This window comes from Pomacea canaliculata, linkage group LG1 (genome assembly GCF_003073045.1).
Source record: "Pomacea canaliculata isolate SZHN2017 linkage group LG1, ASM307304v1, whole genome shotgun sequence".
NCBI lineage: Eukaryota > Metazoa > Mollusca > Gastropoda > Architaenioglossa > Ampullariidae > Pomacea > Pomacea canaliculata.
The window spans coordinates 10,818,620-11,045,179 of NC_037590.1; the positions used below are offsets into that span (position 1 = coordinate 10,818,620).

Here is a 226,560-nt window from a genome sequence, read left to right on the forward strand (position 1 = left end):
CGGAACGGACTATCAACGGTCGATTTCACTGGATTTTTTCGATTTTTATAACAACATCGGCAAAACCGAAATAGTGCTAATAAGTGGTAGATTATAGTGAGAAACGAATCCTTTATTTCTCCTGTTCGCTTTCGTGCTCTGTATTCTAACTTATCTATTTTCGGAATACGTGTTGACTGTGCACAGCCTATCAACTCCTGTTGCCTTTTATATCCCTCTTAATGACAATGGCGGTTTTCAATTTTCGCATCTGGACCTCGATGGTGGCTGCATTGACATGCAGTTTGGACCAGCACCAGAACTGAGTGCACATCGAATCGCTATAAATGTCACAATACTGAACCACTTCAAACATATTTTGGTAACAATAGGCATGAAAAACAGTGCATTTATTTATCAGCTATGACTTTGGGGAAAATCAGATAACGGTCGTTTTGCAGTTATGGACAGTTTAACACGCAGTAAGCAGAGGCAGAGAGAATAAAAAAGTATCTTGGTTTGATTAGTGATGAGTATTTATAACAGGACACATACTATTGCACGTGTGACTGGGTCATTTTATGTGACATGTATGGTTTTTAGTTGCCACATAGAGTGACATATTGTTTGACAAAGTGGTTAGTAAGCTCGTTTATGCAGTTATTTATTCTGCGACCTGTACCGAAAACGCGTATGTGACAGTAAGTGATGGCAATGAATATTGTACATCGACATTAACGACCTGTGAGATGATCTCGCCGATCAGTCGATGAATGGTGGGCAACACAGTAAAGAAAGAGACTAACTTCCAAGGTTATGTAACACAACTGACGAGGACCTCGCCCCTTGACCCTCCCCTCCACCCGACTACCCTCCCCTGCCACTAGGTGCTCTCTTCCCGTCGCCGGACGTCGCTGTATGCACCGCGCGCTGTTAGCAATCACGACCGGACACCGCGGACATGGGCGGCGAGGTTTGCACATTGCATAAAGTGATATTAGGCGGCACGGAGTTTGAACTGCCTGCCCTCCCAGCCGCGCGCAGATGGATGAGCAAACGGATCGATCAGCACGCGCAAAGCCCAGCGAGGCCAGGGAGGCTGAGGAAGATGGGAGGGGGAGGCTGGGGGATGAGGGGCGGCAACCTGCTGCTGACCACAACAAGGGCGAGAAGCACGCCGCCACGGTGCGTAAGACAGTCTGTCCCCCCGAGTACCATTGATTGCACGGCGGTCTGTGATCCGCTGGAGGTGCGGGCGCCACATGGCCAGTGGTGGTGGTAGTGACTTCACGGAGGTATTGCCGCACGTGAACATTCAACACACCCCTGTCTCTAGTAACGGGTCTGTTGACCATTTTCATGTCCGCTAATTAGCGCCAAGCACGCAACTCATTTTCGTCACAATGGGGAAGGGAAGATTGAATTAGTGGGAGTGTGTACCGTGGGCCTCTTCTCCCTCCCTGCTCTCTCTCTCTTTACACACACCAAACTTAATTTATTTCTTTATTTTCCCGCATCTGTGTGTCCGTCGGCTTCCTGCCACTCATTCATTCATCTCTCCTTCCTATCCTATCAATATCCTATTCTTTATTCAACAGAAAAAGCAAGGCTTAAATGGGCGATTCAGCATAACGAAAGCTGGTTGTTTTCTTTCTCTTCAATCCTCTCAAACAAGATTCAGAGTACAAGCAGAATACGAGCACGACGATGTCTAATGATGGACGCACTGTACAGTTGAACTTTCTTGAAAGACCTCCAACAAGTGTCCCTGTGGACTTTTGAACTCCATTCGTCACTGATCTTTTTGTAATGTAAATGAGGCGAGTGGCGGCTATGAACTAGTCCCTTATCCTCGTGTCTACAGAACAATCATTTCTGATATCACAAAGAAGTCTCTAGATTGCTGAGGAGGCGGCTCCAGTGCCATGTCTCAGCACTCCGCGCCCTCCCCACGCGTATTGAACCGGGGAAACAGTTTCTGTGGGCGGAAGAAGACAGGCTACAAAAATAAAGTTCCTGTGCTGAGGCATCATAAGCTTCATTAGAGCCTTGCAAGGCTCCATATGTATGAGCTCTGTCTCTTTCCGAGCGAGTAAATCTGTTAAAAATGTAGGGCAAAGTGGAAGGTGGAACGAGCAGACAAAGTTCTAGTCTTCACTCGTTAACAAACACCGAGGACAACTTGACAACAACACTGCAATAAAGAGGTTAATTATTTCACAAATTAAAAAGGTTAATAACAATAAATAGTTTTGCATTCCATCAACTCTAAAAAAATTTATTATTATTATTATTATTATTATTATTATTATTATTCGCATGTTGAAGTAAAATGGCAAGTAACTTCATTGGTAGGTAGGGGAAAAAGGTTAAAGTTAGGATTAAGCTGAAAATAAAAAAGAAGAAAGAAAGTAAAAGGAGTGAGTATTGTTGTGCGCAAATTCCATAGTCACGAATCATAAAAATAGCCATTAAAGTGTGAAATAAATAACGGTTTTGTTTTTGTTTTTTTGTGGAAGAAAGCCCGCTACTGAAACAGCGTGCTACACAAATATGCAATAATTGTATGTTGGAGTAGGAATTATTTGTTTAACTGATAGGAGTAAAGTGGTCGCAGTTGAGGGAAGAGCAGGCCGACAGATTGACGGAAAAAAATTGACAGGTGGAGAAATATGCCCGCAGAAAGTTTGGAGAGCTCGTTGTGCTAATGGGTTATTGCCTGAGGTGAGTGGCCCAGCAGAGCAAACCCAGGTTTTAGCGACAGTTTCTGGTAAAACAAACACCAACAGGAGTCCATGCCCAGTGTGCCTGCACCACCAGCTGATCAATACTGTCATGTTTGTCCCTCTTGTTGTTGTGTGTTTGTTGTGTGTTTTATGTTTACTGCTCTGTTTACAGCACTCGCGAACATGCAAATTATTTAACGGATGACTTGCTTCAAAATGACTCAAATTTTAGAGCAGAAAAATTGTTTTTTCCTTAATCTCTTACAAGCCTCTTCCATGTGGTGATCGGAAGTACTGCATGCTATCAAGATAGAAAATAAATAAAATGAAAGAAATGGACTGCACGACAAATGAAGGAATGAAAGATAAAAAGATCGAGAAGGAAAGACCAGAATAGAGATTAACCAAAAGAAAAGATAAAAAGAAAAATTAAGTGACAGAGTGATTCTGAGCCTGTACTATGGCGTTCCCATCACACCCCGGAAGGGTGTACAGGGTGGGCAACATGAGCCCGGTAGTCTCTTCCTAATCGACAGTGGAATGCAATGGACAGCATGTACTCGTTGTAATGGCCACCCGGTATAACACAGGGCTTCTCCTACATAGTATGTGTCATGTCAAAGTAGAAATGACAGATAAAGATTGACACTGCATACAAGTTCCAGAACAACAACAACAACAACAACAACAACAACAACAACAACAACATATTTTCCCCCATGTCAAACAAGCTGCAGTCAGGTGCTATTTCTGAACCCGGCTTCTTTTTTTCCACACTCATTTCTGCTTCTTGTGTTTCATTCCAGAAATTTAATGCAAGAACTTTTCTTGTTTCTTTTGTCGTTTTAACCAGTTGAGACAGTGGGATGTGACAAAAATGGACCTCACCTTTTTGTGGCAGCACTGGAAGGGTACGTAGAGAAACCGAATCATGTCCTTGATCCCGCAGGTGATGGTGGACAAGCCGTTGCTGGTCATGTCTTTGAGGCTGTATCCGCTGTCCCCAGCTTCCATTCCCTGTGAATGTCGTAGTTCACTGATGACCTGCAGCAGACGTGCCTGCCCTTCCGAGGGTTTCTCATCTTGGCGAGCGCCTTGCTGCTGGAGGCTGTGAGCTTTTTTACTGTCTCGTTCTTTCCTCCTGCTCTCCTGGCGGTTGACAAGTCGGGGGACGTCTAGGTCTGTCCTTGAACTTTACACTTGATGACGGCGACGACCGCACGGCTTTCTCCGTCACCGAATCCAAGCACCACGACACGTTTCGCCCAGAGGCCTTGGGCTGCGATGTGATCGGCGACACCATGGTGACGGAGCCGGTGCTGGTGCAGCAGGCAGTGGCCTGCACAGAGAACCCTGTCGTCCCGGAAGTGCCAGGATCTTCGTCTATGCTGGCGTAATCGACAGACGGGCGAGTCATCAATGGGTAGTTCTCCATCGTCTCGCCATCTGATTGCCTGCCTCGGTCCGATGATGACGATGTCGCCGAGGTCAACGGCGGTGCTTCTGTTTCAGGGCCCACACCAACGTCAACCACATCACGGCCCACAGCTACATCAGCCACTTCGCGGCCCACGCCGACGTCAACCCCTCCCGGTCTGACACGAACCGCCCCCACCTCAACTTCTTCGTCTTGCCTGAGTGATGTTGCCTTGGAAACTTTCTTGACGGGGTATTTACCAAACTGTTCAGACGTCTCCTCCTCTTCATCAGTCCGGTCTACATCACAAGGCACGGGTGGTGTGTTGGCACCGTGTTTGGACACCTGCTTACTAAAGGCGTAACGGTTCAGGTCTGCAGAGGACGTGACGGTTGACTTGAAGTCTGGCACTTCTGTGATCAACGATCCCTCGCTGACATCACTCGACACGGACTGCGCTCGCCGCTTGATTGGTGGTGATGGAAAAATGGCGGCGACTCTTCGTATCCGGCAACAAAATCGTCATCATCGGTCTTGAGGCAGATGTCAGAAAGGACGGAGCTGCTGAAGCTGGAAATGACCTCGAGGTCAGGGCAGGGCGACCCGCTGCCGTCGAATGAGAGTCTGTATAGGGACACACGTCGAGGGGGGGAGCCGGCCACGGCCACGGTGCTGCTGTGGGTCGACTCCTGTCTGCTGACCGAGGGCTTAATCTCGCTCAGCTCTGCCGACTCTCGGTTCCTGCGCTCCGGCCTCGTTTCAGCTCCGATGATGGACTGGACCGCGGAAAACCTGTCCAAAGATATCCTTCGAAATGTCCGCACGGAGGTGGGTTTCCATCACCGGAAGACTCGTGACCCCCAGACGTGTCTGAAGGTAGTGTTGGATAGTCTTCCCCTGGTGCATGCGAGGTTGACTCCCTTGGTTTGGCTGTGGGAGGTCCCACTTCGTCGTACACCAGCTCCGGACCAAGATGCCAGGGGAAAGTGACTCCGTGGGCACCATCTCCTTCCCTCATGCTCCCTTCACGACGCTCATCCCCAAAGCAGATTCTGTCGTAAGCCATGTTGTGAGCCCCGTGGTGTGGGTTCTCCGTCCGTCGAGGCCCTGTCCCAAATATTGTCGACTTCCCGCCGCACACGTAACGGTCCCGGCCGACGATTATGGCTGTGACTGAGGAAAATGCCGGCCGCTCGATGCTGTATCAGCATACTATGGCTTTATGTCAATTCTGCTGCATGGTTCTGCAAGTCACAGACCGCGAGACGGCATCAGGGGGGGGCGCAGGCATTTATTATCGCTGTCCAAATGCCGCTAAACAATACATCAGTCAAAACTCCCTCGACTAACAACACTCTCGAGGCTGGTCCGCTCGAAAGTTGCCGTGGGACCAAGTGCTACCCCGTGCGTCTTTCCTGATCCAACGGAGGGAGAGACGGGGTGGTGGTGGATGAGAGAATGTTACGCGTGCGCAGTCGCCCACTTCTAGAAAGCTTTGTAAGCAAGTGATATATCTGAAAAGAAATAGATTCTTACCACTGAAAACCTCGCTCGCCCCTTACCCTGTCCCCCTCTCTCTGTCGTATCAACACGCCAAGAAACGCCGGTCGGTCGTCTGCACATTATTTTCCAGGGGAGGTAATCCAAAGGTTGCAGCAAAGTGCGGCTGTGCAAACACGAGTAATTATCACCCCCTCCTGCAGCGGACACCTGTTATCAAAAACATCGACTGCGGGGGGCACTGAGAATCCAGCTGACCATGTGTCCATACCCCCTTCTCTCTCTCTCTAATACTTCCATCCTCCATGCCAACAGCTTAAACGATCGATGGGCTGGAGCACCAGCCTCTGACTACGGGACGGTGGATAACTTTTCAGCACTTCCCCCTACCTCCCTCCATTGAGAATGTGGCGAACTCACAACGAGGCCAAACTTCTGACAAGGATGGTCGTCTGTGTCTCCCCGCCATCGTCCACACGGATGCCCCGGGACCAGGGCAAGTGCGTCAGAGTTGAGAAAAACAAGCCTGTTCACTTTCTTGCCCGCAGTATTTATCCACGGGCGTTCGGTGTCGAGGTGCTCACCCATGGCTCGGTGAAGGAAAGAGCAGGGGTGGGAGGGGAGGGGAGGAGAGAGAGAGGGAGGACTCAGATCAATAGAGGCAAATCTACCAGTTACAAACGGCAGCAATAGCTGCCCCGTTGTAAGCGTGCCCAAAGTCTGATCTTCCTTCTTGTGTAGCCAGCCGGCCAGCCTGCCAGCCAGCCTGCCCATCTTCTTCTGGCACGTTCCCCTAGAGGACATTCCGTCCCACGTCGATCGAATCCTCCCAACTTGTCCCTCCCACCTCCTTCCACTTTACTACCTCTAGCGTCACGTCTGGCCGAGCTGTATTTCTTGATCTCAGCCCACCACCACCCCAACCTCCTCCACCACCACCATCACTACCAACACTACCATCACATATTTTCTGAAGGACCAAGACGCTGTCCTTGTACGGCAGCAACTTCTGACTATCACTTCAAAGTAATGAAATATATCACAAAGATACAACAAAAAACAGTTCAATCATGCAAGATCATTTCCATGTATATAGTATGCCTCTAAACGTCTTCTTTGTCGGAGGCTGGAAAATACTTTGGCTTCGCGCCATCTCTGCTGCAGGAATCAGCCTCGATGTGCACGGTTACAGGGGCGATAAATTAATGAATGGCGGCGAGGATCTTCAAAGGCGAACTTCGGAGCAGCTTCTTTCGAAGAGTATCATTGCCGAAAGACAATCAATCAAGCCCTATAGATCGATGTATAAATACTGTATATCAATAAGGCAGTCTTATTGACCTGGTCCTTTTTTAATAAATACATATATATAATAATTTGTCCTTGGGCATCAAGCTGTACATAAAAGGGAAAGGGTTTCCCTGACGACTGTGCCCATGGCAAGTACTGTAGTTTGGAAGGTGGACCGACAGATGCAGCATAAGGCGATCAGACATCGACATGTGGGTCGTGGTCCCACTTTAAAATGTGTCCATCCACGCTGATTCCCCGACCTGTGGCCAGGTTCTTTGCCTGCCAGTCACGCCGCGTGGGCCCTCGTGACTGAGTGATTGGGGCAATATCGGCGCTCGACCACAGGTCCTCGGCAGTCCGCTACACTAATCTTGGGCGTGTCTGGCAGGTCTGACAAACCTGAGCGCTCGTGCACGCCATTGATTCAAAGTGATCATTATTTTTTTCAATGTTGTCCTTCCATTCTTAACTTGCATGAATGAATGTGTGCGTGTGTGTTCGTGGTGTCTGTCACTACAGGGAGAGAAATGCAAACTAGGACAGGAGGGGCAGTAGACGGAGGGTTGTAGATATTGATGGAGGGATTGCTGCTTCCGAACGCTAAATAAGCTGCAAGCCTGATTCAGGAGAATTATTTCCGCTTTCATTATGCTTATCTCCAGGCTAGAAGCGCTGAGCTGGCTGTTTGGAGGGTCAGATGAGAGAGCCCGACCCAAGGCGTTATCAAAACGTATGCAAAGCGGGGCTACTCTAGCGCCAAATGTGCAGTTACTTCCCCTCGGCTGCTCCGTGCGCAGCTGCTAAGAAGCGGATGCACGTTTCTGCGCATGCGCTGTTCGTACACAAATCGATTGAGAAGAACGCTTCGAAACATATCTCGTCAGGAATAATAATTACGCAGAAATCAATGTTAATTACTTGGCACCGTATAGTTACATCCTGTTTCCCGCCATGTTTCTGACAGAAAATCTCTTTGAAATGAGGAGCTCTGAAACATGGGAGCCGTGGTGATAGCAGGCGGCGGTGCCGGACCATCAGCCCCGCACGACAAGTCGGAAGATTTCCGAGATGAAGGCTACTCGTAGCTTATCGACGCAAAAGCGAAACGGGCATAGCCGGCCATTAAAGAGGAAAAAAAAAAAGAAAAAGACATGTAATAGGTTCACGAGTGGCTTGGGGAGATGGTTAGCATGCTTGCAAATCTCTTCTCTCGCCAAAGAATATCAAGGAAAAAAATTATGGACGCATATAAACAGGCGCTGAAAAACTCCAGTTCCATGGCAACGGTACAAATAACAATTGTCACCCTCATGTCACCATAATTACCACCATCGTGATACTATAATTACCACCATCGTGATCACCATAATTACACCATCGTATCACCACAATTACCACCATCATTTCACTTTACTTACCACCATCATGTCGCCATAATACCTTTATTCGGTGAACACCATCATGCCAGCACAACAACTCTAATAACCAATTACCACCATGTCCCCACAATACCTCTGTGTATTTAAAACCAATTCTACTCGATGTAGTTTCGTTCAGCCAGCAGTATTTACTTTCGACCAAAGGAAAGTCCAAGGATCTTATTACGACATGGCTCTGCTTGGCGGTAAAAAGACCGAAGGCGATATTACATCCATTTTATATCGTCTGCCATTTGCAATGCTTGATCATGCACGTGCCAGGATAAATGGCTCTGCAATGGAATACGTTTTCACGGAATGAAGGACAGATTATCCAGTCAGCATTGGCCAGCCCCCACCGCACCCCACAGGAGCCCGTATAAACTGCGCCATTCACGAAACACCAGTCTCTCCCAACACAGGGATGGTGCCACACACACATACAGACTGTTTATCAGGCTACAAGACGGCACTAACTGAATATTGTCTATTTTAAAACACACGATTATATTGCTGTCGTGTTTCATTGACGGAGAAATGGCAACGACGGCGACACGCATCACAAGGGTGTGTGAGCCAACATGTCCTTCTTGTCTTGTGAAACCATCTCCCACAGCTCTTCTCCCTCCCCCCACCACATCTCTCGTCTGATTTGTTATTGCATTCAGATGAAATCATGGATGAATAACTTTGAAGAGATGGGTCGTCTGGTGCACTTCTATTTTCGAATCCCTACAATTTCTCGCTCAACCTCTTCTCTGTCCATCTATCTATCAAGCGTTCATATAAATAAAACATTAATAAAAAGAAACTATGAACTTAAGCATGATGAAAATACAATAAACAGCTTTATATAAATACAGAAATACATTCTCTGTCTCGTCAAGTATGTAACATTTTCCCGGACTTAGCTCCCCACTCACTCCAGCAGACCTGCAAGGATTGAATAACGGGCAATGTCCAGGGGAGAGCATCAGAACGAGGACAGATCGTGAATCAAGAGCGAGTGCTGAGAACTGTGTTATTATCTCCCCCGTAGACTGTTGCCTGCCGAGGTCTTGGTGTCTAAGGCTTCATCGCCGAAGATGTATGACACAGCCGTTGGTCAGCCAGGACCGTTACTTGCATTCTTCATGCTTCTCTCTGTGGCAGACACACTCGGCTGTAAACAATTTTCCTCCCAAGCGGATGTCAGTCCCTCCCTCGGTGCTCATCTGGACAACTCTAACACACCCACAAACCGTACTAACAGACACACGGATGTCAAAGGCAGTTCTTCAGTCGACTTCTCATTCTCCAGAACAAAACAGTGTGATGGTCAATGTCTGTGTTTTGTGGACTAGATTGTTTTTAACTTTAACCCACGGAATTTCACAAACATCTCTATACTTGTTCAGTAAATATCTTCATTATCAAGGTTTTTGCTGCATTTTTCTTTACTTGCTGATGTCTAATTGTAATTCGTTTGTTCCAAACTTATTCACAACTTTCTTGCTTGTCTATAGTTTTTGCATTTTGCATCTTCCTACTGAAAAATCCATTGATTCACTCCACAAATTGTTGACAACCCTTGAATGTAAACTTAAGGACTCCTGCTATATGTGTGCACGTGTGCAACAGCATTTTAGGAAATAATTAAGGATTTCTTGCTTATGTGCATATGTATGACAACCTTTGAGCAAGGAATTTAACTCTTGCTAAGTGTGCATATGGATGATAACCTTTCAGGCTGTACTTAAAGGATTTCCTTCTAAATAAGTCTTCACATGAATGATAACCGTTTTTGAATATACTTAAGGAATTTCCTGCTATATGTGTGTGCCTGTGTACGGCACTCTTCCTGTCGATGGAGGAGCTTGTTCGCGGTGGGTCAGGTCACCCTAAACATTTCCCTCGCAACAAAATGCAGGCAAGAATGAGTTCGGGCTCAGACCACTCTCTGTTTCCGTCTGGCTCTCGGGGAGAAGCAAGTTTAGTATTTCTGGTCTTCTGTGCCTGCACATTCTTCCAGACTGTTCATGCGCCATGAAGCTCGGTCATCAGATTGGTTCTGATGTATGTGACTGTACATGTATGTTGGTATACATATACACTCGAATCCTTGCTGAATCGGTCAACGTCTTGTGTTCACAAGTTTCTCTTCATCTAGACCTTGCCTGTAATTGGTAAAAGATATTTAAAATAAAAACCAAAATGGAGGTAGTTCACAGAAGGGTGGGCACAGGAAGCAAGCTCCGTGCACTGGAGATTGTGGCAACATAATTCTTGTGGCAGAGAAAAGGCCCCCGACAGACGGCTCGTTACCAGCGCCAGACATGGCTCATTAAGAAGCTGCGGACTATTTTTTGTGCAGTTACACAGATTTCTATTGTGCATGCCGGCATTGCCAACAACTGGCAGCAGAATGATCAGGCTGTCAGGAAATTCTAACAAGGGATATCTCCTCCACAAATACATGCAACTGTACGGCAGTTTGTGCACGTGTAGTCTCCGTCCTCACGTGCGCCTTTGACTTTTCCTTCACCAGGAGATGGCGGGAAACCGGTCTAATGAACTCGCCATCTGAGACTTTCTCGTCAGCACCATCGATTCTCCTGCCTGAAGGACAGGCATGCGCCGACAGATATCTCATGTGATGAATTGATTGATTGGCTGATTGATTGATTGACTGACTGATTGACTGATTGATTGATCAGCGGAGGATAATCAATCGACTGATTGGGTGGTCGATCGATACAAGCGTTTGACTAGTTTTTGTGTAGCAGAGTGTTAGTGAGAGTGTGCGCCCCATATTAGAGAATGTTACTGCTGTCCAAAACAAATATCAGGTTTGTTGATAAGCCAGCCGCCGATTGGGGCCGCGAGTCCGGGATCGATATCACGCCGCCCTTGCCTCCCATTGTAATGTAAACTCTCGCCAGCCATGCATTGTGCAGCATCCCTCTTCTGGCATAGAGTCCTTCCCCATAGCTTCCTTCACTCCTCTGTCCATCCCTCTTCTGGCATAGAATCCTTCCCCATAGCTTCCTCACTCCTCTGTCCATCCCTCTTCTGGTATAGAATCCTTCCCCCATAGCTTCCTCACTCCTTCTCTGTCCATCCCTCTAGACCACACTCACTCGCTCACTTACACACCTTGTATCACAGATATTATAGATAAAGCAGTGTGTGTGTTGACAACTCATCAAAATTGACAGTTCGTAATATCTACACCAATTACAGATAGGTCCTGGAGTATGTATTGCAGGTTTATGTTTACCTGAAGCACGTGTATTGTCAAGGTTTATTTTGTCCTTTCTAAAAAGTTACCGGTGGGTTTTAAGTGAACAATACTATAGAAGAAATTATCACATGCATATATGGCACAAATAAACAAGGCAACATTATCATTTCAGATGGTACCTATGTAAGAGGGAAAGACAGATGTAAACAAGATGCTCACCGTGCACTCACTGCCACGTGCCAAACACTCCCGCTGTGTGTTCAACGCTTTCTTACTCATTACCCTTTGCATTACTCTGCATTACCCTTTGCCAAACACACTCATCCTCAATGTGTATCCACATTTACCGACATTTGCAACAACGAATGCGTGATAGTGACAGCATAACTGAGGGAGATAAGCGGGGAATTGAGGGGAAGAAGGAGAGGAAACAAAAAGGTGACAAGGGAGATAATGAAGCAGTTACCTCCCACGCACTTAACCCTACGCATTATTGTCATTAGCGCCTCGCTTCTCGTAACTCATTACTAGCATCTCGTTTCTCGGCCACAACAAAAGTAATTTAACCAAAAAAAAATCCACAGGCCATCCAGAGAGTGCTATTGTCAGCTACCACCCCCGCCAGCGTGTGTTCCATGCTCCTCCATCTAATAGTCGCCCTCCGTGTGCAGGGACCATCCAATAAAAGGCGATCCAATAAATTAGCACAGTTTATACTCTAATGACGTGTCATCACGCTTACAGCTGTTTTCAACGGCTACTGTTCTATTCACACACGTCTCTGGTCTCCATGGATGCTTCTTTTTTTTTAAAGCTGAAAACTGCGAAGAACCATCTTCCATGGTCATGTCCAATATTTCCAAGAGCATTCGCATCTTCCCCATCATCAGCACCAACACTGACTGCGAAACAGGCACAGGAGTGTATGAAGCCTTCAGCTTCAGAATGAACATTTTATGTGTCCTCTCTTGGCTCCACTAAAAGGACAAATGTCTCTGACACCAGAGAAGAGCTGGAGAGGACACAAATATTGGCCGCGGGAAGGAGACCGACTATACATCCCTGTGTTGAGCATCACGGACACCATCACGACCGGAAAAGAACGAAGGATTATGTGTATAATCAGGAGATGGTGACAGGCAAGGACAGTGGGGAAGAGAGAGAGATGGAGCGAATGTCCTTCAGATTCACTTTTTTAAAAGTATCCCAGTTAAAAATAAATAATTAAATAAACATCATTATTCATGACAAAGAAATGTGAATGCGATGATTTCTGTTGTATTTCCACAAAGAGCTGACTCTAATTCACCCCACGCATCGTCAGTTGGCTTTCTAATCAGTTTTTTTCTCAGGTCAAGAAGAAAAAAACGACCTTTTATTACACAGGTGACTCGTTTTCCAGGAAAGGGGACCGGAAGTGCCGCAATGGCCAAACCCACTTGACATCCATTTCATCCGCTGACACCAGTCTTGAGAGATGTCCAGCTCTCCACGGTGCTATCGATGTGAGGAACGATTGCTACGGGTGACACAAACACAATCACAAATGTACATTAAAAAAATTGCATTTTCAACAAATGCTCTCAGAGTTTATTTCAAAAGTTTGCCATTGTTTTCTCGTTAACCTGGCATCGTTCAAGGATTGCCCTTTCTTATCAACTCATCGGGAAGTGTCCAACGGTGTTGCCTGATCTCTTCCAAACCAAGACTATTTTTTTTTCGAGGAGGTTCTGCCAGATTCCCGTTGTACGTACGTGCGGCCAGCCATACGCGGTTTGCCAGTTTAACAGACTTTCCACCTTGGGAAAACAAAATCGTGCGAAAGAAATGAATACAAAAGTGTGGCATGGCAGTCATTGTGTGTAAGAAGAACAAATAAAGTCGCGAACGCCGGCTGCGATGCCAGCACTCTTATTATCCTGTAGCCCGCTGCTAAACTGCGGCAAGTGGGTGAAGTGCGCATGTCATGTGGTCGGCTTCCTGTCCCTCCTGCCATCTACGGAGGGTGTCTGCTGCTGCCCGTGTCGCAGTTCCAGGCGACGGTAAAGCACATCGCGAGGAGAAATCGCCGCCAATAAACAAAAAGAAACCGGGGGTCGATCGGGTGACACGGAGGGAGTGTAGGGGGGAGGGTCATAGGGAGTTTTGACAGGCACGTGCTGCGCGCTTTGGCTATTTGCAGAGCGGGATGCAGATGTTTGTTACGGAAATTGGTCAAGTATTAATGGACATTAGCGAAGGACTAGGAAGCAATATTGCGTGCAGGAAACTGAGTACTTCGGGGGAGCGGACAACATCATCAGAAAGGAGCCTCAACTGATGTCATGTTGATAACTAAGTGTATCACACGCTGTGTGCCTCATAGTTTTTTTTGTTTTTTTTTACTGATGTAGTACGATCACGAGCAAGAGATCGATGGAGGGAATGGAGGTCCGTGGATTCAGCTAATGCTTCTCTCCCCTACCTTCCATCTCTCACACATCCGTAGGCCTGGTAACACCCGAGTGAAAACTGTCATCTCACCTGTACTTAACACTCAAGTATCGATAACTACAGCACTGGCAACACCCTACGCGAGAACCGTTATCTCACGTGCACTCCACCTGTACTTAACAGTGAAGTGTCGGCGACTACGTCATCCTGTGCACTCCAGGTTTACCATCCCGTTGGCTGCGAGGTGATAACAGACTCGTCCATCCGTCAGGCATGACACACGCACACACGCGCGCACGTGATGACGGCGCTGTATCTACCGAGGGCCATCGATAGGGCCAAGCCAGCAACAGGCGGCGTATCAATGTCAAAACACTCGTCGAACAACGAGTACTCACTCACTCACCTCCCCCACCTCTAACATAATGCAGACATAGCTAATAATCGCAGTTTTCTCCAGAGAGGCAGGAAATAAAGGACAATGATCAAAACGGAACGGACAGATAGGCTGATAGACAGACGGATAGAAGGAAAACAGAGAATGAAGAACGCAGGTATACAAGCGAATGAAAAGACGAGATGAGAGAACAGCCTATTACTTACAAGACTTGCTATCGTTAATCATTTTTCTGCACATTGTTCGTCATCAGCCTGGTCTCCTTACCGCTCTGAGGTTGAAAATCCAGGCAAAAAAGGCTTGGAGAGTTCTCCAGCACGTCTGTAGGTTATCCTTCATCACACAGTAGCACGACATTCTGATCCCTGAGCAGGTAGTCCACGTGGCACCTGGTAGACTAAACTAAGCTAAAGGTAGCTGGCATGTCACAAGTACACTAACTGCGTTCTGTCCTCGGCAAGTGTTAGCTGTCTTTTCTCACATCGCAGTTAGAGGACATGATAATTTGCGTTTTTGGAAACATTGAATATCCCTTTTATCCTGGAGAAATAGCACGCTGCTTGTAAGCATGTTGTCATGGTCGGGTCTAGTCTTTAATCAAGGTCTACACCTGTTGACCACTTCCAAAAGCATTGAAAAGACACTGGAAACACACTGGCGAGCACGCATGTCCGGAAGTGTACTTTGCCTCTGCATACTGTCACACTCGTACAAACTATTAGAAACATGTCTCAGCCTCATTACTAGAAAACTATATATATATATCGTTTTCATCGCACGTATGGACTTCTTTGTCTCACAGCCTCAATAGTTCAATAACATTCCATTATTTCCAACTAAAAGCATGGACAAGGGGTGACGAAGATATACTCCACGTAGTTTGTCCGTCTCAATCACTTTCCGCCTGGCTAAACCTGATGGATTCACAAAAAAATGTCCTCGGTTCCCTCGGTCCTGTCAGCTGTCCGCGCGCCTGCGCGTACCCAGTGTAGCTGCCAAGCGAACTGTTGGACACCAGAAGCAGACGACTCTCTCCGTCTCTGACGCTGTCTTCCAGTTGTGTCTGCCTGCCGTGGCGCCAGAAAGGCAAGAAAAGGCATCGCGGCAACCACAACGAAGCCGCCGCCCTTACTTCAGCTTATTCGTCACTCCTTCCGTCCATCAGCGTCTTCTTTACTTCTGCTTCTGAACCGTTGATTACTGCGGCTGCCACTATCTGTCACACCCACCTCTTCCCACCCGTCCTTACGAACCCTCCCTCTCCCCCCAAAAAAATGAAGGGTTGCGAGTTTGACAAGCTTTGCCACTTTCGGGTGTCTTCCGACATATGGTGACAGGTGCAGTACCCGCTCTTTGCATCAGTTGGGGTGAGGGACGCGCTTCTGACGTCAGAAGAAGTCGCATGTGGCCGCAACCATCTGCTCGCAACATTAGCGCCGCGCCGCGCCGTGCCGCGCGTCACCGGAACGGTCTGTCTTCTCCCTGATGGCGTCTGGAAGCGCACTCCACGCCCGTCCACCGAGCACCCAGTAGCCGCAGCCCTCGGCCACCCTTCTGCCACCACCCAGGCATCGATCCCAAATCAATCAGTGATAGAGAAATCGGCCTGGCTCCTTCCGCAGCTCCCTGCAATTCTTGAAACTGCATTGTCTCATACATCTGTTAACTTCCAGCAGTACATCCATTAACTAAGCAGCTCACCCGGGGTTGGCCTCTTCTCACCTGACAGCCGGCGTCGCTTGTTCCCGATCGAGTTTCTTGCGTTCTGTGCGTCTGTCGAGGTAATGGCTCCACGATTCCCTCGTTTTAAACTTACTGAGACCAGCATCGTCCTCGGAGTCTCCGGTATTTAGGTGTGGCACCACACACCAGCCTCTTTGTTCTCTGAAAGGGAGTCAATCAATAGAAAATAAACCTTGATCAGCGAGTCAACCATCCAGCTAAAGCCAAAGTTTTCACCGGAGAGATTATCCGACCCTTGTACCCAGAAGGATATTTTGTTCTCTTTTTGTTTCCCTTTCTGTTCATTCCCTTTCCGCGGCTTGATTTATGGGTGGCGACTTGAGTTGCCTGTAGTCGGCTGATTGTGCTGGAGGATGTTGAAAACTCTGCTGTCGTCTTTGATCAGCCTTGTCTCATAAAATGAGTGCAATCATTTATTTTGATGTTTAAAAACCTGATGATATCAATTGGAGCTGGCGTCGGGCTAGACGGGTTGATTTTTAGGTTTATAAAGCAGCTCTTCTTTCCATATTAACCTTCTTTTATATCTATAAAGAAATCGGGGTGGGGTGGGGGAAGAAAAAGCGAGGTCATTGTGCTTAATTATTATTTCTTAATTAAATGCTTTTTGTTATTAATGGTTACAAATTATTACGAATAATATTTTGCAGATATAAGTCGTTGTTCGCCTTTTCCAGCCACCGCTTGCCTGGACACTTTTCGTCTCGTTTCTCGACGTCCACCTCGTTAATACCTGCAGTTTGACTCAGGTAACCTTAAATTAGATATCTAGCAGGTGTTACAACTCAAACTGCAGTTAAACGTGTATCCATATTAGAGAAGATAATAGGTGAGAGGCAGCTTCGCGCGCTCGTGAGTGTGTGTGTGAGAGAGAGACGTTGATTAAAGTTAAGCAATTAACAATTAATGCTAATGTGGGAATTCAAGCTCGACAATGCCCAAAAAGCGCCACTCTTCTCAAAGTCACTTTCTTTATAAGATCCCCGAAGCAACTGAAACTTCCATTCAAAGTAATACCTCGTGCAAATAGGAAACGAACAGTCAGTTAACCCGCCGTTAAAAGCCACCTCGAGAGATCTCGACTGAAAGTTCACCGAGAAAAAAGAAGGCAAAAAGTTAGTCAATGATAGACTATCTGCGGAGCTAAACTTGCGACCGGTAGCCAAAACCTTTCCATCACTAGAATTATTCCCAGCCCGTCTTCGCAATTACCACCATTAAAGAAACAGTGAAGTCCCGGGTTAAGATTGATGCTATTGCTGGCCTGTCTTTCCCTTGGCAAGTCTCCTGCACTTTTACCCTGTCTTCACAGCCAAGCAACTCTCCCTTCGTGAAGTCGATAGAAAACTTCTACTCTCTCTCTAGTAATGAACTGTCGAGGTTTTGAGTTTGCTCGTGTGTTCGTGGTCTTGCGGGATAGAAAGAGCAGGAGGAGAGAGAGAATGCTTCACGGAGGTACAAAGAGTACTCAGGTGTTCATTGGCACCAGTCATTCAGAATGAAGCAAGGTTGCGTGCGTGTCACGTAGCACGCCTACTCAGATCATGTCATTAAATAAAGACAAGAACCTGGGAAAACAATCAGTACCTGCCAGGAAAAAAAATGAAATTAAGCAACAGAAATGCAACGACTGCATCCTGACCCAACAATAAACCTTAACCACAATCTGAAGCTGGTTGCTGCAATAGACTGCAGGGGTTCATGGCGAATTGTTTCATGGAAACATACGGGAGGGGCAGTGCAGTGAACACAAAGAAGGATTCCTAAAATCATTGTAAACAACCATCCGAGATATCATCCGCAGATAAATGCATATTCGTAAAAACTGCGGCAAAGACTTTTGATAGAGTAATGATTATGAAATTACTGCAGTGGCGATCTGGTCTTTAGTTCAAGTACACATGTGTCCCTTTCTGTAAAAATTTCCCTTTCTAAAATGCTGTACATGCTGTAGTATTTCTTTCTAACACAACTGCATCAAAGTGCATTAGTGTCTATCTTCCGTCAGCTTCACTTCGAAATTTGCAGATATCTATAAACTTGATAATATATATATGAGACAGAAATAGAATCTGGCTTTCTTGCTGTCTGATACAGATGCAGCTCCAGCAGCTGCAGCAGCGACGAAAGAAAACAAGAAAAAGCACAAGAACAATAAAGGTGCCATGAGCTGAGAAATATTGTCTAAGACAAGACGGATGGAGGAGGGCGCCATGTCATTATAAGGTGTCCAATACTATTTATGCTTCTTTCTGCAGCTTGAGTCTGTTTTGTACTTCAGGACACACACGCACGCATGCACGCACCCACACATGCCTGTCTCCCTCTCTATGATATGCAAACAAATGCACGCGCATGCAAGTGTGAGCTTCATCTCTAGCAGTCGATGGCATGCACAATACGACTTGACAGCTGTCAAAGTCTGTCATGGGTCTCTATCGTCAGCCACTGGAATGGTTCTTCCTCATCCACAGACACAAACCTGCCTCCTTAAATACTCCATCTATAAAGTTGTATCAGTAAATGTAAGTCTGGATTTTTTAAATATATTAAATTTTAAATAAGGTAATAAAACCAAGAAATCCATGTTGAGATAATTATATTAAAGACGAAAGACTTCTAAAATATTATATCTGGTCGTTTTCGTGTGTGCTGCCGTTTTCGTCCATCACAACTAAACAAACAAATTAGTTCGACTTGCTTTCATTTATTTGTCAGGAAAAGTCGTCTAGATTACAAGCATCCGAGGGTTTTGTAGTGAGAAAGAAAGCAGGTGGACTTATTCTCAAACGAGTGCAAAAGGAAGAGGTCGATGGCGGTCGATATAATTTACATGACGCCTATGTATACTCAGCAATGAATCCTGCATTGATAGTCAGCTCTACACTCGAGCCGACAGTCCAGTCAGTTACTAACATTACATTAGAATCCATTACTAACGGCTGAGTTGAATATTTCACTCCTCTGTTATCTGCAATTATTCTAACCACGTTTGTGTGCTTTCAAACAATTCAAAGAAAGTTTGCTGTATTGTCACTCAGAGTAAGTCTGAGTTAAGATTATTTTGACAGACAAACTCGAACTTGCCTAATGTTATTAGTGTGCAATATGGCAAAGACTAACGAAGATATGATTTTAATTAGAGTATTACAATGATAAATGCGTACAAAAATTATGTCTTTATTAAGAAAGATTTCGTAGGGCAATAACCCTATCAAATACAAGACCCTCTGTTCGTGATTATAAGCTTGACTTCCAAAAAGAATGAAGAACTCTTGTGAAGAGCTCCAAAGAACCGATGTTTGATGTCTGTAAAGCCCATTGAGAAGACTAGCATCTTTAAAGCGACAGAATATTCCTGCATTATGTTAAATTTCTATCCACATCAATAAGAAATACTTGTGGTTAGTCATCAAGCTGAAAATCACCAAGTTTGCTCTGCACCTACTTCTGCCTGTCTCGCAAAGTGAGAATGAAAGAAGCTTGTTTCTCTCTCTCCTCCGCCTTGCAAACGATAATAAATTATAACAATCATTTCCTTTCGACTTCTTGCTGACACTATCGCCTTAAGGCCCGTTCTTATGGTCTGCTCACTCAGCTTGTGAGACCTGAGTTTGATTCACAGAAAGGCACATAACACGGTCTTCTCCACAAAGCGCAGCCCACAGAAAGTGCCTGTCCTTGACAGACACAGACAGGAAGCAGTCTTCCATTTGAAGGCAGCCAACAAACTGTCAACAGCAGACGACGACATTATTTCTGACCACACTTTTCAATAGCTCCAGCATTTCGTCTCCAGTTACAGACACCGGTATCATGTCCCACCCAGGAGATCCCTAAGGTTGCTGCGGGAAGAGGTCTCACCGAGGTCCAGATCCGGTCAGCGAGAAATAAGTGAGCCTCTGTACAGGGTCTGTCAGCCTCCTGTCGTTTCCAGACAGCATCATTGATAACATTGTACTATCAATGAAAAACTTGATACTTAAAGCCTTCCACCATGCAATACTGAAAGCATCTCTGGGAAAATCAATTCTTCTCGTTGCCGGCGCTACAAATCTTCCTTCAAGCAGTTAGTACAGGCTGCACGGCACCGCCCACGTCATGCCAGACTTCGGTAATCTCGCTGCCAACTGATATCAATGGCTCAAAACTCTTCCCCGCTAAAAGCACATCCAACCTTTCAAACACTGCAGCCATCAGCACGATGTCTTTTTTTTTTTTTTTAAAGACTATGTCTAGACACTGATGATTGTACCACAGGCTTGATATTTCCCTATGCTAATTAACTCCACGAGTTTGCAATTAGGGATGTGCACGATACAGCACTTGTGGCACTATAGTGTGCAGGCGAGGAACAGGGTCTCAAGCACATGATGATTGACCCTTTGATGGCTGCTCCTCCCTTCCCTTTTGCAGCTGTATGTGCACTGCATTTATTGCCTCGGTCGTAATTCCAGTTCCTTCCGTCCAGTGCTGAAAGCGTGCTAGATGGGAGCCAGATCGATCAGCAAATTACTAATGAAGCTCTGATGTAAATTCGAAATCAGAGTTAATCATGTCGATCGTCAATAGGATATGAATTTTCTGGTCAGAAAGTTGAATTAAAATATTGTTGGAAACAAATGAAGATTGTGTTTAACTCAGATACATGGTTGCCTTTTTTCAAAGTGTGCTCTATCTACTTCTCTGCCCGCCTGCTCACCAGTAAAATTATTCAGAATAATTTAGTCTAAGCGAAAGTTCAATGAGTCTAGTGATTTTAGTTGTCTCTAAATGGAAAAAAAAAATGCTCATCGTTTTACTTACTTATTTTTTTCTGCTATTAAAGCTGACTTGTCGGGTGCTAAGCTCGTGCATAACAATGAAAACTCGTTTTCATTTTTTACCGCTGTCCTTGAGTTCACCCGTGTCTCTCGGCTGCCACCCTTCCATCCCTTCATCTGTCTTCCCTTCTCTCTCGTGTAGAGCCAGATAAGATACTATAAACCACGATAGAATAGATGCATGTACTGTATATTTTTAATTGAGACGTTAATTGTGCAGGTGTGTGCGTGCGTGCGCATGTGTGGTGTGTGTGTGGGGGGGATGTACACGTTACAAAAGGGTTAATACACTGTAAAGAAACTTATGGCTTGACCAAATATAGCAGAATAGTTTTTGTTGATAGCACGTGAAGGATGTTATAAATATCCAAATGGCCCCTGGCAAACAAAAAGAAAGGTTACCCAACCCTTGTTATATAACTGTTACCTATATAAATAAACTAATTCTTTCTCTCCCTCTGTGTGTGCTTTTTTAAATTGTCTTTCTAAAGTAGTTCTCGTGCTCATGAGAAAATGCTACATTAATTATTGTATATCACTTGCACTACGTTTGCGGTGGATCAATCTTGTATAGCTGGTCGAAATCCAGACGACCTAAATCGCGTAGCTCACCAAGAAACCGTGAAGCATTCCAAAAAGTTATGTTTTGTTTACTTTATCATAAAGCAAACTCGGTCCTAGGTATCTTTTTCCAAGGTTTTCGTTGGCTACTTTTGCCCTAACCTGCCACCTCCCTGAAGTGCTCATGCAGCCTTACCAGGGGAAACAACTCCATAAGCGTTTCAGCACATATTAAAGGATAGCATCCCTTGAAAGTCAAAGAACATGGCGGGGAAGAACAAATTTGTCATCCCATCGTTGGAAGAAATGGAAACTGCAGACCAAAAGGAAGCATCAGTATGTCTCCACCATCTCAGAAAACATTCACCTAATTAACATAGTGTTAATGATAAGCAGTAATAAAGAGATTTCATTTTAACAGCATCGGTAAGATGCAGCTGCTGGGATTAGCTGTAGCACTTCAGCAATGTGATTAAATTCTACAAATTACGCAATCATAGTGAAACAACCTAATTTCCTCCGAAACAGAGGCACGTAGGGCCCGGGGTATGTGCCAAAAAGCAACTGTCTTTAAATCTAGGGAACGGAAGATTTTAGGTGTTTTTAATCAGTCAAATTTAGGTAATTCTTTAGGGCAGTTGTGTTTATCTACTTATGATGTGTGTCTTATCTGATCAATGTGGGAAATAATATCAAGGAATGCAGAGGACTTATCTTTTCCAGTAGTTAAGACAATACCTTTGGTGAGGTTATTGAGATTAATCATCAAAGTCAGAATGAAAAAAATTGAGTGGTTTAAAGTTCTTTCGCATTGATTAATTTTAAACTCATGTGGAATGTTTGTAGTTGTTTTACATTACTTTGATAGGCATCTTGTCCAAAAAAAATCCTGATTTTTAAATTTATCCATATCCAATTTGTGATTGCAGGCAATTCCTAGGCAGCTATTTAAGCCAAAAATCTCTACAGCAGTTTCAGATTCTTCAACAGAATCTGCACAGGCTGATGCTTTGAAGTCTTCTCTAAGCAGCCCTAAAAAACGTGTGTTGTCACAGAAAGCTTTGATGTCAATGCAACCACTTTCAAAACAAGTCTCACAGAAGAAATCATCACCAACAAAGAGGGCACAATCATTAACAGCCCATGAACAAATGAAAACAATGCCTTGCAAACAGTCAGCAGTGGCTACTTTTGGTTCAAGTCATACACTTTCAGCTGTAAATAATATCAATGGAGGTAAAATATCTCACTCAATAAATCACTTAAGATTTTACATATGTGTCAGCATAATAACTCTTTTAATATTTTTCAGTAGCCTGGAAAAGCTTTTTGTGGTTCTATATTTCTGGCACATGTTGCTTGTAATGAATGTTACTGTAAATTTAATTTACAAGATCGATAGTCTTGACTGTGTGCTGTAGTCTAGTATTGAAAGTGATGCATCTTTCATCAACCTTCTTAATTTTCTGACAGTAACTTCAAAAGCCAGTGGCCCAGGTGAGGCTTGTATGGCTACTGATCTATTCAATCAGGCTATAGCATCCACAGCACAAGAAACAACCAGGCAAACAAGCAACAATAAGACTGAGCAGAATTCGGGCTTTGATGAAGTTCGATTTGAGTAAGTGTCATTGTCATTTCAGTAATCCTACTTTCCCTGTACAGGACCTGCTCACTGTCGCCCATTGTAGGCAAGAGTGGCAGGCACTGTCAGCTGCCGCCTCTATCCATGTGCTCCCCACAACAACAGGTGCTGGTCAAGGAACAACTGACTGACTAATGTGCCAACAGTTGTAAAACAGTTGCCACAAATAAACTTCAAATGTGTCACAAAGTCATGCATGTATCAGCTGATTAGTGAACCTAAATCTTGACTTTATCATTTTCAGTATTTTCTCCCTCAGCATTTGTTGCACAAAAAATGTATCATTCTTTTAGTATGGATGCCTTGTATATGTTTTATTGTCTGTATCCGCATTCATGAAGAGTATCCACATTAAATCTTTAATCAATGTTCTTTTATTTGAGACAAAATCCTCGATCATCTACTAAATATGCAAAAGTAATAATTACACATTTTAAAAAAATATCTTGTAAGTTATGTCATAGACTATGCTCTATGAAGTATACTTTGGTTTGACTTTTCAGTGCTTTGCCGACTCTTGCAAAACTTGGCAAAACGAACTCTTTGTTGGTCAACCCACGACAGGTACTTTTGTCTTTATAATGATGTAACAATTTTAAATATATTTATAATATAGAAAATATATTTCTTTAAAAGCTTATTTGAATGGTTACTGGCATTTTTTTAGGATTGCATAAAACATGACTAATCAAAGACAAAAGTATCTGTGTTTAAATGTAGTCATCATTTCTTCCATTTCCAATTACAAATATTACACAGTACAACATATATTTTATTTCAGAAAGGCAACCCAATTCTAAAATATGTACGTAGTGTCCCTTGGGAATTTGGAAATATTGTTCCTGATTACGTGATGGGACAGTCCAACTGTGCTTTATTTTTGAGGTCAGTATTCTGATCATTTTTCTTTTTTATTATCATCAGTCCAATTAATGTAGTCATAATCATCAGTTTTAATTGTTCCATTTTGTTTCTTGCCTTTCTGTTGCTCAGTAAACAGATATTTTTTTCTCTGATTGATTTGCTGTGTGTACCCAGTTTAAGATACCACCAGCTTCATCCAGAATACATACATACAAGGCTAAAACAACTGGGCCACAGCTTTGATTTACGTGTGCTACTAGTTCATGTTGATCTGGTAAGAACTATGGACCTATATTTTAAACATTTACAACAAGTAGATATAAAATAATTTATAAACATTTGCAGCTATAAAGCCGATAAAAACATACTGTAGATAAATTTCAAAGTATGACTGGAATATAAACTTTTGAAAAATTCTTGAAATAATTTTAAATTCTTTATTCCTTTTATATTTTAACAATTGTTAATAATGAAGGTTGGTAGTTTCATACAATGCTTTCCTGTTTGGTTCATATGTAGTCTTCTGTGTGCAGCTCATGGAGTTTCAATAACGGGAAATAAACTCTACAAATACAATTACTGTCATGTTTTGCTCTAGAATTACACACTTTTTTAAGATAAGGCTTATGCAATAAGAGATTTTGGCATTAAAACTGTCAGAAAATTCCATTTATGTCCGTTCTTTTACATTAGTAAACAAGAAATGTGAGCAGTTGCACTTTCAGCAAACAGGCTGAAAGAAGGAAAAAAATAGCTTATTTAACATGTTTATAGTAAGGGGTAATCATGATAACAAGAAAATGGAAAGAAAATAACTGATATTTCTATCGTAAAATGGGAAGAAAATAACTAGTTATAGCACTGTGTTCAGAATGATCACTTTGTACGGCAGTCCTTGCTGTTTCTGTACCTTGTGCATTTAATTAGCTGAGTTTCTTGCAGAAAGAACCCCATCATCTTGTTAAAGATCTGGCTAAAATTTGCATTTTAGCTGACTGCACTCTCATGCTTGCCTTCAGGTATTAACTCTAAAATTAATGCCTATGATCTTTTATAAAAAAAATTAGTTTAAAGCTGATTCATTTGTGCTTGCATTAAATAAATTTGATAAATATATGTTTTTTTTCAATGAAGTACACATGTAAGTTCCATTTTAGTAAATTTAGATTGGTAATTCCTATAACTTGATTAATTCTTACCTTTTAATTCACAAGGTTTTTTTAAAAAAAAATAAATAAATAAAGCAAGAATAAAATTACAAACTACATATCTGTTCTTTTCAGCGTAGAAGAGGCAGGTCGATATCTGGAAACCTACAAAATTTTTGAAAACAAGGCGGCAGAAGCACTTATGGAACGGACAGAGACTGATCTCAGAAACCAGGTATTATGCAAGTCAGATGCTTACAGAGAAGATGGAATTTGAGGAATAGTGAAAATAAGGAGGTCAGGGAGGGGATAGGTTAGGATAGATGGGCAGAAGACAAAAAATTTCTGATGCAGACAGTAAATGTTTTGCCAGGTGGAAAGCCTCTAATGCTTTGCTTTCTTTGTGAAGGTCCCTAATATTTAATATTAAAAAGGAATGTTCAAATTCATTTCATAATTCTCTTCTTACCTTGCCTTTGTCTCTGTTGTAACAGTTTGCATGTTTACATATTTATTTCATGAGGCAGATCTTCTCACGTGGAAAATTGATTTTTCACTTTCAGTTGACATTCACTCTGTAATATTAAGAGAAATATAAATAAAGAGGTGTTGTCAGCATCACAACATTTCTGTATTGTAGCCTTTTGCTTTGTACATTATTCATAATGAAAATTAATGTAATGAGACTGATAATTCTCAAAATTGTTTATTTCATTTCTGCATAGATGTGAAAAGACACTAACAGGCTTTTTTAAAAGTCACTTTATAGGATTGTAAAACAAGACAATGCCTGTTGTGTCAGTGATCCTCAGTTTCTAGAAACATAGTTTGGTCAGTCAGAGCAAGACAATATATCCACCTTGTAAAGATATAATTGTGACATTCCTTTGTCAACAGTCTTCAAATGGTAAGAATCTTAAACGTGTTGCACTTACAATGTACATTGTAGGTTTGTGACTGCCTAACAAGAGTGAAGTCTGTGAACAGAACAGATTGTGCTACCCTCATGTCTACCTTTGGAGTATGTATTACTTATGTACTATGGTGAAGCTTTCTATATAAATTATATACAGCACTGTCCTGACAGTGACAAGAGAATTAACTTGATAGCACATCTTTACTTTTCAACTTAACTTTTTACTTAACTGATTGACAGTCTTTTTTTAAAGACATTTTTCCTCTTGTTGCCCATCAAAATATGTTTATAGATAGGATATTTGATTTTTTTTTTTTTTTAATGATCATTCTTTTCACTTTTCTCATTTTATTCTGCCAAGTAAATATTTTTCTATTTAGTCTGTAAAACAGATTACAGCAGCCAGTGCTGAAGACCTATCATTTTGTCCGGGGTTTGGACCCCAGAAGGTTTGTTCAGTCTTCAATATTTTATAATTTCCTAATGAGAGAAACCAAGATGTTTTATAAAGATTTCAATAGTGTCTAGGAAGGCATCATTCAGACTTAACATTACCAGATGCCAAGAACTCCATAAGCAATCTATGTAAAATAATTATGTATATGCTCAATGTGTAGTAAGCATTAAGTTTTTAGAATTATTAGTTAATAATGTGATGCACAGAATAAGCAGAACTAAATAAGCAGAACTGAAATTTCTTCAACAGGCAAAACGACTGCATGACGTATTTAGAGAACCATTCTTAACAGCCAAGAAGCATCTTCTTGAATCTGGTAGGTAGAATTTTCCTACAATAGATTTTCCTAGACTGTTATTTTTATCGTGTTTCTGAAAATGACCAAGAGACATTCAGGTTTTTAATGTGTAAGAACCAGTAGAACAGATCAACTATCTTACTCCAAGGAATCAGTTAAGTTCATAGAAACACACTGTAAGATCATACATGTTTACTTGATCTTTTTGTAAAGCTGCTTTTTTTTAATTTGTAAAATATTTTATTCTCCTTGCAGATTCTTCCTATGACAATCCTAGCCATAGTAAGTCAGCTAGATGATCAATTGTCAATAAAGTCAATAGCATAGAATGAATGTTAATTATGGGCATGCATGTTTATAGACATAAAAATTCAATTGTAAGTTTTAATTTATTTATTAAAAACTATTGTGGATTAAATTTTTAAATGCTGGCTTATAACATTCATTATTTATTGTAATTTATGCATTATCAAAAAATATTATAAAGCCCTGGACCACTTAAGCTGCAGTTAAGGAGTTTGGACCCCAATCACCACGGCTTAATAGTCTTGCACTGTATATGTATATTTACATTCAAGTCACAGTGTGTTTGCACTGGAATGAATTGTTGGCAAAGCTAATGATAATTTATGTCTGTGATAAATTGTAGCTTAATGCAAAATTTATTCACATACTTTTATAGAAATTCTAGATATCATAAAACAATAAATATCAACATAAGAATTTATTTTGTGAGTAAAGATGAATAAACATTAATTACATTCAAATAAAATGAGTCTCAGTGGAAATTTTCTGTTTTGCTATTTCCTTTGATGGCAAATTTAAAGCATTTGAAATAATAGACAGACAACACTTAGGAAGATTGTAAGCTAATTAATATTACCTAGGTTTAGCTGCACATGGTCAGTGAAAATGATTAAGAAAAATATGGCTTTCAAGGACAACCCTGAGAGATTCGAGAGCGATAATTGTACGGAACAATAAAGTAAAGTATTCCTGACAAGAGGATCAGAGAAGAACAGAACTGGTGGGGCAACCATCTCCAACCCAACAAGCCTCCAGGTGACAGATAGCTGTGAAATAAGTTGGGCTTGCCCAGAAAAATAAGTAGTCACAGACCAACTGGCGGTGCTCACAGATACCAGGTAGTGTTGCTATCTCTATAGAATATCACAAGTCCCCTAGACTGGGGTCACCAGGTGAACGTGAGCACCCAAACTCTTGCAAGTCCCCAGTAGCTGAACAGAGAGGAGGAACTTTTTATAACTGCTGTGAAGAAACCAGCTGTGATAAACTAGCCAGGTAGATGGGGCTTGACAGATTTGCAAAATCAACCTGTCTATGAAATTAACCACTCTGATCTGAAATTATATGTACTGGGCCTACTACAGGTATAAAACACAACAATGCAATAGCATTAAATGACATAACCAAAACAATCCCTCGACATGGTGCTCTACCTTTGGTCCTGCCAGGGTGGAAGAGTGCTGAGCTATTCACCTCAATGGCAGAAAGTTGTGGAATCTAGCAAGAACAATGAATATTGAAAAATCCACAATCATACCAATAATACTGGAAATGAATAATGAAGTCACTGCAGGCAAGCATGCTACTGACAATCACATCAATTTCTGGTTATTAGAGGAAGTGCATAGATAGATGCGGCAGCTGATAAGGCCATTGTTGATACATCCCTTGTTTCTCCTCTCTGTATTCGGCACTTATAATCCTTGTTTCACATCTGTAAAGCAGGATGAGTATGAGGAACTTGTACAGATTGCATTTTGTGGTAGACCTGGTGATTATAGCTGTGCCAGACCCTGTGCAGCCTAGCCATTGCAGCTGTTGCGATCCTGACATGTATATATGTCATGGAGCTGGCGTCTTTGGAGATGGTGGTTCCCAAGTACTGCTGACCTCTTAAAGCTGTGCTCCATTATTGTATATATCTGCTTTTCCATTGCCAATGACTGTGACTTTACTTTTGTCAGTCATCTCCATTCCATGTTAGAACTGTCAATCTGTTGCTAAGGTCTTGCAGTTCATTTGTGCCTGCTATCAGATCGATATTATCTGTAAAGTAGTTCATCGGTGACACTGATGTGATTCTGTACTACCTTCAACATGGCTTTGCTTGGGTGGCTTATTGTTTCATAGTTCTGGCAGTTTTCTGTTTCCTTTTTTTTTTTTTTTTTTTTTTTTTTTGGAAGGGATAAGACTGCATCCATTTTTTGCATTCCCAGACTCTTTGCCACAGAGCAGTGATAGCCTTTGTTGTTTCATCCCCACCCTGCTTGAGCAGCTCAGCTGAGACCTTCCTACCTTCAGACTGCCTGCTATTCTTTTGATCTCTTCCCATAGGACCGGTAGGTTCACTGGTTGTTTTAAAGGGTGTTGTATGGAAAGTTGTACAAGTCTTTGCAATGTTCATTCCATCAGTTGAGTATGAGGAGGCTATTGCTGATGAAGTTCAGGCTCAGTTAATCTAATAATAGTCCACTATGCTAAACCAGCTAATAGCAAATCCTGTTACTTAAATTTCTTTGTGTTAATTCTGATTAAATATTGTGTTTTAGCCACATGAACCACCAAGAACTAAGAAAGCCACATAAAACTGGAAACAAACCAAATTTATTTTATAACTTGTATTTTTATTCCCAAAATGATACATTCAGTAGTGCATAGCAACAACGTTGGAATCAACCCACCAACAGCTTGTCTTTCAGTACATTCTTTCCATCAATGTGTGCATTTATAATAATAATAAAGTGAACATATATAGCACCATATCCAGGCCCTAAGGGCAAGTTCATGGCGCTTTACAGAAACACATACATACCCAGATATATGCAACATGCAAAACTGTTGTATATTGGAATGTCATATGAGATAAAAGATATACTGCCAGAAGCTGCTCCCAGCATGCATAATCCATTTAAAAACTAATCCTGACTGCAACTGCTCCTTTCAACACAAGTCCAGTCACAGAGCTGATCTGATAGGTAGAAGTCTTTTTTTGTACTTGCTGGATTGCCTACAGAATGCCTAATTGAAAAACTAAAATAAGTACACAAGCCGTCAGAAGAGAAGCGGTGCAAACTCACCGAAATAATACCTTCAAGGCATTCAACTGTTTGTCTCCTTCATGAGTTGGAAATCCAAACACTTTCATACATCTTTTTAGTGTAGTGCTCAAATTCTTAGTACAGTCATTGGGCTATTAAAAAAATTCTTCTTCTATAAATTGTTTAAACACTGATAATATTCAACAATGTTTTGTGCTTCTAAACAAATATAAAAATGTCCCATAGCCTTGTGGCTGTAAGAACTTTCAACATCAGTGGTTCACCATGTCTAAGGTGTGGTATGTGGAAAGTGGAGCACAGCCTTATGCTTCTGCAACCTTTATCTTCTCTGATATAATCAGGTACTTGTCTGCTAAGCAGATCCTGAGTTGGCAGAGGATTTCCTCCAACTTTAAACCAGCAACATTCTTCTCCATAATTAAGTGCACTAGCCATCAGGCTACAAACTCCCAAAAAGCATTTTATTTATGAAAGCATGTACTTTTTCACCATCCCACCAGAGAACAATGAAGAAGCTCACTGACAAATTTATTCATTATGAAGCTGAAAATCAGAAGAAAGGAAACAATATCCCCTACCTCCTATGAAAAAATAAAAAAAGATGAACTCGTTGGAGAGTTATGAAATAGTTGAATTGTGAGAAACATCTGTGCCATTGCCACCTGAAAATCAGACAAAATTTATGAACAGGGCTTCTGACATTATCATCTGCAATTATTTAAACTTTTTTGGTTGACATTATTCACCTGTGCTGTCTTGGGTGAATATTTTTAACGGCATCAAATTTCCTGGTTAACACAGTAATACATTGAAAGGCTTTAAATAAATGTACCTTCATAAGTTGCCAGCTTCAGTCTCAGCCTCTCCATTTCTTCCTGCAAACGTCTGTATTCCTGTGGATTAAAACATGCAACATGAAAACAAAGTCTGCCAAGATGATGGTGAGATTTTATATTAAATATGTGTGACATTTTATTTCAAGAGTACTAGAAAGAATTTTATAATTATTGTAGTGAATACTCGTGCACATAAACATCCTGAATAAAATAGCATTCAAAAGTGACTTTCGCCATTTGATTCCTTCGTCAACTAATTTGTTTTTGTAATCTATTAATTTTTGCTGCATGCTGACACATCACATGAGGTGCACATAGTTGATGAAAGCAGAAGCAAATTTTTGATCTATTAAAATGAGGATGGCTACTCACTGCAGTATTTACCTTTTCCGAGTCTTAACTGCTTGCCTATCTCAGATATCGCTATAAAGAAAAAACATAAACCAGGCCTCTCTCCCTAAAGCAACACAGTAGTTTAGGATACTGTATAACAGGCGTGTCAAACTGAGGGTCCCCCAAGGGCCATATGGGTCACGTTTGAATTGTCATGAGGGCCACACAAAGGCAGAACCAAAAATTGCCATAATCCTTGTTTTTAAACTTTTCATGAAGGTATGAAAAAGACCCATATAAAAGAATTTATGAATCGCTACAGTGTCCTTTGTGTGGGCTACAGGTGTGTTTGCAATGGGCCCGCAGGCCGCGTATTTGACATGTCTGCTGTATAACCTGACAGGATACAACAAATTGGTAATTCACAATTCACCAAGTTCAATCAGGCAGCTTACCTGTGTGCACTGTCCTAGAGAATAAAATTCTCTATTACGATCTTGATGTTTTTTCTCCTCTGTAGCTTTAGCCTCTTGCAAAAATTGTTGGCGCTGTTGAAGTGTTAGACGTAATCCAGCTTCTTGAAAAATTTTCTCTAAACGTTTTTTATATCCCTAGGTTAAAAAAAAGTATACTTATAAGATCAAACATCATGTTGTAAAAGTAAAATCTTCACAAAAATTGCACTAAAAACTGTTTCAAGCAAAGCTAGTACAAAAAGGAAAGATATAGCACAAAAAAAATCAGTCACAATATACATTTTCTTTTTTCACCTTGTATGTTATTTCCAGACGTCTGTACTGCCCTTCCAAGATGTCCCATTTTTTCCTGAGATCCGAACTTAGGATAGGATAAACCAGAAGTGAATGTGGATGGCACACTAATGGAGTGCTGAATTCCATTTTATAGTGACAGGTCTGAGGTTCTCTCACACTTATTATGTCACTGGTATTTCCACATAAAAATCTAACCTTGAACAAAACAGTTATATGCAAGTAAAAAACCAGAAGTATGTTTTCAAAAACACACTACAAAATGTATTCAATAAAAACTATAATACAACCATCATGATGTCAGTATTCTAAATTCTGGATTGCTTCTGTCCATTAACATTTTTTCTCAGGCATGTGATTTTGTGAGGAAAAAATGCTTCCACCTATATTTTAGGAGAATATGGAGGTGTTTAAAGCAATTTTAGGAGAATAGGAAGAGGTGTTAAAGGGATAAGAAGGGAATAGGGATACAACAGATATGGAGTGAAAGTCACTGTTCTGTGAAGCCATTTGGTGCCCTTCTTTCCAGTTTATTTTCCTGAAGCCCTGCCAAGTTTGCTGCTGTGGTGTGCTAGGTGCAGAGTGCTTCTATAGCGCTGTTTCTAGACAGCCATTTAGTCTTTGGTGTGTGCAATAATTATTATAATGTTAATAATGTGAGTGCACGTCTTCCCTTTCTTAGTATTTATTTACCCTACCTTAGGGAAAAATCTTATAATTATTTAAGAAAAAACAATATCTGCATTATACTTTTTTTAATTTATACATGTTGTTTTTATACTTTAATTATTAGTTTTATTCTTCCAGTTACCTTTCAAAAACATGCAAGTGAAAAACTCATCATTTTGAAATCAAATCTTTTTACACAAAGTTTCACAATTTAAGGATAGCTCAAGTTGAAAATGTAACTAAGTTGAAATTTGCTAACAAGGTGAATTTAAAAAATGCTTTATAATTATGGTTAATTAGGAAAACGAAACAGTGAGACTATCAAGTAAAAGGTATTCCACTATAGCAGACTGTTACTACAATTATATAAGGTCCAGACAGCAACAATAAATATAAATTCTACCTTGATACTCCTATGTATCTGTCCACAATCATCACCATCCTTCATTTCCATTGCAACAAAGGTGTTATTTTCAATCTCCCATTCCTGCCAAACCCTGTAAACAGATTTTTAAATTAATAATGTTTTATAGGCATTTCCAGAAGACATAAAAGCTATTGTCTTCTAACAAAATATATAGTAAAACAAAATAATATCAAGGACCAATCATCATGTTGATCTTGACATACTGTGCAATGTACAGGTACAAAACCATTAATTTAAGCACAAAGGGTAAAAAACAAACTATGTGCATATGGATCACATTCTCCTCTTTTCTAGCAAAAGACTCCTTAATTGTCATTAACCCCGAGCATGACTTTGGCTCAAAATTTTATGTAAACCCTTAACATTTACAGGTAACCATTTTGATCCCAGATGCAGTCTTAAGTACAAGTACCTCTCTTGATTAACTGTTTTCAAAGCATATGCTAGTAAAATGGATGTGAGACTTTTGAGACTTACTGGACTATATAAATTGTATCAGCAGTCCTTTATATGAAACTGTGTTTTATTCACAGGTACAGAGATGTGTCTGTGTTGTGTACTTTAAAGTTCATATATCAAGTCAAAGGGCTATATGCTTGTTTAAGCATCAGCTATTCCCCCAAACTACATCCTTTTCCAGTTGGGACCATGTCATGCAAACTGCCTTCGCCACGATGTGATGATGTTTTCTTACCCCAGAATGCCTTTGAAAGGATTCCAGTGGTATCCTTGTTCATGTTGAGTAATATTCGAGAAAGGGCAGAACTCGTATTTGTAACTGAAACACAATTCATATGTGATAGGGTGACAGCAATGATCGTGATGACACCAGAGGAGAAAGACACTTTATCATTTCAAGCAAACTTTTAGTAACTATAAAAACACATCAATAGTTCCTCTCACCTTTTACAATGTGTTAAAGAACAAACTCATCACTATCTATAACTAGCAAGAGTGCCATCATGCCTCATCTCCAGATCACAAAGATGGGATAAACATTATGTTGCTGCACATCTTTCTCTCTCTCTCTTCCTCTTGCTTGCTCTCTGTCTCACGGGGTACCCTCTGAGATGAAGCTTACATAATTTCCCTTGCATTGTAGATTTATCTGTTTGGAGCCATAGGTAACATCTTGTAATTGGTAAAATAAACATTAACACTAAGCTGCTCCAGAACAAAACACTACATCCAGACATAGTATATGACTTTTTCATGGAAAAAGAATAGTTCTGCAAAATTGGATTAGGACCTGAAAAACAGTATTGATTTGCAAACAGCTACTCTTCCCTACTCCTTTAAAACACATTCTGCTTTAAGTATAAGATTTATGTGTTACCTTCTAATGCAGAAGGAGAATGATGACTGGATGCACTAAACAACACTATGAAACAGCTCAACAAAGACAGGGTTAAAACTATAAAAAAAAAGTAGAGCCACTTGTTATAAATGTATTGCTTAAAAAATTACTGACTGGCATGAAGCTACAATGAATTAATTATCATTATCTTCTGATTAGAAAGAGTAAGAAAAAAAGGAAACCTACTTCTCCAGAATCTTTCTAAAACATCGTCCTGCAAGTTGCGTTAAATGGACAGGACCTGACACATTTGAAGGCTTCACTCTCATCTTCAATTTTTCTTCCTGTGCAGCCGCTGCACCCCACTGCCGATTGTTATTCATGTTGTTGAATCTAGCAAAAAAAAATTTCAATGTTTATTGTTCCCATCTCATGCATGTTGCCCATATGCTAGCAATAAGCAGTCCATAACACATCTATTTATGATTGTGTCTATGTGTGTGCCTTTGGTTATATCTATAAGCATGCAGGCCTGTGTGTAGATATGTATGTGTATGTGTGAATACACACTTGGGCTTGTGTGGTGTGAAGTAAAAAAGTGAAAGAACCACGCAAGTCAACTAACAGATGCAGTTTGAAGCAAAACATCAGTGTCATCAAGAACTTTTACAGTCCTCAATACACTGAACAAATATTACATAGCATTTTCATAAGTATAATTCGAAACAATTTCATTGTAAATAAACATGCTAATCATGCACTCATGCAATTGCTTACCCATAGCTAGAGGGTTCATCCACAATTTTCATGTCAATCAGGTCCTTATTAGCTGTAACTGAACAAAGACAAAATATGAGCATTGCGAAATATTAATTATCTCTGCATGTGCACTAAACAGACTTTTCTTTTTCTGTTTGTGTTCCTCGACCGTCCCTTTATATACAAGACAAATTAAGACAGATGATCATGACATAAGATGATCTTCTAACTTATTAGTGACCATATAACACGATTAATCTGGAAGCACTAGTAAGCAGCCAAACACGTATATGAACCCATTGTGCGTACACAAGAACACAGCTCTCTCATACAAACATTGATCTAAAACTGCTTGTAGTTTTAATGTACACAATTGTTTTAAGTCATCTAATGTGAAACGAAGAACATTTACCTGAAATGTAACAAATATTAAGTATCTGGCATATAACCAAATGGATAATGATAAAGCTGTCAAATTGATGGCGTCTCATTGTCTCAGTCTCCGTAAAAGATTATTGCTTCTGCAATTTTCGCTCCCTCCCATCGTCTGCCGTTCCAGACCAGATTACAGCATGCTGGCAATTTCACAGCAATCATTTATCTTCAAATGTAATCTCAGAAATAAGTCTAATTTAATAAATTTTAATTTTAAAGAAAAAATTATATGAAAAACCATGTCATATAAAACAGTTAGTTGTTTGTTTTTAATAATTACGACAATGCTGTTTGTGGCTTTTAAATTGAAATGGTTTCATCATAGAGAGACTTAAGCACCTTTAGCGTTAGATTAAACAGTTTAAACAAATGGGGCGGAGCAAAAAGGCAGGACGTGGGAGATCTGCTCGGGGAGGCTTTAAAAATAGTGACAGAAAAACTCATCGGTCAGAAAAGTTCAGTGATGTAGAAACAGAACTCGATGGCCTAACCGTGGCATGCAGTTCGTCATCTTCAATTGGTATGGACTACTAACAAATACAGTGCTAGATATATATATATTGCAACCAATCATTTTCATTTGATCAAGATCACATTTTGAAACTCATTTGTTTCTCTTTAGCTTGTTTTCACTAATTTTATTCAGTCTTGTGTTTGCTTGTTACATATTTGAATAATATTTTACAGTTTAAGAATCTTTTATCAGTATACGAGTATCAGTCTGCTCACGAACTTATATCCCCTTAATACTTAAAAACACGTCCATGGTCTGCATCTCAGTTGCTCCCCATTCATTTACAAAGCAACCTGTTCATCTGTCATATATAAGACTTGTGTCTCAGGGACAGATGAACCATTAATTCCTCAAAGTATTTCACTGGCTATGTGGGACCTGGAACATTGTGATCCACGAAAATGCACTGGGCGTAAGCTGAGTCGGATGGGACTAGTACGAAGTTTGCGACTGAATCAGCGTTTTCCTGGACTTATATTATCTCCCATGGGCACTGTCCCAGTTTCACCACAGGACAGGTAAATAATAAAGAATTCAACGAAAAAAACAGGAATTATTGCATTTTAAATATTTATATGTGTGTGTGTTTAATGTCATTTGTAGCAGGAATGTTTGTTTGGGACCCTCCACCCTGAAACCCCTTCTTCCCCTTGACTTGCAGCATGAGTGATGCAAGTGACTCTAGATCAAATTATGTAGCACATGATTTTTAGTATGAGCAGTAGGCTAAATTCAGTGCAAGGATTCGTTTGCTCCATTTCCCTTATTTGAGTTGCAGAAGTACCATTGCACTATGTAAGTGTTCAAGTGGGGCATGTAGCAAAATCCTTCATGATAATATTATTATTATATAATATTAATGAACATTTTTATAGTACTTTTCCAGTGATTTGCTCAGAGTGCTTTACAAAAGTGATAGATCTATTCACATAAATGGAATCACTAACACTATGCACCAATATTCACGTAACCACAGACATACTCATCTTTACAATAAACACACCTGCTCATACACAAGGTAAATGCCGACACACGTTATGCATTCTTTAGGTCAGAACAGGGTCACAGTGAAGTCTCTGTTATGACAAAAATGCATCTTAAGTTTGAACCTCTTCCATTTAGTTTCCCTATTTTGGGTGCAGTCAAAGTACCATTACACTGCTTAGGTGTTCTGGTCAACTGTCAAATGACTTATTGACCTTAAAATCCCTTTTCTTTCCTGTTAATGTTTGGTAACGCACATAGCATTAGGTACTAGAAGATAAAATGCTAGGTATTTGTAGGTAGGACTTAGATGTTGGTAGAATAGATTAAAATTGGTATGAATGTGAGTAATGCACATAAGTCCATTAAAAATGTTACTACCCCTTTGTGTGTGAAACTGAGCATGTGTTGTATATTGGTCCTAGTTGAATAAACAAAATAAACATATAGTCCTTGGGTGAATGAATTTTATGTCATCTTGTGCTTAGTAAGCTGAAAAGCCATTTAATCCAGATCTGAACAATGCAGCAAGGTAAAAAATGCTTTTGAAAGGTCAGCTAAGTGTGGGGGTGCAGTAGATGAAAAAATTCAATGTGAGTTAGATAAGGTAGCTTTGATCTTAGATTGGGACTTCTTTATGCAGTTTTTTTGCCATTTTGTTTTGAAAATCATTAATACAATTTTTTTCAAATTCTTTGTGGTCTGGCATATATATAAGAACATGTTATACACTGATGTTTTAAAGATTTTTTGCATGATTCTTATAGTCCATTACATTGTTAGCTTATAATATTATGTTCTGTGAAAGACAGAGTAACTGACCTGCCTTAAAATAAATAATATAAGAATGGATGACATGGAAATTAAAATTCCCTTCACAACATTGTTGCACAGAGATATTGTCACTTCTGGAGGTATAGCAGTCATTGACTGTTCTTGGGCTCGGCTTGAAGATACACCTTTTGGACGAATGAAGGGAAGTCATCCTCGCCTGCTACCTTATTTTGTTGCCACCAATCCCATCAATTATGGTCGTCCTTGGAAATTGTCCTGTGTTGAGGCTTTTGCTGCAACCTTGTGGATTACTGGTAAGCTTAGGCTGGTGATTTATCTGAAACCAGGTTTTTTTACCACTTAAGCCTTACTTATCTAGCATAAATATTATTTTAAAAATATTTTATGTGCATTCACAAGCACTTTTTAATATTTTGGGGGTGTTAAGCTACAAAATCTTTTTAACTTGAAAGCATTGTGAGATGAAAAAAAATTACAATAAGAAGTATGGTAGACCGAGTAATTTTACAGTGTCCTGTTTTTCAAGAATGAAATTTTACATTGTATTTTGACGCAGGTTATCGTGAGCAGGCTGAGTCAATTTTAGCCAAGTTCAAGTGGGGAACAACTTTCATACAGGAGAACTGTGACTTGCTTGATAGGTATGCTGCTTGCAGCACACCTGCTGACATTACAGCAGCTCAAGAGGCACATCTGCAGCAACTGCAGCATGACCATGAAGAAAACAGAGAAAAAGGTAAAAAGAGCCCAAGACACAAAGGCCTTTCTAGAAGGTTTTGAGAAATAATGTAGAGGACAATGAGTGGCTTAAACTACTTTAAGCCAAATGAGGATACCAGTCAAACGTTTGTTAGAAAGAAAGAGTCATGTCATAGATTTGTTACTTTATGGATGTGCGCATCTCCTATCTGTCATTGACTAAGTAAGTAGCATTAAAACTTTCTAAATCATTCATTTGATTATTTTCCAGATCTTCTTTACATTGACGCATCATTGGATGTTTGTAATCCTAATCGCCCAGTACACGCACAGCACCTACAAGTCTCAGATTCTGAGACGAGAGGTACGTTTATGACACCAGCTATATACATTTCATTACATACTCATTTCCGAGTTTGATTTAAAGAAACATGTTCTTCCTTAGTCATTCAGCATAGCAGTTATGACTTCCTGAAAATATGAATCTGAGCTTTTATTTTTTAACAGTGAAAATGAGGATACTGGTGAGGAAGAAGTTTCAAGAGACTCTGGTGAGGAAACAAATACCACAGAAGAAGATGAAGAAGAATCAAAGAAAAACACAGAATTTAATAAAGATGTGATAACTACTGATGAAGTAAGAAAAGCTGCTTTAGATGACCAGAGACTGAATAAAAACAGCACAACAAATCAAGACATCAGGGATGAAGAGGGTACTTGAGCAAGGAATGTATATATTTAGTGGACTGTACCATTCAAGTGAAGATGTATGTAAGGTGGATGAGCATGTAAACTTTGGTGCTTACTTGGTCAGATGTCATAGATTGAAAATGCTTTATACAGATATGCAGAAAAACGAAGGTTTAGGTTCATTTTTTTTTTTTTCTCTCACTCTCTAATGCAAATGGGAAAATGCCTCCAAAGTCAGTAGGGTCTTTAAAAAAAATAAAATTACTTCCACAAAGCTATTTTTTGTGTTTTGTATTTACAGAAAACAGTTAGAAAAAAAATATTTTGTATTAACACATCATATGTACAGGCTCGCTTGTTGCACTTAGTTGTATGGCTCCTTCTGTGCTTCTGTGGCTGCAATATGTTACAATAAAACATCTTCCCAGAAGGTGGAGTAGGAAAGTGGTTTCTGCTATCTGGGTAGATGTAAGCTCTCTTACAATTATTTTGCAACTAGTGTCCTCTATCACATGCTGTTTAACACTTTCTTGGAGAACAACATGCATCATCATACCTGCATTTCGGTCAGTGGAATGTCTATTTGCAACTTACACTTTGCAGACGAAATTGATTTGATAGCAGGCACTAACGGAGAACTTCAAGATCTTGCCAACAGACAACACATGTGCAATGGAGACCAGCTTGGGAGCCACCCTCACCAAAGATGGCATATCCGCCTCAGGATCATGATAGCAACAGCAGCAATGGCTAGGACTGGACAGGGTTTGGTACAGCTATCACATCAAGTTTACTACGAAGTATAATCTGTACAAGTATCTCATAGTACCAATCCTGCTTTACAGATGTTAAACCTGGACTCTGCTTGCCAAAATGGAAAGGAGAACAGAAAACCAGTAACTGTCCAGTTGCCACTGCATAGGACATCAGGAACCAGTACTTTTATAGTCAAGTGGTGTAAGCTGGTTTGATCTGGCACAACACCTTGTTGAAGAATGTATTTCAAAGTATCTTGGAGAGTGGTTGATGCCACCATGATGGCCAGAGAAGAACTGGCTTACAAAGGTGAAGGAGTGAAATGGTGCAGGAGCTGTTCACTATCAACCAAAATATGCTTTGAGTAGTAGGCCTTGTCAGCTGCCGCATCTATGTGCTCCCAGCAACGACTTAGGCCAGTCAAGGGACAAATGAATGAATGTAGATGTAAGCTCTGCTTCATGCAAAGGTCCAAATAGAAGGATTGTCTCACAGTAAACAATTCATCACATTTTGCAGATTTTTTTCCCCTTTTAAATTAGTAGGGTTTTTTTTTAATATTTAAAAGAAAGGTGAATAACAGAAGTTGCAAAAATGTCGTATAAAGTATGGTAGCACTCTTGTCTGTGACATTTACAGTAATCCACTTGTATAAGTGTTAAAAACCGATACTACCAATGTGAGAAATCTGCACCACTGACAAGCAATCAATCAGTTTAATTATAGCATGACCAGGCATGTGACTACAATGAAATAATCTGGCTTTGAGAAGCCTGTCTTAAAAAGTGGGGAAAATTCACTTCAGACAGAAATTGTTCATCATTATGTGGAGTAGACTAACTGAATAAACAAGCATGAAACATACCTTGCAAAAATGTATGAGCTATAAAGTATATTAGCACCACTGAGATGTTTTCAGAAACAGTATCAAATGAAATCCAAGCTACAGAAGCCTGGTCAGTTTTTTTTTAACACAAAGTTGGCTGTAGACTCTTAATACAAAAGAATGCATTCTTCACTTCTGATGACTGTTATCTTGGTTAAATATGAGCACTGAGGATAGAAAAGCCTGAGAAGAACATTGTCCATGAAGTCAGATCCACTACAGAAATATGACCATATTTATAAGTATGATTTCCAACCTTTCCAGGGTCATACTCCCTGGACAAAACCATGTACCTGATTTTTCCAACTTTTCATGTCTAATAAATTTAAATTTATGTGAATATAGCTGCCATAGTGACCATCAGAGGCTGGTTGGCATGCTTACTGTTCGCCCAGCTCAAACACTAAATTCTTATTCCCCCACCACCTCTTTAATCATTTGTATTTACACCAGTGTTTCCAAACACCGTCTCTAGCTTGTACACCATCACAATGATTCATACTGTTGTCAAGACACGGCATATATATACAAGGACTGTAGTCTTTATACTTAATGGGAAAGGCTGGTGAAATAATAAGATTGGCTTAAATACATGGATGACGATGATTTCAAACAGCTAGAGGTGACAGAGCTGAAGGGTTTGTGGAAAATTGCTGTGAAGACATAAAACCGATAAAAGAGCTTGGCGCAGTCCCCAGTAAGGGACCAGACACTCGCCGTGAGGGCCTGCTGCTCTCTTTTGTTTTATTGCCTGAGAAAGCTGCACACCTCGTTCTCATCGATAACAAAGGGAATGCAGGGGCTGTACGTGGCTGTAAGTGGTGTGCGGCCCCGATCAAAGCGACATTAGAACTCATTCAGCAGATGAAGTCCCTCTCGGTTGGCGTTATAGTTTTTTTGTAGCCAGGGGCCCTCACCTATAGTTTGTCCTACTTGAGCATCTGGCGGTAGAAGCACGAAAGTTCTACATACATCAACGATCTGATATCTTTAAATTTAAACGAACATCAACAGAATGGGAATGAGATTTATTACGTGAGCAGAGTATCAGAAAATTAGTATAAGCCGTTTAAGTGAATTGAAATCATGATAATGAGCCATTCCCCAACGTTTTTGTGCGGCTTCCTGGTCTGCGTTTCAAAATTTAAGTTCTTAATCTGTTATTTTCACTTGCACCCTTCGTGACTATATACACATGCAAGGGAGGCTACCTACTTCGCGTTCGCCGGATGTAAACTGTGACAATGAGACTAGAGCTTGGTGGGCAAAATTCAATCCAAATATGACGAGAAAGAGCACAATTTTCCATCGTTTTTCAGTTCTTGTGACTTATTAAAAGCAAAGGTATCGCGTTTTCTAAGTTAATAACATTATCAACCTTATCTCAAGAGCGTCATGTTTCGCTGAGAGAATTTGATTCGATTCTCGAATACGCATGACTTCAATAACAAACCAACCGTGAATAAGTGGTTTTCTGTGGCTAAACCGTTTCTTTTGTCCATGTTTATTTTTATTTGTGATTTCCACTTTAATAAAATTGTGTTCATAATGTTTGCTTTCTATTTTGTTTCCAACTTCAGGCTTGAAAAGTCCACAATATCACAAGCTCAAATCGAGAACTCGGGGATAGTTCATCTGGAAACTTGATTCCAGATCAGCATGACAGAACCACAGTTTACCTACCTTAAAGATGTTCGTCCAGGAATGAAAAATCTAAACATTATTTTCATTGTAATTGAAATAGGTATGGTAATAATGTTTTACAAACTCATTCTGTGCACAGTGCTTTATTCCAGATGCATATGCATCCAACTATTCTGTGGTATTGCATTAACTTAAGAAAGAGAATACTGACATGCATACGTTAATTGACAGTACAGTTGAAAGACTGTATTATAAAGCAGCTCTGGTTACCACACTTTTAAAATGCCCACATTAATTGTAAAAACTAAAGTTTCCTGGCTGTAGTCACACAGTGGGTATTGTTGCATACATCTAGGTTGACTCTGCCAGGATGTAAGAGCTCTTAAATTGTTGATGGTGTAAAAGGCATTTATAGTACTGGAAAGTATCCTCTATGGAGAGCAGGATTTAAGACTATCTGTAGTAATTTTTTGTAGTTGATATTGAGTCACAACATCTGTTATAGCATTGCCTTATGATTTCAGGCAAACCAAACCGCACGAAAGATGGCCATGATGTACGTACAGTGAAAGTGGCAGACAAAACAGGCTGCATGAATGTTTCAGTCTGGGATCAAATGGGAGATGCCCTGCAAACTGGTGATATATGCAAATTTTTGAAAGGGCAAGTACTTCAGTGTTTGTGCATGAATGTTTGCATCTGCATGTCATATCAGTTTATGAAGTCATATTAATTAGTTGCACTTTGAACTTTAAAATTAGTTTTTATGGATATAGTGACTGTACAGGAAAGAAATAGAACCTCAAAAATAAATGATGATGATGGTAATAAGAAACTTGTCCCTTTCAGATCTGAAGCAGCAGTTTTACATATATGCCTTAAATGATAATAGCAAGGAGATAAATTCTATTAGTAAAGGCCTGATGCACACAAAAGTATTAAATATTATTTTGAATAGAATAGTTAGCTCTCAAAGTAAGAATAAACAAAAACTTAGAAAGTTTAAATTTGTTGAAATTGATGGTCTGTGCCAGTGGTGTTGCATTTAAAAAAGGTTTTTCTTGTCCAGATATGCATCTTTATGGAAGGGCTGCTTGACACTGTACACAGGAAAAAGTGGAGAAATTTGGAAGATAGGAGAGTAAGTACTTAACTGAAGGTTATGATCAATTTTATAACTAGACTCAAAGTCATTCTGTGGGTAAAAAATAAGCTAGATTCTCTTTTTAATCTCAAAACTGTTTGTCTCTAGTTTCAGTTTGGGCAGCCCAACACTTCCTGAAATGTAATTGATTTCCCTTAAGAAGACTGTTAGATGTAAAGACTATTTTTTCTGTTAGCAGTTGAGAAAGACAGCCTGTATAGATGCCACATAATTCCTTATATAAAGTATCATCTACTTTCTGTGCTGCATTTTTTCCAGATTTTGTTTGCAGTTTTCAGAGCAGCCTAATTTTAGTGAACCAAACCCTGAATATAACGTTCCAAAAACAGTAAGTTTATTTTTGAAGTTTTGTAGGATTCTTATTTTTTAATTTATATAGCTTAGAGCCTTCTACATAAACATATACTTTGTTTCAAATGTTTAACTGCACATCTTCACAAACGTTTAATGTTTAAGAATGGTAGTAAGAAATTATTTGGAAGCAGCATAGATGCCTGCATATACTTCATATCTGAAACAAGCTACATGACTTTTATAAAAATATGACACATCTAAAAATACTATTAAAAATAGACATGTTTGTTTCTATTTACAAAAGATAATTTATTTAATCATTTTCATAAAAACAAAAATTTAAATCCGAGGGCAAATTGCACAACTTAATTCAAACGACCAAGTTTAACTCTTTTATTACAAGATATTTTCCAAAAAAATCCCAAAATGACATCAGTTTCTCCTGTTTTAGTCATGGAAGATTTGTGAAGGTTTATGTAAAGTGAAGGTATTTATTCAATATTTTTGAACAGTAATGAATTAAGCTTTGACATAAAATCATACAAACATTGTCTTTAACAATATAAAACTATCTGCAGGAACAAAGTGGAAACCCAGCTCCACTAACGCATGCACCACCATTAGAGGGTGGGGAGAGTGGTGCAAACAGTAATGTTCAGGGTCCCTCGCCACATCGTCCTTCTTCCAATACAGGTGAGTATAAGACGCCAAGAGCAGAATTTTCTCTCTATAGCTATACAACTGGAAAGGGACGCCCAGAACTGGATCCGATGGCGGGGTGTGGTTGCAGCCCTATGCTCCACTGGGGGCGAATAGGAACAAGAAGCTATACAATGCATTTTATACTTATAGAATTCATTCTATAGCTATGCAATTCATTCTATACGTATATAATACATTTATACAATTCTATAAGTATAGAATGGATTCTATAGCTACACATTTTATTCTATACTTATAGATTGCATTCTATAGTTATATATTTCATTATATACTTATAGAATGCATTCTATAGTTAGAGAGAGAAAAACTTGGTAAAAACCAAAGGATTTCATTTATACTATACTCAGAAATTGCTATTCATTTTATATATACAATTCCATTCTGTGGATACGTAATGCACTCTAGCTATACATTTCAATTGTATACTCATAGAATGAATTATATAACTACAGAGTTGAAACGAAATGCATACGGAACGAAGCTGGCTCATTTGTATGAAGGGGCAAGAAAGTCAAAAGATCTTTCTCATGCTAACCCCACCCTACTCGAAACAAAGAATCTTTTTCTTTTTCTGATCATTGTTGATGGTCTTTTGAAAGGTAGTTTTACTCTGCAGGTCCTGGGAATGGCAATGCATTTGTGCAGCGAATGCCGCAACCACCACTTCTGGGAGGTCAGGGCAGGGGACAAGGCCGTGCCTCCCAAGTGCAGCGTCCACGCAGATGACACCTTGGATGAATTAAATATCTCAAAATTTAAATGTGTCCATCATTTTGATTATGAAAGAAAGTTGTGCTAGTGTAGTGGTTGAGTGCATAAAACAACACAAATGATCAGGCAATGAATAATGCAACAAGCGTTTTACATTACATCTGTTTTTTGCATTTGTTAAAAATAATTTTTTACTGTTTTTCAGGGTAGAATTATTAAAGTAGTCCATTACTGCTTTAGAAGTAGAGGTGACATACTCATAATCAATTAAAATACATAGATGTAAAACATTTTGTAAGATTTGAACAGACTGTTCACATGCTGATATTATGTATAGGGAAATTTAATATTTCAAAATTATCAGACTGTCCATTTTCAAATGCACATCTTTCAAGATATTTTCTTGTTTATAGACCCTTAAACAAAGGCAGCTCCTGTCCCTTGACTTGATTATTCGAGTGAAGATTACTACAAAGCTCTATAATATACACAACATAAACATCTCTACACCTTAACAGTGCCGAAGTAAAAATTGACGGTCTTGCCAACTTCTGTTGTGCTCTGTGATGGCATCCATAACAATGACTATACAACTGTGATCATCATGTGGAAATAGGAACTGTAAACTATTGACCATGAAGTTTTTAAAAAACTGACTTTAATGGGGAAGACACACCTTCCTACTGGTATCCCAAAGGCATGCAAATGGATGTGTAGCAATTAATAGCTTTTTATGTACACAGTAGCTGTTCCTCGTTTAAATCGTATCAGCCTATTAAAAAATGTCCCTATATTTAGTAGTCATAGTCCATGCTGTCATGTCACAAAATCTTGCAAAAGACTTGCTTTACTAGAACTGAAAAGTCATCGTTAACTAAACACAAACATCTCGAGCACAATTAAGGTTTTAAAAAATCTTTATTAAGATGAACATGCACCGTCTACAAAAGAAAACCATCCCAGTCAATGTTAGCCGATGGACATGCCAAGTCAAAATAAATGGCTATTTGCTGACTATTAAAATGGGCGTAAAAATTATTACAAAAAAGATTGGTATATACAGGAAGGATAGCATTAAACAGCCTTCTCTGCTTGTCAACTCACTTTGGCTACCTCAAATCCTCTGCATCCAATTTTTATATCTCGACATAAATACAGATGCATGCAGCAAATCACCCTCTCCCTTCCCATCCACTATCCACAATAACACTGCTAGTAGACAAGAAAAATGACCAGAGTTCTAGATGTGAACTATTCACAGGTTTTGTGCAATGAAATTTATTTTGAAAAAGCTTGTTGATCATCAAATAAAAATCTGGCAAATAAATGCATCAATATCAGAGATTACTTGTAAGGAGCTTCCAAAAATGACGATTTGATCTTTATCCTCAAGGATCAATGCAATAAACTTACAATGAATTCTTTTTATCAAAGTGGGCAGGTTTAATATTGTTTGAACTGAAATTGGTCCAAGTGTCCATCAAAGGCTCAAAAGAAAAAAAAAAAATGAAGGAAAATGCAATTAAAAAATATTATATATCACACGCATGCACACACACACAACAGATATGATCAAATTGGGGATACACAACCTTGACCTACCCACTTGCAGACTGTAAATATGGACAGACGCAACAATACACAATTTTTATGTGCGGTACTAAGACACGCACGCACACACAATCAGTGGGTATAGAACAAATACAGTTAACCCTGTCACCAATCACCAAGGTCCGAGTGGTTTATACAGTGGGAAGGGGTTGCGGGCAATATGTTCTGGACCAGTTTTTGAGGACGTGCATGATTTATTTCTAAAAATGGATGTACTTGTGGCTGTGATATGATTGCTACTAGGTGTTCACAAACAACATTTAACAGCTGTTCCATTTTGGAGTGAAGTTGACGTATCACTCTACAGATCTGTATCAAACCACATTGCTGGTGCTCCATCGCCATGTGCACCAGACATATTGGGGTCAATGCTGTCAAAATTTAGATCTGAGGCTGGGCCTAAATCAGGCAAGTTGTCCATGTGGCCACTGTATCCTCCTGCTGCTCCAGGTCCACCAAGATCTAGCCCTTGCATTGAATTGACAGGCACTTGATCATAACCTGAACCGAAATATATAGTTTTAAAGAACTGAGTTTTTCTCTCTTCACTGTAAAACAAAAACTTTCTCTCTCTTTTTTTTTTTACATATAAATATACACATTGCTGATAAAACATAATACTTCATATTTGCATATTTTTTATATAGATATGGGCATGGCAAAAATTACACAGCATTTTCTTCTAAAACATCACACAGCAATGTTGCTTACCACCAGGGGGACGACCATGCATATCTGTATGAGAGCCACTGTACATACTGCCCTGGCTGCCATGATGGGGTGGTGCCTGATGACCCCCATACATGTCTCGAGAATCTTCTGTGGGCATTAAGCCCACATCATCAAATCCAGGTGGCTACAAATAAATACCAACAAGCAATAAGCACTTTTCTCACAGAAGGCACTACCCTTCAACTTTTTCAACTCCCCTACCAATTCTATTTTTAAAAAAAAGCTTCAATGACATTAGCACAACTTTAGGAGGAATGCCATGAAAAATTTGTGAGAAATGTTTTGCTTAAAAAAAAAAAATTAAAAATAATCACCTCAGCCCAGTTCATGTCACTCCTGTACAATGAACTTGTCAATTCCATAGATAGGCGTTTTTTATAGTCCTGAGGTTTGTCCTCAGACATGCGAAACAGAACCGCAGCAGCATAAGTAGCTAGAGGAGAGAAAAAAATTGAAAGCATTATGGTCTATCATAAAGTCAACAGTAGCAACAGTTGTTATATTGTTACTGAACTACTAAGCATATTCATCCAAGAAGACCTTCTCTACCACGAAAGAGCTAAGCTAAAGTAAAATTGTTTGTTATTTTGGAAAGTTGATACTAACCTACACCCTCATTGCGAGAGTGAAGCAGTTCAGTCAATGGAGCAGTTGCCCCCTCCTGTTCAATCATTTCTGCACCTTCTTTATCAGCTGCTAGCTCACACAGCACTCCAGCAGCAACACGCTGGATGTTCTCGATAGGCGAATACAGCAGCTAGAACAGAAAATTTTCACTAAGTTTAACATTTAAATGTAGCCACTCTGACTCAATGAATAAAGGTTAAAAAAAAAAAAAAAAAGGCGAAAAAGAGTGAATGAGGATCAGCATTTTCCCCAAAAAAACATTCTGACAAAATTTACATCTGTTGATTACCTGCACGAACAGTGGAATGCAGTTCAGACCACGAATGACGGCACGGTTGTGTGCCTCACGAGCCAAGATGTGAAGTGCACCAACAGTACCCTCTACAATTTCCTCCATTCGAACACCATCAACATAGCCCGTCAAAGGAGGGCCATTAGAGCTGATAGAAGCACGCTGCAATATAAGTGACCAGTCAATGTCATGCAAAATTTGTTGGTACAAGAAGCAGCGCAGAGTTAATGAACAGAGAATGAACCAAAAAAAAAAAGCTAGCAGTTGATCAAAAGCAGGAATCTATAGTATCACAAACTCATCTTTTTTATCTAAATACAACTCTCTTTATATTACCACTTACTCTCTGTGTGTCCTGGTGAGCTCGAATCAAAAGCTGAACAATGCGGGGCAACGCTCCATGTTCACGAAGAGGAGCATGATTGGCAGGGCACAAAGCCAAATTACGCACCAGTCCCACAACAGCTTTGATGAGAGGCCAACGACTAGGTGGGTGCAAAAGTTTCACCAGAACTGGCAAGCCATAATGCAGACGAACTGCATTTTGCGCCATCTCTGCTTCAACATGTCTGGATGTCAAATGACGAAGAGCACATACCTGAAAAAACAAAACAAAATACACCATTTGGAAAAAAGAGCACCATGATGACATAAGAAAATAAAGCATAAATGCACATATGGGGTAAGGTGAACGAACTACATTAGCATAAAGGACAAATCTTTTGTAACAAAATTTTGGACTTACTGCAGGTTCAGTGATGTCTTCTCGATCTCCAGCTTGCATTACCGTGCGAACAAGAGCTTCAATGCCCCCAACTTGACAAACTGTCACTTTGTTGCGTTGGTTGTTGCATGTAAGGTTAGACAAAATACCAGCAGCACAGGTGACCACATTGATGTCATTTGAAGCTAGCAGTTGGACAAGCATGTGAAGCAGTCCTTCCATGTTGTCCTGAAGCAGGGAGGAGGAAAGTGATTATTATCCACACAGAAGCAGATTAAATAAAAGACTATGCCTTTAAACTTTTACGGAATAAAAATTAGCTACATAATAAAGGATGCTGAAGTCAGACTAGTTATAACAATTTGTGAAAACTGCATCACACCACGCAAGGTCCAATTCAACAAGATCATCTACATTCTTTGCAGACAACTACTAAAGACTGAAACTGTACCATGTACAGAAAAGAGAAATACCATTTTTGTAGCAGCATCAGACAAATTTCTTAGTGACCACAGGCAGTTTTGTACCAGTCGCTGGCTTTGATGACCAAGGTGCATTGCAAGGGCCTGCATGCCACCTTTAAAAAACAAACGTTTTTAAGTATAGAGAATGAGTATAATGACTTACTGTTTTCAATAAAAAGTCTACAAGCATTTCAAAAACAAAATCTTTAAATATATACCATAGTTATAGGACTTTTTGTAAAAAAAAAAGAGACAATTATGTAAGGAATGACAGATGGGCTTTAAAGTATCTCAATGAGCATCAGAAATATTTGCATGGTACTCTCCTGAAAACTTAAAAATTTAAAGTAAAAGAAATGATATTATAAATATCTAGAACACAAACAAAACCATTCAACATCCCCCCACAAAAAAAAAAAAAAGTCAGTCATCATATAGATTATTCATTTCTGGAAAATCCAAGACTGTAGCACAAACTTGACAAGATATTTATTATTACGACTACCCTCAAACCAAAATGGCATTTTAAGAAAATCAAGGGATTTTTTCAATGCAAAGGCTTTTCACTTAGACCATACTGTCATGCAAAACCTTTTAAGTTATGCAAAAATGGGCATGAATTTGCCACATTAAGCATTGTTTCACTTCCACCGTATACAAAATTTCTAATTTATTTTAAATGTTATCATCAAAATATTAACAAGGATTGACATTTTAACTTTTATTCACAGTATAACTGAATTAAAATAAAATATTATTCAATTCCTGACACAAGACACAATTTTCATTCTCCATTTCCACGCAACTGGGAAAGAATGGTTACAGAAAAACAAATGTCCATCGAACAAACCTTAGGTATTATACAGATATTAAAAATTTTATGTAACATACAATCTCAAATTCAACCAGGTCACCCAAATACCATTATTTTTAAAAGCCTCTCCCCATTTTAAAATAATCCACAAAACTTATTTTTCTCTTGAGCACAAAATAATACAAACCAGCCTCTACAATGGCAGGCTTGTTACTGGGACAGACGGACAGTACTTTCAGAACACGCGAGGTAGTCCATAGGAGTTTTTCATATGTGTATGACTTCATGATGCGCACCAGTTCTGCTGGTCCTCCACTTGCAAGGATTATGAGCTGATGAGCGAAGGTTAATAGTTATTAAAAAAAAAAAACAGGGGGTAAGGGAGGAGAATAAGATCGTTTTAATACTGCATATTACTGAATTTATATTGGATAGTATTAGCTTACAATCCAGCTTACCTATTTTTGTTGTGGCAAGACAGTATGTATTTAAATGCCATTCTCATTCCATATCTTCTCAACCTGCATTACCAATTACAGTATCATGTTTACAATTTTCATATTGATGAACTATAGACAATATTCTACATCCATGGCTTTTGTTGTGACTTGCCCACATTGGCTACACACGTTATGTTTAACCCTGCACATAACTATTTCGCAGGATTCATTTTACACAGAACTTTTGTTCCAATCGATTCACAGTGACTACATACCTTGCTTTCTTGGTTGCCATATGCCAAAATTTGCAGGCAATCAGTGGTAATTGCCAAAAATTTAACATTGTTATTTCTTTGCAGTAATGCCACCATTTTCTGCAGACCACCAGCCAATCGAACAGCCATCTTTGAGCCCTCTTGATGCAAAAGCAAATTGTGCAGTGTTGTAATTGCATAAAACAGAACAGATTCCATTGGTGAGCTGCAAAAGCAAAAATGTGAAATGATTTGGTTTTAATTTCAAGAAGATAAAAAATAATACAAATTATATCCTAGCCCTCTTTTATGAAACTTTGTAAACGGAGGAAGCTAACAAAACCTAACTGCTTTAGGTAAGGTAAGATGTTCTTTTGCAACACCACCTATCAGGTGTGACCACGTATTCAAAAAAAAAAAAAAAGCCATTTACAGCTAAAATCTTTCTGTTTGTGCCTTACATTTAAGGTCAGGAGGATACTATTAAAGTTAAACATCCTTTTATCTTTTAACATATGTTTGGAATATTTTTAAGGATGGCTTTTCGTCACATACCAGTCCATGCCTCCTGTGTTTTTCAGAGGGTTTAACCTTTTGGTGGCTCGTGGACTGAAGGTGTATGTTGAATGTATGAAAACATTAAATGGAAAGTGTTAACAGTGACAGAAAGTGTGTAGTGAACACAGATCACAGGTAGGTTTTGGCCGGTAAGTGTTGTGAAATTTTACACAGGCCCAAGATACCGAGAAAGGAAGAGTGACATTTCTGTGTAGTGAAAGGTACAGTCGATCGACGTTGGATACGGAAGTAGACGAGGCATGACATCATTCTGTGTATTACTTCTGGAATTGTATTAGAACTTACGTAAGTTGGAGGTTGTAAACATATGAGAAAGATCTATGAATTGAAGAATATACTTTAGACATTGTAGTATAGTGTAACCTCGAATTACACGTTTTAAGTGTATGGACTGAAAGAGTTGGAGCTCTACTGGATGAAGAAGAACCGCCTCCCAGGAGCTGTGATCAATGGGAGTTTGGTTCAGTATTCAGCAGCAGTGGGCTAGGAGCTCCGTGCTGTCACTGTGGATTACCTCCCCTGCGACCCCAGGAACCGCCTGACCAACACAGCCAGTGTGTATGTTATTCGTGTTTGGATTATAGTTTGCGGGACATGTGGAGAGATTGCCAACAACCCCAAGAGGGACAAGAAACTGTAAGTAAAGTACTCAATGATTGCTGGTGCGATTATACACTAGATAATAGAATTGGAAATTTTTTTTTGACGTAAAGAACTGTGTGAGGCATTTTCCATTCATAGATAATAAGAGTTGAGATTACAAGTTATATTACGATTACGAGTTATTTGATTAAGTGTGACTGATCGGGGAAGGCCCTGAATTGTAAATATTGTATGTATCGTGAGCGATCCATTTGCCGCCCTTAGATTAACAAGTTTCACTTAGACTCTATGCACCCTTACTTTTTTTGAATGATTTTGCTGCTCATCACCACAATTACTAAAAGGTTGACATTTTTATTGTTCAATACCACAGAACTAATTTTACTTAAACTTCAACTCTATTCACAACATCGATGCTACTGTTAGAATTCAAGTCTCCACTTCTATGTAATGGGGAACAAATTGTTCTAAAAAACAAAAATCCAGTGGAAAAGTTTTATACTTTGTTCGCTGCAAAAGCAGGATAGGGAAAAAGCTCCAGAAATGTCAAATTCAACCAGGTCATCCCCAAACCACTACTTTCTCTATCTCTCATCACCTTAAACCTGTTTTAACATTTAATGCTTATGATGCCTAGAAAAAATGTGGATCTCTGTAGAATGCAGTACATACCTAAGAAGCTTGACAAGTGCAGGGATTCCACCAGACTTGAAGATGGCAAGCAGACCCTGACGATGGTGTGAAAGGTTGTGCAAGGTACCTGCTGCACAGCGTGTGGTTTCAATATCTTCTGTGTTGGCCATTGCACGGATAAGAGCTGCTACCATCTGAGGGGAGTTCATTATAGCATGACGGCTAGCTTCTTTCTTAGACAACTGGTGCACCATCATTGCTGCCTGGTAGACTACAACCTGATCTTCATCATTCAGCAGTTTGATCAACTCGGGGATGGCTCTTGTAGCCAGGTCAGCATCATCCTAAAATCAAGTTTAAACTTCATAAACATGAACCATACCTCTTTCAACAACCATGGCTTGAAAGCATATTACAGTGTAAGTTTGATTATAGAAATTATGAACACTGATAAAATGATAGACCACATAGACATATTGAAGATAAGTCAGACAATTTAAAAATTTGAACTGTTCTGCAATTCAAATAATTATTATTTTTTTAATTCAATAACAAAATCTGCTAACAGCTAAGCTAGAATGCCAACCTGATAGTTGATAAGGTTGACAACAGCATGTTTTAGCATCTGCGAGGGCTCTGCAAGTCGCTGAACTGCAGTTGGTTGGTCTGGATGTACTTGGGTGGATGGGATCTGAACTCCTTCTGGCAACGTCTCAGGAAACATGGCTGCACGGACACGCTGGGATCGGGTCTGGTTTAACTGCTGGTTGATATCTGATACAAAATGTAAAAAAAGGAAAATATTTAGACTATTTTAATCTTTGAAAAATCCTTGCTTTCATAAAGGTTAGGTCCTTAAATAACTCGAACATTACAAATTTTCACACATAAAACATCTACCCCAATTTTTCTCCTTGTTCTTGAATGGTTAAATCTAATTTCCCTACCAAATGAAATGTCTACCAGGCTCTCCATCAAAATTCCAAAACACAGAAAGCCAGATGCAAAAAGTAAGCATTTTAAGTTATGCCTGAAATTTGTGTTTGCAGAAAAAAGGATCACCACTTTACCCCCCCCCCCCAAAAATAAAGAAAAAGCAAAAACAAAAACAAAACCTGGGCACCAGTTCATGTCTAAGCTGTATGTCGCTAATAATGTAAAATTGTTAAAGACAATTAAGCTTTAAATCACATACCTTCCACTTGTTCAGGCTGAGGTGGATACTGATCAGCCAGTCCCCAATCAAACATCATCTTGGCTGGATCCATATCGCCATCCTCAAGTTCTTCACCATGACCCTTGCTGCTAATGGAAGGTGCCTAAACACAAAACCAAACTAGAGCATACAGTACTGTTTTGCTGTGGCATTTTTTTTTTTGGCACAGTATCAATAAAATAAAAAAATATATACTGAAGAGTGAAAAGAGACTGCAAAAGAAACTAATTTATGTTTATTTCCTAAAAATACCCCCATCCCCCCCCCAAAAAAAAACTATAAAAGGGCAGGTCTTTTAGACATTTGACATGGAAAAAGTACCTGGCATAAAATAGGTAAATTTATTAAATTGTTGATGACTGCAAACGACGCACTATGTTTTTCAACTGCGACTGCATGTTGCTTAGTTTATTGCTTACATGAGCTCTCAACAAAGACAAATTTCTGTCTGTTGTAAAAGTTTATATTCACAAAGAAGCAAATGCCTGTTACCCTGATTATTATTAGCCATGCATTTTTTGAAGGCTTAACATGTCTCAAATTTTTTTTTTTAATGTTTCACAGGATATCGCTGATCTATTTTGCCCTTGAGTGAGATTTCAAAAAAATAGTTTTACTGCACTTGTCTCGCTACTGGTTGCCATGGAAATGATAACAAACATGGCGCCAAAACAAAAAAAAAAAACCTCCTTGGGGAGTATAACCTATTCATGGAATCTAGACATACATCGAGTGCACCAGAATTTCAGCAGTTGCTCATATTCTGTTCTTCTGTATACTATGATGATTTTATGGATTATCTTTGCGTGGAACCTTCTATCAACCTTGATCTAGCCTTTGTTTGAAAGGCAATTGAAAGCTCTATCTCACGATATGCAAGTGTGTTGCTATGTCCCAAATATTTTCTATTCTTGCTAATTCTGAGTTCGGCAAAAGCAAATATGAAATCAGTCACTGTTTTCAGTGACAAAATATACATATTTCTAGATGGTTTTATGAAAAACCACCAGGAGAGTGGAAAGAAGACACGTTGAACATTCATAATCTCAAAATGGCTCTAAATTAAATTTCTGTCACTTGAAGGGGACATGTTAGGCCTTAAACCCTCATTTACTCTATGAATGAGCAAACTAATTTTGACCTATAAAGTGTTAGAATTCTTGAATGGTCTATCCCACTTACCTGTGTGGTAGCCCCTGAGTGAATTCCAGAATCCGCCATATACTGATTCTGCTGCCACATCATGGTCTGCTGTTGTTTATTGTCAACGGGCATGTCTGACAGGTCCATATAGTTACTACCACTGGGTCCCACTAAAGATATAATACAGCATGTCATAAATCAAGATAAATGACACTTCTAATCAAACAGCCAATATGCACACCCATGACAATATCCTCTATAAAGGAAAATAGTCAACATAAATAGACCGAAACTTAAGTAAAACTGACTACAGGCAGTCCTCAGGTTATGTCAGCCCCAAGTTACGACACATTTCCCATTTACTGTATAAAGCCTTGTTTCGACAGTGGTTTTGCATCGTAACTTGAACTTTGTGTTTTATTTCATTACTAAACATATTTTGTATGTGTTTTTTGATAATTACTGTGTTAGGATAGGATAAGTGCTGACAGTATGTTAGCTATGTACAGTATGCACGTATGTTATGACTTACAGCGAAATTCGGTTTACAATGTGACGTAGGAGCGGAATGCTGTAAGTTGAGGACTGCCTGTACCTTTCATGATGACTAATATTTTGTGAGAAAATGCAACTTATTTCACACCACGCACAACACCCTTTTTAAAAAAAGTGTTGTCTTAGTATTGTATTTATTGCAATCAGGCTGTACGAACTCCTGTACTTACTAGTCCTTGCTGGGCCACCAGAGGCACTCATCTGATAGCTGCTCATTGTTGATTTACTGTTTGGGTATCCACTTCCTCAATCTGTCGGCATGATACAAAGCAAACTACAGGTACCTATGAAATTTTCTTCTACAAAAAATATTTATAGTATACTTCTGATAATATTTACTCATAATGTTTAGATATGCTTCATTAAGACTGCTGCTATTTTTGTAATGATGAAACGGGCGAGTCACTAACCAGCTCAGGCTGGGCGGGGAAACAAATACACTGAAACACAGGAAGTACAGCCGTCGTAGGCTTGTAACAAATTTATATTTCAGATACATAATGCTACTTTACAGGCTTATTATCCAATGAATTCAGACACAATAATGTTATAATCAATGCTAGCTTTATAAACCAAGATAAGCGTTTTAACGCAGGAATGAAATGCAATAGGTGTTTAGATACCGATCAAGCTGCTCTAACGCTACAGTGCTTACGGGAAATTCACCCTCAACATTCCACATACTAGACACCACTAATAACGAGTATGAAATCCAGTTTTGAGGACTCACCGAAAGCTTGTCCCCAGTGGGACTCGACGAACTGCTTCGAAACACTCTCGATCACGGTCAGCTTGGTTACAACTGATCGAATCGCTCCTGTCTAGCCCTCTGACTCTTTTCAAAAATTCCAAGATGGCGATTCAGCAATCAGCGTATGAATAAAGACGCACCTGTTCAGGCAAAACAAAATAGTTCCTAACACGCTAAAGTATAAATTCTGTACAATGATTTAATTTAAGTTACAGTGCGCAAAAAGACAAGGAAATTATCAACTCGAAGTGCAAAAAAGACACAAAATCAAACAAGTTTATCACTTTTTTTCCCCACTTGTACAGCCGAGGTGACGGAGTGGAATGCGCCGTGACGCTTGAGTACCCGGCGATAAGGCGTGGAACAAAGAAACTCCATACAGCGGAATCAAATGACTCAAGTCATCGAAACTCGAGAAGGTGGCCGTTAAAAAGCAGTCATCGCATAAATATTTCCTAGTTTATCACGCTTAAGAGAACGGAAAATTAAATGTCTCATAGCTGTGTACATATTCTTGTTTAGATCGATTAAGTCGCTGAACTCCCGCCCCTACCCTCGTGCGTATACAGATCGACAGATTGAGCAAAAAACAAAAAGGGAGAAAGCAATCAAACCATGACAATTGAAGTCAAAAGCGATCTCAATCAAATCAACTTTTTGTATAATTATAAATGTTTAAAAAGTTAATATCTATATAGTACCCAGTGGGTATATATAGTGAAGGCATAAATTAAGTGGTTCACCGGTTCTAGTGCATGGCATGGTAACTGACCGGATTTATGCTGGACAGCTGGGTTGGCAGCGAGGGCGAGTTTTACAGCGACAGCCAGAGCAAATGGACCTATCGCTGCTGATTAACCATAGGGTTGCTTAATTTAAAATATCTGCATCACCCGCTGTAAAATTTAAACTACCTTCACTTTATAATTCTTGAGTATCTGCCCCCCACCCACCACCACCCACCACCACCTTTTATTCTTATTCCACTGCGATACATACACATATACATGTTGACTACTGTGAATATGTTCTCTCTCTCTTTTATATATATACACACACAGCAATAGTAAATATACACTAATTGGTGCACTTATAGTCACCTCAGGCTAATACTATGTACAACACACACACGGTCAGTATAGGGAATGGCACGTGGAATGATCAAATAAGTTGCGGTGACGAATCGTTTTGAGATCGCCTATCTGTGGCCGGACTGCAAGAGTGAGAACTCGCGTGCCAACACATGATCAAGAATCGAGGATATAAAGGGATACTTTCCTAAGCCATTGCTGATTTCTTAATTAAGACTTGTACCGATGATCTCGGAACGGATATCAACAATAATGGAGACAAGGGTGTTCCTGTTCCCTAGTGAGAGGTTGTGGTATCTAGAGATGAAAAAAGTGATGAGACTTTCAATGAAGGACTAATATGAAGTACAAGTCTCGGTGTGTGAACGTGTGTGTATTGTGTGTGAGCGTGTGCTCTCTCGCCGTGTGTGTGTGTAGTGTGCAATAAGGTCGCGTAAGCTAATGTGCCAGCATAAGTAAAATCGACATTATTCACCGCTGTTTGCATTGTTTCTTTTATCTTTTAGGTTTAGGGAAGATAAATAAACATCGTGAAATAAAAATATTACTAAAATATTTCACGGGATACTATTTGATACTGCGTATTGTGCCCAAACTGCTTCTATTTTTATTGGTTACCGTCCATTTTGGTAAAAGTTGACTTCCGGTAATGTAAATCTGTCTTTTAGCTATGACGCTTGGACTTTTCTGGTGAGTGGATGCATACTACTAAATACTACACAAATATGTATACATGACACGCGGAATAGATTTTATTGTGGTTTGTAAGTACATGAATAATTTAAATTAGCGGGGCTAGAAACACTTCATTGGTGTATTAGTTCGTGGGAGATGAGGAAACCATTGCCAGTGCGAGGACAGACTAATATTGTTAGAAGCGCCAGAAGTGGATATAGTAACAACAGCAGGATCTGTACATAATTATATATGTGGCACTTAATTGTTTAGTCGTCCTTCGTTACAACATATTTCATCGTGTGGCTATGCTTGCTTTTAGTCAAAACATGTGTGAAGAGAAATTAATAAAATGAAAAACTTCTACACGTCAGGGTTTATTTGTTAAAAATAAACATTGAAAATTGTTTGAGCGCGTAAAAGTGCTGCAAAAGGTTATATGCCATGTTTAATGAATAAGAATATATTATAAACATATGCAAGCAACCGTGATCAAAGAAAGTGGACTACTACATATAACAGATTTAGTTACTATTTATTGCATCCTAGAACTTAAATCCAAATTTTAAAGTGATTTGTCTTTTCTGTTAATAATCAAATTACAGTTGGATCTCGATAAGTCGAACTCAAAGGGACCCGAAAAAAAATTTGACTTAACGCAGTTTTCGAGGTAGGGAAAATGGCGTAATAGGCGCAGGTATTTGGCCGGGAACTAACAATTAATTCGATAAAGGGAGGTTTTCGACTTAGGGAAGGTCGACTTATCGAGGTCTGACTGTATTGTTTTAGTAATAACAACAATGCAATCATAGCACATTTTTCAATCACCATGAGCAAGCTAAGCATGCTTTGGTATCTTAAAACATCAGTTTATAGACACTGTAGCTTAGTATTGTATATCTCCCTTTCTCCTCCCTCTTCCCCAGTAAAGGAAGGAGGCAGGGAGTAGGACCACCAGACATTTCTTCCTGTGAAAATCAGCTGCTTTTTTATGGATGGTGGTGGGGGGACATACCATAGGGAAAATCTTTTAAGTGATGCAGTTTCGCTTATTGCATTGTTTCATGTTACAGAAAGATGCAATGATGGAAGAGGTATCAGATCTTGAATTAACAGAAATGGACACAAGCAATGATATGGAAGATATTGAAGGAGACATGGATGATTTTCCAGAAGAATGGATGGTATTAGATGATGCAGATGACATAGAGGCAACAGAAGTTCATTCTAATCAGATATCTGAGCCTGATAATTCCAGCAAAAATATCAACACATCAGCAGAAAGCCATTCTTTGCTTAAAACAGACACTGTGACTCTGAAGACTGAAAATGTTCCAAAGAGTGATAAACAGTTTTCAGGTCAGCTTAGTGAAAAACAGCCTTCAGTCAAACAAAGTTCTGCAGTCTCCAAACCTTCAGCTACAAAGCCAGGAGTGGGAGCCTCAAATTCAGCAACAGCACCAACCTCAACATCAGGAACAGAAACTGCAGGAACCCCTAAGTTAGGAGAGATAGTACAAGCAGATATAAAACCAACAACTCAAACTCCCAAAAAGCCAGTAACAGTCGGGGGAGTGGCAAAAACTCCAAAGCAAGCACAGGCAACTTTAATAACCTCAAAGTCAGCGGTGGTAGTTCCAAAAAAGCCACAGACCGCAAAGGGAGGAGGAACAGGCTCAGAGCTGTTAGAAACATCATCAACAATCACAAAGTTAACCATGACAATTCCAGCAAAGGATACAACAGCAGCCTCAAAGCCAGTAATGGAAATAGCAGCCACTCTAGAGCAATCAGAAACAACAGCAGCTACCACAAAGTCAGCAGTAGAAATAAATCTAGCAGCAGTAGCCTCAAAGCCAGCAGTGGAAACGGCAGCCACTCCAGAGAAAACAGAAGCAGCTACAGCTACCACAAAGTCAGTAGTAGCAGTAAAGTCAGCAGCAGCAACTCCAAAGCCAGCAGTGATAAAGTCTGTAGAAGCAGTACTAACGACCCCAAAATCAACAAAAACAATAGGAGCAGGTTCTGAGTCAAAAGAAATAGTGGCAACAACAATGCAGTCGACATCAAACCAGCAACAGTCACAAAGTCATCAGCAACAACCTCAAAGACAGCTAAAGCAACAACAGCAGCTGCAAAGCCAGCAGTTGCAAGACCAACAACTCCCAAATCGGAAGGAACAAAATTTACAACACTGAAGTCAACAGAAAAGGTAGCATCAACATCAACGCAAATACCAACATCAACACAAACGGCAGCAAAACCTACATCACAAACGGCAGCAAAACCAACATCAGCACAAACAGCAGCAAAACCAACAACACAAACAGCAGCAAAACCAACATCAACACAAACAGTAGCAAAACCATCAACACAAACAGTGGCAACATCAATGCAAAAAGCAGCAAAACCAACATCAACACCTGTAACAGCAAAACCAGTACCAACACAAACAGCAGAAAAACCAGCATTTACACCAGCAGCAACAAAGCTAACTCCAACACAAGAAGTAACGACAGCAAAGTCCTCACAAACACCAGCAGTGCCAACTTCAGCACAAGTTTCTGCAGAAGCAGCAGCAAAACCTCTGTTAACACAAGCAACAGCACCAAAGTCACCACAAACAGGGGCAAAGCTAGGAGAAACAACCTCGAAACAGTTACCTCCAGGTTCAACTAAAACTCAAGCACTAGCACCTAAGTCAGCAGCAACAATTTCAAAAGAAGGAACATCAGTATCCCCCACACCAAACTCAGTCCAACCCAAGCCTACAGCACAGAGTAAGCCTAAAGTGCAAACAAAGTCTGCTTCTTTAATAAAGCCACATACTACTAAGGTTCTTGCTGGATCCCCAGTTGTGTCCTCCCGCCCACCATTTGCAGCTAACACTATGGTAGCAGAAGATTCTCCACTTCAGACTAATGAAAAGTCAGTTGTTCAAGCCAAACCTGTTGCAAAAGGTGAGGGTGAGTCCCAGACTTGTGTAGAAAAGATGGATGTTGACAGTCAGCTGTGCCCTGACAATAAATTACAAACTCAGGCACCTGTTCTTTCAGATGCTAAAGACACCCAGAAAAGTTGTTCACCTGTGGGTATCATTGGTGCTATTAGCAACCCCTTAGACACTGGAAAACCTGAGCTGAGAGTTCCACCAGGTGTTAAAGTGACAGAAACACAGGTTAAAAATCCTGAAGCTTCTGAAGGCCCAGAATTTGGATCTCAGGGTGGCATCTCATCACAGCATTTGGGTGGGAATAAAAGTCACAGTAAAGAACTGGAGAAAGACATAGAGGGGAAAAAAGGAAGCTTTGGGCATTCATCCAGTATGTTCAAAGGATTAGGTGCCAGGAATTTATCATCTGAAAGAGGAAGGGAGAGAACCAGGTCAAAAGTAAGTGAAAATGACAATTCAGATAGGAGATCAAGAGGGAGTCGATCTCCAGGAAGGGACAGAAACCAGCAAGATGAAGACGAAGTTTCCGAACGTAAAGGCAACAAAAGGGAAGATCGAAGGAGTGTCAGTAGTTTAGAAAATAAAAAAGGTGACAAGCTAAACAAATCAGAGAAAAGCAGCTCATCATTTAACAAAAAAACCAATGCAGCATCTAAAAGTGACACAGAATTAAACAAAGAGAGCGCAGTGTTAAAGAAAAGTGACCTTGGAACAGATGTGGTGAAAGATGAAAGTGCCAAGATAGGGAAAAGCATCAGTGAGAGTGACACTACAAAGACTGGTGATGCCAGCAAAAAACATGGTACCACCACAAGGGAAGAGAAAGCCAAACAACCCACAAAGGAACTTGGAGCTGCAAAACCACAGGTCCTGTCCTGCCTATTTCCGAGGTCAAGAAGCTGGAAGAAGAGTTTGTTTCAAAATTCTTTGAGCTAAAATCAAGTCCTATGGAACAAGGTGAAATTATGTTTTCTTGTAATTAGTTATGTTTTAGGTAATGTGTGAGAACTTAAAAATTTCTTATTTTAAATACTCATTGTTGTGAAACATGTTCCAGAAGAAATTTGATTGAGTATGGAAAAATAAAGGAACGGAAAAGGACTCAAAATCAAATAGCTAAAGGCAGGCTTGATGACAGTTATGCTATTTTAAGGAGGTGTTTTGCCCTAAAGGGCTTCTTTTCTTTTCATGTCTGAGTCAAAAGTAATCATACCTTACAATGCATTTTAAGAAGCGCATAGAAGAGGTTTTAAACCAGTACATGTTTATAAGCTATATTTGAGTATAGGTTAGAAGCATGTAAATAGGTACATAATAAGAAAACTTTAAAATATATGAAACAGTACTAAAATTCTTTTTCACCATTTCCTACCCAAACCAGGATTGTGGCGGTTTGCAGTGCAAATGTCACCACTAGAGTTTGCAGATCTTGCACAGGAATCTGTGCAGACATTCTTAAATGGTGCTCAAGACTGTGCAATCTATATGCGTAATAATGTCCGGGGAAAGAAGAAAAAAGGGTAAGTCTTTCATGGTGTATTTCTTATCACCATTCATTTGCAAAATTTATTTTTAATTTTTACAAGAATAATGCACCATCTTTAGAATGAATATGCAGGCTTTTAGAACTATATTTGTTTATATTTCATTATGATGAAACTTATTTTAGTATGAAAATTATAGTTTCTTAAAAATCTGTTTTAAAGAGATGCCAAGATGTTCTTTCCTCGCCTACAAGCAGCAAAGCTTGCAATGGAAAAAGTCTTTCAGCTGGTTCTTGTCAGCAAGAAGGTGGATTTAGAAATCACTAGGAAGCTGCTGGACTCTAGTAAAAAAGATACAGGTAAATATTCATCATTCTTTTATAATAAACAGTCATTTTACAGCAGGTGTTTGAGTTTTACAGGGAGTTACTGATCTAGTTAAAAATAATTTATTGTTCTAGTTAGATTTATATTATAAACAGATTGTAGTTTTTTCCTCTTAGGTAGTGTTTTAAAAGAACTGATAGCATCATTGCATTATTATTGTAATTGTACAATCATGCATTATTTAACGACAGGTACGTTCTGAATAATGCATTGTTAGGCTACTTCATCAGTTTAAAAAAAAAAAAACAAATATTATATACTGCAGGCATGTCAGACTGAGCTGCATGGGTTGCATCTATGCTGTCATGAGGGCTGTGAATGTGTACAGAGTTCTTTGTGTGGGATGCAGGTGTGGTTGCAAAGGGCTGCATACGGGCCGCATGTTCGACTTGCCTGATGTACTGCATATAATAATGCAAAATTTATATAGTGCATACTCACACTCATAAGGATCATTCTCTCAGTGCTTAAGAACAAGAAGTAGACATTGACAGCATATTGAGGAACAGAAGAACAAGCAAACAACACAAACAATGAAAGGATAAACAGTACTGATGACAAAAAACATATAAAAATCGGAGAAAGGGACCAAGTAACAAGAACTGAGAGTATTGTTATTTTGCAAAAGGAAGGTGAGCAGAGAAGTAGCAATAAGCGGAAAAGGGGGAGGGGGGAATGGTTTTAAAAAAAGACTTACATTGTGTGGACTGTTGTTAGGAGTAATGTTTAAGGGGTGTGTTTTCAGTGCACATTTAAAGGATTCAATAGTGGGTAGGTGGCGGATATGGAAAAGAGAGAGTTCCATTGTTTCACTGCACAGTAAGTAAAAATCCTGTGACCATATTGTCATGTGGTAACTTTATTGGGGAAGTAGCAGTCACCCCAGTTAGGGTCTAGGGTGGCTTGTTGACAAGATCGAGGGCCCTTATGCAAGAAAAGGTGGGCGTATGTGCCAGTGTAGAGGTGTTGTATGCGGTAGGAATGCAGAGGTGTTGTAAGTGGGAGACAGCCTTAAGTGGTTACAGTAAGCCAAGTGTGACCAGCCGTTGGCAAAGGTGTCAATGATGCCTATGAAGAGAGTGACGCCAGGTTGACGGGTAGTAGGGGTTAGTCACCTGTCCACCACGCCACTGCAGGCGGGGCAGAGTGTCAGTAGGGTGGTCATTCTTATGTCGATACTGACTATTTGATTGGTTGGTGAGTGACTAATGGCATTCCTCTGTGTATGTATGGCTGCAAAAGTGCAAAGTAAAATAGGGAATGGAGAACCAGGAGGACACTTCTCGGCACGACGTCATAGTGGGCGGAGCAACTGGTCACCAGTCAAAGCGACTTCAGCATCTCTAACGCGATGCCGACTTCACTTGTACCTCGAGACTGGGTCTTAAACCAAGAGAGCAAGACTCAGGAGGAAGGACGCTTTGGTTAGAGACCCTTGAGCAAGGGGGTGAGTCAGTGTCAAAGAACTGTCTGGACTGCCTACTGTCGCTATGGAAAGCAAAGGGCTACGTGACCAGGGCTTGCACTACCTGTGAGAGGACTTGAACTACCTGTAAGAAGACTTGCACTACCTGTAAGGAGACTTGCACTACCTGTGAGAGGTAGATGTTCGACGCTAAGGCCAGAAGTTGAACTGGAGAACTTCGCATCAAGGTGGTGTTTGTTTGGCGGCTGTACATGGCATATCAGTTGTCGAAGACATCACGTGTGTGTGCCTGGACTGGGACAGGCTCGACTCTTGTGTCGCCAGGAGAGCAGTTGTCACTCTCTGACGTGGTTGGCCGATCAGGCTGGAAGGATGACGGACAGGCGAAGCGACACTTTCAAGAGAAAGTCATCAGAGTTCCATGAATGTCGGCCAGAGTATTGGTCTCCACCGTTGTGGGTCAACAAATACAAGAACAGATCTTTCTATATGTTATGTCACACATTAAGTTTTGTGCTTGGGGAACAGCAGGGGTGGAGGGTCGTGAGTCGTGTGATAGACGTGAGTATTTTACGTATCGTATGATTCCCCTGCAACTTATGTTGACGTGGGTAGTGAGAATTGAGGTTAACTCTCGCCCACGTGCCTGGTTCCCCAGAGCCAGTATTCATGTTTCGACTAAAACCCAGGAATACTGCAACACATAAGCTATTCTGGTGAAAGAAATAATTAATTTTACGTACTGTAATTTTATGTGACTGGCAGTACAGTAGGATTGTTAATGCCAGCATTATTATTGGACCACTATCATACATGCAGTCATTTCTTGACCAAATTGTCATTGTGTATTATGCATAGATAATGACTCTAACCTTATGGAATAACCATCATCAGTATGATCTGTTTTTATCTGAAACATTATGCAGCTGTGATTTTGTCTAAGACTGCATTATGTTTAACCATGTCTTGCTTCTACTATTACTTTGTTTATTTTACAATATTTAGGGACCAGCATCCCTTTTTGTTTGTTCAGTAGACAAACTTCTCATTCTTTATACCAAACAATAATCATAGCATTGTCTAATTAGACATATAAAGCATTTAGAAACCCATTGCTGGTAGGGGGAAATAAATGGCCTTGCGAAAAAAAAAAAACCATTGCTGAAGTATTTAACTTACTTGCATTGGCACTTTGGCATTTGTGTATTAATGAGAGGTTATGTGGAATCATGCAAGGGAAGTCTTTTAATTGTTGTACATAGCTGGAAAACAAAGTGGTTTACATTACAGGACTCAGTTCGAGATCATTGTTTAAGAAAGTGGTATATACATACTTGCAGCTTATCATAGGGGTATCTCATCAAAGGTTACTGTTGTTGTTGCTAAGAATACTTGTTTTTGTTTAATTCGATTTACATTGCTTCGAAATATTTTTCATAATGCTAATGGGAATTGGCTGATGATAATCTTTAAGTAACAATAAAAATGAATTTTATAAAATTGAGGTTTTTATGTTAAAGGTAGGAGTGATTTACTCATTATAGTTGAAAAATTTAAACGTAATAATTAATCTTAATGATTTTGTTGCTGCAGTATTAATAGCATTGGACTTGTTGGATGCTGAAACACTTAGCCAGAAAGCAACAGCTACAGTGAAAGGAACAGCAAAAGGTAATAAATAGTTGAGGAAAAGGCTGACCACTGCTACTACACTTGTGATGTCTTTGAAAGGGAAAAAAGTCATCTGAGGAGGGAAAGAAGATGAATGTTTACAGTGAAATACTACAACTAAATATCAGTATTCATCAAATTTGTTACACAATTTAGCAAACCCATCTTATTAGACATCCAAAACATTTCAGAAGTTCTTAACAAAATGATGGTACAGGGTGGCAGGGGGGTATTTGTTATCTTGTATAAATAAAGTTACCTATGGTATTAACTTGATTGTGACTTGTTAAGTATGGTCTTAAAGCAAGCTCCACAGAAACGGCCTAACCACCTCTCAAAAGCTTTGCAGCCTAGAATAATACATATTTAAGATTCCAGTGATTGTTGTGGCACTGTGAATGACTTTTTAAATTAGCATCTTTCTGCATGCAAATGCATGTATAAATGATAATTTATTTTAGGAGGAGGAAGGCGAGGAGCATGTTGAGCCAACCATAGTGGTTTTGCTGTTTGCTTCCAACAGCTTCTCACAAGTACCCTCACCTCCCTCTCCTGAGCTAAACAAATCTTTCTTACTGTAGAGTAGAAGTTTTACCTTTAAGACAGGACAATAGTAATAAAAAACACAATAGAAATTAAACAAAACAGCTACCCTCTAAAGTCACATATCAAACAAAAACAATTATTGTCAATAAAATAAAATATCAGATCCTCATTCAAGGCAAATATTCTAATGAGAAAAAACATCACCATTCACACCAACCTTCACTAAGGCACATATACAAAGAGTAAAGAAAGACTGCTGCTAGATACATGCTAAGTCAGTAACTGTATCTTTTGGGAGAAGAGCTGAACTGGAAAGTACTGTTTGTAAAGGAAAGTTTTAAGGCAATTTTTTAAAAGGCATGAGCTCATGCACTGGTGGGGAATTCCAGAGTGTTGGCCCAAATACTGCATATGATTACTTACAAAAGGTGGCAAATAGAGATGCATCTTAAGATGCATGCTGGTCTTTATTGGTGGATAGGATTAGAGATAGGACAGGTGTCATAGGGCAGACACTGAAAATAGATAGAAACCACTTTGTATTTTGTGTGCCTTTTTGGAAGCCAGTGAAGTGTCTTGAGAAGATTAGTAGAACTTACATGACTGAACATTTCCAACAACAGTGACTGCATGCGGTGGATTAGGTAAGATTCAAACCGTCTGTGCAACATTTCATCAAAGGTCATGAACAGTCTTTCACATGATCAATCAGATTGAAAACTACAGATAAATCCAGCAGTGACAGAACTGACACCTCATTGCAAAATTTCCAGGTCTTTTTAAAGATGTTTTGGGGCTAAATGAGTTTGAGTAGGCTCCAGATAGTCATGAGACTACACTTAATCCATGAGTTTCTTCAGAACAATATGTTCAAATACTTTTGAGAGGAAGAAAACTTTGGATACTGGTCTGTTATGTTTTAATTCTTCACATTTCAGATTGGTTTTCTTGATTGTAAAAATGACAGGTTTCAACCAAGTACATAATCAGAAGAAAGTTCACATGATATCAGTATGTTGTAGAAGCTTGTTAAAACATAGGAGAAAGCACAAATGTAAATTGTGTCAAACTCACAAAATCTCCTGGATGGCAACTTGGCACGGATGGTGCGGTCCATAACCAGATTGACTTCATCCTACTACTAAGATGTTTTAAATCAAACATTAAGAAGGCCAAAATGAGGTCACATCTAGGTGGGGACATTGAATTCACTGTTACTTGGAAAAGGTGTGTGACCCATTGCGGAAATTTTCAAGTCCCAAGTTGAAGGCAGATTTGCCATCCTCAGTATGGTTGGCTGTGATGTAGACGCCCTTGCTGGAAACATCAAGAAAATGCTACTGTGAACAACCAAAGAGTTCCTAGTGATGCAGAAAAAGAAGACACAGACTTGGTTGATATCAATGTTATCAATCTTTATGAACGAAGGAGGGTCTTGAAGAAAGGAAGAGCAGTCCTGAAGCAGCCACCAAGTACAGAAAGGGGAACAGCAACATCAGGAGGGGTATGAAGGCAAAGAAAACTGGATCAAGGAGCAGTTCCTTGAAATAGATGGCATTGAGTGACAAGAAAAAAGGCGTACCAGCTTCTGGAGTTCCTCTCTACAACAGGTCTACTGAAAACTGTCATTGAAGACAGCAGTGGTCACCTCACAAACAGCAAGACTGTGCTAAACTGATAGACTTAGCATTGCAACAGCTTACACAACTTCTATCTGAAGGCAGACCCCAACATCTTTCAGAACAACGAGACTACAACCAGTGACCTGGCACACCTGTCAGTCTTAGGTTGAGAGAGCCATATGCAGCCTGAATGGAGGGAAGTCACCCTGGGTTGATGAACATCCCAGCTGTGATGCTTAAGCATGGCAGGGAAGACACAGTAAAGACCCTCACTACTCTGGCAAAAATTTGGGAAAGCTAAGGGGGGCCTTATTAATAGATGCAATTGCTTATCATACTCCATCCCAAAATTGAGAGACAAAATAAACAGTACCAAAACTACAAAACCATAAGAGTAATGGCAATCCAAACAAACTCATGCTTAAGGTAATCCAACACCTCTGCCAAGCAGCTGCTAGCTGAAGACCAGACTGGCTTCAGAGCAGGCAGGACCATAGTTCAGATCTTCAACAGTCATATACTGATAGAAAAATATTTTTAACACCAGAAGGGGTTCTATTACAGATTTATTGGCTTAAAAGGTATATTCAGAGTCTGAAATGAGGGGTTGTGGCATGTGATGTGAAAATTTAACATTGAAGAGGGCCTTGTTCAAAAAGTCAAAGCACCATACAAGAGTTCATGGAATTCAGGTGAAAATCTTCTTTCAGGCAACAATGGATGTTGATAAAGGTTGCCCACCTAAAGCCTGTGCTCTTCAACATCTTCCTGGTAAACACAGTGTGAGAAACTCTTCACAGCCACCGCACCTCCATTTTGCAGATATTAACCTGATGATGGGCAGCAATAGCAGATTGCAAGATCTCACGAACCATCTGAGGAAAGTACAAATGCATTCTGGATGGAGACTACCATGGACAAGAGCAAATTCGCAAGGCAGAGATCCATATGAACTGTGTATAGCTTAAAGAGTACCTGGGCACCATGCTTTATGAAAATGCTCGGCAGACATTCACATCAGTATTGCAAACATGACAGCAGCAATGACCAGCTGAACAGGATCTGATGTAGGAACAACATGGATTTTCCAGAAAAAACAGGCTGTACAAGTCTCTTGTATTCACATCATGCTCTATGGTCTGTGGGACTCTGCTGCTGCTGAAAGATGAATCCAAGTATTCAAGACCATATGCCTAAGAAAACTGCTGCGTCTCCTACATAGGATACAAGACCAATGATTTTGTACAGGGTACAGTCACCACCCTTATTGGACACCAGGAAACTTTTCTCGCAACAGTAAAGTGGCACAAGCTGTTCTGATTTGGCCATGTTGCCTGGCATGACACCCTGTCTAAACTGTTCTTCAGGACAAGCATGCTGAGTTGGACAGAGGAAGAACTGGAAAGCAAACTTTAAAGAGTGAACTGGTCATTCTCAGCAGGACCTGCTCAACACTGCCCAAGACCTATCCAGGTATTCATGACAATTGGTCAGGGGATGGAAACAGGTCCTATGATGAATGGCTTCACTGGCAATCAGCTAATGCCAGCCAAGGGATGGATGACCGAATCATAGAGGCTTTCAGAAAAGGTTAGCTGTGAATAGTGATTTGATAGGAATGGTGTAAAATATAGCAATCTGAGAGTTCAAATATTTTGCATTATGTATCAAAATGTAGGTAGTAAGGTGAAAGATGATGCCTTGTCTTTGCCTTTCCATGGCTTTCCTTGCTTGGTGCCATGGTTTTAGACCTTAGGTTGAAATTTATGTATTGGGTCTTTGTCAGTTTTCTTTCCTTTGCAGTCTCAAGGCAGCAACTAAACTAATTCAAGAACCATGTGAATACAATAATTGTATCATGGCTCTGAGCTAGTTTGGGGGATACTTTGATATACTTTATGTACAACAAGATTATACTCTGGGCCCTGGCTTACATGCCCCTGCAGAGAAGCAGACTGCACAATACATTTCTGAAGCTGCAAACCCTGAAGGAAGAAATGTGACAGTTGCTGATCCTCCTGCAAGAGTAGTATGAACATGTGGATTTATGGTTTAAGACCAGCAATCTCAAGAGTTGGGCTTGAATTGTGACTACTAAGTCAGCAGAAAAGGCATCACCATGGCCAGTGCAGTCCAGTAAACAGGTGTCTTTTCAAGAAGAGCATTATATATTCCAGAGATGAGGCCTGCTAACCTACTGTCCTGATGACAGTTGTTTAACTGCTATGCTGCCATTCACCCCTTGACTGCTACCAGTCAATGGGGGAAGCACCTGGATAGACATGGCAGCTGACAAGGTCCACCACTTGGGTCTGTTATGCCACCAGGCTACCTGATACTCAGAAGAAGATTGGGTAAGCAGAAGTATCCATCGATTCCATATTGGAGGTGTTTTTGAAGGGTTGGTTACTTCATTGTGCAGTTCAAGTGTCACAACATTTTCATAGAAAGGAGATGATGGGAGTGCAAAAGATTTTGTTTGTGTCATTTTCTGCTGATGATGATGCCATGTGCGGAAACTGACAAAGGACAAAGGATTTTGTTCATTTTGGTAATGAAGTCATTTTACTTGTGGATGAACCTTTGCTCATTTTATTTTTTAAAATGAGGCATGTCAAAAGTTGATGCAGACCTTCAGAAGTGCATAGTAGAATAATAAATTTACTTTTGCATCTTCTGTCTTATTCACATAGGGGCTGATTATTAGGGAATTTAAGTGACTTTTTTGTTTTTTGCTTTGAACAGTAGAAAGTGGTACTTCATTCAAGTGCTATTGAACATTTCAGATTTTTCACACGACACAAATAAAATCAGTGAAGAGAAACCCAGTTGTCTGAATTAAAATGTTGAAAAATTCTTCTATAAAAGATGGGTTGCTTCAAACACAGCTATCTAGAATATTATGTAATAGAAGAATGCAGCTGGTAAGGTAGAGTTGAGCAGCTGCAAACAGGAGCATGCATCCATGCAATATTTGTGTGTGTGCATGTAAACCATTTTAATACTGACAAGTATACCCTAGCCAGGATTCCTATGCAGTTTGTTATTTTAGTGCAAATCAGCAACCAGGACTGGGTTAATGGGTGCTTTGCCACTATCAACTGTTCGCTAACCAAGAAAAACTTAAACAAGTTTCAGCTTGCTCTCCAGTCTCTTATCTTTCTATTTATTACCAGAAACATCAGTTTCATATTACATATCTGGATTGCATATCATCGGATCAGCTTGTTCCTTTTTATTTTAATCTTATAAACCATCAACCCCACTGCTTAACTACACTTTGTTTAAATATAGAACCTGATGTAGCAGCAGTGATCAACCATGCTATGCAATCTTGAAACTTCACTACTGTGTTCCTTCCAAGTTCATGAAGAAGGTCATGATTTGATTAGATGGATTATTTTTGTTGTGTATGTGAACCTTTAAGATATTAGTCCATTGAGGTATTAGAGCTGGACAGCCACATCAGAAAAGACTGCAGTCAGATTAATTAGAAGGGAGACAAAACATGGCAGTTTTGTAGCTTGGCTGTACTTCCAAGTAAATTTCAGCAGAAATGTGCTTAATACTGCAGAGAGGTGCAGTAGGCTTCATAAGACAACAATCATGTAGACAAGTTAAACTACAAAGAAGTTGATGATGCAACAATAATTGTAAATTTTGGATCAGGATTGGCCTCATCAGTTAGTGATGTGAAGGATCAAGCCTAAATGCATGCAGTATCTATGTCCTTTCAGAAGTAGACATCTTGATCTATTCTGAATAGTAATGTAGTCAGTAATGTTCAGAGGAACAAGTGGAAAGATCTACCCTATGGACAGTTTCTGGATACACTGTTGATGCAGCATTGAAAATCTATCGTGGTCTTTGTTGACTTCTGGATGAATGTAAGTTCAGAGCCATATCAGGAGAAGATCAAGCATGCTGTTATTGGATGTATCATGCAGCTGTGTAGCTGGCCACTGTTAAGACTGAATGAAGCAGCTTGTCAACCAGGTGAGTGCAGGGACTTCCTCTTCACAAAGGTGCAATCAACACTAAGACAGGCTTTGATCATATGACAGTTGATCAGTAGTTACCAGCAGTCATTCCTTCTTTAGAAAAGGATTAGATATGAATTGAACAAACTTTTGTAGATAATTTTTAAATGCTGGGACCTCATTTCTGCATTTCAGTGTACATTGCCTTGAGTTACTTGTAGGGCAACACTTCTGTGTGCATATTGTTTGTGAAAGGCGGACACTACAATGAACCTGTGCAAGCAGAACTAAGAGTCCTACATTTATTAGTGGTAAAACGTTGCAAAAGCTGCAGTTCATGCTCATTTCAGCAGAAGACTACATCTCACTACAGAGAAGAACACTTGGTAGATCTTGCCAGGACTGGGAGACATAAGTTGGAAGAATTAAGCCAAGACAAGGATGGCATTAAATACAGCAGGACAAAATGATATGTAGATATGAGGATGGCATTGACATCGGGACAAGATACAGTAACCAGGAAGTTAGCAAGCCCAAAACAGGAATACTAAATAGGAACATGGAGCTATGCCAAGGCAAGAACAAGCCTACTTAGAGAAGAAAATAGGCTTTGCATGCCTAGACAAGAAAAACGAGTGCTGACATGGGAGTAATTGGTGTAAAGAGAAGAATGCTAACATCTTGTTTGATCTAAAATTTCCAGCTTACTATACAAGGTACATTGCAGCAGGCTGTACACATATGCTGCAGCTGGTCACAGAGTCAGACTTTGCATGTCAAGAAAAGAATCAAGGTTTGCATGCCATTTCCAGTGGACCACAAAATACAGGTGAAAATTATCAATCTGTATAACCAACATACAGCTCTGAACTAAGAAAACAATGCTGCTGAAAAAACAGAGCTGAAGGTGTATCTGCCTTCATGAGAATACAGCTAACCCTACGAAAAATTTGCAGCAGAAAAAAAGTGCAGTTGAACACATGAAGAATTTTAGCAGAGAACAGAAAATTGCAGCCCATGTCAAGAATTTTCAGCAGACAGCAGAAGAATACAGTAGAACACATGAAGAATTTGTGGCCAACTACAGGACAAAAATACTGGCAACCAGGGTGAGTGTGCAGCATGTATCAGACACCTGACCACTTGAGAGTTTGTAGCTGAAACAGAAGAATGCAGATCATAACAAATTTCCAGTGGACCATGAATGGAACTGACTTTACCAGGCATTCACATCTTACTGCACAAGGGTGCAGCTAACCATATTAAAAATTTGCAGCCAACTACACAAAAAGGTCTGCTCACACAGAAGTGACTAGGGAATGACTGTGCACCAGGTGTCATCGGGATTTCTGCATTGAAGTGTTCAGCATTCTCAAGGAAAACTATCAAGCAGATGATCACATATGAAGTCCCTGAAGGCACAGACACTATGCACGTCATTTCAGTCATGTAAAGCCTTCAGGCTTTTGTTTGTTTTGTTTTTAACAAGAAACTTCAATATTTCCACTTTGGATGTTGAAGGACCATTTTTTGTGCTTGTTCATTGACTGTGTTACTGGAATCTAACACTTTGTGGAATTATGTGAAAAAGCAAGGTAACTGTGAATTTAAGCAAGAATCTGTACGTGACAAGTAGGAGTACAGAGCTGAAAAGGACCATGTTAAAATGCAGAAGGATGACGTCTCTGTTTCCCCCTGCTTTCAGTGAACTGGCCCGTGAGAAGTGTGTGCATGCAAGAACAGATTGATAGAATAGTCTGACAGTGGCCAGGTCAGTTCGGTGATCATTCTATATTGCTAACCACTGTCAAACAGCCTAAGAAGCAAAATTTGACCATAGTGAGCAGACTTGAAGATGTGAAGCACAACCAGTCTGGTGTTGCTACCTTTGCCAGGAGTTCAAGTAGCCTGTCATCAACCACTGATAAATGAAAGGGGCATAACACATTCAGAAATTGTGAGTGCTGTTTCTTGCCTTAATATCTCAAGGGAGGAGAATCTTGAGCAGCTTACCAGTCACACTGAGGCAAGGAAGCATCTCTGTGTGCAGTGCTATGTGATGCTGCAGGCTTTGGATGGCAGATGATATACCGCACTGTCATGTGATCTTCCCACAAGGCTTACTACTTCAGAAGTGGATTGGTTTCATCTTCATGGTTGTTGAATACTTTTACCTTTTCTGCAATCACTTATTACTTTAAAAAAATTCTTTGATATGTTTTCTGTATCTCCAGCAATTTTACCTTGGCAATGGTTTGAGCATTTTGGTTGTTTTTTTTTTTGTGATGACTGTAGACCAGCAAATGGCCTTTCAAGTCTGTTTTGAGTGATTCTTGTGGAATGTTTTTGGCAGCACGTGTATTGTTTTGCAGATGGATCAAGCAGTGGTGATGATAAAAATGTCCATATTTCCAGTGTGCCTAAGGGCACAACACAAGAATTACTCTTACTTACCTTCCCCACATCACATGCAATACGCATGCCCAGAGAAGGATCAGATAATGGGTAAGTAATGCTTAGTTTTGTTCTGTCAGCACCTCAGCTAAGTGTGCTCCCTTTGCCCCGTATACAGTTCTTTGCCACCGACAAATTAACAAAAAAATGCACTGCTTGTGGTTTATGATATTGCTAGCAGTATTGAAGGAAGGCTAAGCTGAGCTGGCCACTGTTACAGTTGCATGGTGGTTAGTATTATTGACTGTGATGCAAAGCCTTCTCAGGTGTGTTGCTGGAAAATTTGTCTTGCCCACCCAGCAGAATGTGGTGTATATGAGGAAGGTAATGGGGACAAGAGGAGGTTGGGCTCCACGTTCCACATGCTACTCACTAGACACAGTGAAGCATGTACTCTTACTGCTCCAGTGGTCACTAAGTTAGACAACACTTTTTATGTCACTTGGGTATATAGATTATAACATGAAAGGGAAAGTTTAAAGTGAAGGGGTTGTGGGAAGATCAGTAATGGTTTATTGCTACTTTTAACCATAAAACTTACCTAAGGAAGAAAAATATTTTTTTACAATTGATGGTTAATGGCATTGCATTTCTTGAGGACAAAAACCGCATGATTTGGAAGAACAGCAGAAGACTAAGCTGTTTATGTGGGCAACAAGTGCTTTCATCAGGCATTCAATTAAGATAAAATGATCATTGCTAAAAGAATGCAGGTGTGAGTTTATAGCTTTTACTGGTGGTGTGATGACAAGCTATTGGTGAGTTGAGAAATGATTCTTCAGAAGACTGTTCAGTACAGAAGCATTCAAGATGACAACAAGGCCAGTAATGTTTGTCAAGTAGAACAGGTAGCCAAAGCAGGTTTGGCTTTAAAGACATTGAATGAATAACCAAAGACTTAAAAGTTGGTTAAGGAATAGAAAAGGAACTTGTTATGCTTGTATCATTAAGCTCTATCACTTTCCATTAGGAAAAAAAGAGTGAGATCCTTCTACTTAGCTTATTGAGCTGGACCCAGATGTCTATGGTAAAACTTGTTGGCATAAGTAAAACCTTTTATCATTTATGTTCAAGACAGCAGAATGCAGCAAAGACACATAATAGTTAATATTTTAAAGTCTTTACATGTACTGCTGAAAAAGAATATGTTATGAAGAGTACAAAACATTTTGATACAAGTTTTAGACTAGCAGAGGGAGAAATAATGTGTATAGATGCATGAAAGAGTAGAGCAGAAAGAAATCTCAAGAAGAAAGAAAATTCTATGACCTCATTTGAAACACCAGAAGAGCTGGATCAAAAGGATTAGAAAGTCCCTTTATAAGTGCATCAAAAGAATAAGGTTGACATCACAAAAAAATTAAAAATAACATGTAATGCAGAATTGAATAAACTGTTTCAGCTTGAACCATTATTAGGCGTGATGCCGTGTTTGTGTTTTTGCATGCATGTGTATGGTGTGCTGGGTTGAGGGTGTGCAGACATGGACTGTGCTTATCTTGCGTATGGGTTAATTTATTAGAGGTGAATAAAATTGAACAAACTGTACTTGAGAAGGCAAATAAGTGTACTTGATTAAGGTCATAAATGTTTCTAGTTACATGAAGCTGTAAATTCTTTATAGCTGCATAGTTGTATGCATCCTTGGTCAGGTTGATATTGTTGAAATTCCAAGCAGGATTATCTTTTAAAAAAAATTGGCCTCAAGGAAATGCCTGTTACTGCTTGCATCTCTCCTTGTATCAAAAAAGTGCAAAAGAAATGCTTATATAGTTATTGTTTGATAATTTGTGTACAACTTTTGCTAGATTGTACCGCTGCCGATATATATATCTACACACACCGTTTGAAAGTGGTCATTCTATGTCTTTTGTATTGCATACACCCATAGTTATTAGTCTATTACCATCATCTCAGTATTTTGCCAATTGTGTTGGGAGCTGAGAGTAGCAACTAGGAGATGTTCAAACCAGTATGCTGTCTTCCAGTTTCAATAAAATGATTCGTACCATCTTTTCAGTCACAAAATAACTTTCAGCCTTCAGGATGAATGATGCAATATCCTCCAAGTTCCTTTTGTTCACTTAGTGCTTTCGTTTGGAGTGGCTTATCGTCCATGCTACAACTGTGTCTACCTTCAGTGGAGGGCATTTTTCAAGGCATGCTTCAGCATCTGATCTTCTAAGCTGCATTTGGCTTTCTTCAAAAAAAAAAAAACAAACAAAAAAACAAAAACCCAACCCAAACCTGATAGAGATTGGATTGGATTTCATCCTTTAAAAGGATGTTTTTCTGATGGAAGTTGATGTTGATATCTTGTTTCTGTCTTGATCTGAGCATGGCAAGCTGAGTGGCTGTTCCCTGGGATTTCACAGTGGGCTGGTATCAATTGTAGGAACACTATCTACTTGCTGGTTATCTCTTTGAGTTTCTGCATAGCAAGAGTTTATTTTTTAAGAGGGCCTCCAGAATGGACAGTTCATTGGTGAAAAAAGCAGCTTAAAGGCATTTGCTTTTTGAGTAGTTTATCAATACCACTTTCAAAAATGTGGTCATTACTTTGGTTTGTGGCAGACCATATTGGTTATAGCCTTAATTTCTTTTTAATGGACGAACACGTCTTTGCCATGATGTTCATGTTGGGGGATGTTCCATCAAAAGTTCAGCTGCTCCTGTTTTATGATAAAGGTTAACTGTTGAATAACTAGGCAATAAAGGCAAATCAGAAGGTAAAAAGTGCTGTTGTACAATATATTTTAATGTCCTTTAGTGTGCCTTTTCTCATCAATGTATAAGATTCAAAGACTATTTGAGTCATAACTCAACTGCAAATATCTTTTGTCGTTAACTAGTCGAGATAATACATTTAATAATTTCATTAGCATTTGTCCTCAAGGAGCCTTTATTGGTCTGCTGGGAAGTTTTTATTGATGACATTTCAGCTGTGCAGAGATTTTAGATTTCTGGGACATTCAGACTTTTTGACATCTGTTCATTTAAGTGTATATCTAGCTTTTTATTTCTTTAAGTTATTTACCCAATACTTGTAGCTTACTTGTATTAGTGTTTTCTTTATTTTTCCTGTTGGATAAAAAAATCTGTTGATACTGATTGACTGACACTTCCTTTTTGGTTCTTCTCAGCTTCAGTCCCTTTTCTCAGTTTCTGTCCCCTGTATCAGGTTTGTGTCAGAGGGGTTGGGTATTCTTTAAGACTATTTTTCCCCGTCAGTTTTTCTTTATTGTTTTCTGATCTCTGTACTTTTTCTTCAAAAAAAATTGTTTTTCCTAATTTTTAGCAGATGAAAATTGTTGACATGTTTCAGGTCTGTTGTGATTGAGTACAGCAATGCCAATCAGGCCAAAGACATTGTCAGATCTTATATCAGTGTCAGCATCAACAAAGTTAAATTGCGTCTTACCTGGAATGGCTTGTCTCGTGAAAAATTACCTGTTCCACCTCCCAAGAAAGGTAAGTGCTTGCTAGAATTCTCAAATACATTCAGAATTTTATAGTAGATTCGTTCTCTATGTTTTAATGTAATTATGAATAGTTATCACATTATCATATAGTTATCATTATATCATGAGAATGTGACCTTGTTTTAGAAGCTATTAAGAATAGTAATAAAGCCCAATGGATTTTGCAGTTGTAAGGAATGCATTGTTTACTTTCTTAATCTCTACTAATGATAAAATTTTTGTTCCTGTCAGCTGAGATCTTTAAATTACAAGATGCTGCTTAAAGCATATCAGTATTACTCATTTCAAAATATACATTAAAGCTACAAAAGGAAATAAACACTATATTGATTTAATAGTAAAATTTTGAAGAGTTGATTTGAATTTTCTGACATAACTGCAGTATAAATTTTTCTCTAATTTGTAATCATATTTGAAAATTTCACTTAAGAAATTTTCAAAAAGTTGTTTAGACATAAGATGACAATGTTGGTACTTAAATAATTACTAGAAAATGCACTATGATGAGCACAAATCACACATATATGTTTAACAAAAATATTTGTTTACCACAGTTGATGGGAAAGTCTTCCAAATTCCTGTACGAGATGGCTGGCGTGAAGGAAAGACCAAATCCCAGGATCGTCGGGAGTCACGTGAGTTAAAGGAGTTGTTTGGAAATGCACCTGGCGGGGCAGCTGAGACAAACACTTCCATCAGTGAAAACGAAGAGTCTTCAAATATTCAAGAACCTTCTAGCAGTCAGGGCAACCAGAAAGTGCAAACGCCACCAACATCCCAAGAGTCCAAGGTGGGAGATGTGGCGGGGAGAACATTAAAGTCTTTATCATTCAGCCCTCGGAGCGGAGAAGGTTGCCATGACAGGAAACAGGAGGAAGAGGGAGGACAAGGTGTAAGACAGGAAGGCACGGACATTGTGGAAGGCACTGAAGTGATATCACCAGACTGGGAAAGGGACCATCCAGATAGAGAGTCCATTTCACCAGATTGGGACGATAGCCCCAACAAAGAGGACACCAAGTGTCAAAAAGAAACATCACAACATCAGCGTCTAGCCAGGGATGACATCCAGCAATCTAGAGTGAGGCAGAGGCAAGGCAGACATTCTGATAAGGACAGTGGAAGGACAGGGAGAAATGCACAGTCAGATAAAGGATTGCGCAAGGATGCTAGAGACTTGGAGCTTTCTCGCAGAGACTCTAGGAGACCTTCCTCAGATGCAGCAAGAGAGGCTTTGAAAGACAGCTACCAGAGTGGAAAGAGATCTCGAGAGGAGGGAGATTATAGCATGATGAGAAGCACAGACCAGAGAGCTGGAACTAGCATGGCACATCGCTTCGAAAATTCAGTGTATTCTCAAAGACGCCCAAGTCCGCTCCGGTCAACACAGAGGTACATTAGAAGTCCTAGGCATTCTCCTAAAAGGCTTCGCAGAAGTTCAAGTCCACCAAGGCATCGGATAGGACCCCATTTAAGCAGAAGTCCACTGGCAAAGCACCGCAGCAGTATTAGCCCTTCAAGGATTTTACCAGACCAACTTAGGAGTGTGAGTCCTATAAGACCATCAGTTGGGCATGATAACAGGAGCAGAAGTCCAGCAAAACAAAGAGCCCCCAAAACATTCACTCCAGAAAGGGATGTTAGGGATGCAAAACTCTTGGCTCAGATGTTGCTCAAGAGCCTCAGTCCTTCTCGGTCTTCTCAACCTCCAAAGGAAAAAGGAGATTGGAATGCTGGCCAGCAATCTGGGTTTCAGAGGACAGGATGGAACGTGGGGAATTCTGGAGACCAAAAAAACATCTTATCATCTCAGTCCACTCTAGTTACCCGTGGACCTTTGTTCCCAATAGGGCTGCCCTCAGCATCCCATCCAGTTACTGCTGGCAGTTTCATTGCTGCCAAAGGACCGGCATCCACAAGCGGTAATTCTTCACTGCAGAAGATCCCTGGGCTGGATCTAGCTGTTGCAGAGGACATGAGAACCAGAACCCAAGACAGATTCTTAGAGCAGGTGCAGTCCCTGAGCAGACCCGAAGAAAAGTTGCCTCAGTTTATGGCAGGTGGTGTGAGTGAAGGTGTCTTGTATGGAACTGCCAGCGAGGCATTCAGACAGAAGCCTGATTTGCAAAAAAAAGGAACTAGTAGTTCTTTCGGCACCAGAGAAGAGCCCTTTAGGCCATCTTACCAGCCTGACAGCCAGAAGACAAGCTGGGCAAACAAGCTGGATGCTGTCCAGACCTGGCCATTGTCAGATAAATCCCAGATTACAGCTATTTCTGAACCAACAAGTGAGAGAACTCTTACACCAAAGACAGGTTTGAGCTCAAGTAAGAATGAATCTCTAAATTTTCTCAGAAAATATTATTTATGTGAATTGTTCCCTACTAGCAGCAGGTTTGTGTGCATGGATACATACATTTGTGTGCATGAATGGAAATATGTGTACAGGTTTGTGTTCGTAATAGGTGATATTTTTTTTTTTTGAGTGGGCAAACGAATGTTTATGCACGCAGCCAAGAGACTTCCAAATCCACCAAAATCAGATCTTGATGGAAAGATGTCTTAATTGGGAAATCATGCTTTTGTTTTAGGAACTGCGACTTCAAATGCCTAGAGATTCTAGTTTATTTATTTAATGTTTAAAAGAAAGCTCGTAAAACCATATCTTTCTACATATTGAATATATTTAACTTGCTGTTAACTCCTTTTTCATTATAAACTAGCTAATCAGAGTTTGTGCTGTTGGTACTTTCTCAAATGTACCATTCAATCTTAAATTGAATTTGCACAATGTGCTCCACATATATAGTATTCTTGAAGATTTATAAAGAAACTGAGTAAACAGGTAAGAGCAGCCAAACAACCCATGTGTACTGGGTAGAAAAAGATGCTTTTTGAAAATGCACTATATGAATTTTTTAAAATGTGATTGCTGCAAAACGTCACATCAGAGCACGAACAGTCAATCTCAAAAATATTTTATAAATATTTGACTTTGCACTGGTTAATAAAGATACAGCAGTGAACAAGCAGTCTCTTTTAAAATGCGCTTAATGTATTTTACATGATTTCTGCAAAACGTCATTAGGTAAACTGTTGGTGAGAAGCAAAATTTTTAAATATTTTAAAGTATGCTTATTATTTTTTTGTTTTTTGCCAGTTGTAATAGAGCACAAACTGTCATAGTAGTTGTAGTAGAGATGGCGTTTATATAGCAAAGTATGTGCATAAAAACATTTTGGGTCACAGTGAAAAGGTCTTAAAAGGGAGGTTCCACTGTATTAAGACCTGTCTGATAAAGTGAAGACTGTGTCAACAGTTAAGAGAATGCTCAGCACAGAGCTAAACAGTGCAGTGAAAATCTTATTTTTCCAGCAGAAATTTTAAATCATATACCAAGATAAATGGTTTCGTTCATACCTGGAGCAGATTTTTTAGCAAGAAAATAAGAAAAGCTTTACCTTTCAGATGCTTTGGCTGGACGGGATCTTATGGTGCTCAGGCAAGAGGCTGCAAGGCATCTTGCTTCCCTTGAGAAATCAGCTGGTGGAGCTAAGAAGGTATAAATTGACCTTTAAGTACCAGGAAGCCAAAAAAAAAAAAGACTTTACCAAAATTATTAAATTACTTTATTTTTAGCAAACATCATTAATTGCAGTATTTTATTATGAAGTTTGAAAGACAAGATTCCATTTTATTCCATCATTTTTAAATATTTAGACTAAAATTAATTTGCAAGAATTTAAATTTGTTTTAGAATGACAGGAAAAAGCATGAAATATTAGTTATTTTAATTTATATTATTTGAAAATGCAATTGCATTGGTTTATATATTTAGACCTATTTAATCTAAAAACAACTTACACATAGCCACATTTTGTTACAGGATGAGGGCAGACAAGATTTAAGGACACCATTAAGGTAAAATTAGGTTTTCTTTTTGGATTTAGAGTTTGATGTGCCCTGGTCAACTGGTACTAGTCAAGGAATGAATGATTGAGTGTATAAAATTTAAGGTAATTTGCTTCTGATAATCACAGTTGGTTTGCATAGTTTATTAAAAGCTTAATAGTAAAATGCATTGAAAGAGAAATTATTTCATGCTGAATTACTGCTTTATAATTTTCAGAGCTGAAACATCAGGTAATGCTGTTGTAATGGACTATGGACACCAGTCACGAAAACGCGAAGCTGAGCAGAAGCCCATAGATGTTCCACTAAAGCGAATTCGAGATGAAGGTTTTGGAAAGGACATAATGTCTGTGGGAAATCAGGATTCTATGGCAGGTGGATCAAAGAACCAGCAGAATTTAGGTGGTGCTTGGAGCAGGGATGATAGCAGGACAGGACTTGGAGGTATTCAGATGCCATGGAAATCACTAGTTCATAGTTCTGAGGGATCAGGACTGGGGCCATCGCCATCTGTTCGGGATTTGAAAGTGTTGAGCGTGGAGGACAGCTTGGACAAGCATATAATGTACCTGGACTTGGGCCATCACCTGTGCGAGGATTTGATGGACCTGGTCTTCAGCCACCAGGGAGAATGATTGACGGATCTGGATTTGGAGCATCTGCAAGCCGAGGAGTGGAAGGACCTGCATTTATGTCACTGACAGGAAGAGGGCCAGATGGACCTGGACTTGGTAGAGGAAGAGGATCTGAGGGCTCTGGTTTAGGGCCACAACAGGGTCAAGGGAAAGATGGACCAGGACGAGGGCCACAATCAGGACAGGGCTTAGAAGGGCCTAGCTTTCATCGAACTCCGGGAAGAGGACCAGATGGGACTATGCTTGGTCCACAGTTAGGGAGAGACCCTAATAGACCTGGACAACTTGGACAAGGGCTGCCATCAAGACAAGGGCCTGGGCTAGGACAGCCACCAGGATTAGGCCCAGATAGTTCAGAACAGGGCCCAATGCAAGGGCGAGGGCCAGGTAGACCAGGTTTTGGACATCCATCTTGGCAGAGCCGGGATGGTGCAGAATTTGGGCATGGCCCTGGGTCTGTTAGCCAAGGAATGATGTCCATGTCAGGCCCTGGCCTGCAGAATCGGGATATGGGTATGCAGCATGATGTTGCGAGATTCAACAGCGGAGGATATAGCGGGCCATCACCCATGTCAGGAGGTGGCCCAAATCTAGGTGGTGGGCCTGTGAAGGGACCAGAAAGAAGAGACTGGGGACAAAACAAACCCATGGGAGCTGGATGGTCCCAAGATGGAGGTCAGGGACACCAGATGGAAGGTTCTCGAAACTGGGATAAACAGGATAAAGAGGGAGTTTGGGATAGAGGAGGGGAAGGATACTGGCTTGATAAACAAGTCATGGGGGCCATGCAGCAACATCCCCCTGTACCTCCCGGCCCTCCTCAGAGTCAGTTAAATTCTCCATGGATGGCGCCACCTCCAAGACCACCAGTGCAGCTGACAGGACAGCCAGGTTCAGGTTCTGTTTTGCATCCATTCTATCCAGGCTCAATGTAAACTGTAATTATGCAGCATTGATGCATTGAGAAGTGTCATACAGAAATATTGAGAAATGGAACTTTCCAGAAAGTCTTTTCAAAATTTGCCCTTTTGATTAGGAGCTATTACAGAGAATTCCATACTGCTGTTTTTGAAGAAGTCTTTTATACCTAGATGCAGAAAGATTTGGGCCTGAATGCTGCAAAAAATGACTTTCTGTTTTATAAAGTAGTTAAAATAGGAATTCATTCAATGTTGCCAGTGTTTAAGTGAGCATTTGTAGCTTGTTTTTATTATTTTTCCCCAAAGCAGATAGGTTTCATAATGGGAATTCTATTCGTAAATTTTGCTTAGTGTTTAGATTGCTCTCTAAAGATCTTCACTGCTGCTTCAGTTACGTGGCTTAACTGCACCAAGATTTGTTTCTCGGAACAACTATGATACAGAGAAAATGTTCACAATCTTCCTGGTTTGAAAAAAAATGTTTTCCCTTTGTGTTGATGTTTTAAAACAGCAGGAACAGGTGAAAAGCAATATAATTTATGTTCTCTTTTTATTGAAGAAATTGTTTGAACTGTACTACGAAAAACTGCATTTAGGTGGTTTGTATTTTGAAACAAGTGCTGTTGCCTACTCTGTGAGTTCCTACAGATAATCAAGATTTAAGACTGTCTTCCTCACCCCCAGAGGAATTTGTGTATTCTCTTAAAAGATTTAAACATGAAATTGATGCTGATGCCCACACATTGATAACGAACATTGCAAGGGCATGTAAAATGATGATAAACACCTTATTTTGGTCAAAATTACAGTTTCAAATGAGAGTAATGTAGGAATTCCTGCGTATTGCTTGCACTTTTTTCAGTTTGAATGTGGCAGATGTCTTGAATGAGTTTCCATTTTTAAAGAGCTGTAGTGAGCATGAGTTTCAAGTTGTTTGTTTTCCATTTTTTATTCAGTCATTACATGTATCAGTTTTCATGTAGTCCTTGCCAGTGTTATGAAGCTTTGTCAAAGATGCCGGAGGTAGAGTAACGCAAGCATTAACTGTCTGGACACTGCTTTATGTCTACTCTTCATTTCCCCATTTGGCCTAGAGCAAGGACTAATTCCCAGTCCTTTGTCATATGTGCCCATTACAACAGGAAGTATTGTATTGTAGAATGGCTTTAACCCTTTATTTGAACAATCAATATTTTAGCGCTCGATTTGTTAGCTAACTGCAAATTTAAGGTATTTTTCTTCAAGCTGCTTGCTGGAGATTTTATAACATTTTAACACACACTCATGCAGATTCATATTCTCTTGGGTTTGCAGGGTTGTTTTTGGTGAGGAGGTGATGTTTGGGGGATGGATTTCTTTTTACCCCTTCTCCTTTTCATTCCAGAATACAAGCAAGTTGTTGACAAAATCTTATTGTTGTAACTTGAATTGTTCTTTGTAGTCTGGTTTTTATTTTTTGTTGTTTTGGCTCATCAGGCATTCCCCCATGTGAGTGGTAGGAATCCTAGGCATTGTGCTGAAAGATTAAATTAATGATTTAGTTTGACATATGCTTTCCTCTAAGGATGATGACAAGATTGGTGTTTGTTTTTGTTTTTGGTTTTTGTTTGTTTGTTTGTTTGTTTGTTTTTTGTTGGTGTTATTCCCATCAATGCTGCTTAAGTTAAACATGTTAAGTCTGGCTGTTAAACCATATTCAAACATTTCATAGACTGTAGTATGTCACATGTCTGTTTTATGTCAAAGTACATTTGAATGGCTGCCTTTTGATGCCAAAAATACCCATTATTTTTAGAAATACTAATAGACATGTGACGTAATTTGATGTTTTCCATCCCAGTTTTGTTTAAGTGGTGTATTGTGCACCCAAATCACTTAATTATATTTATCACAGGAGAAGATCCAAAATTTCAAAACTGTAAAGGTTAGAACATTAAGACACAATGTGTATATGATTTATAATGTATTTACTTCTGCTGGGACCATCAGAAGGCATCAAGATTGATTACAATGGAAAATGAGTTATCGAGAAAAGTTAATTAAAGCACATTAATTAGTTATTTCCCTATATAATTGTTGACTTTGTAAAGGGGAGACAAAAAGCTTCCAACATACCTGTTACTGTTAATTTCAACACTATCAGGGATGACAGCCATGAATAAATATTGATATTGAATTGGCTATTTATTTACTTCTGTTTGCATTGTGTGTGTGTGTCCTCAACACTGACATTTAAAATACAGGCAGACAACGTAACAGGGTTTATTAGCAAACGAAGTTTTCGGTCGGATACAATTGTTAAAATGGTTTAAATGTTGGTTTGAAAAATAACTGTTAATAATAGCGTGTACATCATCTTTCTCTCAATGAACTGAGAAGCAAGAGGCCAGGGACAAGTAGAGCAGTTTACTTGTTTTTCTTGTGGAGGTCTCCCATCGAGCATGATCACCAGGTCATGAATAGTGAAATCACTTTAAAATGTTTCTTGAGAATAAAGTTTGCTTTTTGGCACATGGACGCATTGGATGTGATGTCGGAGGTAGGTAGGTGAAATTTTACGGTTGTCTTAGTCTGGCTATCACTCCTATCGTTAAAAAATTGTAGGTGTCTTCACATCTGCTTTAGTGTTGCATGTCATGCGTTGGGTATTTTTCTTGTTTAGTTGTTTTGACACTAAAGTATCATTTTTCAAAACAAGCTAGACGTTTGGGGTGGGGGGGGATTTTGCTGGACTTTCACCGTGTGGCCTTCAGACCATTGCCGAGCGTGCTGAGCGCGGACAGGCGCTGATGAGCTTGAGACATGATCGTCTGCACATCACGCAGCTCACGCCTGACACTGTAATCTCCCCTGGACGCCCACCCTCACCCCGCCAGTCGCGTCTGCCCCGGCCAGGCGCTGTAACTCACTGAGCCCCCCCAAGCCTGAAGGGAAGCTGCCCAACCTCCCTCCGTGTGAGTGTGCTTGCATGCGCGCCTGTATTCCAACTTTTTTCGTTTGTCAATGGACAATGCAATGGCGGTGTAATCAAGCCACAAAGTGTATTGCGAAAAGTGATGCTGTAAGTATCCTGTGTATATATATATATGAAAGCTGTGGAATACCGCACACCTAGACTAAAACCTAGACTGGACACCATACTCGTTAGTGTTCCATTCCGAATATAGAAGTTTGTTTGGGATGGGGGTCAGGAGAAGTTTGTTAACCATGTCCCCTGTGGACCTTTGACCTTTTGACCAGAATTCGGTTCCCAAGGTTTACTTTTGCATCCCGAGGCCCTGCGTCGACAGTAAGAGTGTGTCGAGGTCTGGAAAGCGCAGCCTGTTAGTGTCATGCTCCGAAAATGCGCTCGGTGGGTCTGTTAAGGAAAAACACGAACGAAAATGAAAAAAAGTAAAGAATAAAATAAAATTTGAATTGGGGGGGGAGGTTTGATGGGGCGCAAAATAATGTATTCTACAATCTACACATGCAGGCCTACGGGGACAATTTAATTATTTAAAATTTCTGATCAGCGAAGCGCGAAATAAGATAAAGGAATTGGAAAGAAAAAAGACAAGTCGGCACCACACTTGCCGGCCTCCACAAGATGCTCCGCTAGGGGGCGCTGCGGATAGGTTCATCCGAACTTCAACGTCCACAGCGAAGTGTTTCAACACTGGCAAATAGGTGCGGCAGGGGGACTTGTGTCTTGACCTGAAATGATCAACAAATGAAACACGTGTTGAAAGTTAGTTTTGCTTTTTTATTTTTAAGCAAAAAGTTTCTCTCCTTCGCTGTTCGCTCTACCGGCTTGTTCGGAACCCATACAACGTATATAGTCAGTTGTCACAGTGCAGCTTCAAATAATTAATGTAAAATTTGTCAAACGCATACTCACACTCCTAAGGAGCATGCTCTTATATGCGCTTAAGAACAACAACGAATAATGGACAGCATACGAGGGACAGGAAAACAAATATATAACATATAAACTATAAAAGAATAAACAACCTCACTAAACGAAGAATAAAAATCAAATACAGAAAACATATTCATAGCAATAACTAAAACGATTGCTTGTAGTGTAACGTTCTGAAACAGAAATCTCAATGGCTGAGCTACACCTTTATTTGTTTTCTTGTTTAGTTTTATTTTATTTATTCGCGTTCTTGCAAATTTACTCTGTATGGGAGGTTTGGCATCAGGAAAAGTTCTGCAATGGAGAGGATTTCTTGGGTATCGTATTGTATCCTTAGTTTATTTGGACTTAGTTTATTAGTGTTGACTGCAGGCAATGTTGTCAATGGTGTACCAACGTGACGTAGTACATTCTTATCAACGCTCGCTAATCGCAGGTGCGAATCGTAGCGGATAATTAGCGGATGGTTTTGGAGGCTGAAATTTACAGGTTAGGTTTATATAGACTATATCTACTGATATCTGGGGAAAAAAACACAAGCCGTTCAGGTTGGTCTTTAAAATGCATCCCTCGTCACATCCAGTGCTTCTAGACAGGACAGCAAACAGGACATGGGAAGGTGCTCGTGAAAAGGAATGACCGAACGGGGAACAAAAAAGTGGGTTGCAATTGCTTGTTGTTTGAACAGCCCGTGAATTATTCATATTCAAACGAGGCACGCTTTTAAGTTCACACTCTGGTTTATTTATGGCTTAGTGGCAAAGGCTTATACTGGGTCACATAAACTGCAGATAGCATGAAAGGATGAGCCAGCATCACGTTCGAGGATTTTGCTTTGTTCTGTGTTTTCTTTGCATTGAAAATCCCACTGTGCTGTCTGTACACTAGATAACTCTTTAGCGACCTCGTGGGTTGTAGTCTTGTAACTAGGTAAGGCTCAGTGCAAGGTACTTTTTTTTCAAATCTTGGGGAATACCTCCTTCCCCACCATTTCTTTTCTGAGGTTAATAGCAGACGTCAGGATTAAACGTTAATGTTGTCAAGGCTGGATCTGAGACCAGGTGTTAATTAGGCATACATGCATGTGGCCAAACATGACTTCACGAGTGCTGACCTCTGTGTGCATGATGATGCTTACAGGCGGGTATCTCGAGGACAGAAGAGGGCTAGCTACCCAGATTTGGAGAAATAGAATCTGGCGCTTAGTTTTAACCAGACATTAGAATGATAGAAATATAAAATATTACTCGACTAGACATTTAAGCTTGTTTGGTCACTCTTCGGACGTCTGTGCAAATTGTAGGCCATTCTCGACAAAATCCAGACACTATTTAGTGTCCACCAGCTAGTCTCAACTAACACAACTTGGAGTATTCTCCGCGCCACAAGATTGTTGGAAACAAGCGAACAATTTTGAGGGGAATTCGAAGCTGCTTGACTCTGTGAAAATGGACGAGCTATTGCTTGGAGTGACAGTTTGGATGCTGTGGTTAGACTGTGTGGGTCTGTTTGAACATGCTTGTTAACCGCCCCCTTGTCAAACAATAAGGGATAGACGAACCAGGGAAGGAAAGTAGATCGGAAAACGATTTAAAAGTAAAAAAAAAATTTGGATGAAAGGGGTGGGAAGAACGGAAGAAAAGGTGACAAACGGAAGTGACGTGCACAAAAGGGCAGTCAGGTGAGAAGTTTGTGTGTACGGGTAAACTTGTCAGCTAGCTAATTGGTCTTGTGGGAGGAAATCAAGGTGAACTGGTCATGTAATGCCTGTGGATGGACATACACTTTAATTCTCTGTAGTTCGTGCGCCTGGTGTCGCTGCGGTGACTTTTCCACACTGTGCTACATCTGTGGTGGTGAGCGACACCGCGCCGTGTATGCGCTGGTGATGTTAGCAACGAGAGTAACGAGGCGGAGGATCGCTGTCCGGCCAGACCTGGCACCTCCTAGCACTCTGTCTCTCACACCAACACACACACACACACGCACGCACATGTATTTTAGGTGTCAAGTGTTGGACAACCTTCTGATAGTTTGAGAGGAAAAGCAGATACTGTTTCTAAAAGTATACAAACTAAGCCCAACCCCCTCAATACACACACACACCAGAGTCAGCTTACTCAGCTCAACTTTTCTCGCCAGGAACAGGATCTGTAAGGTAAGATATTTAAATAAACTTTTATTTTTTGTGTGCGTGGGTGTGTGAGTGTGTGTGGTGGTAACAGCTCAGCAGTCGAGAATTACTTCTGTCTATATCCTTTGCCAATCCTCTCAAAGAATACAAGGCTTACAGATGTTTCATTGCGCTCGGAGGTAGCACCTCGTCACATGACCGGAATGTGTGGGCAAGACAATGGACAGCAAATATTCAAAGTTTCCTCGCATGACCTCAATGTGTGGTGTAACCTGTGAACAGTAGGCAGCAAGTATTAAAAGTTTCTTCACGTGATTTCAGTGTGCGATATAGATGTTGGAAATAGCTAGTGTTTAAACTTTTCAGGCCTGACATCGTGACTTACATTTGGAGGTCAGTGAAAGCAGTTTGCTGTCTCAGCTGTTTGTTTGCTTAACGTGACTGTTGATAGTCGCCGTTGTCTTCAGTTGATCGTGTTGGTCTTTTGGGATTCATCATCTGGTAATCATGTCTGACATACCACTAACATCACCACCAACACAACAACGACGGAGACGAGACTACTAACATGAACATTTATGCCACTGAGAGTTGAACCCATCTCCAAGATGTAGTGGTAGCTTACACTACACTTAGTTAAATGTTTGATTTGAAGGTATTCACACCTTCCCATCTACACACGATCCTACACCTTCCTCTTTCTCTCTCACAGTCACCTACTCCTCTAAACCTCATTGAACCTTTATTTTTTTTTTTTAAAAAAACCAACTCTGCTAACGGATAACAGTGTCTTACATTTGTCTTCCTATATTTCCTTTCCGATTGTAAAATATTTTTGTCTCATTATAGCAAAGCGGAATATTTCTTGAAACTACTTTTCAAATTTTTGTTTAAAATCAAGTGTCAATAAGTATGCAACTGCTGCACAAAGCACAGAAGAGTTTCTGCTTGTTGAGGGGCACAGATGAGAGTGAGTTAGCAGTCCCGCTAGGGCGAGTGAGCATCCGAGGCTTACAGCGAAATGGCAGGATAATGTCGAGCTCTCGCTCTGTTTTCTTTTCTGCCCAGACTTTGTGGGAGGCAGACATGCTGGGTCGCGCCGTGAAATGTTTCAGCTTTCTTCTAGCCGCCTGTCTCCTCTTTCCATCAGGTAAGTACACCTCTGCCGCACATTTCTAACATACCGAGTATGAGGCCTATGAAACTTGCAGTTTGAACAGAAAAATAATAAAAGAAATGTTAAATGTAGGTTTGTATTGTCGTATGTTCAAACCTGTTTGATTTTGTGTTCAATCTTTGTCGTTCATCATAAGACTGAAAAACTTATATCTGGTGTATTAAGATATTATATATATATATATATATCCTATAATATAATATATCTATATTTTCTTGTGTAGTTCAGTTAATCACCCGAACGTATATATATATATATCCTATAATATAAAAAAATATATATTTTTTCTTGTGTCGTGCAGTAAATCACTTGAACATAAGAGAGGGTAAAGGAAAGAGGAAGGGGGATGGGGGTGGGGAGAATCTAGATATATAAAAAAAAAGTCGTTGGTAATGAAACTGGCAACAAGTTGCATTAAAAACATAATAACATGTTAGAAATTTACATACACAGATGTACAGAATTTATCCCTTCATCACTTAAAAAAAAACCCAAACAAATAAAGGAAGAAACTATTGAATAGCTCGGCAAGGCAATAAACCATGGATGAGTATAGGCGAAGTTCTACATTGTAGACATACACCCACACATGCTAGTAATCTATACCAGACATCGCAGAACCCAGCATGGTACAGATCTACCCGGCCCTCACACGGCCCTAAAGCCATTCTCGCCGTTGTTTCCTCCATATTCCCCCCCGCCTCACATCACACAAGCTAATGGCGCCGGAACAGTTGCAGTGCTGGGCTTTCGGCGCGTCTGCTACTTCACCAACTGGTCGCGGGACATCAAGGTGGTGGACACGCGCTTTGACCTGGACGACATCGAGCCCTACCTGTGCACTCACCTGCTGTACGCCTTCGCGGCCCTCAACGCCAGCAGCGCCACGCTCATGCCCATCGTCACGCACCTGGCGGAGCGGCAGGAGGACGAGCGCAGCGATACCGTCAGTTCAACGCCATCAAGGCAACCACACAGCTCAAGACGCTGCTCAGCGTGGGCGGCTCAGTCCAGGCCAACGAGGACTTCGTCACGGTAACGTGAACACGACTGGGTGTGCAAGGGTGGGAGTAGTGGTCTGACGAGGCGCTTGCTGATTGGTCCCTTAATTGGCTTTTAAACTGGGGCAGAGACTTCGTTGCGGTAATGGGGCGCCAGACAGTGCAGTGAGCGGCTCAGGGTTCAGATCTCGTCTCTGGACACCTGTTCGAAGGGCTTTGCCTCGGGGTTTTTCCGAGTACTCGGATTTCTTCCCCCTCCCTCTCACTGTGCAACCATAGTGAAAAATCGCTGCAAGATTTTTTCTGCCCAAACAACCAACCAGCCAGTCAGCCACCCAACCATCCACCCTTTTTTCATTCATGATGTAGTTAAAGGGAAAGCATTCCATTTTTTTTTTTTTTTTTGTTAACTTCGAAAAGCATTTGTATCGAAATAAATAATATATTCTATTGCACACCCACACCTCACTTTGGTCACGATCTTCCGTCTTCATCGTTGTCATCTATCACAGTTTCATAATGACAGTTTGCGCATCTCATTTTTGTCCCGCGATTCATTAATACTTTCATCATGGCGTCTTGCCCGAATGAAGGTCGTCAGCACAGACCGAGGACGAAAGAGTTTTGCTGCCAGCGCCGTGAATTACTTACGTGCCTATGGATTTGATGGACTGGACATCGACTGGGAGTACCCGGGCACACCACCCGAAACGAAGCAGAATTTTACCATCTTGTTGCAGGTACGTACAACACGTTCATTATGTGCTCAAGAATTCAAGAATTCTTCTCTCTTTCTCGTTTTATATATATATAGAGAGAAGGGAGAGACTGACAGAGAGGAAGACAGAAAGATAGAAGGAAAATATGATAAAACCGCTGACTGTGGAGGACATTTATAGCCTTTACAACTCAGACGAGATCACATAGCAGCAATCAGCCAAAACACTTGAAAATATTATTGGTGAATAGACCTGGGTAGTTGATAAGTAGTAGCTGTGGTGTCACTCGCAGACGATACGGGCTGAATTTGAAGAGGATGCGAGGCGACGCCAGATGGCACCACTCTTGCTCTCGGTGGCAGCACCAGTCAGTCTGTCGCAGATGGAAGCCGGATACGAGATTCAAGAGGTGACCAGGTGAGTACTTAGTTAATCTTAGTATTGTCATGCTCTTTCTTAAACAACGATGATGTCAACGATAACGACAACGACGATGATGATGCATTATCAAGACTCGGTTACCCAAGTGCATATTTTGCATATAATTTTCATTTCAGTATAGGTTAGTGAAATAAAGGATAATTACAAAAATACAATATTTCCGGCTGTGTTAAAATGCAGGTGAAAGCGGTAATGCGTTAACACTAATGAGCCAGAGGGATGTACAAAGGTCATTACTATTTATCGTGCTCTTCATGGTGACATATTCGTAGAGATTATGGCCGTCAGCGCAAATGTTGCCACGACAAATGTCAGTAGAAAGTCAGCACACCTTGCACTTCACCACAGTGGCTGAGGGTCTAGAACTTTGTACAACAAGGGCATTGATGTCCTGTACATCGTTATGTTCCAACAAACGAGCTGGCACGCTTCGTTTATCTTTAAGATTTACACATAGTTGAGTGTCATTTAATATTTGAACATCTTGGCATTTTATTAATCGCCATCAACACAAATCAGCGACAGTGCATTATCACGGGAAACGAACTAGTCTGTTTGTCCATCCGTTCTATTGGAAACGGAGAATAAGCCAGAAAAAGAGTGGTTTATGCTGAGTTCTAATATCACTATTTATTTCTATTTAATGTAAATTTTATCAATGGTACATTATATTCTGTTATTTGCAACTGCAGCCTTGTCGACTTTGTCAACCTCATGGCGTACGATTTTCACGGTTCGTGGAACAAGATCACGAGCTTCAATAGTCCGCTGTACTCCCGCCTCAACGACACCAGGTTCTCTCCCAGCTGAGCGTGGTATTAACCTTTTGACATTTCCTTCTGTCCTCTATTGATTTACATATCTGCTAAGCTGTGCTTTATGGTATTTTATTTCTTTTTTCTGTTCACTCTCACTTTTATCCACTTAGGTTTTCATGGTTATTTTGAGAACCTTCATACAATAAATAATTTTTCACTTTAGAACCTGTAAATATTGAAAATAGAAATCAGTGATTCTCTCATGCAGTAAATAGGACTTGGCTGCATGCAATATGCACGCACACACATCCTAACACTGTATTGACATGTTTGATATTAATTACAATTGTGTGTGTGTGATAGAGAGAGAGGCAGGAGTGGGTGGGTAGCGCCGCAATGTTTATCTCCCATTTACTGGATGCGGTTGGCGATGTTTCCGTGCTGCAATTGGGTCCGCATTTGCAGTGAGCGCTGTGTCAGAACCAGGTAGCACCATAAACATATATATATATAGGCTATTGTAATAAACAAATACTAGGTACATGCTGCTTTACCTCATGATGTGTGTCTGAAGAGTTTCACGCTAGTTAAATAAAGCAGCCTAATCAAGATTTAATATTTTCCTTTTGGTGGTGCTCGATTCCCCGAGTTTCCCATTCCAAGCTTCCTTCCATTAAAAAGAGTAAGCAGCTCAAGGTATGCAGTACTACACCAAAGCAGCATGGTTGGCTTGAAATGGTCAACAAAAATATGAAAAATAACGGTACAGGACCCTATAGTTTCAGAATTAAGTGATCGCCAGGTATTCCAACTCAGCGGTCCAGTCCAGGATTTTTGGCGCAGCGCCATGTTTACAACACTCCACGGTGCAGCATCCTCTCCCCCCCGACAGCAGGAATACTTACCCCCACCTTCCCCTTCCCCAGGTGAAAAATAGTTCAGGATGACAGCGCGTGACTGAGTTAAAAGGCTCGGCATTTGGTGACGCTGATGGAAAGTCCGAGAACAATGCTGAGGATAAACAAGGGGCTGACGAGCAATGGGAATGGAATTAAAAGGCCTTCATACAACAGCCACAGCTGTGCATCCATGTCGCTCTCTCTACCCATCTGCATTTCTCTGTCTGCTTACGCAGAACAATATTCTCTTGCATATTTTATGGATGTTTTGTGTGTGTTTTTCTGATTTAATCATAGACAAGTCTTTGTTCTAAATGTAATGACGGGGTCTGTATACTTGAAACTGCGAAGTTTTCTATCCTCTTGATACATTATCTCGCAGTAATATATTTTTTATGCTTAAAAAATGCGTAATCCAACACGAACTTTACTGCACACAGAATTATGGTTCTAATACATTCATTTTAAATGCCATTTTAACTGTTTGGGCAACAGGCCAGATTATGTCAAAGTACAAAGAGTTTACTTTATAAATAAACTGCTTCGATAGGAGAAACATTTAAAAATTGATTGATGAACCGTTTGATCAGAAATCCTTACATCAGTTAATCTGCTCCCTGCTAATATTATCAAATTATAAAGTTCGAAATGTTTGTCCAGGACTGGGCAGTACAAGAGTGGCTACGCCGTGGAGCGGTGGCAGAAAAACTAGTTCTGGGTATTGCCGGGTACGGCCAGGTGTTCACCCTCGTCAACGCCTCTGAAAACGGGGTGGGGTCTCCCACTATGGGCCCGGGTGTCCCAGGAAAATGGCGCAAGCTGGACGGCCAGATGGCATTTTTTGAGGTCAGGCGAGTTCGCTGTTACTATCGTCCATCTTCATCTTATGTTTAAGTTTGTTATATTTTACTATAACATGATCTTTTAAGGCTAACTTTTCATCCCCGCACTTCATAGGTTTAAAGTATCTGGTCCAACATACACCTTTCTCATTACAAAGGTGCATATTAAGGTAAACTAAATAGGTTTGATTTCTGATGGGCATCCATTTCTCTGCACAGGTTTGCGAGTCCATAGGCACAGGCGGTGTGTCTGTGTGGGACGATGTACAACGTGTTCCCTATGCGTACTTCGGCGTTCAGTGGGTTGGCTACGACGACCCTAGGAGTATCAAAGAAAAAGTAAGTTTTGTTCTGACATCAGGTCGTGACAATGTAATCGAAGATGGCCCTGAACCGCACTGATGGGACAGACACAAATTTTGCTTTAAGTAAATACCTTCCACAGACTAGCGATCCTGCCCTAATATAACCACACTTCTCCAGCGACATCTAGACTCATCGCTCATCTTCCGACTACACTAAATTATTTCATTATCTCTCAGTTGTTGATTACATCAACACGCAGCTTCTCAACATGCGATGAGCTCACTGTAGATGTCAGATGTTGTTGTCTGTCCCACAGGTAGATTACGCCGTGAAACACAAACTTGGTGGGATCATGCTCTGGTCTCTCGATCTGGACGACTTCCGGGGCGCCTTCTGCGGTCAAGGCCGTTACCCACTTCTCAAGGCCATAGTCAGTGCTGTCGGGTCGCACTATCCTGACGTCAGCGTGAAGGTCGTGGACTCGAATACAGTACCGCACCCGTCGAGCACCACACTGCCCACCAGCATCATCAGCACACTATCCACGCCTTCTACACGAGCACCTTCATCGCTCTCCACAACAGTGAGCAGCAAGACAACCATTACCACCACACCTGCTGCCAACAGAACTGCCACAACTGCTGTCCGCGTGACCAGCACACGCCGGCATGTCATCATCATCGAACATGGAAGCTTCGCTCCTGCTCCTGGTCCTCACAGTTTCCTTTGTTCTGCGCGGTGATTCTGTCATCTCTGCACAGCCTGCTGATGTGACCAGCCAGACAGCTTGGACGCACGCACAGCACATTGACTCTCTAGTCTAATCTTGTAACACACGAACTGGAAGCAACGGACCGTGGCCACCCGAACATGCTTCTTGACCTAGTCGTGACGGAGGCCTCGCAATAAAACACTAAACACGCAGCCACCGAAAATCGTGTGCCTTCTGCGCTGGAACAAACATTTGTTGTCGGTGAAAAGTGTACTTGAAATGTTCTTAGATGATGTGCTGACGTCAGACACTCCGCAGCAGGATGCTTAACAGATGGTGGTCACTGATTTCAAGACATGTCGAGAGCTGGTGATGTGTGTCTGTCCGTTCGCTATGTATGAAAACGTGTGCGAGGCTTATGTGAACCGTCATACATGAACACTTATCATTTATCATTTTGGCGAATATAACGTGCTTTATTTATTTCCGTTTTCATAAAACTCTTTGTTGTTTCTTGTCGCAACAGTATTTGCCTGGAGTGACTCCACACACACACACAATAATTTCCCAAGATAGGACTTAAAACGAAAACGAAAAAGTGTTTAGTGGAAACCTACTGTGCATGATATTGCCAATAAACAAATGACTGACAGTAAAACCTCGGAAGTGTACAGGTGGATTACTGTCTATGTCTGCCGAGACCAACCCTTAGCCTCTTGCGAAGTTCTCCGCTGTTAGTGTCGGCGAGCCTTAACAATGAATGTGACTAAACCGGAAGCTTTGTACAAACCTGCCTCGTTTTCGTAATTAATCTGAAATGTGAATAAACCGGAAGCTTTGTATACACCTACCTTGTAGTAGTTAACTGGAAAAAAATCGTTGCCAGCAGTCCAGTAATACATGTTCGTGGTAATACAACGTGTTTGGAGTAAAGAAAAACAATTGATAACAAGTTTGATGTAGCCAGTATATTGAATTTCGGCCGTAACACCTGGCACAGGCATTGACAATAAAATACAGAATGTTCTCGATTATTATTTTTAGCCATGAACTAAAGTTTATAGGACCGCAACACCTGTCGAGAGTTCAGGTAAGCCTGAACTACAGGTAAGCCCACAAACTAGACGAAACAAATCACAGTGCCCATGTAAATGCCACCACACTCCTGGCTTTAAAAAACATTTATTAACTGCAAAACTATGGACGAACTTCTGACCTTGTTTGGCAAAAACAGGGGGAGGGAGGGTTGGTGGTTCATGAGGGTGGTGGTGGCCGTCGTGATGTTTGCTTGGGCGGGTGTCAGAGTCCAATGAGCCAGCCATTTACTCATCATCCGACAATAGGACTCGGCATTTCAACTGGAAAACTCGAACAACACAGGTGTCGGCGATCTCTTGTCATCGCAGGAAAATTGTGAAGTGGAAATGAAGCAGCTCTGCACAGCTCTGTTCCTGCTCCACGCTCTCCTGACTGTCTCCGGTGTTGAAAGTAAGGCGCAGTTGTCTTATTGACAAACACTTTTCTTACAGTCGCACAATATAGTTTATTAAATTTCATAAATAATTGCGTAGTTGTTAAATAAGTAGATGTAGATAAAAAAAATACATAGAATGATTTATGTTGAGAATGCGTTCCTTTAAACAGTTCTACGTGAGGTTCTTCTATTTCTTCCTTTTTTTCCGCACTCTCTCTTTCTAATCAAGCTGGTTATAAGGTGGAAAAAACTACAATCTGCGTTTAGGTAGTATATTAACAGTATGCACATGGACAAGGTAAAAATAAAAAAAAAAAGGAAAAGGGAGAGGAAACCCTCAATCATATCTGTGCAAGAACTATCATATTTCAGTCAATGCTGCGAATTTTGGTATAATCAAACTAATAAACACGCCAGGCTATATACCAAGTCTACACCATGGAAAAAGTAAAGAAAGTTAAACTATTAAGCCACTTCTGTACGGAAAGTTAGAAGCATCGTTATCTGAATCTTCTTACTTCTTACAAAGGAAAAAAGTATGTATTAGAATATTGTTGTTAATGATTAAAACAAAATTTCATGCGATCCCCTTTCCAAAATTGTTTTTTCAAAAGGTAAATGGTAAAGATCTGGTCTCTGAAGTATATACAGGATTTGTAAATGGTTGCCCTTCGCAAAATACGCAAAAGCATATTTCTGAAATCCGTCGCAAAGTCAAACAAACAGCCTCCTCCTTGGTTCTTTTTGACAAATGCGCGCACATCGTAGTTTACTCAACCTTCTCCTGCTGAAGTTAAATACTCGTTAAGAAGCAAAACAAACAGTAAATGAAGGGGTTTCCGAACTAAGCAAACAGTTTCCTTCTTGTTTTTCTTCTCCTACAAATGCTGAACATTCTCACATACCTGTATGTGTACTCGTTTCTTCTCTCTGTGTTTGAACGTAAACATCTGTTTACTCTATACCTTAATAGATAATCACACAAGACAAACTTTGATATGAAATGTGGAGACCAGTTCTTGAAATATGTAAAGGTGGTTGGTGCTAGCAGTAAAGGACAGGGTTTGTTGATGCCAACAGACATAACGGAGGGCTCACAGGATGTTTCGTGCACGGAGTCGGAGGAACTTTGCCTGTCCTCTAATTCCACGGCCACTAGCATCTATGTCATCAACACCAAGATGTCCTGCTGTGCCGCCGGCTATGAGATGGCATGGACAGACCAAAGCTGCTCCTGCAAAAAGACGAAGGAAGGTAGAGTACTCATACTCCTCCCTGACACCCTCTGTATTTATTAACAGTATGTCTTTCACGAGTGTAAAATGCAGCTTTGTAAAGGCCGGGCAAAGGGGCGAAGCGTCAAGCCTCCAGAAAGTCTAGTTGTGTGGGCAAAAATCTTGATAATACATTAAGAAATAAGTTTCGTATCCCATTTTTACCGAAGTTTTAATATTACAAACATTCGCCCCACCCCCAAAAACCGTTGGTTTTCTGTGACCTTCACATACAACTTTGACAAGCTGGTCAAATGTTCGAGGGTGTGTTCCTCTGTCAAATGTTCCAGGGTGTGTTACTTAATGACTAATTCTTTAATCAGCACAATCGTTTGAAAATAAAGTGCAAACATCCAGCCTTTAATTAACACAAGACGACAAATTTAAAAAAGAGTGAAAACGTTCAGCGACGCAGTGTAGTCGATTTTTGTGTTGCTTCTGAACAAGAAGAATAAAAGAATACTGATGCTTAACCATCGATTATTTCGACATTTTTGCACTGGAATGGAACTTATAATGTTATCAAATGTGAAATGAATGAAACATTTTAATAATGTGAAAATGAAGCTGTAAAACGTGAATGTTTGCTTAATGCACTTGTCGTTTGTGATTTCTTTCTTTTCCTTACGACTCCATCTTTGGTCAGTCAACTTGTGTGACTGTTTTTATATTTATTCTTTCTTCCTGTTTTCTTAATTTCTTTAACGTTTTCGGTTTTCATAAACGTGGGTTTGTTATTTTTTGGTGCAATCAATCGCTTGAATAAACCCAACCCTCTCATCGAATTTCGCATAATTGCAGCCATTGCTTGCAACACTGGAGAAGATGCCTGCGCCTCTGCCGAATATGCTGTCCTGGATGACAGCGGGACGAAGCGTTGTTGCCCGGACAACAGCACCTTGCAGAGTTTCCGCTTCAGACTCAAGGGCAAAAACTATTTACATGTGCATGTCTGCTGGACACGCAGGAGGATGGGGCATGGATGTCGTCCTACGGTCTGTCCTTCCTGGACAGTCAGGATGCCTTCAATGCTACGGCTCTCATTGGTGATATTGCAGTGAATCGAAATGCATGGGCAGACTACGCCTATAGAATGGCAAACAACATGTGGAAGGTTCTCCAAAACGCATTCCGTTGGTTTTAAAAATCACATTTCCCATGTCTCAAATAGTTCTGAGACCTTCAATACCAAAGCTAATTACTGTCGTGATTATGAGCTTTGTGATTATAGTTTCTGTAGTAAAAGTGTCGGAATACTTTATCTTCTGTATCTTTGTCTTCATTAAGAGTAGAACAGATTTTTGGCTGAATGTTTAATGTTACGGTAACTTTGTGTGGGAAAATCTGATTATATTTGCTTGGCTTCAGTAGATATTATATCTAATTTTGCTGAAAAAGCTATAACTCTTAGGAATTCCCTCTGCTCCGAAAATTTCTTGTGAACCAATACGATGTAGATTGTAGAAGGCTGCATTTTGTGGCTAATGGACAAAGGATGGCAATGCTGTATTGATATTCCCAAAGAGAATGTTTATTTCAACACTTGCTTTCGTATTATATGCCAGATAGCATGTATCCATGTGTAAAATATTATGGTCTCACAAATACAAGTTTATCAAAAGCGTGTCCATTACGTCTAAGTGTACTTCTAAAGAGGGAAGTCTAATAAAATTTCTGTTAAACATAAGAATATTCGGATTTTTATGTCTCGTTTGAATGTGAATACATGCCCACTTAAAGACATGCTTTTCGTTCATTTATGCTTGCAACCTTTGCCATACATTAGTCGCCACGACAGTGACGATAAGCTAAGCGCACCTTCACGACGACGACGACGACGACGACGATGATGATACAGCGCTTTTCCAACGATTTTGCTCAAAGCGCTTTAGAGAAATGATATGCAGAAGTAAACTGAACAACCATGTACCCATATTCATATAATCAGACACGCTCAGTTCTGCAGCAGGAATACCTGCGCAACAAGAAATAAATACAAACATACGGTAGGCAGGTCCTTGGTCAAGGTGGCAGTAAAGTCGCTTTTCTGAAAAGGTGGTAAGTGAATCGGTGACGAAGTCTGAAGGTAAATCTGTTCCAAGCTGAGGGACTTGGTAGGAGAAAGACTTCTGTCCATTCGTCGTTGTTTTAGTCAATACTGTAGAAGCATTGTTAAAGTGGAAATTAATTTTAAACAAAGGCACAAATGCATTGCAAATCAACACTGTTAGGTTGATAATCCCAATTTACATCGACTGTCCCAATGTTATTTTCCTGTTTGAACACGGACGTTCGAACGCATGTATGCACTCGTGTGCGCACACCCACACACACTGGACACAAACTTGTTTTACTGGACGTAGGTCACCTGACCTTCATGTCAATGTCAGCTCGTGGAGTCCATGACATCACGTCCTGCCGACAATTAGAACCGCAGGCTGTCCAGCTGATGTAGTGAGACAATGATGATGACAACAGGGAGCGTGACAGTGACTCAGTGTTTTGCGCCCTGAAAGGATTTTGTTAACTCACGACCGTCCGCGGCCGTTAAAAGTCTGCAAGCTCCGCGGCCAGGAGTTGAAGGACGCCTGTGCAGCGCTAGGTCACCACACTTCTGCCCCACGACCTGTACAGACCTGAGCATCTCAGAGATGAAGACCGCTGTACTCCTGCTTCTCTGCTACTGCTGTCATCGCTGCCAACGACGGTAAAGAAAGCTGCAATAATTCGGTTTTTGTTTGTTTATTTCTCAGAATAGGCATATTTCATGTGGTCTACCACTTTCTAGCATCCATTACCTTACGTTGCTGACACAACACATAGTCCCTGTCGTAGACAGTTTATGAGGACACGTTGAGATTCGTTGTAATGCATCACTATGTAAGGATGATGCTATTAAAACTTAATTGAAGCATTTACAACCAACCATTTGACGAACATATTTCTTGAGGATAGTCATGATAAACTATTAAGTGATTACTCTGGTTCCTTCTCATAATCTGTGATTCGTTCTCGATAACTACATCTAGTAACCAAACCAATTTTCAAAAAATGGGTAATGAAATTTGAAAAAACAGTTAATGGAAATAAAAAAAAATCGCATATACTAAAACGTAATATTTTATTTGATTTATTTGCTAAATTCTAGCAGCGAAATTTTCTTTCACATCGACATTTAACTTTAACTAAAAACAGATATTTAACATAAAACATGGCGCCAAACAGACACGTTTTATAACAGGAAAATACGCGAAAGTATTAAGCTTTGTGGCTGTTAAAGGGAACGAACCACGGCAAAATAATCACCTGAGAACAGCCTGGCTACTTCCCTTAGTTATCCATTCCTCGTGTCTTGGACATACTGCGCAGAAGAAAAAAGTTTGTCCACTTTTTGTAATTTGAGATGGTACGATAAGAGAAAGGGAGTGGTAAACGAACTTGTGTTTTCAGACATGTTTGTAATTACCTTCTTTGTCAGTAACTACTGGGAGACAGATGCTGATGACTTCCTCTACCATCTTTGAGACAGATGGCAGTCACGACCCACCATGTCTGACTTCTCAGCACGAGTGTCGAGACCACGTGGGCCTGTCCGCTCTCTTCGTCTTCAACGGCGACTACTACTGCTGCACCGCTGGTCACACCATGCAGTGGAGAAACACCAACAACTGCACCTGCCACGCAACACACCAAGGTCAGACTCCTCAACAGTGAGATGCCTTGTGTATAGAACTGACTTTTTTAGATATATGTCTCCTCAAAGTTTTGGGTGAACCATCGCTACGTTTTCCGAGTTCACGAAGCATTAAAAACTATTGCACATCCCGTGGTAGTCTTTCAGTACAGACAGATAAATAAGACGATAGACAAACAGATCGACGTTAGAAGACGGCTCGGGCAAGCATCAAGACTTTCACATCGCGTTCTGATTTTTTTTTTTATTTTTTTTTTTTTTTGGCAGTTGAAACGTGTCATGCTGGACAGCAAGCGTGCGTCAACGCCGCGACCTTCATCCTGGACGGCGAAGGCAACATCCACTGCTGTCCGCCCGGCAGCAGCAGCATTCAGGCTTTCCACACCAACCTTAACGGCCGGCAGGTCGACAGCTGCACTTGCTCCTTCCAGGTGTCCCCCGACGACGACATCCCGGAGGCTGCCAACAGCGTGGTGTTCACCAACACACAGGTGGCTGGCGAAGACGCCAACGTCACTCACATCGGTCAGGAGGCGCGGCATGCTGGCAGGCGCTTCTCGACGACATGAGGGCTTTGAGAGACAACTTAGCGCGGGCATTCAACAACCTGCCGGGCTTGCGTCATCACCAAGATGATGACGATGACGATGATAATGATGACGATGGCGATGATGATCATGATGATGACCACCACAATGGTGATAATTGTGACTCCTGTTAACTCCCAAGTTTTAACTTTGTTTTGATTTTTTTTTTAATTGTCTTATTATTCTAGATTTACATTATTCTAAAACATTACAGAAAAAAAGCGCTGTCCTTTTGCCTTGTATTTTTTTTAAAGCTTCAAGTTTTTATGCCCCTTCAACTGTTCCAAGTTAAGGGAAAGTTTTTTTTATACAGATTTTGCAGAAACAGTGACAACGTTTACCACAAAAACTAAATTTTCCCCCAACACACGAGGAATGCTTTATACAGACAGTGTCAGACATATTGGATACATACACAGAACACTGCAACTCCGATTCGTAACTTTCAAGCTATCCGGAAGTGACGGACCTCGGATAAGTGAAAGTGTTCCATTTCTGGACTCTTTTCTCGTACCAAACACACTTTTTTACACGCTTGAGTGTGTTTTAGAATGTTGAATTATGACCTGGATGTATAGTAGTCCAGAACTTTTCCTGGACATACAGCAATCCATTTACTGGTCTCTTGAAGAGCTAGTTAAGCTTTAGTAAGAGGACTCTGTAACTAGCACTTCATGTCTTAGAAAAAAAAGAGAAATCGCCTAAAACGGAGATTTTTAAATATAACAAGCTATCAAAACACTGTTAGTTTGTTATGATAGTCCGAGAATAGTTGTATTTAGTGTCTACAAAAGTTCTTTCCTTCCGAAAGAGAGAGGTCGTACTGCTGGTAGTTCCTGCTAGTGTTAGGCAGAAGGTATTGACCATGCTGCATGACGACAGAAGTCAGATCGTCCTTGGTCCTTGGTGGTGACAGAAGATTGGTATGTGTGAAGTGGCCTGGTATGACATAATGTGACACGTTGGTGTAGACAAGTTGACTTACAGATTTAAAACAAACTGTTACTCTCCACCCCACCCCACCCCACCCCACCGACCCTACCCCATCCCCCTGCTAATTATTTCACATTGCAGGAGATGAATATGTGAACCTGTTAGAGCCTGTCTGAAGAAGTCTTCCGTCAGATGTCGATGAAAAAGAATAAACCACTTGTGGAGCATCGCCGTCGAATCCAAACTACGAGCGCCCTGCAGCTGCTATGGACGCCACTACACTGCCTGGTATACCCATACGTGTACGTGTTCTGTACGTGGCACAGTGACCAGTCCTACGTGGCCGCGAATATTTCGTGGATGGGAATACTGGAGGAAAGGCTGGTGTTTTTTTTTTTTTTTTTTTTTTTTTGATACCTTTTCGGTACTTCGACATTTAACGAAACGAGCTATGAAAAGATTTTTGAAAAAATTTGTGCGCATGGGACATAACTAGCTATTGTCAAGACTCCAAGGTTTGCTGGATGGCAGCCCTTGCAATGCATCATAGACAAAGTCGGCTCACCCTCCCTATCCTTGAATCGTTGTTAGTTCGATGAAAAAGCTGCTGGGGCTCATGTTTAAGTTTTAGTCGATGTTGAATTTAGGTGATTTAGAGCAGAATTAAGTAAGGTAGGATAATAACTGGTACGCAAGTATTGTTGTAAGGTTAATGATTGGTCCTTACTCTGTAAATACTGTAAATAAACACATATTTGGCTTTACATTATCTCTTTGTTTGTGCACGAATGCGTGAGGTCATGTGTTTGTCCTAGTTTGAATAAATGAGATACACGTTGCACCTTGAGTAAATGAAATTTGGGATGTTTAGTGCACATTAAAGTCTAAGAAAAAAAAAAAGCAGTTGGTAATTACAAAGACAGACGAAGAAGCCATCCGCAGACAAGAAATTAGACTTTAAAGATAAAGGGGTATACGTTTGGAACTCGAGGTCGACTAAAGTATGCAGCAGACAGAAAGAAAAGAACACAGTGTGCACATCTGACGAGTAAGAATTATGCTTTGATTTGAAAATTCTTCTCGGCAAGCTCTGTTCTCTTTCTAGGACAACAGATAATAATAATAATAATAATAATAATAATATAATAGGGTTTGTTATCAGGGAGCCCGTAGCGGAGAGCGTATTCGGCCTATAGGGGGATATGAAAATAAATGTGACCGAATTTGTATCGAGGAAAGTCACGTGATATTTCTTGTCCAACTGTGGATTTTGATACATCAGCTGTTTTCTTGTCGTCTGCTGTTTTGGAAAGAAATGGAGTCCACAGAATGTGTTGTCATACGGTGAAAGGAATAAACGAACAGTTTGCGTGGTGTATATCCTCCAGAAGGATTTTTGTTTGGATGAGAATGCTACAAGACGATTTATTCTTGCTGTTATGGAGCTTTTTCAAGTATTTTCTGGAGTTTCCACACGAGTGCTCACAGATCTGGAATAGTCAGACGTGCGTTTATGTAAGAACGTTGTGATAATCTTTGGACATTTTTTAAATGTTGTGCGTTGAATTGGGTGGACGGAGGGAGGAGAGGAAGAATCATCTAGATTCGGCCTGTGTTGGTTGCGACAGATGATCGACAGCTGCTTCGGGTAAGTCGAATTTGTTTTATTATCGTTGTGTGGTTGAAAGAAGGTATCGAGTAAAATACCACTCAGCAGAAGTGGAGCTGAACATAGCATAGATATGTGGAGTTGTGTGCCTGTAATGAACTCCCTTTAGTACAGCTTTGATAAAAAGGAACGGCTGATGGCCATTACAGAAATGATCTACCAGATACTCTGACTCCACTCAACATTTGTCGTCTGCTTACCCCAGTCAATGCAGGACACATTTTCCAGAAAAGTACAAAACTTAGCCTTCCTAGATGATTTAACGAGTTTGTCAAACAAAAAGTCATCTTTCTCATGTTTAAAGTCTCCCTGTGTTGAACAACTTGAAGCAAACCGTCTCACTTTTAAGAAGCAGCTTAGTCACATTTCCATCCGACGGGAATGTTTTCGACCCAGTTTCACAGATTCCACAGTCCTCAGTTTCTTTTTACATGACAGACGTGCCGCACGTATTCTACTCACATTGCCGTCTGCTCTCAAAGTTACACATAAAAGTAGTTACCACGAGCTACGCTCCTCCAAATCACATCAGCCATTCAATACCCGGCATTCATTTTAACCACTGTAAATACAAAAAAAAAAAATCCCACACGTCGCAGATCTCAAACTCTATAATAATGACACACAACTCCACGCCTCCTTCCTCCCTTCTTACTGTTCAAGGGGATCGGACCCGACACTTTGCTCTCAATGGGATTGTACCCGTGATGTACTACCGTTACTCTATAATACAGTTCTGCTCTGCCTCTAACAAGCATAACGAGTTATGAAAATATTTAAGCTTTTTCGGTAAAATTAGAGCTAGGGGTTTGTAAAGTGATGTGACTAATTTTGAAGCGCCGTAGTTTTGGTGCGGCACATCTCAGCTCTGAACGTACGGGTGGCTTAAGCAATGGTGCTATCGAATACCTATAACACAGCAGAAAGCAACTGACCTGGAGCCTTAGTTGTGAACCGGCTGGTGTACACGAGTGAACTTAAAGGTTATGTTTGCTGGCTTAACTTTAAACACCATCGCTAGGCATGAATAAAATAATCACATCTTTTACACTTGTGAAATGAAAATAGATTGTTTTGTAGCACTTTATTATAGATCTTCACTTTGGTTATCTGTAAAATATTTTAGCCTTGAACACACCTGTGTAGCATTGATATCGAATACCTATAAGAACAAAAGAAAGCATCTGTAGTCATAGTTAAGAACTGGAGATAAACCCGTACCTCCAAGTTTGCTTTACCACAGTTCAACAGCTACAGAAATCTCTTTGTAGCCGTGGCAAGACTGTAACCTCTAAATTATCACCGGACCTTCTAGGACCACACAACCCTTCCAGTTCGTACCCAATTTGAAGATACATTTATCTTTAGTTTACTTTACCGCCCAAGGGTTGAATATCAAACACACCAGCGTTGATTCTCGCTAAGCATAAATTTGGCTGTCAAAGTCAGACTACGGGAGATTGTTTACAGTGGAGTCTGTATTACTCCGTTTCACAAACTTTCTCCAGGTGCGAATGCCTCACTATCATCGCCAATAGTTATTCTCATATTTTTGGAGTCATCTTCCTCATGAGTAGGTCTGGCAAATGTGTTGACATCATCCGGCTCTTTCGCGACAGACGTGGCACCAGGATTATTGCTGAATTTAGGAGCAGAGCCAGGTTAGATGGTGTTTTTCGATGTGGTGCGGTCATATTTCTGCACACATGTAAAAGCCTCGAAATCAGGCCACAAAAGGAAAAAAGGAGCGGAAAGGAACAAAATTGGACAGAAAGAAGGAAGGAAGAAAGGAAGGACTGTTTATACTGATTCAACTTATCAAAATGCTGTAGATGTTTAAAAATAAAATAAATGGTACAGGGTAAAATGCTCGGTGTTTGTTCGTGTCACAAGTTCGTGGTTACAGTCTCGAGAATTTCGTAAACGGTCACGAAGATAGCGATGGTTTGGCTGCAGAGTGCTTCCAGCTAGTGGTGATTTTGTACCATTAGAAGTGTGGGAAACCGAAGTACCATAAGAAAGCCTCCGACAAACCTGCAAGCAGGTGTCACATACAGTATTATGAGGTGATAGCTGACCCATGCGCTTCTTACTGTAGTGGAGACTACCCCTACGCTACCGGACAGAATACATGATGTATGCATTGGGATGCATGCTCCTAAACAATTTTCCTGTTACAAAATGTTCCAAAAACATATGATGTAGGATGCATTATATTTACCTACATTTTAGACGAAGTACTACTAGCTATAAAAATTGTGAAACGCTTTCGTGTACGGCGTACTCACATTTTATTTAAAACTGCTTTCTTCTCTGAAACTTACGTAACAGAGCAAAAGTACATGTGCACAAGCTGAGACAGGAGTAAATGGAATAAGACTGCTACTTATCTAAACGTACAGTATTACTGTACATAAAATACGATGGTTCTTTTATGACAACGCATTTGCGCGCAGGAGTGAGATTTGACAGGATTCTTTGATTACAGGTGGAAATCGCCAACATTCAAATTAGAGAACAAATAAACGGTTGTAGTTCAGGCTCTAAAATTATTAAATGTGTTTATATTGCTCTGCGGAAAAGAATCTGTGCACAACTCGGATTACGTGATTGAGTGTTTACATAGTTTTTGCGAAGATGCTGTAGTGAAGCGACAAGCGTGTGATATTTTTGTCTTGGTTGTAGCTGCGATTTTTATTGTATAGGCTACCCTCATTACAAAGCGAGCAAAAAAATTTTAAAAAAAAAGAACAAAAAACCACCCACACAGTCAAATTACAAATCATGTGGTAAGTATGAAGAGTGGCATAGACAGAAGACGTTTGACGGTGCCAGTCACTCCTTATGACTGCGAGGTCTGAATACTCACCCCTTCGTGCACGATGCCAAAACGAAGGGGCTTGAGAATCTTCTCGGGAAGATAGGGAAAGAGCTTATCGAAGATGGGGCAGATCAAACGGGGATCAATTGAGGTCGGTTTAGTGAAGCCTGCAATCCCAAGCAACACAAGGGCCTAACTCCACGAATACAAAAATCCAGTGTATACAAAAGTATGTTAACACTTAAATGGTAGTAGGGTAAAACTATTTATTTATAAAGCATACATCATTTGTGCAAGATGATTTACTGGACAGTCTCATCCTGTTCGCCATCGTGTTCAACACACAAATCAGCAACAACTGTACTATTTAAAGCCGGGACACACATTATAGAATAGATAATACCATAAAAACACAGCCCGTACAAGTGTTAACATAACATAACCCGGTGTGTGTGCGTGCGTGCATGTGTGTGCGTGAGAGAGAGAGGGAAGACATATACAGATAGACGAGCAGAAAATGATGATAAATTTAATCATAAATGTTCAACTCGCAAAGTGAACTGCAATGTTTTCTAACGACGGGGTTATATTTAGTGCAAGATAGTATTTTCCAAAATCTGGTGAGTTCATCCCCTCCACCCTCATTCTGTCTTTTACAGTATTGAATTACTGGCTTGTGTACTGTGACAAAACAACAGTGGAAATATTTGATCACGAAGGATTGTCACCGTCTGGTGTAAAGTTCCTCAAAGATAGCCATGACACTGAATTTTCGTCAACATTTAATGGAAGAGAAAGCAAAGCAAGAAAACTGCTAAGGCTCGTTAGAAACGTTCTGGGCGATGTCGCTTTTTGACCTCTATAAGACGTTTGTTAAAATGATCCTGTTGGATCATGGTAGGATACTTGGAGCCGTTTCTGGGCACACATAAAATACCTGCTCATGAAGGTTTGTGTATCAGATAAGTGTATTCTCTCTCGGATTTCTGGAATTAGTATGTTGTAAGCAAACCAAGGTTAATGATTTTTAAAAAAGTGCACTTCGGTGGTTCTGTAACCCAAAACTGTTTTCTCGCTGTTTACCAAAAATAATGTGCAACCATGTGTGGCAGAATGAGAGCTAGATGACTTCACTGACCCGTTAAGAAGCTGATGACGATGCCAGGCCCCCACACCAAGATCATGCCCAGTCCCGTGTACCACATGTATGACATTTGGTACAGCGGCTCCAGCACTCTGGCGGGAGGAGATACAAAAATATCAAACATCTGTTAATTCTTAAATCAATGACTACAGGGTAAATAAAGCTGCTGACGAATAAAGATGTGAATATGAAAGATACGGAATTCAGGAAGATGCACAGCGGCTGAAGTCTTTCTTTCATTTGTACTGCGGTACAGATTCTTTTTAATGTATCATCAAATATGCGAAAACCAACTGGTGAAAGAGTTATTTGTAAAGGGAAATAAGTGGGAAGGAAGTAGCAGATTAGTGAAGTGGGTAGGGAGAGACAGAGTTCAGACAGGGCAATCGAGAGTTAGAGGAGAAGGAGGTGACAGAGAGAGAAGTAGCATTGTATAGAAAGATTTCCACCATTTATTTGATAAATCACTCGATTCTGACAAGCTGCTTAAAAGGGACCCACACAATCTATCTGGAACCGTATTAGATTTATTCAGAAATGGACAAATACATTGAAAAAAGCTAACTACTTTTCGTCATCGTTTAATAAAAATCATAAAGAAATAGGTACTTATAGCGCGCAGCATCACGACCAAGATAACTCGCACTCTCTGCGCCCACCAGTCATGATAAATGAAAGATAACAGACAATGTATGGTGATGTACGTATAGGGAAACTGAACAACATAAAGATGAAGAACAAGAGTAGAACGTAAAGCAATGGCACAAGGTATGAAGGGATGTAGGTATTGTAAACAGTGTTTAGCACGAATTTTTATTGTTTTTCTGTGTGATGCCTTCCAGTGCAATAAATCTTAGCGATACACTTCAGGAAAATTGTTGCAATTCAAGACTACGTCTCGGGCACGCCTCCATCATCATCAACGTAAATATGTCTTTTATGGGCCTAAACGAAATTAAAATCTGGGTCAGAAAACAAGTTACCCCGCGGATGACGAATGGGTCACTGTCGTGGTGGTGTCAGCGGTGGGGTGCAGCGTCAGGGGACATTCGGCTTTGTGATGCCTGCCTTGGCAGTCCAGTTGCAGGCGGTGGTGCTTGTCGCCGACAGCGGTGTTTTGACGTCGTGAAAGAAGGCCCCCAGTCCTATCCACAGCAGCAGTACCAGAGAGGTCATGGTCCCGAAGAAAGCGCCCTGTAGCACCACGCAGACGCAAGTCGTTAGCGCACTGTACGCACGAACTTGAAGTTCGGGTTGTATGCGTGTGTGACTGCTCAAGCCTTCGTGTTTTTCATGCCTGAGTGCGTTCATGCGCGAGGAGAAGTGCATTTCTATCTTAATCAGAGCACACGCTGTATTTCTTAAAAGGGGTGTGGAGGAAGGACGTGGATTCAAGCCACCCTTTTTGTCCAGGTGTAAAATGCTCTTTACCACTTTACAACTCACCCACTTGTTGCCCCAAGGGAAGAACATTCCAAATGTGATAACCCCCAGCACAGGGCCATTGAGTATTCCAAACACTACGTAAACGGCCTGGAATGCAAAGCATTACCTGAACTCACTATCAGGTATGAGGTCAAATACATTTTCTAATACATTGAACAGCGAAAAATAAATGATTTTCAATACTTCAAGTATTTAATGCAAAAATAATTAATGACATCTAATGCAAATGGTCAAGCCTCCGATGCAATAAATCAGCAAACGTTAGAACATGCTTGTGATCGCGACATCGCAAATCATGTAGCAAAATTTCGGTTAAGCACAGTAAGCAGATTCGCAGGAATTCTCAATGCTTCTTTATTAAGAAGTCGTGCTCTGAGCAGAAAACTCTATGCATTGAAACTGAAGAAATTTTGCTTTAATAAATTGGTTCTCTGAGCTTACAGACCTCAAGCACGGAGCCCAGACGCGAGACAACCCACGCAAGAGCGATGGCTAACAATCCGTAGAAACCCACTGCGACAGACAATAGACGGATACAATGCACGAAAGAAATGGACTATAAAGCTTGTTCTTACACTCCGTGATAATTACAGTAATTGAATTAGTATAAAGTATCTGATACGATGAATTAAAAGTTTTCTATAAATAGTCACTCAGTAATATCGTACCGCTATCAAGCACTAACATAATATAGTTGCACAGTGTGTATATCGTTTAGTCAGCCTAGTCAGTGTAGGTGTGCAATTTTGGGAATGGCTTTTGTAGTCATCTGATGAAAACGCACGGGGCTTTCGCAGTTTTCACGAAAGTTTATAGAAGGTTACTCACCGAGTAATTTTGAGATCAATGGTGGAGCGGAATTCCGAGGCGTTTTTACAGCAACGGTTGGTCTGCATGACATCACTAAACGTGACTGCTCCCAGAGCACTCAGTCCCGACGACAACGAACTGCGAGATTAACGAGAAACAAACCGCTAAAATGAGGACAACACTAACTTCTTGTCGCCATATCCACAACTGCTCGTCACGCTAACGGTCGTCTCCCTCGAGAAGCGGCATCCACAAGCTTAATATAAACAACGCAATAAGGACCTCGTTGTAACATACTGCAAACTAATGACGTAAGTAACTAAGCTCCACAGTTAGGACGTAAGTGTGACATACCGCATATTATATTTATGATCTTTGTCTATCTAAGCCACGTGCTTATGAGGTCGGTGAAGCTAAGGAAAGCCTTTATCAAATCAGTAGCAGATGCTCACCTCAGGCTGCCACTGACGACGCAGGACAAAAATACGCCAGGAAGGCCGTCAACATGTCCCAAGATGTCCATCACAAAAAGTGGGAGGAGCTGCGATATTAGTATGAGGAGCCTTTAATCCTAGAGCAAAGCAATAGGGGTCACAGTCTTGACATGTTCTTGCTTTATTTTCAGTGACACAGAAGATAGAGGGGAAAGGGATGCTGAAAGCTGGTGCGGTGTTGTGTCAGACGTGTTCTTAAGTGCAATGGTTCGTGCATATTGTCCTTTCAAAGGGATCTCACTAATGTATCCATTTTGGTGTGACTGCACTGTGGATGGGGTTGTAACGGGCTTTATAACTGCAAGCTTCACTGAAATAGAAACCGATTCCCCTTTCCTTTTTGTCAATTCGTGGGCAATTCTCAAGATTATGATTCTCATAATTTTGAAGCGCCTTTTAGGTAGAAGAGACTTTTGGAGAGGAAGTTCGACCTTGTGAAGCCTAGCTAAATTCCCCATAATTGTTCAACATCTGGCGGAACTCTTAATCTCACGGCATAAAGATGACCCCATCTGTAGACTTCATGGCCACTTATCAGTCAACTCGATGTATATTTGCTTCACTGTGTACCAACAAGAACTCTTAATCGCCTTTTTGCATGTCTATTTGACGGAAAGGAGATTTCGCACTATGGAGGATTTATATCATTTCCCATCTGGACATGTCCACGTAATACTTCACAACCACTCATTCCAACACATTGTTTTTGTTTTTGTAAGACTGTGCGTGCCTCGGATGTACCTACTTGGTCGGTGTTTTCGACGAGGCCAAAAGTAATCGGGTGGCAGTCTGCATAGAACGCGAACATTTCGATTCCGATCATACAGCAGAAACTAACGATGAGAATCAGTCCCGGCAAGTTTAGGACCAGTGCCCTGCACAGCGAGTCACCTCATCATGACATTATTACCATGACCTCGGTCAAGAATAACCTTGCCAGGGCATAGAAACTTGGCGCTTTTATGTTTATAGTAGGGGACATACTCTTGGGGTTTACATTATGAGACTCCATCTTTGCGCAATTATACTCTCTTTTAATAATTTATTAATAATATAAATAGCGAAAATGAGTTAATACTGAGAATACTTCATCTCTACGGGGTATAAGTCAAGATGAGTAAATTGTCTTCTAATGTTGTTAGTAAAGCATGGTTACATCTGGGCTTTCTTGACGCTAGGGCAAGACAGGCAGCGCTGTACTTGTGCCTGGTTAATGCCGTACAGGTAGACCCAGAAGAAGAGACCGCCAACAACCATTGACCATACCGTGTGTCGAGTCTTGGGGTCAAAGTCAAATCTGCAACAAATCAAACTGTTGGTGAAATATTTATAAAAATGATCTACCAGTCTATTTACCCATTTACCAGTCCATCTTGACGACGACGACGACTATGATGGAGTAAATTTCCGTAAGGATCAATAAGATATTGTTGTTATCAATGATGATAACTTGCACAGAAAAATTTCAACTTTTTATCGCGTGCGATACGTCCCAACCGCGAATAGCGCCTACTCGTCAAAGACGATTCTGGAGCGGTTGCTAGCGATGAGCCAGGCGTTGCTGAAGCCGCCCATGACGATAGAACCTTGGATGAGTACCGCCAGCAGACCAGCAAAGATGACCCCGGCCTGAAAGGTGTCTGTCCACAGCACCGCCTTCATTCCCCCCTGCATGTTCCCACAAAAACGATCTTGTTTTCAGTGTACGTTAATATTGTACTAAAATGTTATCTATTTTGTTTGTGTTATAATTAATATTATAATACAACATTAGCATACACCTTCGAGGTAAAGATGAAAGAAGAGAAGGAAGGAAAGGAAAATAATGATTTCACACACTGTAACAATTTATATTGACAGCAAAGTATTTGCTTAGAACTTTTCACACACACATTCATTTACAATACATTAATACATTCACCTGGTCCTCTAAACATCAAGACCCAGTATATTAGGAGGAATTGTGGGCTTTGCAACTGACCTGAATTTAGAAGCCCTTTACTGTACACAAATCCTTATATTTTCTAAATGCACACTTAGCACAAAGAATTTTTAATCCCAGCCAAAAGACTTCTTGCGGACTCTTTCATAAAACACTTGCTTGAAAAGTAATCACGGTCAGTTAAAAACCCAGACAGACTTAGCAATGTATGTTTAATTCACTGTCAGTAACAAATGGCTTTAATAGATGGTTCAAGCTCATCAATTTCCTATTCTTATATGATGACTGACGACCTTGGGTTTTCTTTCAACATAAACTTAATACATAAATTGAGGAAGAGATGTCTTACCATTTTGCTCAAATAGCAATGTCATATGAGCAGATAAATGACTGTTTAATCTTGCCTTCAAACTGCAATCATTAACTTTATTCATGTACAGAATGTGTTCCATGTTGTTTGTGAATGTCTTCTTTAAACATGAAAAAGCTGTATGCTTGGCATTGTTAGACCGCCTTCCAGTGAAGCATACTGTTTCGATGTCAGGAACTGAGCGTATTGTGAAGCAGAAAGTTTGCCTTGACAATCACTGCTAACCTTTACCCGCAGTTTGTAGGCTTATAACCAGCAATATAAAAGAGATCACTCGATTCGGCCAGCTTCACATAAAAGTCTGGTACAGAAGAAATAGGCTGTGATATCAGCCCCACTGAAGTCACTATACAGGAAGTAGACTGAACTATAGAGCGTTTTTACATCCTTCTTCAGCAGATCTTCTCTCCTGATCATCTGGATCCATACTACACCTATGAGTAAAGAAGCATTCAATTATAAGATGAGCTACTACAATACACCAATTGCATGAAGACAAAAATCAAGAAAGGAAAAAATTAAACCTTTACACCACTTAAGAAAAAACAAAAACAAAACCAAGCATGGTGATCAGTGAAATAACTGTTGTACATGTAGCTTGACCACCTATTAAAATCCCGTCCTTCCAATGTTTCTTTTTCCTTTTTTAAAATTCTCATTCTTCGTTACAAAACAGTACAACAGTAATGATCGGCGGGAAACCCAATTTGGAAGAATTTTCCAAGTTTATGCATCAGCTAACAAAATCTTGCCCTCAAACGAACGGTATAGTTATAATATGCATCTACAATGCAATTACGTTAGCAAAGCGATTACAACTGTGCACATTTCTTCGCGATTAAATATCAACAATCGCAATGAACCTAGACAAATTTTCGCCAAGATCTCATTTGGAAGCACCAATTTTCAAAATAAAGCAAGGAATAAAAATGTAGGTCCTTACCTTGCCTTTTCTTTCAAGAAGCGGAACAAAGACTTTCCTGGATATTTGTTGCTGGATATTTGTTGCGAGAATTCGTACAGTTAATTGCGCAACAAGCAGTCCAGCCACGAACTTGTATTCCTGGACTACTGGCAGATGATGGCTTTCCAGTTAACCTCAAACGAGGCATGAGACTACAAAGCTTCCGGTTTAGTCACATTTTAGTTTAGGCTCGCCGAGACTAACAGCGGAGAATTTCGTAAGAGGGTAAGTGTAGGTCTTGGCAGACAGACAGCAATCCACCTATATACGTCCATGGTCCAGCCAATACATTTCTTGTGATGATCCCGATACTCGCTTGAGGGCGCTCGCGCGTGCTGTCTACGCAGGAATTGTTCGGATGATTCATCTTTCTACTATCTTTGAACTGAGTAACAAGCACTACTATACAAGTAGCAAACCGTGCCTTTAAGAGGGTCAGCTGAGGACATGAGAGATGTACTATAAAACAACAGGTGCTCTGGCAGTATTTTATTGTGCTGTAATCAGGAAATATCTTACCAGCGACGTGTAGAAGGTCACAATAAGCCCCATGCCGATAACAGAGCCCCACAGAGGAAGTCCTGTCACTGAAAAAACAATCGGTGTTTTATTAACACAAGCATAAAGAGATCAGCTAATGTTAAGTATTTTTTCTGTAACAAATGTCAATTCAGTATAATTATTGTGATAATCTACTTTGATAATTACTTAAGGCAGGCGAGAGACAGATTTTCGTGCTTAAGAGGTAAGGTCTGTCTGTAGGGAAAGGGAAGCTAATAAAGGGAGGGGAGGATTTAGGGGTTGTGAAGAATGTTGCCCGTGGTGTCTTTGTCATCAAACTTTTGTAATAAGAAAAGAACGTGTTATTTACCTGCATTTAAAGCTAGACACGGTGCATACAGCAAAAATGCCATATACAGCAACTGAAAATGATAAACATAAGAACGAAACAAGTTCAGAAAGGTCATCAATACTAATTCAGTGTCTTCATTTCTGGTTCATCTCTCCACTTTCCATTAAAAAACTTGCAGCTATAAATTAAGTCATCCATATCTTTCTCTTTCCATAACTCTTGTATACGTTTTGGTACGTTCTAATAAGATTCAGAACAACAGGGTGTTTTCTATCTTAAAACTTCTCACACGATTATGGGTTGTTTCTTGTAGGCTATATTTTTAAATATTAGCAGAACTTTGGCACACATGATGAACAGTGTGTTTTTGACTCAAATAAATGCTACAATACCAACTACAACCGCTCTGTAATACGTCAAGACGTAGTGGGAATCACTTCTCACCGTTTGCAGTATTAGAAGACTTGAACCAAAGATTCTCACATGCTTGTCAAAGCGCATTTCCAGGTACTGCAAAGAAGAAGGTGTGTTCATTTGTAAGGGACACGCTACTTTGCTTTATGGGACTAGAGTTGGCGTCACTGACATGTCCTGATTAAACCTAGTTATTTTTCTAAAGTATCATAACACAGGGATAAGAGCAGCTTTATGTATTGCTACACTTGCTGGATAAAGCGAGGAAGTACATCAATACGTTCCTACACTTCGTAGAGTGATCTGAAAAGTGACTATCGCTTTAGTGCACAGAGACGTGCCGACAAACAGTCACACTGTAAGTCCTTTCGTGTGAAAACAAAGTGTTCGGTATCTGTGTATACCTAAACAATTTCCTTTAAGATAGCAACGTTGAGCAAGTTATCTACCTCGAAAGTGCTGGTGACGCTAAGGTTATGAAAGAACGGGATGAAGATGCGACAAGCCCCGCCGATGGCGAAGATAAATAACCCACTATTTTAGAGAAACAGGCAGAAAATTTAAGGAGGTCAAGGTATCTGTGTACCCCAACAATTTCCTTGAAGACAGCAACGATGAGCAAGTTGTCTACCTCAAAAGTGCTGGTGATGCCAAGGTTATAGAAGAACGGGATGAAGATGCGACAGGCCCCGGCAATGGCGAAGATGAAAGCCACGACGAGGTACCACCACATAGTGTTGTAGTTGTACATCTCAGCAGGGTTGCCCAGCAACGTTGCCGCAGAAATGAAGGTCACCATCAAAGACATGGCGACTGGGAAGAGGGCCATCTTCTTGCCGCCTAAGAGGAACTCCTGAGGCGTGTTTCGCCTCCGGTCCCAAATGGCGTAGAAGATGCCGATTCCCGCTGATACCAGCAGGGTGAGGACGAAGAACATGTAATCCACCGGCCCGAAGGTACGTATGACACCTGTGTTGATGCTATAATCGCCCGCCATTGCCCTCCAGCAAACGACACCTGGACCTACAAACAATCGAGAGTGCACTGCAATAAGACTCTGAAAGTCCACCTTCCACATGCCGTTCCCTAGAACTACTTAAAGCCAGCAGGCTGAGCCCTTATTTTACTTTTTTGTATTAATTGCGCAATACTGGTTTAACAGTAGGAAAATAATTTAAATTTGCAAGGAGTCATACACTTTACTAGAAATGATAACTATATCTCTCTTTCTTTCATCTTCCCTCTTTTTACATTTTCCATTTAAAAGCTTTTTTCGCACCATAGATTAAAATAGTAAATTAATGAAGTAGTTTTTCCATAAAAGCATGAGTGCAATTGAGCTTGTTTGATCCCTTCGCTAATAGTAGTTTGGCCTTTTGATCAAGTGTATGGAGATAGTGTATCAAATCGTTAAAATATGTCGAGGAAAATGTGATAAAATGAAGAAGATCACCATCAGTTTTTGATATATTATGAATATTTGATGCAAGCTCTCCTTTGGTGATAAACTTGTTCTTGTAGAACAAAATCAAGTTGCATTTTACTGTCCACCTACTGCAGACCGCTAGTACTGCTATAAATTGTTTACAGCTTGGTGTTGGAAGACATGTAGTTGTTTATGATACTCTTCACTTGAAATATTGACTTAGGGATTGACAAGCTTTCCTCTTATCTGGACTAAAAACATAATGAACTGTTTGCTTTGCTTTAAATATATATCAGAACGTACAGAATAAAAAATCTATTGGAAACAGCTCTGGTATCACAGTACGACCTCGATAACATCTGGTAGCTTTCTTATTTTATGTGCGACAATTAACTTCAGGATATATAGCCCCCCCCCCCCCCCCCACACACACACACAAACACACCTTCAATGGAGAAAGATAATGTCTGATAAATTGCAAAACAGGAGGCATTAACAATCAAAGGGTACTGGCGGTATGCATGGAACTCGACAAGAAAAAAAAAGTGCGCTGACATGAAAACAGCCATTGATGCACTCTACCACTGACCTGTTTGTTAGGCTCGGCTTTTAGTGACTGGTCTTTCTTCCGGGACACGATACACTAGAGTGGAAATTGTGGGATACGCATATACGATCGCTTGGTAGCATTCGAAGTTTCTAGGACAACCACCTACATATGGTGACCATAAAACATGTGACAATGAAGTGACTAAGTTAAGATGCGGCTACATAGGAACCCGCGAAATCAAAGTTTTATCATAGGGCAGATGTGCGTCCCACAGATTCCCACGCACCACGAATATAAATAATTCAAGTGCAAAGTATGGTTTCTGTCTGATTTATTCAACGATACGAAATATTTTTAAGGACTAGCAGGGCGCAAAATGTTTTCTAATGATTAGTTACAGCTCAGCGTATTTTACTATTTCCAATAATCTGGGTGAATACATCCCTTCCGTTCTCGAGATACGTGCCTACAAGCATCACCACGCACAGAGAGATGTCAAAATGGTGCATGAATATGTTTTCACTGTGAAGGCAGTAGCAATTGAGAGAGCCGGCATCATATGTTAGTTAGGCGTGTATGAGCGGGGAGATGTTTGTAGTCCTGTATCTTCTGTGTAAACGTGCGATAAAACCTACAATAAGAACTAATACTGATTACTATATCGCTACCTTTTGGAATTAGACTTGTCTCTTTTTGCGACACTCTCCGAAAGCACGAACCAAAGGAGTAACATCTGCCTCTTAATTAATATATTAAAAATAAACAGAATGTTTAAAACAAACATGGAACACACACACACACACACACACACACACACACACACACACACACACACACACACACACACACACACACACACACACTAACACACACACACACCACACACTAACACACACACTAACACACACACACACACACACTAACACACACACACACACACTAACACACACACACAACACACACACACACACACTAACACACACTAACACACACACACGACACACACACACAACACACAACACACACTAACACACACACACACACACACTAACACACACACACACACACACACACACTAACACACACACACACACACAACACACACACACTAACACACACACACACACACTAACACACACACACACACACTAACACACACACACACACTAACACACACACACACACTAACACACACACACACACAACCACACACACACTAACACACCACACACACTAACACACACACACACACTAACACACACACTACACACACACACTAACACACACACACACTAACACACTAACACACACACACACACACACACTAACACACACACACACACACTAACACACACACCACACACTAACACACAACACACTAACACACACAACACACACACACACACACTAACACACACACTAACACACTAACACACACACACACTAACACACACACTAACACCACACACTAACACACACACACTAACACAACACACTAACACACACACACACACACTAACACACACACTAACACACACACACACTAACACACACACTAACACACACACACACCACTAACACTAACACACACACACACATAACACACAACACACTAACACACCACACTAACACACTAACACACACACTAACACATCTAACACACACTAACACACACACACACACTAACACTAACACACACACTAACACACCACACACACTAACACACAAACACACTAACACACTACACACACACAACACTAACACACACACTCAAACACACACACTAACACACACACTAACACACACACTAACAACTACACACTAACACACACACACTAACACAACACACACTAACACACACACACTAACACACACACACACACACACACACACACACACACACACACACACACACACAGCATCAAACATTGAAATAATAACTTAAAGTCTGTCAGTAATAGTGCAAACGAATAAGAATTCAAGTTAATATATTGAAAAAATTGAACTAAAGGAAGTAAAATCGTTTGAACTGCGAAGATGTTATGTGTCACCAACGAAGCTGCTATGTAGAATTTTTTTTTTTTTGGTCTACTGAAATGTGCTGTTGTCATGACAAAGTGTGAATCAGCAACCTCTAGCCTGTTGAACCTTCAGATGATGTTTTTCATCATAATGTCGTAGAGAAAATAACATTCTCTTGTACTCACGCTGTGATGTCTGCGTCGCAAGCTTTCTTTCTCTCTCCACAACAACAGCGCAGCTGTCGCGACTGCGAAAGAGGTCTCATTTAGGGTAGACGGAGGTAATTTCTTTAGGATGTTCAGGCAAAGTTTGCCAAGAACTGTACCTTATCTTCCTTTCGGGTATTGGATCCTTTTTTAATACCGAGCGCAACTTTATACCCGTTATCAAAACACTTGGATACACAACGTCGCCCCAAACTGCATTCTTCTTCATTCGATGATTATGCTCGTCATTGAAGAGGATGCACTTTGACTAAAGTGAGAGTTCTTAGCAAGCCTCACTGGTTGGTTTCTCTGGTCCTCTGTGTGCAAGTGTCCTGTGTTTGCGCCGAGCCTCTCACGGCTGAAAACATTTGCTGGAGGCACGTCTGAGGTCGTGCCGGTGTCACGTGCTCAGCAATCCGCCTCTTAAATGCGCACGCGTCATATTTAAATACAACGCAGATATGTCGGAATTGTGTTCAAAAATCGAAGATAATCGACGCTGAGATAATGTTTGGTGATATTTACACCATGAAATTTAAACCAAAAACTTTTCAACATCTCTATGCTAAGGTAAAGTGTTCATTATTTGTCGTAAAACTGTCTGTAATAATACGGCGAACATATATAGCGCCATATCCCGGTCCTATGGATAGCCTCATGGGGCTTTACAGGAAAAACAAAACTAAACAACAAAAAAGGCAGACATACGGACACACGCAACATAACATGAAAAATCGTTGACTAGAGAATTCCAGATGAGATTAAAGATAGATAGCAAGAACCTGCCCCAACGCGCGCAAATCATTTGAAAAATTGTGATCCGGTTTTTCCTATCCACACCACTTCAGTCATACAACGGATCTATAGACAATAGAAGTTTCTTTTTTGTTTTGCCATTCATTGGGCAAACGGAAAAACAAAATGAGTTCACAAGATTTATGAACCTTGTATCAGTTTATCTAGGCTGACAGTTTCATATTTGTACGATGGTCTTAAATTAGATTATTATTGAGAATCACGTTTCTGGACATTTTCAGCGTTATCAAAAAGAAAACTGCATACATCATGTATATCTATGTATGCTAGTGTAGATGCATTTTAAAAGTTTTTAAAAATATTTTTCAAGGTTTTTTTTTCAGTATATTGATTTGTGTAGATAATACGCAGAACAACATGAGATGTATTCATAGATGCCTCTTGAAGTCACGTGATGTCATAGTGCTCAAATATACTCCTGACTCGACACGCGCGATGTTTTAATATTTAAATTAAAACAAATACTGCATGCTAACTTGTGGTAGCAAATGTTCATAAATCGATACGTTAGTTTTCTGTGTGCTGGCAGTTATGAAATGTAAGTACACGTTTCAGAAATTGTGTGAAAATGGCACAATGTGAAGTTAATATTTTACAGATTTTACAAAGAGAAAAAGCACATTAAAAAGAATTGTTGCAAATTTAAAGAACTGCAAACGACACAGTTATTAATAAAGTCGTAGAATTTTTAAGATATATAAGATACAGCTTATAAGATAAAAAATACTTAAAAATTCATAATCTAATACTACTTCATTTGACTGAACAAACGTTTACAATAGAAAGAGTGCATGGGAATAATTAATTTGTAAAAGTTTCTGATGGTCTGACAGAAAATTCTGGAATTTTTTTCAAGATATATAAAGCAGTTATCACTACGGTTTATAAATATAGAATAAAATACCACTGTTTTAGCTTATCTTGCAGCATTGTAAGTGGACATAGATCTCTAAGATGTATGTGTTTATTTACATATGTACATTTGAGCTAAGTTACAGAAATCTCTTTGTAGCCGCGGCAAGACTGTAACCTCTAAAGTATCACCGGACTTCTTGGACCAAAACTTTTCCAGCTTATATCTAATATGAAGATAAACATATTTACTTAATGAGTACGGCCTATGGGGTTGAATATCAAGCACACCGGCGTTGATTCTCGGTAATCATAAATTAGAGCTAAGTTAGTCAATTAAAGTTCGCTCATGCTTTACCTCCATTCAATACCTACATGTTCTCTGTAGTTCTCAACAAGCTAGGACTTCTAAATTATCAGACTTTCATAGCAACACACAACACATCCGTCTATACCGAATTAAGAAGCAGACTATACTTCAGGAGTCAGATCCCAGGTTTGAACATAAAACAAGATGGGCAAGATATCCATTATACTAATTGAACGCCCATTGGTGCGCACGTGGCAAAAATATGTGCCAAAGAAAATAAGCGTATGTTTCTTGGTCTGGACATAAAGATTTGGTTGTAAGTGGATTTTCCATTTTCCAAAATTTGTAAAGAATAACACCTGATATTTAAGAATGCCTCCCGGTCTCGCGTGCAAGCATAGTGAGCACAATGAAACACTAGCTATTTTTGTTTTCTAGGCAAAATTGCCGGTATCAGTCTATGGTAAAAAAGCCCAGTTCTAATGTAAGGAATAGAACATCTACCAGGGGAAACTGTTTACAGCTGAGTGTGTAGTACTCCGTTTTCAAAAATTTCTCCAGGTGAAAACGCCTCATTAATATTTCCATCTCCAATCTTTATTTTCTTTTTCGGTACGTCCTCTTCCTGTTGAATAGGTCTGGCGAATGTGTTGACACAATCTGGTTCTTTCCCGACTGATGTGACTCCAGAATTGTTATTGAATGAAGAAGCAGACGCAGGTTGTATAATGCAGATGGTGCCCTTCGATATTGTCCAGTCATATTTCTGCACACATGGTCAGACCACACATAGAAAAAGGAACAGAAAAGGGGAAAAAAAGCTATGGTGGATGGAAGAAAGGAAGGATTCAGGGACTAGTTATCCTTGTTCAACTTATCAGAATGCTTTAGATGTTTAAAATGCATGATGCAGGGTAAAAAGCTCGGTGTTTGTTCGTGTCACATTTGCGCTCATGTGCGAGATTTGACAGGATTCGTTGATTACAGGTGGAAATTGCCAGCTTTGAAATTAGATAATAAATAAACGGTAATAGTCAAGGCTCTAAAATTTGCTGAATATATTTATACATTTTGTTTTGTTTGTTTTTTGATTACATTAAATCGAAAAATGTTAGATATTTAGGCTGGGGATAGTGCTGGAACGCTTTTGTTAACTGTTAATGATCAAGAAACAAATTGTTGTATGAAGATAGAGCTATATTATCGACTACTTGTATTCGGTGTTATCCACCCCTAATTTTTTTCTCCTTCTTTTATACGCTCTTTTCGTAGTGTAACTGAAACGCACGGCTATCTGGCAGGAGGCACACGTTTATGTGTGATATAGATGTACCCAGCTACAATCCTTTCTTAATCTGTCTCTTTTTATTACAGACACAGCAAAAAAACAAAAACAAAAACAAAAAAACAAACAAAAAAAAAGACACCCGAAGTCAAATTACAAATCACGTGGTTAGTATGAACAACGGCATAGACAGAAGACGTTTGACGGTGCCAGTCACTCCTTATGATTGCGAGGTCTGAATACTCACCCCTTTGTGCACGATGCCAAAGCGAAGGGGCTTGAGAATCTTCTCGGGAAGATAGGGAAAGAGCTTATCGAAGATGGGGCAGATCAAACGGGGATCAATTGAGGTCGGTTTAGTGGAGCCTGCAATTCCAAACAATAACAGTTCCGTCACTCCGCCGAACGTAAAAACCTGGTACCTACAATGCGTAAGTGCGTGTGTGTGAGTGTGCATTTTTTTTTTTTTTACTAACGCTGTAAATAGGGTTAATGGATATATATATATAGGGTTAGGCAAAAGTATTCTGACCAGAATTATTTATTTACAACACATAGATAATATGTGCAAGATGATTTACAGGAGTCTCATCCTGTTCTCAATCGTGTTAAACACACGAAGACCAGCGACCAACAGTATTATTTATGGCTGTTTCTGGGCACATGTGAAAATGAAAGCTTCTATATCTATATATTATATATGCTCTTAGATTTCTGGAATTAGTATGTTGTAAGCAAACCAAGGATAATGATTTTGGAAAAAAAATGCACTCCGGTGGTTCTGTAATCCAAAACTTTTTCTAGCTGTTTACCAAAAATGATGTGCAACCATGTGTGGCAGAATGAGACCTAGATGACTTCACTAACCCGTTAAGAAGCTGATGACAATGCCAGGCCCCCACACCAAGATCATGCCCAGTCCCGTGTACCACATGTATGACATTTGGTACAGCGGCTCCAGCACTCTGGCGGACGGACAAACAACAGCAACAACAAATCAAACAACTGTTAATCCTTCAATCGATGACTTTTGTGTAAATGAAGCTGCTTACAGAGATAGATGTGAATATAAAAGGTACGGATTCAAGAAGGCGAACAGTGCTCGAAGTATTTCTTCCGTTTGTACTACGTAACGGATTCTTCTTTTATGTACCATCAAGTATGCGAAAACCCACTGGTGAAAGAGTTATTTGCAAAGGAAACTAAGTGTGAAGGAAATAGCAGGTCAGTAAAGTTAGGGGAAAGGGAGGCGGAATTCAGACAGGCCAATCGAGAGAGAGAGAGAGAGTAAATGTACAGAGTAAACAAAGATTTCCATCACTCATTTCATTAATCGTACGAGAAGCAGGTCAAAAGTGACTTATAACCTATACTCATAATGGAAGCGCATCAGATTCATTCGAAATCGACAGCTACCTTGAAAACTACGTGAACTATTTTTCCTCGTCCTTGAGTATGGGCAACTTTCGTTTTTCAGTGCAATAATTCTTAGCGATATACTTAAGGTATCGTTGTTTCCTTCCGAGTCTAACAAAGAGGTAAGAAAATGGAAAATTTCCTTCTCAGTTAATCATTAGGCAATTTCTGTCGATAGCGATTTTGTAATTTAAAAAAAATTAGGATTAGAGTTTTGGATCGGTAGATGCGACTTACTAGAGACATTTGTTTCTACTCAGAAATTTATTGTTTGTATCTGTATATGCACGTTAATAAATGGTTCAGTGTATGTCTACATTCATACTATTCGGTATTTGATTTAAAAAAAAAATGTGCCTGAAGTTATAAGCATCCCCATCATCACTTTTACCACAAGCAGCAGTATTGTGAAGTAAATATGTGATTTATAGGCATTAATGAAATTAAATTATACTCTGACTCAGAAAACATATTACCCAGTGGAAGACGAATGGCTCACTGTAGTCGTGGGGATGGCGGCGGTGGTTAGGAGGGTCAGATTGACATTCGGCTCTGTGATGCCTGTCTTGGCCGTCCAGTTGCAGGCCGTGGTGCTTGTCGCCGACAGCGGTGTTTTGATGTCATTAAAGAAGGCCCCCAGTCCTATCCACAGCAGTAGTACCAGAGAGGTCATGGTCCCGAAGAAAGCGCCCTGTAGCACCAAGCAGACGCAACTCGTAAGGACGCTGTCCGCGCATGTGACTACCTGAGCACGCCTTTCTCTTTTCCTACATGAATGCGTGCGTGCGTGAGCGAAGATAAGGCAATTTCCATCAGGTTTAAGGTCCACGCTCTTTTCTCTCTCTCTCTCTCTTGCTTTGTGTGTGTGTGCATGCCAGGCACCCTTTTTTGTCCAGATGAAAAATGCTCTTTACCACTTAACAACTCACCCACTTGTTGCCCCAAGGGAAAAACATCCCAAATGTGATAACCCCCAGCACAGGGCCATTGAGTATTCCAAACACTACGTAAATTGCCTGGAATGTAAAGCGTTACTTGAAGTCACCATCAGTTATGATGGCAGATGCACTTTCTACTAAGACATTTAACAGTAAAAGCTATATGACTTGTATACTACCGATGCTTCAAATATTTAATGCAAAAATAATTAATGATATTTGAAGGAATTTGATCAACTTACTGATCCAATAAAGTAAAAAAAACCTATGGTAAAACAAACTTTTAAAAATAATTCTGACCGCAACATCGTAAATTATGTAGCGAATTTGCGGTTAAAGACTGGAAACAGTTAATATGATTTCTTCACGCTTTTGATTATTAATTTTGACGCAAGGAACAGTTTACTCTTAGAGCATATTTACATCGAAATTAAAGAAATTGTGTTGTAATGAACTGGGTCTCTAAACATACAGACCTCAAGCACGGAGCCCAGATGCGAGACAACCCACGCAAGAGCGATGGCTAACAATCCATAGAAACCCACTGCGACAGACAGTCGATGGATACGATTTCACGAAAAAAAGGTCTTTAAATCTTGTTAATACTCTCCGTGATGATTACAAATATGAAGCAATATAAGTTATCTTTTTCGATAAATAAATATGTTTTCTAGAAATAGCTCTTCAGTAAAATCATTTCTCCATTTAGCACTAAATCACATAATATGGTGTACAGTGCGTATTCACTTAGTCTAGGTGCGAAATTTGGGGAATTGTCACCTGAAGAACACGCACGTGGCTTTCGCTTCAATGAAGGTTACTCACCGAGTAATTTTGAGATCATGGCGGAGTGGAATTCAGAAACGTTTTTACAGCAGCGGCTGGTCTGCATGACGTCACTAAATGTAACTGCTCCCAGGGCATTCAGTCCCGACGACAACGAACTGAAAGATTATAAGCAACACAGCGTTAAAATGATGACTTCATCAAATGCTTGTCACCATAGCGACAATTGTTTGTCACACTCAACATCACGGTCATTTCCCTCAAGAACCGGCATTCACAACATAAACCTCCCATGTATGATGTCATGTAATATACTGAACACTAATGATGGGTGTAACTACACCACACTGTTATGACGTCTTTGTAGCACACCTCATATTATATTTATGACCTTTGTCTAACTAGGCCGCGTACTTATATGGTCGGTGAAGCTTGTATTACTTGTAATACGATGTATTACTAATACTTGTATTACTAGACTTCTGGAAGAGGATTTTTTTTCCAGTTAACTACTAAAACGAGGCAGGTGTGTACAAAGCTTCCGGTTTAGTCACATTCATTGCTTAGGCTCACCGAGAGTAACAGTGGAGAACTTTGCAAAAGGTTAAGCGTTGGTCTCAGCAAACAGACAGCAATACCCCTATATACGTCCATGGTGAAGATAAGATCAACATTTACCACATCAGTGCCAGATGCTCACCTCAAGCTGCCACTGACGATGCAGGACAAAAATACGCCAGGAAGGCCGTCAACGTGTCCCAAGATGTCCATCACAAAAAGTGGGATGAGCTGCGACATGAGCATGAGGAGCTTTTAGTCCTAGAGCAAAGGTATCGGGGTCACAGTCTTGACATGTTCTTGTTCTAGTTTTAGTGACACTCCATCATAGACAGGGATTTCGCACTGTAAAGCTTTATATCACTGCTCATTTTGATAACCCAAATAAAGCTTTATCCCACATCCTCCCAACACACGTCCATGTTGTGTTTCTATGATTGTGTGGGACTCACCTGGTCAGTTTTTGTGACGAGGCCAAACGTAATCGGGTGGCAGTCGGCGTAGAAGGCGAACATTTCGATGCCGATCATACAACAGAAACTGACGATGAGAATCAGTCCCGGCATGTTTAGGAGCATAGCCCTGCACAGTGAAGTCACCTCATCATGAAATTATTGCCACGACCTCGGGTAAGAATGACATAGCAATGTTACGCCAGACCGTAGATACTTGGCGTCTTAACGTTTACAGTCGCGGATATACACGTGGGATTAACATAATGAGACTCCATCTCGCGCAAATGTACTCTCGTTCTATCTATCTATTCCTCTTCGTGCATCAGGTTGCACATAAGGCCTCAACCAGAGTCCGCCACCGATGTCGATCGGCTGAAACACGCTCTAGGTGACCCCATGTCCAGCCCTTTCCTTTCATCTCCCTTTCCACTGTTCTTCTCCAAGTTTCCTTTGGGCGGCCTCGTTTTCTTCGGCCGTCTGGAGTCCATCGTAGGGCGACTCTGGAGAGGTCTGCTGTCTGCTGGCGGAGCACATGTCCAATCCATCGCCAACGCCTTCGTTGAACCTGCGTGGTGATGGACTCGGTTTCAGTTCTTCGGTGGAGTTCTTCGTTGGTGATGGTGTTTGGCCAAAAGATGTTAAGTATGCGCCTGAGCATCTGTTTTGGAAGACGTCAAGCTTGTTACTGATGGTTTGGTCATCTTCCAAGATTCTGATCCGTAAAGGAGGGTGCTGATCACATTTGACTTGAAGATTCTCAGCTTGATCTTCTGGCTGATGTTTTTGCCTTCCATGTGCTCCTGAGTGAGGCAAAGGCCTGACTGGCTTTCGCCAGTCGGGCTCGAATCTCCACCTCCGCATCCCCAGTGTTTGACATTTTGGACCCAAGATAGGTGAAACTGTCAACTTCCTCAATCTCTTCTCCATTTAGTTTGATGCTGTCTTGGACTCTGGCGTTCACTGTCATACTGTTAGTCTTTTTTGTGCTGACCTTCAAGCCAAGGTTTCCAGCTGTTTCTGAGAAGGCCTTTGTTTTTTCCTGCATGTCTTGGTGGCGGTGTGACAGCAGGGCAATGTCATCAGCAAAGTCCAAGTCTTCCAGTGCTGTTGTTGCTGTCATAGTCATGTCCATCTGAGCCCTCTCCTCTCGCTGTCGGTGGAAGTCTTCATGATCCAGTCCATGGCCAGGATGAAGAGGAACGGCGACAGAATGCAGCCCTGCTTCACCCCAGTACTGACGTTGAAGGGGTCTGTGAGCTCTGTGTCACAGACAACCTGGGATTTGAAATCGCTGTACAGCATTGCAATGACCTGAACAAGTTTTGCAGGGACTCCGTAATGCCTCAGGATCTTCCATAAGGACTCGCGGTGGATGCTGTCAAAAGCCTTCTCCAGGTCGATGAAATTGATGTACAGCGGTGTGTTCCATTCGTTGCTCTGCTCCAGAATCTGTCGCAGAATGAAGATGTGTTCGGAGCAGGATCGCCCAGGGCGAAATCCTGCTTGCTGTGTCGGAGGTCTTTCTCAAGAGTTGCCGTCAGTCTTGACAAAACAATCTTGCTGAAGACCTTGCTGGTGAGGAAAGAAGTGTTATGCCCCTCCATTATTGCAGTCTCCAAGATCTCCTTTCTTGGTAACTTGAAGATGAGCCCTGTCTTCCATGCAACAGGGAGCTGCCCTGATTCCCAAATTTGCCTGAAGATTTCAGTCAGCTTGGGAGCTGTCACATTCACGTCTGCTTTCAACATCTCTGCTGTTATTCCATCTGCCCCTGGTGCTTTGCCGCTCTTCATTGTCTTGACTGCTGCTGTCACTTCTTCCAGGCTTGGTGGGTCTGTGCAGATGTCAAGGTCTATAGCTGCTGGCTGGATGTCTGCAAGCTGAGGGGGATCTGGTCTGTTCAGAACTGACTCAAAATGCTCCTCCAGCGCTGTAGTTTTCCTGCCTCTCCCTCGACGACATTACCGTTCACGTCTTTCACTGGCACATCACTGTTCTTAAACCGTTGTTTAGCTGTTTGTTTATCTTGTACAGTGTCTTCAGGTCATTTTTTACTTGCTGCATTTTCTGCTTCATCTGCCAGTTTCTCTATGTGATATCTTTTGTCGGTTCTTGTCATCCTCTTTACCTCTTTGTTCAGTTTTGCATATCTTTGTCTGTGTTGTTCCTTCAGGCGTTCAGATCTGGTGCTGTTGATTCTTTGTTTGGCTGACTTTCTCTCTTCTATCTTCTTCCATGTCTCTTCTCTGATCCACTGTTTCTTTCTTTTTCCGTTGGAAGCCCAGTATTTTCTCTCCTGATTCCTGTAAGACTCGATTGAAGTCGTCTAAGGTCATCTCTTGATGGTCTCCTAGTGCCTGGAACCTGTTCTTTACTTCCATAGCAAAGGCCCTTTCGGTGGCTGGATTTTTTAGTTTGCCGGAGTCCACTCTCTGCTGACGTGCCTGTTTTCCTCGTGATCGACGCAGCTTCAGAGAAACTGTGGCTATCACAAGAGTGTGGTCACTGGCAATGTCTGCTCCTCTGTAGGCTCTAACATCTTGAAGTGAGCTCCTCCATTTTCGGTTGATGATGACATGGTCTATCTGGTTCTTTGTGATCCCATCTGGTGATGTCCATGTTGCCTTGTGGATGTCTTTGTGTGGGAAGAGTGTGCCTCCAATCAGTAGGTTGTTTTCTTCACAAAAGTCTGCCAGTCTCTCTCCGTTGTCATTGATGGTTCCGATTCCATGTTTGCCCATGACATGCTCCCTGCAGGTGTTGTCACTTCCCACCTTGGCATTGAGATCGCCGATGATGAGCAACATGTGGGCTGGAACGCTTTCTGAGGCTGCCTGGAGCTGATCGTAAAAAGCATCCTTGTCTTCTGCCTCAGAGTCATTTGTTGGTGCATAGCAGGCTAGCACTGTCAGCTTGGTGTACTTGGAATGGAATCTTGCTCTCAAAAGCCTGGGTCCATAAGGCTTCCATTCCAGCAGTGCCTTTTCCGTTTTCTTGTTGAGGAGTAGAGCTACTCCTTCAGAGTGCTGAGCGTCTGATCTTCCTGAGAACAAGATGGTATGTCCTGACGCTAGTCTCCTCTTTCCCGTGCCGGTCCATCTGACCTCACTGACTCCCAGGATGTCCAAGTTGTAGTTGTCAAACTCCTTGACTAATTGGAGCATCCTGCCAGTCTGGTACAAGGTCTGGACGTTCCAGCACCCCACCCTCAACTTTTGCCTCGGCTTCAGTAAATCCGCTGTCGGGGCGCCAGCTCCCTTTCGGGTTTGGCTGTCGTCCGTCATTAGTCCAGTCTCCTGGTGTGCTTCATTACCTTCGCCATCTGTGACGAGTTCTCTGGTTTTAGTTTCTGTAACATGATTTTTTTTACATGGTGGGGTTGTTAGCCCTACCACAACCTGATTTACCTCTAGGTGAGGTGTCCACCTTAGTCGCCTCTTACGACATGCCTGGCTGGATGGCAGGGACCCTATTCTTGCAATGCTTGCTAGGCAAGCATACCCCGGGGTCCCACAGGGGGTACTCTCGTTCAGTCAATAATAAAAAAAATATGGTTAGCAAAACAAAGTTTATACTCAGAATACTTCATCTATGGCTGAGTGCGGATCAAGCTGAGTAAACGTTTTCTAATCTTGCTTAGTAAAGCATGGTTACATCTGGGCTTTCTTGACGCTAGGGCAAGACAGGCAGCGCTGTACTTGTGCCTGGTTAATGCCGTACAGGTAGACCCAGAAGAAGAGACCGCCAACAACCATTGACCATACCGTGTGTCGAGTCTTGGGGTCAAAGTCAAATCTGCAAGGAATCAAACTGCTGATGAAATACTGATGATGGTTATGATTGATGATTTTGTACAACGGTGACGATTATGATGATGTATAATTTCCATGAGGATCAATAAAATATTATCATTATCATTGGAGAAAACGCGCAAAGAAGGGCGAAAACTTCAACTTTTTATCGCGTGCGATACGTCACACCCGTGAACAGCGCCTACTCGTCAAAGACGATTCTGGAGCGGTTGCTAGCGATGAGCCAGGCGTTGCCGAAGCCGCCCATGACGATAGAACCTTGGATGAGTACCGCCAGCAGACCAGCAAAGATGACCCCGGCCTGAAAGGTGTCTGTCCACAGCACCGCCTTCATCCCGCCCTGCATGTTCCCAGAAAAACTTGTTATCGATGCACTTTTTATTTCTCGCATCATTAAAACGTAGTGAAACATACAAACAGACAAACAAACAGACAAAGAATCTGACACACGAAGAGCGACACTTGAGTAACAAGTATTACGACACAAACAGCTTAATCTGCCTTTAAGAGGATCGGCTGAGGACATGAGAGATACACTAAAAAGCAACAGGGGCTCTTGAAGGAGGAAATTGTTTTATTGTGCTGTAATCAGCAAACATCTTACCAGAGTCGTGTAGAAGGTCACAACAAACCCCATGCCGATAACAGAGCCCCAGAGATGAAGCCCTGTGACTGGAAAAAGACTTTTTCATCTTTTTAACACAAACACGATTAAATCAGTCATTTTTTCTGTTTTAGCAAAATTAAAAAAAATTAGCATATTTGATAATGACTACGTTAACAGTGGGCGAAAAACGGTTCTTTATACTGAATATCTGGTACACGGACTTTTCGCCGACGGACGTTTCGCCGCCGGACGTTTCGGAGCCGGACGTTTTGCCGATCGGACGTTTCGCCACCGGACGTTTCGGAGTCGGACGTTTTGCCGACCGGACGTTTCGCCACCGGACGTTTCGGCGCGGGACACTTCATTTCGGCATTTCACGCGGGACCTTTAGCCGAAGTCAAGTGTGTGACGCCCCTTAGCTCACACATTTCTCTCGCCATTGTATCAATGTATCAGTGAACTCTCTCTCACTATCCCTCCTCATGTGAACCGTTAGCTCACACATTTCTCTCGCCATTGTATCAATGTATCAGTGAACTCTCTCTCACTATCCCTCCTCATGTGAACCGTTAGCTCACACATTTCTCTCGCCATTGTATCAATGTTTTTTCTCAAAGCTGTTGCGCATAATCTGTGACAATCAAAGTGAACTGTCTGTGAAGTCTGTGTGTAAAATTTGTTTGAAATAAAGAATTATTGTGTAATCTAGTAGTTACTTTCATTCTTTGAGAAGTAAGTAAGCTCTCTCTCTCTCTCTGACATAATGCGGCGAAACGTCCGGCGGCGAAACGCCGGTCGGCAAAACGTCCGACTCCGAAACGTCCAGCGGCGAAACGTCCAGTCGACAAAACGTCCGGCTCCGAAACGTCCGGCGGTGAAACGTCCGTCGGCAAAACGTCCGCACACGGAATATCTAGTAGGGGAATGGGATGATGTAAACATGCATTACAGAAAATTCTGCGAGACCTATTTCTCTTTTGACTGGTGGGGGAGAGGAGGGCGAAAAGAGTTGTGACAAATGTTCTGGATGCTGTTTTTAATATCTAGCTTTTGCTTTAAAAAAAATACGTGTAGTTTACCTGCATTTAAGGCAAGCGATGGTGCATACAGCAAAAATGCCATATACAGCAACTGGAAATGAGAAACAAGCGAAAGAAATAAGTGAGGAGGTTCGGGGTTACTGATTCAGTCACTAGCAATGACTTTCCACATTTCTGGTTCATCTCTCGTCTCTTCTTCTCATTAAAAACTTGCGCCCATATACTCATCCATATTTCTCTCTCTCTCTCTTTTATTTATTTATTTTTTTGTTTGTTTTGTTTTTTGCTAGGTTCTGAATATTAACAGAACTTTGGCACATAATGAACAGTGTATTTTGACTCAAATAAATGCCGCAGCACCAACTACATCCACTATATACTACGTCAAGACGTAGTTGGTGGGAATCACCGCTCACCGTTTGCAGTATAAGAAGACTTGAACCCAAGATTCTCACATGCTTGTTGAAGCGCATTTCCAGGTACTGCAAAGAGAGAGGCGTGTTCATTTATAAGGGACTAGCGATGACATAACTGACATGTCCTGATGACATCGTTATATTTCTAAGGTACCATAAAAGGGGCTAAAAGCAGCTGTAGGTATCACTACACCTGGATAGAACGAGGAAGTATATCAGTACGTTCATAAACTTCATCCATAGAAGGATCTGAAAAGTCACATTGTTATTCCTTTCGTGTGAAGAGAAAACGGAGTGGCTTTTTTAAACTTATGAGTGGCTGTGAACAATGACAGAATGAAGCTACTCGGTGCTTTCTTGGAATTTTAACGTTTAACGTGTATTTCACATTCTTCTAAAACTTATTGTTAATCTATTGACATGAGAAGTCGACACCATTGAAACATTATGCCAGCGTATAAATTCACATGCTTGGTCCTGTCTTGAATTTCGCACTTGAACTTAAACTTTAAACGAGATTTCACAGGGACTTAATGATATCTCCTCGCCTAACAGAATGAATGGGATATAATGTGTTTTTCCGATTTGTCTACGATTGTTCAGGTTTTTTTTAATTATCAGCGTGTGGGTCTACATTATCCATTAGTTCCTCTGAGTACTGGATTGCCAGTGGATATTTGGAGAGAGACAGGGAGGACATTTAATGGTGGCAAGATACATTTATACCCCAACAATTTCCTTGAAGACAACAGCGATGAGCAAGTTATCAACCTCAAAAGTGCTGGTGACGCCAAGGTTATAGAAGAACGGGATGAAGATGTGACAGGCTCCACCGATGGCGAAGAGGAAAGCCACGACGAGGTACCACCACATAGTGTTGTAGTTGTAAATCTCAGCAGGGTTGCCCAGCAACGTCAGGGCAGACATGAAGGTCACCACCAAGGACATGGCGACCGGAAAGACGGCCATCTTCTTGCCGCCAAGCAAAAACTCCTGAGTCGTGTTCCGCTTCCGGTCCCAGATAGCGTAGAAGATGCCAATTCCCGCTGATATCAGCAGGGTGAGGACGAAGAGCACGTAATCCACCGGCCCGAAGGTGCGTACGCGACCTGTGTTGATGCTGTAATCGCCCGCCATTGCCTCCAGCAGACGACACCTGGACCTGCAAACAGTTGAAAATGCGCTGCAAAAAAGAGTGAAAGTCCGCCTTACATATGCCATTTCCTATAATTACTTAAGGCCAGCAGGTTAAACCTTTTTTTATCTTAATGTAAGCATATAACTTACAACACGGTATTTTCCTGTCTTTTTATAAAGATGAATGGCACGTGCTTCTTCCGTCAAACTATGGAGCATGATAATATTGAGGGGTTTTATCGTAAATCGAAAAAACACAGGAAAATACTGAATTGACAGTTTATAAAATTACTTTAATTGCCTTATACTGGGCGATCAGTAGTCTGCGATTTAAATCTGCAAGGAGAGGTAACTCTCACTAAAAAACGATGGCACGATAACTCTCATCATTTTGTTCTTTCTGGCTCTCGCTTTCCATTACAGGATTGAAAAATGAAACACTTTCGCACCACAGATTAAAATGGTAAGTGGTAGCTTTTTAGAGTTGATGAATAGAATTGCTTAATTTTCATTAATTATTTTTGCATTAAACTGAAAAAGTGCGATAGGGCTTGTTCGATACCTTCATTAATAGCAGTCTGGCCTTGTGATCAAGTGTATAGAGACAGCGAGGCCGATCCGTTTGCAGTAAAGCCTTGATGATCAAGTACGGAAATGCGTCAAGTGAAGGTGAGAATGCAAGAAAGACCCTTCTGTCTGTTTTGTCTGCCTACCTGTTTATAGTACTTTCCAAATGCGCGATAAGAGTTGTTGATGAAAGCTTAAAGTATGTCAAGGAAAATGTGATAAGATGGACAAGCTATCGAAGATCGATTTGAGGGACACTGTTACCATCGGTCTCATACACGAATATTTAACGCAAACTCTCCAGTTGATAGTTTGTTCTTGTATGATGAAATCAGGTTGAATATTACTGTCCACATATTGTGGAGAGCTAATACTGCTGTTTGGAGCTCGGTGTCACGTCGGGAGAATGTAGTTGTGTAGTTGTTTACGATGAACACTTCACTTGAAATACTGACTTAGGGATTGACAAGCTTACCTCTTATCTGAATAAAAACACAAATCGTTTGATAGAATACAAAATTTATTGGAAACAACATGCTGGGATCACAGTACGACCTCGAAAACACCTGTTAGCTGTTTAGTTTTGTCCAGTCATTAACTTCGGGATATTTGTCCTCACACACACCCTCCATGGAGCAGGATAATGTCTGCAAAACAGCAGACACCAGCAACCAAAGGGAGCTGGCGGTTTGCCAGGAACTCAAAAAGAAAAAAGTGCGCTGACACGAAAACTACGAAAACAGCCATTAACATTCTCTGCCACTGACCTGTTTGTTAGGCTCGGCTTTTAGTGAATGGTCTTTCTTCCAGGACACGATACACAAAAGTGGAAATTGTGGAAAACGGGAACTTGATCGCCTGAGCACTGGAGGATTCTAGGACAACGACATACACACGATCTAGCTTTGGTCTCTCCCTTTATTTTATTTCACGATGTAAGATAACATTATAACTATAAATAATATTATTAATAAAAGGGGCTAGTGGGTGGTAAAATGTATTCGCTATGGTTGGGTACAGCTCAGCACGCTATCTCCCATGATCAAGGAGAATACACCCCTTGTGTTCTCGAGATACAAACATCACCACGCTTAGATAGATGTCAACACAGACGTCAGGATTGTACACGGACATGTTTATGTTGTGTAGGCCTTAACCAATGGGGGAGCTGGGACAATATGTTAATTAGGTGTGGTGTTTGGTGATGAAGCGTATATGTGCATAGGTCTGTTTCTCCTGCGCATTCATCTTGCACGCCTTGTAGGAGGCTAAAGCCGAAAACCTACAAGAAGAGCTAATGCTGATTACTTCCTCGCTGTCTTTGGTAGTGGACTTATCTCTATTCGAGACACTAGCCAAAAACATGAACTGAAACATCTGCCTTTTAATTCATATATCGAAAAAAGAATGTTTAGAACAAATCTGGAAGGAAAAATTTACCATGAAACATTGAATTAATGAAAAAGTGTGTCGATGAATAGCGCAAAAAAATAAGAATGGAAGTTTAAAAAAATTAAAAACGCGAAACTAAAGGAAGTAAAATCGTATGAAGTGTTAAGCTGTTATGTGAACTTCGTGTCACCAGCGAAACTGCTATGTGTAGCTTCTTGCTCAATTGTACTGTGCTGCCGTCTTGCCGAGGTGTGAATCAGCAACCTCTAGATTGCAGATCCGGCGATGTTTTCATCATAAATTACCTGTCCCAGAGAAAACAACATTTTCTCGTACTTACCCTAACTTTGGAGAGTACGTTGCATGCTGTCCTCCTTCGTCCGCAACAACCGAGCAGCTGGCGCGACTGCGAGAGAGTTCGCACTGGGGGTAAACAGGTGATTTCTCAGGGATTTTCCTCGTACTTTGTCAAGTTCGAAATTTGTCAAGAACTGTACGTTATCTTCTTTTTTTATACTAAATGCAACTCTGTGTCAGTTATCAAAATACTCGGGTACACAACGTCGTCTTCAACTTCACTCTTATTTATTCGCTTATTATGCTTGTCATTGGAGGCAGGTTGGCTGAGAGTTTTTCTTAACAAGTTTCACTTGGTTTCGCTGGTACTGTGTGTACAAGTGTCCTTGTGTCGCACCTCTCACAGCTGAAAACATTTATTGGAGGCACTCAGGCACGCCCTCATCGTTCATGCGATCTTGACACAAGTCATCCTGTCGTCTGAGATCAGGTACGTAAAAGGCAAGGATTGCAGTTTCGGTTGGTGGGTAACATTTCAACCCCTACAGAGCTATTATATATATATATTGCCTAGTGTTATTGTCGCGTGTCATTATTTCGTCTAGGCCTGCCTTTCAGCGCTTGGGGACGCTCCTGTTTCAGTCAGGTAGCTCACAGCAGACGACGGTTGACGTTTGGTTTCGGGCTATTTTTGTTCAGTTCCTGGGGAAAAGGTCAAGGCCTTCTCCCGCTGACTGTAGCAGTGCTTGACGTCACGCTTGAGTGCTGTGTGCTACTGGTGGTAGCTTTGGGGGTGCACTGTTCGGGCCCCTCCATTCCCTGTCCACTGTTTAGGCGTGAAAAGCGTTCACGCGCTTTGACGTGGCTTGGGTGTCGTGGGCGCTGGCGATTGGTCACAGCCCCTGGGAGACAGGTAGTGACCCCCAGAGAGCAGCGTCCTTCGTGGCATTTCTTACCTAGGCGCTGAGTATCGTGGAGTGGTTTTGTTTGATAAGACGGCTGGAGGCCGTGCTTTGAGGCAAGGTTCCGGTGGACTCAAGCCGTGTGGGCTTTTTTGTGTACGGCCAGTGACCTCTGGTGTCCACGGGCAGGCCCGTTCTTAGCCCCCGCGGGGCCCGAGGCAAAGGGCATGTGCGGGGCCCTCACATAAATCCAGCAAGAGCTCAATGCACGAACGTTCATGCGCGATAAATCCTCGGTGTCCAGCAGCCTTCTGTCTCCAAGCGTGTCCAGCGAGAATGTGATACAGCTGACTACACTTCCATATGCCTAGTTACCATATCAATCAAAAGCGCGGGGGCCCCTTGAAGCGCGGGGCCCTAGGCAGATGCCTCGTCCGCCTGCCCCTAAGCACGGCCCTGTCCACGGGAATGTGCTTCCGTATCTGTTGTGGAGAGCGGATGACCGTCGGTCATTAGCACAAGCCGTGTGGGTGAGTTCGTATTTCCCCTTTTTATTATTCGGTTTTGGACGAGAGGCTGTGCATGCCTGAGTATTAGGATACGCGAGTATGTGTTTACTCCGTATTAGTTTTCCTTTTTCTGTAATTTAGAGCTTTGTATGCCGAGGAGCGCTTTGAGCGCGCCTCCGTTTTTTGGGTGTTATTTTTAGAAAGAGTAATTAGGGCCTTTTTCATGTCTTGGCTACAGGGGGGTCATGGAGGGGGAGGTTTTGATTGTTTTATCCTGTAGCCTCATAGTGACCCTCGTTCTTTTGTTTATCTATTTCAGGATTTTTGTGTACGTCCTTGGTGCACGTCCTGGGTGTGCATTCGTAGTGTACTCCCTTTGTGTACGTGTTATGCGTGCGTACCTAATGTCCCGTTTCTACGCATTTTTCATCGATGTGATTTTTGTCAACCCTTCTACGCTTCTTCGTTTCGTCGTCTTCGTCTACTGGGCCTGCGTCTGCAGTCAGCTATGGGAACTGAACTGTGTTTTGTGCCACGTGAACCAACACCAGACACTGTCAACTGAGCACCTCATACTCATGATCTGTGTGAAGTATTGAAGACTTAGGGGTATCTACACTTACTTGACTGTGCTGTGCTGCAGTGCGCGCTTTTATTTGCTGCTTTGTATAAATTTTATTTTTATCTTCTTCGCGGGGGGCAGTCCCCGGTTGTTATTGTGTTTTGGCGAGTACTCGTAGGTGTATTTTTTATCCGTTTTGTCTGTGTGTGTGTGTACTCGTGTTTGGGTATATATATATATATATTTTTATTAAACTTCGTATTTGTGTCGTTCTTTCCGTCTTTGTCTTGGTCTTCGCTGTGCACGGGTTCGAGAGGTAAGTCGCGTCCTGCCTCCGGCCGAGTGACTGAGTGTGTTTGGCCGGCTGTGCGAGTGGCCCTGAGCGTGCTTCCGGCGACGCTGGGGTGGTACGCGACAGTTATGACCGCAGTAAGAGTACACATGACAGCTGCTAAAGCAAATGAGTCTATAATCGTCTGGTACTAATACCATGCGCATACACGCAGGTCTTTGAAGTATTTCATAACAGGATTTCTGTGTCGCATGGATGTACCAACCTTGAGCAGCAACAGCAACAATAGCAACAACAGAAAAAATGTAAGTTTAAGATAGGCTCAATCGGCGAGCCTAAACAAAGAATGTGACTAAACAAGATGCTTTATGCAAACCTGCCTCGTAGTAGCTAATCTGACATGTGAATAAACCAGAAGCTTTGTACACAACTGCCTGGTTTTAGTAGTTAACTGCAAAAAAATCGTCTGCCATCAGTCCAGCAACACAAGTTCGTGGTCTGCCTTGATTCCCTGGTGCATGGACGGTCTTGGTGGAGCGATTTACAATAACGAGGGACAAGACGAACCACACGAGATTGACCAAACGCAGGTCTGTGATGTCCTGTGTTGCAGTTAAAAAGTTCTTAGTTGGACTGTAACGTTTTACGACTCAAATGATTAATAGCATCGTATCTGTTCTATTTAAGAAGAAAGCTTTTTACAGAGTGAGGTTTTTGCGCCTTCAGTCTTGGAAGTCTTGCGGAGACCAGATATAAAGTAATAAAAATAAGTACTCATGAACTCAAGTGCTTCTAGATGATGAAACAAGGTTCTTGTGGGACAGACAATGGGGGCTCATGTCCATCAATACCAAGCACGAAGAAGATATCAAACTTGTTATGTGAGACTTGTGCATAGAATGTGAAGCACTGGCTGGAGGAACAGTCAGGAAATCTGTATAAACCAGTCACTCGGCGCGTGACGATGTTCGAACAGGCTAGTCAGCCAGACTGAGAATTCACTGCGCATTGGCACGAAACCTCGGTTTGTCTGGTTTTTGGAACTCGAGGGAACTCTTTCAGGTACAATATGGATGCAAATTTGCAACTTGATTGATTGTGACGTGAAAACTAGGTAACTCTTCCTATCTGGTAACATCAAATAGGTTCTTATGTCCGGTACCGAAGTGCTACTAGAGTGCCCGAAGACAAATAAGCAGCTCTTGGTCATGAAGGAGGTTTTCGATCTTTGTGACCTGCAATCAGCAATAATCTTTGTTGTTTTGTACAATGTTTTATTCTGTTTTTGTAAAGGATCTCATTAAGGCAAAATTCAAACAGTGATATTTGACGCCTGTCTGACATTTTCCCTGCTTTTCTAAGTTTCCAGCGAAATAACATCCATGTATTTTTCGGTGGAAAAACGAAGATCAGTGTCGTTTCTCCAAGGAAATTTTTATTTGGTTTTAGAGGGGTAGGGCAGATAAAGACAGACATTTTATGTTGAAGTACGTATCCGCCCTTTCCCCCCTAATCTCAATTCTTTCTTCGCTCGAAGCCGACAATGACTGCGACTGTGTATCTTGCGAGAGTATCAGAGAGATGTGCACTCACATAGACTTGCAACCTATGATATTTTTTGGCAATGACAACTTTATTAATCCAATGGGCATTTAAAAATGGGAAATCTCCTCAGTTACTATATATATATATAGTTATAGTTATAAAACAAGTTCTATTTACAAGGGCAAATTATGAGCAAGTGACAATCTTAAGAAAAAATACAAAAAATTAATCTTACATCTAGACCATTCGTATGCACACCTACGACATCACACAAACACACGCACGCACGCACGCACAACACTGACAATTAGTCTGTATTGAGCAGCTGGACTGCAGATGGCACGAACGATTCCGGTGCCTATTGCTTCTACAGACAGACATAGCATAACGTTTACCTGAACTTAATAGTCCCCTTGGTGCGTGAAGTTTTCCTCACTATTTGTCACAAAGTATAGAGCATATAAAGACAGAAATGGACAGGTAGAATTAGGGAGACAGAACTGGACACTAGGAATACCAGGCAGAAAGATAAACATGGATGGCTTAAGCAATAGTGTTATATACTACGTATAATACCGAACATGGAGCCATAGGAATAGTATATAAACCCGTACATCCATGTTTGCTTTATCTCAGTTTAGCATCCACACAAATTAAGCACTCCTCGTGAGAAAAAAATTGATGTCTTAAAAAATATTATGATTACAGTTCTAGACATAAAGATTTATTGTATGTGAAGATTTACAACTTTGGAGATAATACACCTAATATTTAGAATGCATCTCTGTTAACACGCAGCATAGTGAGCACAACAATATTCTCTAAAGCTAGCTGATAAAATTAATGTTTTTGTGCCTCAGTGGTGGTAGAGTGAAAATATCAGATCCAGTCTATGTTTAAAGACCTGCTTTAAATCAAAAACTAATATTACCATCTACCCACAATGAAAGTGTTTACAGTCGAGTTTGTACTACTCCGTTTTCGAAACTTTCTCCAGGTGCGAATGCCTCATTAATATTCCCATCACCAATAATTATTTTCACTGTTGGTATGTCATCTTCCTCACGAGTGGGCTTGACGAATGTGTTGTCACCATCTCGCTCTTTCGAGAATTCAGGATTTTTGTTGAATGAAGAAGCAGAGCCAGGTTGTACATTGCAGATGGTGCTCTTTGTTGCGCTCCGGTCATATTTCTGCACACATATAGAGTGCACGAGGTCAGACCACACAAAGGGCCATTTTGAAATTTATAACATAATTTGCGGTAATTTTCTACTTAAAAAATTAGTACACACATTTCTCCTCCTGGTGGAGAAGTTCATAGTATTACAAAGTGTATACACGCAGGCTACACATACGACATGCACGTGATGAAATAACTCCTAACCCAAAAATTTTTACCTGCCAAAGCATTTCCATTTTCTTATCCTTTGGAAATCTATGAAAGAATTACTTTGGACACTTGCAAGTGAACTGTACACTAATCTGCACATCAATGACGATCATTTTTCTTTTTATCTTATAAGCCAACATGGTCATGTATCAACAGTCACTTCAAACCAAAAGTGTTCTCATTGTCTTGGGGTGAAGGTCATATGCATACATAATTCTCCAAATTATATACATAGCAAAGACAGTATATTATATAAAATATTTGCTAATAGGCCGCGGGCAGCCGACGAGAATCATCTGTGTCTGTCCCTCCATGTACTCGTATGTGTCTATCTCGTTTTAGACGTTCCTCAAAATTTACTTCGTAGTTGTTTCATCATCGTCGTCGTCGTCGTCGTCGTCGTCGTCATCATAATCATCCATCATCCATCCGTCATCATCATCATCATCATGATTAAAGTTTATAGATTTATTCAAATCTGCGGTTGTCTTCGTAGGCCGGATCAAATGATTTCCAGACGTTCCCTCTTACTTTAGGGCTTTCCTTATTGATTTCCCTCTATTTACATACTCACGGCAAATACATAGCACGCAGATATCATCACAAACTGTATGCAATCGCTCCTTACTGTGATGAGAGCGCGTTGTAAGTATAAACAGTGGCATAGACAGAAGACGTTTGACGGTGCCAGTCACTCCTTATGACTGCGAGGTCTGAATACTCACCCCTTCGTGCACGATGCCAAAGCGAAGGGGCTTGAGAATCTTCTCGGGAAGATAGGGGAAGAGCTTATCGAAGATGGGGCAGATCAAAGGGGGATCAATTGAGGTCGGTTTAGTGGAGCCTGCAATTCCAAACAAAAACAGTTCCGTCACTCCGCCGAACATAAAAACCTGGTACCTACAATGCGTGTGTGTGCATTTTTTTTACTAACCCTATATATATATATAAATAAGTGATATATATATACACATGTACACTGGGTTAGTCAAAAGTATTCTGACCCTAACCATTTATTTATAAAACATACATCATATGTGCAAGATGATATACAGGATAGTCTCATTCTGTTCGCCATCGTGCTCAACACACAAAAACCAGCGAGCAACAGTACCATTTAAAACCTGGACATAAAGTTTGTGGGGAATAGATGACGCGACACCCTGCACTAGTATTAACATTATTTTGACTAACCCGTATATTTAAAATAGAGAGAATGCGTATGTGTGACGGCGAAAGAGAAAGAAAAGACATTTACAGGCAGACAAATGAACAGAAAAATAGGATTAGAAGGCTTAATTCGGAAAGTCTAGTCGACTGCAATGTTTTCTAACGACGAGGTAGGCCTAGTGCAAGATACTCTTTCCCAAAAAGTCAGTGAGCTCATCTCCTCCACTTTTGCTCTCATGATACACGCACAGAAAAACGTAAACAGCCAGAGGTCAGCATTGTGCATGGATAAGTTTACATTGTCAAAACTTCAGCCAATGGAAGAGCCGTCAGCATAGTATTATTAAACATATCAGTGATAAATGTGACGTCCCCAGTTTTACTTGTTTCTTTGCATGAAGATGTTTTCATACGTGTATCTTGCAATGAGTTTTACCCATCTCCGTGATCCTGAAAAAAGTGAACATTGTTAAATATTCAAAGAAGTGTCAATCTGTCTTCTTTTAGATTATTAAAATTCCTGGATTGTATACTGTGACAAAACACTAGTGAAAATATTTGATCAAGAAGGATTGTCACCGTAAGGATCCTCAACTATAACCAAGACACCTGAAAATTTTCTGCAACATTTAATGGAAGAAAAATCAAAGCAGTGAAGCCGCCAAGACTTTCAAGTTAGAAAAGGTCTGGGTTATGCCGCTTTTTGAACTCTATAAGACGTGTACTAAAATGATCTTCTATCTGTGACATAGTAGGATACTTAGAGGCGTTTTTGATCTCAGGTGAAAATGCCAGCTTACGAAGGCTTGTATATCGGATACGTATTTCTCTCTCAGATTTCTGGAAGAAGTATGTTATAAGTAAACTAAGATTAATTTAAAAAATTGCGCTTCGGTGGTTCTGTAAACCAACACTTTTCTCGCTGTTTACCAAAAATGATGTGCAACCATGTGTGGCAGAATGAGACCTAGATGACTTCACTGACCCGTGAGGAAACTGATGACGATGCCAGGCCCCCAGACAAAGATCATGCCCAGTCCTGAGTACCACATGTATGACATTTGGTACAGCGGCTCCAGCACTCTGGAGGACGGACAGACAAAAAAGAAAAAAACCCAAAACAAACAAACAAACAGCTCTCAATACTTAAGTCGATCACTACTTGCTTACGAAGAAAGATGTGAATATGAAAGATACGGATTCAAGAAGGTGAACAGTGATCGAAGTCTTTCTTTCGTTTGTACTGAGTTACGGATTATTTCTTTATGTACCATCAAAAGAGAGAAAGCTTACATTTAAAGAAAGATTTCTACCATTCACTAGATAAATCACATGATCGATATAAACAGGTCAAAAGTTATAATCTAACTGGAGTCACATATAAATTTGACAGCTACCTTGAAGACTACATTAACTATTTTTCTTCCTCGTTAAGCATGGCCGTTTTTTGTTTTTAAGTTCAATGCAGTACAATAATTCTTAGCAATATACTCTAGGAATTATTGCCTAACGAGTCTAACCAACAGGTAAGAAAATGCAATTTTTTCACAATTTAATTACTAAAACATTTCTGTCAATAATAATTTTCTAAGTTTTTTCAAAGATACATTTATGATCTAGACGATTTATATCTACTCATAAATACAATGTTTGCACCTAGATGCACGTTCATGAATGTTTTAGTGTGTGCCTACATCCATTCGGTTTTCTGTTTGATTAAAAAAACTGAAATGCGCCTGCAACTAAAACTGATGATGATGATGATCATCATAGTAGTTAAGCCTGTCTTTGAAAATCATCCCCATCATCGTCATCATTGTAATAATTATTATTATCATCATCATATCATAATCATCTCCATCGTCGTCGTCATCATAATCTCTTATACCAACAACAAAATCAACAGCAGCACTGTGACATAAATGTGTGGCTTATAAGCATTGGCAAAAAAATCTGGTCAAAAATCAAATTACCCCGCGGAGGACGAATGAGTCACTGTAGTCATTGTGGTGGCGGTGGTGGTTAGGAGGGTTAGATTGACATTCGGCTCTGTGATGTTTGCCTTGGCCGTCCAGTTGCAGGCCGTGGTGCTTGTCACCAACAGCGGTGTTTTGACGTCGTTAAAGAAGGCCCCCAATCCAATCCACATCATTAACACCAAAGAGGTCATGGTCCCGAAGAAGCGCCCTGTAGCACCACGCAGACGCAAGTCGTTAGTACGCTGTATGCGAGCCACTTTTTTGTCCAGGTGTAAAATGCTCTTTACCACTTAACAACTCACCCACTTGTTGCCCCAAGGGAAGAACATCCCAAATGTGATAACCCCAGCACAGGGCCATTGAGTATTCCAGACACTATGTAAATGGCCTGGAATGTAAAGCGTTACTTGAACTCCGTATCAGTCATAAGGTCAGATGCATCTTCTACTAAGACATTTAACAATGTAAAAATAAATGACTACCAATGCATTAAACATTTAATGTAAAAATAATTCATAATATTTGAAGCAATTTCTCAAGTTACTTATGCAATAAATTAGGAAATAATCCTAGCGACACTTTAAAATAAGCTTCTGATCACAGCATCGCAAATCGTGTAGCAACATTTCGATATGACATCATATCGCTTCTGATGATTTGTCTTGACATAATAAGCATTCGCAATAAGCATTTGAAGAAAACGCGGTGTAATCAAATGGTTCTTTAAACATACAGACCTCAAGCACGGAGCCCAGATGCGAGACAACCCACGCAAGAGCGATGGCTAACAATCCGTAGAAACCCACTGCGACAGACAAGAGGAGGATGCATTGCGCAAAGAATGGTCTCTAATACACTCCGTGATAATAATAGTACTTGGAAAAAATATAAAGTATCTGCTACGATGAATTAAAAGTTTTCTAGAAATAGCTATTCAGTAATATCGTACCGCTATCAAGCACTAACATAGCATGGTCGCATAGTATGTGTTCGTTTAGTCAGCCTAGTCAGTGTAGGTGTGCAATTTGGGGAATTTTTTTTTTTGGTTGTTTTTTTGTTTTTTTGTGTAGTCACCTGAGTAAAATGCACGTGGCTTTCACAAAGGCTTATAGAAGGTTACTCACCGAGTAATTTTGAGATTATGGTGGAGCGGAATTCCGAGACGTTTTTACAGCAACGGTTGGTCTGCATGACGTCACTAAACGTGACTGCTCCCAGAGCGTTCAGTCCCGACGACAACGAACTGAGAGATTAATTAAACACAGCGCTAAAAAGGATGACGTCATAAAATGTTTGTCGCCATAGCAACAGTTACTTGTCACTCAACATCACGGTCATCTCCCTCAAAAAGCGGCATCCACAACATAAGCCCCACAGTTATGACGTCAGTGTAACATACCGCATATGATATTTAGAACCTTTGTCGGACTACGCCACGTGCTTATGAGGTCGGTGAAGCTAAGGAAAACATTCATCACATCAGTGCCAGATGCTCACCTCAGGCTGCCACTGACGATGGAGGACAGAAATACTCCAGGAAGGCCGTCAACGTGTCCCAAGATGTCCATCACAAAAAGTGGGATGAGCTGCGACATGAGCATGAGCAGCCTTTAGTCCCAGAGCAAATGTATCGGGGTCAGTCTTGACATGTTCTTGTTCTAGTTTTAGTGACACTCCATCATAGACAGGAGTCTTGACGGACGCAAAAGATAAGGGGCTTTATAACCGTTAAGACTGTCCCATAACTGGCTTCCTTCCTTGATATTTATTTCTGTAACCGTCAGCTTCTCTGAAATGCGAACCGATCGTCCCCGTTTCAGCCTGTGAGCAATTCGCGCCGTTTTGATTCCCCCATTTTTGTCGTTATGTCTTGCTTCGACTGTTGGACAGGAAGTCTTTACCGTTTGAAGCCTAGATTCACTGCAAATAAATACAGGTTAAATTGTTTCTTTTACGGGAAAGTGATTTCGCGCTACTGGGACTTTATCCAACTGCCCATTTTGACAGGCGCACCTACGTAATCCAAACGTATTGTGTCTCTATGATTGCGCTTGCCTCAGGGTTACTCACCTGGTCAGTTTGTGTGACGAGGCCAAAAGTAATCGGGTGGCAGTCGGCGTAGAAGGCGAATATTTCAATGCAGATCATACAACAGAAACTGACGATGAGAATCAGTCCCGGCACGTTTAGAAGCATGGCCCTGCACAGTAGTAGTAGTGGTAGTAGTAGTGGAATTTATAAAGCGCAATATCTCAGCTAAAGGCGGACTCATTGTGCTGAGCAAGACATTATCGCCACGACCTTGGGTCACAGTGACGTCATGGTGATGTTACAACAGAGCGTAAATATTTGGTGTTTTTATGTTTACAGTCGGGGATATACACCTTGGATTTATTTTATCAGACTCCATCTTTGCGTAAATGTATGATCTTTCAATCAGTTAATAATAATCATAATAAATTATAATAATCATAATAAATCGTAATAATAATATGTTAATACTGAGAACACTTAATCTCTATAGGCTGTAGGTTCAAGCTGAGTACACGGTCTTTAATTTTAATGCTGTAATGTTGCTTAGTAAAGCATGGTTACATCTGGGCTTTCTTGAGGCTAGGGCAAGACAGGCAGCGCTGTACTTGTCCCTGGTTAATGCCGTACAGGTAGACCCAGAAGAAGAGACCGCCAACAACCACTGACCATACCGTGTGTCGAGTCTTGGGGTCAAAGTCAAATCTGCAACGAATCAAACTGTTGGTGAAATACTGATGATGATTATGATTGATGATTTTTTACAAGGATGACGATGATGATAGTGTGTAATTTTCATAAGGATCAATAAAATACTGTCGTTTTCATCGATGATAACGCGCATAGAAGGTCAAAAACTTCAAACTTTTTATCGCGTGCGATACGTCCCACCCGTGAACAGCGCCTACTCGTCAAAGACGATTCTGGAGCGGTTGCTAGCGATGAGCCAGGCGTTGCCGAAGCCGCCCATGACGATAGAACCTTGGATGAGTACCGCCAGCAGACCAGCAAAGATGACCCCGGCCTGAAAGGTGTCTGTCCACAGCACCGCCTTCATCCCGCCCTGCATGTTCCCACAAAAACGATCTTGTCATCGGCGTTCTCTTCGCCTCTCAAATCATTAAAACGCAGTGAAACATACAAAAGGCAAAAGAATCTGACGCACGAAGAGTATTACGATACGAGGAGCTTAATTTGCCTTTATGACGGTCGGCTGAGGACATGAGAGATGTTTATAAAACGGCAGGTGCTCTGGCAGTATTTTATTGCTCTATAATAAGGAAACATCTTACCAGAGTCGTGTAGAAGGTCACAACAAACCCCATGCCGATAACAAAACCCCACAGATGAAGCCCTGTGACTGGAAAAAGAAATTTGCACCATTTTAACCAAAGCACGAGTATATCAGCTAGAGTTAAATATTCTTTGGTCAAAAAATTATATTTCAGTATTTTTATAATGACCACATTACAATGAGGCGAAAACAGATTTTTAATGCTTGGAGGTTAGGTCTGGTAGGGGAAGGTGATGTGAGCACGTTACAAAGAATTCTGTGAGACCTATTTCTCTTTTCTCGGGTGGGGGGGGGGGAGAGGATGAAGATGCTATATACTATGATGTCAAACTTGTTAAAAAATGTATTTACCTGCATTTAAGTACAGAAGATGTAATAAAAGCTGTAAATCATCTAAGACTAAATAAGGCTCCAGGGCCTGATGGAATACTGTTTAAGATTGTCAGGACGATATTCTAGGGCACCTAATGACTTTGTTTAACAAAATCTTTGACAACGGAGAATACATTAAAAGCCTGGAGTGTCGAAACGATCGTCCCAGGATTTAAAACAGAGAACCGAGATACTCCGGACAATTATAGAGGGATATCGCTAATTCTTACAGTAAGTAAAATATATTTTGAACTTGAGACTAACAAAATGATCAAAGGAAAATGATAAGATAGTTGAGGAGAGGAGTGGCTTCAGGGAAGAACATTCCACTACAGATAATAAAATAATATTTTATACTGTATGCTGTCACACAGCGATATTTACTCAAACGATTGGGCAAGGTGTATGTATGATTCGTGGATTTTAGAAAGGCATTCGATATGGTTAATAGAAACAAACTTTAGCATGTTCTACATAACCTTGGAGTTGGAGGTAAGATGCTCACCATTTTACAAAGTATGTACCAGAACATCAAAGCCTGTGTGAGGTGTAATAACCACAGAGTACTTTAACTGTCTGACTGAAGTAAGGCAGGGTTGTAATTTGTCACCTATTCTCTTTACGTTTTTTTTTCTAAATTAGCTGTAGATGTGTGTCAGAAAGGTATTAATGACATCCAAATTATTCCAGATATAGTACAGGTACTCCTACTGCTCTTCGCAGATGATGTTGTACTTACACCATATTCTGTTGCTGGTCTCCAAAAACAGTCTCATATTTTAAAAAAATATGCTGATGGTTTTGGAATGAATGTGCACCTCAGAAATGCCAAAGTCATCGTGCTTAGGAAAGGATTTGTAGTGTCAAAGGAGTGTTGGCATTATGGTGACGAAAGAAAGGATAGAGGTTGTTAACATGTATAAGTATGTAGATCTCTTTTTCACAACTGAACTCTCCCTCTCCCATCCTGCTGATGATCTTGCAGCTAAGGCCAAAATCAGAACCTGCCAGCTATTAAAATAATTGGAAAATTGGAGATATGCCAAGAAGCGGATTCTCTCAGATGTTCGACCTATGGGTCAGAAAATTTGGGGTTTTCAAAGATATGAGGCTGTTGAACATATGTTCAGCTGCAAACATTTCTCAAATGTGGGTCACTTAACACAAAACAGAATGATCTATGGTGACCAGGGACGGTATCAAATATTGGTGACTACAAATGTTAGATGTATGAAGCACTGGCTTCGTCTTATTTATATTAATGACGCTAGACTCCCCAGAAAAGCATACATTGTTAAATTAGCTACAAGAAAACGGTAAAGGTACTTGTAAAAGAACTTTTTGTGTTAATGGCTTTGGAATTGTATGGCTCCAGCAAAGTGAAGATAACAAAAACATGTTTTAAGAACCTTTAGACAAAGACTTATAAATTGTTTCCAACAAAATGGCGCAACGATATATGCACAAGTGTAAGCCTTGAGATTTTTTTAGTTTTAAGAGCTATGTACCGGCTGAGAGATATGTATATATATATATTTTAAGAATACATTGTTTCAGGGAAGCATTTATTAAGTCTTGATTTGGAATATCACTCATCATTGTAAAAATTATGTATCTCCCAGCCATTTGAACTGCACCCGATGCAAGCATGAGATTAAAGATGAAGTGGACGTGTTGTTTGATTGTCCTGCCTATGACAGTTATAGAGAGAAAGTTAATGTTTTAAAATCTACAATACCATATGAACAGGGAACTGAAGGGATCACACGAGTAACTCTGAAACAACGATCAAACAAATCTGTAGATATCTCTATCAAATATTTAAAAACAAAATTGAAATAAATACACTATCAGAAACATAAAGAAATGTTAGTAATAATAGATAATACTATTGTAAATACTGCTGATATTTTATTTCTTTTAATTTCCCCCTTAAAACAAACCAAAGTATTTGCTCAATAAAGAATTCGTTCGTTCGTACCTGCATTTAAAGCAAGGGATGGAGCATACAGCAAAAATGCCATATACACCAACTGAAAATTACGAACATGTGAAGGAAACAAATTAGAAAGGTCATCAATACTCATCCAGTGCCTAGCAATAAATTTCTCCTCTTCCCATTAAAACACTTGCGCCTATATAGTCATTCATACATGTCTTTCCATAATTTGTGTAACGTTCTAAAAAGATTCATAACAACTTTGGTTCTTTCCTTTCTCTTCAAGAATTTTTCTCACACGTTTGTAGGCTTTTAGCTTTAAAAATTAACAGAACTTTGGCATGATAAACATAATAAAGAGTGAGTGTTTTACTAAAATGTCGCAGCACCAATTACTGCTCTGTACTACGTCAAGACGTAGTTGGTGGGATTGGCTGCTCACCGTTTGAAATATAAGAAGACTTGAAGCCAATAGTCTCACTTTCTTGTCGAAGCGCATTTCCAGGTACTGCAAAGAGAAAGGCGTGTTCATTTGTAAGGGGCTAGCGATGACATAACTGACATGTCCTGATGACACCTAGTTATTTTTCTAAGGTACCATAAAAGGGTCTAAGAGCAGCTGTGGGTATCACTACACCCTGATATCAGTACGTTTCTACAGTTCGTCCATAGAGTCATCTGAAAAATCCTTATTGCTTTCTCTAACATTTAAAGAAGTACCAAGTCCTTTCTGGTAAAAAGAAAACCCAGTATTTTTTAACCTATGGGTAGCGGGAACGTTTCAAGTAACAATGACATAATAAAGCTATTTTTTCAACTCAGTGTTTCTTCGGAATTAGTCATTCTAATACGTGACATCCATTTCTTTGGAAAAACATATTAGGTGAGAACTTTCCAGTCTCCCTTATTTCTTCGACCACTTCAGCAAAACCAGGTATTTGAATGTATGCATGGGGGGCAACATCGCAGGCTTAAGCACACCCAAAGACATGTAGAGGTTCACAGTATTCAGTTCGTGACCTTCACAAATACTTATTTCACCTGTCGCAAGAGAGTCGCGATTGTGAAATATAATGATGTTTGATGTGTCTGTGTTAACCGTTCTTTGATTTGTCTAGGGTGATCACAAGGTCAATGCTCCTTGATCTATCACAAAGGTGGTTTCGCTAATTCCGTCGCGATATCTGAGAAGAGAATAACACCATCAGCAAAAAAAAAAAAAAAAATCCAATATATCGGCTTTGGCTCTTTTCTCATCAATCAATGACAAATGAGGTTGTATACGGGAAGCATGCTGCTTTCATACATTTACCTGCCTTAAACTAGAAAGTAGTCGTTGATGTCTAGTCAATCAAAATTTACATTTGAATCAGTCAGATTATTGTCTGACTATTGAATTAGAAAATCGTTCTGTCAGAAGAAATAGGAAAAGGACGCTGAGATTTGTTTATTGTATTATACTACAAGTTTTCTGTGACAAAGGGAATGTGTTGAAGAATATTTCATAAGTTAAAACCAACCGACTATGTAAGCATATAGATAGCAGATAAATAACCCACTATTTTAGAGAAACAGGGAGAAAATTTAAGGAGGTCAAGGTATCTGTGTACCCCAACAATTTCCCTGAAGACAGCAACGATGAGCAAGTTGTCTACCTCAAAAGTGCTGGTGATGCCAAGGTTAAAGAAGAACGGGATGAAGATGCGACAGGCCCCGGCAATGGCGAAGATGAAAGCCACGACGAGGTACCACCACATAGTGTTGTAGTTGTAAATCTCTGCAGGGTTGCCCAGCAACGTCAGGGCAGACATGAAGGTCACCATCAAAGACATGGCGACTGGAAAGACGGCCATCTTCTTGCCGCCAAACAAAAACTCTTCAGTCGTGTTCCGCTTCCGGTCCCGGATAGCGTAGAAGATGCCAATTCCCGCTGATATCAGCAGGGTGAGGACGAAGAGCGTGTAATCCACCGGCCCGAAGGTGCGTACGCGACCTGTGTTGATGCTGTAATCGCCCGCCATTGCCTCCAGCAGACGACACCTGGACCTACAAACAATTGGGAATGCGCTGCAATAAGTCCGCCTTCCACATGTCGTTCCCTAGAACTACTTAAGGCCAGAAAACTTCTAATATTTTTATCTTAATGCAAGCATATAACTTGCGAGACGGTATTTTATTGACTTTTTTTTATACGACGAAAACACTAAATATTGTCATACTGCTTTAAAACAAATTTGACTGAAGAAGCAGGGACTATCCCTCCTTATGGAAATTTAAGCTATGTAAATAGATAAAATGATATATTTACCTGAAATATTGACTTAGGGACTTGCAAGCTACCTCTTGATGCAGATAAAACACATGAATTGTTTGCTGTGCTAAAAAAATTATCAGAACTGGCAGAATACAAAATTTGTTGGAGGCATCACCCTAGAATCTCGATAACACTCGGTAGCTGTTTACTTCTGTGCGACCATTCACTTCAAAAGTCATGGCCTTACACTGTACATACTCAACGGAGCAAGAGATTGTTTGATAAACTGCAAAACAGGATACACCAACAATTACAACGTACTTGGTTTGGGTGGGACTCAAAGCAAACAGAAGTGAACTGGCACACAAAAACAGTGTGCGTTGATGCACTCTGTCACTGGAGTGGTTGACAAATGACAGCAAACTGAATAAATTAAAATGCGATTACACGTAAACGTGGGAATTCAAAGTTTTGTTCTTGTGCAGATATGTGTCTCACAGATGGAAACACAAAGAAGAGTAATTCAAGTGCAAAAGTGATTCGTTTTATCAAGCCGTCCTATAGTCTCTCCCTCTATATTATTTCAAGGGAAGAAAAAGGACATTATCACGATAAACAACAATATAAATATAAAGGACTATTGATTGGGCTGTAATATGTATTTGTTGCGGTTGGATAAAACTCAGTGCACAATATTATTTCCCTTAATCTGGGTGAATACACCGTTTCTGTCCTCGAGATACACGCCTACAAACATCAACACGCACAGATAGATGTCAACAACACAGACGTCATGATTGTACATGGACATGTTGTGACCTTAAAGCAATGAGAGAGTCGGGACCATGTTTTTAGGCGTGTATGTGTGTGATGAGCGGCCCGGTGGCGCAACGGTTAACGCTGTTAGCACTGTTAGCACTGTTAGCGCCTGTCACCAATACAGTGAGGGTTGGCTGCCCTGAGTTCATTTCTCGTCTCGGGCATGCTGTTCTTTCTCTGCACGTGACATCTGTTTACAGAGCTGGCTGCCCTCCGCCAAGGACGGTCCCAAGCCCGGCTGAAAAAGGAGGAGGGTTGGGCGTGGGGCCAGCATCCCCACCCCGTAAAACAAATCCTTGCTACCAAACATCGACAACAGTCAAGACTGTAGTCGATGGCCTATGCCCAGGAGGGGCGAAGGGCCTCAAAAAAAAAAAAAAAAAAAATGTGTGTGATGATGTGTCTCCTGTGTGCACATCTTACACGCCGTGTAGGGTTCACCTGTCATTCACCTGAGGCCAAAAACCTACATCAAGAACTGATGCTGATTACTACATCGCTATCTTTGGCAGTAAACGTGTCTCTGTTTGCGACACTCGTCGAAAACACGAAGCAAAGGAGTAACTGTAGCGTGTCGGCGATTGTTCTGCTGTCCGTGTTGTGCTTCCCGTACTGTGCTGGCCCGTCGCTGGGTGTGTGCGTACGGATGGGGAGAATCAAGGGACGGTTTACCAGTCCTTGTGTAACCCTATCCATCTCGCGAGCCCTAAAGCCCTGACTCGCGGCGTCGTCGTCGCGCATCAGCTGCTCGCAGGGTCTTCACATGTATCTTTTTTTTCCGGGATGGGACAGCAAACCCCTCCTCTCTTTGACTCCCCCCCCCCTTTTCTTTGTCTTTTTCTTGCCTTTCGGGCGCGCGGGGTCCTTGGCGCGTTTTCCTGTCTTCTCTGGAGAGTCTTCATCCAGCAACGGACGGCGCCGAACGTGGGGGACGGTGCTGGACCGTGGCCCTAGCGGCCGGCGCTGGTCTCTCATCATCACAAGCCATGGGTGCTGAAGTCGGAGGTGGTGGGCCGCAAGGCGCACTCTGAAATAACCACACCACCACGCAACACAGCCTATGCCACTTGGAGAAAGTAATGACAGAAATGGTGCTCGCCCTGTGAAGATCCGCCAGGCAGGTGCAGTTTTTTTTATTTTGTAAGATTTTTGAGGCTTTGGTCGCGATCATGTGGACCCCTGATATAAAGTAATAAAAATAAGTACTCTTATAAACTCGTGTGCTTATAGACGGCGAGAAAAGGTTGTAGTGGGACAGACGACTAACACCAAATCGAATGGATCGGGGGTTGGTTTAACAATGACCGCGCAACCCCGTCCCTTTTATCATACTACATGGAGGAGAGAGGGAAAAGTATCAGTCCAAGAAAGAACTACTATCGGTACATGGAATGTCCGCACATTACACCAACACGGAAGGTGATGAACACACACGCGAGATCAAACACTACAAATGTGACATAAGGGGCCTGCTAGAAATCAGATGGATGATGGACGGGATTTGGAGAGACAGTAACGGATGAAGGCCATAAACACTGGTATATTAGAGAGGAAACAAAACATGATAATGGTGTATATATCCATGCCCACTGGGCTAGAGTTCTTTCCTGCGCAAAGGTGTTGGAAGGTGCTGTCATAGCACTTCTAGAGCCGTGCTGTTCATTTCATGGACGGCTGTCCATCCCTCTAGGCGTGCTAGGGTGTTGGTACTGGGCATCGTTTCGAACCTCGAAATTTAGCGCATCTTGATCATTCACCTTCAACCGCCAGGTGGTGCCGGAGGGGTCAGGTGTTGCAAAACAGTATAGTCCTTATGCCGGAGCCGATATTTGACATGCGATTAACCTACGAAGCCATGTTGGTAAGTGTGCAATATTCTACTGCATCCTCTGGTCTTGAACTGCTTTGATCGGCGAGTGCGAGTTTGTGTGCAAGCAAGCCAGTTTGTTTTGCGCTGGAATCGTTTCTTTCTGATTGTTAGAGAATTTTATCTCTGTGTTGCTGCTGTTATCTCTGTTCTCACTTATTCCAATTCAATAGCTTCAGGGGAGCTTTGCACGCCAGATCATAAGTAGTGACATTGTAAAAGGTCTTGGTTGGGAATGGGCTTGAAAGGAGGGAAGAGTTTTACTCACGCCGTTAAACACGCTTCTTCCTTTTCTTGTGTTTCTCCTACTTGGACTGGAATTTTTCCTCGATCATCTCCCTTCACCTATGTTCCGGCCACCTGATCTGTGGCACGGACTAACACAGAGTCCGCCTGTGACAAGAACAGTCAGCGCCCGGTCGTCCCATCGGGAGAGAGCAGGGAGGAGACAAGACTGAGTAACAGTTCTCCAGCGTTTTGTCGTCCATCCTGCTAGAACCATCAATAGACAATTTTTGTTTGTTTGTTTGTTTCCCTATAGTTCCACGCTGCAGGTTGTGACTGTGGTGTCGTGGCCTGTGAGTGTGCAGCTGCGACTGTGTATCCGGCGACACGCATTGAGTACTAGAGAGGTGTGAACTCACAAAGACTTGCAAACTATAACCTTTGTTTTAAAGTATAGAGATTATAAAGAAAGCAACGGACAGGGAGAATTAAGGAAACTGAACTGGAGCAGACTAGTATAACCAGGTAGGTAGAAAACAAAATAATCACATTGTTTACACTGGTGAAATTAAGAGAGATTGTGTTGTAAGGCTTTATTACAGATCCTCACCTGGTTACCTTTGAAACATTTCAGCCGTAAGCACCCCTGCCTGGCTTAAGTAATAGTGTTATATACTAAGTATAATACAGAACAAAGAAAAGCATTTGGAGCCACAGTTAGGAAACGGAGATAAACCCCTACCTCCAGGTTTGCTTTTCCTCAGTTAAACACTCATCGGTGCAGACATAGACGTGAGACAAAATCAATGTTTACAAATATGTTTACAAATCAGGACATAAAGATTTGATTGTGAGTTAATTTTAAAAGTTGTAAAAAACTTTGGAAAGTGCTACACCTATTATTTAGAAATACATCTCTGTTTAACATGCAAGCATAGTGAGCACAACAATATTCTCTAAAGCAAGCTGATAAAAGGTGTCTGAGCCTCAGTGGTGGTAGAGTGACAAATATCAGATCCAGTCTATGTTTAAAGGCCCTGCTTTAAATCAAAAGCTAATATTACCATCTACCACATGAAAGTGTTTACAGTCGAGTCTGTACTACTCCGTTTTCGAAACTTTCTCCAGGTGCGAATGCCTCATTAATATTCCCATCACCAATAATTATTTTCACTTTCGGTGTGTCATCTTCCTCACGAGTAGGCTTGACGAATGTGTTGTCACCATCTCGCTCTTTCGAGAATTCAGGATTTTTGTTGAGGGAAGAAGCAGAGCCAGATTGTATATTGTAGATGGTGCTCTTTGATGCGCTCCGGTCATATTTCTGCACACATATAGAGTGCACGAGGTCAGACCACACAAAGATAGAAAAAGGAACTGACAGAAAAATAATATGATGGATGATTACAGTTTGGCTCAAAGTTTTGGGTAGAATTATGAAACTTACATCCACATCCGTTCTGTTAGCTCAAAGTTCCATTTTGGACAAACTGATGACACTAAGGACAAAATAAAATGTGGTCTACGCATGGGTGGCACAAGCCGGTGGGCAAAATAGTCTTGTACAAGACAGCATAAACGTTGACAGATTATTCGTACGATCATTAGTCGAGGGCTTTTCTTATTCATTTCCTTCCTAGTGTATACGCACGTACAAATACATAGACATACCATGCAGATATCCATCACATGCTACATGCCAATCGCTCACTGACTTTGATCAAAGAATACTGGTGCTAATGTTCTAGAAGTAGATGCTTGTATCGCGGACTACTTAATTAGTTACCTCTCTCTCTCCCACTTTCTTGAGCTCTATTCTTGTTGAATGTGTCGACATCACTATAGCTATGACTTATGTATGACGTATGTTTGATTTATGTACCACAAACGACTGAAACGATGTAAAATGGAAGAAAAAATAACTGAGTTTGGCGACGGGAACACATACGATATTGTTGTGAAAAGGTCAAGTTGTTTGTGTTGTGGGTTATTGTCATCCGGTGCTTATCTATGCCTGTCTTTTCTCGTCCTTTCTGTATCATACGCTCTTTTCATAGTCTATTTCCTGTCCAATAACAGAGACGCGCGGCTATCGGGTAGGGCGCACCCGTTCAGGTCTGATATAGAGTGAGTCTGTCTTGTCTTGTCTTGTCAGTCTTATAAAGTCAAGAAAAAATACAGACAAATCACAAACATGAACAGTGGTTTTGACAGTAGATATTTGACAGTCTCAGTCTCCTGAATACTCACCCCTTTATGCACGATGCCAAAGCGAAGGGGCTTGAGAATCTTCTCGGGAAGACAGGGGAAGAGCTTATCGAAGATGGGGCAGATCAAACGGGGATCAATTGAGGTCGGTTTAGTGAAGCCTGCAATTCCAAACACAGAAGGGAAATGACTTCGACGAATGTAAGAATCCTGTGTGTGTGTGAGAGAGAGACAGAGAGAGAGAGAGAGCGTGAGAGAGAGAGAACAAGAAAAGACATAAACAGACAGACAAATGAAATAAAAAATGTGATTTGACTAATAAGGCTTAACTCGGAGAGTGTAGTCGGCTGCAACTTTTATTCTAACGACGGGTTTAAGATTAGGGCATTATACTATTTTCCAAAGTCTGATATATTTTCCTACCCAACACGCACACTTCTGTTTTCACGATACAGGCACAGAAAAATTTCGACAATACAGATGTCAGGATTGTACAATGTACATGGATGCGTTTACATTTTCAAGGCTTCAGCCAGTGGAAGAATTGAGACCGTGTTAGAATTCAGCATATCGGTGACAAATGTGATGTCACGAGTTTGACCTGTCGCTGTCTCATTGTAAGAAGATTTTCTTAGGCGTGTATCTCGCAATAAGTTTTATCAATTATTATAAAAAAAACTACGCCCAACTAGATCTTTAAAGCAGTGTCATTATGTCCTCATTTACAGTACTAAATTACTGGATTGTATATTTTTAATAAACACCAGGAGAAATAATCAGGAAAGAGTGTCCCCATGTGGTGTAAAGTGTCCTCAACAATGACTAAGACACCTGAATATCTTGTAACGAAAGTTAAATATTTGCAGAAAAAGTGCACTCCTGTGGGTTTTAACGCTTTTCCTCACTTCTTCGCCGTTTACAGAAAATGATGTGCAACCATGTGTGGCAGAATGAGACCTAGATGACTTCACTGACCCGTGAAGAAGCTGATGACGATGCCAGGCCCCCACACCAAGATCATGCCCAGTCCCGTGTACCACATGTATGACATTTGGTACAGCGGCTCCAGCACTCTGGCGGACGGACAAAGTGAAAGACAAACAGTCCATTAAAAGCAGCAATTCCTACAGTGATGACTACCAGCAGATAAAGCTTCATATGAAGGACTACATGACTATAAACGGTACAGATTCAATTAGGTGCATAGTGGTCGAAGTTTCTTTTTTAAAAAAAGCTTGTGTCATTTCTTTAGACATATCCTTTCTATGTTATCTTTTTTACTTGTGATTCCTAGTTCGACTGTACTGTTTATAGTCGACTTCATCTAACAAGTTAAAAACTCACGGTAAAAATCAGCGCTTAAATAGTGTTTTAGTATGAAAGTTTTCTACACATTGAAATTTCCCTTTTGCTCGTTGTTTGTGCTTACTAACAGATTTTTCTGAATGTATCGTCAAATGTGCTAGAACCCATTTGTTAAAGAGTTATTTGTGAAGGGAAATAAATGGAAAGCAAGTAGCTGAGTATTGATGTGGAAGGGGAAATTCAAACAGCGAGCGGGAGATATATCTCCAGAGAGGAATAGGGAAAAGAAAAGAGTGTGGAAAAATTCACGCCACCCATTTGATAAATTATACAATACGCATAATCAATTCAAAAAGAAACACCTATAATCTAACTGGAACCGCCTCAGATTACTCCAAAATGGACAGCTACCTAGAAAACTATGTTAACTACTATCTGTTGTCGTTAAGCATGATCTTTTCATTTTCAGTGCAATTCAGCGAACTCACTTTGGATCGGTGGCTGTGACTTACTAGAAGCATTTATTTCTACACAAAAATATGTTGTTTGAATCTGTAGATGAACGTTCGTAAATGTTTTAGTACCTAAGTACCTACATCCATTATTATTTGGTATTTGATTTTTAAGAAAATACCAACATACACTGTAGTTGAAAATCATCTCTATCGTTGTCGTCGTCGTTGTAATCATCATCATCATCATGTAGCATTGTGATTAATTTGTGCTTTATAGAAATTAAACTCTGGGTGAGAAGACAAGTTACCCAGCGGAAGACGAATGGGTCACTATAGTCGTGGTGGTGACGGCGGTGGTGGTCAGGGTGACATTAGGCTCTGTGATGCCTGCCTTGGTCGTCCAGTTGCAGGCCGTTGTACTGGTCACTGACAGCGGTGTTTTGATGTCGTTAAAGAAGGCCCCCAGTCCTATCCACAGCAGTAGTACCAGAGAGGTCATGGTCCCGAAGAAAGCGCCCTGTAGCACCAAGCAGACGCAAGTCGTCAGCGCACTGTACGCGTGCATGAGTCTTCCTGTTTTTGTTTTTGTTTTTTAATATGTGTGTGCGCGTGCAATCATCCTTTTTGACCAGGAATGCTCTCTACCACTTAACAACTCACCCACTTGTTGCCCCAAGGGAAGAACATCCCAAATGTGATAACCCCCAGCACAGGGCCATTGAGTATTCCAAACACTATGTAAATGGCCTGGAATGTAAATCAGGTATGAAGTCAATTACGTATTCTTACTAAGACATTTAATTGTAAAACACATGATTTCCTACTACAAATGTATCAAATATTAAGTTTAAAAATTTAATGAAATTTGAAGCAGTTGCGTGCGTTACTGATCGCAAATCATGTAGCAACATTTCGGTTAAGCACTGTAAGTGTGGCATAACATTTTTAATTGTTCTTTCTTAAAGATTCGTGCTTTTGACAAAAGGAGCAATCTGCTCTTAGATAATATTCACTTTGAAATTGAAGAAATTGCGGTTTATAAAATAGTTCTCTAAACTTACAGACCTCAAGCACGGAGCCCAGATGAGAGACAACCCACGCAAGAGCGATGGCTAACAATCCATAGAAACCCACTGCGACAGACAGACAACAGGAGGATGCAATGCACGAAAAAAAAATTACCTATAAGGTTTGTTAATACTCTCCTTGATAATTACAGTACTTGACAAAATATAAAATATCGGATACGACAAATTAACAGTTTCCGGTAATATCCTTCCGCTATCGAACACTAGCATAATAATTATGACCACAGTTTGTGTTCATTTAGTCAGCCTAGGTGCGCAATTTTGCGAACCTTTTGTAGTCACCTGAGTAAAACGCACGTGACTTTTGCAGTTTTCACAAAGGTTTACAGCAGGTTACTCACCGAGTAATTTTGAGATCATGGCGGAGCGGAATTCCGAGACGTTTTTACAGCAATGGCTGGTCTGCATAATGTCACTAAACGTAACTGCTCCCAGAGCGTTCAGTCCCGACGACAACGAACTGCGAAATTAATTAAACACAGCGCTAAAAATGATGAAGTCATCAAATGTTTGTCGCCATAGCGACAGTTGCTTGTCACAAGCGTAACATAAGCCGCACATACATGACGTCAGTGTAGCACACTTATGACCAGCGTTACTAGACCGCATGCTTATGAGGCTAGTGTAGCTAGAGAGAACATGACATCAGTACCAGATACTCACCTCAGGCTGCCACTGACGACGCAGGACAGAAATACTCCAGGAAGGCCGTCAACGTGTCCCAAGATGTCCATCACAAAAAGTGGGATGAGCTGCGACATGAGCATGAGGAGCCTTTAGTCCCAGAGCAAAGGTATCGGGGTCACAGTCTTGACATGTTCTTGTTCTAGTTTTAGTGACACTCCATCATAGACAGGGACTTAGCACTGTAAAGCTTTATATAACTGCTCATTTTGATAACCCAAATAAAGCTTTATCCCACATCCTCCCAACACACGTCCATGTTGTGTTTCTATGATTGTGTGGGACTCACCTGGTCAGTTTTTGTAACGAGGCCAAACGTAATCGGGTGGCAGTCGGCGTAGAAGGCGAACATGACGATGCCGATCATGCAGCAGAGACTGACGATGAGAATCAGTCCCGGCATGTTCAGGAACATAGCCCTGCACAGTGAGGTCACCTCATCATCAAATCATCGCCATGACCTCGGGTCAGAGTGACGTCAGATACGCCAGACCGTAGATACTTGGCGTCTTAACTTGGGATTAACATAATGAGACTCCATCTTCCCTGATATACTCACACACACGCTCTCTCTTCCTCTTTCAATCAGTTAAAAATAAAAATGTGGACAGAGAAAAAGAGTTAATACTGAGAACACTTTATCTCTACGGGCTATAGGTTCAAGATGAGTAAAGGGTTTTCTAATGTTGCTTAGTAAAGCATGCTTACATCTGGGCTTTCTTGACGCTAGGGCAAGACAGGCAGCGCTGTACTTGTGCCTGGTTAATGCCGTACAGGTAGACCCAGAAGAAGAGACCGCCAACAACCATTGACCATACCGTGTGTCGAGTCTTGGGGTCAAAGTCAAATCTGCAAGGAATCAAACTGCTGATGAAATACTGATGATGGTTATGATTGATGATTTTTTTTTACAAGGATGACGATGATGATAGTGTGTAATTTTCATAAGGATCAATAAAATATTGTCGTTTTCATCGATGATAACTAGCACAGAAGGTCATAAACTTCAACTTTTTATCGCGTGCGATACGTCACACCCGTGAACAGCGCCTACTCGTCAAAGACGATTCTGGAGCGATTGCTAGCGATGAGCCAGGCGTTGCCGAAGCCGCCCATGACGATAGAACCTTGGATGAGTACCGCCAGCAGACCAGCAAAGATGACCCCGGCCTGAAAGGTGTCTGTCCACAGCACCGCCTTCATCCCGCCCTGCATGTTCCCACAAAAACAATTTTGTCATCGGCGTACTCTTTACCTCTCGCATCATTAAAACGTAGTGAGTCAAACAAACAGACAAACAAACAAACCAACAGACAAAGAATCTGACACACGAAGAGCGACACACTGAGTAACAAGTATTACGACACAAAGAGCATTTAAGAGGATCGGGTGAGGACATGAGATACAACAGGGGCTCTTGAAGGAAGAAATTGTTTTATTGTGCTGTAATCAGCAAACATCTTACCAGAGTCGTGTAGAAGGTCACAACAAACCCCATGCCGACAACAGAGCCCCACAGATGAAGCCCTGTGACTGGAAACAAAATCTGCATCTTTTTAACCCAAGTATGAGATAAGCGATATGTATAATTTGTTTTGGGGAGGGGGGGGGGTTGTTAAAAAGTTACACCAGTATAGTGTGATGATTACTACTCTATAAGCAGACACTTTTCGTGCTGTGATGTAACGGGGAAGAGGGGAAGGATGTTCAGAGCATGCGTTACAAACTTACTCGTCTTTTGTCAGGTAGGGAAGGGAAGGATAAAGGGTTTGTGAAGAATGTTTCCCATGCTGTCTTAGATGTCGAATTAAAAAAGTAATGTAATTTTTTAAATTAAAAAAGAAAGTACAGATAATTTACCTGCGATTTAAAGCAAGCGATGGTGCATACAGCAAAAATGCCATATACAGCAACTGGAAAATGAGAAACATGAGAATGAAACAAGTTCAGAATGGCCATCAATACTGATTCAATGCTTAGCAATGCTTTTCCGCATTTAGGGTTCATCTCTCCTCCCCTCTTCCCGGTAAAAAAATGCGCCCATATAGTCATCCATATCTCTCTCTCTACAATTTTGTATGCATTGTGTAACATTCTGAATAAGACTTTAGAACGACGTTGGTTCTTCCCTTTCTCCCTTCGAGTTCCCCTCACACACCTGCACTTAATTCTTAAAAGTTGTAGCTTTGTTGAACTTTTGCATCCATGATAAACAGTGTGTTTCTGACTCAAATGAACACTGTACTATGTCAAGATTCAGTTGCAATTTACTGCTCACCGTTTGCAGTATAAGAAGACTTGAACCCAATATTCTCACATGCTTGTCGAAGCGCATTTCCAGGTACTGCAAAGAGGAAGGTGTGTTCATTTGTAAGGGACTAGAGTTGGCATGTCCTGATTATACCTTTCTAAGGTAAAATAAAAGAGGCTAAGAGCATTTGAAGGTATCACTACACCTGGATAGAGCGAGAGAAGATATCAGTACGTTCTTACACTTCGTGCGTGGAGTGAAATTAAAAGTCACTGTCGCCTTATTACATACTGAAGTACCGACGAACACAGTCCCAATGTAAGTCTTTCGTGTAAAAAGAAAACGAAGTTGTTGATTTTTCTTTGTTATTTTGGGGGACTGAGGATAGTGAACACAGATGAGGTTATGAAAAGGACACTTAACTGAACTTTAGAACTCCGGTCCAGAACAATAGCATTATATATAAAAAAATATAACAGATATAAGCAAGACAATTAAAATATAAAACCCAAATAAACAAAACAAAACAAAGACTGCATAAAAAATAGCAACTGTCAAACCGCTTAAAACATTGAAAGTCATGTCCCTGTAGTATTATACTGAATTACCGAGCCCTCAGTACAGTCATGACCGCACATTCTAACATCACGATTCTGATTATAAATGGTCTGTTGCTCTGGCTGTGCTGCTATTTTAAGATGAAGAAGAAATTCAAAACAAAGAGTGGTGTATTGTATTGTATGCATAAAGGACAACATCACAGACAAAAGCACACCCAAATCGCTGTACAGGTTCACAGTATTCAGTTCGAAATATTTGTTTCCCCTGTCCCAAGAAACAGAAGAATGTTTGATATGTCTGTGTTAACCATTGTTTGTCTAAGTTAATCACAAGTCGTTCAACTGTTTCTTCAATTCAGTCGCCATATCCGAGAAGAGAATAACTTCATTAGCAAACAAAAGCATTAATAAATCGACTTTGGCTGCCTTCTCTTTTATCAAGATCAAACTAGATGGTATAGGGGATGTATACTATTTTCATACATTCACCTGCCTGAAAAACAGTTGTCGATGTCCAGTCAAGGAAGGTTTACATTATCTGACACACCTGGAGGCTAATAATCGTTGACCGCATTAAATTAACAGATTGTTCTTTCAGAAGAAAGAGGGAAAGGATGTAAGAGAGATTTGCTGTACTTAGAAAATTTTTCTTTGGCAGAGTTTTATGTTAAGTTACAGAAGAATTCAGCAATTAAGACTGCCATTATTTTGTAGGAGAGCTGCAGAGGAAGGGAATTTAATAACTGCAGGGGATCTCTGTAAGCCCAAACCATTTCCTTGCGCCGATGTGAGTTTTGAACATTGGAGTTAGCAGTCCGTGTCAGTATGTTACCTGCGGACATTTTGCGCTGCACGTGAAAAGTGAGAAGAGTGAGCGACTGAGCGAGTTGTTTGGAGTTGTTTAACAAGTGTGATGTTAAATTGTAAACGAGTGGCCAGTCTTTCCCTTCCCGAGGAAGCATGATGGCTGCGAAATGAAGACCGGTCCGCTGGCACGGTATGATCGTATTTGATGTACTTTTGGTATCTGAAAATGAATTGGTTTGGGGAATTTTCCGGTCAAACAATACTGTAAATTTGTGCTGATTATTAAAATAGTATTTCATTATACTTTAGGAACAGTTTTGGGAGGCGGAGAGACAGCGCACACCGTTTGCCGATCCTACAGAGGACGACTGGTCCAAGCCCGGTCCCTCGTCTGGATTAATGGGCATCTTATCTGTGCTGCCTTGTGGATAACTCAGGGAGATGCTTCGTTCCTTTGTTTCGAAGTACGTCAGTGTGCAAGTGACAATTGACAGTTTGCGAAGTCGTCGCTGGAGTAGAGCTGACCCCTATGAGAGCGCAGCCTAGTGGGAGGAGACTGTGGCCAGTACATCCCAGAAACTGAGTACTACAGAGTACCTCGTACCTGGTTAACGAAAGGCAACTACGCAACGTAGTCTATGCTTTTGTTTAGCTACCCGGCACTCAGACCGTGAGGGGGAAATGTACTGGTCAGTGTGAAACAGAGGTTAACGAACTGTGTGCCCGGGCGGGAGCTTTCCGTCCCTCGCAGTCAGCTGCTGTGTGTGTGGAAGTACTTCCGGAACGAGTCGCAGTAAATTTGTATTATTAAGATTAGAGAAGTCCTGTAGTAGCGGATCTGTATGTGTTGTTGTTGAACAAAAGGACACATACATGTGCGCATTCGGGCTTGATAGGAGGTACATGCGTGTGACGGGACACTTTACAGACAGGGATGTGAAAGAGTTGCTCACCTCAAAAGTACTGGTGACACCAAGGTTGTAGAAGAACGGGATGAAGATGCGACAGGCCCCGGCAATGGCGAAGATGAAAGCCACGACGAGGTACCACCACATAGTGTTGTAGTTGTACATCTCAGCAGGGTTGCCCAGCAACGTCAGGGCAGACATGAAGGTCACCACCAAAGACATGGCGACCGGGAAGACAGGCATCTTCTTGCCGCCTAAGAGGAACTCCTGAGTCGTGTTCCGCTTCCGGTCCCAGATAGCGTAGAAGAGGCCGATGCCCGCTGATACCAGCAGGGTGAGGACAAAAAGTGCGTAATCCACCGGCCCGAAGGTGCGAACGCGACCTGTGTTGATGCTGTAATCGCCCGCCATTGCCTCCAGCAGACGACACCTGGACCTGCAAACAACTGAGAGTGCACTGCAATAAGACTCTGAAAGTCCGCCTTCCACAAGTCGTTCCCTAGAATGACTTAAGGCCAGCAGGCTAAACTTTTATTTTATTATTTTATCTCAACTGCGTCAGAGTGGTCGATCAGTAGAGAACTGATGGAAGTTTTCACGGAAACTTACCTCTTACTAGAAGACGGTATGCTACGATTTGTTTTCTTCCAATCAGGATCCGGGATCAAGAAATAAAAACCTTTTCACACCCCAGATTAAAATGGTAAGTGTTGCCATTGTTTTGAATTCCTGAATTTAATTCAATATTTGCATTTAACCTTAAGAGTGCAATAGAATTTGTTTAATATACCTTCGGTGACCAAGTGTAGCTCATCCGTTTGAGTAAAAGGTGTGATGCAGACATGACTGAGTATAGAAAGGCTCCCAATGAACAATAGTGTCTCTGTCTCTGTTTTTTATTTGTGAGCTTTTTTCCATGCCTTACTGTTTACATTATTTAAAGTTGATAGGGTCATCCTGTTACAGGCGCAACTTTGTTATCGAGTAACGGGTGACGACCATACCAAAATGGCGGCCCGCTAGGCGGCGCTATCTCAAACAAATTAGGTCACTGCATGGACCTCCGTAAGCTGCTCGCTGCAGTCGCTCTCCATCGTGTGCTCCACGTCCGACACTAAAATAAACCGGTGCAAACAAGAAAAAATAAACAAAATAAAACACAAAAAACCCCTAAAATATTCCTATCACGTGGTCCATTAAAGGCAGTTCATTAATGTCACACAACTCCAAGCCATGCCCATCCCCTCTCAAACATCGATCACATCCTCTCTCCCCTCTAGTGACATCGACCGGCCTATGACGCAGCGCGTGACCCTAGAAGTTGTGCCCGCCAACCTAACCTGAAAACTTAAAGTATGTCGAGGAAAATGTGATGAAAGGACAAGGTCTCGAAGATCGATTTATACAATATTCATATTTAATAAAAGTTCTTGTATAATGAAATCAAGTCGAATCTTGTCTACTGTAGACCGCTAGTACTGCTATAGACTGTCTAGAGCAGGGGTGGGCAATTAATTTTCCCAAGGGGCCGGATGAGAAACTGGGATGGTTCTAGAGGGCCGGACTAATATAGTTAACTCAGTTTTACCCAATACTGTATATATAGTATATTTACTGGCGGGCGGGCCAGCGGGCGGGCCGGTCAGAGACAGGAGGCGGGCCGGATCGGCCCGCGCGCCGGCGTTTGCCCAGGTCTGGTCTAGAGCTTGGTGTCATGTCAGAAGACAAGTGCTTGTTTACCATACATCCTTTACTTGAAACATTGTCTTAGGGACTGACAAGACTTGCCGTTAGCTATGAACACAATGAATTTTTTGCTTTGCTTAGCTGACAGATTACAAAATTTATTGAAAACTCCACATTGTGATCAAAGTTATGAGTTCGATAACACCCGGTAGCTGTTTGGTGTTTTGTTGTTTGTTTGTTTTTTTTTGTACGACAGGTAACTCCTCGATGTGATTTCACTTGCTCCCTCAATAGAGCAAGAGATTTTTTTGATGAACTGCAAAACAGAATGCATCAACAACCATAGGGTACTGGCGGTTTGCGTGAAATTCAAAAAGAAAAAAGTGCACTGACACAAAAATAGTGCTTTGGTGCAATTCTGTCACTGACCTATTTGTTTGACTCGGCTTTTTGTGAATGGTCTGTCCTCTGGAACCCGATACACAAGATAAGAAATGGGATGTGGGAAAAGATGTGGCAAAGGCGAACTTGATATTCGTCTGATGGCACGCATGATTTCTGGCACAACGACCTACATATGATCTAGTTTTGGTGGTTATGAAACAGGTGACAACAACGTGACTAAACTAAGATGCAATTGCATGTGAACGCATGAAATTAAAGTTTTGTTCTAGGGCAGATGTGCGTCCAAAGCATGAAAACATGAATAAGAGTCATTCAAGTGCAAAGGTGCTACGTTTTATCAAGCCGTCCTATTATTTCTCCCTCTATTTTATTCCACGATAAAAAATAGCTTTAAAGGACTTGTAGGGTGCAAAATGTTTTCTACTGATTAGGTAAAGCTCAGCGCACAATACTATTTCCCATAATCTGGATGAATACATTCCTTCCGTTCTCGAGATACACGCCTACATAACCATTCAGAGAGGTCAACAGCACGGACGTCAGGATTGTATACGTGCGGGCTACAACCTTATGAACCGGGCCCATCTGTTAGTTAGGTGTGTGTGCGTGGTGATGTGTCTTCTGTGTGCATATCTTGCACGTGGTGTAGGGTTCTGAAGCCGTAAACCTTCAAGAAGAACTGATGCTTATTACTTCATCGCTGTCTTTGTCAGGGGACTCGTCTCCGCTCGTCGAAAGCACGAACCAAAAGAGCAGCATCTGCCTCTCAATTAACAAATTGAAAATAAAAAGAAAGTTTAAAACAAAAACGGAGAAACACATTCAGCATGAACAAGCGTGTCGTGGAATAGCCCAAAAGAATAAGAGTGAAGTTTGGAGAGAAAAAAAAAGTGAAAATAGTAAGACCTGTGAAGCTGCCATGTGTCATAGTGAACTTGTGTTACCAATGAAGCTGCTAGGAATAGTTGTATGTGCTGTTGTCCTGCCGAGGTGTGGCAAGGCAGCTTGTATGTTGCAGAACCGGCAGGTGATGGTTTGATCATAAATTATCATGTCCTGAGGAAAACATTTTCTCGTACTTACGCTAACTGCGATGTCCGCGTAGCAAACTTTTTCCACAACAACCGCTGAGCTGAGGCGACTGCGAAAGAGTTCTGACTTGGAGTAAACGTGGGTAACTTCTCAAGGATTTTCCAGACGAAATTTTTCCAAGAACCGTACTCTGTCTTCCTTGCAGATAGAGGACTCTTTTTTTTTTTTTACACTAAGCGCAATTTTATGTCGGTTATCAAAACACTTGGATACACAATTAACGTCACCCCAAACTGCATTCTTTTTCATTCGCTGATTATGCTCGTCATTGGAGTGGAGGCAGGTTGACTAAAGTGAGAGTTCTCAGCAAGCCTCACTGGTTGGTTTCTCTGGTCCTGTGTGTGCAAGTGTCCTGTGCTTGCGCCGCGCCTCTCACGGCTCAAATGTTTATTAGAGGCACGCATGAGGTGTGACGAGTCATCGTGTCGTCTGTTTGAACTTGTCACTTTGGGCAGGGTGGGGGAGCGGAAACTGCTTATGCAGATTTTAGAGCATCCATTAAAACCAAGAATGTAGAACGCAAGGTACTGCAGCCTTCGTCTGTGGGTAACATTTCACCCCTTCTCACCCTACATACACACACATACTATGAGCTCCGGAAGATCAGCTCCATTCGTCACACTCTGTCCATCTCAACGACCAAAATTCTCATCAACTCATTTGTTCTGTCTAAACTAGACTACTGCAACTCTCTTCTTCCTGGATGTCCACAGCACCTCATCCACAAGTTTCAGAAAGTCCAGAACTCAGCTGCTCGTCTTGTTTTCCGGACTTGCAAATGTAAGCAGGTCACACCACTTCTTCACTCTCTTTACTGGCTACCAGTTAAACCTAGAATAGACTACAAGCTCTCAACACTATGCTATGGATTCTTTGAAGGCTGCCCCCCCTCCCAAACTACTTTTAAAATCTTGTCTGTCCACACTCCTGCCCGAAACCTTTGCTCCTCAGCAGACTCCCGCATTCTATCCTCTCCTCCCACAAAGACAGTCACACACGGACAACGGACGTCCTCCCTCTGTGCTGCTCAGCAGTAAAACTCTCTTCCACATCACATTCGCAACTCGGACTACAAGGCTACATTCAAACACTCTCTGAAAATATATCTGTTCATATAAGTACTCTCCCTGAATTACTTTACTATTCTTAACTCCTTTATAATATTGTCTGTCATGTTAACCATCAAGTACGGCTCCAACTGTTCACAGTCTCCTTCATACCTTCTTCCTCCATTGCTCTACGTTCTGTGCCTGTACGTATCTCACAATCTGTTCATTCATCATTGCTAGTCTTCGCAGTGAGTGCGATTTATCTTGGTCATGGTGCTGTGCATTATAAATACCCATTATTATTACTACTACTACACACACACACAATGCCTAGTGTTGTGACCGCAATAAGAGTTTAATGATAATAAACACATGATTAAGAAGGAGCGTGCTGTCGAGCGTAAGAGGGCTTTTGTATCCTCAAGTTCGTGGCAACCACTTAAGCAAATGACTCTTTGATTACAGTGGCACTAATTTCATTCACATTCACATGGACACAGGTTTGTTTAGATAATTCATACAGGTTTGTTGATTGCACGCCTGATCGACCAATAACAACAAAGAGTTTAGGTTTAGACTCAACAAAACGTTTCTCAAGTAATAGCCTTCTATTACATGTAAGTATCCATAAGCATATTAAGACCGAAAATATCTTCTATAATCAGATAATTTTTAAAAGTGAATGTTTAGGAATCTATATACTTAGCACCGACAAAAACGTTTAAGAAAAAAAAGTAGAAAAAGCAAAGAATTTTGCTATGCCTCTATGTAATTGTGTCTGAAGGCCAGGTAGCCCTCTAAGCTTCCAGTTGTCGAAGGATGAGGTGTTACCGCTATTTGCTAAGGGTTTGCTTTCATTTATTTATTTTATTTATTTTTTTTTATTTTTATTGCGAGTGATACCTTTCTCTTCTCCCTCGCTCTTACCCTCCCCAACCTTCTATGAAGTCAGATAACTTATTTAACAGCTGGGTTGACCGAGTTTGCCGCCCCACACAGATAATGATATTGCTTGCAAATTACTGTAAGACCATATCTTCATTGAGAAAATGAATAAGCGGGCATTATTTGGTTGGATCATGACATTTAAAGGGGTATAACAGTGCAGGTTTTTTTTTTGTTTGCAAATTCATGGACTGAGCTCAGTTCACCATACCAAGGACACTTATCTCTGTACTGCTTACTGATGAATTTTCGTATTAAATTCTATAACGAGGCCAAGTCACAGAGTTAATCATGTCTGTTACAAATTGGTACACTACTGGCTAAAGATATCGTCATTTGTACAAATCTGTCATCCCCAGAGAGGTTCAAATCCATGCCTAAAGTAATAAGTAAGCCATAAATTTGCCAGCTTGAATTTTATCTTTGGCGTGAGAATTTGTGATTCCGTTTTGGTCTTTCAGAAAAAAATATTAGAAAAGATTATGTTCCAAGTTCAAATGCTTGATTTCGAACAGTAAAATGACCTGAGTTTAACTTCCCGCGAAAACCCTCACTCTGAGCACTACTGTTTGTAGAAAGGCTGCTTTTTGGGTGAAGCTTTCTAACGAGCGTTTCAATTGTACAGTCACGCAAGCGCGTCAGACTTGTCAATTGTCTGCACACAGATTAACAAGGCTCGGATATTCATCACAGGTTTTTAAACAAATCCCACACGCTGTTTTCAAGATGTTTTTTAGGTCAAACTTCTCCAGTTCTCAAATTTGGTTTTGTTTTGTTTTACGTAAAAAGCTCTTGCTTCTTTCCCTTGAAACAGCAGCGCACGCAGTGTCACGACAAACCTCGAGCAATTAATTTCCAAGACTGAATCACGGATGTGTATAGGTGGATTGCTGTCTGTCTGCCGAGACCAACGCATAGGTCTTGCGAAGTTCTCCGCTGTTAGTCTTGGAGAAGCCTAAACAATGAAAGTGACTAAACCGGAGGGGGGAGGGGAATTGGTGTTTTACGCCGAGCCAGCAATTAAGGCTATATCACGACAAGGCAGCCAGCCCTGTAAACAGATGTCACTTGCAGAGAAAGAACAGCATGCCCGAGACGAGAGATGAACCCAGGATAGCCAACCTTCAGTGTATTGGTGACAGGTGTTACCGTTACGCCACCGGACCGCCTGTGACTAAACCGGAAGCTTCGTACAAACCTGCCTTGTTTTAGTAGTTAACTGGAAAAAATCGTCTTCCAGTTTGTGAGTGGATCGAGACGTGAAGTTATCTTGGGCTTCGTGCATTTCTAGTCTTAAATCACAATGGCTGAAATATGCATAAAAACGATTTTTGTTGTCTTGCAGCACTTCTGTCAAAATTACTTTCATTCACACCGTAACGGGCAAAGCTGAAGTCGGCTTTTATAAATTTTAGTGTTCTTCAGAGACACCGCACGCACACAGTAAGCCTGTCCGCACATCATTTCATTTGGTAACTGTCGTAAAGGAGACATGATGGAGTGTAGCAAAAGGTGAACTAACGCCAGTAGGGCCGGTCTTGCGCACTTGAGAAGGTCCCCACGTGAACAGCCGGTCCACTCCTTCACGTTAGTCATTCAGCATTTTTTTTTTTTCTGTTTACCACGGCGTTAACCGCCTTCAAAGTAACCTTGGAGAACTGTCTTTGGCAAGGTGTCATGTCAGAGATGTCTTTTGCTCCCTTGTAGGAGATCCGGAGAAGTCTACAGAACCATTTCATTTCGAACGCTCAACAAAATTTGGGCCAGCAGTAACGTCAGCTGCCGCATCCGATTCAGGTTCAAGTCTCTCGTGCCAATCACGTTGTACGCTGGGAGACTTGTGGCACGCACATCCCTAGCCCTAATACGATTCACATACATCGCAGCGTACGCTTTCGGAGTGGAAACAAATGAAAGACATCCCTGCGGTAATTTTAGCCTTATGAAGGTCGATGTGAGATGAAAATCCTCTTTAAAAGAAACAAGACAAAACGAATAATATAAAGAGAAATGAAAGAAACATACAAACTAAAAGCAAAAGAGCCAACTATAAATACATGTACTTTGGTTTTTGGAGTCTCGAAATTTTATTCGGAATGACAATTTTAAAAAAATGAAATGTGAGATTGAAGCACGTCTACCAGAAAATACAAAATATAATGTGACCTTAAAACTTTATGAAATCCATTTGCAGTTTAAATGCAGTTTTGAAAAGAAAGGGAGCCTGACGCCTAGAGATTGCAACAGCTTATGCTTCTGAAATTCAACTGATGAATCTGGACAACAATGACAAATCTTTTGACATGCTCTCATTAAAAAAATATAATAAGTCACTACAACACTGAAGATGACATAAAAAGAATCACAGATATCTGCATTTGCTATATAAATGTATATGAACATAACACTCGATCTCTTTTTACTTACTACATGGAGTCATTGAATGACATTCATTCACATTATTTGTACGCATGAGAGACATAGAGGTAGGTTAATCTTAATCCTAGCAGCTATTAATCAGCTAATAATTAAAATTAAACAGATTGTGATGGAATGCATTTTTTTTACTGGTCTGAAACAGATTGTTGGATGTTCAACCCAACAAAATCTCCATTGTAATATATGGGTACAACAGCTCCACTTTAAAAAAAAAATAGCATTATGGCTGTACAGCTGTTCATGCTCCTACAGCTACATGACAGATTTGTGAATCATTATTGCAAGCCAGAGAACAATTACAATCCAGAATGCCAACAACAATTTAACTGAAAGGTCATCATGATTTATCTCCTCTCCCTCTCCCTCGGTGCCTTACCTTCCACAAGCGCTCTAACCACTCAGCTATCTGCTCCCCCATTGAAGATAGGTGCAGCAGTTAAATGAGACTGCTAAAAAGTCTTTTAAAAGTTTGTTTCCTGAAGTGCTGTCTATATTTTTTTGTGCATGCTGAGAAGCAACCTAGCCAGGACTTCATCTCCTCCTTCCTCTTAATGGTAGCAATAAAAATGTGGACTTTAAGGTAAAATATAAAAAAAATCTGAAGGGACAAAACGGAGGTAGGAGGAGGGTTGCTCGTCTTCTACACAGATTGTATTTTTTATTGTTACTGACATGTAACTTGTACTCACATAGTAAACTTCTTAACATGTGCATAGAAAATACACTGTGAGAAAAATCCTTGAAAAAGCAACTCATCAAAACAGGAATGATCCAGAAAAGAATTACAGTAACATTGCATAACAAATAAGCACAAACTTTAGATCAGAAAGGCAACAGTCCTGCACAGTAATTCAATAAATTATCTCCTATAGTGGAAGTTTATACAAAAAAACAACTGTGATCCATATGCAAAGCCAGTTTTTATTTTCCCCTTTGTGTCTTTGTAATAATTCCTGTAACCACATTCAGACCAAAACATGGAATGAAATACAAAAAAAAAAAACTTTGCAAAATATCCTGATTTATGAAAGAAATAATCTGATCTTCCTTAGAGGTTTTGCTCAACAGTCCTTTTGAGCGATTTTTTTTTGTCTGGATAATTTAGAGAAAGCAATACAAAAGCAAACTGTCCAAAAAATAAATATATTTATATATACATACATAAATTTATTACTTTGTAATATAACAGCAAATTTTCTGCATATCATTTTACTAGATTCAAGAGAGAGAGAGAGAGTATGCTATAAGCTCCACAGATTAATGAGGATATCATTGGCAATTACAGTAAAAGTCATTGAATGTCTCTGCCAATAACCACACAGTTGTTATATTAGAAATCTAAGGTTAGCTCTTTTAAGAAACAAAGCATTTTTGATTCTTAAACCTGAACAGTATATCAAAGACCTTGTACACCAGTCTGTAAATGCATCTGACTTAAAAAATGTTTTACGACACAAAACAAAAAATGAGCAGCAGAGTGCAACAAGAATAGCACTATGCTGCCATGTCACTTTCTTATATATAGCAAGTTATGCATAACAGCTGATGGAAAAATTGCTTACATCTTTTTGACTGATCATTTGGCTTGATGAAAAACATCTTGATGGAAACTTTTACAAACTTAAAAGCTGAGAACACGTACACAGAAACATTCTTCCTTGCAAAATACAGTATTGTGATAATGCCAACCACCACCATTCTTTGGACACAGTAAACTAAGTACCCTACAAAGGAGAAATCACAGCACATTAAAAAAAGTGCTAGACTTGGGTGATTTTATAAAACTTTTCATATCTAAGATTAAGACACTGCCAAGTTCCAATGTTTTTCAGGCTGGAAAAAAACTGATTAGCCTCATGACTGCAAGCTACAACTACAAACTGATGCAAAGTTCTCCTTATGAACAGCCATGATCATCTGTCAAAGCCAGTATCCAAACCTAGGGCTTGCTTAAGAGTCTCATAGGCTGTGAAAGATACACCCACCATAGGCATGATGCGCAAATAGTTGACTGTCATCCCACGAAATAGGCCTTTTGAAATGCCATCATCACGGTACACCATTACCAATGTATGCACCCATCCACCTCTGGATGAGAAAAAAAAAAAAAACTTACCATGTCAACCAAGAATTTCAAACCAATTCAGTTCCTGTTATACAAATGAGCTAACTCAGGTTAATGTGAGCATTTCACAGACTGAGGTTGCTAAGTTGCTTATCTTAGGATAAATGTTTGTTTCATCCATACAATGAGGGTTCAACACACAAACATTTGTGCATACTGACACACTCATGCAATACATATTTTTTTAATGGATTTCACTTTATATTATTATACATTATTTATATATGCATACCAATTCTATCCTACATAGTACCTACCCTGCTAATACTTAGCACCTAATCCCAAATACGAGCATCCAGCACTTTGCAGCACCCAGTAATTTAAAAACAAGCATCTACACCAAGGGAATAGGTTGAGTATTGTGAGCTGCCTTCCAGCAAAATGGCACTTCTCCCCTGCTTGGGATGGAGGAATTCATACCTAGTCACCTCAAGTCAAACAGATTCCTAGGAACGAATACCATTATGCTCACCAGGGCCTGTTACAGTTTCAGGCTACGAAGAAAGGGTGAAAAAGGGAGGCCTTGTGACAACTGAGAATTTTACTGCTCTAACAAGGACTTATTGCAAACAAGTAAGGTGTAAGGACTGAGTTGGAGTTTTCCACCATGTCAGCAATCAAGGCTATCTCATGGCAAGGACTGATTTCTGAATGCTATTCACATCAATTTGCAGCTACAATATTCCCTCTGTGATTGTCTGTGCAACTTGTGCAACAAGCTGATGTACAGGGTGGATGAGACAAAGCAATGCCAGCACTATAGCTGTTCTAACAGGTGCTTCCACTTAAATAATATTAAAAGTGATAATTTAAGCAAGTTTACACTCGCAAAAATACCTGCACTAAATAAGACAATACCTTCGGTTATTACCTGTTATACTTATGTGGTTCTGGAAGAATGGAGGACAGCTGAAGCCTTCTGCGAACAACATCTAGTGGATACCTTCTCCCACAAACAAAAATCAAATCTTAATTTTAAAAAGCTTATTTAAATTATTCCTTTACATGTTGCCTACCCAGCCTCTTTCCATAAATCACATATAAACCTTTAAAACATGAACATTAATGACAATGAAAATGCCATGAAAAAAAAACTACACTGCTTTAACCACCTCCTTCCTAATGCCTGAGTGCCCAAGAAATTAACAAATCAGTCTTGTAAATAACAATAATATATAAAATTTACATGTGAGAAGCATGAAGTTATGGGATATCTAATGGTCATAAGAGAAAACAATTTTAAGCAGCATTATTACTGTAACAAGTCTCTTTATAAAACTCACGAAATAGTCTGGGCAACAGCACCTGCAAGGCCACCACATACAAGCTTTGCTGGCACAATCAGAACAAGTCCTCCAGTGTTCTGCGGACATGGCTTTCCCAAGATGTCAGGAAAGTATTCCAGGAAAAATGACTTGATAACTTCATAGGTGAAAAAGGATAAGCCTGAAATGGAAGGAGAACAGTCCACGATGTTTAACAACTTGCATGAGTGTGTTCAAGTACTTTACATGAACTGGGGATGTTGTTAGGGTTTTGATTAGTGTTGTTATAAAACTCAAGCTGATATTTAGTTAGGTTCAGCTTGGGCTTTAAGGCTTTGAAAGTGTCGTGTATTGAATCAGGCTTAACAGGGACATATTCCAATTTCTAACAATTGATAATGACAGTTTAAAACCATTTTTACCTGAATAGGGAGCCATTCCCAGCATAGACGGTATAATGCCACGGTAGAAGCTACGCAGCCCTCCTTCTAAGTAAAGCATTGCTCGTACTGTGTCAACCATTCCCACCTCAAGTTCAAATGCTACACGTGAACGAACAACATCTAGTGGGTAGGTCACAAACACTGCAGTTAAACCTGAAAATACGATAAAAAGACAGCCCTGATCAATGCATTAAGTAAAATGTTACATAAACACATGCAGATCTGCAAACATGTATGCACACATGAACATTTATTTTACTCTTATGTTTACAAAAGAACTGTTTTGTTTCTAAGGGAGCAGGAGGGACCTGTGTGTATGTCCCAGAACTACATTGGTCTTAAAGATGCATCTCTAACAAAACTGTGCTGAGAAGTTCATATTAACATTTATTGTATATTTTTAACAAAAATTTTTATATATAATTTTGTGACTCAATAAATTGCTAACTGATATTTTTCTCAATGTATATATTGTCTGAAATGTATACTTATTCACCATTTTTGTTGTTTCCCAGGTATACATGTACTTGTGATTGACGTAACAGAAAATGCATGTCTTTTAGTACTATTCTCATCCAGAGACTAGAAAAATTGTTAATATATGATCAAGGCATTAAGAATAAAACAAACAGAACAACAACAAAAAACCCAAACCTGCTAAAGAGCCTGCCACAAGTTTATTGACATGTGGATGATTGGAGAAAAATGGTTTGAGAAACTGCAAGAAAAAGATATTTAGGAAACAGCAGCATTCTGAATCAAAATTGAACTTTCTTCATGTTCTGTCCTCTAAAGATGGCGGATGAAAATCAATGAATTTTCCCACCAAAGTATTTCCATACTTGAAATTTTATGTTCGTGAAACAAACGATGGCTTGTGTATAAAGACTAAAGAAAGCCTCTATGTAGATCATATGTCATGCACCACATTGTCATACTAAACTGATCAAGAGCATATTGTCTTGAAGCTTATGTACATACCTTTTTATATTGTTCAAATGTTGAAAACTGAATAGCAGCATATGGAAATATCCTGAGCATCTGCACACCATTTCCTTTAAAGAGTCCAACAAAACCTTCCTTGAACAGGACCTGACGTAATGAAGATAAAACACCTGTAACAGTTTTTAAAAATAGTTTAGCAAAGGAAAAATTAAATAAAAATTATGCTTCATTGCCAATAGACTACCTTATTGTTTATCTCAAAGATTTTTGGTAATACAGAAAATATCAGGCTTGTAATAATTCAGCCTTAAAAAAATGGAAGAGGGAGGAGGGATATGATCAGGAAATACTGGGGATCCACAACTACTCAGACACAAAACATACTATTTTTTTTCTCAGGCGAAAATGTTTCCAAAGGCTGAAATGGAAGGAAAGGTGGAGAACTATTAGCCCTGAAATCCAAAAATTTGTTGTTCTATATCCGTAATAGTTGTATGGCATATTCTTAGGGGAAGAGGTTAGCTGAGCAAATTTGAAGGTGCACCATTTCAGTACGGTGCAGCAAAGCTGCCCCTTGTCAGAAATTGGTACCTGATTTTATAGAGGATTAGAAGATTATAGATTATAGGAAGATAAGACAATGAAAGGGAGAGGAGATGGATATTGCCCTCATTAAAAAAATGGCCCCAAGGAAAGTGTGGTCTTTAACACCACCCTCTCCACAGACTTAAAATGATTAGGCAATGACATTTACCTTTTACTTTTTAAAAATTCTTTGACAGCTAAGTGCTATATGAGCTGTCTTGATCTTTTAATATGTCTCAAACCTAAAAAAAATTTGATTGATGATACATGAAGAATTAATCAGTCATTGTGTTTGGGAAAAAATGGCAAAGAACTTACAATTTATACATAAAATCGACGATAAAGCAAAAAATAAATGGCTTTAAAAGGGGTTAAAGATTAGTTGAACAGCCTATTGTAAAAATAAGGTTTTAAACATACAAAGTGGTGGTTAAAGAAAGTAAAAAGAATTCAAGAAAGAGAAACAAAATTTATCAAGAGAGTTGAACATTTCTATGATTTATTTACTTACTTTATTCCATTATTTAATTCTCTGCAATTGGAAGATATTTTAACACTGTAACCCTGAACATAAGCTATTAATGTGGCTATAACAGTGCCTCAAGTTACAAGTGATGTGTGTTAAATATAGCTAAACAGCTAAAGACCTTGAAAATGACAAAATATGCACTTTCTACCACATGTCTAGTGTCACTTTACTATCTATGACACAAATTTGTGAGGTATATGTTTCATGTTGTTTTGGCTGAAGGGCATTAAACACATCAGTGTTTTTTCAGTTTTATCTCCAATGAATATTAATTTTATTCTTCAGTCTGCAGCAGTTTTTTTTCACAGATGAGGAATGACAAACTACTGTTGTACAGTGATTAGGTTTTGTGCAATTGGTACTTACTTCCCATACTGTCTACACTACCCCCTGATCCTGCATGCTTTCTCTTCTTATTTCTTGCATTCTTAATTTTTAATTTATCAATAATAATAATACTAGCTGATTTAAAACATTCTTGTTCCTTACTGAAAGTTTCAAATGCAGTGCAATTTTAAGGAACATGAAGGTGTATAAAAAGAAGTAATCGGACAACAGAGATATAAAGAATACAGGAGGCAGAAAGAGACAGCAAGGAGAAGCATCAAGAATACAGGTAACGTCCAAACTCATCAAGCTTTACACAGGAGTAGAAAGTAGATCAGCATATGCAAAATAAAAAAAAAATTTACTTAAGTAATTTGCAGCAGGGCAGAATGAATTATATTATTTACAAACATGAAACTGCATTGTTCCTTCTGTTTTAGTTTACATTCTAAGGCTGAAGATGTGCAGACAGATTATTATACTTGTAACATATATTTTATGTAAAACCTGAAAAAAAATAATAACTACGATAGTTGAAGCACTTCCAAACATGAATATCTCCCTCAGGCACTTGACTGGAACCCTCAGGGAATGAGGACAATTGGGAAACCAAAGCAGATTTGGAAAAGAACAGTAGAGAGTGAAACAAAGGACGTCGGAACCACATGGATCCAACTGAGGGGGCCTGCAGAAAACCAGGTCCGCTGGAGAGATGTTGTTGTGACCCTATGCTCCTCAAGGAGTAACAATTAGGAATAAACTAAACCTGCAGGACTAGACATAGTATTATTATGTGTAAAAGACTATGGGATAAGACTTATTCCTTTTGTAAATTTTCAGGATGAACACTTGGTATTTGCTTAAAATTTGTCTTATAAGTTTTATAATTTTTTTCAGTGCTTTTTTTAAAAATAGGGTAGTTTTGTGCATCACAGAGTAACTAACACCATCTCATTCATGTGTCTCTAATGAGACAATTAAACAAAGGAAAATATACTCAAAAGACCCACCTAGATGTTTGTAGTGTTGATTATGAGCTTGAAGCAAAATTTTTACCCTGTCCAGTGGAGCTACAACTGTTTTAGCTGCACATCCAGCAAGTCCTGCAAGCCATATAAAAGACTGGATAAATGTCAATAATTATTATAAAGAAAAATACAAAATTTAGATGACATGTTCTAGGTATTTGTGTGTGTATGCATTCAGAATGTCTAGGTATAACAATATAGTAAAATCTGAGATTTGACAACACCCTTCATACAGCTAAAATATGTGTGCTATCGCAGTTGGTGAGAAGGACAGCAAAAGCACTCTTTTTGGTGACCAGTTGTTTCTATCTTAGGCCTGAGTGTAGCAAGACGAGAGAAGTCTGTGATAATGCTGACAGCTTTTATCCTCACATCAAGCCTGGTGTATAAATAACCTAGTAGTCTTTAGCGAGTGCCAATGACCTTGCTGGCAGTCTTGACCACCTTTATCAAACATTTATTCTTCACAAAGAGAATGCCTTACCACACAAATTGAACATTAATATGCTCTTGATCAAGCTGCTAGCCCTGAAATTTCTCCGTTTTCACACTGATGTAACTTCCTAGAAACGATATTGGTGTTTTTAAGGAAGGACAGTTTGCTTTCTTGCACTGTGCTGAGATATCTATAACTGTGCAACTGTACTATTGTCTCAGTTCCAGTTGTCCACAGCCACAATCTGTAGCTTTAATGTGACTTTCTGTTTCAGTGTCTTGCTTAGTAACTTCAATATGCTTCTAAATGTTAAAAGTTTTCCTATTTCCAGCAGGTGTTCCACACATTGAATATTCATTAATGATAGGACCAAACTTTATTTTTAGAACAGGAAGTCACTACAAATAAACATTTATGCCAAACTAGAACCAACCAACATAAACCAGCTGTATTCCACTGCTTGATTATTTGAAAATTGGTGCCACTGCAAAAATATCAAATGAGAGGACATTTTGTGCTTAAAACTGATCCATGCAGATCTAAAGTGCCACAGGATGTATCCATCTGTCAGAGGGTCTACTCATACAGATTTTACTGTAAATGATTGCACATTTCAATCAGGAATAACAGCTGGGTCAAACCTAGAATAGTACATATTACCATACTGATGATTTTCTTTTTTATTCTACTTGTTCTCTCCTACCATCTGTGTTCTTAATTTTTTGCTTGAGAAAGGCATCAAGCAATGACCATTTTCATCCCAAATGAAAAGTAATAGTTTGTATCATTGCAATTCAATATTATATTACAATAATCACAAAGTTTCTCCACTCTATTTCTAAAATGTATTTATTCAGCACACATCTCGTACTTTATTTGCCAAACTAGAAGAAAGTGGGGTGGTTATGACTATTTTGAAAACGGTTAAGCGTAACTGCAACAGAGACAAACAAATATACTTACCTCCAGCAACGAATGTTCGAATAGGAACTGAAATGTTCCAGCGCCTTTCTTCTAGTTCTATCCGAGTCATATGGTTTTCTGTTTTCATTCCGATTTTCTTTGTAAAACTCAAATTTACTGAACATACCCACACACAAAAAAAAAAAAGAGGAAGAAAAAGGGATGCTCTAGAAGCAGCAGTAGAAGTAACAAGTACTGCCGCTTAAGTTATGTCACGTCATCAAAAAGAGATTGGTCAAACTCACAATACGAAGTGATTATTTGTTTTTACTAAGTTGTAGTTCTGCAGGTTGTAAAGCGAAAGAAGACATTTTGTGGGTGTAAAGCTTAAACTCCAATGGTCTCGAAATAACAAAACTCGCTTGAATTTCATATTAAAAAGGTAATATTTGAAATTCGAACAATGCCACGGACACCAGCACGATAATAACATGGCGAATATTGAGACTGATTTCTCAAATTTAGCGTTCTCTTTAAACACAACCACAAGTAGGTTGACTTGAGTTAAGCTAACATATTTAGTTTTGTATACAATGGAAGATATCTCTGTTTTCTCAAAGTATTTACCCCATAAAAAAGTGCAACTTTAAGTTGTTAATTTGAACATTATGTCAATTTTAAACGACAAGTCATAAGCGTTTGTGCGAAACTACACACCATACTATGTTGCGATGGCGGGTATGGAATCCGCAAGGGATGCTCGTAGACGGAAAATTTTAGAAAATCGCGAAAGTCGAATGAACCGTCTTCTGGGCAAGTCACCAGGTACGCAGAATGGTTAGTTTGCTGAAAGCAAATAATTTCGCTGGCAGACTGTTTAGAATATGTGAGGTTGATTTTATTCTCAACGCCCTTTTAGGTTGACAACAAACTATGAATCTTGGTTCTGCAGCACTCCTTTCTCTCTAGTCACGCGCTTTCATGTGCGATTCATCTTCCACTTTCAACCTGTTGTTGCATAACTGAAGAAAGTCTGACACAGAATTTGCTGCGAGATTGCATACTTGGCAATTAGCATTAGGACTTCGCACTTATCATTACAAAGTATCAATTCGCCCGGAGCATTATCATCCATTCGCTTGACTGGTTTTGGTCAGTCCAGTACTATTGGGGTTTGATGAAGCATACTTCCGCCAAAAAGAACCTTCACTTAAGTTGCTTTCAAGACTCACTTAAGCATAGCGGTAAACAGCTCTATCAAGGACGAGCATCCTTTGGGTGAGAATGGATGACTGGCACCTTATCTTTTTTTTTTTTGGTAATTGTTTAATGTGTTGTTATTTGAGCTTATAAGGTCAGCAGACATAACTTTATTTTAGTAGAGGCCCAATACACCATGGCGCCTTTTACAAACCAGAAAACAGGATTGGGTTAGGGTTAGGAGTAGGGGATGGCTTAGGATTCAGGTTGAAGTTGAAGGTTTGGTGTTTTTTTAAGGATGTGTCATGGAGTCAATAACAATATAATTCAATATATTATGGGCAGACCTGTTCTTAGCCCCTGTGAGGCCCAACAGGCATATGGATTAATTTTGGAGCCCAGTTAGCCTAGGGGCCCCTGGCAACTGTCAAAAGCACGGAGCCCTAGGTAGAGGCCTCGTCTGCCTGTCGCTAAGCACATCCCTGATTATGGGTCCTCCCATAGTAAAGTTGGTCATCGTATGATAAAAACGGTTTCAGATAGAATTTACTATAAAATGGCATGTTTCTGCTATAAAACAATGTCAGACCTGGTTACCTGTATGACTGTTTTCTTTGACATCTGGCTGAGCTTCTTACAACCTACCCACTTTCTCAGCTCCATCCACTTCCTATCTGATAAAAGTTCACATGGTTATTGCTAATTCTTTTTAGTTATCAGCTTTGGAATTGTCTTCTTTTCCACACTAGTATCTTTATATGAATTCCTTGGTTGGTTGTACCTAGGATGGTTGCTTGCATGTACCTTGATATTTAGGTGCCTTATTTATGACAGTGGTTTTTAACCTGGGTTCGATTGAACCCTAGGGGTTCGGTGAGTCAGTCTCAGGGGTTCGGCGGAGCCTCCGCCACGGAGGTCATGACACACCCGCAATTCGTGATGACACTAAAGAAGGGTTTGATGAATGTGCATATGAAACTAAAGAAGGGTTCGGTGAATGTGCATATGAAACTAAAGAAGGGTTCGGTGAATGTGCATATGAAACTTGTGGGTTCGGTGCCCCAAAAAAGGTTAAGAACCACATGAGTATACCTATAAGTAAACTTCAGTTGAAGACTTGATGAAGAAAATCAGTGATATTGTCAACATCACAAATGTCAACCATGACAAAATTTGCATTATTTTTTTAAAGAAAATTGTTCATATTTACAAGATTATATATAAAAAATGAACTTTCTAATGCTTTGCTTTAAGCTTGTTTTACGATTTGTAATTGGCATGTCTATATTATTGACCCGTATCTATTTCTTGACAGATCCCCAACATAAAAATGAAGTGCCTGAAGATATTACAAAATGTGAAGGCCTCATACTCCAGTCATCCAAACAAGATGCAAGTTATGAATTTGCTGAGGTTTCCACCATGCATGATGTGGACATAACCACTAATAGCCAGGCACCATCAGTTGTTAAATCAAAGAATACTTTCCGATTCTCCTGTGAGCCCTACATTAAAAGAAGAGAACAAAAACATTCCATTAAAGCCAGTCAATCAATTCCAGTATCATACTACACAGCATGGTGAGAGTTGGGTACCAGATGATGAACATCAGCCAGTAACTGCAAAACCAGATCTGCTAGGCATGCTGGATGTGATGAGAGCTGGTGGCTGTGTGATCGTTGCCTTCTTGACATGTTGGTCTTTTTCTTTTGGAATGAATCTTCTTTTTTTAGAGGTAAAATTTCAAATTTTTTCTAGGACTAGTGCTTTAGATAAAAGAAGCGCTGGCAAAATTATGATGAAGCTAGTTCATTTTTAATTCTGTTTATAAATACAGTGACAATAAGAATCCTTATCAGCTACATTAGCTATAATGTCAAAATTTGCTGATTAACAGAGATGTTGACAGGTAATAAAGATAAAGTTGAAAATGCTAAAATTGCATTTGCATTTTTGGTGGGGGGGGGGGGGGGGGGAGAGAGTTGATTTGGTACTGGGCAACTGTTTCAAAAAATGTTTGTAGGTTAACTAATGTTTATAAAAAAATTAAACTGTGAATCTTTTGGTTAGGTGCATGCAAACAGAATTTATTTTGCTTCATCGTTCAGCGTCACCAAAAACCGCCTGCTTATATTTCTGCGCTATTATTTAAATATCTTAAAGAAATCCTATGCTGTTATTATTTCTTTATTATTAAGCTTATCTAAGTAACCATTTAATCACTCCTGTCTATTGCAGCTTGCTACACTGCCATTCATTTTGCTGGAGGGGTTTCTGTTCTATTTCCAGACCACACACATGAAGGTAGGTCACATCGCTAAAATGGTTTATTTTAAACTTGAAGCAAATAAGGGAGGAAAAAGACACTCTCCAGAGACTGAGACTAATATGTTTATCTTGTATAACTGTTGATACAAATGTTTATGTTAAACTGAGCTGTGTTAATTTTAATAATTGGATTTGAAGTCTAAAATCACAAATACAGATAACAAATTACTTTCTAAACAGTTATCTTTCCTGTTAGAATCAACTATTACATACCTGGTAAGCTTTCAAGTTAGGTGTGTGCTATCATCAGGACTGTAACTTTTATCAGAAATTGATTTGCTGATGACACTTATAATTTCTATTGCTGACAAGCTTAGTCTGCAAGACTTTTAAAAACTTTCCAATGCTTGTTTCCACAGGATGTTCGATTACCTCACAAGTTTTCGGTGATGTCTAGTGTTCTGATGCTATGTGGGATCCAGCCAAAAGCAATTGGGTTATATGATAAAATTATGGGTTACATTTGTGCAGTAGCAGAAGATTTTGCTCTATTCTTGTTCACAGTTATTTTTTTCAATACTTTCATAGGTGTAGACAGCTGAAGCACAATATCTGAATTGCTATTTATTGAGTAGAAAAGAATAGGTGGTTGATTTTCTTTTTTAAAAGAAACTTTTTCCAGATGAACACAGCTTTTTTTTTTTTTTTTACTTGTAAAGCTATTGAAGAACTGATGCTATCAGTTAGAGAATCTGCATTTGTTAGATCAATTCCATATGCTTTCTAAACAATACTGCTTTCACTTGGAAAGACAGTTTCCCATTCCCACCATCTACAGTGCACCCAGCTTGTATGCACACCCTTAAAACCAAAATTTAACAAGCCCTGACCCATACACAAGTATAGGCACTGTCCTGTGCAAGGTGTAGAAGTTTGGAAAAATACATCCTAATGACATAAAGTCATAACTGATGCCGTTAGCACGTAGCTGTTTGAAGTGTTGTGTGTAATACATAACTAGTACTTTAATTTTAAAACTACAGAAGTCTTTTTAATTTAAAAAAATGTGTGCAGCTTCATTAAAATGACATTATACTGCTGGAATTAATAGCTCATTAACAGTTGTGTGCTTTTAATCAGGTGGGAACAGATGAAGGTGAATTTGAACGAGATGAATTTGAAAATTGTTTTCATTCAGTATATATGGTTGCCTTTCTCAGGGGTAGCCCACACAATTTGATATTAAGCTTAAGGTTTTTTCTCTTATGCATGTAATAATAATATAATAATAATGTGTACTTGCAACATGCAGCTTCATGACCAAGATAGATCGCACTCTCTGTGCAGACTAGTAATGATGAATGACTGCATCAGACCACGAACTTGTATTACTGGACTGCTGGCAGACGATTTGTTTCCAGTTAACTACTAAAACGAGGCACGCTTGTACAAAGCTTCTGGTTTAGTCACATTCATAGTTTAGGCTTGCCGTGACTAACAGTGGAGAACTTTGCAAGAGGCTAAGTGTTGGTCTTGGCAGACAGCAATCCACCTATACACATCCCTGATCAGACACTGACATACGTTAATGTCTTATGTTGCTGTTAGAGTGAATCTCATAATTATGACTATAACAGCATTAGTAGGTACCGCCACACATGCCTTTCTGCTGAAATTCCAAGTATTTCATGGGCTATCGGGACAGAAATATCACAATAAAGAACAACTTTTCTTCGTGTGTTCAGAATTTTCTTTTGTTTTGTGTGACTGGGCGAATAATGTGTATTCTGGATAAATGGTAAATATTTGTCAACTCTGAAATGATGTAGCTCACACCACATGCAAAATATCATGTGGTTTCCTAGATGAGCGTGAAAGAGCATTTTCTGATGAATTAGATGGTATATGACATGGCGGGGAAGCCCGGTAGTGTAGTGGTTTAAACTCTTGCTTGTCACCACGAACTTGTATAACTAGACTGCTGGCAACCGATTTTGCAGTTTACTAAAACCATGTTTGAGTATAGGTGGATTGCTGTCTGTCTGCCAAGACCAATGTTTAGCCTCTTGTGAAGTTCTCCTCTGTTAGTCTCGGCGAGCCTAAACAAAAAATGTAACTAAACCAGAAGCTTTGTAGTATCATGCCTCATTTTAGTAGTTAACTGGAAAAAATAGTCTGGCAGCAGTCCAGTAATACACGTTCATGCTAAAATGAGGCATGTTTGTACAAAGCACAGTCGAGATTAACAGCGGAGAACTTTGCAAGAGGCAGGCTGCGCGTTGGTCTCGGCAGACAGAAGTTGGTAGCAAACAGTGAAAAATTATTTAATTTATCAAAAGATACTTTATTGCTTATTTTGTTTATAAAATTACCCAAATTCTTTCACTTCAAGTGCATTTTTAAGTAATAACTTCCCCGTTGAAGAAGTCTACATAAAGAGAATGTGACATACATAAAACAAACACCAAAACATTTCAAGAATATGTTTGTGATTTTCCTGATGTAAGTGACTTTTTCACATCTTCCTTCTGGATTCTGGTGATATCGAGATTGTCTTTTGGCTTTTTTGCCTCATAAGGATGATTTCTTTGGCACATTCGAAACAGAAGTTATTTGGGGTTTATTTCGAGATGATTCACGGATAAAATCTTGAAATCCAGTTGCTTTCATTTTCTCCTCCCACTCTTCTAATTCTTTCATGTACTTTTCTTTTCTTACCCTGGCATCTTTCTCATATATCTGTAAGAAGATTTACGCACACCTTTTTTAAAAATCGATTTTAGAAGAACATCCAGACTCATTTTTTCATCATATGCCATAACAGATTTGCTAAATATAAGTGGTGAGCTTTTGTTCCTACTCATATTTCAAAACTCTATACCTTGTAAAAGTATATATCTTGCATATGTCCATCCTATAAATGTTCCAAGACAAAAAATTGTAAAGATAAAATTAAACAAGTACCCTCCCACCAACACCAGGCCTTCGATATGTACACAAGTCCATAAAGTTTTTAAAATGACCAAAAATTTCTGTGTATGTGAAAACAAGAGGATCTAGAGAACAGGGTAACACCAACATCTAAAACTGAATATGTATCCATTTCATCCTAGGACAAAAATAACATTCATAATCTTGATAAGGTACTAGGAGTAACTTCTATTTGTCTAAAAACCGTCTTTCTACTCTGTAACTTATCAAAAAACAAAAAACATTAAGGCACACGAATCTGATGTGTAATAGCCTGATTAAAGGCCATTGTAAACATGAGAATACACTTAACAAAGACAAAAAAATTACAGAAATCTTAATACCTCTTTCTCTTCTTTGGTAATATTATGCCAGTCGTTCGCAAGGTCTTTAATATATTGCTGAAAAAAAAGTTCAAAGCCTTATAATGATGAACATTTATATAGCACTTTTCCAAAATAATTTGCTCAATGCTTCACAAGAAAAACTACAGACTCATCCTAAATAAATCTGAATGCTAATGTCTATACAAACATCTAATCATACAACAGACACACCTAAAGAGTAAATACAGACACATTTTGCCATATAAGGTCTTGAGATGGAAGAGTGAAGTCACTGATTGTGAAAAAAGTAACACTGAAGAGAGGCTGATAAAATATGCCGAACTTAACAGCACACTCAATGTACAAACAAAAAGACACCAAGCTAATGCAAAAAACAAAAACAAAAAAAGCCTCAAAAAATCCCTTGTAAATTTCCTTATTTTCCTTTATTTTAACAAATATTGGCTGCTCCATGGACTAGAAACCATTTTTCAGAATATACTGATTTTTCAAGTTTTTCCTGACCTGCACAGATGTGCATATATAAAAATCCATGAACTGTAAATACCCAATTATTATATATAAAGGTCTCAAATATAAACTGTACTCTACTTCAAGCGTTAATCTAAATGCAAGTAAATTCAAGTCTACTCTGCACACAAAGGCCCTAAGTAGTTTTCCCTTCAACAGATGGTCCCTTAGCTTACTTATTTACTTTATATAACTCACCGCCATAGACTTATTCCCCCGTTTAGGCTTAGAAGCTTTCAAAAACAGTGCATATGACGTTAGTGGCATCTTTGGCTTTCCCAGTCCGTGCAACACCTGCAAGGTAAAGATTACATACTTATATGGTTTCAAGAAGCATCCATATAAAATAGCATGTGAATCTTATTCACCAAGTGTATGCGTAATTTATATTTTAAGATATATCGCTATCATAAAAAATGTTGGAATATACATCTAAATTTGTCAACTGCCATAATAACAAAATTCTTCAAATTTTATTTTCAAGTCATAAATTTTGTTCTCAAATCAACAGCTGTGTGCTTTTAATGTGATGGAAGCAATAAACAAGTCAAAAACTTCAGGACACTCCATATACTTTATGCTTAAATAAGCAACATATAAATGGCTAATCTTCATAGACAGTGCAGATGAAGGAGACTGATATTTTACACTATGCCATGAAAATATCAAGAAAAAAGTAAAATCTGTGCTATGGTAGAATCCAGATCAAACAATAATGGAGGTTATTAATGTGTGGAATTCTGTGAAAAGTACAGTGAAAAATGTTGAGGTTGAGGCCATTAAAAATGACTAAAACTTTCGAAAAAAAAGGGTAAAATTTATCCACAGCAATCAGACAATACTGGTGAAGATACAGTCTAAAAACAGAAATACTCTCCAGTCAGAAAGGTCCATCAGGTGAACATGACAGGTCTGCCAGAGAGCTCACAAAATGTACCTGTATCTACTATAACTTTATGAGTGCAAAGTAAAATGTAATCAGTGAAAATGTTCAACACTGAAGATTAATTTATCAGACCAACCCACTTTTTTCATTGGCGAATGGTCATGGTTCAGAGGCAGGCATATGTGCAACATTCATAAATTAAAGAATCTCTGTCAATGAATTAGGATAATGTAAAACTGTTGCCTGGCAGGATGATTAACTCTCCAGCTTTTAAGTACTAAGCATAAAAAATTATAGGTTACTTTGAATCACAAATGACATTTTCGGCACCAGTGTTTTGTTATTTAGTAGTAAATAATCTAAATTCATCCCACAAAACAAACTGCAGCTTAATTAAGTTTTCTGTCTGATGACCGTACAGTTTATGAAATACATATCCAACCTTGGTTACATGGAATATTTAAGTTTTACTAACTTTGATTTCCTTTTTCTTAACTGGTGCCTCTTTTACAAATTTGTGATAAAGGTTAACTTTCTTCTCTTGTTCACTGAGTCCATCCAAAAACATCAAATACTTCTGCTTGTAGTCTTCATATTCTTTTTGTGCAAGTAACTTGCGTACCTGTCAATATATTAAAAAGATGCAATGTCAGGTAGAAAGGTGGTTCCTTACTTAAATAGGTATTTAAACTTTATATTCTGTCAAGGTAACATGCTATAAAACCTGAATGTTATCCGATAATATGGCTCCTAAATTGAGTCCTATATATAAATGAACAAAATAAAAGGCAAAGTTCTCAACAAAGTTGTTACCTGCTTTAAGTCTTTAGATATATCATTTTTTAACAGTTTGATAGCACACCATACATTAATCAAATACATGTTTTCTCTCTTTATAACTCACACTTTTCTCCTCTTGGCCTAGCTCACGCCACAGCTGACTTGCAATCTTGGTTATTTCAGGCCCATTGGAACCTTTAAAAAAATAGGTTAAAAGAAACTATGCCACAAAGCTCTACATTTTGTATCTCTTTCTAATATTTCTATCAAAATTACCAAAATAGTAGTAATGCAAAAATGTTAATATAGCTTAAAATAACATGCAATATCCTCAGGGTTATTGTTTTGTTTCACGTAAAGACTTAATTGCCACTTTAACATAAACAATGGAAATGATATTTGAAATTCAAAAATAAATATAATTTACTTGTGCCTATAATCAACCTGGGTTATTCTTTTGAATTTCTGAACATTTCTCCTTTACAAACTTTCCAAATGCCCCAGGTGGTCTCTTTGGCGCATCAGGGCTTTGGATAGACTGAGACATGCTGATGAAGCATCGTGCATCTTGCATTGGTCTGTGGACACAAGATGGGTAATTCACCTCAACAGCTTAACATGGTATTAAGCACTGTATAGTACAATCCTATAATTTGCTTTTATTTATACTAGCTAATTTGCATTCACTGTATCACTGTCTCTAGCAGTAATATAATGCACTATACACAGTATAAACTCAAAAGTTTTATAAACAATGTTTCTTCACAAATTTTGAATGGTAATCAGTCCACTTCAGCACTACCCAGAGATACAAAATCTATATTAAGTATTAGACTGTTCACCAGATTCCTAACTTTCCATCATTAAACTTATAACTACCTGTTCCAAACAGTGTTAAATGCAGCTGTACATTTCTATTCCATTTAAACTACAAGTTCTACTGAAATGTTAAATGTGTTTCACGTTCTCAAAAACACACAAACACATTAGGGCATGGCAGATAAAGGAAGGGTGGTGATATTTTTTCCCCCCAAGATAAACATGTTCTAAGCTCTTCATGTGCTTCAAACTGCTTGAATATAGAAAAATCTGAAGAGTTACTGGAGGTAGGCGGGAATTAGTGTTTTGTGACGAGCCAGCAACTATTGCCATAGCACGGCACAAACTAACATACACATCCTTGATCACGGCAAGGCAGCCAGCCCTAAGAGGAGAGCTGAACCCAGGACAGCAAACCCTCTCAATATAGATGACAGGTACTAACCGCTGCCCCACCGGACCGCCCGATGAGTTACTGCACGAACTTGTATATTACATGTCCATGGTTACTGGAGAACATTTTTCATACTGACTCCGATGTCACTGGCTATGTAAAGGCTATCACTGAAAGTACTCTTTTACTATACTTTGGATAGGGTTCAAGTAATATCCCGTGGCATCCTCTTCTGCACAGCAATTACTCCTTTGGGTTTTCATTCAAACTTGAAATGAAAGTAGTCGTGTTGAAAAACGGTCAGCTGGTCCCAAGAGTACAGCCAGCGCTGCGAACGGGTGTCACAATGTCCTGGAAAGTACGACCTGTCTGCCAAAATGTGATGTGTACTTGTTTTCATTTTCTTTCATTCGGCCTAGGTTAATTTGAAATTTATGAAGTACAACAGCATTAGAAATCAGCAGTCCGTAACACGGCTGGCGTATCTGCTAGGGTCGTTAGGGAACATCCATCGGAGGTTGGCTCCCTTCAAAGAAAAGGCTGATTTTAAAGTGATATTGTGAGCGGATTCAAACAGCTTTACTTTACACAATGAATTCGGTAGGTGAACGCCTTGGTGCCCCCTCTCTGAAACGAAAACCTTCGAAGCAATTTATATTTAATTGTTCTCGACAAAAAGTGTCATATACATATAGACTAATCCGACACAGACATGAGAAAGTATCGGAATTGTTGACTATCACCCATCCAGCATACCTATTTGTTGTTAACAAACGCTTTGCGCTAATACCAGCACCTGACCGCCAACTAGCAAAGGCGGCGGCCATGTTGAGACTGAACGCCTACATGAGGCGCGTTGCACAGAGAAGTGAGCCACGCGCCACGCACCGCGGCCGGAAGTCAAACCTTCAAGATGGCTGTTCACATGAGGAAAATGATAAATGCTGTGATTGTTTCTGAGTTTTTAGAAGCCCCTCCAAGATTTTACAGCCGATATATTTTGAATTGATAAAAATGCTGCATTTTAATTTTGAATAACTAGTTTGACCTCTGTGTATGCCTGTATTGTATGGGGGGGAGGGAGGAAAGATCTTGATTCCCATTTAGAGCAGCATAAATATTTCAGGATCTCCAAACTCGGATTGCCCCGATCTTCCAGTTGAATAGTTGATCGTGCTCATAAAGCTCCTAACCCCTGATGGCTGTTTGCAATTAAGTCCTAAGTGAACAAGAAGAGGGTGGGTTCACTAACCACGTTTACATGGCATGCAGTTTTAATTTAATGCCCATGAATGCTGGAAAAGAGAAAGCACAGATGCCAGAAACTACATAGCCTATTGAAACTTTGCCCACCCCTGCCCAGATCTCACAAACCCTTTGTTGTCATCAGTTTGGAGTTCATATTAAATGCATATGGAGACGTTAACATGAAACAGGTGTCATTGCTCAGTCAAACAACAATGACAGAAAAAGCATGATTGATCAAGCAAAAATGACAGAAAAGTATAATATAGTTTGTAAAAGGTTTATTTTAACATTTGAAATTGAATTTATCGGTGACTGAAGTCACAGTTACTGGTATGAAACTGGTTGATTTCCCAACAATGCCACCCACCCCCTACACACCCTCAGTTATCACCAAATTTTGGTGGATTTTAGCAAGTCTTGATAGGGATGTTTAAATGTAAAGATTCAGTAAACCTGGGCCATTCTTCCTATTTGGCTTGTAGAATCATGGTTTTTTTTGTAATGATTCTTGCATTTGGTATTATTTTCTGTTGTCTATGGTTTTGTATTTCACCCCATATTTTTATGTTTCTTGTTTTTATAGCTGTTTAATAGGCTTCACCATGTCTAACCTATAAATACATTTATTTCTTGACACAGACAGACTTAATAATAGCTTTAATAATTCTGTTAGGGAAAGTTTGGAATCTATACCAGGTGCCCACACCTTCTGCTATTAGTAGTTTATACCCATCCCAGTTTGTCTATTTTGCATTTATTCAAGTGATTATATAGAATATGTTTTCTGGTTCACCTTCAGCATTGTGATAATAATAGACAAGTGATCACTGTTTTATGTGTTATCTTCATTTATCTCGAAGTTTAGAATACTAGACTAGGGGTACACATAGAGATCTATGGATGATATATCAGTTATTCCCTGAGAGAAAATGAGGGTGGGTTCACCACGTCTACCCTGCAATTTCATGTTCAAGGTATTTATAAGAGATATGAAAAGTGATTTTGAGCATGAAGGTCTTTAATTTGATATACATGTTTAGTTAATTCTACACTTTCCTAACATTAAATGATGACTTGGCATACTCCCAATAATCATGGATGTACACCTCTGGACTGCTGGGTGCCTGCTGAGACCAACTCTAACCAAGTCTAAACCTCTTGTGAAGTTGTAGGATGTCAGGTCTCAGCAAACCATTTAACAGTTTCATATCCAGGACAATGATAAAATTCTTAAAGTCAAGAATAGGCTTGCAATAAAATTGCTGGGAGTTCTTGTACGATTATCCAAGCACACATTTTAATGCATTCAAGGTAATGTTCAATTTCAAAAGCAATCAAATTGACAATGTTTACGTATATACATTCCTACTGTTCATAAAAATCAAAATCAAAACAGACTTTATTGTCTATCCAGGAGACCCAGGACAGAAATTTGTCTTCGCTCACAAGGGCAGGCATACATTCTCATACAGACACATAATACAACACAAGTAAACTTTTTGTCATCATTCTACAAGATCCAGTTCACATTTATCACACAAGCGTGTGTGCTCACACACACATGTGCAGGTGCGAGCACACTCACACTTAAGTTTGATGAAACAGGAAATTAGCTAGCTTAATGAAATTCATAACACATGGTCTTTTTTCTGCCATTTTCACTTGTTAAAACCAAGGAAACAGCATGACAAAAATAAAACTTCATACAATCATCTTCCCAGCAAGCACTGATTACAATTAGCACTTATTTGTGGTTTTCCTTCCACATGCTGGTAGCAGTCTTTTGCCTTTTTTCCCGATGTGGAGGATTTCTTTGCTACTTAAGGATTTTTGAAGCTCTTTTGAATTTGATGCGAGAACTTGTGCGAATAACATCTTCACGGCCAATTTCTATCATTCTCTCCTCCCACTCTGCTAGTTCCTTGTCATATTTTTCTTTTTCTACCCTGGCGCCTTCCTTGTGTATCTGAAAGAAGATTTATGTGAACACTAGGTTCATATTTTTATTATCTGCCATTAACAGTCTAATGAATTCAATGGATACAAGTGGTTAGTTTTGGTTCCACTTCTTCCCTTTATACACCTGAATTCTACATATGAACTATAACTTATATATGGCATGTGTGCATGCTGTGTTCCAAGACGAATGTAACTCGCCTGTTTCCAATCACCAAGCTTTAGACATGCACGCACATTTATAAAGATGTTTTCAAATAATTAAAATTGTGTGTGTGGATGCTTGTGTAAGCAAAAGGCTCTAGTGGACAGAATCATACTAAAACCTTCACCTAAATTTGGATAACATTTACCTACTTAATCCAGCCATCTTATTTCCAGAATATGGCGTAGGCACTGGTTGGTAAAGGTCTGGAGCTTATTGTTGTTGGTGTTTGTCACTCTTCAGGTTTCAGAACCATATAGTAGGACAGCCTTCACATTTGTGTTGAAGATGTAGATCTTACTGTGGAAGGATAATGCTTAGGGATTCCAGACGGACCTGGCATTGTTGATGCAGCTTTTGATGTCATCGTCCACTCCTCCGTCCTTGTTGACAATGCTCCCCAGATACATGAGGTGATCTGTTTCCAGGATCTCTCCTTAAAGTTGGATTGGGAGTTCCTGCTTCTTGTTGATTCTCATCACTTCAGTCTTCTTTCTGTTAACCTTTAAGCTCTGTACAGATTGTCTTCCAAATGCTCTTGAGTGTTGACTGGTTTTCTTCCATTGATTCCTCTGTCAGTCCTGAAAGGTTCTCATACTTATTCTTGATTTCACAGTCATAAATTTTCCTTGTTTCCTTGTTCCTGAGGTACTGAGTCTGCCTGCTGGATCAATGAAAGACTTCAGCTTAATCTTGAAGATTGCCACTAGAAGCTAGTGGTCTGAAGAAACATCTGCACCTCTTCTCACTTGGACATCTTTTCGACTTTCGAGCAACCGTTATATGATCAATCTGATTTTTCATCTTGCCATCAGGGGAAGTCCAAGTTGTCTTGTGTATATTTTTGTGTGGGAACATGGTGCCACCTATGACATGGTCATTGAAAGCACAAAAGTCTGTGAAGAGTTTCCCATTTTCATTGCAGGTGCCGACGTCATGTCTTCCCATGATGAGTTTGCTGTTGGTGTTATTATCTCCCACTCTGGCATTTAGGTCTCCCATAATGACCTTCAGATCTCTTCTTGATGTGCAGCCAAGCAGAGACTGCAAGGCTCTTCATCTGCTGCATTTGTTGGTGCATAGCATTGGATGATCGTGATCTTCGTTCCTTTAGGCATTGAATCTCACTGACATGAGCCATGGTGAGACTGGTTCCTCTGTTGACATCAGCAGTGCTACTCCCTAGGCATGATCATGGTCCAGGTCTTTGTGGCCAGAGTAAATAATGGTTCCTCCTGATGTGAGTTTGGCCTGGTCACTTCCATTCCATCTTGTTTCACATAACCCAAGAACCCTGATGTAGTATTTCCTCATTTTGCTTGCCAATTTTGTAGAGGGTTCTGATGTTCCAGGTCCCTATCCTGGTTCTTGACTTGGTCGTTAAATGATGTCGGCAAGCTTGCTCCCTAAGGCTTTCACCAGCATGTGTCATAAGCTCTTCTAGAAAGGAATCTTCCTGACCAGGTCCCTGTTGTGGTACTGTTGCAGTTTCTGTAGCAGCTGCTTTTTTTTTTTTTTTTACATGAGTGGGTTGTTAGTCCAAAGCAAAACCCCCAACCTGGAGGGCCAGGGTGCAACATTTTAGTCTAAATTCTACCCTATCAGAGCTGTTCCACTTGGTTAGACCATCTAGGAGCACAAGGCTCCTGCCAACATAGCTCTGTGGATCGACACAACGTGCAAGTCACCATACCACTACAAGGTAAGTTGCACCAATTTGCAGTGGTCTTGTTAAGGTACTATAAACAATCTTTAAACTCAAAAATTCATCATTTGGAAAATGTTCAATCAAAAACATCATCAAAAGAAGCAAGGCAGATCAAGCAATATACAAAATCTAAAAAAAAAAGTTAAAGCATATGATTCTGACTTGCAATAGAGTGAATAAAAGATCACAAAAAAGTCATATTCAGGTAAGCATAAAAATACACCTAAAAAGAAACAATTATAAAAAAACAAGTACCTTTTTCTCGCTTGGGGGAATAATGTACCAGTGGTTTGCAAGATCTTTATAATGCAGCTGGAAAAAAGTAAAAAGTCATAGTCTTAAAATATTAGTTATTGTATAATGCAAGAGATGGCTTTCTCTCTACATCTTTTCAGAACAACTGCCAAAGCTCAGTACCAAAGAAAAACATCTATATCAATTTACAATATGGAAATAAAAATTCAATATTTTATGTCTAAAATACAAACTATTCTTTCTGCTTAATGTGTAAATCTAAATGCAACAGAGATGGCAATACTTTTCAAGTCTACTATGCATAGTCAAATACCATAGTCAAAGAAAGAGAACTTTTTTTTTTTTTGTAAGTCGCTGATTTATTTTTCCTACAAAAGATGGATTTTAACTTTCTTATTTTGTTTATATCACTCACAATCGTAGATGCATCACCCTGTTCAAGCCCTGCCCATTCTCATGCCGCGGATGAACACCCAGCCTCTCTCTGGCTGGGTGACTAATTAGGCCCACCCCCTTTTTCTTATGCTTTTCTTTTTTCTCCCTTACCTGGCCCTTTCATCTATATTCTTCTTCTAATCAAACATCACCCTCTTATACTATAGTTTTATCCTTCCTATCTTCTGTCTACACTGGTCTTTCACCTGTCTTCTTGTTTTCCATCATGTCTTTCTTTTGAAGTCTTTTTTTTTTCTCTGTGGCCTCCTTTAGGCCCTGTGTCAGGATCCTGGAGGTTGAGGTCCCTGATGGGGTCCCTTGGGGTTATCGTTGACTGTAAACTATCTTTTCTCTCTCATATCAAATCTCTACACCTTTCTTGTCAGAAAGCTTTGGACATTCTTAGAGTAGTTGGCCATGTCAGTCTGTATTGTGCCCTGGTCCGCTCCAAGCTAGACTATGGATTCATCATCTACGGCTCTGCTCGAGAGTCCTACCTCAAAATTCTTGATCCTATTCCCATCCTGTACAAAGTTTGTACACAGAAGCTGGTGAGCCTCCACTTTCTCTGTGCTGCTTTCAGACCTTAGGGTGCTGCCCTGTATGCCATTCGTACCAAGGAGCAAAAGCCATTATCACTCTGTGTTGCACCTCACCTACAAGATGTCGGAGAAGAGCCTCTCCCTCTACTACTAGCTCCTCCTTGGACCCTTCCTTTCCAGAGATTCATCTTGATCTTACAGTCTTTAAAAAAGGGGACACTGATAACATAATTTTTCTCCAACGCTTTCAGGAACTCCCTTCTGACTATCCTGGATTCTGTTCTATCTTTACAGATGGCTCCAAAGTCCTAAGTGGTGGCCCGGTCACTGCGGCAGCAGTTCCCTCCTGTCAACTGCAATGGGCTGCTTCAGTCCGACTGGCAGATGGCTGTTCTATTTTCACTGCGGAACTTAGGCCATCTTGTTTGCCTTGCAGCATGTTCACCACTCTTCGGAGCACAACTTTTTAATTATTTCAGACTCTCTCTATACCTTCCAAGCTCTTCTTTCCACTGATTTTGACCACCCTCTCATGGTTCCAGTTTCATACAATTCATGCAGCACTCATTCATTGTAACAAGGATATTGTTTTTATTTGGGCTTCTGGCCATGCTGGTATCTCAGGCTGCTAAGGGTGCATGTCAGTCCCCTGGCAAATTACACTCGCTCATATCATCAGACTGTAAACCTTCTCCCTACAATCAGTCCCTATGGCAACTCACCTGGCCAACATAAATTACATGCCACTCTTCCTGTCTTTCCAACCATCTACCTTCGTGCCATCCTGTGAGGTGGGAGGAGGTGGTCCTTGCTAGATTAAAGTTAGGACACACCTATGCTACACAAGGACACCTCTTATGAGGTGAGCCACCACCAGTTTGTCCATGGTGTAGGGGAAGTTTTAGTGTGGTACATGTTATGATTGTTTGTCCTCAGCTCCAGATTATCAGTCAGCAGTTTTTTACAGAAAATTCTTTAGTTTTCTTTCTTCAGGTCTGTCCCATTGGCAGCAGTCTTTACTTTTTAAGGAGGATAGCACTTTACCATCAGATCTAACAAATTTTATGACCTGATGGCTGTTTGTCTTATGGATTTTTGGTTTGTTGGTGGCCTTTTTGAATTTCACCACTCCTTTTTACACTTTGCCCACCCTTTTATATATTGTTTACTTCTTGCGTTGATCTTTTAAAGAATGTTATGGCTATGTCACTCTGGGGGTTTTGTCCCTAAACTTTTAAAGTTAAGATTACTTTAGGTTGTCGTGATATAGTCTCAGCTGCTGGCACAGCTTTAAAAGCAAACAAACAAACAAACCCGTTCATGCTGAGATCTCATAAACATGAAGTATGCATTAAGTGGCTTCTTTGGCCTTCCCAGACTGTACAACTCCTGTAATGTAAGGATTACATAATACATAGTTTCATGAAATAGATCTTCTAATACACAAATCATTTAAATCTCAAGCTAAATCACCATCATAAAAAAAATGTTGCTATAGACATTTACATTTCTTTAAATGCCATAACAAAATTCTCCAAATTTTCAAGTCATAAATTTATCCTTAAATTAACAGTAATGTTCTTTTAGTGTTGAAGCACCCAACCTGATAGAGAGGATTTTGTAGAACAACATGAAAGTAATTTTAGACTTTAGTCTTTAAGAATTATGATTTTAATATATTTCTCCTATATGAAATTCAAGATTTCCACACTTTGCTATTGTGCTGTTCATGGCCTCACCCCAATCTCTCTGAGCTTATGTTGCCCTACCAGTCTGGCAGGTTAGTTCGCTCTGCCCACATTTTCTCACTGTCCCATATATCAGACTGGAGATGTTCAGCAGTCACTCTCTGGCCCTAGTATTTGAAATGCCCTGCCTTTGTCTCTATGTACAGTTGGAATGCTACATGCTTTCTGATCGGGACTTAAAACCTATCTCTTTTGGAAATGCCTACTGTAATCAGTTTCCCCTGTTCCTTTCTCCACCTGTGTTCTTTCATGTTCCTGGTAATGTTCACTGTGCACAAGTGGAGTATGCATGTTTGCCTGATTTTGATGCCCTTCTAAGTCATAAGGCATCATTGCCTACAGTTCGTCATATCTTGTAAAGTACACTGAACTCACATCTGTATAGGGAAAACGTGCTATGTAAATTCCATTATTATGCATTAATCATTTTGTTCTGAAGAAATAATTTTTTTTAAACATTTATTTCTTTAATTCATATTCTATCATTATTTTATCTTGTAGCATGCATGTAGTATCAACTGTTTAGATACATTTACCAGACCAATCTACTTTGTTTATTACTAAGGAATGGTCATGCTTTAGAGGCAGATATATGTATATTGCGGCAAACAGAACGTGGCTTACTAAAATCAAGTGGACAGTGTGTCAGCTGGAAAACCTTATGAGAGGTGCACAGAACAGGTCCAGCTGAGTTATTGCTGCATCTCATCATGCCCATCAAATGACTGGTCACAGTTAAGGTACAGAGTGATAGGTATATTGTTCGTGAAGATACTCTGATAATGAATTATGACTAAAAGTGTTTCTTCTGACATGATGATAATTAAAAGTGTAAAACAATTTTATAGATACAGAGTGCTGATCAAACCATATCCACCCTGTGTTACATGGAAAACGTAATGTTCACTAACTTGTTTGTCTTTCAATTTTTTTCGATATGCCTTCTTTGCACGTAGTTGAGATTTTTCTTCCTCACTGAGTCCATCTAAAAACACCAAGTACTTCTGTTTGTAGTCCTGATATTCTTCTTGTGCTTGTAACTTGCGTGCCTGTCAATATATGGAAACCATGCTAAGCCATGTAAAAGGGTGACTCCTTGCAAGGTAACAGGCTATAAAACCTGAAAGATTAAAATTCCTATATTAAAATCTAAGTGTTTTTTATGATGTGGCTCCTTCATTTTGTCCTAGACATAAATGGACAAAATGAAAGGAAGTTATCAAAATGGTAACCTGTTTAAGTGTTTAGATATGTGATCATTAACATTTAGATTCTGATACCACACCATATGTTTATGACTCACATTTTGGTCCTCTTGGCCTAGTTCATGCCATAGCTGACTTACAATTTTGGCTACTTCACCAACTCTGGCACCTTAAAAAAATGGGGAAAAGAAAACTATACCACGAAGTTCTACATCTCACTTCTCTTTCTAAAATTCTATCAAAAATTACCAAAATAGTATTGTTACCAAAAGTGTTAACATAATTTAAAATAACATGCAATGTTCTTGGGGTTGTTTTGCTTCATTGTCACTAAAATATAAACAAGCAACAGAAACAATACCTGATATTTAAAACTGAAAATAAATAAGATTTGTGTGTCTTTAACAAACCTGGCTTATTCTTTTGAACTTCTGAATACTTCTCCTTCATAAACTTAACAAATGGGTGAAGTGGTCTCTTTGGTGCATCAGGGGACTGGACAGACTGAGACATGTTGATGAAGCATTGTGCATCTTGAACTGGTCTGTAGACACAAGATAACTAAGATGGTTACTTAACATGGCATTAAGCATTGTAACACAAAAACCATATAATTTTCTTTTATGTTACCAAAATTACCTTCAGTATAGTACTATTTTTAACAGCCATACAAATCAAAATCTTAACTTTTTAAACATTTTTCTTTCAGCTAAAATTAAACCATGCTCCTTCAAAAATTTTAAGTCATGCCCATTCCACTTCGGCACTACCCGGAGATACAACACCTATATTTAGCAGAAAATAAGACTATTCACAATGTTAAACTTAAACTCATTAAATTCATGCCATTCCTTTCAAAGAAATGCTAAATGCAGCTGTGCAGTTCTATTCAAACTGAAAATTTTTGTAGAAATGCACAGCAACACGTAAAGCTAAAGGAGAAAAAATGTAAAAAAAAAAAGTAGATTTTAAATACAAAAAATAGATGGAAGACTTCAATGAGACAGAAATGAGAGAAATCTCTATAACACTCTACAAACAAGCACTCTCACACACATCTGCCCAAGAGGGAATGGAGGATACAGAGAGGTGGTTAATTTTTTATTCTCCAAGATAAACATGAAAGTGTTGGCGTGTTGCATATTATTTAAACATAGATTTGAAGAGTTTGGGTGTGTTTTATAATGGCTGTCACTGACGGCAAGCATATTTTTACAGGTCATTATATGGTTCAAATAGCATCTCATTCTGCAAAGTACTAACCCCTCTATGATGATCTTAATGCAGTTGTCGTGTCGGGAAAACAGTCGACTGGCCCCTTGGGGGCACATCTTCGACATCCCATATCAGCATGTTCTGACCGTAATGTGTACCAGCCTATGCAGTTTTTTAGTGCCATTTTGCTTATAAAAATATTCCTCCGAGATCTGAAATGGCTTCGGTACAATTCGCCTAAGAAAAGAAAATTCCCTCTCTCACTCCATAGTTTAGACCCAATCTAAGTGACATTCTCCAGCCCTGACTTTCGAAGCAGTTTATATTTAAATATCTCTGAAAAAATAGTCTCATATATATTTGGAGACACAGACACGTGAAAATGTACTTTAGAATTTTCGACAATCCCACAGCAAACATACCCATTTGTAGTTAATACCAAACGTTTCGCGTAAACACCAGCAATAAAGCGCCTGCATACAGACGCGACGGTCATGTTTACGCTGATCACGAACTTGTGAAACCAAACCGGAAGTTATTACACAGCCACCCACCCCCCGCTACGAGAAGTCTGACGAAACTATGGCTAGACTTCTTACTACACCGCGTATTCAGCGTAAAGGCGATGGTAAATCGCTACTGTTAATATATATATGAAGATACGCGATATCTAGGTTTCTTTCTATTGTAACAAAATGACTTTGTCTCTCGCAAGAGATACCATGCCATCGCGAACTTGTATTACTGGACTGCTAGCAGACGATTTTTTTTTCAAGTTAACTGCTAAAACGAGGCATTAGATGACAAAGCTTCCGGTTTATTTTTCTTTTTTTCGTTTAGGCTCGCCGAGACTAACAGCGGAGAACTTCGCAAGAGGCTAAACGTTGGTCTTGGCAGACAGACAGCAATCCACCTATACACGTCCATGATGCCATCAATGTTCAAGTATAAGAACCACACCTTTTATTGTATGTCTAGATCTATTTCATTTCAGTCCCTTTGCCACGTCCACCACCCTTTCCACCTCGTGCGCGTTTGTGTATATTTACACACCCTCATAATCTTCATGGTAACTATGCATCTATGGCTTTATTAGGTGGCAGCATTGATTGTGACATAGTTATGGCTGCTGGACAAGTTTTCATTAAATGCAGATTCCTAGGGATCCCCCCCTTTTTTTTTAAACTAAGACCACTCGGATTTCCATATTATGCACTGACTGCAATAAAAGGGATTATGCATATGTGCACTATAGTGTGATATGCATGAAATTGTATAGCTGTATTACATATCTACAGTATGGGCAACTGATAATTGTAAGATGTGTATTGCTATGAGCAAGAGGTGTTTAAAATTGTACTAGTACAACAAAAGTGCATTGTCAGTACAGTTAAGGTATCTACAAATGTTACTTAAAAAAAGGATGTACATATAATTCACAGGGCCTGTAGCATCAATTTACAGCAGAAACAGTCATGGTCACCTTGTGCTGAATGCTGGTTGCAGGTGATTTGTGGGTTGGTTTGGGTGACGCGAGCCGCTTTCCATCAGGACCATAGCACCTTGCGGCAAAATATGGTATTTCTCACTTGCTCAGAACCAAAGTTTTACTGCTTTTCCAAGCAGGACCACCCTCCTTTCAGTAAACAGGTGCAAGCACTGTAAACAGGTGCAAGACTTCTGCCTGCTATTTATACTGGACAGTTTGGGTGCTTTGTCACCCGTCTCGCGCGACCAAGCATGGAGTGGAAAGGGATGCGGGGTGGAGGGAACAAGCACTGTCAGCGGTACACGCTGCCCTAAACAAGCTCTCCCGCTACAATAATATATGTCTAGAAGTTCGGGGCTTTTGGAGAGAGGAAATGAAAACACTTGCAAACAGAAAAACAAAATCAGCTAGAAACAAATTATGACAATGAATTGTAGATTAATTATAATCTTTTATGGTTAGTCACTTTCAATTATACCAGCTCCTTTTTTCTGAAAAGTCATTTAAGAGAGAACATGCAAGACCCTGGGTGAAACAAAAACTAAACTGTTATGACACATTAGGTCTCTTTTCATGATTAATACCTGTAAATTTAAAAACATTGATTGCTAAATGTGACTTTTCTTTCTGATTATAGGGGATGTAGGAAAACAGAAAGATGTAGCAGTTCATGGGTATAACTCAGTAGGCAGTATAGTTTCCTTAGTGTTAGATCGATAGCTTCAGAGCCGGGTAGATTTGGCTTAGATGGGTCACGTGTTCTAGCAGTATATAGTTCAGGGTAGATGTTTAGTCGGGGTCTTTTCCGAATACAACAGGGACTACCGTCTCTGAGCGCCATACCAGCAAGTCTGAGGGAGGCCCGTTCTAAGTGAACGCTACTTGCTGGCACTTGCAGTCTGGAACCTTGGAGAGTGAGGAAGGGGTCTCCACCCTCGCAGACGACAAGAAGGGGATACAGTGATACACCGACGAACCGGGAAGGATGGGACTTGAAAAGAGCATTGCAAAGCTGACCATATTCTCAGTTCTTAAAACAAAACAAAACCTTTGCTTGCAGTCTAAATTTCCTTTCAAATTTAATTCATTTACATACAGAGTCTGAGGCACACAATTCAACAGCTTTACAAAACTGTCAGTACTTTTATTAAGAGTATGTCTCTAGCTTTCACTCAAGCTAATCAACGAGTCGGTTTCCTACTCATCACAAATAAAAGCTAGCCCAGTAAGGACTCGGGCTGTCTTCGGAACTGATTTTTATTAAGAGTTACACTCTCTAGCTTTCACTCAAGCTGCTTTCTATTCATCATAAATAAAAACTAACCCAGTAAGGATTTGGGTCATCTACTGAACATTGGGGTTACTGGCCAGCACTACAAGCATGCGCATCATGCTTATCTAGTTCTCTCGGAATAGTTCCCAAAGTCCATTCTGCTTTGAGGCTTTCACAAGCTCTAAAATGCCTCTCAGAAATGATCATTCTATGCAAAAAAAAAAACAACAAAAACGTCCAGAAACTCTTAACCCATTCATAAATTTAGGTATTTGCCAATAGAGAAAGATCATGGGTATTTAATTCTAAATACATGTTCAGTGAATTCTGAATTTTACTAACATCAAATGATAATTTACTCAATACCCTCATTATATAATGCTGGGAGAAGTTCTCATATGATACCTGTACATTATTACATCCAAAATAGAGTTCAATGTCAACAGCCATCAAAAGTCCTTTAATTTTTTTCATACACATTTCTACCTTTCAGTGACACACTACAAACTTGGTCATCATCATATAAAAAGACCCAGATCACACTTTTTTTCTGAATGCATGCATGCACACACATTCACTAACGAATCACTCAGGTTACATGTAACATAAAATCAGTCAGCTTAATGAAATTTTGTCTGCCATTTTCACCTGTTGGAACCAAAGAAACATAAATGGAAAAAAAATTAAGCTATTGCTTTCCCAGGATTACAATCAGCTGACACCTTTAACTTAGACAAGCTACTCTGATGAGTTGATTAAAAAAAACCCACTTCTCCATGCAGAGCTGATGTCTGTTTAAAAAAGAAAGGTAAAAAGAAATCCGTCCTTAACAAACAAAAAACTCCTCCCTCTCCTTGTTTATGTTGTTTGGCAAAATACATTTTAATGTTATTTAGAGCTTGCAAAATTACCACAATTACTTTACTGGGAAAAAAAAAACATGACACAAAGATATCAAAATATATCAGGAATCAGCTTCTGATTCTCCTAAAATGTGTGGCTTTTTGTGACTTTCCTTCTGGATGCTGGTGATACTCAGACACTTTATCCAAATTCCTTCACTGGAAAGCAAACACATCTGTCAAAGAGGTCTACACGAAGAGAATAAGACATATGCATGAAACAAATGCATCAGAACAATTCAAGAATCTGTTATTCTTCTGAAACGTGTGACTTCTTTGTGACTTTCCTTCTGGAAGCTGGCGATACCGAGATTGTCTTCTGTCTTTTGGCTGATGGGAAGGATTTCTTTGCTACTTAAGAAACAAAAGTTCTTTTGAATTTAGCAAGAAATTTTCTGCGAACAACATCTTCCCGTCTCATTTCTATCATTTTCTTCTCCCACTCTTCTAATTCCTTGAAGTACTGTTCTCTTCTAACCTTGGCATCTTCCTCATATATCTGCAAGAAAATTCATTAACAATGATTTTAGAAGGACATTCAGTTCACGTTTTTACTATCTTAATAGATTAACAGATAACGAATGTAAGTGGTTCTTTTTAAACTTGAGAATATTTTTAGTTTAGTTTGTTCCTTGCTACTCCGCTCCACCGTCCTTGTTGACAATGCTCCCCAGATACGTGAAGCGGTCTGCTACCAGGATGTTCTCTCCTTGAAGTTGTAGTGGGAGTTCCTGGTTCTTGTTGATTCTCATCACTTCGGTCTTCTTTCTGTTGACCTTTAAGCCAGTCTTCTCTGCTTCCTCGGCTAGCTTACTCAGTTTGGTTTGTGCATGCTGCTGCCAATCAGATAAGGTCATCTGCAAAGTCCAGGTCCTCTAGCTGTTTGGTGAAGGTCCAGTGGATACCGGTGTTGTTGTCTTGCGCATAAGACAGTCTATGATCATCAGGAAGATTGTTGGTGATGATATGTAAACCTGTCTTACGCCGGTCTTCATTACGAAAGGTTTAGTGAGTTTGTCGTTGTGGACAACTTGGTAGGAAAAGTCTTCGTACGATCCCTGGATAATGTTTATGAGCTTAGGCAGAATACCATAGTAAATCATCAGACTCCAGATGACGTCCCTGTCTACACTGTCAAAGGCCTTCTAAAGTCCACAAAACTTATACAACTGTTACAGAAACCGCAAACTTAAGAATACACCAGTAAAAATATTATAAAAATTCAACTACCTCTTTCTCCTCTTTGGGAATATTGTGCCAGTAATCTGCAAGACGTTTATTAAATTGCTGAAAAAAGTTAAAAGTCCTTGCATTAGAATATTAATTATATAATGCTGGACATACTATCTTCTCTAGATCTTATCAGAATAACCACCATAGCTAAGTATATAAAAAAGGCATTCTGCACACACACACACACAGTGCATCAACATGTAAATACATAAATATTAAATATTTTAAAAACCAACCTGAAACGGTTTGTGTTCTTTTCCAGATATCCGTAGATATAGGTGATAAAAACTAACCTGTAAATTCCAGCCTCCAAAACTCATCCGTTAATTATCCACTAAGATTCGCACCTGTGATCAACAAGCGCTGATAACTGTGCTACGTTACGCTTGTGCACCATTCACAACATTGCTGCAGTCAACACCAATCAGAGAGAGAGAATGAGCGACAGGTGGGATAATTCGGACGCTGACAGTCTGCATTTCTCGTGGTTTTGAAAACTGCTATTTTAGCATGAGAAATGCAGACTTTCAACCTCCGAATAGTCCAAACTGGCAACTTTGTGAAGGCTGCACTAGAGTGATGTAATACAGCATTACTGGCACTCGTTGATCGCAGGTGCGAATCGCGTACTTTTCTAGCGGATAATTAACGGATGGGTTTTGAAAGCTGAAATTTACAGGTTACGTTGATATTGCCTTTACTACCGATATCTTCAAAAAATGCAAACCTTTCAGGTTGGTCTTTAGAGTTTAAACCACAAATTGTACTCTCTGCTTAGTGTGTAAATCCAAAAGTAACAGACTGTTATACACGTAACAGAGACTGTGATGAGTTTGTTTTTTAAGTGTACACAGCATACACAGCAAAGGCAGAGAATCTTTTTTTAAAGTCCACAAATTTTGTTTTCCATTCAAAAGATGGTCCTCAGCCTATTTTCTTTTCACCACTCACAATCATAGATGTATCACCCCGTTCAAGCCGAGAAGATCTCACAAACAGCATGAATGCGTTTGGTGGTTTCTTTGGCTTTCCCAGATTGCGAAACTCCTGCAGTGCAAGGATTACATGATCTATGAAAATATGTACATAAAATAACTTGCAGATTTTATGCACTAAATGTTTTCATAATTTATATCTCAAGCTAAATCACTCTCATAAAAAATTTTGCTGCAAACATTTACATTTTTTCACAGAACAATCCTTCAAATTTTATTCTCAAGTCATAAATTTATCCTCAAATGAACAACTGAGCATCTTTTAATATTATGTAACCAATGAACAACTCGAAAGCTTCCTGGCACCATATACATTTTGAAATGAAGGACATATATCTGTCTTGCTTTGATAAACTCATCTTTCACTAACTTGTTTTTCTTTAAATCTTTCTCGATGTGCCCTTTGTGCACGTGTATCATTATGTAGCTGAGCTTTTTCTTGCTCACTGAGTCCATCTAAAAACACCAAATACTTCTGTTTGTAGTCCTGATATTCTTCTTGTGCATGTAACTTGTATGCCTGTTAAGACCAAAGAAAAAAACATGCTACAATTAAATGGGTGACTCCTTGCATGCATAAATTGCAGGTAATTAAAAATTATATTCTATTAAGGTAACAGGATATAAATCTACGAGGATTAAATTTTTAAAACTCTGAGTGTTTTTTGATGAAGTGATTCTTTCATCCTGTCCTAGACATAAATGGACAAAATGAAAAGACAAAGTTTGCATCAATTACCTGTGTTTAGATTTGTGATTTTAAACAAGTAGATACTGGAACTATACTACATCAATCAAACACACGTTTCCGCCAGTTCCTATTTATAACTCACATTTCGCTCCTCTGGGTCTAGTTCCTGCCATAGTTGACTTGCAATCTTGCTTATTTTATGCATATTGGCACCTTGATTAAAAAAGGGGAAAAAGAAAACCATGTAACAACATTCTATATCTCATACTCCAATATTTATATCAAAAATTACCAAAATTGTAGTAATATAAAAAATTTTAATATAGCTTAAAAATATGCAATATTTTCAGGTTATTTTTTTAGGTCATGAAAGAAGTCAATGTCACTGTAATGTAAAGAAGCAATGGAAATGATACCAGAAATTTAAACATGAAAATAAGCAAAAATTTGACATGAGTGCCTATGGTCAACCTGGGTTATTCTTTTGAATTTCTGAATACTTCTCATGCATAAACTTCACAAATGGGCCAGGTGGTGGTTTGGGAGCATCAGGAGATTGGATAGACTGAGACATGCTGATGAAGCATCGTGCATCCTGAAATGGTCTGTGGACACAAGATGCATAAGATGGGTAACTTTCCATAACAACTTTACCTGGTATCAAGTACTGTATCATACAAACAAACCTATAATTTGCTTATATCACATTAGGTTAAGTTTATCATCATATGTAACAGTAACATAATGCAGTACAAAATTAAAGTCTTCTAAATCATGTTCCTTCATAACTACTGAGTGGTGCTTTCGCACTACCCAAAGATACAACAAAGTATAAAGGTATTCACAAGCTTCTTAACTACCCATCATTAAATTTATGGTTACCCTTTCAAAGCAATACTGAATGCAACTGTGCATTTCTATTCTATGCGGACAGTACGTTTTACTTAGAAAATTTAAAAATTAAAGCAAAATCTGAACTAAATGGGAAATACATAAAAAAGCAAAAAGAACAGCCATGGTAAGATGTTCAGAATTCAAACACTCCATTTACGAACAAGCAAAACAGGAATGTTAAATATGTTTCAAATTCTCAAACACACACAAGCACAAGAGGATATGGCAAGTAAAGAGAGGATAGTGATTTTTTCTTCCTCCAAGATAAACACATTCTCAGTTGTTGCTGTGCTACACACTGCTTAAATTTAGAAAGATTTGAAGAGTTACTGGTGATCCTTATACTGTTTCAGATGGTCTATAAAGGTTGTCACCAACTGTACAAATCTGTCACTAGGCATTGGTTCAAGGTTGGTTGCCATACACTCCTTTCTGCATAACACTTACTCCTTTGCATCCTTGTCCCGATTTCAAATGTGTGATGCTCTTAAGGCAGAGTCATGTTGAGAAATGGTTAACTGCTCCTTTGAGGATGAGATGCACAACACTGACAAGCCAAAGCAATATGTTCTGATGTGCACCAGGCTCCAACTGGCTTATGTAGCTTTTAAACCACTTTGCTGACAAAAATAGTACGCTGATATTAGAAATGCCTATGCTACAATTAACCTAAGAAAACAAGACTGACTCATCAAACATGTGAACCGATTATTTTAGAGTTGGATCCAATCAATGAGACTTTCTCCAGGCCTTTAGTCTAGACTCTCCAGAATAGTAACTAAAACATTCAACGCAGTAGTGGCTAGACTGGAGAGGGTCTGGTACACCCATAACATGTACAATCCAAACAAGTCCCTCACAGTACCGATCCTGTTTTATAGATATGAAACGTTGACTCTACTTGTTGATACAATTCAAGAGGCTGCTTTAGATCTCATACAAGGTACATAAAATCAAAGACTTTGTATGAAGCATGATTGCCACACTTGATTGGATGCCAGAAACCCTTACTCATAACAGCCAAGTGGCGTAAGCTGGTCTGGTTTGTCATGTGACCTGGCACAAGTACCTTAGAAGGTGGTCAACACCAATGTGGCCAGAAGAAGAACTGGCTTACAAACATGGACCTTCTCCCATTGCTCAAGACAGGCATGTGGCTGGCCTTATCAGCTGCTATGTCTATCAATGTGCTCCCTCCAATGACCAGCTCCAGTCAAGAGAATGAATGAAGCATGGACAATTGCTTCAATTTCAGTTAGGCAGCTACAACAGTGTTGTTCCTTATGTTGCTGGATTATCCCTTTTACATTGCTGTTATGCATATGGAATTAAGATATAGCTTGTTTTTTTTTTTCTTTTAAAAGGAAGGTTATTCTGGTTCTTGAACAGACATTTCCTGGCAGTTTTGTTTCATACAATTTTTGTAGTTAATGCATCTCTTTCACAAAGCTGGATCGTTTCAGCCTTCTCATGGAGAACCATTTCTGTCTGGTGCCCATGAGATGACTTTCAGACGTCTATATTTTTAGCTTGTATGAGTGCTGTACATTCTCTAGGGTGATATCTGTTGTTTCCTCCATCCACTGGTGTTGTTCTCATGGCAACAGTGATGTTATTGGTGCTTGGTTTTGAATTACATCCATGGTCTGTTGATGCGACCTGTTTGCTGTCAACCAAGAGCTGGATCTATATTCTAGGTGTGGCCTTATGGTTCCCTGAAACAGGATCTTTCCATTAGCATCCCAATTCTTTATGTCAGTTTTCTTCTAAAGCAAGGATGATCCTAAAAATTGGACGAACAAAGCTATAGCTAGAAGCTATTGCCCAATTAGTATGACAAGCAATGTGTATAAAACTATGGAACCAGTGGCTATCATTGTACCAGAGCAAGCAGGATAGGCAACAGAAGCACAGAAGATCAAAATGAGCATCTTTCACAGGTTATTGAGGATCCTTTCCAATCCCATAAAATGAACCTTTCTGTCTTTAGAGACTTATAAAAAGCATTTGAAATTCTGGAAAGATGAACTTCTGGTGGAGCTCCTGCCAGTGGAATAAAATTAAAGGCAACTTCTACAGGTGAATCAAATCCTACTCGCATAAGCACAGAGCCAGAAAGCAAATAGACGGAAGCTGTGAACAGAAAGTGCTATTGAGACAACAAGTACTTAAGGGCGATGTCCTGTCACCAACAGCTTATCCTCTACATCCCTGACTTTGTATCAAAGCTGCCCAGTGGGTTAAAGCAGTACTGTATTCCTATGACCTGGTTTTATGGTGTTCCGGAAAGTGTGCAACCATTGCAACATACAGAAGGCAGCTTTCTTAGTGTCGCAACCTGGACAGCTGGTGTGTTACCATTAACAAAGAGAAAATAACAGTTACGCTCTTCTCTTTCTCCACTAAAGAGCAGGCAACTTATTAACAGACGGTAACAAATAATATTTGAAGACCAGCTAATGTACCTAGAGATCACTTTTGTCATGACTAATATCATTATTTCTAACCCAGCAAATAATGGAAATATGTCAAAACATTTTACAAAAACAATAAACAAATTTTTAGAGCATATTCTTAGAATGTTTAAAATGTAATGATCTATAAAAAAAATTAAGTTTGAAGAGAACTAAAACTCTTCCATGAGCATCCTACAACTGGTACCGTCTATCAACCATTTTGCTTCTTCAAAGTTTTCACAATCCTCTGCGGAATTTCTGGACCCACACTAGTATCATTCAATTTCTGTCTGACTGATAAGACTTAGACTGTGTTCCATGATGAATAAACGATGAATAAAAATCATGTCATGCTCCACTTTCTTTGCCAACTCCATTCTGTTCATTTTTACACAAAACCACTGTAATCATGGATCCAGTCTCATGGTTCTCATCAGTCATATGCATCTGTGTTGCCACCCCACCAACTACACCTCAATCTATCAGCACTATAAAAGTCTGGTGATGTCAAAGACTGAATGATACAAAACAAACTGAAACTCAATAATGATAAAATGAAATCCTCGGTAGTATAGTGGATAAAATGAAAGTCCCTTTATGCTCAAGAAGAAGAATCCATCATCGTTCATCAGTCCACTTGAATATGTCAAGGTGGACAACTATTCCTGTCACCAGAACAACATATGGGCAAAAGATTTTTATTTACTATGCAACAAAACAGTGGAACTCTCTCTGTCTCCTTCCATATCCGCCACTTACCCACCATCGAATCCTTTAAAAGTGCACTGAATACAAATCACTTCCTCGAGCATTACTTTTAACGACCTAAGGCTAGTACATCTTTCAACCATTGATCTCACATTTTATTTCGTCTATTGGCTAGTCCGCCTACTCGCCTTCCTCTCCAGTCACGCAACTCACTTCTCATTCATTATTATTTGTTACCCGATTCATGTTTGTGTCTTCTACGCTTTTTTAATTACTTGCAGTATTGGTGTTAATCGATCCGTTCTCCGTATACTCTCCATGTCTTGTGTCCAGCACTGAGAGAATGTTCCTTCGTGAGAGCAATCATAAATCGCGCGCTTATTATTATTGCTACCAATTCAAGGACGAATGAATAAATGATGTATCTAGAGATTAATCAAATACCAAAACTATCTTAGAATTGTCACCTATCAAACATTCAGCATACCCAGGTGTGGTTAATGCCAAATGCTTCATGAAAACATCAGAGATCGCTCTACAACGTGCAAGTATGACGGCCATGTTTACTCGCGCGTGTTGACAGGGTAATCGTTAGTTACATTGTGACAAATAACGAAAATATGCCAAAGCGTTTTATAGAAGCAATAAAACAAGTGGAAAGAGAAAAATAAAATATTTGGAATACATTCTTAGAATGTTTAACATTTATTTAAGTATCTACAAAAATAAAACAGAGTTAGAATGCAGTGAGTTTGTGACACCTCCCTGAACATAGTCTAAGCACGAAGCTTTGCTATCATGCACAGCGTAAATTGCATTGGGTGATCGCCAGTTGTTGTTGTTTTGGTTTTTTCCCCATAACTTTGCAGCTTGGATGAGCTAGGTTCTTGGTGTTGGACTTTGCAATCCAGTTACATGAATCAGAGTTGACCTAATGGCTCCAGAGCCTCCAGTGATAATTCCAGATGCCTGATTTTGGGTTCTGCATGGCTATACGTTTCAAAGTTGGACCCCAAGCAGCCCTTCCATATTCCAAAACTGGACTTCTTTGGCCACTGAAGTCTGCTCCCCAAGAAGTTCCATTCATCTTTTTCATCAGGGAAATTCGATCCATGCTTAGCCCGTGCTGCACACTTTGCATTTTCCAAGTTAATCTGGTATCGAAAGTGACACCTATAATAGGCATCTTAATTGGTTCCTTGTCTTGAAAGAGAGAGCGTCTCCACATACATGTACTTTGAGGTTTGTAACTTGTCTAGATGTTTTCTGTGTTGAAGTCTGGCCTTTCTGTTGGAGAGGTAATGACAGATAGTGTGATTTCAGTCTTGTAAGAGATCGTCTATTTCCGGTGCTATAGATAAGCCACTTGATCTCCTGTTGATCTGTTCTGCCTAAAACCAGACTGTACTGATGATTTTTTGTTTTTCCAGGTCGTCCTTGTGTTTATCATTCTACCATTTTGCCAACGCATGTAACGTTAGCCAGTAACTGTCCACTCAGATTTTTTCAGTATTGGTATCATTCATGGTAACATATCTCTCTATGATTGTGGCCCGAAAAGTGTTTGTCCAGCTGGTGTTGTAGATCTTGAGCATTATCACTGATTTGATCTCTTATGAGATTGGGTTGGTACCAAACTTACAGTCTTTGACAAGCTGTCGTCATCTTAATTGTAACATTACGAGATCGATTCGCCTTAAACTTATGGATGTTGAGCAGGTTAAAGAGCAGCTTCTTTAATTGTCGCTATCGCCGTGGTCATCGGAAGCAGCGTCCTCTGAATAATTATGGTGTGTGTGTGTGTTTAGGATTTTCCCATTCCAGTCTAGAGTTAAACATCACACTGTACCAGTTCTTGTCTCAAATTATTTCAGCAGCTTGACAAGCAATTGATCTATTGGATATCAAACAGGTACAACTTAATAATTCCGTTGATAGCTCCCTATGGAAGCTTGATGTTAGTTTTTGTTCCACTTCTTCCCTTCATACAGCTGAACTGTACATATGAACTATATTAACTTACATATGGATTGTGTCCATGTTGTAAGTGTTCCTATATGAATGTAACTCACCTAGCTGTTTCCAATCACCAAGCTTTAGACATGCACGCACGTTTTCAAATAATTCAAATTGTTTAAACAAAAGGCTCAAGTGGACAGAATCATACCAAAACTCTTAAATAAATTTGGATAACATTTACCTACGTAATTTTGTCTGAGGACTAAAGAAACAGCATTCATAGACTTGTTAAGGATAGTTTAGTTTAGCCCTTCTTACTCCTCGGGGAGCATAGGGCAGTAAGACCTCGTCAGCGGAGCCAGTTTTGGGCAGCCCTCGCCTGAGATCGCCACCGCAGCTGTTGTCCGTTGCCTGGGGCAACCGGAGGAGCAGCAGTGCCAGTGAGCTAGGGACAGTGTGTCGGAAGACTCACCTCCAACTTCATCGCCATCGTTCGTTGCCTGGGGCAACGGTGTGCGATCTATGATCTCCGCAATAGTGTGCCGAGACAACTGGTTGTCGAGGGGCAGCCTGTCGCGAGGACACTGCCGTGTACACCTGTGTACGCATCGGAGGAGTGTTCGTCGGACACAGATTCAGAGCCATAAAGTGCTGGGAGGAAAGTGTTATTTTTTTTTTTTTTTTGCTTTCTTTCACTGACCGGATGTCAGATTGTTCAATTAGAGATCCTTAGGGCGTTTAATGTAATCAACCTTGCCGTTTTTCTTGTGATTATAATTTGTTTGATGTAAAACCGTGTTGTCGGTTGTTTGCGCACGCGGATGAGTGTGATTGTCAGTGCGTACGAGTGAAGAAACGGGCGAGTGGGTGTGAGAGGGCGAAAGTCGGGTGAGTGAGCTAGCTGAAGTGTCCCATTTCCCCTCGGGCGAGATAGGCCCATCCTTCTCCCCGCCTCAGTCGTCATAAACACATAGAAGTAAAATGTGTCTGTGGTAATAGATTCCTGAAATAAAAAGACGTAGAAAAGGGTGAACTTTAAAAGAGCATTGCAAAGCTGAACCATATTCTCAGTTCAAAAAACAAAACAAAAACTTTGCTTGCAGTCTAAATTTCCTTTCAAATTTAATTCCTTTACATACAGAGGCACACAATTTAACAGCTTTACAAAACTGTCAGTACTTTTACTCAAACTAAACAACGAATCGGTTTCCTACTCATCACAAATAAAAACTAACCTAGTAAGGACTCGGGCTGTCTATTGAAATGGACTTTTATTAAGAGTTACATTCTTTAGCTTTCACTCAAGCTAATCAACTTTCTACTCATCATGAAAAAAAACTAACCCAGTAAGGATTTGGGTCGTCTACGGAACTGATACAAGGCAGAGACGTTATACCCTACGCCTCTGTACAAGGTAACGTTTTTCCTTGTTTCCTTGGGGTTACTAGCCTGCACTACAAGCATGCGCCTCATGCTTATCTAGTTCTCTCGGAATAGTTCCCAAAGTTCATTCTGCTTTGAAGCTTTCACAAGCTCTAAAATATCTCTCAGAAATGATCATTCTATGCAAAAATAAAATGTCCAGAAACTCTTAACCCATTCATAAATTTAGGTATTTGCCAATAGAGAAAGATCATGGGTATTTAATTCTAAATACATGTTCAGTGAATTCTGAATTTTACTAACATTAAATGAAAATTTACTCAATACCCTCATTATATAATGCTGGGAGAAGTTCTCATATGATACTATTGCATCCAAAAAGAGTTCAATGTCAACAGCCATCAGCCATCAAAAGTCCTTTATTTTTTTTCACACACATTTCTACCTTTCAGTGACACACTACACACTTGATCATCATCATATAAAAAGACCCAGTTCACACTAAGTGCGTGCAAGCAAATTCACCTGCACACACACACATATGCACTAATGAATCACTCAATTTCCCTCTCCTTGTTTATGATGTTTGCCAAAATACATTTTAATGTTTTTTAGAGCTTGTAAAATTACCCAAATTCCTTTAATGGAAAAAACCCCACATGACACAAAGATATCAAAATATATCAGGAATCAGCTTCTGATTCTCCTAAAATGTGTGGCTTTTTTGTGACTTTCCTTCTGGATGCTGGTGATACTCAGACACTTTATCCAAATTCCTTCACTGGAAAGCAAACACATCTGTCAAAGAGGTCTACACGAAGAGAATAGGACATTTGCATGAAACAAATGCATCAGAACATTTCAAGAATCTGTTATTCTTGTGAAAAGTGTGACTTCTTTGTGACTTTCCTTCTGGAAGCTGGCGATACCGAGATTGTCTTCTGTCTTTTGGCTGATGGGAAGGATTTCTTTGCTACTTAGGAAACAGAAGTTCTTTCAAATTTGGCAAGAGATTTTTTGCGAACAACATCTTTACGTCCCATTTCTATCATTTTCTTCTCCCACTCTTCTAATTCCTTGAAGTACTGTTCTCTTCTAACCTTGGCATCTTCCTCATATATCTGCAAGAAAATTTATGCGAACTTCTTTAATACACATTCATTAACAATGATTTTAGAAGGACATTCAGTTCACCTTTTTACTATTTAACAGTGTAACAGTCAATGAATGTAAGTGGTTCGTTTTCAAACTTGAGAATATTTTTAGTTTAGTTTGTTCCTTGTTACTCCTTCGGAAGCATAGAGCAGCAACACCACCTTGCCAGCAGACCCACTTTTGGGCAGCCCCCTTCAGTTGGGCCAATGTGGTTCCAACATCCTTTGCCTCGCTATCTACTGTTCTTTTCCAAGTCTGCTTTGGTCTCCCAGCTCTCCTCTTCCTTTGAGGGTTCCAGTCAAGCGTCTGCTTAGCAATGATGTCAGCTGGTTTGCGCAGGGTGTGTTCTGTCCAGCAACATTTGCGCTTCGTGATGTCTTAGTGAATTCCTTGTTACTCCTCAAGGAGCATAGGACCACTTGTGATGTCTTGGCTAGTGGCATTCTGGTTGGTTCTTTTCCACAAAAGTTATATAAAGTTGTTACAGAAACCGCAAACTTAAGAATACACCAGTAAAAATATTATAAAAATTCAACTACCTCTTTCTCCTCTTTGGGAATATTGTGCCAGTAGTCTGCAAGACGTTTACTAAATTGCTGAAAAAAGTTAAGTCCTTGCATTAGAATATTAATTATATAATGCTGAAGATGCTATCTTCTCTAGATCTTATCAGAATAATCACCATAACTAAGTATATTAAAAAAAGGCATTCTGCACACACACAGTGCATCAACAACATGTAAATATATAAATATTAAATATTTAAAAAACCAACCTGAAACGGTTAGTGGGTTTTTTTCCCAGATATCAGTAGATTTAGGCGATATAAACTAACCTGTAAATTTCAGCCTCCAAAACTCATCCATTAATTATCCATTACGATTCGCACTTTTGATCAACAAGCGCTGATAACAGTGTGCTGTGTTACGCTTGTGCACCATTCACAATATTGCCTGCAGTCAACACCAATCAGAGAGAAAGAAAGAATGAGCAACAGGTTGAAAACTGCTATTTTAGCATGAGAAATGCAGACTTTCAACCTCCGAATAGTCCAAACTGGCAACTTTGCGAAGGCTGCACTAGAGTGATGTAATACAGCATTACTGGCACTCGTTGATCGCAAGTGCGAATCGCGTACTTTTCTAGCGGATAATTAACGGATGGGTTTTGAAAGCTGAAATTTACAGGTTAGGTTGATATTGCCCATATCTACCTATATCTTTAAAAAATGCAAACCTTTCAGGTTGGTCTTTAGAGTTTAAACCACAAATTGTACTCTCTGCTTAGTGAGTAAATCCAAATGTAACAGACTGTTATACACGTAACAGAGACTGATGAGTTTGTTTTTTTTAAGTGTACATAGCAAAGGCAGAGAATCTTTTTTTAAGTCCACAAATTTTGCTTTCCATTCAAAAGATGGTCCTCAGCCTATTTGCTTTTCACCACTCACAATTACAGATGCATCCCCCTGATCAAGCCGAGAAGATCTCACAAACAGCATGAATGCGTTTGGTGGTTTCTTTGGCCTTCCTAGACTGCGAAACTCCTGCAGTGTAAGGATTACATGATCTATGAAAATATGTACATGAAATAACTTGCAGATTTTTATGCACTAAATGTTTTCATAATTTATATCTCAAGCTAATAACATAACAAATTTTGCTGCATACATTTACATTTTTTTCAGATAACAATCCTTCAAATTTTATTCTCAAGTCATAAATTTATCCTCAAATGAACAACTGAGCATCTTTTAATATTATGTAACCAATGAATAACTCGAAAGCTTCATGGACCATATACATTTTAAATGAAGGATATATATATATCTGTCTTGTCTTGATAAACTCATCTTTCACTAACTTGTTTTTCTTTCAATCTTTCTCGATGTGCCCTTTTTGCACGTTTATCATTATGAAGCTGAGCTTTTTCTTGCTCACTGAGTCCATCTAAAAACACCAAATACTTCTGTTTGTAGTCCTGATATTCCTCTTGTGCATGTAAGTTGTATGCCTGTTAAGACCAAAGAAAACATGCTACCATTAAATGGGAGACTCCTAGCATGTATAGGAATTTAAAAATTATATTCTTTCAAGGTAACAGGATACAGGATATAAAACCAGGAAGATTTAATTTCTAAAGCTCTGAGTGTTTTTTGATGAAGTGACTCCTTCATCCTGTCCTAGACATAAATGGACAAAATGAAAAGACAAAGTTTGCATCAGTTACCTGTGTTTAGACTCATAATTTAAAACAAGTAGATACTGGAACTATACCATTGCAATCAAACACACGTTTCTGCCAGCTCCTATTTATAACTCACATTTCGCTCCTCTGGGTCTAGCTCACGCCATAGCTGACTTGCAACCTTGCTTATTTTAAATATAGTGGCACCTTGATAAAAAGGGGAAAAAGAAAACTATATCACAACTCTCTATATCTCATACTTCAATATTTATGTCAAAAAATACCAAAATTGTAGTTTGTTAATTTAGCTTTAAAAATGCAACATTCTCAGGTTATTGTTTAGTTCATGAAAGAAGTCAATGTCACTGAAATGTAAACAAGCAATGGAAATGATACCTGAAATTTAAACATGAAAATAAGCAAAAATTTGACATGAGTGCCTATGGTCAACCTGGGTTATTCTTTTGAATTTCTGAATACTTCTCTAGCATAAACTTCACAAATGCGCCAGGTGGTTGTTTGGGAGCATCAGGAGATTGGATAGACTGAGACATGCTGATGAAGCATCGTGCATCCTGAAATGGTCTGTGGACACAAGATGCATAAGATGGGTAACTCTCCATAACAACTTTACCTGGTATCAAGTACTGTATCATACAAACAAACCTATAATTTGCTTATATCACATTAGGTTAAGTTTATCATCATCTGTAACTGTAACATAATGTCCTGATTTCAAATAAGTGATGATCTTAAAGCAGTGTCATGTTGAGCAATGGTTGACTGGTACTTTGAGATGCACAACACGGACAAGCCAAAGCAATATGATCTGATGTGCATCAGGCTCCAACTGGCTTATGTAGCTTTTAAACCACTTTGCTGACAAAAATATTATGCTGATATTAGAAATGCCTATGCTACAATTAACCTAAGAAAACAAGACTGACTCATCAAACATGTGAACCGATTATTTTAGAGTTGGATCCAATCAATGATACTTTCTCCAGCCCTTTAGAATTTAGACTCTCCAGAATAGTAACTAAAACATTCAATGCAGTAGTGGCAAGATTTGAGAGGGTCTGGTACACCCATAACATGTACAATCCAAACAAGTCCCACACTAATATGGTTCAATTCCTATCTGATAGGACTTAGACTGTGTTCCTTGAATGAACATCATGTCATGCTCCACTTTCTTTGGGGTCTCCATTCTATTCATTTTTATATGTAACCACTGTCATCATGCATCCAGTCTCATGGTTCTCATCAGTCATATGCATCTGTGTTGCCACCCCCACCAACTTCATCTCACTCTATCAGGACTATAAAAGTCTGGTGATGTCAATGACTGAATGATACAAAACAAACTGAAACTCAATGATGATAAAATGAAAGCCCCTTTTTGTTCAAGAAGAAGAATCCATCATCGTTCATCAGTCCACTTGAATATGTCAAGGTTGACAAAACCAACCACACCTTAACATCATCTGTCACAAATCTGAGATTCATGATCACTGCTGACATGACCCTTGATAGGCAAGTTATGACTGTCAATCGATCTGCTATGAACTAAGATCAGCTCAATTCACCAGGTTCTCTCTACAAATACTGCCAGCACTCTTGTCTGTATATTTGTTCTACCTAGGCTTCATTACTGTTACTCCATGCTCACAGGCCCGACCTACATACCTTATTCATAAACTCCAGAAAGTACAGAACTCCACTACAGGTCTTGTGCTTAAAGCTAGGGAACAGCATCACATCTTTCCTCTCCTTCATTCTCTGCACTGGATACCATCTGTGCTTGCATTCATTACAAGAAGATTGAGCTTGTGTTTTAATTTCTTTGCAGGCTCCTGCCTGCCTATTTCTCTGACCTTTTCTTCCCCCGTATCCCAGCCACACAACTCCGTTCTTCGTCTGACGAACGTATACCAACTATTCCTGTCACCAGAACAACATATGGGCATAGGATTTTTAGTTATTGTGCAACAAAACAGTGGAACTCTTTCTGTCTCCTTCCATATCCGCCACTTACCCACCATCGAATCTTTAAAACTGCACCAAATACCGTCCATGTCTTGTTTCCAGCACTGAGAGGGTAATCATAAATCGCGCGCTTATTGTTATTGCTACCAATTCAAGGATGAATGAACAAATGATGTATCTAGAGATTAATCAAATGCCAAAACTATCTTAGAATTGTCACCTATCAAACATTCAGCATACCCATGTGTGGTTAATGCCAAATGCTTCATGAAAACATCAGAGATCGCTCTACAACGTGCAAGTATGACGGCCATGTTTATTCCGCGCGTGTTGACAGGGTAATCGTTAGTTACATTGTGACAAATAACGAAAATGTGCCAAAGCGTTTTATAGAAGCAATAATACAAGTGGAAAGAAAAAATAAAATATTTGGAATACATTCTTAGAATGCTTAACATTCATTTAAGTATCTACAAAAATAAAACAGAGTTAGAATGCAGTGAGTTTGTGACACCTCCCTGAGCGTATAGTCTATGCACGAAGCTTTGACATCATGCACAGTGTAAAGGTGTCATCAGCGGTGGGATAATACAATCTACGGTATCATTTGTAATATTAGTAGAAAGGCAGTCGAAAATAAACCAGATGACACAGCATTAACAGCCCCCACCCGTTCCTCTCCACCCCCGCCAAAAGTGAGAGAAAATTTAGTGCTCTTCGCATTTACTGCTTTGTGGTATATATGACAGTATTGTAAAACACGTTAGTGGTGCTATCTTTTCACTTCGCCACTTCAGTTTGACCAGATCGATATCTGGTTTGACGATGGTATCAACATATGTATTCCTCCTACATCCTTTTAAATTAAGATTTGAGTGCTTTATTGATCCCCCCTTTTTTTTTGTTGGGTGAGGGGAAGGGATGTCCACTGGAAAGTGATGATCTCTTTTGCATGGTGGCTGCTGTAGCTATACACTAAATACAGATGTCTTTATTTGGTTGTTGGAAGAGGTCAGAGTCCTGCGCCTTTCTAGTCTGCGAGCTTCTCTAAGAAAGTTAAATTGTTCCTCTTTAATCTACATTTTTACAGACTTTAACATCTTATGCATTGGGTGACTGGACAGGTTTTTGTTTTTTTGTTTGTTTTTTAATTAACTTTGCAGCTTGGATGAGCTAGGTTCTTGGTGTTGCATCTGACCTCCAGACTTTGCAATCCAGTTACATGAATCAGAGTTGACCTAATGGCTCCATTGATAATTCCAGATGCCTATAGCTGATTTTGGGTTTTGGCTACTTTGTCAAAGTTGGACCCCAAGCAGCCCTTCCATATTCCAAAACTGGACTTTTTTGGCCACTGAAGTCCGATCCTCAGGAAGTTCCATACATCTTTTTCATCAGGGAAATTAGATCCATGTTTTGCCCCACTGCACACTTTGTATTTTCCAAGTTAATGCTGGTATTGAAGGTGACACCTAGGCATCTTGATTCCTTGTATTGAAAGAGAGTGTCTCCACATACTTTGAGGCTTGTAACTTGTCTAGATGTTTTCTGTGTTGAAGTCTGGCCTTTCTGTTGGAGAGGTAATGATAGATTACAGTGTGATTTCAGTCTTGTAAGAGATTGATCGTCTATTTCCGGTGCTAGATAAGCCACTATACAATCCCCTCAAACAGTCCAATATATAAAGGCAATAATAATCAAAGATGGGTGACAGAAATAAGAGAAAGGTAGATAAAAAATTAAAAAAATTCAATGAGTGGACAGCACAATATTTTTCACAGATGTTGGAGATAGAGGTGTGCATCATTGGAACAAATCTTCTACTTGACAATGGTTCAAGCATGTTGGGAAATGGCTGACTGGTGCACAACATCAATAGCCTATTGCAGCATGTTTTGACCATGATGTACACCAGGCCCAAACTGGCCAAAGCAGCTTTTAATGCGACTTTGCTGGTAAAAATGTTAAATGAGTTTTGAAATGTCAATGCTACAATTCACTGACACTACTAACTGGATCTAATCAAAGTGACTGTCTCTAGCCCTTTTGACTGAAACTAAAACTTTCGAAGCAGTTTATTTTTAAATACTTTTGAAAAATACCAACAATTGTTTAAACAACCAAAGGTGCCCACAATCATAGTTACTGTTTAACTAGCATCTTTCAAGACACATTCCATGACACTTTTATTTCCATCGGAGGAAGACTCATATACAACCTACGGAGATGACATCGATCTCATAGCAGACAAAGAGAACCGTAAGACCTTGCCAACAG

The 226,560-nt window shown here is 40.0% G+C and overlaps 20 protein-coding genes and 1 long non-coding RNA gene across 42 annotated transcripts; 11 read left to right on the forward strand and 10 right to left on the reverse strand.

The window, feature by feature from the left end:
- The first annotated feature begins 21,728 nt into the window (after nucleotides 1–21,728).
- LOC112562076 (DNA excision repair protein ERCC-1-like) lies at nucleotides 21,729–27,629 on the forward strand. Its single transcript, XM_025235075.1, has 12 exons — nucleotides 21,729–21,849; nucleotides 22,443–22,749; nucleotides 22,987–23,134; nucleotides 23,662–23,722; nucleotides 23,940–24,043; nucleotides 24,197–24,296; nucleotides 24,965–25,041; nucleotides 25,306–25,405; nucleotides 26,120–26,191; nucleotides 26,467–26,535; nucleotides 26,793–26,859; nucleotides 27,097–27,629. Exons 1-12 carry the CDS (start codon nucleotides 21,778–21,780, stop codon nucleotides 27,138–27,140), a joined length of 1,221 nt encoding a protein of 406 aa, XP_025090860.1. The 5' UTR covers nucleotides 21,729–21,777; the 3' UTR covers nucleotides 27,141–27,629.
- Nucleotides 27,630–29,471: 1,842 nt separating this feature from the next.
- LOC112569788 (N-acetylglucosamine-1-phosphotransferase subunit gamma-like) lies at nucleotides 29,472–35,599 on the reverse strand. Its single transcript, XM_025247699.1, has 9 exons — nucleotides 35,431–35,599; nucleotides 35,037–35,094; nucleotides 34,506–34,652; nucleotides 33,657–33,740; nucleotides 32,939–33,032; nucleotides 31,867–32,064; nucleotides 31,552–31,707; nucleotides 30,760–30,820; nucleotides 29,472–30,589 (listed from the first exon to the last, which is right to left on the reverse strand). Exons 1-9 carry the CDS (start codon nucleotides 35,507–35,509, stop codon nucleotides 30,546–30,548), a joined length of 921 nt encoding a protein of 306 aa, XP_025103484.1. The 5' UTR covers nucleotides 35,510–35,599; the 3' UTR covers nucleotides 29,472–30,545.
- A 137-nt stretch (nucleotides 35,600–35,736) lies between these two features.
- On the forward strand, nucleotides 35,737–39,413 carry LOC112569781 (ribosome biogenesis protein TSR3 homolog). The gene is made up of 6 exons (XM_025247685.1): nucleotides 35,737–35,973; nucleotides 36,296–36,485; nucleotides 37,846–38,039; nucleotides 38,303–38,482; nucleotides 38,717–38,809; nucleotides 38,953–39,413. Exons 1-6 carry the CDS (start codon nucleotides 35,823–35,825, stop codon nucleotides 39,066–39,068), a joined length of 924 nt encoding a protein of 307 aa, XP_025103470.1. The 5' UTR covers nucleotides 35,737–35,822; the 3' UTR covers nucleotides 39,069–39,413.
- A 2,549-nt stretch (nucleotides 39,414–41,962) lies between these two features.
- Nucleotides 41,963–45,363, forward strand: LOC112576890 (SOSS complex subunit B1-like). 2 transcript variants are annotated; one of them, XM_025259720.1, is made up of 7 exons: nucleotides 41,963–42,121; nucleotides 42,358–42,521; nucleotides 42,946–43,084; nucleotides 43,491–43,562; nucleotides 43,845–43,914; nucleotides 44,459–44,573; nucleotides 45,220–45,363. In XM_025259720.1, the coding sequence occupies exons 2-7, from the start codon at nucleotides 42,437–42,439 to the stop codon at nucleotides 45,327–45,329; spliced, it is 591 nt and encodes a 196-aa protein (XP_025115505.1). In that variant the 5' UTR covers nucleotides 41,963–42,121; nucleotides 42,358–42,436; the 3' UTR covers nucleotides 45,330–45,363. The 2 variants fall into 2 exon arrangements, with proteins under 2 accessions (XP_025115505.1, XP_025115514.1); XM_025259729.1 differs by having other exon boundaries at nucleotides 42,007–42,037.
- An 850-nt stretch (nucleotides 45,364–46,213) lies between these two features.
- Nucleotides 46,214–57,055, reverse strand: LOC112576883 (catenin beta-like). Its single transcript, XM_025259706.1, has 17 exons — nucleotides 57,037–57,055; nucleotides 56,732–56,892; nucleotides 56,172–56,252; nucleotides 55,486–55,616; nucleotides 54,283–54,406; nucleotides 53,674–53,861; nucleotides 53,127–53,431; nucleotides 51,294–51,498; nucleotides 50,766–50,910; nucleotides 49,774–49,877; nucleotides 49,322–49,528; nucleotides 48,920–49,174; nucleotides 48,574–48,738; nucleotides 48,264–48,414; nucleotides 47,972–48,090; nucleotides 47,637–47,781; nucleotides 46,214–47,426 (listed from the first exon to the last, which is right to left on the reverse strand). Exons 3-17 carry the CDS (start codon nucleotides 56,215–56,217, stop codon nucleotides 47,227–47,229), a joined length of 2,490 nt encoding a protein of 829 aa, XP_025115491.1. The 5' UTR covers nucleotides 56,218–56,252; nucleotides 56,732–56,892; nucleotides 57,037–57,055; the 3' UTR covers nucleotides 46,214–47,226.
- Nucleotides 57,056–59,603: 2,548 nt separating this feature from the next.
- On the forward strand, nucleotides 59,604–60,716 carry LOC112558295 (proteoglycan 4-like). Its single transcript, XM_025228721.1, has one exon. The coding sequence runs from the start codon at nucleotides 59,604–59,606 to the stop codon at nucleotides 60,714–60,716; it is 1,113 nt and encodes a 370-aa protein (XP_025084506.1).
- Nucleotides 60,717–60,910: 194 nt separating this feature from the next.
- LOC112558356 (MICAL-like protein 2) lies at nucleotides 60,911–62,407 on the forward strand. The gene has a single exon (XM_025228849.1). It carries the CDS (start codon nucleotides 60,911–60,913, stop codon nucleotides 62,405–62,407), a length of 1,497 nt encoding a protein of 498 aa, XP_025084634.1.
- Nucleotides 61,199–86,166, forward strand: LOC112576866. Of its 3 annotated transcripts, XM_025259680.1 has the most exons (10): nucleotides 61,199–62,428; nucleotides 62,853–62,991; nucleotides 63,178–63,314; nucleotides 66,362–66,439; nucleotides 74,960–75,092; nucleotides 78,367–78,512; nucleotides 79,078–80,850; nucleotides 81,992–82,083; nucleotides 82,410–82,444; nucleotides 82,653–86,166. In XM_025259680.1, exons 1-10 carry the CDS (start codon nucleotides 62,419–62,421, stop codon nucleotides 83,068–83,070), a joined length of 2,961 nt encoding a protein of 986 aa, XP_025115465.1. In that variant the 5' UTR covers nucleotides 61,199–62,418; the 3' UTR covers nucleotides 83,071–86,166. The 3 variants fall into 3 exon arrangements, with proteins under 3 accessions (XP_025115465.1, XP_025115471.1, XP_025115479.1); XM_025259686.1 differs by lacking the exon at nucleotides 66,362–66,439; XM_025259694.1 differs by lacking the exons at nucleotides 61,199–62,428; nucleotides 62,853–62,991; nucleotides 63,178–63,314; nucleotides 66,362–66,439 and adding an exon at nucleotides 72,459–74,743.
- Nucleotides 83,127–84,005, forward strand: LOC112558450 (spidroin-2-like). Its single transcript, XM_025228931.1, has one exon. It carries the CDS (start codon nucleotides 83,127–83,129, stop codon nucleotides 84,003–84,005), a length of 879 nt encoding a protein of 292 aa, XP_025084716.1.
- Nucleotides 86,167–92,623: 6,457 nt separating the features above from the next.
- On the forward strand, nucleotides 92,624–97,363 carry LOC112558521 (acidic mammalian chitinase-like). The gene is made up of 6 exons (XM_025229053.1): nucleotides 92,624–92,943; nucleotides 93,215–93,339; nucleotides 94,056–94,171; nucleotides 95,658–95,866; nucleotides 96,082–96,201; nucleotides 96,485–97,363. The coding sequence occupies exons 1-6, from the start codon at nucleotides 92,791–92,793 to the stop codon at nucleotides 96,908–96,910; spliced, it is 1,149 nt and encodes a 382-aa protein (XP_025084838.1). The 5' UTR covers nucleotides 92,624–92,790; the 3' UTR covers nucleotides 96,911–97,363.
- An 816-nt stretch (nucleotides 97,364–98,179) lies between these two features.
- LOC112574334 lies at nucleotides 98,180–101,315 on the forward strand. Its single transcript, XM_025255356.1, has 3 exons — nucleotides 98,180–98,368; nucleotides 99,435–99,608; nucleotides 100,430–101,315. Exons 1-3 carry the CDS (start codon nucleotides 98,305–98,307, stop codon nucleotides 100,687–100,689), a joined length of 498 nt encoding a protein of 165 aa, XP_025111141.1. The 5' UTR covers nucleotides 98,180–98,304; the 3' UTR covers nucleotides 100,690–101,315.
- An 879-nt stretch (nucleotides 101,316–102,194) lies between these two features.
- LOC112567561 lies at nucleotides 102,195–104,937 on the forward strand. The gene is made up of 3 exons (XM_025244260.1): nucleotides 102,195–102,335; nucleotides 103,158–103,322; nucleotides 103,590–104,937. Exons 2-3 carry the CDS (start codon nucleotides 103,274–103,276, stop codon nucleotides 103,889–103,891), a joined length of 351 nt encoding a protein of 116 aa, XP_025100045.1. The 5' UTR covers nucleotides 102,195–102,335; nucleotides 103,158–103,273; the 3' UTR covers nucleotides 103,892–104,937.
- A 4,518-nt stretch (nucleotides 104,938–109,455) lies between these two features.
- On the reverse strand, nucleotides 109,456–123,945 carry LOC112563466 (sodium-coupled monocarboxylate transporter 2-like). Of its 5 annotated transcripts, none has more exons than XM_025237356.1 (16): nucleotides 121,953–123,945; nucleotides 119,785–119,907; nucleotides 118,401–118,792; nucleotides 117,800–117,865; nucleotides 117,374–117,425; nucleotides 117,022–117,089; nucleotides 114,740–114,894; nucleotides 114,383–114,523; nucleotides 113,972–114,101; nucleotides 113,185–113,273; nucleotides 112,751–112,870; nucleotides 112,368–112,435; nucleotides 111,923–112,009; nucleotides 111,460–111,670; nucleotides 110,471–110,568; nucleotides 109,456–109,499 (listed from the first exon to the last, which is right to left on the reverse strand). In XM_025237356.1, exons 3-12 carry the CDS (start codon nucleotides 118,764–118,766, stop codon nucleotides 112,369–112,371), a joined length of 1,254 nt encoding a protein of 417 aa, XP_025093141.1. In that variant the 5' UTR covers nucleotides 118,767–118,792; nucleotides 119,785–119,907; nucleotides 121,953–123,945; the 3' UTR covers nucleotides 109,456–109,499; nucleotides 110,471–110,568; nucleotides 111,460–111,670; nucleotides 111,923–112,009; nucleotide 112,368. The 5 variants fall into 5 exon arrangements, with proteins under 5 accessions (XP_025093141.1, XP_025093125.1, XP_025093161.1 ...); XM_025237340.1 differs by lacking the exon at nucleotides 119,785–119,907 and adding an exon at nucleotides 120,414–120,484; XM_025237376.1 differs by having other exon boundaries at nucleotides 119,785–119,894; nucleotides 121,953–122,046.
- Nucleotides 123,946–124,095: 150 nt separating this feature from the next.
- LOC112563393 (sodium-coupled monocarboxylate transporter 2-like) lies at nucleotides 124,096–172,129 on the reverse strand. Of its 5 annotated transcripts, none has more exons than XM_025237331.1 (16): nucleotides 171,251–172,129; nucleotides 154,301–154,701; nucleotides 153,088–153,153; nucleotides 152,688–152,739; nucleotides 133,806–133,873; nucleotides 133,387–133,541; nucleotides 133,044–133,184; nucleotides 129,387–129,516; nucleotides 129,077–129,165; nucleotides 128,416–128,534; nucleotides 128,067–128,134; nucleotides 127,582–127,668; nucleotides 127,129–127,343; nucleotides 126,104–126,201; nucleotides 125,484–125,602; nucleotides 124,096–124,717 (listed from the first exon to the last, which is right to left on the reverse strand). In XM_025237331.1, the coding sequence occupies exons 2-16, from the start codon at nucleotides 154,664–154,666 to the stop codon at nucleotides 124,469–124,471; spliced, it is 2,022 nt and encodes a 673-aa protein (XP_025093116.1). In that variant the 5' UTR covers nucleotides 154,667–154,701; nucleotides 171,251–172,129; the 3' UTR covers nucleotides 124,096–124,468. The 5 variants fall into 5 exon arrangements, with proteins under 5 accessions (XP_025093116.1, XP_025093118.1, XP_025093117.1 ...); XM_025237333.1 differs by lacking the exons at nucleotides 128,416–128,534; nucleotides 129,077–129,165; nucleotides 129,387–129,516; ... (2 more) ...; nucleotides 133,806–133,873; nucleotides 171,251–172,129 and adding exons at nucleotides 148,134–148,252; nucleotides 148,507–148,595; nucleotides 149,080–149,209; ... (2 more) ...; nucleotides 150,333–150,400; nucleotides 154,954–155,133 and having other exon boundaries at nucleotides 154,301–154,691; XM_025237332.1 differs by lacking the exons at nucleotides 129,387–129,516; nucleotides 133,044–133,184; nucleotides 133,387–133,541; nucleotides 133,806–133,873; nucleotides 171,251–172,129 and adding exons at nucleotides 149,080–149,209; nucleotides 149,605–149,745; nucleotides 149,949–150,103; nucleotides 150,333–150,400; nucleotides 154,954–155,131 and having other exon boundaries at nucleotides 154,301–154,691.
- Nucleotides 158,389–165,893, reverse strand: LOC112563450 (sodium-coupled monocarboxylate transporter 2-like). The gene is made up of 14 exons (XM_025237334.1): nucleotides 165,829–165,893; nucleotides 165,411–165,463; nucleotides 165,016–165,083; nucleotides 164,605–164,759; nucleotides 164,259–164,399; nucleotides 163,840–163,969; nucleotides 163,530–163,618; nucleotides 163,208–163,326; nucleotides 162,844–162,911; nucleotides 162,439–162,525; nucleotides 162,087–162,295; nucleotides 160,994–161,091; nucleotides 160,061–160,179; nucleotides 158,389–159,134 (listed from the first exon to the last, which is right to left on the reverse strand). The coding sequence occupies exons 3-14, from the start codon at nucleotides 165,046–165,048 to the stop codon at nucleotides 158,895–158,897; spliced, it is 1,488 nt and encodes a 495-aa protein (XP_025093119.1). The 5' UTR covers nucleotides 165,049–165,083; nucleotides 165,411–165,463; nucleotides 165,829–165,893; the 3' UTR covers nucleotides 158,389–158,894.
- A 3,912-nt stretch (nucleotides 172,130–176,041) lies between the features above and the next one.
- LOC112564885 (graves disease carrier protein homolog) lies at nucleotides 176,042–184,848 on the reverse strand. Its single transcript, XM_025239988.1, has 8 exons — nucleotides 184,339–184,848; nucleotides 182,922–183,014; nucleotides 180,507–180,640; nucleotides 180,180–180,243; nucleotides 179,505–179,678; nucleotides 179,101–179,263; nucleotides 178,689–178,760; nucleotides 176,042–177,780 (listed from the first exon to the last, which is right to left on the reverse strand). The coding sequence occupies exons 1-8, from the start codon at nucleotides 184,424–184,426 to the stop codon at nucleotides 177,606–177,608; spliced, it is 963 nt and encodes a 320-aa protein (XP_025095773.1). The 5' UTR covers nucleotides 184,427–184,848; the 3' UTR covers nucleotides 176,042–177,605.
- Nucleotides 184,849–184,963: 115 nt separating this feature from the next.
- LOC112564889 lies at nucleotides 184,964–189,481 on the forward strand. The gene is made up of 4 exons (XR_003099274.1): nucleotides 184,964–185,103; nucleotides 186,794–187,213; nucleotides 187,717–187,782; nucleotides 188,166–189,481. It is a non-coding gene; the product is annotated as an uncharacterized LOC112564889 (long non-coding RNA).
- Nucleotides 189,482–190,069: 588 nt separating this feature from the next.
- On the reverse strand, nucleotides 190,070–195,364 carry LOC112567079 (transcription factor A, mitochondrial-like). 3 transcript variants are annotated; one of them, XM_025243627.1, is made up of 7 exons: nucleotides 195,209–195,364; nucleotides 193,684–193,817; nucleotides 193,364–193,434; nucleotides 192,935–193,081; nucleotides 191,772–191,867; nucleotides 191,061–191,117; nucleotides 190,070–190,485 (listed from the first exon to the last, which is right to left on the reverse strand). In XM_025243627.1, the coding sequence occupies exons 1-7, from the start codon at nucleotides 195,277–195,279 to the stop codon at nucleotides 190,318–190,320; spliced, it is 744 nt and encodes a 247-aa protein (XP_025099412.1). In that variant the 5' UTR covers nucleotides 195,280–195,364; the 3' UTR covers nucleotides 190,070–190,317. The 3 variants fall into 3 exon arrangements, with proteins under 3 accessions (XP_025099412.1, XP_025099420.1, XP_025099427.1); XM_025243635.1 differs by lacking the exon at nucleotides 195,209–195,364 and adding an exon at nucleotides 194,669–195,198; XM_025243642.1 differs by lacking the exon at nucleotides 195,209–195,364 and adding an exon at nucleotides 194,341–194,649.
- A 597-nt stretch (nucleotides 195,365–195,961) lies between these two features.
- LOC112567102 (transcription factor A, mitochondrial-like) lies at nucleotides 195,962–205,552 on the reverse strand. Of its 3 annotated transcripts, XR_003099747.1 has the most exons (9): nucleotides 205,392–205,540; nucleotides 205,018–205,206; nucleotides 204,165–204,298; nucleotides 203,853–203,923; nucleotides 203,461–203,598; nucleotides 202,116–202,190; nucleotides 199,825–199,881; nucleotides 197,424–197,666; nucleotides 195,962–197,385 (listed from the first exon to the last, which is right to left on the reverse strand). XR_003099747.1 is itself a non-coding variant. In XM_025243652.1 (8 exons), exons 2-8 carry the CDS (start codon nucleotides 205,092–205,094, stop codon nucleotides 197,517–197,519), a joined length of 702 nt encoding a protein of 233 aa, XP_025099437.1. In that variant the 5' UTR covers nucleotides 205,095–205,206; nucleotides 205,392–205,540; the 3' UTR covers nucleotides 195,962–197,516. The 3 variants fall into 3 exon arrangements, 2 of the variants coding, with proteins under 2 accessions (XP_025099437.1, XP_025099445.1); XM_025243652.1 differs by having other exon boundaries at nucleotides 195,962–197,666; XM_025243660.1 differs by lacking the exon at nucleotides 205,018–205,206 and having other exon boundaries at nucleotides 195,962–197,666; nucleotides 205,392–205,552.
- Nucleotides 205,553–207,512: 1,960 nt separating this feature from the next.
- Nucleotides 207,513–216,313, reverse strand: LOC112557583 (transcription factor A, mitochondrial-like). Of its 7 annotated transcripts, XM_025227570.1 has the most exons (9): nucleotides 216,098–216,209; nucleotides 213,516–214,161; nucleotides 212,894–213,066; nucleotides 212,024–212,157; nucleotides 211,695–211,765; nucleotides 211,232–211,381; nucleotides 210,818–210,913; nucleotides 209,864–209,920; nucleotides 207,513–209,132 (listed from the first exon to the last, which is right to left on the reverse strand). In XM_025227570.1, exons 4-9 carry the CDS (start codon nucleotides 212,124–212,126, stop codon nucleotides 208,989–208,991), a joined length of 621 nt encoding a protein of 206 aa, XP_025083355.1. In that variant the 5' UTR covers nucleotides 212,127–212,157; nucleotides 212,894–213,066; nucleotides 213,516–214,161; nucleotides 216,098–216,209; the 3' UTR covers nucleotides 207,513–208,988. The 7 variants fall into 7 exon arrangements, with proteins under 7 accessions (XP_025083355.1, XP_025083364.1, XP_025083338.1 ...); XM_025227579.1 differs by lacking the exon at nucleotides 212,894–213,066; XM_025227553.1 differs by having other exon boundaries at nucleotides 212,894–214,161.
- A 3,043-nt stretch (nucleotides 216,314–219,356) lies between these two features.
- On the reverse strand, nucleotides 219,357–224,921 carry LOC112557575 (transcription factor A, mitochondrial-like). The gene is made up of 7 exons (XM_025227525.1): nucleotides 224,524–224,921; nucleotides 222,746–222,879; nucleotides 222,431–222,501; nucleotides 221,971–222,120; nucleotides 221,558–221,653; nucleotides 220,647–220,703; nucleotides 219,357–220,073 (listed from the first exon to the last, which is right to left on the reverse strand). Exons 1-7 carry the CDS (start codon nucleotides 224,739–224,741, stop codon nucleotides 219,930–219,932), a joined length of 870 nt encoding a protein of 289 aa, XP_025083310.1. The 5' UTR covers nucleotides 224,742–224,921; the 3' UTR covers nucleotides 219,357–219,929.
- Between the last annotated feature and the right edge of the window lie 1,639 nt (nucleotides 224,922–226,560).

Coding starts and splice junctions, on each gene's coding strand:
- LOC112562076 (XM_025235075.1), top strand. CDS start 21,778: ATGGCGGGGAAGAACAAATTTGTCATCCCATCGTTGGAAGAAATGGAA. Junction 24,044..24,196: donor AACTGTGCTTTATTTTTGAG/GTCAGTATTCTG, acceptor GTGTGTACCCAG/TTTAAGATACCACCAGCTTC. Junction 26,536..26,792: donor CGGGGTTTGGACCCCAGAAG/GTTTGTTCAGTC, acceptor TTTCTTCAACAG/GCAAAACGACTGCATGACGT.
- LOC112563393 (XM_025237331.1), bottom strand. CDS start 154,666: ATGGCGGGCGATTACAGCATCAACACAGGTCGCGTACGCACCTTCGGG. Junction 129,517..133,043: donor AGCGTCAAGAAAGCCCAGAT/GTAACCATGCTT, acceptor TTCACTGTGCAG/GGCTATGCTCCTAAACATGC. Junction 127,344..127,581: donor TCCCTTGGGGCAACAAGTGG/GTGAGTTGTTAA, acceptor TTGGTGCTACAG/GGCGCTTTCTTCGGGACCAT.
- LOC112567561 (XM_025244260.1), top strand. CDS start 103,274: ATGCAGTGGAGAAACACCAACAACTGCACCTGCCACGCAACACACCAA. Junction 103,323..103,589: donor CTGCCACGCAACACACCAAG/GTCAGACTCCTC, acceptor TTTTTTTGGCAG/TTGAAACGTGTCATGCTGGA.
- LOC112558295 (XM_025228721.1), top strand. CDS start 59,604: ATGGAAGAGGTATCAGATCTTGAATTAACAGAAATGGACACAAGCAAT.
- LOC112569788 (XM_025247699.1), bottom strand. CDS start 35,509: ATGAGACGCCATCAATTTGACAGCTTTATCATTATCCATTTGGTTATA. Junction 33,033..33,656: donor CCTTTCAAAGGCATTCTGGG/GTAAGAAAACAT, acceptor ATCTGTTTACAG/GGTTTGGCAGGAATGGGAGA. Junction 32,065..32,938: donor AGATACATAGGAGTATCAAG/GTAGAATTTATA, acceptor GTTTTGTTCAAG/GTTAGATTTTTATGTGGAAA.
- LOC112557575 (XM_025227525.1), bottom strand. CDS start 224,741: ATGTTAAGCATTCTAAGAATGTATTCCAAATATTTTATTTTTTCTTTC. Junction 222,880..224,523: donor TTGGCATTAACCACACATGG/GTATGCTGAATG, acceptor TTGTGTCCACAG/ACCATTTCAGGATGCACGAT. Junction 222,121..222,430: donor TAGACCCAGAGGAGCGAAAT/GTGAGTTATAAA, acceptor TGGTCTTAACAG/GCATACAACTTACATGCACA.
- LOC112576883 (XM_025259706.1), bottom strand. CDS start 56,217: ATGAGCAGCTATCAGATGAGTGCCTCTGGTGGCCCAGCAAGGACTA. Junction 49,175..49,321: donor AAGACATCACTGAACCTGCA/GTAAGTCCAAAA, acceptor TTGTTTTTTCAG/GTATGTGCTCTTCGTCATTT. Junction 48,415..48,573: donor GCATTCCACTGTTCGTGCAG/GTAATCAACAGA, acceptor TTTCTGTTCTAG/CTGCTGTATTCGCCTATCGA.
- LOC112558356 (XM_025228849.1), top strand. CDS start 60,911: ATGCAAAAAGCAGCAAAACCAACATCAACACCTGTAACAGCAAAACCA.
- LOC112569781 (XM_025247685.1), top strand. CDS start 35,823: ATGGGGCGGAGCAAAAAGGCAGGACGTGGGAGATCTGCTCGGGGAGGC. Junction 38,483..38,716: donor TGAAGAAAACAGAGAAAAAG/GTAAAAAGAGCC, acceptor ATTATTTTCCAG/ATCTTCTTTACATTGACGCA. Junction 38,810..38,952: donor CTCAGATTCTGAGACGAGAG/GTACGTTTATGA, acceptor ATTTTTTAACAG/TGAAAATGAGGATACTGGTG.
- LOC112567102 (XM_025243652.1), bottom strand. CDS start 205,094: ATGTCGAAGATGTGCCCCCAAGGGGCCAGTCGACTGTTTTCCCGACAC. Junction 204,299..205,017: donor ATTAAGATCATCATAGAGGG/GTTAGTACTTTG, acceptor TTGTGTCTACAG/ACCAGTTCAAGATGCACAAT. Junction 202,191..203,460: donor AAAAATTGAAAGACAAACAA/GTTAGTGAACAT, acceptor CTTACATTACAG/GAGTTGTACAGTCTGGGAAG.
- LOC112563450 (XM_025237334.1), bottom strand. CDS start 165,048: ATGGGGTTTGTTGTGACCTTCTACACGACTCTG. Junction 163,970..164,258: donor AGCGTCAAGAAAGCCCAGAT/GTAAGCATGCTT, acceptor CTCACTGTGCAG/GGCTATGTTCCTGAACATGC. Junction 163,619..163,839: donor TCGTTACAAAAACTGACCAG/GTGAGTCCCACA, acceptor CTCATGTCGCAG/CTCATCCCACTTTTTGTGAT.
- LOC112576866 (XM_025259680.1), top strand. Junction 63,315..66,361: donor CTCTAGTAAAAAAGATACAG/GTAAATATTCAT, acceptor TTGTTGCTGCAG/TATTAATAGCATTGGACTTG. Junction 80,851..81,991: donor AAAGACAGGTTTGAGCTCAA/GTAAGAATGAAT, acceptor TTTACCTTTCAG/ATGCTTTGGCTGGACGGGAT.
- LOC112563466 (XM_025237340.1), bottom strand. CDS start 122,032: ATGAGACCTCTTTCGCAGTCGCGACAGCTGCGCTGTTGTTGTGGAGAG. Junction 114,102..114,382: donor AGCGTCAAGAAAGCCCAGAT/GTAACCATGCTT, acceptor CTCGCTGTGCAG/GGCACTGGTCCTAAACTTGC. Junction 112,871..113,184: donor GTCGTCAGTGGCAGCCTGAG/GTGAGCATCTGC, acceptor TTAATCTCGCAG/TTCGTTGTCGTCGGGACTGA.
- LOC112564885 (XM_025239988.1), bottom strand. CDS start 184,426: ATGAAAACAGAAAACCATATGACTCGGATAGAACTAGAAGAAAGGCGC. Junction 183,015..184,338: donor TCGAACATTCGTTGCTGGAG/GTAAGTATATTT, acceptor TATGGCTTGCAG/GACTTGCTGGATGTGCAGCT. Junction 177,781..178,688: donor GAACCACATAAGTATAACAG/GTAATAACCGAA, acceptor TTTCTCATCCAG/AGGTGGATGGGTGCATACAT.
- LOC112558450 (XM_025228931.1), top strand. CDS start 83,127: ATGTCACTGACAGGAAGAGGGCCAGATGGACCTGGACTTGGTAGAGGA.
- LOC112576890 (XM_025259720.1), top strand. CDS start 42,437: ATGACAGAACCACAGTTTACCTACCTTAAAGATGTTCGTCCAGGAATG. Junction 43,085..43,490: donor ATATGCAAATTTTTGAAAGG/GCAAGTACTTCA, acceptor TTTCTTGTCCAG/ATATGCATCTTTATGGAAGG. Junction 44,574..45,219: donor TCGTCCTTCTTCCAATACAG/GTGAGTATAAGA, acceptor TTTACTCTGCAG/GTCCTGGGAATGGCAATGCA.
- LOC112574334 (XM_025255356.1), top strand. CDS start 98,305: ATGAAGCAGCTCTGCACAGCTCTGTTCCTGCTCCACGCTCTCCTGACT. Junction 98,369..99,434: donor GACTGTCTCCGGTGTTGAAA/GTAAGGCGCAGT, acceptor TGATGCCAACAG/ACATAACGGAGGGCTCACAG. Junction 99,609..100,429: donor CTGCAAAAAGACGAAGGAAG/GTAGAGTACTCA, acceptor GCATAATTGCAG/CCATTGCTTGCAACACTGGA.
- LOC112558521 (XM_025229053.1), top strand. CDS start 92,791: ATGAAGGTCGTCAGCACAGACCGAGGACGAAAGAGTTTTGCTGCCAGC. Junction 95,867..96,081: donor GCCAGATGGCATTTTTTGAG/GTCAGGCGAGTT, acceptor TTCTCTGCACAG/GTTTGCGAGTCCATAGGCAC. Junction 96,202..96,484: donor CTAGGAGTATCAAAGAAAAA/GTAAGTTTTGTT, acceptor TCTGTCCCACAG/GTAGATTACGCCGTGAAACA.
- LOC112557583 (XM_025227538.1), bottom strand. CDS start 216,171: ATGGCCGTCATACTTGCACGTTGTAGAGCGATCTCTGATGTTTTCATG. Junction 209,921..210,817: donor GGGGTGATACATCTATGATT/GTGAGTGGTGAA, acceptor AACTTTTTTCAG/CAATTTAATAAACGTCTTGC. Junction 209,133..209,863: donor TTCCCAAAGAGGAGAAAGAG/GTAGTTGAATTT, acceptor ATTTTCTTGCAG/ATATATGAGGAAGATGCCAA.
- LOC112567079 (XM_025243627.1), bottom strand. CDS start 195,279: ATGGCCGCCGCCTTTGCTAGTTGGCGGTCAGGTGCTGGTATTAGCGCA. Junction 193,082..193,363: donor TAGGCCAAGAGGAGAAAAGT/GTGAGTTATAAA, acceptor ATATATTGACAG/GTACGCAAGTTACTTGCACA. Junction 190,486..191,060: donor TTACCAAAGAAGAGAAAGAG/GTATTAAGATTT, acceptor ATCTTCTTACAG/ATATATGAGAAAGATGCCAG.